The sequence below is a fragment of the Dama dama genome, chromosome 25, assembly GCF_033118175.1.
Source record: "Dama dama isolate Ldn47 chromosome 25, ASM3311817v1, whole genome shotgun sequence".
NCBI classification, from domain to species: Eukaryota; Metazoa; Chordata; class Mammalia; order Artiodactyla; family Cervidae; genus Dama; species Dama dama.
Window position 1 is genome coordinate 60820420 of NC_083705.1, and position 288358 is coordinate 61108777.

Sequence of the window (288358 nt, forward strand, 5' to 3'; positions counted from 1 at the left end):
TTGTCAGCAGAGCCAACCATGTGTTTACCTGGTTGAAACTTTCAGTTCCACATCATCACTTTCAGGGAGAGGAGAGGGAGGGTCTAGAAACTGATTTTTAGTCACCATTAGTCAATGAGCTAATTGATCATGTCTATGTAACGGAGCCTCCATTAAACTCTGTTGAAAGGATGGGGTTTTGGGAGCTTCTGGGTTGGTGAACACTTGGCGATTTAGAGCGGCCCTCCCCTGTTTCTTCTGTCCTTTCTCTATGAATCTCTTCTATCCGGTTGTTCCTGAAATGTATCCTTTTATAATAAGCAGGTAATCTAGTAAAAAAAAAAAAAATTCTCTGAATTCTATGAGCCACTCTAGCAATTTAATCAGACTCAAGGAGGTGATGGATGGCCCCTCCAGTCTACAGTAACTAGATCAGAATCACAGGTGGCAACATGGGCTTTTGATAGGCATGTGAAGTGGGCGGTGATGGGGGCAGTCTTTGAAAACTGAAACCTTAATCTCTGGATATGATGTCATTTTCAGGTAGATCGAGATAGAATTGAGCTGAACAGTAGGACACCGAGTCTGAGAATTACTTTATGGTGTGGGAGAGAACACCTCCAAACGTATTGGACTTGGGTATAGAACCCACTTTATAGGGGCATTCTACAAAATAGATAAATAGCTCTCTTCTTATATAGAGTATATAGAAAGGCATTGATCACCTATACCACAGAATAGAGGTTCCATCTTTAAATATGATGAGATGTTGCTGCACATTTTCAAAGTTTTTAATTAAAACTACACATGAATGTACCCTATATAATTTTTCTCTGAGACTTATATATTCTAATAGGTAAGCTCCATCAATAGTCTAGATTCTTTGCTAAGAGTAAAATTATGCTTATGTGAATCTGTGTGCCTGGAAAGACTTATTATTTCTTCAGGTAGAATAGTATAGGATTTCTGACAGCCATATTTTCATCTCAATAGTTTTGTTTTTTGTCATAAGAATTTTTTCTCTTAATCATTAATATCATATAGAAAGCTCAATCTATATATACACATTTCTTTGCCTATTAATGTTCAATAGAAATATTTAATAACTCTTAGACTAAGTTACTCAGGGTACCTTTTTCAAAAGCATGTTTATAGCATTTTTAAAGAAATATATTTTATTAGAGGGAAGTTTATTTCTATAAGCATAAATATATTTATTCCCACTTTTCAAGACAATCATTTAGCATATCCAAACACTTTGTTTTGTTCTGGAAGACCACTTATTATTATGTGCTTAGTCGCTCAGTCATGTCCAACTCTTTAAGACCCCCATGGACTGTAACCCACCAGGGTCCTCTGTCCATGGGGACAGAGGCAAGAATACTGGCTTGGGTTGCCATGTGCTCCGCCAGAGGATCTTTCCACCCCAGGGATCAAACCCAGGTCCCCCACATTGCAGGTGGATTCTTTACCAGCTGAGCTACCAGGGAAGCCCAATTATCATGATACTCCATATCAAACAAAGAAATATTCTTTGCAGTTTCTTCTTTTATGCTAAAAGAATCATAAACAGGACCCTGATTTTCTTCCCAAATACAACAAAGTCTGATTAAATTTATTTCATGAAAATACTGTTCTTAAAGTTTACAAAATGCTGTATGGATATGTATCATCCAGGGAACAGAGGAGCAGGCCCTTGAAACAAATCCACTCTTGACTGTAAAAGCAAGGATATCCACACTTCAGTCTTGCGATAAAATATTCTGCAAAATCTAATAAACTGTGCAAACTGCATTTGTGTGAAAGAATCATTTTTCAGCATTAAGCTACCTCAGGATACCTTGGAACGAACAGGCTGATGCAAGGATGTTTACAGCACAGATTCCCAAAGACACTCAGCAAGTGGTACCTCGGGGAGGAGAATAGCAGTCGCCTGGTGAGGTGTATTTACTGCACAACAGGAAAAGGTCCTCAAGTCAAAAGTAAATAATTATACTGTATGTCTAACTCATACTTTCAAGATTGACCTTGAAGACTCAAGAAAAGAAAATTCAAGTGCAGAAGCAACCCTGAATCCAATAGCATTGGGGAGGGAGTCAGAGAGGAAGAGGAGAATTTTGGAAGATGCAGACATGAAAGTTGAAAATAGGGAAATTTAGCACCTTCAAATGATTTGATTCCTTGGAAAGAATTATCTCTGAAAGTAAGCCATCTGCCTTTAAAAGACTGTTGGACTTTGTGTTGGTTCTTAGAGACAGCTCCTTTTTTTCCCTTAAGATACTGTCTTGATGTCTTATTTTAATAATTTCTTTGGGATCGTCTTCAAAATTGATTTGTTTGATTCTTTCTTTTTAAATTTTTATTTCATATCAGAACATATTTGATTAACAATGTTGTGTTAGTTTCAAGTGTATAGCAAAGTGATATATATACATGTATCAGTTCTCTCCTAAATTCTTTCCCATTTGGTTTGCTATAGAATACTGAACAGCATTCCATGTGCTATATAGTAGGTTCTTGTTGATAATCTGTTTTAAATATAGCAGTGTGTACATGTCAGTCTCAAACTCTTTCTCTGTACTTAGCTGTGTTCTATTTCCTGCTTTTTTTTTAAAAATTTCAATTAATATGCTAGAAAATATTGGCATTATCTCTGGAAGTCACATGCTAGTTCCACTCTCATTATTACTTACTTTATGTGGAGTTTTCTTTCTTTCTTTCTTTCTTTTTTTTTAGGATCAGCTATTTCCTGAAAAACATGCAGAGAAACAGGCTAGGAATCTAAGTCACAGTAAATGGTACACTGAACTTTGCTATTTTCCTCCGAATGTTCTCACTAGCCCAGTTATGCTCCCTGGGGGATGCCTTTTCCATTTAGGAAGCTCAGTTTATCTTTGATTAAAAATGCCATAAATCCAAGACACAGTCTATGAACTATAGCTTCCAAATAAAGGGATGATTCACCAAATTGAGGCAGAATGCTGAGAGCTGGTTTAAGCCTCTACAGCTCTTAGCAAAGGTGCAGAATTCTTCAATTACCAGCAGGATGTCACCGAAAAGGCAGACTGTGCCAATGAGCTCTGTGTCAGCTAGAAAAATACTAAAATGTAATAATAATAAACAGAACTTCAGATACAGACCAAGAAACCTCCAATACTCCAGTTTTATTTAAAGCAGTGTTGCTAATTGGTAGCTTATTTTATCACTGGAACTAAGCCTTTATTTTGCTGTCCAAATCTTTTGCATGTGCATGTTTGTTTCTAGATTAAACACAGGGAGCTAAAGAAAGAAAGAGGACAAAATGACTCCATCTTACCCACCACCACCACCAACAACAAGAAAACAAAAGTAAATTTAAAAAACAAATAGAAGAAAACCTTCAGAAGATTTTTCTAATTCTTTTTGATAGAAATAATTTTCAGTGGAGGATATATTTTTGTGAAGTCCATTTGGATGCCATTCCTTTCAGCATTTATTTGAATGATACTTATTCTATAAGACCCTGATTTTCTGAATTTTTAAGATTGAAGAGTAGAAATATCTAAACTTTCATTGAAATCCACCATTGAAGCAACAAGCAATCACTGACACTCAAATTAAGAAGCAATTTCACAATTAATATATTCCTCTTGTTTAACTTTTTTTTTCATTTCAAATGATACACTGTTCAACTAAGGTTCTTTTTATTATTTTTTTCTATATTATTGCAAAGTAAGTTTTTAAAGATTGTCCCTTGAACGTGAAAGTGTTAGTCACTCAGTCTTGTCTGACTCTTTTGTGATCCCGTGGTCTATATCCTGCCAGGTTCTTCTGTCCATGGAATTCTCCAGGCAAGAATGCTGGAATGGGTTGCCATTCCCATCTCTGGGAGATTTTCCTGACTTGGGGATCAAACCCGGGTCTCAACTCATTGCAGGCAGATTTTTACCATCTGAGCCACCAGCAAAGCCCTGGATTCAAGTGCAACTTGTATCAAATATTAGATTCAATAATCGCTGCAGTAGTATTTTCTTTCTCACTTCTGCTATATTAAAATTTATATTTGTCACAAAAGTAAATTTTATTCTACTCAGAGTGGTGGGGTCGTTAAGAGTCGGACACAACTGAGCGACTTCACTTTGACTTTTCACTTTCACACATTGGAGAAGGAAGTGGCAATCCACTCCAGTGTTCTTGCCTGGAGAATCCCAGGGATGGGGAAGCCTGGTGGGCTGATGTCTCTGGGGTGGCACAGAGTTGGTCAGGGCTGAAGTGACTTAGCAGCAGCAGCAGAGTTTCTGACCATTTCATTGTTAAGAAGTTTGCTTCTCAATTATGAAACTAGCCACAGTATTTCATTTGTATATCCAGGAACACCTGTGCCCACAGGGAAATCAAGACATCGTATTAATTATAGTTCTTAAGTTGGAACATTGACACAATGAACTAATAGCATCTGAAAAACGTTGCTGTCCAATAAGGAACAATTGATGCTGTGAGTATAAATGTGCTATTAAGTTTTATAAAGATTTTTTAGCAATAGCAAAGCAGAGGTTTAAAAAAAGACTTATTACTGGAAGAATTTCTTCGTCTTTCTAAATTAATAGATTTGTAACATCGATTTTCTCCTTTCAGAGAAATAATTCCACACACATAAATCATTTGAAGAGGAAACTTTCTATCTTCCTCAACTAAGAGCCTATGTTCTCTTAAGATTTTAAAGAATATTGAAGAAAATCAATATTCTTTCAAGGAGAGGAATTATACAAAACCTTCTGCTTGTGAGCTATTTAATAATTCACTAAGGTCATGTAGAATTAATTGTTGGCTTTGATGCACTTTCTGTTCTCATTTTCAAAAAATAAAATGTGAGTAAATCAAAGTAAGCAAAATGCTTTGCACATTTGAATTCATTGCCTGAGTATTATAAAACATAACCTGCTAATTTATTTAAATTTATTGACTGTTTTCTTCATAAGTATATATTTATTAGCATTATGATAAACTGCTGCTACAAAGAATGTTTGAGCAGAACTGTAGCCTAGAAATTTTGTTTTGTTTTGTTTTGGCAACAAATGTGAGACTCACACTGCCTGATGATATTATCATTGAAAACTTTGCTCCTTTTCCTACAAGAATCTGATGATCTAATTGTGGCTCTGTTGGTAAAGAATCCGCCTGCAATGCAGGAGATCTGAGTTCGATCCCTGGTTTGGGAAGATCCCCTGGAGAAGGGAAAGGCTTCCCACTTCAGTATTCTGACCTGAAGAATTCCATGGACTGTATAGTCCATGGGGTCGCAAAGAGTCGGACATGACTGAGTGACTTTCACTTCACTTCACCTCAATAGTATTCAAAGAGCTATTCATTTGTATCTACATTCCTTGCTCAATTTCTGGATAGTCTGGACAATCCACAATTTCTTGTCTCCTTATCTCTGTAATATTTAATTTCACTTGGACTGAAATAAAATATCTAGAAGTCCACATTTCATGTTGATGAAGTTCATATATGTTATATTGTGGGGTAAATATTTTGAGATGGAAAAATTAAATAAGACATAGTCATTAATTTTCACCCATCTCAAAAAAAAAAACACAAAAAAATGTTAAGAAGAAAAATAGCAGTGAGGTATTCATCTAATAGCTTTAGAATATTACAAGGAAGTAACAGATATTCACCTAGTAAGTAGTCTTTATGACCATAGTCATTCCAATATGAACACCTGTACAAAAATTAAATGAAACCATACAAGTGACAGGCACCTTAACTTTCATCATTATCAAAGAAATAAAAACATGAGGGAGGAAAAATTAGTTCTGATTCAGAGATGAAGACAAAACTGACTGATCACACTTGTCAAAGTAAATGAGCCTGGCAATTGGGCAGAACTGTTTGCAAAATGTAAAAGGTAAACATTTGAAGAAATAATATTTACCTTATTTCCCTCAAGGTTAAAAAATGTAGTTACACTAGAACCCAGAGCTTATGGAGATAAATATAAGAGATAAGGATATGAAAGTGCATTGGGGTCAAATTGTGTAATGTTTTGGTTTTATCAGTATTGAGAAGTCATTTAAGGTTGAGATGTATTTAAGCTTTTATATATATATATACATATATATATACACACACACATATATATATATATATATATATATATATATACACACACACATATACACACACACACATATATATGAATTCCTGGAATATAAGACTCCATACAATGATCATAATCCTAAAATCTCCTCCAACTCTTCCTGATTCCACTTTAAATGAGGAAAGGAATAAGATATTGGTGGAGAAGAAATCTGTGTCAGAACTAGAAAGTGGATAACTATAACACATTCATGTTAAAAGAAAAAGAGGGAACACAAGTAAAGGAAAAAATTACCCTATGATAAACATGGTGCCCTGAGGAGAGAGGATTCAGTAGCTCAACCGGACCTCTCTTTCTTCAGTCATCAATAAGAGCACACCATCCGCTTTATTCAGAGGTTCAAGGTCTTAAAGACAAGAGGGGAAATTTGGATCTATTGGCAATGATCCACTTAGAAAATAATAAATAGAAAGTTAAGTGTGTTAATGGTGTTAGGGCCACAAGATTTAGAAATGAACCCCATAATCTACTGGGCAGGTCTAGCAACCACACCAGGCCACGTAGGCCATGCAAAACAAAAGACAGTGTATGACTCTCTCCAAATAAAACTATAGGCACTGACGGTGGCTTCCTAGTATAGAAACTTCATCAAGAGTATAGAAGACAGATCCATTTGAGTCAAATATCCGTAACTCCTGGGTCAGGAAGATCTGCTAGAAAAGGAAACAGCAATCCACTCCAGTATTCTTGCCTAAGAAATCCCATGGACAGAGGAGCCTGGCAGGCTGTGGTCTATGGGGTCGCAAGAGTCGGACATGACAGAGACTAAACAGAAATAATCTATAACTAGCTCTCAGTCTCTCTTCAGACATGTTCACTGGGACAGCAATTCCAATTCGGGTGATCAGTCCTCAAGCACCAAGTCTGATAGGTGGATGCTAAAATTACTCTTATTTTTAAGAGGTGATGAACTCCAAAGTCAATGCATCCTACCCCGGTCAAAGGTCATCTGCTCCTTGGGTGCACTGGGCCCAGTCTGTCTCCCCTAAGGTATTGCTTGAAAAATTAGACTCTATCATTAGCCACTCTTTTTTTTTTTTCTACTCAATCATATTTGCCTCATCAGCATTTCAGACATGTCTTACTATCATATATTACAAATTTTTTATATGACTCCACCATCTAATAGATTACTACACTGTTTTTCTGTTCCCCTTTAGATCCAAATATCTCACAATAGTCCTAAATATTTGTTGGTATGTTTCCCCTCTTCCTACGTTCTCTTAAATTCACTTCAGTCAGGTTTTTACCCATTGTAGTCTCAGAACTGCCTTTGGCAACTTCACCAATAATCTCCACATTGTTAAAACTAATGTTCAGTCCTCAATACCCATTTTATTGAAATTAGCAGCAGTTTCAGAATCAGTGGCTTGCTGCTTCCATCTTGAAAGAGTTATTTTCACTGGAGTCCTGAAAAGGCACACTCTCTTCATTCTATTCTCCTATCAGTGGGTAAGAATCCATGCTTTTCTTCCATGCTGTCCCCTCACTTCCCCAAATTTTAAACAGAGGAATAGCCCAGGACATAGTTTTTAACTCCCTTCTCATCTCTGCTTAAATGCATTCCTTCATGATCCACTCTATGACTTTCAAAATCATCTCTCTATTTTCTTCTAGCAACTCTATTCTGATTTCCAGACTCAGTCACTTAATAGGTTTCAACACTAATAAACATTTCACATAGTATGCTGTTGTTGTGCAGTCGCTAAGTTTTGTCTGACTTTTTGTAACCCCATGGACTGCACATGCCAGGCTCCACTATCTTTGGGAGTTGTTCAAATTCATGTCCGTTGAGTGGCTGATGCTATTTAACCGTCTCATCCTCTACCACCTCCTTTTCCTTTTGCTTCCAATCTTTCCCACGTCAGGTCTTTTCCAATGAACTGACTCTTTCAATCAGGTGGCCACAGTACAGGAGCTTCAGTTTCAGCATCAGCCCTTCCAATGAATATTTAAGGTTGATTTCCTTTGGGACCTCAGTGAAAGCATTAGTTGCTCAGTTGTGTCTGACTTTTTGCAATCCCATAGACTGTAGTGCACCAGGCTCCTCTGTCCATGGGGATTCTCCAGTCAAGAGGGGCTTGCCATTCCTTTCTCCAGGGGATCTTCCTGACCCAGGGATCAAACCTGGGTCTCCTGCATTGCGGGCAGATTCTTTACCATCAGAGCCACCAGGGAAGCTGATTGGCTTGAACTCGTTGCTGTCCAAAAGACTCTCAAGAGTCTTTTTTAGCGCCAGAATTAGAAAGCATCAGTTCTTTGGCATTCAGCCTTCTTTATGGTCCAATTCTCACCTGCATATGTGACCACGGGAGAAAGCATAGCTTTGACTATACAGACCCCTGTCAACAAAGTGGCAAAGTTTCTGCTTTTTAATACACTGTCTAGGTTTGTCATAGCTTTCCGTCCAAGGAGCAAGCCATGTTTAATTCCATTGCTGCAGTCACAATCTGCATTGATTCTGGAGCCCAAGAAAACAAAATGTGTCACTTTTCCACTTTTTCCCCATCTATTTGCTAGGAAGTGATGTGACCAGATGCCAAGATGTTAGTTGTTTTGTTTGTTTCTTTGTTTAATGTTGAGTTTTCAGCCAGCTTTTCCACTCTGCTCTTTCACCTTCATCAAGAGGCTCTTCAGTTCCAATTTACTTTCTGCCATTAGAGTGGTATCATCTGCATATCTGAAAGTGTTGATACTTCTCCAGACAATCTCGATTCCAATTTGTGATTCATCCCGATTTCCAGACTTGATAACCTGATAGATGTCTCATGCTTTATACAAATAATGATAAGACTCCCATTTTCCCCCAAAACTAGTAATTTCACATTATTTTTATTCTTAGTATATGATGTTGGGAGCTTCCTTGGTAGCTCAGTTGGTAAAGAATCTTCCTGCAATGCAGGAGATACCAGTTTGACTCCTGCGTCAGGCAGATCCCCTGGAGAAGGGATAGGTCACCCACTCGAGTATTCTTGGACTTCCCTTGTGACTCAGCTGGTGAAGAATCTGCCTGCAATGCAGGAGACCTGAGTTCGATGCCTGGGTTGGGAAGATCCCCTGGAGAAGTCTAAAAAGGCTACCCATTCCAGTATTGTGGCCTGGAGAATTTCATGAATTGTATAGTCCACGGGGGTTGCAAAGAGTTGGACATGACTGAGCGATGTTCACTTTTACTCTCATATGATGTTACTTAATTTAAAAATAGCAAAAATATGAATAAGAAATGCACAACACTAAATCATTTAGAATGAAAAATGCAAAACAATAGCCAAATACTATTACCAATTACTATCAGTGCAGTTATCAATTGTTATTAATTACCAAGTTAATACTAACTACTCCTGAAAGTGAAAGAGGATATCATTCGTCTGACAAGGAGGAAGCACTTTAGATTATGAAACATTTTTTATTTAATATCCAGATTATTATAGAGTTCATGTGAGTTTTTCCCAGAAACCATGCCCTATAAATCCACAAATACTAGGTTCATTTACCTATTAAGCAATTTTAAACTAGAGGCATCTGGCCAAAGACATCTCTTACATAAGTTTTTATCATTAGTTGTGTACAGAACTTCTATTGCCAACATATTTATATGAAGATAAGACTATATCATCTGCATGTGTGTGTGTGTGTGTGTGAACAGCAGAATACATAGCTACAAAGTGTATTTTCAGACATTCTGAAATTATTTAGGGGCTTCCCTGGTGATTCAGTGGTAAAAAATCCTCCTGCAATGCAGGAGATGCAGATTCAATCCCTGGGTTGGGAAGATCCCCTGAAGGAGGTCATGGCAACCCACTACAGGATTCTTGTCTGGAGAATCCCATGGACAGAGGAGCCTGGTGGGCTGCAGTCCATAGGGTCACGGAGAGTCAGACATGACTGAAATGACTGAGCATGAGCATGATGAAAGGATTTAGTCACCGGAAAATAAAGAAACCCTGCAAGCAATTACATAGCTAAGTCTCCTAGAAATGTCTGAACAAGTGAAGTAAGAAACAGAAAAGAAGTACAGTATTATTAAATTTATATGATGTTCCAAAGCACAGGAAATAAAACTATAAAGAAAAGCAAGGAAATGGATATCACAAAAAAACAAGGATTATGGTTACTTCTGAAGAGCAAACTGTGTGACATGATTGAAGATAGGAACACAGAGCCTTCTACAGCACTGGCCACCCATCTCCTGATGGGTGATGTTATATAATGATGTTTAGAGTTATGTTCATCCTGTACATATATGTTTTGGCACTTTCTTTTGGTATGTTCTTGTTACCAGCTACGGCTCTTGGACCCCTTAGAGTCAATAGAAATTTATACGATGCCCAACAAGACAGTCAGGCAATGCATGGTTGAGACTTGTAATGCAACATAGAGGAGCTAAGACAAGGAACAGGTTTCCTTGCTCACTCCCTGAGGTGGGCAGATGTGGGGTGGGGGAGGAGACGTTGGCCCCTGAAGTTGGATGAGGGTAGGGTTGGACCCCTGACGCAGTTGGGAGGGGTGGTTTACGTGTTGTCCCCACCCTCTTGGTGGTGGTGAGTGCAGGAATCATACCCAGTATCCTGCTTTTACTCCAGAAACCTGAGAAGTAGCAATTAGGTTTTCAGTCTTTTGGTGTCTTTTTGTTCACAATTTGCCCACACTGCACATGCACAGACTTATTTTTAGTCCCTCGTAGTTCCTTTGTATATATTGCTGGAGAAGATACTTGTCCAGGTGCAAGTACTGAAGCAGAGGGTCCAGGTCCCAGGATAGGGCCCAGCCCATGTCATTCTCACAGTAAGATAAAACAAAATCAGAAGCAATCATTTTTTAAATTAATTTATTTATTTTAATTGGAAGCTAGCTACTTTGCAGTATTGTAGTGGTTTTTGCCATACGCTGACGTGAACAAGCCATGGGTGTGCATGTGTTCCCATCCTGAACCCACCTCCCACCTCCCTCCTCATCTCATCCCTCAGGGTTGTCCCAGTGCACCAGATTTGAGTGCCGTTTCGTGCATTGAACTTGGACTGGTGATCCATTTCATATATGATAATATACATGTTTCAATGTTATTCTCTTAAATTATCCCACCCTCCCCTTCTCCCAGAGTCCAAAAGTCTGTTCTTTATATCTGTGTCTTTTTTGCTGTCTCATATATAGGGTTGTCATTACCATCTTTCTAAATTCCATATATATGTGTTAATATACCGTATTGGTGTTTTTCTTTCTGACTTACCTCACTCTATATAATAGGCTCCAGTTTCATCCACTTCATTAAAACTAATTCAAATGTATTCTTTTTAATGGCTAAGTAATATTCCTTTGTGTATCTGTACCACAGCTTTCTTATCCATCCATCTGCCAATGAACATCTAGGTTGCTTCCATGTCCTGGCTATTGTAAACAGCGCTGCAATGAACTTTAGCACACAGGTGTCTTCCTCGGTGTGTATGTCCAGCAGTGGGATTGCTGGGTAGTAAGGTAGTTCTATCATTTTGTTTTAAATGAAAAAAGAAAAAGTGTAAGAGGGAAAAATATCTATTATACTTATTCCCATCTTCTTCTACCCAAAAACTTTCTTTTCATATGGTTGATGCACCTCCTACAGTTCTTTGCATTTTAGAACTTTATAATCTTTTTAAGTGACCCTTCTCAAAGGACAAAAATCATTCCATAAATATGCCTTGTAGATTTCCAGGTTTTTTAAAATATGTTTTATGTCTTAAATGACAGTGGTAGCAAGAAAGCTCATAATGTTAAATGGCACTAGTATCTGCCAAAAGTGAGAAAACTATTTAGGTTACAGAAACTGGCCAGACATTATCTTTGACAAAAATCCAAGAACTTGTTGTCTTCTTTTACCAAAATAAAAAAAATGCTTCCACTCCTTTAAAAATAATTTTACTAAACAAATTATATATGCAGAGTGGACTCAGCCAGCTCAAACCTATTAATTTTATAATATAATACAGTCTAGATATATTATTTCAGCCCAAGTGGAGTTAAATGTTATAGCAATAAGGAGACAAGAAATTTTGGATTCTCCATACTACCCAGAAATTGACCCAGGAATATAGATACAAATGAATAGTTCTTTGGATCCTATTAGATCATCAGATTCTCATAGGAAGAGGAGCAAAGTTTTCAGTGAGATTATCATCAGTTTGGTGTTAATCACACATTTGTTGCCAAAACAAAACAAAAAAATTTTCTAGGTAGGCCACAATTTTTCTCAGACATTCTTTGTAGCAGCAGTTTAACTTAATGCTAATAAATATATACTTATGAAGAAAACATTCAATAAATTTAAATAAATTAGCAGTTTATGTTTTGTAATACTAAGGCAGTGAATCCAAATGTGCAAAGCATTTTGCCTACCTTGATATAATCACATTTTTCATTTGCAAATGAGAACACAAAGTACATCAAAGTCAATATTAATTCATATATGACTATAGTGAATTTTTAAATAGCCCATAGCAGAAAGTTTTGTATTATTTCTCTCTTTGAAAGAATATTGATTTTCTTCAATATTCTTTAAAATCTTAGGAAAACATAGGCTATTAGTTGAGGCAAGTAGAAATTTTTCTTTTTAGATAATTTATGTGTAATAAATTATTTCTATGAAAGGTAAAAATCATTGTTACAAACCTGTCATCTTAATTCAGAAAGACAAAGAATTTCTTCTAGTAATGGGTCTTTCCTGATCAGTGATCTTATGTCTGTTTAATAATGTGAAGCTAATCACATTCACTTTACCACAAGTTTTAAAAAGTGAAATTCTAATTGCTTTGGAAAAATAGCTTGCCCAGCATATCACAGCAGTGTGCTCATTTTCCTTTAAAAATATTCATATGAGGCTACAGCCTTTCTCCCTGGATGGTAACCAAATTTCAGTGACAATAAATTGTTTCAAATTTTGTCACATACCTAATGAAGGAATAAATGAGGAGCGTGCTATTTCAAAAATAATATATTTTTCATGTTATTTTTGCTCAGGTTACTATAACAAATACTATAGACTGGGTGCCTGAAACAACAAACATTTTTTGTTTCTCATACTTCTGAAGGCTAGGAAGTCCAAGGCCAAAGTGCTGCTGGTGAGGGCTGTCTTCCTGGTTTGCAAAATGATGCCTTCTTGCTGCATCCTCACAAGGCGGAGGGATTGTCTCACATCTCTTATTATAAGGGCACTAATCACATTCATGAGGGCTGCACCCTCATGACATATCATGTCTCAGTGCCCTGATCTCCAAACCATCACACTGGGGATTAGGGCCTAATATATGGATTTTGGTGGGACTGCCAGGCAGGTGGGACATTCAGCTCTGGAGAAGGAAATGGCAACCCATTCCAGGATGCCTGTCTGGGAAATCCAGACACTATACAGACAGAGGAACATGGCAGGCTGCAGTTCATGGGATCATAAAGAGTCAGACACAACTTAACAAAAATGACAACAATATTCAGTCCACAACACATGTCACATAAATTGAAAATGTATGCACTTGTTTATCAGCACAGATAGTTTTCACAACTGGAATATATTTATATTAAGTAGGACTCAATATTTTATATAATGGTTTTAAAAGAAAGAAAACATTATCTTTAGGTAATGTAGTATTTTTGAACTGATTGTCTTTGATAGAATTATTTTAAAGTAATTTTTTGAAATAATTCAAAATAAATTCAGTAGTAGTTCTTGAGATGTCCTTTTTATTTTCTGTCTTTCAGGTTCTGAAAAAGACTTTTTTTATATATTTGCTGAATCATATATAATGATAAAATGTTGATGCCAAGTTACCATGATAGCCCAATTTTGCTGAGAACCATCCGTAAGTTTAAAATACAATTAACTCAAAGGAAAATTATGTATATTGGCAGCTCCTTATTCAGATATGAGTGGCATTATTATCATTTAAATTGGTTTAACTCTTTAGGCATTCATATATTTTATAAAGGGAAAATACTGCTGAAGGTGGATATCTGAAAGAAGAATGGACTTTAGGTGGTGTGAATGCATCAGTATTGATTTATTAATTGTAACATATGCAACACACTAATGGAAAATGTTAATAAGAGGCAAAAATTGTTATGGTGTATGTGGGAATATTTTGTACTATCTTCTCAATTTTTCTGTAGATCTAAAATAAATATGTTTTAGAAATACAATTGGAGATAGTTGCACCCTTGTCAATCAATTAAAGACCTTTTAAAATATGTAATACACATGTGGAGTTCAGTCATCATGGTCTCTTTCCATTATGAACCCCTCACCCCACAGGGAGGCACACCACCCTTGTCCCACACAAGGGTGGTATCTGGAATATGGAACAAACTTAAATAGATTTGGAGGTGTGGGAATGCCTTCTAAGAATAATTGGTCTGGGATTAAGTGGTGAAAAATTAAAAATTCCCTTCTCCCCCAAAAAAGGTAGCTATGCACTCTGTGTCATTTTGCAAATTAAAGACAGCTTGCCCTTTCAGACATTTTAAAAAAAATCTGGGAATAGATTCTGATCCATAAAAAAAGTAACATCAAAAAAATTGAATCTGACAATTTTGTTTATCCCAGTTGACTGACATTAACTGTCATATTATGGTTGATGTTAACTAGATCAAGAAGTTAGGTAGATTAGTGTAACAAAATAACTTATTTTACCTGAATTTATAGTCATGAAGATCCGCTAACAGGTGTTGTTATTGATGTTGTTATTAATGCTATGGTAGAGATTTTTGAACATTTTATAGTTATCTTTCATTTGAAAACAACTATCTCATGCATATTAACCTAACATTTGAATTACTGAATATATTAAACTATAACCCATAAATGGGTTTCCCTGGCGGCTAAGGCAGTAAAGAATCTGCCTGCAATGCAGAACTCAGGTATGACCCATGTATTGGGAAGATCCCCTGGAGAAGGCAAAGGCAGACCACTCCAGTATTCTTGCCTGGAGAATCCCATGTACAGAGGAGCCTGGCAGGCAACAGTCTAGAGGAGGTCAGTTGCACATGATTGAGCAACTAACACACAAAATCCATAAATAAGTATAATAAAAATATATTATTATAATTGATAATTTTAGGAAGAAAATATTGCTATTAGCAAGACAAGAGCTTTTTGATTAAAAAAAAAGACTTCAAGCACACTGTGATTATGAATGACTTTGTTTTTTGCTTCTTGTGTCTTTTGGTTTCCTATTATGCACATGTTAATTTTAATAAATAAATGTTATTTAAAAATCCTAAAAAAATAAGACTTCAAGCACTGTACCAGTGTGGAAGCTTTAAAAGAAGAAATTAATAGAAATTTGATGTTTCCCAAAAGTGGACTTAAAAGAGCAAAATTTTAGGGCACTGGACCAAGTAATCTAGCAATTTAGAGAAGGTGGGCTTGTTAGTGAAGAGAAGCTGAGCAAGTTTATTGTAGGAAATGACTATCACCCCAGCTCCCATGAGAAATGCCCTGTGTCAAGGAGCAGCATATACACAGTGAAGATAAATATTCCAATTCTGACCGTGCATTTTGCTTCCCTGTGTAGAACCACCACTGAGTAAACACAGACCTTCAGTAACACCTGTTACATGCAACAGCTGTGTGTTAGGGATATGCTTTTATTTTTTTTAACTTTAATTATTTATTTCAATAGGAGGCTAATTATTTTACAATATTGTAGTGGTTTTTGCCATACATTGACATGAATCAGCCATGGGTATACATGTGTCCCCCATCCGGAACCCCCCCTCCCTCCTCCTTCCCCATCCCATCCCTCAGGGTCGACCCAGTGCACTGACTTTGAGTGCTGTTTCATGCATCAAACTTGGATTGGTGGTCTATTTCACATAGGGTAATAAACATGTTTCAATGCTATTCTCTCAAATCATTCCCACCCTCACCTTCTCCCAGAATCCAAACATCTGTTCTTCATATCTATGTCTCTTTTGCTGTCTCACATATAGGATCATCATTACCATCTTTCTAAATTCCATACATATGTGTTAATATACTGTATTGGTCTTTTTCTTTCTGACTTACATCACTCTGCATAATAGACTCCAGTTTAATCCATCTCATTAGAACGGATTCAAATGTGTTCTTTTTAATAGCAAAGTAATATTCCATTGTATATATGTACCACAGCTTCTTTATCCATTTGTCTGCTGATGGACATCTAGTTTGCTTCTGTGTCCTAGCTATTGTAAATGGTGCTGTGATGAACACTGGGGTACATGTGTCTCTTTCAATTCTGGTTTCCTCAGTGTGTATGCCCAGAAGCGGAATTGCTGGCTTGTATGACAGTTCTATTTCCAGTTTTTTTAAGGAATCTCCACACTGTTCTCCATAGTGACTATACTAGTTTGCATTCCCACCAACAGTATAAGACGGTTTCCTTTTCTCCACACCCTCTCCAGCATTTATTGTTTATAGACTTTTTGATAGCAGCCGTTCTGACTGGCATGAGATGGTACCTCATTGTGGTTTTGATTTGCATTTCTCTGATAACGAGTGATGTTGAGCATCTTTTCATGTGTTTGTTAGCCAGCTGTATGTCTTCTTTGGAGAGATGTCTGTTTAGTTCTTTGGCCCATTTTTTGATTGGGTTGTTTATTTTTCTGGTATTGAGCTGCATGAGCTGCTTGTATATTTCTGAGATTAATCCTTTGTCAGCTGTTTTGTTTGCTATTATTTTCTTCCATTCTGAAAGCTGTCTTTCCTCCTTGCTTATAGTTTCCTTCACTGTGCAAAAGCTTTTAAGCTTAATTAGGTCCCATTTGTTTATTTTTGCTTTTATTTCCATTATTCTGGGGGGTGGGTCATAGAAGATCCTGCTGTGATTTATGTCAGAGAGTGTTTTGCCTATGTTTTCCTCTAGGATAAAGATCTAAATGTAAGACCAAAACAGTAAAACTCCTAGAGGGATATGCTTTTTTAGGTAGTGGAGGTAAAGAGATGGTAGATTTACCAGGGGAATAGGGTAGCAGCTGCATCCGTGGAAAACACTTAGAATCCACAGAACCACAGGCAGATAAGCCGTGGGATGGATTTCCATAGAAGCAGATGGTATGCAAATTCTCTCCTGAGAATCTCCAAATTCGCTGGAAATTTTACAAGGTGGAATAGGAGTGTGAGGAGTGATGGGAACAGAAAGCGTCCCTTTGACTCTCCAGGCTTGTTAGTTCCTGGAAATTGTTATGTGGTTATCGAAATAAAGGATCCCACGAGGAATGTGATACAAAGCAGAATATGAGAAATTGATCCAAATGACCTACAATTATATAGAACTTCATAGGACCAATAACGATATGATTCAGTGGGTAAGGTTCATTAAGGAGTGTGCTGACATCCCTGTTTTGTTTTGAAATTTTAGCACTTCAAAACAGTTGTTTATTTTCTCACTCATATTTCCTTTCTGCACTCTCTTCTAAGAGAGGAAACTTGTACATATAATGATTTATCATGAAATTATTAAAAACTAGGCACAGTCATTTCAAAAATGTTATCTTTTTCTATTTTAAACAGACATATTAATTTATTGACTCTGAAATTTCTATATCTACATTTTCCTGCTAGTTATTTCTTCTGCCTGACTTTCAAATAATCTTAGAAAGCTTAGAATAAATTATAAACATAATAATAGCATATGTATATTATTTAGGCAATTCATGTGCAATAAGGTGTCCATAGCTTTTAAAAGAAAAGGGTTTCATTCTCAGATAATGGTATTTTTTTATATTTAAAGTGGGAATTTAAGATGCATGCAACCTAACATATTATACAATTCTAAATTTAATTCATTTCCTACTCTCTACTTTCCCAGCAGATCCTTTAAAACACAGAAGATCATCTTAAGACAATTGAGACAAGAACTAAATTGGAATTCTTGCCAGCATAGTACTGTACACATATATTTAATGAAGCTCTCCTTTTGACATTGGCTTAATACATTTGAGCTTCTTTATAAATCACTTCCAGAAATCTATGTCAAATATAAATAACTCGACTTCCCACATAAGGATTTCTCTGTTTAAAAATGTCAACTTTATCCATATAGCAAGGTTGAGAACAAATATGGAAAACAATCCATCAAAGCGATAATAAAAGTTTAAGGTTACCAAATGTGAAAATTCTGTGAAAAATCTGTTATGGAGCATTTGCTGGGGGCCTGGGATTAAATAATTTTTTTTTTTCATTTTAGGCCCACGTCTTATTAAATAAGTATACTTTTAGCCCATTTAACAATAAAATTTGTGACCTCTTTGCAACAGGTAAAATCCAATTTCCTTTTCAGTCAAAGCAGTATTATACCAAATGGCTTTTTTCCCACTCTGTTGCTCTCCTTTATGACTTGGAGTTCATAAAGCAATTCCCTAGCCAGAGAAGAAAATAAACAAGCAAATGGCAGCACTTTAGGAGCCTGAGGCATAACACCTAGAATAATCTGCAATATAGCATTTATCAAGCAATAGTAACTTACAAAACATTTGAAAAATTTGTTTCTGGAGGGAGTTGAGGGAGCTCATTTGAATCCACTTTGTCTCATAAAGGAAACATCATGTTCGTAAAACCACAGGAACATTAGGAAAACAGCTGTTTCCTTTCAAAATAGAGCAGCCACATCAGGTGTAAATTTCACCAAGGGTCTATCTTAATCAAGTATCCTGTACTATGCAAAATACAATCCAGTCTGTAATTTCCACATACAAAAAAAAAGTACAACTTTATTTATATTTTCTCAAAACAGTAAAACTGGTTACATATTCACAAAGAAACATCTGCCATTTTCAAGTTACTGCTTTTGAAAGTAAAATCTTATTTTATCTAGTTTTATAAAATTGAGAATAAAGTTTCTTTATAGCACAAGAAATATATATTTTGAGTTTACTTTTAGAAGCTCTTACAGAATTTCTTAAATTGTTGTTGGTGGTGGTATAAAGTGGGAGCAAATGAAAAGATATCAATAAAAATGGCTGATTATAAATATTAATATGTGCATGTTAAGTCTCTTAGTTGTGCTCGACTCTTCACAACCTTATGGACTGTGGCCCACCAGGCTCCTCTGGCCATGGAATTCTCCAGTCAAGAATATTGGATTGGACTGCCATGCCCTCCTCCAGGGGATCTTCCGACTCAGGGATCAGACCTGCGTCTCCTGTGTCTCCTGAACTGGCAAGCAGATTCTTTACCACTAGCACCACCTGGGAAACCCCAATTATAAGTATACTGCCACGCAAAATTACTATCTCAAATTTTAGGTGAAAATTTCTGCTATTTACTTGTATAAATATTGGGATTAACTGTAGAAAATACTTATTTTGCTATAGATGATCAATGTAAAAGTTAGTCATAACTCAATGTATATATTTTTAATTAGAAGCTTAAAAATATATCATTAAAATTTACTTCATGTGCCATTTGTTATCATCATTTAGCAAATAAATGCAAAAGTAATGATTTGGGAATGATTGCGTTAAGAAAGAGCAATTAACTCAATGCTGGACCAGGTTATTATTTGGAAAATTAATTAATACATTAATAAAGGTTCAGGTGTCAAGTACTAAAAAGTGGGTTGTTTTGTGAGATAACATACTCACACTTGATTTTGATAGAGCGATAAAGGTGAATAAATTAGAATACAATGCTTGCATATATTTATATGGGTTAGAGGGGAAAATGAAAAGGCATGTAGAAAACAAATAGGAACATTAATATAGATATTATCTTGTTAATAGACCAAATCATTCTTAACATTGTAGCAAATCACACAGTGGATAAATGTGTAAAAGAAAAAAGTCATTTAAAATATCTTTTTATTTCAGTTACTACCAAACTTTCTGTTGTTCTCCAAAATCTTAGTGTAAATCAATCTACAGTTGTAACAGATTTGTTATATCATATAAACAGATAATTCACTTGAAAATTGCACATGATGATTTTTAATATTAAATAATTTAATATAAAGGAATGATTTATTTCCTGTTGGTAATTTATTTATATTCTATAAATTGTGCAAATAATATTATTGGCACTGTTAAAACAAGTTAGGATGGTTATTATGAAGGTTTTCAATAAATGGTATTTGTTATTATTATTTATATCAATAGTTGCATGAGCTTGACTCTATCTCAGGCTTTTAAATCTGTAATCTTACTTTCATCCTTACTTTGGTGTACCATGTTCTAGGGAAAATAAAATAAATAATAATAATTGCTCATCAGTCATGTACACACTCTGCTGAACGTTATATCAGGCTGGATGGATATGAATAATTATTCTGAGTCTGGAAGTTCATAACAATGTGGAACTTTGAGGCATTTTGTATCAATCCTTGCAGTTCCTAAAAGCAATCCAGTGTTTTCAAACTACTTATTGAAGCTGAAAACATACTATGTATTAGGCATTATGTTAAGTAACCAAGAGAGGGAGAAACAACATTAAAAGTCAGGCACCTGATTTGTCCACTTGTATCAGTCTGGGTTCGTTAGGGAAAGAGAACCAATAAGATATACATACATACATACATACATATATATATATATATATATATATATATATATATATATATAATTAAAGTAAATTTCTTTGTAAAGATATTTTATACATTGGCTCACACACAGTTCTGGAGGTAGCAAGTCCAAAATCCTTGGGGCAGGCCCTCAGGCTGGAATCTTAGACAGGGTTTGATACAATCTTGAGTCGAAGTCTGGCAGGCTGGAAATCCAAATGAAATTTTTATGCAGGGGTTTCAAGACAGGATTTCCTCTCGGTCAGTGACACTTTAATGTTTGCTCTTAAGAGCCTTTAACTAATTGGGTGAAGCTCACCCACATTATGGAGGGCAATTGTTTTTCTTAAAATCAGCTGTCGATAATCCCATCTACAAAATACCTTCCCATTGACTTCTATATTAGTGTTTGATCAAACAAATGGGCACTAGAGCCTGGCCAGGCTGACACGTAAAGTTAACCATCATTCCAGTCTAATAAACTGCCATATTGTTTTCCTAGTAGGCAAGACATAACTTAGAGAAACACACTGACAAGAAGTCTAATGTCTATCTATCTATCCATAGAGTGGACTTCCCAGCTGACACTAATGGTAAAGAACCTGCCTGCCAATTCAGGAGACATAAGAGACACGGTTCAATTCCTGGGTTGGGAAGATCACCTGGAAGAGAAAATGGCAGCCCGCTCCAGTATTCTTGCCTGGAGAATCTCATGGATGGTGGAGCATGCAGGCTACAGTCCGTAGTTTCTCAAAGAGTTGGACGGTTCACAGAGAGAGGAGAGAGAGCGGCTACGCTGGTGGCTCAGTGGTAGAGAATCGGTCTGCCAGGCAGAAGACATGATTTCAGTCTCAGTGTTGCAAAAAATCCCCTGGAGGAGGAAATGGCAACCTATTTCAGTATTCTTGCATGGGAAATCCCATGGACAGAAGAGCCTGACAGACTGCACCTGGTGTCACAAAGAGTCGAACATGACTTTGCAACAAAACAGCAGCATAAACACACACACACACACACACACACACACACACACACACTTATCTCACAAATCAGATTTTCACAATCTAGTGTATTACGTATGGTACATATTACTCCATGGAATGTTGAGATTGAATCTTCAATCAATAAAGAGAAAACTAAAAGTAAGTCTATATATAGAACATATATTTAATAAAATAATATATCTTTTCTCCATACCTTGTCTCTGAACATCATACTTTATGTTTACCTATGTGCTTGACAGCTCTACTTGGATATCTAGAAGGCGTGTCAGTCTTAGCATGGAGTAATGGCATGGCATTGGAACGATGCCAAAGTCCCGATCTATTTGTCAAATGCAGCTTCTCCCATAGTCTTCTTCATCATCCCTTTATTATCCCTGTTGCCTCAGATAATTTGCATTTACTGGAATGTTCTGTGCCCGTACATGAATAACTTACTCCCTAGTATGTCTCAGTCTTTGCTGAAACGTAACCTTCTCCCTGAGGATTCTTCTAATTACCAACTGAAATAATCCCATCAACATACTGCTAGAAATTTATACTTTATTTTTCTTATAACCATGTGACATTCCTTACAGTATACTCATTCTTTACTATATTTTATTATTTTCCTACTTTGTTGTTGTTTAGTCACTAAAGTGAAGTCGCTCAGTCATGTCCGACTCTTTATGACCCCGTGGACTGTAGCCTACCAGGCTCCTCCATCCATGGGATTCTCCAGGCAAGAGTACTGGAGAGGGTTACCATTTCCTTCTCCAAAGTTTAGTCACTAAGTTGTGTCCAGTTCTTTGAGACCCCCCCTGACTGCTGCAGGCCGGGCTCCTGTGTCCTTCACTACCTCCTGGTTTGCTCAAATTCATGTCCACTGACTCAGTGATGCTCTCTAACCATCTGTTCCTCTGCTGACCCATTCTCCTTTTGCCTTCATTCTTTCCCAGCATCAGGATATTTTCCAATGAGTTGACTGTTCACATCAGATGGCCAAAGTATTGGAGTTTCAGCTTCAGCATCAGTCCTTCCAATGAATACTCAGGGTTGATTTCCTTTGGGGTTGACTGGTTAGTTCTCCTTACTGTCCAAGGGACAATCAAGAGTCTTCTCCAGCACTACAATTTGAAAGAATCAATTCTTCAGCACTCAATCTTCTTTATGATCCAACTCTTACATCCATATATTTTTGTACTAAACTGTATGACCTATGGAGACAGTGACTGTGAGCTTTTCATTACTAAGCGTCTTTCTTAGAAAAGTATTCAGTTCAAATGAAGTTTTATTTAAAATTAATATGTTTATTTTCATAATCCCCTATCATTAAATTCCCATAGTTTTGCAATCATTTTACAGTCTATAAAGAGAACTGGAAAGTTTGACAAAATTTGCCAGTTTGGAAGTATAATGTAAAGCAGAAAATACCCTGAAATGATAAATCCTCATTGCCTTTCTGTGAATAAATTAGCTGAAAGTTGAAATTTTACAATACTGTTTCCATTGTGCATGACAGCTATCATTTTTCTTCTACATTTAAGTTTACTTATTGAGTGCAAAATACTTAGCAAACAACATAAAATGAACCTTGCTCAAGCTTATCTATCTGGCTAGTTTTGTTAACAGGCTACAGTATAATAAGGGCTATTTATACTAACTTCTACTGCAAATAAATGCACAGGCTTATTTCTTTGCTGAACTGTCATTAGATATTTACTTTTGAAGTACAAAGTAGAATTCCAAAGACAAGTCAAACATCCAAACTGGATGGTCTGGAGTCCCATGCGTGTGTGCTCGGTCACTTCGGTCACGTTCGACTCTGCAACCCTATGGACTCTAGTCTGCCAGGCTGCTCTGTCCATGGGATTCTCCAGACAAGAATAATGGAATGAATTTCCATGAACTCCTCCAGAGGATCTTTCCCACCCAAGGATTGAATCCAAGTCTCCTGCGCTTTATCCTGCACTGCAGGCAGATTACTCATGAACCACTGGGAAAGCAGGTCTAGATGTAGGCTACCTATTATTGAAATATTGATGATTCTGTTAATGATGGGATCCTATGCTGAAAAGAGCATTTTTTTAATTGATGATTGCTTCACAATATTGGTTTGATTTCTGTCATATATCAACATGAATTAACCATAGGTGTACATATGAACATACATGTTAATTACAGATTAAATCAATTATTTCATTGGATGTTTCAGTGCCAAATTACATGTTTTAAAATATATAAGAACATATAAATCAATGACTAATAACTTGAGGCGTCTCTCAGGAAAGAGTGCTGAAAATGTGCTGGTTAGAATGCTGATTAGAGACTGCCAGTACGTTTTTTATTGAATGTAACTGATCTATGATGCTCAAATACTAAAATTCCTAGTATTCCAAAACACATTAGTAACTTTAGATTTCTTTAGTGCTTAGAGTCTACCTTTGTAAATTTTGAATTCAGCAAGAAAGATGATATACATAAGACAATTTACCCTTATATACATTCATAATCTAATCTTTAAAAAATATTAATGATTCTTCAAGCAATATATGCAATTTCCTAACCCTGTGTTTTGAAATTTTGTACACACATATATGCCTAAAATGTCCTTCCTTATATTAAGATTTTTTCAGGAGATAATTTTCTAATATATGTTAGAAAAGGCTTATATATTATATAAGGTTTATATATATATATATATATATTATATAAGGTTTATATATTATAAAAGGCTTAATACAAATTAATCAAGTTGAAATATAGGAATTTATCTTCAGGTTATATTGATGGATGCCGGTTGACTTTTATTTATGACGTATCAGAACATTCCATCATTGTTTTACTATAAGATTATAAAAAAAGAGAGAAAAGCCTAGGTGGCCAGTGATAGAATCTACTTGCCAGCACAGGAGACACAAGAGATGTGGGTTTGATCCCCTGGTCAGGAATATCTCCTGGAGGAGGAAATGGCATCCCACTCCAGTATTCTTGCCTTGGAGAATCCCCGTGGACTGAGGAGCCTGGTGGGCTACAGTCCATGGGGTTGCAAAGAGTTGGACACAACTGAGTGGCGAAGCACAGCACACCATGTGTAAAATAGATAGTGGGAAGTTGCTGAATATATCAATTGGAGCTCAGCTCGGAGCTCTGTGATGACCTAGACGGGTGGGATGGGTGAGGGGTGGGGTGAAAAGGGGGTCTTAGACGGAGGGCTTGTATGTACACATGTAACTGACTCACGTTGTTGCACTGCAGAAAGGAACACAATATTATAAGGCAATTATACTCCAATTAAATTTTTTTAAAAAGATACAATTGCTGCTGAAACTGAAAAGCTATTTTTCAGGAGAAGACTGACATCTGCCTGATACATCCCCCAAGTGTGTTACTTTAAAAAACAAACAAACAAACAAAAACCTGCTTTATTCTGATCCCCTGACTTACTCATACCATTTAGGAGTTAATTCTTGAGATTCAAGAATTAATGTGGGAAGGTAATGATCAGCCTATGTGGGAAATGGAAATTCTGTATTCCATTTCCAGATCAGCATCAGCGCCCGGACCAGGATCATTTCGTCTACGCTGATGGCCAAAGGGAGGAAAGATAAAGGGGCCGTTTCATCTTTGGGGAAGCTTTATCCCTCAGTCCACTTTTGAATCAAAATCACTAGCTCCATGAAGATCTTGATTTACAGAGATTCTGCTAAATGTCTGGGCTTGGTAGACTGATGGCTTGGCTAAGGTGAAAGTTGCAGTTGTCAGTTGCTTGGATTAAGAATCCAGTGCCAGCGAAGACTTTGGAAGGCCAAATGTTCTAAGGGTCAGTCAGCAGCACAAAGGGATCAATTAGCAGTCATTTTCTTGGCCTTAAAAAGTACTCCGAAGGACTTGGCAGGTTACATCACCAACACTCGGCCTGTGGTCAGTGTCACAGCCATCTGGTCTGCTGCTGGGAAGCCTATGGACCAGCAATTTCAAAGGCCCCTCTTTGGGGTCAAAAGCAGGAACCAAGATCCTGATCAAGCTTGTGCTGCCCATTTTGCTACCCTCACTCACTGAATTATCAGCATGCTGAACAGGGCAACCGATCAACCTCACAGGCTGAGCACAAAGTAAAGCTCTGTGCTTCTGATGCAAAGCCACGGTTGTAAGGCAAACGCCTTATTGTTGTTTAATGATTAAGTCATGTTCACCTCTTTTGTGACTTCATGGAATGTCGTCCACCAGGCTCCTCTCTCCATGGGATCTCCCAGGCAAGAATACTGGAGTAGGTTGCCATTTCCTCTTCCAGGGGATCTTCCCAACCCAGAGATCGAATCCATGTCCCTTGCACTGATAAGCAGATTCTTTACCACTAAGCCACCAGGGAAGCCTACGGCATACTTGTAACTCCTGCAAAAAGGTAGCCCATGTTTCCTGTGGCAAAAGAGGTGTTTCCACATTCTCCTTTCAAACTGACCACATCAAATCAAACCAATTTTAAGAACAAATCCCAAACCGAAATGACCTGTGCCCCTTTGGGTTGATGTTGTGGTTCAGCCGCACATTCCTGTCACATGCAGTCTTTTCAACCCCATGGACTGTAACACACCAGCTTCCTTGTCCCCTGCAATCTCCCAGAATTTGCTTAAACTCATACCCATTGAGTCAGTAATATCATCCAACCATCTCATCCTCTATAGTCCCCTTCTCCTCCTGCCTTCAATATTTACCAGCATCAATCTCTTATAATGTTCACATCAGGTAGCCAAAGTATTGGAGCTGCAGTTTCAGTATCAGTCCTTCCAATGAATATTCAGAGCTGATTTCTTTTAGGATTGACTAGTTTGATCTCCTTGCATAATCTTTCGGGTTATTTGTTAGTATAAAGAGCAAGTGAGTGACCATGGACTGTTCCCACAAGAGGTGGGAGTTGCTTGTTGGCTCATTTTATATCCCCTGTAATTACTGACAATACACCAAAGATCAGCCAGATACTCTTCCTTTGGTCATAATGAATACAAACTGGCCTCAGACTACATCTTCATTGTCTGAACTAAGACTTGTTGGTATCCCTGGAGCTTACTATGGTGACTGAGAGACACTGGGAGCATGGGAAGGGGTGTGTTTGAGGCCAATGTTAATTGCATGCAGTCCTGTTGACCAGAGTCTTTATTTTTAATTGGAGGATAATTACTTTACAATGCTGTGTTGGTTTCTGTCTGTACAGCAATGTGAATCAGCTGTAAGGCTACATGTATCCCCACTTCTTGAGTTGATAGCTGTCTTAATTATCTTCAGAATGGTATCAGTTGGTCCCTGCTACTGTATGCTGCTCATAACTGAGAAGCTGGAGACATTATAATTACTCTTTCCATATTCCCTGAGGGTTCAGTGGTAAAGAACCCGCCTGCAATGCAGGAGATGCAGGAAACACAGATTTGATCCCTGGGTCTAGAAGACCCCCTGGAGGAGGAAATGATAACTCACTCCAGTATTCTTGCCTGGAGAATCCCGTGGACAGAGGAGCCTGGCAGACTACAGTCCAGGGGGCGCAAAGAATCAGCCATGACTGAGTGACTAAGCATGCACCCACACTGCTAAGATATGTAATTGTGATTGTCTGTGTGTATGCTGGCTTCCCAGGTGGTGCTAGTGGGAAAGAACCTGCCTGTCAATGCAGATCCAAGGGAGGCAGGTTCAATCCCTGGGTCAGGAAGATCCCCTGGAGGAGGGAATGGCAACTCACTCCAGGTTTCTTCCCTGGAGAATCGTATGGACAGAGGATCCTGGTAAGCCACAGTCTATATGGTCATAAAGAACCAGACGTGGCTGAAATGATTTAGCATGCACATGCTGTTTTTACTTAGATGTTTCAGGATTCTCTATTCCTGGATTTCTAAAACTCAGAGTATTTGTTTATATAACTATAGGGTATTTCCTCCTATATCAGTGAATCTTTTCATCTGGAAATTCAGGCGTCTACATGTGCTTCCATAAAGTGGGTGATTATTTTCCCGTCCCGTCTGTCTGACCTCTCTTGTTGGATCTCTCACTCCCTGTTTGTGCTCAGAATTACCTGTTTCATTATTTTCTTCTTTGTCCTACACTTCTGCTTAGAGGTATAGAGCTCCGAGTTTGAACTCAGCTTAATGGTTCTGTAATATTAATTTTTCTTTTAGTGCTTTTGGCCCAGCTTTAAATTCTACTATTGCATTTTGATTTTTTTCTAACATATTATGTCCCATAGGGTTTCTGAGATGTTAATTATTAATATATATAAATATTTTGATGTCTATTACATTTTTATTATTAATAAAGCCTTTTATTTCCACTTCGTATTAGCAATTCTCTCCGTTTGTATATCATTCCTCTCAGTAAGTGAATTTGTACTTATGATGTTCTCTTGTTTTTACAACACACCTTTACTTGATTCTTATAATGAAGTAAAAGTAAAGGGTTTGAAAGTTCTATTGTCCTTTATAGTAGTCTTTCTCTGCATGAGAATCCTGACTGTGAGGTGAGCAGAAGTAACGCAGCTTAGATTAGGAGTAGGCCTTCCTACTTGGTAAGATTATCAGGCCACCTGGATACAACCAATTAGCCAATGAGGAATACTGACCGCTGGTTGCCAATTAGGAAATTAGGAACGGGCGGAAACCCCCAAGAAAGTCCCGCGCGCGCGAAAGTATTGACCAATGAAATTGCCTTGCAAACGTGTAACCACTCCACTTCTCACCCTATAAATTTGTGTAACAGCTTGGGCTCGGGGCTCTCTGACTCGCACCACTGCGTTGGTTGTGGGCGGAGAGTCCTGGCTCGAGTCAGTAATAAACTTCCCTTCCTGCGAGTTGCATTGTCTTGGAAGCCTTCTCTCTTCCCGCTCCGGGATTTGGACATCGAGCATAACACTGACTTCACCTTAATTTCCCGTTATACTGTATGTTTTCCATGGCCTGGAATCAATGTATTTCTCATTCTAGAATGAAGAGGAAATGCCTAAAGTGCGGTGTGTGTTTATGAACAATATTTGTGGAATCATGTTTGATACCCAGAGTATAGATATTTACCATTTAAGTCTCAGATCTGACCTACTCTTTCTGGGAAAACCTCACTGAGCCACTTAAAATATGTACTCCTATTATGTGTTTCTGAGCACTGTGCATTTGCATTGTTAGTCTTCTTAAGTTTATTGTATTTGTTTTTATTTGTATTTGTTGTATTTATTTTTTATTTGTTTATTGCATTCGTATTGCTATCACTCTATGCTATGAATCATGCAGAAATGGCAGGTATTGGGCTTGCTCTGCTCAACATTCTCTCCCCCGTGTTTAACATATTGACCGGAGTACAGTGAGTTCATAGTACACACTATGAAAATGAATGTAACAGACTAGCATTGAATGGAATTTGTTGATACGGAAGCTAAAGCTGAGTAAGTCTTAGGAGGAATCTGAGAAGAGGAATTTTTTTTTTTTTCTCTGTTCATTGTCTCCTGTGTTTGGGCGTGGTGGTGGTTTAGTTGCTACGTCACGTCTGACTCATGTGACGCCCTCCCCGCCCCATAGACTGTAGCCTGCTAGGCTCCTCTGTCCATGGATTTGGTAAGTGTGCCTGAGTGAGGACCACATTTCCTCAGAAGTTCTGTTCAAATTAACCCTTAAGACAGGGAGAAAGAAATAAACTCCAAAGTATTAATAGATACTCCTGCCTGCCTTTTGGAGTGTCTTCATGTTCAATCACCCTTCACTTCTGCAAATGATGGGTTAAGGAGGCTTTGGCACCACCTGTTTTACTAGAATATTAGAGGTTCTGTTCTTACTCTTGTGTTTGCTTAATTCCATCACCTCTTTCTCCATCAAAGCAACCAACAGGACCAAAATCGTTCCACATTGCCCATCTTTGCTTATTATTCACATGTATAAAATGCAACTAATTTTATGAATGCATAGACTCTTTGACACTTTCTATTTTACAAAATTTATTTATATGAATGTCTACATACTTTGCTTTCCTCATTTAAAAATACATTACATTTGTAAATCTTATCTTTTTTCTCTCTTGCAGTTCTTTTCCGTGCTCATCTTTCTTGAAGACCTGGTTAAATAGAGCCAAAAGGAATTAACTGGCACTGCTAGTATTCAACTTTCCATTTGTTCCAAAAGCTACAAGGCAATAGGAGGGAAAAATAAATATTAATAAAATATTAATTGAATATCTCTATTCTACCCTAAAGATATTTTGGGCAATATTAATATTATAGTCCTTATGCAAAATTTATTATCTAGTTAGGCAAATATTTTTCATATTTTATTCTAAAGCATTTTTGACAATTTTCCAATACATGTTGACCATAAAAAATTGAAATTGTTAATTAATTTAGATTTTCAGGTGCTAAGTAAAACAGTATTAAATATATTTATTACTACTAATCTGTTACTTATGACTGAATGTTTTACATATACTACAGCTTCCCTTCCAAAATTATGGTATAGACTTTTACGTGTTCTGGTCTTCTGTTAGGATTCAATACTTTTTTTTTTTTTTTAATTCTTAAGCCCAAACCTTTACTATTGATTTAATTATAAATATTTTAAAGGTTGCTTGTAATTTTGTAAGGGAATAATTTTTACATTTCATACAAACTGATCATTTTCAATTCAAAAATTGTAATTTATGCTTACTTATCTATATGTTTCAATTACCTAGCCAAATGTTAGCAATTATTGTTTTTTAGTGTAATTTATCAGAAAATGGATTTCTCCAAAAGCAAATTAACCTAGCAAAAATTTATGATTTCATGTATTATTTTTGAAAGTTTTTCGAAACCACTTATTTTATTTTACCATCTTATTTTATTCAACATTTCCCAGCTTATCATAAATAATTGTGATATAAAGAATTCTTATTTGCCCTCATGTACACAAAAAATGATATTTGAATTCTGACACTGTCATGTAGGCTTTTCTAAAACAATAGCAACAAAAAATCCTCCCCTCTTCCATGTGATGATGTAAACCTGCCCATCCTGATTCTGCTTTGGCCAAAGATGTGCTTTGCACAGAGATGTGATGAGATGCAATTTAAGAAGATTTAAATGGGATGATGTAGGGTTTTGACTTGTCTTTTGGCAGACTGGTAAGAATCATCCAGTGCCCCTTCAAGTTGGGCCTGAATGTGTGATAAATCTGAACCCAAGGGAAACAGAGCCAGAGGGGTACAGATAGATATTCTAGACATATTTCACATACATATCTCAGATATAGTTGATATATATGTGTATGAATATATAAATTCACATATATGCTACATAAGATATTCTATGAATTCATGTCTACATGCTTAGACGTGCCTGACTCTTTTTTGACCCCCTGGACTGGAGACCGCCAGGCTCCTCTATCTATGAGATTCCCAAGATTACTACGGTGGGCTGCCATTCTCTGCTCCATGGCATCTTCCCTACCCAGGGATCAAGCCTGTGTCTCCTGCGTCTTCTGCATTACAGGCAGATTATCACTGAACCACCTGAGAACCCCACAGATATATATGAATTTATCTGTATGTAGGACATATAGAGGAGAGACAGAAAGATGGAGACAAAGAAAGAAAGTTTATTGTAAAGAATCATGACTTTTTAAAGTGCTCACAAGTCTGAAATTTATAGTGCGGGCCAGCAGGTTGGACACTTAGGCAGGATTTCTGTGGAAGTTTTGAGGTAGAATTCCTTTTTGTGGGAAATCTCTGTCCTTGCCCTTAAAGTCTTCAAACGATTGGATGAGGCCACCTGCATCACGAAGCATAATCTGCTGTATTTGCTGCTGACCGATTATAAATGTTGATCATATTGATCTCATGTATAAATACCATCACAGCAAATCGGGGCTAAGGTTGATGAAGCAATCACAGATTAGTCAAGTTAACAGATAAAACCAACCATCACAGAATAAGAAAAAAAAAAAAAGTGGCTGTGGAAGCCAGTGAGATTTGGAGAGGCATTTCCTGGGTTGCCCAGTAGTAAAAAAAAAAAATCCGCCTGCAATGCAGAAGACAGAGGATGTGCCAAGAGTTCGATCCCTGGGTTGGGAAGATCCCCTGGAGGAGGGCATGGCAACCCACTCCAGTATTATTGACTGGAGAATTCCATGGATGGAGAAGCCTGGTGGGCTACAGCCCATGGGGTCAGAAAGAGTAGGACAAGACTGAAGTGACTGAGCATATAATGAAGCATTACTGTTGCAAAAGAAGCTGAATGTTGCTGCTTTGAAGTTTTTTTCTGTCTCTATGCTGTATAAGCCTGTTTGAAGACAGGGTCCTAGATACTACAATCACCTTTGAAGCACTTATTAGTATACTATGATTTTTAATTTCATGATATATAATTTTGATAATATTTTTAATATCAACTCTATCCTTCCATTAAAAAAAGAAAAAACAGATTGTAAATATTCTGACACTCTACCTAACTCTTGTTCTTTAGTTACTCAGTCCTGTCTGACTCTTTGTGACCCCATGGACTGCAGTATGTCAGGCTTCCCTGTCCTTCACCATCTCCTAGAGTTTGCTCAAATTCATGTCCATTGAGTTGGTGATGCCATTCAACCATCTCATCCTCTGTCGTCTCTTTCTCTTCTTTCTTTCAATCTTTCCTAACATCAGGCTCTTTTCCAATGAGTCAGCTCCCGACATCAGGTTGGCAAAGTATTGTAGCTTCAGCTTCAGCATCAGTCATTCCAATGAATTTTCAGGACTGATTTCCTTTAGGAATGACTGGTTTGATCTGCTTGCAGTCCAAGGGACTCTCAAGAATCTTCTCCAACACCACAGTTCAAAAACATCAGTTCTTCAGTGCTCAACTTTTTTCATGGTCCAACTCTCACACCCATAAATGACAGCTGGAAAAACCATAGCTTTGTCTATATGGACTTTTCATCAAGAGCCTCTTGATGAAAGTGAAAGAGAAGAGCGAAAATGCTGGCTTAATACTCAACATTCAAATAACTAAGATCATGACATCTGGTCCCACCGCTTCTTGACAAATGGATGGGGAAACAATGGAAACAGTGACAGTCTTTATTTTCTTGGGCTTCAAAATCACTGCAGATGCTGACCGAAGCCATGAAATTAAAAGACACTTTCTCCTTAGAAGAAGAGCTATGACGAACTTAGACAGCATATTAAAAAGCAGAGGCATTACTTTGCCAACAAAGGTCTATCTAATCAAAGCTATGGTTTTTCCAGCTATCATGTATGGGTATGAGAGTTGGACCACGAAAAAAGTTGAGCGCTGAAGAATTGAGGCTTTTGAATTGTGGTGTTGGAGAAGACTCTTGAGATTTCCTTGGATGGAAAGGAGATCAAAGCAGTCAATCCTAAAGGAAATCAAGTCTGAATATTCATTGGAAAGACTGATGCTGAAGCTGAACCTCCAATAATTTGGCCACGTGATGCGAAGAACTGACTTATTAGAAAAACCCTGATGGTGGGAAAGATTGAAGGCAGGAGGAGAAGGGGACGACAGAGGATGAGATGGTTGGATGGCATCACCGACTCGATGGACATGAGTTTGAGCAAGCTCTGGGAGTTGGTGCTAGATGGAAAGCCTGGCGTGCTGCAGTCCATGGGGTTGCAAAGAATCAGATATGATGGAGTGACTGAACTGAACTGAACTGATATGGACCTTTGTTGGCAAATAATGTCTCTGCTTAGTAATACACTGTCTAGGCTTGTCATTACTTTCCTACCAAGCAGCAAGCGTCTTTTAATTTCATGAGTGCAGTCAGCATCTGCAGTGATTTTGGAGCCTAAGAAAATAAAGTCTCTCACTCTTTCCAGTGTTTCCCCATCTATTTGCCATGAAGTGATGGATGCCATGATGTTAGATTTTTGAATGCTGAGTTTTAAGATAGCTTTTTCTCTCTCTCCTTTCACTTTCATCTTTAGTTCTTCTTTGCTTTCTGCCATAAGCAGGTGTCATCTGCATGTTTTAGATTACTGATATTTCTCCCAGAAATCTTGATTCCAGCTTGTGCCTCACTCAGCTTGGCATATTACATGATGTACTTACTCTTCATCAAAGTTAAGTAAGCAGGGTGACAATATACAGCCTTGATGTACTCCTTTCCCAACTTTGAACCAGTCCATTGTTTCATGTCCAGTTTTAACTGTTGCTTCTTGACCTTCATACAGGTTTCACAGGAGGTAGGTACAATGGTCTAGTATTCTCATCTCTTGAAGAATTTTCCACAGTTTGTTGTGATCCACACCATCAAAGAGTTAGCACAGTCAATGAAGCAGAAGTATATTTTTTATGTAATTCTCTTGCTTTTTCCATGATCCAACAGATGTTCACAATTTGATCTCTGGTTCTGCTTCCTCTTATAAATCCAGCTTGAACATCTGAAAATCCTTGGTTCATGTATTATTTAAGCCAAACTTAGAGGATTTTGAGCATTACTTTGCTCACATGTGAAATGAGTGCAACTGTGGTAGTTTGAGCATCCTTTGGCAATGTCTTCCTTTGGAATTAGAATGAAAACTGATCTTTTCCAGTCCTGTGGCCAGTGCTGTTTTCCAAACTTGCTGACATATTGAGTGCAGCACTTTCACAGCATCATCTTTTTGGTTTGGAATCCATCAGCTGAAATTCCATCACCTCCGCTAGCTTTGTTCGTAGTGATGCTTCCCAGGGCCCACTGGACTTCGCACTCCAAGCTGTTTGGCTATAGGTGAGTGATCTGGGTCATTAAGATCTCTCTCTCTTTTTTTTTTTTTTTTTTTTTATAGTTCTCCTGTGTATTCTTGCCACCTCTTCTTAATATCTTCTGCTTCTGTTAGATCCATACCATTTCTGACTTTTATTGTGCCCATCTTCACATGAAAAGTTCCCTTGGTATCTCTAATTTTCTTGAAGAGATCTCTAGTCTTTCCCATTCTGTGTTTTTTTTTTTTTTTTTCCTCTATGTCTTTGTATTGACCACTTAGGAAGGCTTTCTTACCTTCCTTGCTATTCTTTGAAACTGCATTCAGATGAGTATATCTTTCCTTTTCTCTTGCCTTTCGATTCTCTTCTTTTCTCAGTTATTTGTAAAGCCTCCTTAGACAACCATTGGCCTTTTTGCTTTTTTTCCCCTTGGTGATGGTTTTGACCACCACCTCCTGTACAGTGTTAGGAGCCTCTGTCCATAGTTCTTCAGGCACTCTATCAGAGATAAACCCTTGAATCTATTTGTCACTTCCACTGTATAATCTTAGGGTTTTGATTTAGGTCATACCTGAATGGTCTACTGGTTTTCCCTACTGTCTTCAATTTAAGTCTGAATTTTGCAATAAGGAGTTCACGATCTGAGCCACAGTTAGCTCCTGGTCTTGTTTTTGCTGACTGCATAGAGTTTCTCCATCTTTGGCTGCAAAGAATATAATCAATATGATTTCAGTATTGACCATCAGGTGATGTCTATGTGTAGAGTTTACTCTTGTGTTGTTTGAAGAGGATTTTTATTATTTAAAATTTGGTTATATATCTACAGTGAAAATGATCCCCATTATTTCTTTCCCATTTAGTAATTTCCCATTTAGTGCTATAAAGTTTTTGACATAAATTTCTTCACTATGAAATGAAATGTCTCTAGGCATAGATAAGTCACATTTCTCTTTTAAAGATTAGATAGATCTCTACTATGAAATCATCATTTTAAGTTAATACTAATTTATCTAGTAATTAGTCTAGTAAAGCCTTATGTCCTTCTTTAAAAATCATTTGGTAATTTTTGCTGGGCTAGGTCATTATTTGTTTAATAAATTTTTAAATTTGTTTCCATAAATTTACATGTAGTAAATTATATTATTATGATTGAATCAACCACTTCTGTACCTGTGGCTGCGTATTTTTCTCATTTCTAACATAATATTATTTTATGTTACTTTTAATTTTTAGTGCCCCCTCCCCAAGTTACTTTTGCTTTAACTTGAGTTTTTGTATGTAAGATACATGGAAGATTATCTTGTTCTTCAAAACCATTTTCTCCTTTCCTATTGCTGTAAGAGGATGACATTGCCCTGCACTTATCTAGTGAATTTCAGGGCCTCCAAAAAAGTAATGTGCATCACTGGCCCCATGTGATTTGTTTGGCAAAGAACATCTGAGTGACAAAGTGCAAGCAAATGCTTTAAATGCAGTTGCATGCTTGTTGCTTCTCCCTGGGTCATGAAAAGACATCCTCCATGTGGTTATTGAAACCTCAGCCTGAGTCCCCAAACTCAGTCCACGTAGCCTGGAGAAGTTTCAACAAACACAGCCCTCCGAGGATATCAGCAAAAAAGAAATCTTAGATGTCATAAGCCACCAAGATGACAGGCTTATTTGTTAGTGCAGCAAAGTTGATTAACACAAGATGAGGATTTACTCCAGTTATTTATAGTCAATTTTAAATATAAAATCTTTTAAAGTATTTTCAAGCAATCTGTCATCAGTTTTGTTATTCCTTATATTCCCTTTTATTTACTTTCCTGAAGATTGCAATTTCAGGAGTATTTTTTTAAAATTCAAGTCATTTTTCATAACTGTGTTTCTTACATTAAAGCAGTTCACATTTTTATACTGTATGTTTACAATTTATTTCTAAGTTTATTAAATATATGACCGTGGTTGAAGCCTTTGAAATATTCATTATTTAAAAAGCTTCAAAACTTACAGCTACATGCATGATTAATTTCATAAGTGTTCCTTGGACACTAATAAAATATACATGTATTCAATATTCATAGAATGCAAAATCATATATTCATGTTTGAGTGGAGTTTATTGCAGTATTCAATTCATATATGTTCTCATTTATTAATTTCTAATAGATTTTTCTATTTCTGAAAAAGATATATTCCATTCTCTGAGTATCATTCTATTTTTATCAACTTCTCCTACATTTTTAATTGATTGAGCTTTATGTTTGGAATGCTAAATGCTCTGATACTTACAGTTTTATGAGGAATATGTCCTCCAAGAAAATTGTATTTTATCATTGCACATTACCTTATTTAATTTCAGCCTTAAAAGAATATATTTATTTTCCCTTGCTCCAGCTCACCTGTTTCATTTGTTTTCTAAAATGTTGTTGTGCTATTTATAGTAATTTAGTTTTATTTTTCCCTTTTCTATAAGTATACTCCATATCACAAATATTGCTTACACTTGATAGCACAAAATTCCAAGCACACTATCATTGCATTAATCAAATATAAAATGCCATCAGACACTACCTATTCTTCTTTCATTTTCTCTCTTTTTAAACTATCTGAGTCACTTAGAATTGTTTAGAGCATTTTCTGCAATATTTTTCTTAGATGAGGTAACCAAAATTGGGAGTCCTTAGTTTTTCTTTCAACTAACAAGTAAATGATAAGTTGTCACCCAATAAGATTCTGTAGTTCTTCTTCTCTAGTAATCTATTAAACTAATTTTTAAATACCATATTTAATATAATTTTTTGAAATATAAATAAATTCCTCCATTTAATTGGAAGCTTCTGATTTTTTTAAGTGCTTGAAATTCAAAAATCATGAGACATTGCCACTATATTCCTTTCCTCCACCAAAACACACACACACAAACCCCGTCCTTTCCTCTTTCCAGGGCATATGTCTGCTTGTTGTTGTTGTTGTTTAGGTGCTAAGTCAAGTCCAACTCTTTGCGACCCCATGGACTGTAGCCTCCCAGGGTCTTCTGTCCGTGGCATTCTCCAGGCAAGAATACTGGAGTGGGTAGCCATTCCCTTCTCCAGGGGATCTTCCTGACCCAGGGATTGAACCTGCATCTCCTGCTTGATAGGCAGATTCTTTACCACTGAGCCACATGGGAAGCTCATATGCTTGCTTCATTAGCACCTAGTTTTCCAGCTCTTCTAGTAACTAGGCTGTACTAAGTTGCTGTCCATGGAACACGGTTGGAGAGTTGTGCAGCCTCTGTTTTACAGGTTTACAAAGAACACAGTTGCCCATGAATGTTTCTTTCCTCTTCCCAAAGCTGCAACCTTGATAGGGTGGCACACACGCTAATGGAGACAACTCCCTTGAAGATGGTGTTAACCGCAGTTTGGCAGACACTAGCTTCCTAGTTTCTCTCAGGAAACAGAATTCCCTTTCCAGATTACAATGATCACATTAATATGTGGGAAAGGAGTAAAATTCTGTGTTATTTAATGTCTCTGCTTTGCTGTGGGGTGGGGAAGGGGTGGAATGTCTTTTTCCTGGGGGTTCTCAGAGTGTGGCTCATGAACCAGTGAGGACCCCAAAGAAACTTTCAGGCTGTTCCTGAGGTCAAATCACTTTGAAAATAACATTAAGATGTCACTTGTCTTAAACGATGGTGTTTAAGTGTGTTGGCACAAAACTGCACAAATTACCATTTTATTGCTCGTTGCCACACACGCACAGGAAAAATCATTCCCTTATTTCACTTGAGAATGTCCTTGAGGAAACAGTAATAATTATTAATGTTATCAAAATTTGACCTTTATTAGTAAAGTTCTTTAACAGTCTGTGTAAAGACATAGGAACAAAGCATGAAGCATTTCTACTACACACTGAGATAATTGCTACCCACAGCAAAAAATAGGTAGGTAATTGTGTGTGCTGTCAGCTGAACTGGTTGCTTTTTTCATGGAATGCCATTAATACTAGAAAGAATGACTGAAAGACAAATGATGGCTGTTCAAACATTAATATTTGGCAAGAGAAAACACCTAACAGTATTTATTGATGATGATAAAATTCGAGCTTTCAGGGGAAAATTAGAATTTTGGAAAACTTGTGTCCCCAGTGACAGCTGGCAGCTTCACTATACTCAAAGACATTTTTAAAAATGGATTTTAGTGTGCGTTTGTATTTTGGTAGTGCATAATAAAATGGGTGACTATTTGAAAGATTCATAGTTAGGCAGTATTTTCCAGACGATCAATGCATGATGCTACAAATCTGCATAAATAAAAGAGTTAGTCAAAATGCAAGAGACCAGTGAACTCTAATGTGATAGAGGATGAAAAATTTATTGTTATGGACTTAGGTTCTACACAACAACTAGCTTTTGAGAAACTGTCACTCATCAAATTTTGGTGTAGTTACAAAAATAAAATATCAGCAAGAATCTGAAAAGGTTGAAAACACCCTCACTTTTCCAAATTCATATCTCTGAAGACATATTTCATCATGTGCTTCAACCAAAATAATGAATCACAACAGATTGAATGCAGAATTAGACATGAAATCAGCTGCCTTCCGATAAACCAGACAGTAAAGAGATTTGCTAAAATATGAGATAATATCACTCTTCTCAATAACTTGTTTGGAAATATATATATATATAATATTTTATATGAAGAGGTACCAAATATATCATTTTAAGTAAATTAGTAAATATATTATTTTTGAAATCCTTCATTTTAATTTCCAATGCAGTACATATCAATAGGCATAAAGCACATAAATAAAAACTCTTTTGGATCACTAATTGTATGTAAGAGTGGAAAGGATTTCTGAAAACTAAGCTGTTGGTTTACCAATATGTTAGAGAAAGTGAAAAAGTGAAAGTGTTAGTTCTCAGTCACGTCTGACCCTTTGCGACCCCATGGACTGTAGCCCACCAGACTCCTCTGTCCATGAGGATTCTCCAAGCAAGAATACCAGAGTGGGTTGCCCTGCCCTTCTCCAGGGAATCTTCCTGACCCAGGTATCAAACCCAGCTCTCCTGCATTGCAGGTGGATTCTTTACTGTCTGAGCCACCTTTACTAAAAATAACACGTTTCCAGGATAGGGTGTGTTTCACTTTCTCATCATATTTAGGTAAATTCATGAGGCTGTCCAAAATGGACCCAAATCTGTCAGGGATTTTTTTTTTCCTTCCATATACTGCCACTGTATTGTCTGTTCCCTTCTTTCCTTGTGGAACTCATCTCTCATTAATTCCACCTTTTAAATTTTTACTTTTGATGATTTGATCTATTTGTTTTAACTGTACTGCATCTCAATATTTTTATTCAGTTACTATGCTTTCAGTATACTAACTTATTTTAAAATTAAAAACTAATGACTTGAGTTGCGGGGCATATATTTATATTCTAAGGGAATATCCTTATGTGTTCTTTTGATTTAGTGGACTCATTGGTTGCTTGTTCTAATTCCAGACTGCTCATGAATTCCCTCATCATTAGGCTTCTCCTGGTCTGCCTGGTGCTTTGTCTTCCTCTCCAGTTAATGGATTTTCCTAGGCAAGCTGGTATTTTGCCTACTCTCAGCTCAAAACATTCTGTGCATCACAGTGGTATTCCACAGAGAGGCAGCATTTTCTTCTGTGTTAGAAGCTCAACTCCTGTGGGACAGTGAAGTACAAACCTTGCCTCTTGTCAGTATACACGAGGGGCTACAGAAGAAATCTCTAGTCCCAACTGTCCTCATTTTCCTCTGAACTCACTCCTGCCCTCATATTGTGTGAAAAATTCACCCATATTATTGCCAGGACCTAAAAAGCACAATAGGATTTTGTAAGATCATAATTCATAGCAAATAGATGGGGAAACAATGGAAACAGTGAGAGACTTTATTTTCTTGGGTTCCAAAATCACTGCAGATGGTGACTGCAGCCATGAAATTAAAAGACACTTGCACCTTGAAAGAAAAGCTATGATAAAACTAAATGGCTTATCAAAAGCAGAAACATTACTTTGCTGACAAAGGTCCATATATTCAAAGCTATGGTTATCCCAGTAGTCATGTATGGATGTGAGAGTTGGACCATAAAGAAGGCTGAGTGCCAAAGAATTGATGCTTTTGAACTGTGGTGTTGGAGAAGACTCTTGCAAGTCCCTTGGGCTGCAAGGCAACCAAACCAGTCAATCCTAAAGGAAATCAACCCTGAATACTCACTGGGAGGATTGAGGCTGAAGGTGAAACTCCAATACTTTTGCCACCTGATGTGAAGAGCCGATCCATTAGAAAAGACCCTTATCTTGGAAAGACTGAAGACAGGAGAAGGGAATGATATAGGATGAGATGGTTGGATGGTATCACCGACTCAATGTACATAAGTTTGAGCAAGCTCTGAGGGATGGTGAAAGACAGGGAAGCCTGGCGTGCTGCTGTCCATGGGGCCTCAAAAAGTCAGACAGGACTGAGCAGCTAAATAACAATAACAGAAGACCATAATTACATCAAAGTAACGAGCTCTACATTTTTTTTTCCCCCACAGAGGAGCCCAAATCTCTCTGGGAACCATGGAATTACAATCTCCACCTTGGTCCTGTCACCCTTGATTGTGCTGGGCTCAGGAATAGTGTTATAAAAGATCAAGTTCTTGGTTTATTCTTGCACCTGCTACGTGGGTGCTAAGTCGCTCAGTACTGCCCTTCCCTTTGCAAATCCACACATTTTAGCCTTCCAGTCTCCTCTGTCCATGGGATTCTCCAGGCAAAAATACTGGAGTGGTTTACAATGCCCTCCTCCAGGAGATTTTCCCAACCCAAGGATCTAACCAGAGTTTCTTATGTCTTCTGCATTGGAAGGCAGGTTCTTTACCACTAGCTCCATCTGGGAAGCCCTTCATAACAACCTGTGTGTGTGCTAAATAGCTGCAGTCATATCTGCTGGAATTCCTGAAGAAAACCTAGGGTTTTGCATTTTCACTTTGCATTTTCACCCACATCTTCCTGGGTCCAAGTTTTAGTCATTGCTATTCTCAGGAAAACTGTATGTCCACATCTTCTATCCGTAGTGCTGAAACTCACAGAAGTCTGGAAACAAAAAGTCTTTGACAGCAAAATTGAACCTAGTGAAAATATGCACAGGTCTCAGTGTAGAACTATGTATGTGTCTCGGGATGGACTAAAGTCTCAATCTCCCTCACCGTGGCTCTATACAATAGAAACTATCTGTATCATATTGTATTTATAAAAATTAAAAATGTCTAAATTTTCAAACATACCTGGTTCCACTGAATGCTGTACCTTTGTACTTGAGGGCTTCCTGGGTGGCTCAGTGGTAAAGAATCCTCCTGCCCTTGCTCTGTGCTGCGGTTTCTCCTTTTTCATCACCCTCCTCAACCACATCTCATTGGACGGCACCCACTGTCCTTGCAACAGGACTAAGTTTCAATTGGCCATTGTCACTCACAGCATTCATTTGTAATTTTGCTGCTGCTTGCTTTTTAGACTTGAGAAACAGTTTTCTTTTCAGGCCACTAAGTCCCTGACAATGTGAATTTCTTCATTATTTATTGTTGACATGGTAAAAATAAACAGAAACAGCAATTAAATATAGTTGGGAGACCAGCAGAGGGAGCTCTCACACCCTGTGACTATAGCCCAGCTCAACAAGAGGAAAGACTCCTTTCCTGGCAAGGACTCAATCAATGAAAAGCCATTTTGGGTTGTCACACCAGGAAAATCAGGGAATGTTGAGGGGCTCACACCAGTGGGTGTTTAAACACCATGGTCAGTCCACAGTGTATTGACCTAACAGTCACACAGCCCAGTTCAGTTCAGCTGCTCAATCTTGACCAACTCTTTGAGACCCCATGAACTGCAGCACGCCAGGTTTCCCTGTCCTTCACTGTCTCCTGGAGTTTGCTCAAACTCGTGTCCTTTGAGTCAATGATGCCATCCAACCTTCTCACCCTCTGTTGTCCCCTTCTCCTGCCTTCAATCTTTCCCAGCCTCAGGGTCTTTTCCAGTGAGTCAGTTCTTTGCATCACATGGCCAAAGTATTGGAATTTCAATTTCACACAGCCCCACTAGTGCCCAAAAGGAACAGAAAAGTGCAATGAAATATTTGCCCAGAAATGGGGCAACCAGAAATATTAGATGAAAAGCATTAATGAGTACCTCAGAGTATAAGCCAAATATATCCTACAGATTCTGAAAATCAGAAAATTAATTTGGAAGGACTTTTACCTATCAAGATCATATGAGTAGTTGGGAAAGACACACACAATCAACATAATTATTTAATTATTACCATCTAAAGCTCATATTGTGAAACAGATACTTATTAGATAATTTATGGAAAGTATGACAATTAAAGATAGTATGATAAATTATCATCCCCATTTTGAGTTTAGATTAAAGCTTTTATTCACCATAAAACTTGTTTAAGCACCAAGGTGATTTCTTTTTAAAATCATGTATTTTTGGCTAATGATGTGGCTGGATGCAGTGGAACATCTGTTGTTTACAAATTTCAACTATCCACTGGGTCACTTATGAATTTTCACACAGATTATAAACTGTGTTATTAAGATTTCAGAGAATAAACATTTAACTGAATGTTAATATTATTTTAATTAGAAAATGTTATTATTCATTACCTATGCTAAACCTTAAAGAATTTACCTTCTTAAGAAAATTTGTATTAAAGCAAACATTGCAGCTATTGTATTGGATCTACAGTTGAATAATTAAAGTCCTAAGCTTCAACTTGCAGCATATTAAATAAACTGAAGCATTTTAATTCTTCTTACAATGCAAATTTCCTTATGAAAAGAAAAGTCTTACAGCTTTATTATTTTCTGAAGAAAAGTTTTTCTCTTGACTCTTAGCATTTTTCCAGCTCTTTTCACATCAGTTATTGCTAGCTTCCTCCTGAATGGTTTGTGGATAATATGATTCACTAATATCAAAACTACTTTCTAGCAGTGGCATAACATATGAGTACAAATTCTTCCTATAGAGTCAATAGTCTAGCAAAACACATATTTCTTACTCCAAGGACACATTTATAGATATTTTTCTTAGAAATCTGGGAGAAAGTGCATATGATCAATGTTATAAACATATAATCATATTTTATTATCTCCACTTATATGCCAAAAACATCACAGTGATAATTATATTTAAAATAAATTGCTTAGCAATTTCAAACTCTTATTAATAGGAACAATATGTTTTGTCAATTGCTTTCTAAAAATTAAATTGATTTATCTCTAAAGTTAGCACGCTTATTTTCTAAATATAGTTATATAATTTTACATGAAATATTCCAGTTAACAAAATACTCAATACATGATGTATATCTCACACAACCTTCTGAAAATCCTTTAATTATTTCTTAAGTCTCCTTTACATGAGCTGCAAATCTTTATACAGTTTGAATCGTACTTAATTTCCAGGTTATCTTGTTATGTGCTCTTTCCTTCTCTCTGCATCAATTTTACTGGCCTTTATTTATTCCTTACTACTTTTCCCTACTGCTCAAATTATAAGACCTTTAGCATATGCTGTTCTTTGCATGAAACTCCCCTGACCCTATCTGCCTAGTTACATGTTAGTAGATAATCTGATGTTTTTGCATTTATTCACTTCAATTCTTTTTGGGTAACATTATCCCACAATTCCACCAGGAACCATCTGTCGCCTCCTCCTCAGTCTATGTGCTTTGTGCGGGGCTGCATCCACTCCATGAGAGAAGCATGTATCCCTGAAGTGGCTAGTCATCATAATTGCAACCTCTCGTCTCCACAAAGATTGTCGCAGGGTTGGAAGCAAGGACCCAATTGGTCCAATTAGAATGCTTTCCAGAAATTTTATGAGAATGTCTAGGACTCAGAACTATAACAATGACACTTGGGCTGCCAGGGGGTCAGCTGGAGCAGAAGGGCTGCCTGGGAAAAAAGCCAATATAGAAAAGAGCAGATGGAAGAAATGGAAATATTCAGACTTAATGGCTTTGTTTGGGTCCCAGATCCATGCAACCAGATCCCGAGTCATATTGTTCTCACCCTCTTATCTCTGGTGCCACTGACACCTACCAGGTAAGTAATATATATGTATTGTCTTAACAAATGAGTATCAAAAATGATAAAATGTTTAAATATATTTTAACATCTGTGCTTTGTGTAGACATTCCTCATAATATGAATTATCAATCAATCATTTCACTCATTGGTCAATAATGTTTCATTGTAGAACTACTTACTGTGTGCTTAGCAATTAGCATGTCCTTGTGATAATGCAAACCAGGCCAAGATCATTTTTCTCCTTGAAAATGATTTATTATATACTTAAGGAAGACAAAGGGATAGGCAGTTAGAAGTAAGGTGAGTGCTTTGAAGAAACAGAGAATGTCATTGAAGGGAATATTCATCTAGTGTGTAGGATGAGAAGATGGAGCCAGGAAAACCTTGGCACTTAAATCAAAACCAGAAGGCGAAAGGATTGAGAAGGAACAAGGCAGATCTTCCATGAGTCATCGTGTAAAAGCCAGGAAGAAGGATGGCTAGAGAGCATTAAAATAAGGAATAAAGCTACAAAGTACAGGGGGAGCATTTGCAGAAATTAGCATATGAAGGGGCTTTTAGGATACATTAAATTTTCTGAACTTAAGCTTAAAATGCAAAATAATTTTATAAAACAGTTCAGGTAGGAAAGTAGCATGTCAAAATTTGCATTTTTAATATTAACATTTTGGCAGGATGATGAATGAGTGAACAAAAGTGGGGATATTACAAGAATCCTGTCAAAAAATAGTGTGAGAGTCACTGGGACTATATTGATGGCCTATTACAATGATTTGGTCCACAGATGATAGTTCAGTGCAATAAAGAACCCTCCCACCAATGCAAGAGATGCAGGAGATGTGTGTTCGATCCCTGAGTTGGGAAGATCCCTTGGTTAAGGAAATGGTGACCCATTCCAGTGTTCTTGCCTGGGAAATCCCATGAACAGTGGAGCCTGGCGGGCTACAGTCCATAGAGTTACAATGAGTCAAACACAACTGAGTGCACACACACAAGAAATGCAAGCAACCACATAAATAAATGTTTCTGAGAAATTTATTTTAAGAAGAACTACTTAGTAGGAGAATGTAAGATATATTTGGCATTTGATAAGATATAGGGAGTAAGGAAAATGGAAAAATAGAAATTCCCGGATTTCAAGTATAAATATCTGGCTCCCGTTTAACACAAAAAGAAGCCTAATATACCATGTCAGGAGACAGAGCTACATATGGAAACAATATTTTTAAATTATTCTTAAAAGTCAATTGGCACTAAGGAGGATATTTTTACTCTTGTAGCACTATAGAAAAATAAGTGGTTTAAGAGGTTTAATGTGTTTGTTGAAGATTTTACCTTTATTATTTGGTAAATGACTAAATAATTCACATAATTACTCAATTTTGTTGTGTTGACAATGTATGAAATTGAAATTGTACAGCTGTATTCAATACTTATTTGTTAAATTTATTTACCTGATACAATGAAATATATCACATGATCTCCAAATATTTGTTGTTCAAACACAGAGTTTGAAGGCAGAGGGGAGGGGAGAGCCAATTGGAAAACACTGAAGAAAGAAAAGCAAGTCATTATGAGATGTCTTAAAACAAATACAGATTATAAATGCAGGCAAAAATCTGAAATGAGAGTGAAGACTTTGGTCAAGAGTGATAGGACTGCTGTTTTTCAGTCACTAAGTTGTGTCCCACCCGTTGTGGCCCCATGGAGTGGAGCACACCAGACTTCCCTGTCCTTCACTATTTCCCAGGGTTTGCTCAGATTCATGTCCATTGAGTCAGTGATGCCATCTAACCATCTCATCCTCTGCTGCCCGCTTCTTCTTTTGCCCTCAGTCTTTCCCAGCATAGTATGAATACTGAGAAATTTAATCTCAAAACAATGAAAAGACTTGCTCAGATGCTCCGTTGTGTCACACTCTGCAATCCCATGGACTATAGCCCACCAGGCTCCTCTGATCATGGAATTTTCCAGGGAAGAATACGGCAATGGATTGCCACTTCCTCCTCCAGTGGATCTTCCCAACCCAGGGATCGAACCCACGTCTCTTACAGTCTCCTGCATTGGCAGACAGATTCTTTACCATTACAGCTACCTGGGAAGCCCAATGAATAGGCTTGGAATTCACTTGTAATCAAATCTTACATGGCCTGGAAAACAAGACACAGATCTGTTGCTTATATTCCTTTGTCACAGAGATGACATAAAATAACACACACACACACACACACACACACACACACACACACACACACAGTACTGACCTCTGTCAAATTGCTTTTGGAAAGTTACCCACCAGTGCTCTAAGGTATAACGAGCTATGGAACACCTCAAGTGGCCACTATTTGATGTATCTTCTTCTACTTCAAGCCTTCATGCAAATAATGCTTGCTGCTTCATAGCACATTCACACTATATGGAAAATTATATTTTAGACAGTTAATTACTCGGTCATCTTGTTCTCTCTGCTGTCAGTGTTATTCACGGGTATTGTAGGTTAGCTTCTACTTCATAGCCTGTGAACCTACTTTTTCTCAGCCTAGGTAGTCTGCATCTAGATATAAGCACAGTTCATAATCTTTCATTCAAATTTCTGTTCAGATATTACCTGGTCAGAGAGTACTTCCCTTGACCACCCTAGACAAATTAACCACCCGCTTCTCTCAGGACTTTCAATTTCCTACACCTGGTTTTCTTTTCCTTCATGGCAATTTCCACCACCAGATAAATATTTGTTCATTAGCTTGTTATCTGTTTGTCTCTCTAGACTGCAAACTATAGGAGGGCAAGGACTTGGCTTTGTTCAGTGCTGTGTCTCTAATGCCCACCACACAGTAGATGATCAGCCACACTTGTTGAATTAATGATGAGTTCACATCATTTATCTTGTATGATTTCATATACTAAGTGTTCTACAACAAATGCTCTGACTCTATGCATGTCAGATTGATAATTGAAGATGGAGATAAGTAAAGGAAACTGAGTTTGAAAAGCTAATCAGTACCTGATTCTGTTGAAACTTTATGTCAAACACTGTTGATTGCAGAAAAATGAAGGTAAGGCTAGTGAATAACATGGTAAAAATCTTTGAACTTTAGTTTTTATGTGAATATCATTAGAAAATATTTAATCACTTTACAAAGGGGCAAATTGGCTTCCAGTAGCACAATTCTCATGAATCGTACCTGTTTGGTGTATTCGTGTAACAGTGGCAGGCATGTAATGGGCACTGATAAGCAATTGCTAGAAAACTGAGTGAATGGGTGGATTAAGTTAGTTGTAGTTGTCATCATTGCATCTAGAATTCTTCAATCCCTGTTTTCCACTCATCAGGAATTGTGTCCTCTTTCTCCTGAACTTACACTCTCGCTATACCTGGACTACTCACCTCTTTACAATCAACAAATCAATAACCAGATTAAGCTCTGAAGTTCAAAGACTTCAGAAATTAGAAATATATTTAAATTAGAAACCTTTTTCTTAAGGTGGTTATTGTAGTTTATGCCATTGTGATGTAGTTGGGTTGACTTCTCTGGTGGCTCAGACGATAAGGCATCTGCCTAAAATGTGGGGGACCTGGGTTCAATCCCTGGGTCGGGAAGATCTCCTGGAGAAGGAAATGGCAACCTATTCCAGTATTCTTGTCTGGAAAATCTCATGGATAGAGGAGCCTGGTAGGCTACAGTCCATGGGTTGCAAAGAGTAAAACAAGACTGAGCAACTTCACTTTCCCTTTCACAGGCATCTTCTTTAAAAGTATAGAGCATTTCAAATCACATCACAAGTATACACAATCTGACTTAGTCCACTTGGAAGTCTGTATAGCAGGGGTGTTACTTCTGTCTTGGAGATTTTAGACTATAATTCTAGATACAAGAAAAACAGTGATAGAGCCAATTCACATAAAGGACAAACAACTCTAAATGGCAGGCTTTAAGAGTTAAAAGAGTTACACTTGAGACACTTCTAGTCTAAACTTGTAAGAATCATATGCTTTTAAGAAAAATCCTTCATCACAAAACAGATAAAATGTCCAGCCTCTCTAAATATCCTCCCCTGGAATGGTCATTAATTCACCTCAGAATATTATCAGGTCATTAAGAATTGTCTAAAGTGAAAATCAAGAGACTTCCAGAAAAACATCTACTTCTGCTGCCTTGACTATGCCAAAGGTTTTGACTGTGTGGATCACAACAAACTGGAAAATTCTTCAAGAGATGGGAATACCAGACCATCTTACCTGCCTCTTGAGAAATCTGTATGCAGGTCAGGAAACAACAGTTAGAACTGGACATGGAACAACAGAGTGGTTCCAAATTGGGAAAACAGTACATCAAGGCTGTATATTGTCACCCAGCTTATTTAACTTAAATGCAGAGTTCAGTTCAGTTCAGCCACTCAGTCGTGTTTGACTCTTTGCGACCCCATGGACTGCAGCACCCCAGGCCTCCCTGTGCATCACCAACTCCCAGAGTTTACTCAAACTCATGTACATTGAGTTGGTGATGCCATCCAACCCTCTCATCCTCTGTCATCCCCTTCTCCTCCTGCCTTCAATCTTTCCCACCATCAGGGTCTTTATATGCAGAGTACATCATGGAAAATGTTGGACTGGATGAAGCACAAGCTGGAATCAAGATTGCCGGGAGAAGTATCAATAACCTCAGATACACAGATGACACCATCCTTATGGCAGAAAGTGAAGATGAACTAAAGACCCTCTTGATGAAAGTGAAAGAGGAGAGTGAAAAAGCTGGCTTAAAACTCAACATTCAAATAACCAAGATCATGGCCTCTGATCCCATTACTTCATGGCAAATAGATGGGAAAACAATGGAAACAATGAGAGATTTTATTTTCTTGGGCTTCAAAATCACTGCAGATGGTTACAGCAGCCATGAAATTAAAAGACGCTTGCTCCTTGGAAGAAAAGCTATGACCAATCTAGACAGCATTTAAAAAGTGAGACATTACTTTTCTGACAAAAGTCTGTCTAGTCAAAGCTATGGTTTTTCCACACAGTAGTCATGTGTGGATTTGAGTGTTGGACCATAAAGAAAACTGAGTGCCAAAGAATTGATGCTTTTGAACTGTGGTGTTGGGGAAGAATCTTGAGAGTCCCTTGGACTGCAAGGAGATCAAACCAGTCAATCCTAAAAGAAAACAGTCCTGAATATTCATTGGAAGAACTGATGCTGAAGCTGAAGCTCCAGTATTTGGCCACCTGATGTGAAGAACTGATTTATTGGAAAAGACCCTGATGAGGGAAAATTTGAAGGCAGGAGGAGAAGGGGATGACAGAGGATGAAATGGTTGGGTGGCATCACCGACTTGATGGACATGAGTTTGAGTAAGCTCTGGGAGTTGGTGATGGACAGGGAAGGCTGGCGTGCTGCAGTGCATGGAATCTCAAAGAGCTGGACACGACTGAGTGACTGAACTGAACTGAAAGTAACTCAAGATTGTTTCCAGGACCAATTTATTGACTCTGTTCAACAATATACCATTTCAGTTGCAGTTAGGAAACCTTTATTGTATGGGAAATAACACTTTTCAACAAGAGTGCAGTCAGAAAACATTTTAAAATGTGAAATAAAAAACTCCAGAGACAGAGAAGAAATTCAGAGAAACAGAGCTCATAATGAGTTGTTTTTGTGAGGACTGACTAGGCAAAATCACAATTTGGAAATGTTTGTTTTGATCCCAGATGTGGTTATTTAATCTTTGATATCCATTCAGATTTGTTTTCATGCTTCTATTAAAAGTGTTAAAAGGATTGTCCTCACCCCCTCATGGGCTTTCTTACCTACTCCACACCATTTTTTCACATTAACAGAATCCCCTCCAATTCCCATATTCACATTCCTAAGTCAAAAGATCATAGTCTGAATTCCTTTTGTTTTCCAGAGCAGTTTACTGCTTGGCCTTACTCAAACTAAACATTTGAAGATCTAACTTCTAACATTAAAATCTGAGAAATCAAACAAGAAGCAATCAAAAATCAAGGACATATTTTTATTTATTTAAAATGTGATCACTATCAAAATTTGTGGAATGGAGCAAAAACAATACTTAAAGGAAAATATACAGGATTGAAAGCATATATTACAATAGAAGAAAGATCAAAAATCAATAATGAAAGCTTCTACCTTAGGGAACTAGAAACAAAGAAGAGCAAATTAAATCTACGGTAAGCAGAAGAAGATAAATGATCAGAATTAGAGCAGAAATTAGTGAAATTGAAAATAAGCAACCAATAGACAAAATCATCTAAACCAAAAGCTGTTTCTTTGAAAAAATAAATAGACCTTAGCCATAGTCATTTTCTAAGAAAAAAAGAGGGGACGATAATTACTAATATCAGAAGTAAAAAAAAAAAGAGACATCTCTACAGATCCAATGGACATTAAAATTATACTAAAGAAACTATGAAAAACTCTGTGCCCAGAAGTTTGAAAATCCAGATGAAAAAGAAAAATTCCTTAAAAGGTACAATCTGTCAAAACATGCACACACACAAAAATAGATGTTCTAAATAGGCCTATATCTATTAAAGAAAATTAAATCAATAATTAATAATTTTCCAAGACAGAAAGCACCAGTCCCAAACAAATTCACTGGTCAAGTCTCCAAACATTTTAAAATGAAAATATACCAATTTTATGCAATCTCTTTCAGAATATAGAAGAGGGAATACTTTCTAACTCAGTCTATAAGCTTAGCATCACTTTAATGTCAAACACCAGTCAAAGGTATTACCAAAAAAAAGAAAAGAACTACAGATCAATATCTCTCAGGAACACAGATGCAGAAATCCTCAACAAAATATTAACAAACTGAATGCAAACTTTCAGATAAAAATAATGAATTTACCTTGAAACACATTGAGTCAATGAAAATCCATAAATCTGTTATGCTAAACAAAAACAACAGGTAAAACAACATCCAATTATTACCTACAGCACCTAGTAAGCCAATTTCTTTTTATTTTAGAAATATTAAAATTATGGCCAAAACTTTGGGGAAATTATTGAATTTTTTCTTTCTTTTGCGTCTTACCTCCAGGAATTTCTATGGCGTTTACCTTCAAATTACATCCAGCATCAGGCCACAAATCACCACCTGCGGGTGGAAACATAGTTGCAATGTCTTTGTAGCTCCCTGGGTCTAAGCCCTTCTTGCCAATTTAAAAGGTTTTGCACACAGCAGTCAGACATGGTATTACCTAAGCCAGGTCAAGTGATATAACTGTTGAAAAGCACAAAAATGGTTGTGGAAGCATAAATTTATACAGTATCAAAGCAACTTCACACACTTGGTATCAAGGGAAATGAATTTAACAACACAAGAATCAAGTTGTCATCACTTTAGTAATTAATTTAAGAAGCTTTCATATATCTTCTGAATAAGGTGGCCTCTTTTAGGAAATAAAAATATGTAGCACTCAGTTGAATTTGAATTTCAGATAACATAATTTTTAATATCATCATTTTCCGTGTAATATTAGGGAAACTTGTATTTTGTCTGGCAACTCTTCTCATGAAGTTTTGCAATATGTGATACATAACATAGCTTATAGTGTGTTCTAGTCACATGTGACCTACTTTAGCCTATGAAAACTCTAGAGTTATCTTACTGTTTAAATGATATTCAGGGAAGAGTATAAAATATTTAATAATAATACCAGGGATAAATCAGGCCAAAAAATAAATAAAAAAGCTGACAACTGCCCTAGTCACTTCAACAAGTCAGTGAAAGTTTAAAGGGAATGAGCAGGAATGAAAGATGGAAAGGAATGAAGAGCAGATTTAAAACATCTGATTTGTAGCCTGATTCACAAAAAAGACATGTTTTTGATATGTGGGAACATTTGAATAATGATTTCAAGTTAACTAGAAAGAAAGTGTATTTATCAAGAAAAACTGAATATTACTAATTCACCAAATTTATAAATAGATTGGAAATAAAATGACTTGTAGAATATACTATGGTTTCAATAGTCTTAGATCAGCCTTACGTGTGATTCCTGTTCACAGATGGGTCAAACAATCAATTGGCCAAATGTGGGGAGAGGAACGAATGGAGGAAAAAGCAGAAAAGGAGGAGGGAAGGCAGGAAGAAGCAATGAAGGCAGGAAGGATGGAAGGAAGAAAGGAAAGTCTACTGCTGAGAACCAAACAGGACCAGAGTAATATGTGTTATTTTGTACCCTGAAAGGGGGAAAGCTGTAATATGTGTATTTTTTTTTTTTTTTTCAAAAAATAATGGGGCCATATTTCTTTTCCTATGCTAATCAGTGGGTAGCATTTTTGACACCTCTCTTTGCATTTTACATTTTACTCTCCCATTTCCCTTCTTGAGCAAGAAGGACACTCTATGAATCAGAGAGAGTATGAGGATTACCAACATAGAAGAAATCTATTTAAAGAAATTAAATATTTGAATACCTTGTGCAAAGGACATTTTTTCAAATTAAACTTTTCAGTTTAGCAAAGAAAATTAATGTGTAATTGTACATGCTGAATCATTTGTTTCTCTCTTCCTTTTGATGATATCACTACTTGGAAATAGAAGATAGTACAGAAAAAAAAAATCAATGATAACTAGTTTAGTTCTTGGTTACCTTATTTTTTTCTTTTAAAGCAATCTCATTGAGTAATTTCTAGTTCCTCAGCAGGTATACATGACATTAATTTATTTTCATGACTATGTATTAAGAAGATTGCTAAAATCAAAAGGTCAAAATTCATGTGCTAAGCTAAACTTTCATCATATGTTATTATGAAAGGGTAGTATAGATCATAAGTAAACCACCAAGTTTACAGAAAAATGTATTAAAAACTGTTACTGGGTAGGGAGGGTCAATGAGGGCTCTTCCTCATGGGTCTCAGTTCTTGGTAAGGACACAAAGAAGAATCTGAGGGCCTACTGGTGGCAAAACAAGTTTATTAAGGCCCAAACAGAAAGAACACCTCAGGGGAAAGGTGGGCCAATTCAAGAGAGACACTGGTACTGGAATGATGAGGTATGGGTTTGTTTTTTTTTTTTTCATATTCATGAGACAGAGCTTTTCATATCTATCTACGTGGGTTTGGACTGACAGTTTTGATTGACAGTTGAAGTTACATAACAAAAGACCCTGGCACATGTCTTGTGCATAATTCAGTCTGTTATAATCAGATATATGTATGTATAGAATATTTATGAACCCTTAATGGGCTCCCAGCTGCCTAAGGTCATTTGCACTCTGTGCATCAAGGTCACATGTGCCAGGGTTGGAGAAGTCCCACTGGAACAGTCTGTGTGATTATTTTGCAGCTTATCTATAAGCTCTCCTGGGCCACATTGGGGCATGTCTGGGGTGGGGTTTAGAAATCAGCTCAAATCTTTCCACTAAGCCACCCTCCCTTGCTCATCTCTAACTTCCTACCTTACAAAACCTATGGAAATTTTATGACTTAGTTTTCAGTTATACAGTATTTTAGATCAACTTGAATTATCTAGGATCATTTATTTTTAAATTATGTCCCCATGACATCATGAGTACTACTCATGTCCATGTCAATTTAAACAAATATAAGTGTATATCGACTTTATACTATGTTAGATCTTCAGTAAGATGCATGCCTGTCATAGCCCCCTTAGGAAATTCTTGAGTTGCTAAAATAGGGCTGCCCATGAAGACAGTGTTTTCTTAAGAAGGTGCAGAAGAACTTCTGAGATTCTGATATGTTCTCAGCCAACAACCTTGAAAAAACTGTGCTTATAAAGTCCACTGTTGGAAATAATTTAAAAATATTCTCTAAAATAAAAATACCCAGGAGGTAAATATGAGAATATTGCATCAACCATTACAGTTTAATCTACTTTTAAAATGACAGGATCATATCCATAGAACTCAACTAGAAAGCATCACAAAATATAAGTGAAAAAGTACAGAGTGCTGTTGTGATATTGTGATTTCTGAATTAAGGAAAAAATAGATTATTGATTGTTACTGCATATACCACATCCCAGTTTACCTGAAAGTTAAAAAAAAAAAAAATTGAAAGGTGAATTATCTTTGGAGTGGGATCCAGTGAAACATTGACCTTGCCAGTCTATCTTGTGTTGTTGTTTAATCACTCAGTTGTGCCTGACTCTTTGCAACCCTGTGGACTATAACCAGGCAGGCTCCTCTGTCCATGGGATTCTCCAGGCAAGAATACTGGAGTGGGTTGCCATTTCCTCTTCCAGGGGAGCTTCCCAACTAGGGATTGAACCCATGTCACTTGTATCTCCTGTATTGGCAGGTGGGTTCTCTAGTACAGTATTGTTTTATTAAGTATCATTTGGGTAGTTATTATTAGAAAAATCAGAATAGCTTCTGGAGTAGGAAAGAGGAAAAAGATGATGTGAATGGGAATATGTATTCAATATATGAACATAAGTATTTTTAAAGGCTAGACTATACAAAAACTATACAAAAAAGATCTTAATGACCCAGATAACCATGATGGTGTGATCAATCAACTAGAGTCATACACCCTGAAATGTGAAGTCAAGTGGGCCTTAGAAAGCATCACTATGAACAAAACTAGCAGAGATAATGGAATTCCAGCAGAGCTATTTCAAATCCTAAAAAATGATGCTGTTAAGGTACTGCACTCAATATGCCAGAAAATTTGGAAAACTCAGCAGTGGCCACAGGACCAGAAAAGGTCAGTTTTCATTCCAATCCCAAAGAAAGGCAATGCCAAAGAATGTTCTAACTACCGCACAATTGCATTCATCTCACATGCTAGCAAACTAATGCTCAAAATTCTCCAAGATAGGCTTCAACAGTATGTGAACTGTGAACATCCAGATGTTAAAGATGGATTTAGAAAAGGCAGAGGAAACTGAGATCAAATTGCCAACATCCCTTTGATCATAGAAAAAGCAAGAGAATTCCAGAAAAACATCTACTTCTGCTTTATTGACTATGCCAAAAGCTTTGACTGTGTAGATCATAACAAACTGTGGAAAATTCTCAAGAGATGGGAATAGCAGATGACCTTACCTGTCTCCTGAGAAATCTGTATGCAGTTCAAGAAGCCACATTTAGAACCAAACATGGAGCAGCAGACTGGTTCCAAATTGGGGAAGCAGTATGGCAAGGCTGTATATTGTCACCTGCTTATTTCATATGCAGAGTACATTATGTGAAATGTCTGGCTGGATGAAGCACAAGCTGGAATCAAGAGTGCCGGGAAAAATATCAATAACCTCAGATACGCTGATGGCACCACCCTTATGGCAGAAAGCAAAGAGAAACTAAAGAGCCTCTTGATGAAAGTGAAAAAGGATAGTGAAAAAGCTCGCTTTAAACTCAACATTCAAAAAACTAAGATCATGGCATCCAGTCCCATTGTGAAGTCGCTCAGTCGTGTTCGACTCTTTGCAACCCCATGGACAGGATCCTCAGTCCATTGGATTTCCCAGGCAAGAATACTGGAGTGGGTTGCCATTTCCTTCTCCAGGGGATCTTCCAGACCCAGGGATCAAAACTGGATCTTCCACATTGTAGGCAGAGGCTTCACTGTCTGAGCTACCCGATGGGGAAACATTGGAGACAGTGAGATACATTTATTTTGGGAGGGCTCCAAAATCACTGCAGATGGTGGCTGCAGCCATGAAATTAAAAGACGCTTGATCCTTGGAAGAAAAGCTGTGACCAACCTAGACAGTATAAGCAGAGCCATTGCTTTGCTGACAAAGGTCTGTCTATTCGAAGCTAGGACTTTTCCTGTAGTTACGTATGGATGTGAGAGTTGGACCATAAAGAAAGCTGAGGGCCAAAGAATTAATGCTTTTGAACAGTGGTGTTGGAGAAGACTCTTGAGAGCCCGTTGGACTACAGGGAGATCCAACCAGTTTGTTCTAAAGTAAATCAATCCTGAATATTCATTGGAAGGACTGATGCTGAAGCTGAAGCTCCAATATTTTGGCCACCTGATGCTAAGAGCTGACTCATTGGAAAAGACCCTGATGCTGGGAAAGATTGAAGGCAGGAGGAGAAGGGGACGACAGAGGACAAGATGGTTGGATGGCATCTCAGACTCAATGGACATGAGTTTGAGTAAACTCCAGGAGTTGGTGATGGACAGGGAGGCCTGGCATGCTGCAGTCGATGGGGCCACAAAGAGTCGGTCGTGACTGAGTAACTGAACTGAATTGACTTTTTTTTTTTTTATTAGTTGGAGGCTAATTACTTCACAACATTTCAGTGGGTTTTGTCATACATTGATATGAATCAGCCATAGATTTACACGTATTCCCCATCCCGATCCCCCCTCCCACCTCCCTCTCCACCCGATTCCTCTGGGTCTTCCCAGTGCACCAGGCCCGAGCACTTGTCTCATGCATCCAGCCTGGGCTGGTGATCTGTTTCACCATAGATAGTATACATGCTGTTTAAAGACACTGAAAATCTTCTGTTGCTTAACCTGAATGGTAATTGTACAGCTATAGTTTTACAGTTATTCTTAAGAATATAAATATTTTTTACACTTTCTTCTATGTTAGCATGGTACATTTCACAAAATAAATTTTTACTGAATACATAATTTCATAAAGCAATGTATTTAATCTTCATTTTATAAAATGAGTCTATCTTTGACTAAGTTTTCTATTCTGAAAATGTTAGCATATTTCTCTGATTCTATTTTCTTAATTCATTACAAATTCTACATTGTAATTACTAGAGATATAATTTCTGTCATTGAAATATTGCTTTATATCATTTAAAAGTGGCTCAGTGAATATAATTTTATGCATTGATAAAGATACAAGATAAACTTAAAATCTGTACATATATATAGTTTGCCTCTTATATGTCATCTTTCTCTGTTATGAGCCTTGTTTTTAAGAAATTAAAGTTTCTTTTAGGTACATACTCACTAACATTTAAATTCCATTACTAGTTTTATGCTAAGTTTTTAGTTGACTTATGGCTCCCACCACATTTGGAATTTTTAGATTTTATTCTGAACATGTTATTGCCTCCTCATGTAAGTTACGTGGAAACATCATTACCTATCTCACACCTTTAATTTCTTTCATCATTTACTGTTCTTGTCCTCAAGTTTTTCCTGCATATCTTGGATTCAATTATAACATCCAATCTTTATTTATTAAACTGGTATTAACAGAACTTTTGAGATGACTTGGGTGAAATGTTTTATTAAATTACAAAGGAAGATAAGAGGAAATATTTCATGTGTTTGGAATGTCCTACAAATATGGGTTGACTACATTATAACAAAAGCACAGATCTGCCACTTTTAAAAAATTATTGGAGTATAGTTGCTTTACAATGTTGTGTTAGCTTCTACTATACAGCAAAGTGAGTCAGCCATGCGTGTACACATATTCCTTCTAGTTTGGATTTCCTTCCCATTTAAGTCATCACAGAGCGCTGAGTTCCCTGACGTGTGCAGTAGGTTCTCATTAGTTATCCATTTTACACGTCGTATCAATAGCATATATATGTCAACCCCAGTTTACTACCTTTATATAGATAACATAGGTTCTCCATGCCCTAGTACCTTTCTGACCATAAAGGAAAACTACATTGCCAAGTTTCTTTTACAATTTGGTTTTAAGTCACATAACTGAAATATTGCCAGTTGACTGCCGCCCTATAATAAAAAGATACACTCCTCTCTTGCCCTACCATGTAACGGAAGAAGCTACTTGTTTCAGCAGTCATGATTGGTTATACCATGCTAACTTAGATCTTAGAGCACCACCTGGAGGAGAGATGTGGGCAAGAACTGATTCTCTTATATCAGAGTGAAGTGAGTAAAAACATATATCTTAATAATAGAAATAAAATCATTTATGAAATAATTAAGCCATTCATATTCCAGGTGTGACTTTCTACTTCCATAAAACCTACTTTCTTCTGTTCTGTATGTAAGTAAATATCTTTAATTTGCTGCAACTAGGTAAAAAGCTTATAATGTGAAGACTAACGAGGAAACAAATTTCAGAGATTAAAACTCAGGTGAGTCTCAGTATTTGGTAAAACTCTTACCTGCAGTAGCCTACAAAGATTATGAGAACAAATGAGCCCATGAAATAATTGGTCGATTGATAGCGTAAACTAAAGAAAAAAGTGTCCAGGTATTAGAGGATTTTTAAGTGAAAAACTGAATGCTTTTAGATTCCAAACTGTGAAGGACTGAATTTCAAAAAACTCTGACAACAGAGGCCTAGTAGAACTTTTTAGGTAAATAATGTGACTTGAGGTAAAGATCGGATTTAGGGTGAGGCTTTCTGATTATTGTTTTTTAACTGTTTCAAGGTGGCTTCCATTGAGGGAAAGAGACATGAAAGAGAAAAAAAGAAGCAGCTCTTAGAGTTATACAATGGAAAAACTTTTGGACGGGACAATATTTGTAAGCACAAAATGACTGTCTTTGAAGGGGCTCTATATACATATACATATGTATACCTATATGTATGTGAATCCATATCTATACCCACATAGCAGTGAGACCCTTCCTCCCTTTAAAGAAGTCTTTACATTGCTTGACACTTACTATGGAATGAATGGATAGGAGAATGAGAATAAGATCACAATGCTAAGGTAGTTGTTCAATTTCAGTCTCTCATAAAAGGACAAGCAAGTAAACAACTATAGTGACATTGCTTTATATTTACTATGGAATGAGTGGGTGGAAGAATGAAAACAGGATCACAAAGTCAAAGTATTTAGGACAAAGCAAATAAGCAACTATAGTGGCAAAGCTGAAAATCCCCAGAAAACATCTCCAAAAAGTACCCCATAAACATAAAAATCCAAGAACCTGGGCCTCTCTAGCAACCAGGTTGACATGATGTGAGGAAATCTGTGGGTTGAAACAGAAGACAGTGAAACCACAGATCCAAGAAACTTGAAATCCCTATCAGAAGAGAAGCTGTGGTCCTTATACTAATAGAAACTTGCTGGGATGACTTGAGGAAGAGAACTGACTTTGGGAAGAGTTCAACATAGGCTGTGGGATTGGTTGGTGCTAATAGTGCTGGCCTAAGAGGAAATAACTCATGAGAGTAAGCAGCCCAAGCTGTTCTCAGGAGAAGAAACCATTGGGAGGAGAATCAAGAATGTGAAGGAAAGAAAAATGAGGAGCCAAAGTAAGAAAAGTCTCAAATACATGACAGGAAATAAAGAAAGGAAGGTCTTAGAAAATAGAGGCACATTTAAAAAATATTTATGATAAGAAAATAGAGAAGCATAGAATCATGAAACAAGGAAATGTTTACTTGTCCACTCCCCAACACTATTAGAAGCATCCCTGTAAATTGTGCAGAAAAGCCATTGTGTTCAAACATGTTCAGTTCAGTTCAGTTGCTCAGTCATGTACAACTCTTTGTGATCTCATGGGCTGCAGCACACCAGGCTTTCCTGTCCATCACCAACACCCAGGGCTTACTCAAACTCATATCAATCAAGTTGGTGATGCCATCCAACCATCTCATCGTCATTGTCCCCTTCTCCTCTGGCCTTCAAACTTTCCCTGCATCAAGGTCTTTTCCAATGAGTCAGTTCTTTACATCAGGTGACCAAAGTATCAGAGCTTCAGTTTCAGCATCAGTCCTTCCAATGAATATTCAGGACTGATTTCCTTTAGAATGGGCCAGTTGGATCTTCTTGCAGTCCAAGGGATTCTCAAGAGTCTTGTCCAACACCACAGTTCAAAAGCATCAATTCTTCGGCGCTCAGCTTTCTTTATAGTCCAACTCTCACATCCATACACAACTACTGGAAAAGTGATTGCTTTGACAAGATGGACCTTTTTTGGTAATGCAATATCTCTGCTTTTTAGTATACTGTCTAGGTTGGTCATAGCTTTTCTTCCAAGGAGCAAGCATCTGTTAATTTCATGGCTGCAGTCAACATTTGCAGTGATTTTGGACACTCCAAAAATAAAGTTTCTCACTGTTTCCACTGTTTCCCCATCTATTTGCCATGAAGTAATGGGACCAGATGCCATGATCTTAGTTTTATGAAAGTTGAGTTTTAAGCCAGCTTTTTCGCTCTCCTCTTTCACTTTCATCAAGAGGCTCTTTAGTTCTTCCCTTTCTGCCATGAGAATGGTGTCATCTGCATATCTGAGATTATTGATATTTCTCCCAGAAATTTTTTAATTCCTGCTTGTGTTTCATCCAGCCTGGCATTTCACATGATGCACTCTGCATATAAGTTAAAAAAGCAGGGTGACAATATACAGCCTTGACTTACTCCTTTCCTGATTTGGAATCAGTCTGTGGTTCCATGTCCAGTTCTAATTGTTGCTTCCTGACCTGCATACAGATTTCTCAGGAGGCAGGTAAGGTTGTCTGCTATTGCCATGTCTTGAAGAATTATCTGCAGTTTGTTGTGATACATAGTCAAAGGCTCTGGTATAGTCAATAAAGTAGAAGTAGATATTTTTCTGGAATTCTCTTGCATTTTCAATGATCGAATGGATGTTGGCAGTTTGATCTCTGGCTCTTCTGTCTTTTCTAAATCCAGCTTGAGCATTTGGAAGTTCACAGTTCACATACTATTGAAGCCTGACTTGGAGAATTTTGAGTATTTTTTGCTAGCTTGTGAGATGAGTGCAGTTGTGCAGTAGTTTGAACATTCTTTGGCATTGTCTTTCTTTGGGATTGGAATGAAAAGTGACCTTTTCCAGTCCTGTGGCCATCCCTGAGTTTTCCAAATTTGCTGGCATATTGAGTCTGGCACTTTCACAGCATCATCTTTCAGGATTTGAAATAGCTCAACTGGAATTCCATCAACTCCACTAGCTTTGTTCATAGTGATGCTTCCTAAGATCCACTTGAGATTGCATTCCAGGATGTCTGGCTCTAGGTAAGTGATCATACCATTGTGATTATCTGGGTCATGAAGACATTTTTTGTATAGTTCTTCTGTGTATTCTTGCCATCTCTTCTTAGTATCTTCTGCTTCTTTTAGAGCCATACTATTTCTGTCCTTTATTGAGACCATCTTTACATGAAATATTTCCTTGGTATCTCTAATTTTCTTGAAGACATCTCTAATCTTTCCTATTCTATTTTCCTCCTCTATTTCTTTGCACTGATCACTAAGGAAGGCTTTATCTCTCCTTGCTATTCTTTGGAACTCTGCACTCAGATGGGTATATCTTTCCTTTTCTCCTTTGTCTTTCACATCTTTTCTTTTCTCATCTATTTGTAAGGCCTCCTCGGACAACCATTTTACCTTTTTGTGTTTCTTTTTCTTGGAGATGGTCTTGATCACTGCCTCCTGTACAATGTCATCAACCTTTGTCCATAGTTTTTCAGGCACTGTGTCTATCAGATCTAATCCCTTGAATCTATTTGTCACTTCCACTGTATAATCATAAGGGATTTGATTTAGGTCATACCTGAATGGTCTAGTGGTTTTCCCTACTTTCTTCAATTTCAGTCTGAATTTGGCAATAAGGAATTTGTGGTCTGAGCCACAGTCAGCTCCTGTTTTTTGTGGGGTTTTTTTTTTTTTTTTTTCTGTCTATATAGAGCATATCCATCTTTGGTTGCAAATATAATCAATCTGATTTTGGTGTTGACCATCTAGTGATGTCCATGTGTAGAGCCTTCTCTTGTGTTGTTGGAAGAGGGTGTTTGCTATGACCAGTGCATTCTCTTTGCAAAACTCTGTTAGCCTTTGACTGGCTTCATTTTGTACTCGGAGGCCAAATTTGCCTGTTACTTCAGGTTTCTCTTGACTTCCTACTTTTGCATTCCATCACCCTATAATGAAAAGGACATCTTTTTGTGGTGTTAGTTCTAGAAGGTCTTGTAGGTCTTTGTAGAACCATTCAACTTCAGCTTCTTCAGCATTACTGGTCAGAGCATACACTTGGAAAAGTGAATGTGAAGTCACTCAGACGTGTCTGACTCTTTGCGATCCCATGGACCATAACCTACCAGGCTCCTCTATCCATGGGATTTTCCAGGCAAGAGTACTGGAGTGGGTTGCCATTTCCTTCTCCAGGGGATCTTCCTGACCCAGCGATCAAACCCCGGTCTCCCACATTGCAGGCAGACGCTTTACCATCTGAGTCACCAGGGAAGCCATTACTCTGATATTGAATGGTTTGTCTTGGAAATGAACAGAGATCATTCTGTTGTTTTTGAGATCACATCCAAGTACTGAATTTTGGACTCTTTTGTTTGCTATTATGGATCCTCCATTTCTTCTAAGGGATTCTTGCTCACAGTGGTAGATATAATGGTCATCTGTATTAAATTCACCCATTCCAGTCCATTTAAGTTCGCTGATTCCTAAAATGTCGACGTTCACTCTTGCCATATCCTGTTTGATCACTTCCAATTTGCCTTGATTCATGGACCTAACATTCCAGATTCCTATGCAATATTGCTCTTGACATCATCGGACTTTACTTCTATCACCAGTCACATCCACAACTGTGTGTTGCTTTTGCTTTGGCTCCATCTGCTCCTTCTTTCTGCAGTTATTTTCCCACTGATCTCCAGTAGCATATTGGGCACCAGCTGATCTGGGGAGTTCATCTTTCAGTGCCCTATCTTTTTGCCTTTGCCTACTGTTCATGGGGTTCTCAAGGCAAGAATACTGAAGTGGTTTACCATTCCCTTCTCCAGTAGACCACATTTTGTCAGAACTCTTCACCAAGACCCATCTGTGTTGGGTGGCCCTACACAGCATGGCTCATATTTTCATTAGGTTAGACAAAGCTGTGGTCTATGTGATCAGATTGGTTAGTTTTCTGTGATTGCGGTTTTCATTCTATCTGTCCTCTGATGGAGAAGGATAAGAGGCTTATGGAAGCTTCCTGAGGAGAGACTGAATGAGGGGGAACTGGATCTTATTCTGATGGGTGGTACCAAGCTCAGTAAACCTTTAGTCCAATTTTCTTTTGATGGGAAGGGCTGTGTTCCCTCCCTGTTGTTTGACCTGAGACCAAACTATGGTGGAGGTAATAAAGATAATGGTGACCTCCTTCAAAAGGTCCCATGAAGGCACTGCTGCACTCAAACATGGGATATTCAGAAATTCATTTGAGACTCACCCAAAGATGAATAAGAAAAAAATAGAATAAATAGTTGAATGAGATCTCAACAAACTTGAAGGCATTAAAGGTACTTCCCTGGTGGTTCAAGGCTAAAACTTCATGCTCCAAACACTGATAACCCAGGTTTGGTCCTTGGTCAGAGAACCTGACCCCACATGCTGCAACTAAGTATTCTCATGCCACAGCTAAAGACTTTGTATTCCACAACTAAAAGGTCCCGCATGCCACAACTGAGACCCAGGGCAGCCAGATTAAAAAAAAATAAATAAAAATAAAATAAAGAAGACAGTAGAAAGACATGGTCACAAAACATGAGAAACAAAAATATATTATCTCCCAATAATCTAAAATATCAAAATTCAAGCAAAGTTTTTAAATAAGAGTATAATCGGAATTAAAGAAACTCAGGTATGAATGATTAGACAAGAAGGAAAACACAAAAAAGGAAAATGATGAAGAGAAATAACTAGGCTTCTGCAGAAAGCATTTAGAAAGAAAAGAAAAATATTGATTGTGTGATGGTGAAAGGAAGCTAAACTGAAAGTATTGCAAGTGAATAGAGATTAAACAGTTTTGAGAGCAAACAAAGGATGTGGAAGCTAACCCCAGAAAAGCCAACGTGAGGACAACACAAAGACAACAGAAGCCATGGAAACAACACATACTAACTTCTATAGCTAACATAAACTTTCTTTATTAAAAAGATTTATTTGAATTTGTACATTTATAATGAAAAATTATGTATTTAGGGAGATCATGACATAATTATAAAAATTTAGAAATTTTTTCATAAAACTCTCAAACTTTTTTTTTTTTAAAGAAAATATCATCTGACATACAGATAACAAAGCCAAAATTGTTAATGATGGAAATAAAAGTCAGGTTGGTAATGAGGAGTTTCAAGCTGTCTGCCAATACAGAAGGTGAAATGTGGAAGGCAGTTTATAAAACATGAAACACCTCCCACACACATGTGCTTAAAGAGAATACTCTTAGGAATTACACTTGATAGAGACATTCACAACTTTTTCATATATTTTTCTGTAAGATTAATTCTATAATGTTAACCTAGTTCCAAGTATATAATATACTTATTTTTTCACAGGTTATTATTCTAATTTTGTATCTGAATCATTCAATGTCTCTCCCAGCTATGCGATCCTAACAAAGTAAAATCTTTCCTGTCTCAGATTGTGTGCATGTTCAGTCGCTAAACCATGTCTGACTCTTTGCCACCCATCGACTGTAGCTCACCAGTCTCCTCTGTTTATGTAATTTGCAGGCAAGAATACAGGGTTGGGTTATCATTTCCTTCTTCAGGTGATCTTGCCATCCCAGGGATAGAACCCAAGTCTCCTACATTGGCAGGTGGATTCTTTACCATTAGCACCGCCCAGCAAGCCACCTAGGATGAAGGATAGTCAATAAAACAAAATATTTCAAAGCGTAAATACTCACTAAATGTTATTTCTTTAAGGTCAGAGATAAATTAGTCTTTATTAAATTACTTTCACTGCAGAATATCATAAAATCAGTAAAATGTGAGATGATTGATATGGAGGAGCAGACTTTTCAATAGCAATATCTATAATGAAAAGAGAATATGTTTGTTTCTATTTAATAAAACAAAAACATAGAGAAAGCATTTATGATGTCTATAGAGAAAATGATATAAAAAGATTCAATTTAATAAAATCCAACAGCAAATGAAATAATATGTGTGAAAATGATTTGTGATCTTAAGAAAATACATTACATACCCAAGATAGAGATTTGGAGGAACATAAAGATGCTGGCTTTTCTTTCAAATAATACTTGTACAGCTAAACTATAAATTTTACCAAAAGTAACTGAAGATTCTTCAGCAGACCTAATGTTTCAAAATATTCTCCATCTTGATAGCAACATAAACATTTGACTTTCTGCTAAGTAGAATTTAGGTAAAGTATGTAAGAATGCATTGATTTGTCATAGTAGTTCAGGGCAGAATTTACAATACACTAAATTTTTAAAATGGAAGTTAGGTTGCTTTTGCTTTTCTGCCCATTTGAAAACAACACAAAACAAAGCACAAGAGCTATTACAATCATGTAAAAATAAAACTTTAATATATTTACCAATCACACTCTTACTGCTGTCACAATGACCAGATGAAATCTTCAGGCTTCAGTTCAGTCGCTCAGTCGTGTCTGACTCTTTGCCACCCCATGAACCACAGCACGCCAGGCCTCCCTGTCCATCACCAACTCCCAGAGTCCACCCAAACCCATGTCCATTGAGTCAGTGATGCCATCCAACCATCTCATCCTCTGTCGTCCCCTTCTCCTCCTGCCCTCAATCTTTCCCAGCATCAGGGTCTTTTCAAATGAGTCAGCTCTTCTCATCAGGTGGTTAAAGTATTGGAGTTTCAGCTTCAGTATCAGTCATTCCAATGAACACCCAGGACTGATCTCCTTTAGGATGGACTGATTGGATCTCCTTGCAGTCCAAGGGACCCTCAAGAGTCTTCTCCAACACCACAGTTCAAAAGCATCAATTCTTTGGCACTCAGCTTTCTTTATAGTCCAACTCTCACATTCATACATGATTACTGAAAAAAACCGTAGCCTTGACTAGAGGGACCTTTGCTGGCAAAGTAATGTCTCTGCTTTTTAATATGTTGTATAGATTGGTCATAACTTTCCTTCCAAGGAGTAAGCATCTTTTAATTTCACTGCTGCAATCACCATCTGCAGTGATTTTGGAGGCTAGAAAAATAAAATCAGCAACTGTTTCCACTGTTTCCCCATCTATTTCCCATGAAGTGATGGGACCAGATGCCATGATCTTAGTTTTCTGAATGTTGAGCTTTAAGCCAACTTTTTCACTCTGCTCTTTCACTTTCATCAAGAGGCTCTTTATTTCCTCTTCACTCTCTGCCATAAGGGTGGTGTCATCTGCATATCTGAGGTTATTGATAGTTCTCCCAGCAATCTTGATTCCATTTTGTGCTTCCTCCAGCCCAGGGTTTCTCATGATGTACTCTGCATAGAAGTTAAATAAGGGGCTCTAGCTTCATCCATCTCATTAGGACTGGTTCAAATGAATTCTTTTTAATGGCTGAGTAATATTCCATGGTGTATATGTACCACAGCTTCCTTATCCATTCATCTGCTGATGGGCATCTAGGTTGCTTCCATGTCCTGGCTATTATAAACAGTGCTGCGATGAACATTGGGGTGCACGTGTCTCTTTCAGATCTGGTTTCCTCAGTGTGTATGCCCAGAAGTGGGATTGCTGGGTCATATGGCAGTTCTATTTCCAGTTTTTTAAGAAATCTCCACACTGTTTTCCATAGCGGCTGTACTAGTTTGCATTCCCACCAACAGTGTAAGAGGGTTCCCTTCTCTCCACACCCTCTCCAGCATTTATTGCTTGTAGACTTTTGGATAGCAGCCATCCTGACTGGCGTGTAATGGTACCTCATTGTGGTTTTGATTTGCATTTCTCTAATAATGAGTGATGTTGAGCATCTTTTCATGTGTTTGTTAGCCATCTGTATGTCTTCTTTGGAGAAATGTCTGTTTAGTTCTTTGGCCCATTTTTTGATTGGGTCATTTATTTTTCTGGAATTGAGCTGCAGGAGTTGCTTGTATATTTTTGAGATTAATCCTTTGTCTGTTTCTTCATTTGCTATTATTTTCTCCCAATCTGAGGGCTGTCTTTTCACCTTACTTATAGTTTCCTTTGTAGTGCAAAAGCTTTTAAGTTTCATTAGGTCCCATTTGTTTAGTTTTGCTTTTATTTCCAATATTCTGGGAGGTGGGTCATAGAGGATCTTGCTGTGATTTATGTCAGAGTGAAGTAAGCCAGAAAGATAAAGAACATTACAGCATACTAACACATATATATGGAATTTAGAAAGATGGTAATGATAACCCTATATGCAAAACAGAAAAAGAGACACAGAAATACAGAACAGACTTTTGGACTCTGTGGGAGAATGTGAGGGTGGGATATTTCAAAAGAACAGCATGTATACTATCTATGGTGAAACAGATCACCAGCCCAGGTGGGATGCACGAGACAAGTGCTCGGGCCTGGTGCACTGGGAAGACCCAGAGGAATCGGGTGGAGAGGGAGGTGGGAGGGGGGATCGGGATGGGGAATACGTGTAAATCTATGGCTGATTCATATCAATGTATGACAAAACCCACTGAAATGTTGTGAAGTGATTGGCCTCCAACTAATTAAAAAAAAAAAAAAAAAGAAGAAGTTAAATAAGCAGGGTGACAATATACAGGCTTGATATACTCCTTTTCCTATTTGGAATCAATCTGTTGTTCCATGTCCAGTTCTAACTGTTGCTTCCTGACCTCCATACAGGTTTCTCAAGAGGCAGGTTAAAATACACCATATCTGTATCTATTTATTATAACTATTATAATTCATACCTCATGTCAGACTCACATTTATTTTCATGTAGAAAGAATAAGTCGTTGCAAGTCAGATATTATGGAAAAACCCAAACAAGCTTATTGACCAACCCAACACTTACTCCTTTTCTACTAAGAATGAAAAGCATTAGTTGCTCAATGGCACAACTCTTTGCCATACCATGGACTGTAGCCTTCCAGGCTCATCTGTCCATGGAATTCTCCAGGCAGCAATACTGGAGTAGTAGACATTCCCTTCTTCAGGGGATCTTCCAGACTTAGAGATCAAACTCAAGTCTCCTGTGTTGCAGGCAGATTCTTTACTGTCTGAGCCACCAGTGAAGCCCGCACAATTTATTAGAAAGCATAAAATTTCAGAATCCTAAGAGATCAACCTAAAGCTGAATGAAGGTATTGCATGATAGAAATAATATTTTAGGTAGAAAAAAAGACATTTACTATAGTACATGTTATGTAAAAAAAAAAGTGGAGCATTTGAATCAAGAAAAATTAAGCAGATAAACTTGTCAGCTTGCCTTAGAAATTTATCATGGACTTGCTCAAGAACTAAATAGATCCAGAGTTCTGTCTAAATACATCTGATAAATTGTCCTTTCAAAGCTTGATTTCAACAGCATACATCAGTTTTACTCTAGGATTTCTTTGGCAGTTAAAGAAACCCATTGGGTTCCTCAATCCACTATTTTAAATTTAATTGAAACAAGGAAATCAGAGGAAAAAATTAACATGGTTATCTTTGCTAAGAAATGTGTACATCTTAGCTACATTTTATCACTTGTTAAATATTAAATATTTAAAGAAAAAAAAAACATGAATGGGATCTGTATTTCCAGAGAATCTATGTATAAGAGATAGGGAAAGCAAGGGATAATGAGCTAGGAAGTTACTTATTTTACATAAATTGAAAAAAAAATCAAAACAAAAGATAAAAATACATAATAGATTTATTATATTGACACTGACAAATGTGAAGCTATTTAGTGACTCCATACCAAAAACAAAGAAAAAAATATACTCTTGTCTACACCTTCATTTACAGACTGGCATAAAACACAGAGAAGTTCATAGACTATAAATTGTAATGTGATGTATCAACTCATTTTAAAGGTCAGAAGTTATTATGAAAAACACATAACTGGTATCCCTTATATATATGCAAACATCTTTACCATTCCATCTCATGAAGCATTGTCTTTTTTCTTAAGTAATGTAAGAAAACTATTTTATTTCACATGGCATTACTGTTCAATAATAAAACATTTGGTAGAAAATAACTTGAACAACACGTTTCAAAATAGTGAATAGGTAGTGAAGCAGTTTGGGAGATCTTCAGTAATGCTGCACACTTGACCTATCTTTGGTAATCTTTGTTTTCATGACATTAGACCAATGACTGCATGTGACCAAAATTCTTAGCACATATTTTCATTTTCTTGTGCTTTGGTTGGAAACTGCTCTCACAATTAACAGCATTAACAGAGTCACTGTCCTGAAATCTTGGAATTCAGGGACAGAGCCAGCGACTGGATGTGAATGACCTCTCTACTCAAACCCAGAGATATGACAACTCCTTTGAAGATATGTGGCATTTGAAAACTTTGATCATGAAGAACCATCAAAGCTCTATGATCTAGGAAGAGGGCATGTGATACTAAAACAGAGCCCCTTCCATAGATGGCAATTTTGCTCATGCTTTAATGGAGTTTCTGGCCTGAGAATATGTTATGTCAGAGACATTATTTTTGTCTATGAGTTTAAATTTTGGAGGTAAAAATAGGAAGTCAAATCATTGATTAATTCATCATTCACTGGCATTTTTAAAAAATCAAGCAGCTTCCTAAGCCAAGGGGATACCGAAAAAAGAATTTTATGCCAGTCTGTATCTTTTGTTTTGATTTTTTTTCAATTTATGTAAAATAAGTAACTTCCTAGCTCATTATCCTTTGCTTTCCCTATCTCTTATACATAGATTCTCTGGAAATACATTATTTGAGATTTCACTGGTTCTGAGGGAAATTAATCTCTGTAGGAAGTCTTGATTCTCTTTACACCAGTAAAGATTCTATGATGTGCTGCACAGATACGCCTTCAGAAATGTGGTTTTATTCCCCAAGCTCTTGAGGGCTTTTTCAGCAGGCAACCCTGCTTTATTTTCCCTTCTCTAACTACATCAGTCTGTGTCAAGTGACTAATTAATCTACACTATGTATATTAGTCTCACGGAAGTTATCATTCTAATTTCACAGGTGACTCATTTCTGGACCCTCATTCCATCATAGCCTACTACTGTTGACTATTTCAGCTTCCCAGTGTCCATGAGGTCAGCTGGAGATTGTCTGAACTACATGTCAGCCTAACCTTTCCCAGGGTCTTCTCCTCTTTCCTTCCTTTTCTGTCTACTAGTATTCACTCTAAGACAATTCTCTGCCCACTAATATCTATCACGGACAGCTGCTTCCCAGAGAACCCTGCTTGGGATAAACTCAATCCATCTATATTGGTAGAAGCACACCTAGTCTAACACCCTTGTATATTTTGCCCTTGCCACCTATTTTGCTTCCTTTGATTCACTTTGGATGAAAAATAGAATAGCGATAGTCCAGGCAGCTAATACAAATGAGCGCTATGGTCTTCCCATTTATCTCTATCCAAACCCCAAAGTTACAAAGTTATGTGCCAACATGAGAAAGAATGTAGCCCCTGAATTCACACTCCATGGTTACAATCCTCATGGACACTGTACATGGTTTATGGGTGTATTAAATGTGGAGAGATGCGGTAAGTACCTTGGACATGGTAAGTGCCAATTGGAGTGACCAGTTGTCCCAATTTGCTTGTGACTTTCTCATTTGCAGCACTGAAAGACCCATGACTAGGTCCTTTCTTAGTCACAGGTAACTGAGACAGTTGATTATCCTACTGTTAGTACACATTAGCCATGACTATTAAGTGTATAAAATCCAGGGCAGCAACTGAAAATTTTGTTGCCCATAGCAACTTCCACTCAAGGTTGTTTAAAACATATTTTAAAAGCTCATATGATGGGTCACATAACGATATTACTAAAAGATGAATCTTCTTGCAACTTTCTGTTTTCTCTTATTAATTCTTTTTAGGAAATTTTGTTTATCTTTGGCTGTGCTGGGTCTTTGTTTTTTGCATAGGCTTTCTCTAGCTGCGGTGAGCGAGGGCTACTCTTTATTGCAGTACATGGGCTTCTCATTTCGATGCCTCCTGTTGTGGGGCACAGGCTCGTGGTGTGGGGGCTTCAGTAGTTGCAGCACGTGGGCTCTAGAGATCAGGCTCGGTAATTGTGGCTCATGAGCTTAGTTGTTCCACAGCATGTGGGATCTTCCCAGAGCAGGGATGGAACTCATGTCTCCAGCATTGGCAGGAGTTTTCTTATCCACTGCACCACCAGGGAAGTTCTCTCTTGAACTAAAAGAATAACTGAAAACTCTAGTTTTCAAGTCATTTAAATGTGAATGACTTGAGACAATACACCAGGTTCCCAGACTTCTGAGGCTCTTCTCAACTGCAGTCATCAACCCTTTGAGCACATTTGCCACACAGCTCTCTGCCCAAGAAGGGTGTATTTCTTCTTCTCAGAAAGACAATGAGGAAATGTGAACACCCTCATCCGGAGAGCAAGTCATCGGTGCATGATATTTTATATATTTACAGTATTGAATGCAAATGAAAAGTCATTTCCCTCAGGGAAAATAAATCAGACTCTTCTTTCTAAAATTTGAGTGCTTGATTTACGTAGAAATTTATTTTCTAATTACTCTTAGAAATTTTTCTCACTTTACAGATTTATGCTTTTGGCAACTCGCCACCTACATTTCTCTCCCCACTAATTGACTTTGGTTTCTCAGCAATATTTATAATCAGGATTTCTCTCTCTTTCTCTCTCTCTCTCTCTTTCTCTCTCTCTCTCTCTCTTGAAATTTTTTAAGTTATTCCAAAGTATTTGTGTCACCCTGTTGCATTATTACTGTTGTTGTTATAAGTTGTAACATAACCTTTGTCTTTGTGGGGATAAGGTAAAATTCAGTCTTGGAAGATTGATGAGCTCATCATTCATGATGAAATTTTCCAGTTTTCTAAATAATAACAAGATTTAACAAGAGGTGGATATTCCCAGGGCAGGCACTCAAAGTGTCACAGGCTGACTTTTTTATTTCACCAATTGTACCATTTTCCTAGGTTGGGCAGATCCCCAGGAGAAGAGAAGAATTCTTGTCTAGAGAATTCCAGGGACAGAGGAGCCTGGCAGGCTACAGTCCATGCGGTCACAGAGAGTCAGACACAAGTGAGAGACTAACACTTTTGGGGCCACGTCAAAAAGGAGAAGAACTTAAGGGGATCTGTGTATACCTATGACTGATTCATGTTGAGGTTTGACAGAAAACAACACAATTCTGTAAAGCAATTATCTTTCAATAAAAAATAAATTTAACAAAAAAAAAAAAGGAGAAGAACTCAGATATAAGCTTAACAAAATATGAGCATGCCTTATTTGCAGAAAATTACCAAAGCCTGATAAGTGAAACAAATGAAATTTCAATAAAAGGACAGATAATCCAAGTTCATGGAAAAGACTCAATATTTTTTAACTCATGATACACCTCTGTCCAGGCTAACAAAGATAATTGTACCTGTATATTCAACATAAAAGCAATAAATTTGAAGCAATCATTTTACAGGTATAAATAAATTTATTATTAAAATTATATGGAAAGTCAAAGGAAGTAAAATACTCAGAACATTTTTTTTTTAAATGGAGGACTCACATTACCTGATTTCAAGTCTTACTAGAAAATTATATTAATCTAGAATATCAGTAAAAGGGTAAACACAAAGACAAATTGAACATGATAGGGAGTATAGAAATACACTGACACAAGTATAGTCAACTGGTTTTTGAGTCTTAATGGAAATTCAGTGGGGAAAGAATAGTCTTCTTAACAAAGCTACCTGAGTGGTTGGACATCATGTATTTTTTTAAAAAGAATTTCAACACATACCTCCCACCTTACACAAGACTAACTCAAGATGGAAAAGAGAAATAAATTAAAATGCAAGACTGTAAAATTTCTAGAAGAAAATGTACAGAAAGATCTGTGTAATTTTTAGTTTCATGATGAGTACACCACCAGAAGCATTCTCCATTGGGGGAGGGGAGTGAGAGATAAATTTCAATTCATTGTATATATTAATAAAACTTTGCTCTGTGAAAGACGCTATTAAGAGAATGAAAAGGCCAGTGACAGACTGGAACTAAATATTTACAAATTATATATCTGATGAAGGAACTCTATATAGAATATATAAAGATGTCTTAAAATTCCGTAAGGTAAGAAAATATTAAAACAAGTATTAAATATGCAAAAGAACTTCACAGACTCTTAAACAAAGAGAATATACAGATGAGAAATAAGCATATCTCAGCTGGTAAAGAATCTGCCTGCAATGCAGGAGATCCTGGTTCAATCCCTCCGTTGGGGAAATCCCCTGAAAAAGGAAACAGCAACCCACTCCAGTATGCTTGCCTGGAGAATTCCACAGACAGAGGAGCTTGGCAGGCTACAGTCCATGGGGTCCCAAAGATTTAGACGCAACTGAGCAACTTTCACTTTTCACTTTCACAACATAATATATCATTTCAGTCACTCAGTTCAGTCACTCAGTCGTGTCAGACTCTTTGCGACCCCATGAATCACAGCGCACCAGGCCTCCCTGTCCATCACCAACTCTCGGAGTTTACTCAGACTCATGTCCATTGAGTCAGTGATGCCATCCAGCGATCTCATCCTCTGTCGTCCCCTTCTCCTCCTGCCCCCAATCCCCCCCAGCATCAGGGTCTTTTCCAATGAGTCAACTCTTCGCATGAGGTGGCCAAAGTATTGGAGTTTCAGCTTCAGCCTCAGTCCTTCCAATGAATATTCAGGACTGACCTCTTTTAGGATGGACTGGTTGGATCTCCTTGCAGTCCAAGGGACTCTCAAGAGTCTTCTCCAACACCACAGGTCAAAAGCATCAAGTCTTCAGCACTCAGCAATATGTACATTAAAACTAGAAATAGACACTACATACCTAACAAAATCTGTAAATACCAAACCCTGATGAGAATCTGGAGCAACAGCAGGCCTCAGGCACCGCTGGTTGCAAGGCAGTATGGCAGTATTTTTGCCACAGTTTTAGTGGTTTCTCACGGAATCAAATGCAGAATTAGCACACAAACCAGAAGTTTCACTCTTAGGTTCAACTGTCTTTAAAATCTGTATCCACACAAAAACTGGCACACAAGGCAACTTTTGCATAATCACCAAAACCTAAAATCAACCAACATGGCCTCCAATTAGTGAACAGATAAACAAATTGGGGTACACACTTTAAGGGAATACTAGTCAGTAATGAAAAAGAACAAGCTATAATTCATGTAGCCATTTGGAGGAGACCTAAATGCATTTTTCTGAGTGCAAAAACACAGACCCAAAAAAGTTACATACTTTATGTTTTCATTAGTGATACCTTCTAGAAAAGGCAAAACTAACTATAGGAACAAGAAAGAGACCAGTGGTCACCAGAGGTGTTTTGGAAGAGCTTTATGACCAGGTGAGGCACAGAAGATGTTTTCAGTTGGTGAGACTATTCAGGATAGTACGGTGGCAGTAGTAGTGTCTCTGTTGAAACTCACAGAACTTCACAACACAAAAAGTGAAATTTAATCTATGAAAAATTAAAAAAATAATAATAATTAGGAGGTCTGGGAAATTCCAGGATGAAATTCAAACTGCAACCAAAAATATTCTACTGTATTAAAAATGTGCAACTTGAAAAAACTGGAAATAGAACTGCCATATGACCCAGCAATCCCACTCCTGGGCATACACACTGAGGAAACCAGAATTGAAAGAGACACGTGTACCCCAGTGTTCATCACAGCACTGTTTACAACAGCCAGGACATGGAAGCAACCTAGCTGTCCATTGACAGATGAATAGATAAGAAAGCTGTGGTATGCTTACACAATGGAATATTACTCAGCCATTAAAAAGAATGCATTTGAGTCAGTTCTAATGAGGTGGATGAAACTGGAACCTATTATACAGAGTGGAGTAAGTCAGAAAGAAAAACACCAATACAGTATACTAACGCATATATATGGAATTTAGAAAAATGAAAATGATGACCCTATATGTGAGGCAGCAAAAGAGACACAGATGTATAGAACAATCTTTTGGACTCTGTGGGAGAAGACGAGGGTGGGATGATTTGAGAGAATAGCACTGAAACATGTATATTATCATATGTGAAATAGATCACCAGTCCAGGTTCAATGCATGAGACAGGGTGCTCAGGGCTGGTGCACTAGGATGACTCTGAGGGATGGGGTGGGGAGGGAGGTGGGAGGGGAGTTCAGGATGGGGAACACATGTACATCCATGGCTGATTCATGTCAATGTATGGCAAAAACCACTACAATATTGTAAAGCAATTAGCCTCCAATTAAAATAAATAAATAAATTTTAAAAAATAAAATAAAATGTGCAACATAATCTTACTGAAAGGCGATGGGGAGGGTAGAATTACCTAAAATAACTTTGGATAATGATCTTTTGGCTAGAAAATCTAGGCCAAAGAAAATAGTTGTGTGGATATTCACTTTAGTTGGTAAAGTCATTTCTCATAGGTATGTGGGTAAAAAAATTATGAAATATCTGTATATGGATATTGAGATTGAACCTGTAAGTAAATGTAGGAAAGATGGTAAGAGCCAGTTTTCTTACTGTTGGACTGTGCTGCTATGTTGTGCTCAGTTATATCCAACTCTTTACGACCCCATGGACTGTAGCCTGCCAGGCTCTTCTGTCCATGGGATTCTCCAGGCAAGAACATTGGAGTGGGTTCCCATTTCCTCCTCCAAGGGGTCTTCTTGACCCAGGTATCAAACATGTGTCCTGCATCTCCTGCATTGGCAGGTAGATTCTTTACCATTAGCACCACCTGGATTACAAATCAGTAAGTGAAGACAGACAGTATAAACCATGTGGGAATTTATTATAGCTGAAAAAATCAATATAAATTCATGCCCCACTCCTTAATATACATACAGATGGATAGTTTTATTGTTGGTCTGTTGCTCAGTCATGTCTGACTCTGCGACCCCATAGACTGCAGCACACCAGTTTCCCTGTCCTTCACCATCTCCCGGAATTGGCTCAAACTTATGTCCATTGAGTCAGTGACACTATCCAAACATCTAATCCACTGTTACCCCCTTCTCCTCCTGCCATCAATCTTTCCCAGTATCAGGATCTTTTCCAATGAGTTGGCTCTTCACATCAGGTGGCCAAAGTATTGGAGCCTCAGCTTCAGCATCAGTCCTTCCAATGAATATTCAGGATTGATTTCCTTTAGGATTGACTGGTTTGATCCCTTGCTGTCCAAAGGACACAGAAATAAATAAATGTGTGTATATATGTGTCATATATTTCTTAACTTTGACTGTTGAGAGAGTCTAGAAATAGTGACATCCCAGTAGCAATAAGCAAACTCAGCCAGGCTATTGGATTCTAACACTATTCTCCAGTGAAAGAACTCAGGGCTCCTTAGAAAAGTGGCTGGTTCTAGGGGATATACCAGCTGAGAATGGAGTATCTTGTAATGACAGCAAATGAGAAAGTAGCTAAAAAATCAAAAGGGTGGGGACAGGTCAAAGGGACACAGGAGTAGTCAACTTGAAAGAGCTTTCAATGGCTAAGAATTGTGAGCAACAGAATCATTAGCACAGTATGAAATGAAATTCATGAGTATCTACTGATATCAATAAATGACTGAATAAATGTAGAAGAGGGAAATCTCCTGAAGAATTCCAAATTAAGTGTGGAAATACTCCCTCCTCAAAGATGAAGCTTATTTCCCACCCCCTAGATTGTGGGATGAGTTTTGTGTCTTGCATCAAAAAGTAGGAGACCCTGGTTCAATTCCTGGGTCGGGAAGATCCACTGGAGAAAGGATAGGCTTCCCACTCCAGTATTCTTAGGTTTCCCTTGTGGCTCAGCTGGTAAAGAGTCTGCCCACAATACAGGAGACCTGGGTTTGATCCCTCGGTTGGGAAGATTCCTTGGAGAAGGGAAAGGCTACCCACTCCAGTATTCTGGCCTGGAGAATTCCATGGACTGTATAGTTCATGGGATCGCAAAGAGTCGGACAAGACTGAGTGACTTTTACTCTCACAAAATAGAATATAGCAAAGGAAGAAAATAAATTCTACAATGGAAAAATCTCGTAGACACTAATTTAGGCAGCTGGCCAAAATTTAACATCATCACTGCTAAATCATGTTGAGAACGGGTACCACTGATATAATGTGGTAAGAATGGCACTTCATCTCTGTGGTCTGCTTCCCAAGAACCCATAAGTGCAGTCTAAGCACAAGAAAACCATCTTGGGAACTCAGGTGATGTAAGAAAGTCTAGACCAGCACACAAAAAGAGACAACATAGAGAAAACTGCAGGGAGAGTTGACAGTTGACAGTTAACCTAGCTGACAGTTAACCTCCACTGCAAGACCTCTGAGTGATTTCAAATGATTTGAGATCCCTACCTTCATAACTTCTATCTGAGGCTATGGAAATCACAAAGTAGAGTTAAGACACCTTTACTGGCACTTTTGACTCATACACAGAATTCATGAGTACAATAAACATTGTACTCATTTAATGCCATCTACATGGGGGGGATTTATTATGCACCTATAGTACCAAAGGAAAAAACTTTCAAAAATATACTGAATGAAAGAACCAAGAAACAAAGTTGTAGATATGAGCCTAGTGCCAACACAATTAATCTATGAACAAAATTAGAGCAATGTTTGCTTGGATTGGAGGGCTTTCTAGAAAGCAACATGAACAAACTTTCTTGGATAGTGGAAATAGTCTATGTGTGTGGTTTTTGTTTTTTTGTGTGTGTGATGTTAGTTAAATGAGTATTCATTTTTCACCATACATGTTCAAACTGCACCCTTGTTGTTCAGTCATTAAGTTGTGTCTGACTCTCTGTGACTTCATGGATTGCAGCATGCCAGGCTTCCCTTTCCTTCACCATCTCCTGGAGTTTGCTCAAGCTCAGGTCCATTGAGTCAGTGATGCCATCCAATCATCTCATTCTCTGTTGCCCCCTTCTCTTCCTGCCCTCAATCTTTCCCAGCCTCAGAGTCTTTGTACCCTTAATCACAGAGATTTTTCATCTTAAATCTTTTCTGGAATGAGATTCTTTAAAATGTAAAAATAAAGATGTGACATTTTTCTTATGAAAGTAAACTTCTGTTTGATTTCTCTGTGGCATAACAGATAATAAACTTCAATATTCTAAATATGATTTTATCTGTTGGTTTGTGATCATTCACAACATGTCCCTGATTTAAAATAACAAACACTCTTGTTATGAATATTTGCTAGAAAATGATGCCAATGGTTTTGCCTACTATCATGCTGAGAATGTCATCCTGTTTGGAGGCAAATTGGCCTGATTCTGTATGCAAATTGGCCTGATTCTGTATTCCACAATGTACCATGTAAAGTGTCACTTGGAGATGGCTTTTTAATGAATACCTGATCTGTTGTATTCAACATTCATTCAACAAACACTTGATTACATGTCTGCTCAATGCAGAGATTAAGATAAGTTTAGGTGAAAGAAGAGTAAGAGAGAAACATTCTCTCACTAGCCTATAGTCAGTAGTTAAAACTATGAGTTAGTTTTATTTTACGTTATGAGTTAGTTTTATTTTACGTTACTGAGTATTTCCACTCGAACTTCTCACCTTTAAAGTTTCACTGTTGACACTGAGGAAGTATTTTTACAGTGTATTTCACTACAGTTTCTTCAAAGGTAAGTCAAAGGCTACACTCCTTTGATTAAACCTCAAAGCTGGTGCTTTGAACTGAAGAGTCAGTGACTTGAAAATAAAATTGTATATATATATTAAATCTTGTATCATCTTTTTATAAAGGTTATTTTTGAAATTTTATGTAACGATATTCCAGGGGGCAAAATAAATAAACAAATGCTATTCTTCACTCTAGTCCCAAAGCAAACTATTGATGTTTGTTTCTGGCATTGCTATTCTAATTTTAAAATTCCAACCAAAATCATGACATAAAAGCAAATAAAATGAGTGGCCATAGACTAGAAGAGAGCAGAATTTTATGGAATTATAATCAGACAGTAAAGAATATGCCTCCAATGTGGGAAACCTGGGTTACATCTGTGGGTCAGGAAGATCCCTGGAGAAGGGAAAAGCTAAACTCTCCATTATTCTTGCTTATAGAATCCCACAGACAGAGAAGCCTGGTGGGCTACAGTCCATGGAGTCACAAAGAGTCAGACACAGCTGAATGACTAGCACAAAACAACAACATATTTGGTGAAAAACTTTCTGTCATATAAATCTTGAATTTCAGTCTCTAAAAAAGTCTGTCCTCATCAAGATATTTTCTATCAGTTACATAAATATGTTATATCTATAATCTTAAATTTTATAAGATTAGAGGGAGAAATTAATTTTTCTATTGAATGTAATATGATGATAATGGATCAAGAATAATTGGTGAAATCTAACTGTTACTGTCAAAGAATTATCATTACCAAATGCAAATAAACTAGCCACTACCTGGAATTCAATTTATTTCTGTCTTGTTGTGTAAAAACAAATCTAAAATGTAGCATGATCATCATACTTGTGGTTATTGAACATAAAGTGTACACTTGGACTTTTTCAAACAATTCTATGAACATTGTTTCCCACAGGTTAAGATTTAAATTGTGGAAAACTCTTCAAGAGTTGGGAATACCAGGCCACCTGACATGCCTCCTGAGAAATCTGTTTGCAGGTCAAGAAGCAACAGTTAGAATAAGACATGGAACAACAGACTGATTCCAAATTGGGAGAGGAGTAAGTTAAGGCTGTATATTGTCACCCTGCTTATCTAACTTTTATGCAGAGTACATCATGAGAAATGTTGGACTGGATGAAGCACAAGTTGGAATTGAAGTTGAAACACAAGTTGAAGCACAAGATTGTCAGGAGAAATATCAGTAACCCCAGATATGCAGGTGACACCACCCTTATGGCAGAAAGTGAAGAAGAATTAAGCGCTTTTAAATGAAAGTGGAAGAGAAGAGTGAAAAAGTTGGCTTAAGGCTCAACATTCAGAAAACTAAGATCATTCATCTGGTCCCATCAGTTCATGGCAAATAGATGGGGAAACAATGGAAACAGTGACAGACTATTTGGGGGGGGGGGGGGTGCTCCAAAGTCACTGCAGATGGTGACCACAGTCTTGGAATTAAAAGACGCTCGCTCCTTGGAAGAAAAGCTATGACCAACCTAGACAGCATATTTAAAAAGCAGAGACATTACTTTGCCAACAAAGGTCAGTCTAGTGAAAGCTATGGCTTTTCCAGTAGTCACGCTTGGATGTGAGAGTTGGACTATAAAGGAAGCTGAGCGTGGAAGAATTAATACTTTTGAACTGTGGTATTGGAAAAGACTCATGAGAGTCCTTTGGACTGCAAGGAGATGCAACCAGTTCATCCTAAAGGAAATCAGTCCTGAATATTCATTGGAAGGACTGATGCTGAAGTTGCAACTCCAAAATTTTGGCCACCTAATGTAAAGAACGAACTCCTTGGAAAAGACCCTGACGCTGGGAAAGATTGAAGTCATGAGGAGAAGGGGAAGACAGAGGATGAGATGGTTGGATGGCATCACCGACTGGATGGACATGAGTCTGAGCAAGCTCCAGAAGTTAGTGATGGACAGGAAAGTCTGGCGTGCTGCAGTCCATGGGGTAACAAAGAATCAGATACAACTGAGCAACTGAACTGAACTGAACTGAACTGAAGATTTAAAATCTAGTGATTCAGTTATTCATTCATTCAGATACCAAAATTAATTTCAAAATTAACTTCTTTTAGAGAACTCACATTTGTAAGAGTACCATTTTTTACTCCTCAGAAAGTTCATGAAAAGCAGAAACAGCTTGATTATTCAGCTGTGCCAAGGCTTCTCCTGGGGAGAAAAATAAATAAATAAATAAAGAAGGCAGTGTGAAGCACTATAATAATGTAATAATTCTGTAAACTTCATTTATGCTTTCACAGGTTCATAGAATAAAAGCAAAGAGAAAAATCATTTTCCCTTTATTTCCATTTTAATGGGGACCTTTAGAGACTCACCTTTATTTTGGAAAAAGCACCCAGCAAAACCGTGGAATGTGGGGATCTTGGCTGCACTTTTTTTTTCTTGAATGTTATAATTCATTGCAAACTGAACTTCATCAGTTCCTCAAATGCCAGGAAAGTCATTTAACTATGTTGTACGTGAACCTGTCAACAGGTTGGAGAAAAGCAATTTTAAATGTCAGAATGAGAAAGTACTGGAGGAAGAAAAAGAAAAACAATCTTTTAAATGCAATCTCTATGTTAAGATGCATTTTTATTCCCTGTAATGTTACCTTTTGATGTATGTACAATTCCTAGAGTAGTCAATTAAAAGATTAAAAGACCCTGTGGCCACATTATGAATGATAATTATTTGAGCAATCTGCTGCTCAGGTAGATAAATGGCTGTGTCTGGAAAATAGTTTGAAAATAATGCTGCAAGGACAGAGACAAGTCAAAATATTTTTTTCTCATTGAATTCAACACTGAGACATAATTTCTTAAGCACTTTGTCTTTCAAAGTCAGCTCTTTGAACCACAGGTAACTAACTGAAATTTTTTCAGAGGAATTCTGTGGATAACCATGCCCACTCTTATTTAAATAGCACCACAGATAAGAATCCTAGTGCATAAAGCAATTGTCCTCAAGTGCAGCTCATTTGCCTTTGGAAAAGCTGCAAAGAGTTTGTTCCTGCTGCCAAAATTAAATGCGATCTTTCCAATCTGACCCTTTTCCAATCTGATTGAATTTTCTATATTTTTCTCAGTTGGCAGGCACATGGATCCAATTCACATTGGATAACTGGATCCAATTCCACATTCATAAGTGGACTCTTGTTTTTGAGGTTTACAAGCATCACTTCAGTCATAAAAACTTTACCAGCAACCATGAATCTCTCATCCTTGTGGCAAATCCTAGCGGTCTAGGCAGAAACACTTCATCTGGAAGTTGAGAGACACTTTCATAAGTAAACATTAAGCCTTTTAAAATCCAAAAATTCAATAAAGAGAAGAAATTTAATATTCTTTATCAGAGACTTATGCTAATTCAGTATGAAATATTAAACAATAGTCCTCCTAGTAAAAACTCCAATGGCAGACATTCAAACAGTTCAATGAGCAACAAATAAATTTACTATGGAATAGAATGAAATACTTACAATTAACTTGTAATAGAAACACGTGGAAATATTTTGGCTTAACATGTTAAAATGCAAAATATAATGTCCAATTCTGTCTTATTCATCTATTCAAGAAATATTCATTGAAACCAGTCCTTGAAATAGACATTAAGGTAATTTTACAAATAATTCAAACTTGAAATAACTATCTCTGAAATTTCAAATTAGCTTTACATTGAGTTAAATTTATAGCAAGCATAATTATTTCTTTGATTGTTATGTATGGACCTAAAATGATGATGATATTTTATGATATGTTAATTCAAGTGATATATAACCTGATCATTGATAAAAACTACTTATATATGTACATCTCATAAAGTGTGATATCTACACTATAGATATGCTATATATATATATATATTTAGACATGGAACATTTTCCCAATGTTACATGAAACATTTTGCAATCTTACTAGATAGGATAAGCTAGAGGCTCTTAAAATTCAGTGTTGTTTTTTTTTTTTGAGTGTGTAAGGGTTTTTATTGTTGTTAATTTGTCCTCCAGTGCAAAAAACATGCTATACTAGGCTTCATCAAGTAGGAAAAAGGAAAAAGTACCAATTATTATCAAACTTCAGTGTTTTAATAAGAATTACATAGGACATGTTCTTTTAAATTAATATTTCAAATCTCCATTCACAGAGCATTAGATTTAGTAGAACTGACTCAGAGCCTAGGGATCTGCATTTTGACAACTAGTCCATGTATTTTTCATTAATTAATTAAATTAGCATCACTTTAAGAATCTACTGGATAGATGTCATTATTCTGATTTCACAGTCCTCAATTAAGATTCACCTAATAAGTAAAGCCTAAATATTTCTGCTCAAAAAGCCCTTAAGCAACTAGAGTATAGTTGCTTAATTATATTATATCCAAATATATCCAACTGTAATATCCAAACACATAGTTACTATTTTCATGTTTTGTTAAAATGAACTATATAAAAAATTTTAAAATATTTTAAATAGGCATTATAGGTCAGATTTATATACTCTACTTGGAAGAGGACACAAATGATGTAAGTTCTAATATATAAAGAGTATATATGTTTTGTAATAATTTGTAATAGAGCCAGGGCTTTCCAGGTGGAGCTAGCAGTAAAGAACCTACATGCCAATGCAGGAAACATAAGAGACGTGGATTCCAACCCTGGGTTGGGAAGATTCACTGGAGAAGGGAATGCCAATCCACTCCAGTATTTTTGCCAGGAGAATCCCACAGACAGAGAAGCCTGGTGGGCTACAGTCCAGAGTAAGAGAGTCAGACACAACGGAAGCGACTTAGCATGCATGCATAATAGAGCCAGGATACTGCTTCAGCAGTTCATAGCGTTGAACACTCTGAAAATATAAATAAAGAATGATACACTCTTTTATGGGGCTTTAGTTCATTTGGATATACCTGGAGACAAGTGAATCACTTTGCCAAAGTGCCTCTGTTGGCAGAAGCATTTCTTTTGCTCAAGCCTCTGCCTCTCTACAGAAATTTCTTTCACTTTGTAAAATGGTATATGGCTCCAGTCTCTAATGACTCTCCAGATTTCTGACACATGTGGTGGCCTGAATGCATTTCTAGAGATATATTCCAAAATCACATAACTTGACCCTATATACTTTAAAGACTACTACCATGATAAATTCCCTACAGCCACAATTTATCTGGACAAAAGAATAAATATATGACAGATAAACTCATATTCTGTGGGAATAAGAAGCAAGAAGATGTTCCATAAACTAGCCTTTTCATCTTTCTGACTCTAGTTTAGAATGAACAAACATGCTTATACTTCAAGGATGTGGACTTATGATGGCCACAAGTTTCCTTTCCTGAGTTTCTAGCTTCTACTAAAGATCTGAGAACTCAAAGCTAATAGATCATGCTCACAGCTGGTCTACTATATGTTAATTTCTGTTGGAGTGCACATAATATAAATTCCTTCTTTATTGAAACACAATTAAAAACAGAGAATATAATTTTTAAAATGCCTTAGAAGATGAAAGATCCCTGAATAATGTGTTTGACTTAGTCTTCTAATCTCTAACATATTAATAAAAGTATAATATCATTTATTTAGTTTGATAAAGATAATAAATATTTATCTGTTGTTGTTTAGTCCCTAAGATGTGTCAGACTCTTTCGTGATGTCATGGAGTGTAGCCTGCCAGGCTCCTCTGTCTGTGGGATTTCCCAAGGGAGAATACTGGGGTGCATTGCCATTTCCTTCTCCAGGAAATCTTCCTGACCCAGAGATCCAACTCCTGTCTCCTACTTGGCAGGTGAATTCTTTACCACTGAGTCACCAGGTAAGCCATCAGGGAAGATAATATATACAGACTTATCTATGTATATATTAAAACACAAATAGGTTAAATGAAAATGTAATAGTTGGGTTCCTTGGTTACATTTGTTAAATCCATTCTTTAAAATTAAAATCCAAATCTTGGAAGTTATTATTTCAAAAATTAAAGAGATTTAGGTGTACAAAGTCAAATATTTTTACTAGCTTCAAGAATCTAAAACAATTTCTGCTAAGCATTACTACTGTATTTTTGTACTTTGTAGATATATTACCTCTGGAAGAAGTAATTTCAGAAGTGACACTGGAGTGTTATAACTTTTCAAATTTCTTCTTGTATTTTGTTTTAGAGAAAAGTATGATCAGCGTATCCATCAAGAATCAATTTTGTCTTCCTATGAGTGATTCACTGTGAATAGGCATCCTTCCAGAAATAGAATACTTTTCTTAAGTGTATATAGTTCCTCCCCAGGACTTCTCAATCTATTCAGTTTACAAAGTGTGGGTGGGAGGTTTATGTGTATATGGAGTCATATCTGACTCATTGCAACTCCATGTATTGTAGCCCTCTCAGGCTCCTCTGTCCATGGAATTTTCCAGGTAAGCGTGCTAGAGCGGGTTGCCATTTCCTACTCTAGGGGATCTTTCCGACCCGGGGATCGAACCCACATCTCTTATGTCTCCTGCATTGGCAGGTGGGTTCTTCTCAGGTGTCACCAGAGAAGCCCTTAGCAAGTAGCACCATGAATACCGTTTAGCCTGAAAGTATAATTAAGTGTATATAATAGAGAAGTTGCTGACTTGGGTTCAAATTCCATTTCTCCCACTTATGAATTCTAATCTTGAGTATATAGTATTTGTTCTTCTCATCAGTTAACCAGGCATAATTACGTTGCCCGAATTAGTTGTTAAAAGTAAATATATGTATACCGATGGCTGATTCATGTTGAGAAATTTTGTTGTTGAGAAAACAACAAAATTTTGTATAGCAATTATCTTTCAATTAAAAAAATAAACAAATTTTTAAAAAAAACCATTTAGGGAAAGAAATTGAACCTCTGATGCTGGAGACATAAAAAAAAAAGTAAATATGAAAATGTGTAGAGATGCACATCAATATTTAAACGATTCCTTTGTCATCAGAAATGTGTCTCTACTATCTATCTATATCTGTATCTGTGTAGACGTTTTGAAAATGGACATTCCAAAAGTACTTTTTTATACGTGTACTTACAGTGTGTGAACTGATGTCAAAAGAGCTCAGTTTTTGCTCTGGCTTGGTCTGCTTCAGGAACATGATTATGTATTCACACCATGAACTGAGGGAGGGCCTAACTCTCCTGAAGAGGCAGCAGACAGCCACGCCTGCCTGCCAACAGACCTCAGGAGAGCATGCGGAGCATTGCTGCTTTGCCAGGACCAGGTTTGCAGGCTTCTGTAGGCAGAGGAGACTTGCGCAGGATAGAAAACCACAAGCCTTTTCTTTCCATTTTTCTTTTGGGAGACTATCCAAGTTAGAGCAGTTAAAAGAAAGTATCTTCTGTTCAACATCAGCAATATGATATACACTTAAGCTAAGATCAGCTAAAAGCAAGGCAGAGCAAGCACTTCATTTTTCTTCATAGAGATAACGGTTTATAAATTGTTTTAGGTTTCTGAACTAGGGGGAGAACAGGAATATTTTTGCCAATTTCTCTTATAGTACATAAAATGCAGTAAGCAGTGTCCTCCATGAGTGCTGGCTTTCTTTGACACATAGAGAGAAAACAATACTAATAGACCCTGTTGTTTTATTGTCTGTAAATATGTATACATATATATATATGGCACATATACACACATATACATAGGCATATATAGTCAAACTTATTTCAAACAGATGCACAGAACTAAGTATTTTAAAATATACTTCAGGTAAAACAATTTCCATGAAGTTATACATGTCCCAGCTTTTTTAGTTCTATCAAGTAATGCATAGAATTTAAAATTACATTATTTACATGACTATCAAGCTGATAATTTAATTTAAATGACATCAAGCATCACTGTATATACTTTGGGTTCTATTATGGCAAACGTTAGCAATTTAAATCATTTTAAAATGAAGTATGATAGTACAGCCAATTTCTGGTAGATATAAATAATCTAATAAAAAGACAAAAATATATAAAATTCTAGAGGAGGTAAAGTGACATAAAATGGGCCTCAGTGTGATCGACAGAAGCCTGAGTGACTTAGAAAAGCATTGTTGTTGTTCAGTCATTAAGTCCTTCCTGACTCTGCAACCCCATGGACGGCAGCACATCAGGCTCCTCTGTCCTTCACTCTCTCCTGGAGCTTGCTCAAACTCATGTCCATAAGAAATAATTGCTGACAAAATTGTGGCCCCAGTGAGGTCAGCATGATCATCATAATAGACTGTACAAATGTAACCATATTATCACATTTCAAACCCAAAACCGCTACTCAGTCTACTAGAGGAATTTATTCAACTATAAATTCAGTATATACTTAATAGAAAATTTTAATAGATAAGGAATCTTTTACAGTAGTGCATTTTAACACTAAATTTTCTAGAATATATTTTGATAATTTCCATTTTTTAGCAGGTCTGAGCTATAGTGCTATTGTTTGTATCTTAAAATCTTACAAATGGTAGCATAAAACCTATCATTTTGTACTTTGAGTAGGACAATGGATAGTTTTTAAAGTGTCATGAGGAAAGTTGACTATTATTTTTTCAATGTGTGCTTTATAATTCAAAAGTCTAGGAATATGAAGAGGGGAAATGTAATTTGTATTGCATTTCTCAGTCCTCTTGCTTGAAGCAGAGATATTTGGTATTTTCTGGCTAATGAATGATGAGAGGATGTGGTGAGCAAGATGGTCAAGATCTTGACCCATTTCTGGCCTACCTTGACTTCATTCCTTCTTTGTTTTCCCTAGAGACGTTAGGAAACAGTTGTTGAGAGTAACTGTGTCAGGATAATAGCAATCTTGAATCCTGGGACAGAGCTACTCACAAGAGAAACCAGACAAGGAGTACTTACACTGGACATTGTGGGAGTGATTTTGTAAGTATGTATGCAGTGCTGTGCTGCCAAAATATGAGCAGAGTGGGCCTACCCAGGCTAACAAGGCATTTAAAGGAGTGTGGGGGGAAAAGTGAAGCAGTGACAGATTTTATTTTCTTGGGTTCCAAAATCATTGCAGATACTGACTGCAGCCATGAAATTAAAAGACACTTGCTTCTTAGAAAGAAAGCTATGACAAACCTAGACAGCATATTAAAAAGCAGAGACATCACTTTGCTGACAAAGGCCCATATAGTCAAAGCTATGGTTTTTCCAGTAGTCATGTATAGAAGTGAGAGCTGGGACATGAAGAAAGCTGAGCACCAAAAAATTGATGTTTTCCAAGTGTTGTGTTGGAGAAGACTCTTGAGAGTCCCTGGGACTGTAAGGAGATCAAAGTTGTCAATCCTAGAGGGTTGAAAATATGCATTGAAAGGACTGATTCTGAAGCTAAAGTTCCATTACTTTGGCCACTCGATGTGAAGGGCAGAATCATTGGTAAATCCCTGATGCTGGGAAAGATTGAGGGCAGGAGAAGAAAGGGGAGACGGAGGATGAGATGGTTGGATGGCATCATTGACTCAATGGACATGAATCTGGGCAAATTCTGGGAGATAGTGAGGACAGGGAAGCCTGGTGTGCTGCAGTCCATGGGATTGCAAAGAGTCAGACATGACTGAGCTACGGAACAGCAAACAGCAGTGTGGTAGCTACCTGAGCTGTGGGATGAGGCTAGAACACAGCCAACACTCAGCTACTTTTTTTATTATTAATGGAAAAAATATATCAATTCAATTTGAACTCACAGTGCAGGAAATAGATGACAAAGAGACATTAAAATAAGAAGAAGAATGAAAGAACTCAAGAACTGAGAATGCCTTGTCTGGGAGAACAAACCAAGGAGAATTGTAAGGAGCAGTCCAAGAAGTGTGCATGTGTTCCATATTACTAAAATGAGAAGATTGTAACCACCCAAGAGAACTTGTTGACTGGGACCTTTATAGAAACTTGAGGTAATGATGATTAACAAAATTAAAAGGAATGTTAAGTGGAGATAGCAATATAAAAGTTAAAGTCTGAGGAGAATTTTCTGAAGATAAGGGAACATAGAGTCAACTTGCTGTTTCCATGAATTTCCTATTCTAAACCAGAAAGCCCAACAGACAAGGCATGTCTTCTTTCTCATGACAGAGTTTGGAAATAGCAAATATGTCAACAGAGGTTTCTTTAATAACATGACAGAGAACAAGCCCTTAAATCTACTTTTCACTATTTACTAAGTACTGTTGATCAGCTTGAGTTTCTGTGATCATTTAATTGGGACTTGCATTATGTTAATACACATTTAATGCCATCTAAAAAGATACCACGATGATAGTGTATTGGTTGTTTCTTTATCTTAAATAATTATTTTTATTTGAAAGACATCTATTTTTCTCCTCTATTTTCACTTAAAATTGAGACATTAAAATACGTCTAACATTAAAGCAACTGAAAACATCTGTATTTCTGCTTTGCTAGTAAAACTATATGAACATAAAATGACAGTGCAACAGCCTTCTAGTGACATCTGCTGAACAACCAAATTCTTCCTTTAGCAATAAACATAAAAGGAGAAGCTATCTCTGTTTATAAAGGGGAAAGAAAAATGAATTTTCCTGAGTTTCCATACAAAATGAAGATATGAGATTTAAAATTAAACAATTGGGTATTTCTTACTTTAATATTAATATAACAGTATGATTAGTTGAACAAGAAACTTGACTGTTTATACATTGCAGAATATAAATTATCACCAACGCATGCTGCCATTTTTCCTTCCTCGTGATCTCTTCCAGTTCTGCAAAAGTTTAATTTAAGGGAACATAGCTTTAAGGATAAAAAAAAAAAAAATCTCTTAGGGCAGGTGCTGAAAATTAGCAATGCTTTTACAACAAACTCAAGAAAGATGAAGAAAAGAGTGAGACATAGCAGTCATATTTTTGAGAGCAACACAGGTTAGACAACTTCTGATACAAAAAAAAAGTAGAAACTTTAAAAAGTTTATAAAGAAATTAAAATAAAACAAATCATTTGAAAAAACTCTAAAATAACTTAAAACTTATTTATAAAAATATATACTAGCTAAATTAATCAGTAACTACCAGGTAAACATATGGCATGGACAACTTATTATTAGGTATATTAGATATTTTAACACTAACAAAATATATAGATTAACAAAACTGTTAAATAATATTGCATTGAATAATTGTCCTAATGAATATTCTTATTTTACTGACCAAGTAACCCAAAGAAGTGGGTGCATTTCATTTTAGCCGGGAAGGGAAAGATGACATGCATCTGAGTGGTCAACCTCATGACCAGGTCATGAAACTTGCACTTCAAAGATCAGTTCTAGTGCCTCTTACACCACATAGCTCCCATGTAGAGGAAATATTGCACTTATTAAAGCCTGAAGACACTTATAACATTTGGCATGTGTCAAAAATTGAGCTGTTAGAAGTCATCACTTAAAATACTATGTCATGACCCTGGGGCAAACATCTACACTTTTAAACTGGAACATAAAATTGACAAGTGTTTTTTTTTTTTTTAATTCTTTAATATTTAATTGATTTTTTTATTTCTATAAAACTATGTTAAATATTTAAATCTATTTTAGAACATTCTGCTACTACTTATTTAGTGTGGGGCATGTTTTTAAATTATGGAAGCAATTATGTAAAGATATAGCCAATTTCTGTTTATGATACTTTTATAGCTTTGTCAATAAAGAACAGATGGTTTAAAAAAAAAAAGCTTTGTGTCAATAATATCACAGTCTTAGTGTTACAGAAAAATTCTTTTTAATGACCTAAATGGGTAGGATGGGGGTGGAGATAGGAGCTAGGTCCAAGAGGGAGTGGGCATGTATGCTTACAGTGGATTCACTTAATTGTATAGCAGAAACTCATAGAACATTGTAAAGCAATTATATTCCAATAAAAAATAATCCAAACAAAAAAAGCTTGTTTGAAGGTAGAGAACCTTCACATACTGTTCTTAACCAATAAAAAACAGCAATGTAGATGCTTGCTGTGATGCTCAGGGACACTGCTACCGGTGCAGGTGTGTTGATGCAATTTGAACATGCTTTAAAATTCCTTTAAAATTTAATTTATTATTAATTTTGAGTTTTGTCACTGTTTAGAAGATCAAATGTTCTACCATTATATGCTATACTAATTAAATTTGTCTTTTTTTTAAATCAGTAAACTAGTTTCCAAACAAGGTTTTTGAGTCAAACCTATTTGTAAGGATTACTCTTTCTCTTGGCCTAGATTCTCTTCTCCAGTACCCTTGTATCTTTCCAGGAACAAATTTGGTGGAAAATACATGTTTATGATGATGTTGACGGTGATATGATGACAATATATGAACACTGATGACTGCTGTAAGAAATCATTGCACATCCTCTGTAATCAAAAAAGAAAAAAAATCAGACTTCTTTATATTTTTTTTCTGCTTCCTGTGAGTCTATAATTATTTTGAAATAAAAAAAATTATAACCTTTATGTACAAGGATAAAGAAGTGTGAAAGGAAGGGAAGATGACAAAACATCTTTTTCAAGTTGTCAAAAAATAAACAGCATTCTTCCAAGAAAATCACTCTATGTTACTTTTATCAAAATTTGCTTTTTATTATTCATCTTAGTTTAAACAATAAACAAAGTCTTTCAATTTTTCAAACACATTTAGAACTTTTAAGTTAAATAGTATGAATTATGTGAGGTATCCAATTACCTCACTTGTAAATGAAATATCTTAATCCAGTGATCCTACCTGTGTTTTTAAGAATCTTGTCTTTTTCCTTTACCCTAAGGAGACAAAAATGTTTCTCCTTAGATAATTTTAATTTGTAAAGGTGCATGAATGACTGAAAAAATGAGTAAATAATATACGTTTGTCAACACATTTTAAAATCTAGAGAAATAGATTGCTTATTAGCAAAAGAAAAAAAAGATATAGTATTGAGATGATTCCAAAAGAGACATACGTGTGTTTTCTATAGGCAATTAATGTTAAACTTGTTCAAAATTCAAGCTAAGAATTTTTAATTACTCATTAATGTTATAGTTTGAAAATATTATATTTTCCCCCAGAAATCACATAAAATATGGTAAATATAAGTCCACTGCATGCCTTCAGTTAGTGAAGGTATTTTGCATAATTTATTAAAAGATTATCTGAGCCCAGAAAATCCAATTAGCTAACACAAAATTAAGCAACTGGTTAATACAGATAAAATAATAAGTAGCAAGCATAAAATTTCAAAATCACAAACTTAAATAATGTAACTTATTTTTCTATAAATCAACTGTGTTCATACAAGGAGAAACAATATTAACTCTAGTCAACTCCAGGTGATCACAATATATTTGGGTTTTTCCATCTCCTGGTCTCTATTTTTCCCCAGAGATCAGTATAAATTGCTGAGGGTGCATATAATGTCATAGGATGAGCTGGAATATGAAGATGTGACACAACCTCTAGGGGTAAGGGTGGTGATCTACCCTAAGAAGTCATTTTGTATTGGGTAGGGAGAAATAATCAGTGATGACCTGAAACAAATAGGCTGCCAGATATTTCTCCAGGAAAGGTGGATTTATTGGGAATAAACAAAGAATGGCCATTCAGAGTCCTCAATCTTGGAGTTGTATGTTAAGTCCCCTCAGAGCAAGGGAAGGAGAACACTTTTATAGAAGCAAAAAGGAAGTTGGGAGAGCGATTGCATACAAAGATTCCTTAACTTTTCTTGGCTGAGTCCTTGTCAGGAAAAGGTGACTTTCTTCTTCCTGTTCAGTCAGCTCAGTTCAGTTGCTCAATCGTGTCTGACTCTTTGTGACTCCATGGATTGCAGTATTGCAGGCTTCCCTGTCCTTCACCAACTCCCAGAGCTTGCTCAAACTCATGTCCATTGAGTCGGTGATGCCATCCAACCATCTCATCCTCTGTTGTCCCCTTCTCCTCCTGCCTTCAAACTTTCCTAGCATCAGGGTCTTTTCCAATGAGTCTGCCCTTCACATCAGGTAGCCAAAGTATTGGAGCTTCAGCTTCATCATCAGTCCTTCCAATGAATATTCAGGACTAATTTCCTTTAGGATGGACTGGTTTGATCTCCTTGCTGGTCAAGGGACTCTCAAGAGTCTTCTCCAACACCGCAGTTCAAAAGCATCAATTCTTTGGCACTCAGCTTTCTTTATAGTCCAACTCTTACATCCATACATGACTACTGTGAAAACCATAGGTTTGACTAGATGGACCTTTGTTGGAAAAGTAATGTCTCTGCTTTTTAATATGCCATATGGTTTTGTCATAACTTTTCTTCCAAGGAGCAAGTGTCTTTTAATTTCATGGCTGCAGTCAGCATCTGCAGTGATTTTGAAGCCTAAAAAAAAAATAAAGTCTGTCACTGTTTCCATTGTTTCCCTATGTATTTTCCATGAAGTGATGGGGCCAGATGCCATGATCCTAGTTTTCTGAATGTTGAGTTTTAAGCCAACTTTTTCACTCTCCTCTTTCACTTTATTAAGAGGTTCTTTAGTCTTCTTCACTTTCTGTCATAAGGGTGGTGTCATCTGCATATCTGAGGTTATTGATATTTCTCCCGGAAATCTTGATTCCAGCTTGTGCTTCGTCCAGCCCAGCAATTCATGTGATGTACTCTGCATATAAGCTAAATAAGCAGGGTGACTATATACAGCCTTGACATACTCCTTTCCCAATTTGGAACCAGTACATTGTTCCATGTTTGATTCTATCTGCTGCTTCTTGACCTGCATACAGTTTTCTCAGGAGGCAGGTAAGGTGGTCTGGTATTCCCATCTCTTTAAAAATTTTCCAAAATTTTTTTGTGATCCACAAGGTCAAAGGCTTTGGTGTAGCAAATAAAGCGGAAGTAGATTTTTCCTAGAATTCTCTTGCTTTTTCGATGATGCAATATATGTTGGCAATTTGACCTCTGGTTCCTCTGCCTTTTCTAAATCCAGCTTGAACATCTGGAAGTTCTTGGTTCAAGTACTGTTGAAGCCTAGCTTGGAGAATTCTGAGCATTACTTTGCTAATCTGACTCTGCGACCCCATGGATTTTAGCCTACCAGGCTTCTCTGTCCATGGGGATTCTCCAGGCAAGAATACTGGAGTGGGTTGCATGCCCTCCTGCAAGGGATCTCCCCAACTCAGGGATTGAACCCAGGTCTCCCTCATTGCAGGAGGATTTTTTACCATCTGAACCACCAGGGAAGCCCAAGAATAGTGGAATGGGTAGCTTATTGTTTCTCCAGTGGATCTTCCTTAGCCAGGACTCGAACCAGGGTCTCCTGCATTGCAGGTAGATTCTTTACCAGCTAATATACCAGGGAAACCTCAAGTATGGGCTAAGCTTTATTAAAATTAAAATCCAATGATTTTATATCTTTGTTCTCTAGTTTACTTGACAACTTCTCAGGGAGCAGCAGGTTGCAACACAGTTAATGATTCACAGGGATTAACAGCAAGTACTTCATAATGTCATATCACCACGATAAGGTTGAAAACAACAAACTACTATCTCCTGTACCCAGAGAATTTCAGAGATCTCAGGTTCAAATATTCACCTTCTAATCATTTGTGATTATTCAAATGTTTTACAGGTGTTCTTTAAATGGATATACATTCTGCCCGCTCGCAGTCCAATATGGATATGATTATTTTTTTCATTATAGTACCAGTCTCTGAAACGTCATTTGTGAGTCTTCTCTTTGGTTCTACTCTCTAATATACTTCAAAAACACTATGACAGTTTGGATAGAATTCTACTACAATTTATGCTATTATCTTCTTTCTCAGGACCCATCCTCCACTCATTGAGCTTTATTTGGCGCTGCTCTTTTATGCTTCTCGTTGTTTACTGGACCCTCTGATATGTAAGAATCTTCCACAAGTCCAGGAAAACTGGAGGAAATTTCAAATTGAGTGACACAATGATCTCCCAGATTACCCACTGCTCTGGACTAAGTTTGTCTTCTTTGACTTTTCCTTTTTGGAGTTGAGACTCTTCATGTCATATATGAGAACTTTACTTGCTGGATATTAAAAACTTTGATTCCATTTGAGCAAATGTTAATTCAGATCAGGCATCAAACTGGAAGTGGTTATGAGTGTTCCACTGTGAGAAGCTAAGGGAAAACCATGTAGAGATGGTGTGGAAGCAAAGAAAAATTATTTGGTTGGCTGTGACTTAAAGCTTCCATGGCTGTTTGTAATTAGTTCCATCTCATTTCAATGACCTTCTTGTTTAATTAGGTTAACATGGCTAGAATACCTAAATTCTGGTGGCAAAATAGCCCTGTCAAACTCATAATTGTCCCACACCAGAAAAGAATAACTTACTTGCACACGCACAGATTAATAAGCTTATTAGGCTTTCAACTAATCCTTTAACTACAGCATCAGATACAGCTAAAGAGAAAAACCTTAACTGAATGACCCCAACCCACATCTGCAGTCTCTGGAACTTCTATGTCTTATCGTCCAGGTAAAGTGACCAAAATGCTAGGATATGAAGGTCAGGTGAACATGAGGACAGGAGTCCCTGTTATATAGTGCAATCATGGTAAGCTTTTTTTCTATCTTAATGACAAATGGTTAAGGTGGTTTTCACACACACACACACACACACACACACACACACACACACACACAAATAGAACCAACTTACATTCCATAATATACATATAGTTTTAGTAGCATGTTCCATATCAGTTAAATAAAACTCTCATGCACCTCTAGGAAGCTCTGAGGGTAGAGATGGGCACAATTTTCTTTCCTTGGATCTACAGTTGTTTAGTTTCTCACTAAAAGACATTTTCCTGCTTGTCGATAACAAGTCTTCCATAGACATTTGATAAATATCCATTACATCCAAAGTAAGCAAGCATCTTTCATTTAGCATAGCATTTCCTAATAATGTCAAGGCATTGTTCATCAATTTTCAGATTTAAGTAACACTGAACATTTGCTTGAGATGATAAGCCACTCAGAAGATGGTAATGATGATCCCATGTGCAAGGCAGATGTAAAGACCAGATTTATGGATTATGTGGGAGAAGGCGAGGGTAGGATGATTTGAGAGAATAGCATTGGAACATGTATATTACCATAGATAAAACTGATGACCAGTGCAAGTTTGATGCATGAAGCAGGGCATTCAAAGCCTGTGCTCTAGGACAACCCAGAGGGATGGGATGGGGTGGAGAGGGAGGTGGGAAGGGGATTCAGGATGGGGGGACACGTGTAACCATGGCTGATTCATGCTGATGTATGGCAAAATCCACCACAATATTGTAATTATCCTCCAAATAAAATATATTAATTAATTTAAAAAATAAAACAAAATAAAAAAGATTTTGTATTTTATAGAATGGAAAAGTGAACTTCGGGTTACCAAAGAGTGGCAGAAGGTAGAAACAATCTGGGCTCTAGGATCTCAAATCCTGCCTTTCTAGTCTTTAAAACATCTCCAGTGAGAAGAAGAGATGTTTTCTCATGGACTGAAGCCAGCAGGGAGCAAGTTTTCCTTAGGCAGCCCAGGGTCACCATGGGTCCTTGTTTTCACAGGCTGAATTCAGATGAGGCCCTTGTTCTGCATTCAGCTTTGTTTCTAAGCTCAGAATGATTTCATGCACTTTCCTTTCTTTTCTGTCTGTCTGGTTTCCATGGAAATGCAGGCCCTTTGGAAATGGCAAAGCCTTGCACCATAAGCACAGACACCGTGTGTTATTTTGGGACTCAAAGGCGAAGTTAACACAACCTAACATGTAGGTGTGAACCGGTCCTGGTCGGGGCAGGCAGGAGTGCCGAAGGAAGGTGTGATATCCCATTGTCTTATTAGAGAAAGAATGCACATTCACAGGGGTTACAGTTTATCTGTTCTATGAGAAATATAAGATTTATCTTGATAAGCATTAATCTAGACAGAGAGGAAAAACATAAGATTGGGCAAAAATTCAGATTTTTTTTTTGCTTTACTGTAAGTTTATTTAATACGTGCTTAGGAATTACAGAGAATACCTTTTACTGAAGTCAGGGTTTAAGTTAAATTATTACAAACTTTAAATCAGTTTCTCCACCAGAACATATAATTTCATTAAGAACATTCCTTAATTGGGTTAAAATCTATTTCTCTTCCCACACACACTGCCTTTCAAAATAAAATGAAATTTGAAAACTAAGGAAGAAACTTTTTTTAAAGAAAAGAGATACTTGAAAATAATCTGATTGTGTTATATAATGAGAAAATCATTTTGCATTTCTGTGAATTATATGCTGATTCTTACAACTTATTTTAATGCCTATTTCTTAGTTTTCATTCTTGACACATTACAGCTCTATATTGCAACTAATTTTATTCCTATAACTGCTAGAATTCCTTAAACCTCACAAAGTTGTGGGATTTTAAGAGATGCTTGGGTATAATCATATAATGTTATATTAATCACAAAATTATTTGCTAATTACACAGTTAAATCAGTCCTTTGTGTAAGCAAAAATTTTAAAGGTTTCTCTTCTTTCAATTTATTCACCATTTAATTTATTTAATAAATCATAGACACAATAAATAATAACGTACAAATTTCTGCAGGATTAAAAAAAAAATCTGACTCTATTGGGGAAAAACATTACTCTACAGAAGCCTTGCCTTGTAGAGCTTATGCCCATGAAGAATACAGAAGAAAAAGATTTGCAAAAGAAAAAACCTAACTTGGCCTTAAAATTATTTTTACACAAATCACTTGAAAAAATTTTCTTTGTATCTCCAAAGAAAGAGGAGGCCAATACTGCAAATTAAATGAGAAATAAAATAGCTTAGGCCCCAGGAGAGAAGAAAAAAGAATATGTTTATTACGAACTAGAGGTAATAGAGTTTGGTTTAACCATAATGACAAACAGAGGAAATAAAATTGTGACAAGGAACCAGTTTTAATACTGTATGTTTTAACGAGGTAGTAAAAGGAATATATAGCTGGAAGACAAATGGAAAACCACAATCAGATCATACACAATGAATTTGAACAAGTTGAAAACCACAGTAGACATCCTTTGCCCCCAGTTTCATTGAGATATAATTGACATATAACATTGTTTAAGTTACAGTAAACTTCTTAGTGAAATATATAAATAGACAATAATAAATTTTAACTAAGAATAGTTTTCTGAGATCAACATTAAATACCTTTGTCTTTAATTAAAAAAAATAAAAAGGAACATGCTTTTGAATCCAAACGTCAGTCAAAAGTGTTTCTGTAAATTATAAAGCTTCACTTCAAGCGTCTAGAAATAGAAGCAAATTCCATCGTCCAGAAATCAGAGTTTTCCATCACTAATCATGGCTCTTGCAATTCAATGTTATAGATAGACAGGGAGACTTGGCGTGCTGCGGTTCATGGGGTCACAAAGAGTCAAACAAAACTGAGTGACTGAATTCTGAACTGAATCATGGCTTTTGCAATTCAATATCATAGAGGTCATGTGGGATTCAGAATGAGTAGCACTTCACAAGTGCCATTGGTGACTCAAATTTCGTCTCAATATATCCGTATAGAAATGTACATATATACAAAATATACAACCCAAATTTTAAGTGATTTTTATGATTTGATGTCATTGTTTTTAAGTCCTCTGGTCAGATTTAATCATATATAAATAAGAGGAAAGTGTTCCATTGAATAAGCATCACTGTATTCAGAGCTACTTTTGTAAACTCTTACCTATCCCCATGTTTACCTTGTGCAAAATGTTTCTACTTCTATTGTTGTTGTTGTTTAGTTGCTCGGTCATATCTGACTCTTTATGACCCCTTGGATTGTAGTCCACCAACGTCCTTTGTCCATGAGATTTCCCAGGCACGAATACTGGATTGGCTTGATACTTCCTTCTCCAGGGGATCTTCCCCAACCAGGGATCAAACCTGAGCATTCCTTTCAGGTCTTCCTATGCTTCACTGTTCACGATTTGTCTTGCCCGTGCATGTACCTAGACGGGAACTGACAACTAATAGAGAAAGAAACGAGGCTTTAAGAAATCAGGAATCATTTCTTTAGGTGTTAAATCCTTCTGATTGCTATCATCATCTAGCTTAAATTGTTTCAATGCTTCCTACTGAATAGAGAAAATTTTTGACAATGTCTTGCCGCAAATGACATACTCGTGAGTCTTTCATTTACCTTATCTAACAGGATATAAATTGCTTTTGGTAAATCTTATACTTAGCCAAATGATGTTAGTTTCTAGTGATCACTTCTCTTTGCAAGTAGTCCAATACTTCAAAATAACCTTATTGTTATTCTGCTCAGAAATTTTGTCTGAGAATGACACAGTCATTTTTGTTCTTGCAAACATCTTGTTCAGTCTCATTCAATCAAATATTACTGATATCAGCTTAGTGATCATAGCACTGGACTTTTGTAAAGGGTGCTGTACTATGTCTGGAAACTAAATATAATTATATCAATCAACTGACTACCTAATAAACAACAATATCCTGGTGTTAGGCCAGGGAATGCATTACAGCCTGCTTCATGAATTTCTAAAAAGGCCTGGCTTGTGTACAACCAAAGATTTACAGAGACACTAATATCTTGATATTGTCAAGAAGACAAGCCAAGGACACATTGCGCACTGTATATTTATATAAATGAGATGCCAGCGTGTCTCAGTACTTGAGATCTCCAACCATTACTTATGAACTTCTTTGTACAATAACTTTTAAAATTGTTTTAAAAGGTGGAGCAGTGAGGATAACTAGGGCAACGAAACTACTCTGTATGATACTATAATGGTGGATACATGTCATCATACATTTGTCCAAATCTGTAGAATATACAATGGCAAGAGTGCAAGAGCGAACATTAATGTAAACCATGTTCTCTGGGTGACTGTGATTAGTTAATACAGATTCCTCAATTATAACAAATGCAACACATGGGGGGAGGAGGAGGGTTTATAGTAGGGGAGGTTATGCATGTGTAGGGGCAGGGGATACATGGGAAATCTCTGTGTCTTTCTCTCGATTTGCCATGAACCAAAAACTAATGTTAAAAAAAACATGAAGTTTAATTTTTAAAATTCACTTTACATTATTTATGAAATGCACATCTTTCTTCTGACAGAAATGTGATCCTGGGAGCAGGCGCCAAGTTGTATTCAGTTCTTTGTCTACACCTATCATGTCTGCAAGGGCATTGTTTATATAAAGGTCTCAGTATTCACTCTTTAAGTGATAACTTCTCTCCAAGCCAATTTTGTGACCTGAAATCTAATTATTGTATATTAAACTTGTAGTCAAAACACTGTCATGCTTGATTAGGTTGTCGATACACAGGATAGTTTACTAATCAGATTGATTCTTTATTCTCCAACTGCTGTATTGGGAATCCTCTTTAAACTAATCACTAATGATTATGATCATTTACTCATTTAAAAGCAGCTCAGAGTTAGGCAATTCAAGAAAGATAGGTCAAACACTGTATTCATAAGAGACTCTGGAACTTCTCTCTCACAATCAGTCTTTGATTTCTTTCATCCAAGATTACCTCATGTTTCAAGATGACTGCTGAAGTTCCTGCCATCAAGTTCACCTTTCATGTCAAGAAAGAAATTTCAAAAGCTTCCGGAAGCTTCACTTATTTCATCTTGTCCAGTATTTAGGGACATGGCCACACTGAGCTTGCCAGGAAGATGAGAAGTATCTTTTATTCAGAAACATGACTACCCAGATCAATGGAAAGGTGAGAGTTCATGTCACATTAGCCATAGTAGTCTATGCTTCATCATCCTCAAACATGTCTGGGAATCTCTCAGATGCATGTCTAACCCACTTTCACAAACCAGCCCATAAACATCCATGACACACATCTCTCCTGTTCTGGATTCCTCCCTGTTAAAGCCTGATATCCTCGAAACCCTTCTCTGGCATCCTCATGCCATTCACTGTGCTATCAGAATGTGAACCTCAAGGTCATACCCTAGGGGCATTCTATCCAGCTATTACTGAAAGCATCTCGTTCTCGCAGCTCCATGACAGATCTTGTTCCTCAGCTGTTTGGGCCTTGGTAGTCTCTGCCCCAATGCCATATAGCTGTTGGCGATCTAGACACAAAGCCAATTCTTCTAGGCTCAAGGGCTCAGAAATTGCTCCTGAAATTCTCTGACCATGACAGCTCTCTCCTAAAAGTCTTCCCTGGCACTCAAGAAACTGGATGGTACATTGAAGTGAGGCCCAGCTCCACTGTTCCCCTCAGGCCTCCTTTAACCAAATCAGAGCACATCTCCAGCCTATCAAGTCTGAAAGGTAGAAGTGTGACTGACTTCTCTCGGGTTCTGGTAGGATATTCCACTGGTCACACTTCCTGGAGAATAAGTAATTCCTTCCACACTGAATTTGCTTTTTTAACAAAAGCGCTCTTAAAATTCATTAAAAAAAAAAAAAAAACTATTTAAGTAGATTTATTCCACTATCTGTTAAAAGCTCAAATATCAAATATGAAGAATAATGTCATACACTTAGACTAGATTTTAAAGAAAGGTACCATAAACAGAGTAAATAAAATATCTTCATAAAACAGGCCATTAGGGAAACATAAAAATAAATGTGAGAAACTAAAACTATGTTCTGTTTTATATGTCTTGAATTTTATAATGATAATTGTCACTTCATAAGGCATTTCTTAGTCATATTAGTGGGTCATGAATCCATGTTAGTGTGGATAAAGTGACCTGTTGATTAATTATGTCAGAGAAACCCACCAAGTGGCTTGGTTTTTCAGAGCCAAGTTTTCAACACTAACTCATGTCAGCAAAAGTATTGTGAAAAGGAATAGAGTTAGCAAGATAAATACATCAGAAGGAGGATAACATTTATACTTAGGGAGAGGCACTCTGGAGCCAGATTGTCTGCGAAGTCACCTCAGTCATGTCTGACTCTGTGTGACACTATGAACCTTAGTCTGCCAGGCTCCTCTGTCCATGGGATTCGCCAAGCAAGAATACGGGAGTGAACTGTCATGCCCTTCTCCAGGGAATCTTCCAGACCCAGAGATGGAACCGGCCTCTCTTATATCTCCTGAATTGGGAGGCAGGTTCTTTACCACTAAAACCACCAGGGAAGGTGGAAACAGACTTCCTGAGTTCAAACACTCATGGGCTCTGTGATTCTGGAAGAAGTAATGAATTTCTCTGTGCCTTATTTCTCAATCTGGGAAATAGAAATAAGAACATAGCCTAACCTCTAAATTAGTATACATGAATATCTCAAAGCATCAACTGGTGAATATGAGTGTTAGCTATCATTTTAATTAATTTTAAAAAATATTTCAGAAGACGATAAAAATATTATGAATTGACACTTGTAAGCAGAACAGCTGAGGTAACCTTTTTGCTTGCATAAAGTGCATCAAATATATATTAATTAGAATCCTGCTTCCCCCAAATGACAAGATGTTAGTGGGCATTGTGTTGACTATAATTACTTAGGATATACACTGTGTTTTAAAAATAAATATTATTGGGTTTAGATGCACCTTTGACTAAGCTAAAAGCAGAAAGCTCTTTAAATATTTTGGATAATGTGATAAAACTCTCTGACTATCCCCACTGTTTCCTCTTAGAAGAACCGGGAGACCATGAAGCCTGAAATGAAGCTGAAGCTGAACCTCCTACAAAATGCCCTTCCTGTACGGAGAAGATGAGAAGCCCTGACCAATGAATAAACCAGAATGTGAGTAAACAGCAGCTGGATAGAAAGTATGTCATGGCTGACCAGGATCCAAAGCTGGTTGGACAAAATCTTATGTGGGAGCAGTGTCAGACATTTCGGGAGAGCCAACTTTGGGCTCAAAGTTCCCATCCACCTATCCCTATCTCAGAATGAAGGGGTGTGAAAATGTTTTATGTACACTGACAATGGGCTATGTGTATTACCTTGCTTTTACTATAAAGGAAAAATGAAAAAAGCATAACTAAGGAGACAGTAGCAAGGTCAGTGGCTGCCAGGGGTTAGGGTGAAGGGAAGGATGGATAGGAGAACACAGAGGGTTTTAGGAGAAGGAAATGGCAACCCACTTCAGTATTCTTGCCTGGAGAATTCCACAGCCAAAGAAACCTGGAGGGCTAGATTCCACGGGGTTGCAAAGAGTTGGACATGACTGAGTGGCTAGCACACAACAGAGGGTTTTAAGGGAAGTGAAAATTCTGTGTGTGATAATATAATGACAGATATATGTCGTTACAGGTTTGTCTAAACCCATAGAAGTAATGCCACCCAGAGTGAATACAGTGTAAATCACGGCCTTTGGGTAGTGATGATGTGTCTGTGGAGAGTCATCCATCATAAGGAAAGCACCACCCTGGAAGTGGGTGTTGATAACAGCAGAGGCTGTGCGTGTGAGGCAAGGAAGGGGTACATGGGAACTCTGTGCATGTCCCTCTCATTTTTTCTGTGAACCTAAAACTAATATAAAAAAAGATAAAGCCTTTAAAAGTGAGAGAAGTTTAACCAGTATTAAAAACAAGGCATAATCTAAGAAAAAATATGATTAAACTCTTTTCTAACTATAGAAAATTATAAAATTTAACCAAATAGTTGAATTATTCTGTAGCCTAGAGCGTGTAATAATGTCAAATTACCACATAGCTTTAGCTCTATGTATAATTTATCTTTTCCTCATATGTTCAATTTAAAATGTAAAAATAGTTTAAATTCTTAAAATAAATGATGTTATTCTATACAAGAACAAATAGGATATACATCATGAAATATATTTGTGGGAACAAAATATTTAAAAGTGTTTTCTTTTCTGTTGTTGTTCAGTTGCTAAGTTGTGTCTGGCTTTTTGTGACCCCCATGGACTGTGGTCCTCCAGGCTCTTCTGTCCATGGGATTTCCTAGGCAAGAATACCAGAGTGAGTTGCTATTTCTTTCTCCAGGGAATCTTCCCAACCGTGGAATCGAACCTGTATCTCCTGCATTGCAGGCAGATTCTTTACCATTGAGTCACCTGGAAATATAAATTTATGGAAGAAAGTAAAGAAATTCTCAGGCAAATTTTCAGAAAAATTTTTAGAGCCTAAAATTTTAGGCTTCCTAAGATTTTCAGAAGCCATAAAGAACTAATATAGCTTCATCTCTGAGAGATAGTTAAGAGGGTCTTCCTTTTGCCTGGAATGTATTTTTTAAATTGACTAAGTGGCCAGAAGATGGCAGCATGACATAAAAGACAATGCAAATGACAAAAATTACTTCTTGTTAATTATAAATATGGCTAAACTATGTGTGACTTAACTTCCCCAGATTAAAAAAAAAAATAGCAAAAAAATTCTCTAGTAAACACTTGATGGGAATGAAACAGTAAGACACAGGCCTTTGCACATTACACATTTTGAAGCAAAAGTAGCAATCTGTTTGACCATAATTTCAGGAATATACTAAGTCGCCTCAATCATGTGCGACTCTTTGCGAGCCTATGGACTGTAGCCTGCCAGGCTCCTCTGTCCATGGGATTCTCCAAGTAAGAATACTGGAAGGGATTACCATACCCTTTACCAGAGGATCTTCTGGATGCAGGGATTGAACCCATCTCTCTTACGTCTCCTGAATTGGCAGATGGTACTTAACCACTAGTGTCATCTGCGAAGACCAATTTCAGAAACACAGGCCCCCAAAAGGGAATTTTGCAAAGAAGCCTAAAGAGTTTCCCTTCCTTAAATAAATGAGAAGTCTCAAACTGAAATCAAATTAGATGGGCTACACTTACTGAAATGTAGCATTCATATACACCCACACATGCAAACATAATATAGAGGGAACTATAAATAAAGTCTAAAAATTTCTACATTGCCATATTTATTGAAGCATTCAGCCACTTTGAAATTTAAATGTGGATTTATTTGAATCAGTTTTAAAAATTACATAACAAAAAGGTCAAATAATGTGCTCTTGAGTTCTGAATATTTTTGTGAATATAAAGTATATTGCAATAACACTGTTTAAATTCCAAATTTTAGAAGAAAACTAAGCTTCACTATAAAGATACTCTAATATACTTTATCTACGAAATTGGGGACAGTGTAGTGTGTAAGGAAATAATTGAAAACATTAGATGTCACTGATTCACATTTGTTTAATTGAGGGTGAAATTGTGCTTGCTTCTTCCTCTTTATATTTCAGCAGTGTACAGTCCAAACATCAGTCCGCTAGAGCAGTATAAAGTTCATTCATCCTGATATTCTCTGATTTCAATCCTTATGGTTCAAAGTCTCCTAAAATTCACTATTTTCCTAAGTTTGCAATTAGGATCCTAAACAGAAAAGCTAATTTTGGTTATAGGATTAACATTTCGTGTGCATTGAAATTATTCAGTGGTTACTAAATGAAACTATCTACAATGTCTGAACTTGATTTAAATGTCTACTGATCCCAAGTCACAAATTGAGCATTTTAAAGAAAATGTGCATGATATTGTATCTGCATAGGTCATTGATGTGTTTTTTACTTTTCTAGAAATATTTTAAATGAAGTGTGCATAATATTATAATAATATTAATATATTAGTCTTATACTATTAATAATAAATTCTCACCTTTGGTTTTACTTTACCCAGAATTATATATACAAGAGCAATTTTATGACGGTTGAGCTCAATGATTTCATATTATATTATACTACAGTATGTTATTACACATTATCATATTTTCATAAATTCTGGCAGTATGTATATTTACTGCCATTGTATTTTCACAGCATAGCGTAGCTCTCTGCCCTTTATCACCCCCACTGCTTCGTTGATTATTTTCCTCTCTCCATCAACCACTCTGAAAAGTTTTTTCTCTAACACCTATTTTGCAATTCTTTTCAGATGTTTACAAGAACTGGGGATCTCGCTGATAAAATTTTCAGCACTAGATATATCTTCATTAGACAAGTGTTTAATTAGGATCTCTGTCCCATGCTCTGAAATTAGTGCTGGGAGGAACCAGTGAGCAACACATGGAAATTTTCAACTTTTTGATTAGCAGAGACTGAGAGATCAGGTGTGGCTAGGATGGAAAACCTCCTGTGAGAGGACAGGGTGTTCTGGGCCCACCTGGTCCACACACACACTCACACACATATACACACTCATACACACACATACACACACACCTGTCTCTTACACACACACTCACAAAGCTGGAGGTGGGGGAAATACATTGATTTGTGAAGGTTATATATAATCTGAAACCTCAAAAGAATACTGGATGCTAGCCAGGTGAGGTGGGGAACGATAGGTAGAGAGGAAGAGGAGAAAGAAGAAAGGGAGAAAATCCTATGGATATTCTGTGAACAGGAAACAGAAGGACCAGAGGCCCAGGTGAGACAGTGTGTAGTATGTGGGGACTAGTTCCCGCAGCGCTGACGCAGAGGCAGGCTAGGAGTGAGAGGCATGATCTAGAATAGCAGCATCATGAGAGGTCTTAAAAACCATATAGAAAAGTATTTGTTTTCTCCTGAGGATATTGACCATGAGATAAATGTGTTTGTATTTAGTAACCATCATAGCCAAGCTGACTGAATGAAAGAGTTGATAAAAGACCTGAACAGAAGTAAAAGTGACCTCTTTTTCTAGCAGCCAATATGATGAGAACTCGCTGCCAACCAAGAAATTAATCTAGACAGGACGGGCATATGTTTATATTTCATTTTACATTGTTTTATTTTAGATTTTTTTTTAAAGGAGATAAGATGATATATGTGTGACTTTCATGCTTTTCTCACAATTCAGTGTCTTAGATAAACTCACCCTCCAATTGCTTTTGGACATTGTGGAAAACTCAGTTACTGGTAACACAAGGAAAAGAAAGTGATCTTTGCAAAATGCTGATAAAGAGGAAATGAAACTTTCTGGCAACATCTCAAAGCTGTATTGCTAATTCTAGGGCTTGTTACCATGTGAAGTTACTCCTCTTAGAGAGGGCTAGGAAGAAGAGGTGGAGGACAATGTTTGATTAAGTCCTGGTCTTTGCCCTTGACATTTGTAATGTTCATGTTCATGAATGAAGCTTGACAAATTTACCAAATTTTAAACCTGACAGGGATTTGTCCAAAAACTAAAATCCCCCTTTACTTCAAGCAGCCCTTTTCTGGGAAGAGCCACATAAAATGCTTCACTGAGGGGGCAAAAGTGAAAGAGATAGAAGAGAAAGTGAAAGGGATGCTTGAAAACCCGTGTCTAAACCATACTGTGCTGTGATGGCAAAGGCTCCATTTTGACAGCCAAAGTTTATCTGTAGCTCACATGGACTTTGAGGAAATATGTTTTTTAAAATCACTTATTTATGTTGTTATGATATAGAGTGTGCTGTGCCTGCAATTTGTTGTGGAGATGTATCTGATGCCATGAACAGATGCTCATGGGGTCAGGAGCTGGGACCATGCAGACTATAGAAATGATGGGCAGGCAGGACAGAGTCCAGCCTGGAGGAAGAATGACAAGAAATAAAGTGTTAAAGATGGTCCAGCGGGTAAAGAATCCACCTGCAATGCAGGAGACACGGAAGACGCGGGATTGATCCCTGGGTCAGGAAGATCCCCTGGAGAAGGAAATGGCAACCCACTCCAGTATTCTTCCCTGGAAATCCCATGGTCAGAGGAGCCTGGCAGGCTACAGTTGAAAGGGTCACAAAGAGTTGGACATGACCATACTAAACGTGCCTACATGAGCATGGGCAAAGTGGTAAAGATGCAAGTTGAACTAGACCATTGATTTACTCTACTAGATGATATTTAACTCTGAGCAAGCCAAACTTTTAGAGAAATTCCAAAGGAAAATGTCATAAAGTAACAGAAGAGTATCTGTCATAATCATGTGGTGTCTTTAGTTCCTAAGAGATTGGGGGAGTTTCTTTTGAGTTTTTATTTAATTTTTGTGTCAAAGCATAATAGGGGGGATCTCTAAGGTTGGACTGCAATTCCCACCTGCTGGGAGAGAGGGAATATCTGCCCTGAAGCTTGGCTGTCAAAAATTTTGCAAAGTGGCAGATCCTGGGGTAGGAAATAAAACTTGGGAGGGAAGCTTAGGACGAAAGTGTCCTGAGCTGAGAGTGTCCTGAGCTGAGATGAGGGAATATCTGCCCTGAAGCTTGGCTGTCAAAAATTTTGCAAAGTGGCAGATCCTGGGGTAGGAAATAAAACTTGGGAGGGAAGCTTAGGACGAAAGTGTCCTGAGCTGAGAGTGTCCTGAGCTGAGATGAGGGAATATCTGCCCTGAAGCTTGGCTGTCAAAAATTTTGCAAAGTGGCAGATCCTGGGGTAGGAAATAAAACTTGGGAGGGAAGCTTAGGACGAAAGTGTCCTGAGCTGAGAGTGTCCTGAGCTGAGATGGGGATGGAGGCAGGAAGGGTCACAGTGTTTTCTCTGTATGCCTTTCCTTCTTGAATCTCGATTGTTCTTAACAACTCTAGGGGCGTGTAATGCCAGCCTGAATGGTAGATAGAAAGCATCGTCTGTCACAGACTGTAACCTTCTAAGTGGGCAAAGAGACTGCTAAGGGACAAGATCTGAGGGCTCTGCAAAAATGAGGTCTCTAGAGTGAGTGGGTCCTAATCCAACATGATTAGTGTTCTTTCAAGAAGAGGCAGAGAGAGGCCATGTGTGGACACAGTGACAGGTGGCCATCTAAAGGCAAAGAGATTGTGGCTTCAGGAGAAACGAACATGCTGACGTTTTGGTCTTGGCCTTCTAGCCTCCAGAACTGTGAGAAAATAAAATTCTGCTGTGTAAGCCCCCTGTCTGTGGTAGTTTGTTATGGCAGTCTTAGCAAAATAATATAAATACCTAAGCTGACAGTAATGTCAGAAATATATATGTTTTGTATTGTTGTCAACTATATTAACAAAAAAAAGGGGGGGTTCTTATTATTCATTTTCTCAATTCTTGCATCATTCTCCATGAATTAAAATTTTACATCGTTGAATATAGGCTTCCCTGGTAGCTCAGCTGGTAAAGAATCCGCCTGCAATGCAGGAGATCCTGGTTCGATTCCTCCATAGGGAAGATGCCCTGGAGGAGGGCGTGGCAACCCTCTCCAGTACTCTTGGGTTTCCCTGGTGTCTCAAACGGTAAAGAATCGGCCAGCAATGCCGCAGACCTGCGTTCGATCCCTGGGTTGGGAAGATCCCCTGGAGGAGGGCATAGCAACGCACTCCAGGATTCTTGCCTGGAGAATCCCATGGACAGAGGAGCCTGGCCGGCTACAGTCCCTGGGGTCGCAAAGAGTCAGACACGACTGAGCGACTCAGCACAGCCCAGCACGTGGCCGGATACAGTTGTAATTCAGCCCCCTGAACACCAGGGGGCAAACATGTTCTGAATTTCAGTTCCTTACTTGGAAAGGGCTGACAGTGTTCTAAAACCAAAAGACCATAATGTGCTTGTGTCTGTAAGTTCTACCAAACAAAGCATAGGCAGATGCTTAGGGTGCTGGGACAAAACTGGACATGTCATTCAAGAATGAGACTCTCCCTCAAATAAATCTCACTTTCTTTAGTGTCAGACATAATAGAATCCTTGGCCTCTGTTCTCTCAAGGATCCATTTAACCTGTGTGATTTTAGTAAGCTCTTAAAAATGATTCTGCAGGCATAACACCATCTAGTGCTCCTCAGTCCTGGTATTGTAACAGAAACCACTGAAAAACATTAAAATGTAGTTTTATAAATTGAAATATAAAGTTCATCATAATCGTTAACATAATAGTTAATATTCCAAGGGTATTCTTTGGTAGTAGTATTTGGAAATGACAAACGAATGCCAAAAAAATTCATCTGACACACATTTCAAAACATTAAAAAACGCTAATGTTAACATTCATGGAATGGCAATGATAAAGGATATATATTGATTTTACTTTCTACCTTTTCTTCATCAACAAAATGAAATGCATTGGCAGCTTCAAAATCAGCACCGTCCGTGAATCAAGTTTTCAACTGAAATTATTTCTTTAGAAAGAAGCTCATCTGTTGCCACAGATTGTAAGTTATTTGCATGATTTTCCAAGGCACAAATTCTCAGAGTTTTATACCAATGTGCATAGCTATTCTAAATAGTCATCATAGTTTTCAACTGTGTGAATGTGTGTATGTATGTGTCCACATACATGCATTAAGCTTAGGAGTGTTGATATAGTAGGTGTCCAATAAAGTGTCTCAGGAAATATAGCAAAGAAGAAAACTAGACAATATACTTCACACTGGTCCATCAAGCCTTCATTGATAATGAAAGACCGTGCTCATTAAAACTCAGGACAGGAGCCCGGAAAGCCCAGCTATAGTTAGGAATTTTATTGCTTATTTACCTTAAATACTAAAGACAATCTCCTTAGAAGCAGGTATTCCTGCTGGGATTTACTATAGTGACCTATGGAAAAAGGGATGTAGAAATTTAAGGTAGCCTTACTTATGAGTCGGGGCAGGACTGGAACTCTATTTATCAAGATAGAAGATCAGCTTTGTTTGTTTAAGGAGAAATGACTGGACACTGAAGGGGGTCTGGGGATAGCCTTTCTGTCCCTGAATAGAAATTCCAAGTCCAGGAGACACCTGGATGACAAAAGACATGGAGTTCTTTACACCAAGGAGCACAGATAACTCACTGATGCCAGGAACAGTGGAAGCTGAAACACCAAATGCTGGGAGCTGACTCAGGTGGAATGTCATTATCTGATTGATGGTCTCTTTCTATACTTCAGATACTGTTGCTGCTCAGTCTCTAAGTCAGGTCCAACTCTTTGTGACGCTACAGATGGCAGCACGCCAGGCCTCCCTGTCCCTCACTATCTCCTGGAGTTTGCTCACATTTATGTCCATTGAGTCAATGATGCCATCTAACCATCTCTTCCTCTGTCGTCACCTTCTCCTCCTGCACTTAATCTTTCCCAGCATCAGGGTCTTCTCCAATGAATCAGCTCTTCGAATCATGTGGCCAATGTACTGGAGCTTCAACTTCAGCATTAGTCCTTCCAACAAATATTCAGGGTTGAATTCAGATGAGCAGTGGCTAATATGCATGATGCTTCAGAAGAACTCATGTTATTAAGTCTCAAGTGTACTGGATTCCCTCTGTTGTAGTGGAACTGTGTTAAACCAAGAGTTTTGCATGAATCTTGCTATCCAAGATTCTTTATAGGTATTTCCTTCCATTTTAGTGACTTTACAGTCTAACAAAACTTTACAAAGTTTCATATGTGTCTATATATAAGAAAAAAATGGAAATGGAAATTGTAACCACCAGTTACAATTATTTACTTGACGCCTAGAAAGGATGGAGGGGCATTTGCTTGGTTCAAAAGATTTGGTGAGTACTTCCCCCCTCAAATTTCTGGTATTTCTCTCCCTCTTTTTTGTCTGCTGGGTCACTTGATAATTTAGTGGGACTTTTTGAGTGGGTTATTTTTGTTTTATCATGGGAGTTACCATACCAAAGGGGGAAATTATGGATAAATTGCAAGTTAACTATTTAAAAGAAACTATCTCAGATATACATCTCTTCTGATGCTTGTGGTTCTAACTCTACTGCCAAAAGAATACAGTTCTCAACAAGAAGGGTTACTGGCAAAGAGAAAGAAAAATTATAGATCTTTAGCATCCAGAATTATCCAATACTGGAATGTTTCACTGCATAACGGAATTGACATTATAAAACTAAATAAGCTACTATCATTTTCACAAAGCTCTAAGAATTTCTAGGCTTTATCAAATTAAGGTCTTATCATAACATTACAAGGTAGATATTGTCATCCTTATTTTATAAATAAGGTGGAAAAATTAAAGATCATAGGGATTATATAGTTGCAGAGCTAGGTTTCAGTAAACCCAAGTTCCTTCTCTGGTTAAACCAAGTGTCTTTCCAAGGCCATGGACAATGTCTGCAAACCAAATGTTGCATTTTGTCCCACAGATTACTGTATCTGCTTCCTGTTTCAAATAGTATCTGAATATTCATGACTACAAATGTAGTTTACCAAAACTGTAGATGCTATTTTATATTTACATGGGGATGTGCTTTACTTAAAGCACTGGCTCTAAAACACAATCTCTTTTTAAAAATGCAAGTGGGAAAAGGATTAAAATTTTTAAGTTAGCTGACAGCAATCATATTAAACATAAATTCAAATACTTCATTTATGAAATTTTAATTATTATACAGTGCTTCAGAAAGAGGCCAGGAAATTTAAATAGCTTTACAATTTAATAATAAAGCTATAAAATAATACTCACAAACTATTTTACCCCCAATAATATAATTTTATTCCAAGGGTAATACCACTTATGATTCTCAAATAAATATTTTTTGTGACCTTACCATTTGATCAAGATGATTATTCAAATAATCCCTAATTTCACCCCATGTCTTTTTCATGTTTTGGATGAAAAAAATGCAGCAAAGCTTCAAATCTTTCCAAGGTAGTAGAGATCAATATTAGTTCAGTATAATGATAAAATTCTTTACTGTAGTTCTTACTTCACTATATTCAATAATGTAACAGCTAGAAATGAATGTCCACCATAAATATATAACAGTATATGCTTCTATCTCAAACTGTCAAGCTTTTATTGCTGTTATTATTGTTATTTAGTTGCAAAGGTGTGTCTGACTCTTTTGCAACCCCATGGGCTATAGTCTGCCAGGCTCCTCTGTCCATGGGATTCTCCAGGTAAGAATACTGGAGTGGGTTGCCATTTCCTTCTCCAGGGGATCTTCCTGACCCAGGGTAGAACCCTCATCTCCTGCATCTCCTGCATTGGCAGGCGTATTCTTTACCGCTGAGCCACTGTGGAAGCCCATGTCATATATTTATAGCAAGATGCAAAAATAAAGATCTAATCCAAATGCTCAACCTATAAAACATCATGAAATCACAGAAAATAAGACTGAGTGTAAATGAAAAGTTTCTGTAAAACATACTTAATCTCTGAAATTTCCTTTGACTTACTCCAATAGGCCCCTTTTAGGAAATCTCAACATTACTACTTCAAATTGTATTTGTTTTTGTTATATCAGAGTTCTAAAGTTACAGCAAAAAGAAAAAGTCTGCTATAACCATTCAAAGCAGAAATGAGTAACATTCAAAAATATACTTGTCAGTGACAATGATAAACATTTTAATGGGGAAAATATAACATTTTTTAAGGAAATTTCCACTCTATCCTGTAAATCCCCCTTTTATGAACCTTTACATACTTTAAACCATTAAGAAGCTGCCCCACTTATATTTTAATAAAACAACATTAGTTTACCTTAGTTTGGGTCAACTTTCTATCCCGTGTGTCATCTCTTTCAAGAAGGAATATATTGCAGTAACTCCTAACTATAGAGCAATAATTTCAAATCTTCAGCAAATGATAACCAGAAAGAAAAAAAATTGGTGTCTTTGAATGTCACAATTAAAGTTTCATCTGAGGTCAAAAGAGCTTCCATTCCTTCAATACAAGCAATAGAAAGTATTTTATGAGTTAGAAAATACAATTCCCAAAAAAACAACCAATCTGATCAGATTAAGCCTGGGTACAGAGGAGCCTGATGGGCTACCGTCCATGGAGTCTCAAAGAGCTGGACATGACTGAAGCGACTTGGCACACACACATAGCCAGGAACATCTAAGCAGACACGAGAACTTTCAGCTGGTGCTTAAGATATGGACTTGTTTTTTTTTTTTTTTTAATTTATTTTTTATTGAAGGATAATTGCTTTACAGAATTTTGTTGTTTTCGGTCAAACCTCAACATGAATCAGCCAGAGGTGTACATGTGTCCCCTCACTTCTGACCTCCCTCCCATCTCCCACCCCTCGAGATTGACACAGAGCCCATGTTTGAGTTTCCTGAGGCATACAGAGAATTCCCCTTGGCTATCTATTTTACATATGGTACTGTAAGTTTCTATGTTACTCTTTCCATACATCTCACCCTCTCCTCCCCTCTCCCCATATCCATAAGTCTGTTCTCTATGTCTGTTTCTCCATTGTGGCCCTGTAAATAAAATTCTTCAGTACCATTTTTCTAGATTCTGTATATATGCATTCAGTTCGGTTCAGTTCAGTTCAGTTCAGTCACTCAGTCGTGTCCAACTATTTGCGACCCCATGAATCGCAGCACACCAGGCCTCCCTGTCCATCACTAACTCCCAGAGTTTACTCAAACTCATGTCCATTGAGTCGGTGATGCCATCCAGCCATCTCATCCTCTGTCATCCCCTTCTCCTCCTGCCCCCAATCCCTCCTAGCATCAGGGTCTTTTCCAATGAGTCAACTCTTCGTATGAGGTGGCGAAAGTATTGGAGTTTCAGCTTCAGCATCAGTCCTTCCAATGAACACCCAGGACTGATCTCCTTTAGGATGGACTGGTTGGACCTCCTTGCAGTCCAAGGGACTCTCAAGAGTCTTCTCCAAAACCACAGCTCAAAAGCATCAATTTTTCAGCGCTCAGCTTTCTTCACAGTCCAACTCTCACACCCATACATGACCACTGGAAAAGCCATAGCCTTAACCAGACAGACCTTGGTTGGCACAGTAATGTCTCTGCTTTTTAATATGCAGACCAATATGTCTAGGTTGGTCATAACTTTCCTTCCAAGGAGTAAACGTCTTTTAATTTCATGGCTGCAATCACCATCTGCAGTGATTTTGGAGCCCCCAAAAATAAAGTCTGACAGTTTCCACTGTCTCCCCATCTATTTCCCATGAAGTGATGGGACCAGATGCCATGATCTTAGTTTTCTGAATGTTGAGCTTTATGTCAACTTTTTCACTCTCCTCTTTCACTTTCATCAAGAGGCTTTTTAGTTCCTCTTCACTCTCTGCCATAAGGGTGGAGTCATCTGCTTATCTGAGATTATTGATATTTCTCCTGGCAATCTTGATTCCATCTTGTGCTTCTTCCAGCCCAGCGTTTCTCATGATGTACTCTGCATATAAAGTAAATAAGCAGGGTGACAATATACAGCCTTGACGTACTTTCTTCAATTTAAGTCTGAATTTGGCAATGAGGAGTTCATGACCTGAGCCACAGTCAGCTCCTGGTCTTGTTTTTGCTGACTGTATAGAGCTTCTCCATCTTTGGCTGCAAAGAATATAATCAATCTGATTTCAGTATTGACCATCTGGTGATATCCATGTGTAGAGCCTTCTCTTATGTTGTTGGAAGAGTGTGTTTGCTATGGCCAGTGTGTTCTCTTGGCAAAACTCTTTTAGCCTTTGATCTGCTTCGTTTTGTACCCCAAGGTCATATTTGCCTGTTACTCCAGGTATCTCTTGACTTCCTACTTTTGCAATCCAGTCCCCTAAAATGAAAAGGACATATTTTTGGAGTGTTAGTTCTAGAAGGACTTGTAGATTTTCATAACTTCAACTTCAGCTTCTTCAGCATTAGTGGTTGGGGCATAGACTTGGATTACTGTGGTAATGAATGGTTTGCCTTGAAAATGAACAGAGATCATTCTGTCATTTTTGAGATTGCATCCAAGTACTGCATTTCAGACTCTTTTTTTGACTATGAGGGCTACTCCATTTCTTCTAAGGGATTCTTGCCCATAGTAATAGATATAATGATTTTATTCCTAGTTTTTTTAAGGAATCTCCATACCATCTTCCATAGTGGCTGCATCAATTTATATTCCCACCAACAGTGCAAGAGCATTCCCTTTTCTCACATCCTCTTCAGCATTTATTGTTTGTAGACTTTTTGATCATGTCCTTTCTGACTGGTTTGAGGTGATATCTCATTGTAGGTTTGATTTGCATTTCTCTAATAATAAGCAATGTTGAGCATCGTTTCATGTGTGTTTTAGCAATCTGTATGTCTTCTTTAGAGAAGTGTCTGTTTAGGTCTTTTTCCCTCTTTTTTATTGGGTTGTTTGTATTTCTGGCATTGAGTTGTATGAGCTACATGTACAACTTGAAAATTAATCCTTTGTCAGTTGTTTCATTTGCTTTTATTTTTTCCCATTCTGTGGGTTGTTTTTTCACCTTGCTTATAGTTTCCTTTGCTGTGCAAAAGCTTTTAAGTTTAATCAGATCCCACTTGTTTACACTTGTTTTAATTTCCATTACTCTAGGGGGTGGGTCGTAGAAGATCTTACTTTGATTTATGTCATTGAGTGTTCTGCCTGGTTTCCTCTAAGAGTTTTATAGTTTCTAGTCTTACGTTTAGGTCTGTAATCCATTTTGAGTTTATCTTTGTGTATGGTGTTAGGAAGTGTTCTGATTTCATTCTTTTACATGTAGCTGTCCAGTTTTCCCAGCACCATTTATTGAAGAGGCTGTCTTTGCCGCATTGTATATTCTTGCCTCCTTTGTCAAAAATAAGGTACCCATAGGTACATGGGTTTATTTCTGGGCTTTTGATCTTGTTCTATTGGTCTATATTTCTGTTTTTGTGCCAGTACCATACTGTTTTGATGACTGTAGCTTTGTCGTATAAACTGAAGTCAAGAAGGTTGATTCATTCAGCTCCATTCTTCTTTCTCAAGACTGCTTTGACTATTCAGGGACTTTTGTGCTTCCATGTGAATTGTGAAAATTTTTGTTCTAGTTCTGTAAAAAATTCCATTGGTAATTTGATAGGAATCACTTTGAATCTGTAGATTGAATTTCATAGTATAGTCATTTTCACAATATTGATTCTTCCTACCCAGGAACATGGAATCTCTCTCCATCTGTTTATGTTGTCTTTAATTTCTTTCATCAGTGTCTTATTACTTTCTGTGTACAGTTCTTTTGTCTCCTTAGGTAAGTTTATTCCTAGATATTTAATTATTTTTGTTGCAATGGTGAATGGGATTGATTCCTTAATTTCTCTTTCTGATTGTTCATTGTTAGTATATATAAATGCAAGTGATTTCTGTGTATTGATTTTGTATCCTGCAACTTTGCTAAATTCCCTGATTAGCTTTAGTAATTTTCTGATACTATATTTAGGGTTTTGTATGTACAGTATCATGTCATTTGCAAACTGTGAGTGTTTTACATCTTCTTTTCCAATCTGGATTCCTTTTATTTCTTTCTTTTTTTTTTTTTTTTTTCCTCTGATTACTGTAGCTAGGACTCCCAGAACTATGTTGAATAATAGTGGTGAAAGTGGACACCCTTGTCTTGTTCCTGATCTTAAGGGGAATGCTTTCAGTTTCCCATCATTGAGAATAACGTTTGCTGTAGGCCTAGCATATGTAGGCCTTTACTATGCCTGTTTTTTGAAGAGTTTTAATCATAAATGGGTGCTGAATTTTGTCAAAGGCTTTTTCTGCATCTATTGAGATTATCATATGGTTTTTATCTTTCAATTTGTTAATATGGTGTATGACATTGATCAATTTGTGTATATAGAAGAATCCTTGCATTCCTGGAAGAAATCCAACTTAATCATGGTGTATGAGCTTTTTGATGTGTTGCTGAATTCTGTTTGCTAAAATTTCGTTAAGGATTTTTGCATCTGTGTTCATCAGTGATATTGGCCTGTAGTTTTCTCTTTTTGCGTTGTCTTTGGTTTTGGTATCAGGGTGATGATAGGTGATCAGAATAAGTTTGGAAGTGTTCCTTCCTCTGCAATTGTTTGAAAGTGTTTTAGAGGGATAGGCACTAGGTCTTCTCTAAATGTTTGATAGAATTCTCCTGTGAAACCTTCTGGTCCTGGGCTTTTGTATTCTGGGAGATTTTTGATCACAGCTTCAATTTCAGTGCGTGTAATTGAGTTGTTCATAGTTTCTATTTCTTCCTGGTTCAGTCTTGGAAGACTGAGCTTTTCTAAGAATCTGTCCATTTCTTCCAGGTGATCCATTTTATTGCCATATATTTGTTCATAATAGTCTCAGAATCCTTTGTATTTCTGCATTGTCTGTTGTAACCTTTCCTTTTTCATTTATAATTTTGTTGATTTGATTCTTCTCTCTTTTCTCTTGATTTTTTCTTGATGACTCTGGCCAAAGGTTTGTCAATTTTGTTTATCTTATCAAAGAACCAGCTTTTAGTCTTATTAATCCTTGCTACTGTTTCTTTCATTTCTTTTTCATTTATTTCTGCTCAGATCTTTATTATTTCTTGCCTTCTAATTTGGGGTTGTTTTGTTCTTCTTTTTCCAGTTGTTTTAGGTGTAAAGATGGGTTGTCTATTTGATGTTTTTCTTGTTTCTTTAGGTAGGATTGTATTGGTATAAACTTCCCTCTTAGAACTGCTTTTGCTGCATCCCATAGGTTTTGAGTTGTCTTGTTTTCATTGTAATTTGTTTCTAGAAATATTTTTATTTCCATTTTGATTTCTTCAGTAACCTGTTGACTATTTAGAAATGTGTTGTTCAGTCTCCATGTGTTTGAGTTTCTTCCAGTTTTTTTTTTTCCTTGTAATTGATATCTAGTGTCATAGTGTTGTGGTCAGAGAAGATGCTTGATATGATTTCAACTCTCTTAAATTTACTGAGGTTTGATTTATGACCTAAGATGTGGTCTATCCTGGAGAATGTTCCATGCATACTTGAGAAAAAGGTGTATTCTTCTGTATTTGGATGGAAAGTCATGAAGATATCAAAGAGATCCATCTCATCTAATGTATCATTTAAGATTTGTATTTCCTTATTAATTTTCTGTTCTGATGATCTGTCCATTGGTGTTAGTGTGGTGTTAAAGTTTCCTACTGTTATTATGTTACTGTCAGTTTCTCCTTTTATGTCTTTTAGTGTTTGTCTTATGTATTGAGGTGCTCCTATGTTGGGCACAATTCACAATTGTTATGTCTTCCTCTTGGATTGATCCCTTGAACATTATGTAGTGTCCTTCCTTATCTCTTATAATCTTCTTTATTTTAAGGTCTATTTTGTCTGATATGAGGATTGCTCCTCCAGCTTTCTTTGCTTCTCATTTGCATGGAATATATTTTTCAATCCTCTCACTTTTGGTCTATATGTGTTTTTAGGTCTGAAGTGGGTTTCTTATAGACAGCATATATATATATGTCTTGTTTACCTATCCATTCAGCCAGTCTGTTTTTGGTTGGAGCATTTAATCCATTTACATTTAAAGTAATTACTGATATATATGTTCTTATTGCCATTTTCTTGATTGTCTGGGGTTGATTTTGTAGATCTTTTTCCTTCTCTTGTATTTCTTGACTATATAAGTCCTTTTCACATTTGTTGTAAAGTTGTTTTGGTAGTACTGAATTCTCTTAACTTTTGCTTTTCTGAAAAGCTTTGTATTTCTCCATCAATTTTGAATGAGATTCTTGCCAGGTACAGTAATCTTGGTTGTAGATTTTTCCTTTTCAGTATACTGATTTTGAGATGCATATTCAAAAGGACACAGAGATTTTTATAAGAAAATCTAGAGTCAAAGTAAATAATCCACATTGAAATTGATAAATAGGTGCTGAAATGTAAGCTTTTTTGAAACTAACTTATGAAGACCATAAAGGCCAGAATTTCCCTTCATAGAGGTAGTGTCAGCTTCTTTGCCAGTCACACTGTTAGTCTTCACAGGATCTTGCTGAGAGATAGAGGGGTCATTTAAGGACTAAATGCCATCATGGAAGTAACATCAAGTGATGGCAGCTTTCTTACAAGTTGAAAGTGGGATATATGAAATAGGGACTTCAGAACAATATGCCTGCAAATTTATCACCACCTGGAGCTGCCTAAAATGGAGCTGGAAACTCTTAATTCCATCATGCCCTTCCCTTCTGTTGGGGATACAGACATGCATGCAGTGATATTAATATCAGTGTGTTTATCATGAAGGAGGATAGAATGATGAAATATAAGTAAGGTATGGAAAGTATGGATCAAGTATAGTTTATATTCTTCGGATAACTATCTTAATTCAGAAAAAAATTCTATGAAATGACTGCCTAATTTCTGGTCATTAGACTACACAAGAAAATTACTTTTAATGAATGAAATCTGTGTATCAACTCTAGTACTAAAGATTCTGATTCATTTAGTCTTGGGTGGAGACTGGGATTCAATATGCAAATTATCTCACCAAGTGTTTTTAATTTGCTTCCAGAAAAAAGAATTGCTGTTCAAACTTTTCAATAAACTCTGGAAACTGTGATATGACTATATTATGCAGGGTAAATCTACAAGGTTTTGTTTCATCTTCATGATTATCTGAATAAGTGTTCCTGCTTCTAGATCAACTATGTACCCATCTGGCTTGCCCCAAATGTGTAGAAACTGTATCAACAGGAAAGAAGGAAGGATTAGGAGTGTAAATAATAATAGACTGGGAGTTGGCAGCTCATTGGCTCATTTATCTTCGTGAGGAATGTTGTAGTGATGGAGGCTTTACTTCCATTAAACAGAGACACAGTTGTGTTTACTTATGAGTTAAGAGTCTTTTGGAGGGAGTAAACAGACTTTTACTTGGAAGGTTAAAACTTTTTGCCAAAATTGAAATTCCACTGAGGAGGTAGTTATGAGGTAACCTGACCAAAGAATTCAGGAAAATTGCAAAGTTTGGGGGGAAAATGTCAAAATGTCAGCAACTATCACGAGCATCTTTTGATATGGTTAAGAGAATGTACTGACCACCAGGAAGACACGGCTATGATATTAAGGGTTCAGTGACCAAAAATCCCTCTCAACAGTGCCTGTGTTGTTTTGGTGATTTCTGAATTTATAGGATATTTTGTGCCCTAACAGTATTTGAGCTAAGAATATATTGTACCTTGTTCAGGAATAACTAGTATTTTTCATTCTCTAAGAATTCACTTTAGTCATTTTATTTGCAATGTTTCAAAACACCTAAAGAGACAGAGGAAAGGAATAGCATTAGAAATGTAGAATTTCAAAGAAATCATCCTTGATGAGAAGGTAGCATTAAACAGTAGATGTAATGTGTGAAAAACAACTCTTTTTCACCATTGATAGAGGGGAACTCTCAGGTTCACTGAATAGAGTTTGAATTTAACATCAGATGCTATTTTCACTAACAGCAATATAGATCTAATCAACTTGAACCTCAGAAATAAAAGCTTGGGGGGGGGGGCATTTACTGTGTTTATTGCATGTCTTGCAAATAATTTCTGCATATTTTTTCTTTGAAGTTATTTTTATTTCCAAAGGGCACGGAAGGGTGAGAACAATTGCTCTAATTATTGAAAAACTCTTGAAATCACAGCTTTGCTCCAATAAACTTCAACTTTGCTTATAGTATTTTTTGCTACATACAAATGTTTAGATGTTGAAATCACCAAACTCTGTGTGTTTGTGTGTTGTTTGCAGACTTAAGATTCTGCCAAAAAAGTTTTCCACACACCTTGTTATCCATTTTTTTCTTCTCTATGAATATCTTTATGAATTCATTTTAAATATTTATATTGTATTAAGAAGCAGGTAAAAATTTAGCTTATGTTTCACTGATAAGATATCACGATATTACTAAATCTCCTATGTTGATTTCTTCCTAGCTTCAAAATGACCACTATGCTGACTGTCTATTATTTTTCAGTGGCAAATAGGTTTAACAACCAGAATCTCTCACTTAATATTTTCTACTACTAATCTAACATTTTACTACTAACCTTTCTCAGTATTGTATGCTTATGTAGTATTTAATATTGGCAAATGAACTTTAGAGTCACATGGAAGACAAAGATTAATTGAGGAGAATTAACAATGTAATCATTAATTTCCTTACCTTCAAACAAGTTTTTTCCTATTTATTTCATTAATTATTCAAATCTATTTTAGGTTTCATATAGCTTTAGCCCATGCCTTGCTAGACATATTTTTTCATTTATATATTTCTATCCATATTACCTGGTGCCTCAGAAGATAAAGAATCAGCCTGCAATGCAAGAGACCTGGGTTCGATCTCTGGGTTAGGAAGATCTCCAGGAGAAGGGAATGGTCCACTCAGGATTCTTGCTTGGAAAATTCCACAGACAGAGGAGCCTGGTGGGCTATAGTCCATGGGGTCAGAAAGGATTGGGCAGGACTGAGTGACTGAGGATGCATGCATCCATATTATGCATAAAAATACTGATTCCACTGTGTTGTTGGCTTGGTATTTCTAGAAATAGTAAAACTGACATTTGTATTTATCTGCATCCACTTGTCTTGTTGACTTTTCTTACTGCTTCTAATGTTATCTTGTTCCTGTACTCGCCCACTTACCTGCAGTGCTTTTGTTTTTCTTTTATTTTTTAGCTTTCAGGTGTAAAGTAAAATCAGATGCAGTCAAAGAATTTGATTTCTTTTCATTATAATATTTAGCTTCTGATTTTTCTTCAGTCCCCTTGCATCCACTTCTACTTCCAGCAATAGTGATGCTAGTGAGCATTGCTTTATTGATCCTGATTTTATATATGAATGCATGTAGGTATATGTATGTGTGTGTGAGAGAGAGAGAAACTGTGCCAAAAATAAGAGGAAACTATTATTGTTGAATATTATCAATTGCATTTTCTTTTTCCCTTCTCTCTTCTTTTATTTTGAACACCACAAACACTTTTTTAGGAAGCAGATCCTCTTTTGTGCCATTATATATTTTCCATTAGTTAGAAGATTCTGAAAGCTAAGAATGATAATCTAATTTTCCATAATAGAGAATGGAGCTTTGAGCAAAATAGACACTCATCATTTGGGAGTATAACTCAAGTCCCTTTATGTTACAAGTAGAAAATACTTTGTTGGTAGCCGTGAACAGGAAGCTTTTGCAAAAATTTAGATCCTGTTAGAAGAGAATAACAAATCCCACAGGTTTACGGGAGCTGCAAGGATCACATGCAATTCAGAAAAAAAAAAAAATCATTATAATACCAGCATGACCCTAAACTTCAGTTCTGAAGTTAGGTATATATGTTTTCCACATTCTCTTCAAACATATCATGTTGCCACAAGCTATCAGGAATCATTTCACACCAAGCTATTTAGACAACCACCATGCTATTTGAAAGTTTAGAACAGGCTACTAGAATATGCTCTGTTAGGTTACATCTATGTGATAATTGCAGTCAAATAGAGTATAATTATATGAACTGAAGAGTTTCCCAGGTGGCACAGTGGTAAAGAATCTGCCTGCCAATGCAGGAGATGCAGGAGGCGAGGGTTCTATCCCTGGGTCAGGAAGATCCCCTAGAGGAGGAAATGGGACCACACTCCAGTATTCTTGCCTAGAGAATCCCATGGACAGAGGAGCCTGGCAGGCTAACAGTCCCATGGGTGCGCAAAGAGTCAGGCAAGACTGAGCATGCACATCCGTATGAAAGTGAACCCGTAGTTGGAATAATGCTGGACATTTATAACAGCAACAAAGTCACCATTACAGTGAATATTCTTTGCTTATCTTGACAATAACAGTCATAAATACCACACCGGAGCATTAATTCAGAGTACCCCTGTGAGCTTTCACAAGAACTCAGGTGTTCTTTCAAACCTCCTATAAGCTATTAACCACACAGCCTTCACGGGAAGCTTTCCAAATCTATCACAGCTCTAGCCAATAGTAACAACACCCCCACCTACCTTGTTATGGGGCTGCCAGTGTAATATAAGAATTCCAGAACATGAAGAAAGTTGCTTGGGGCATATAAATTGCTGCCTGCAAAAATAACTGACAATGCATTCCCTTTGGCTGAGTTTTTACTTTCTGTGTGATTAACTCTTACCTAAACACTCTTTCTAGAGGCAAAATAAATGAGGGTGAGAATGGGAAGGCACAACACAAAGATACAAGAAAAATAGTTCTTAGTATGGCTTTGAAATTCAAGGACACTGACTCAGTGGACATGAGCAAAGTCCAGGAGCTAGGGAAGGATAAGGAAGTCTGGCGTGCTACAATCCATGGCGTCACAAAGAGTGGGAAACTATTTAGTGAGTAAACAACAACAAGAACTTGGTTTTAACTCAAGTGCATTGCCATGAAGTCACTGAGCCTGGCAGGGTTCAGAACCCCTATTTTTGATTTTCATTTTATATTGCAGCGTAGTTGATTAACCTTTTTGTGTTAGTTTCAGGCGGACAACAAAATGACTCATGTATACATAGACATGTATCTGCTGCTGCTAAGTCGCTTCAGTCGTGTCTGACTCTTTGTGACCCCATGGACTGTAGCCCACCAGGCTCTTCTGTCCATGGGATTTTCCAGGCAAGAATACTGGAGTAGGTTTCCGTTTCCTTCTTCAGGGGATCTTCCCGATCCAGGGATTGAACCTGCATCTCTTACGTCTTCTGCATTGGCAGGTGGGTTCTTCACCACTAGCACCACCTGGGAAGCCCTATACATGTATCTAAAAAAAGTCAAGTCGCTCAGTCGTGTCCGACTGTTTGCAACCTCATGGACTGTAGCTTACCAGGCTCCTCCATCCATGGGATTTTCCAGGCAAGAGTACTGGAGTGGGTTGCCATTCCCTTCTCCAGAGGATCTTCCCGACCCAGGGATTGAACCCAGGTCTCTCACATTGTGAGCAGACGCTTTACCGTCTGAGCCAACATGGTAGTCCACATACATGTATCTATTCCTTTACAAATTATTTTCTCATTTAGGTTATTATAGAATATTCATCAGTGTTCTCTGCGTTATTCAGTAGGTCCTTGTTGGTTATCTGTTTTATACATGTCAGAACCCTTATTTGTAGAGTGTCCTTTCAAGACCCAGGTAGAGACCAGCAGTGTGTGCTGTGATACCCGCATAAGCTTCTTGTGAGCTTGTAAAGGTACATTTTTTTTTCACTAAACTTGACCCCATCTACTGTCTCCTGCCCCCACTCACATTCATGCTGCCTCTGCTGTCTGCTGCTGCTGAATGACTGCAAACGTAACTGAAATGCAGTGAAGGAGAGGCTGCCTTGGGGGTACACACAGTTTGGTTTACTGGGGAGTATTTGTATAGTTCACATCACTCTGAGTAGATTTATTGCTTGGCTCCAGTGTATAAGGGCTGCCATGGATATGTCTGCACCCCCTGGGCCAACTCACTGAGCATAGGGGCATGCAAATGCTGGCCCCGAGGATGTTCTGGCAGGTGAGATGTGCCCACATCCCCTGGCACCAGGTGTGTGAGGACAGTGAGGGAGCGACAAGAGTTGCAACAGATGGAGCCAGAGGCAGCCTGCAGAAAAATCTCCCTGTCATCAGCGTTGGAAAAATATAATGGTAGATTCATTTCTCATTAAAATAAAACTTTTCAAAATGGAAGCTCGCTTGTCTTAGAGATATATTTTAAAACAAGGTGCATAAAAGAATGTGCTAGACATGTTTGAAAAAGTTTTTTGATGGGAATATTGCACAAGAGAATTAATTGGAATTCCTGTACAGAATTGCATACACTGCCACCCACATCAAAACAGCTCACATGTAAAAAAAAATCCCAATATCTGTTCTCTCAAATTGTCAACTCTAAAACTATACAAGACATCTCCAACTAAAAGGTGTGAAAGTGAAAGAAAACTTCCTAAATTAGCAATAATAAAAATTAAATTATCATGTATGATAATTGTCATATGAAAGGTAATAAAAGGGTATTGAGCCAAAGAATCAGGAGAAAAAACCATACAGAGGAGCCCTAAAATATTGAAATATTTTAATTAAAATACTGACTAATAAGATTTTCATTAAGAGAAATACTGAAATAATTTTCTAGATTTAGTGATGTTTTTGTCTGTCAGGTTTTGACAGATTGTGATTCTTATTTCTTTTCTCATTGTAAATAAGTGTCCTCATTTTTAATCTAACTTTATGGCTGTCGTTTTGTATTATTTTCCTTGAGGAAAACATGCAATGTTATATAAGCTTCAGGCTTCCACACTTCCTAAATCTACCCTCATTGGATTAAAAGTAGTATTGTTATTATCTCATGATCCAAAAATCCACTTCTGATAAAGAAAACTGTAAGTTTAGAGCACTGCATTTCTAAACCATTTTCAACCTGAAAAATAAGTGACTTTTATGAGGAATTTAAAAATTTCAAATTAAAATTCCATGTTAAATAATTCATTTCTCCATTTCTGGAATGATTTTATTTAGACTGTTCAACAAGTGCCAATTGAGATAAAAGGGAAAGTTAGCAATAACCCCAAGCAAATGTTATCAGAAATGTATTCTTCAAGGCTACAAGTTGTACACCATAATGTGACTATTATTTTCAGTTATTTAAGAGTCCAGTTCTGAGGCCAGAGTCTCTAAATCTTGTGAGTTGAGTGAGAAATAAGCACTCCTAGGCGTGATCTTCCCAGGTCCCAGTGTTTCACACCTTTAGTTACATACAGAGAAATGGAAAGAGGTTGTCAGAAAACAGAAGTGAGTGAGCCAAGATCCAGTGAAAAGTAGGTACTCTGTTGTCCCACGTTCCCTGTATGCAGGAAGGGAGTGCCAGGTACATACGTGCAAGGTGGGACTATTCCAGGGTGAAATGTACTGGGAAAATCTCCCCAAATTGAGCTTCTCAAATGGGAAGACAGATGAGTCTGGAGTCCAAAGATATAGGAGGAAGAGACCAAGAACCTCCAAGATCCTTGTACCTGTCAGACAACAAACCTGATAGGGAGTGACAGAGGAATTATCTTTGGTTAGGACAACCCAGAATTTTGGCAAGCTGAGATAGTCGCAACTTTCCTGCTGTAGTGCATAATTATTATAGTCAGACCCTCCAATGAGAAAAGAAGATCCTCTAATACTTATAACCCCAAGACATTTGGTAAACTGAAGCAGATATATTTCTGAAGATGTCCTGGATTGAACTACATATAATCTACCATAGTCAGCTACCCCATCCAGATGCAAGCAGTATGCCCACCCCATTCAATTTGTTCCTGTTTTGGCAAAGTAGCTGCAGTGCTTAGCCACTCAGTCATGTCTGATTCTTTGTGACCCCATGGATTGGAGTCCGCCAGGCCCCTCTGTCCATGGACTTCTCCAGGCAAGAATACTGGAGTGGGTGCCCATTACCTACTCCAGGAAATCTTCCCGACACAGGGGTCGAAACTGTATCTCCTGCATTGGCAGGAGGATTCTTTACTACTGAACCACCTGGGAAGCCCCAGGATATTCCTACCATATACAAAATCCATGCTATAAATAGCGTGTGAATAACAAATATTTTGCTTAGTACATTATGAAATTGCTCCCATTCATTTTATTTTTGACCTACAAAAATGGGAAGACCTACAAAAACAGCATATCATATGACTTGACTCCAAAAAAAGCGACAATGTTTGCTTAAAGACGGTAAGTTGAACATATTCAGCACAACTTCTTCATTCTTAGAAAAAATGTGCCAACAATAGTAAACTTTAAAATCCCTTCTCTATAACCGTTCATGGACATGTTCATGGAAAGCCCAGTGAACAAACAAGAAGTAAAATTTGGCCTATGAGAGAGAAAGATTGACAGCTGAGTGCAGCCACTAAGAGTGAGCGCCGCAACAAAGGTACCAATCTGCAGAGGAGAGGACACAGAAAAAAAAAAAAGAAAGAATTCCCAAGGGACAGCAACAATGTGATTGATGGCTTCTGCCCTTGGTTGAGGGAAGATTCAAGTGTTCCGCTCACATCAGGAGCAACAGGAAAAGAAACCCATGTCAGAAAAGTAGAATATTATCCCTGATGTGTGGTGAACCACAGAAACAACAAGAGCACTCACACACAGAAAAATAGCTCCTGAGGAATGTCATTCTTGGGATGTTCTCAGACCAACACACCTCAGGTAAGAACATTAAAAATAACAGGGACTCCCAAGCATTGCCACAGACCATATACAAGAGATAGAGACAACGTCACTATGAATATAAGAGCATAGTCAAGAATCATCAGGTATTTAGACAAAGCCAAAACTGGTAGATAAGCTAAAGAAGCCCAACAAACAGAAGAACCTATATCTCTAAAAAACAATAGAACCAACAAAATGGGGCACCAATTTAAGAATAACTAATATATTCAGAAAGATGATTGAGGATGTCACATTCAAGAGACAAGATAAAGTTGCCAACTAAAAATATCACAGGTATGAAATATCAATAGTTGTATACACACCTGCTTAATTGATTATCTGAATAAGTGGATAAGATAAAAATAGTTATCAGCTGGAAGATCAAGCTGAGTCATTTTTCTAGAACACATTTCAAAAATGATAAGAGAAGGAAAGGCAAAAAGAAAGATTAAGAGTCAAATAAAGCATGCTCAGAAGTCCTAGCATCTGCCCAATTACAGAGTTAAATAACAGAAATGGAAAGATGTGGGTGTTTTTAAAAAATCATCAGCAAATTTCTGAGCAGCTATTACTTGAGTATTTAGATTGGAAGGATCCACAGAAGATCAAGAAAGATGTAAAAATAAAAACTACCAGAACCTTGACAAATACCAGATCATCAAGGATAAAGGAGAAAGGAGGGGAGGAAAGTCTGGGAGCTTCCAAAGAGGAAAAAAGTATTAAAGCTTTCCAGAGTAAAACAAGAGCCAGATTTTCATCAGACTTATCAGCAACATTGTACAGAAGACTATAGTATAATAACATGATAAAAACAAAAACTTGAGAATAAGTGGATTTTTAAAAATCATACCCAAAATTCTATACCCTGACAATTTTTGTCAAAGTCTGGAAAGCAAAAAAAGAACAGAAAACATCATGAAACCATAAAAATCATAGACCTGGCTTCCCTAGTGGCTTAGATGGTAAAGAATCTGCCTACAATTCAAGAGATGCAGAATCAGTCCCTGGGTCTGGAAGATCCCCTGGAGAAGGGAACAGCTACACACTTCAGTGTCCTTTCCTGGAGAATCCCATGGACAGAAGAGCCTGGCGGGCTACAGTCCATGGGGTCACAAAGAGTCGGACAGGACTGAACCACTAAAGACAGTATAGCACATATGTCTAAAATAAACCTTAAACAAGGAATTTCAGAAACTAATGAAACTAGAAATAGAAGCTGATGAATTAGTCATCATTGTGAATGTCTTTAAATATAGTTCTTAGAGAAGAAAAAGCAAATACAAAATTATAATGAATGTATTTTTTTCATTTTTCATGCATGTGTGCTCAGTTATGTCCAACTCTTTGTGACCCCATGGACTGCAGCCCATCAGTTCTTCTGTCCATGGGCAGAAGAATACTGGTATGGGTTGACATTTCCTCCTCCAGGAGGACTTCCCAACCCAGGGATCAAACCCATGTCCCTAGCATCTCCTGATTGGCAAGCAGATTCTTTATCACTGAATCACCTGGGAAGCCTGAGTACATTAAAAGCATTAAAAATGTATTAACAAATACAGAGGAAATATTCACAGGAGTGCCATGTAATTGATAAAAAAGAAAATCTGATTATATCCCTCAAAATAATACATTTAAGCCCTGTTTACTAAGCATAGTATCGTAAATTTAGAAATCAAAGTAGAAGTTATAAAAATAATAACAAAAAGGTCAAATATTTAGAAATTTCAAAAACATACTCCTAAAGTATGTCTGATATAAACATTAGCTTTAAGTGGAAGTATTAAACTATCTAGAACAGAACAGTATGAAAACTCTATATCAAAAACTGAAGATTACCAAAAAAGATTTGTAGGAATATTTATTAGTTTAATTTATGAAAGGATTTCAATCTAAAATGGAATCAGAGGATATGCAACGGAGAATCTTATGTATACATCCTTAGAAGAACACAATTTAAGAACTGTGAGAGTTTTCCGCTAATTTCCTGAAATGCAGTAGACTGATCTGACCAAGAAATGTCCCAAGAATTCCTTCCCATCCTCAAGCCAAGGATGTTATGGCTTAGATTCTGTCAAGATTTCTGATTCCAGTCTGCGTCCTCAAGTCCAGCCCATCTCCAAAGCTTAACCGACTTGACTTGCCTCTTGTTGGCCATACTGGGCATTTTCTAAATTGCAAGTCTTCTGCTGTTCCCAAATCAACTCATTTTCTAGTCATTTGAGTTTGCCTTGATTTACTCTTTCAGTTAGGCTGACAAAGTTTAGGGGATAGCAAAAAAGAGAAGAAAAACCTAAAGGTAGTGATATATAGCACAACCAACAAAGAGGTAAAATTTACTAAGGAGTTGGGAAACAAAAGCAATTCAACCAACAAAATGAAAAGGTGGTTCCAAGAAGCTGATATGTTAGACTGACCTTTGAAAAAATAAAGAAAAATATTAATAGAAAGAAATTAAGAAGTAACATTTTGAATAAGAAATAAAATATAATTATACATATAAATACTCCAGTATTCTTTCCCAGAGAATCCTGTGAACAGAGGAGCCTGGTGGTCTGCTGTCCATAGGGTCTCACAAAGTCGGACACGACTGAAGTGACTTAGCATGCATGCATGCATTGGAGAACAAAATGGCAACCCACTCCAGTATTCTTGCCTGGAGAATCCCAGGGACAGAGGAGCCTGGTGGACTACAGTCACTCAGCTTCTGCTAATATTAGCAGGCTGCATGATGTAATAATATTACACTAAGTTATCAATATGGATATAATATAATAAAGTTAAAGTTAGTTAAAGTTAAGTCCCTCAGTTGTGTCCAACTCTTTGCAATCCTGTGAACTGTAGCCCACCAGGCTCCTCCATACATGGGATTCTCCAGGCAAGAATACTGGAGTGGGTTGCCATTTCCTTCTCCAATAATATAATAAACTGAAGGCTTATTTGGATTTCACAGTATTTCCATTTTTTTTTTTTTTTTTTTTCTGTTCTAGGATCATACATTGCATTTAGTTGCATCTCTGCTCAGGCTCCTCCAGTTTATGAAAGTCCCTTGTCTCTTCTTTTTCATGACCTTGAAACTTTTCAAGAGTTCAAGTACAGTACTCTGGTAGATGCATGATGCATGTTGCTCAGTGGTGGCCAACTCTTTGCTTCCCGTGGGACTGTAGCCCACCAAGTGGCCCTGTCCATGGGATTTTCCAGGCAAGAACACTGAAATGTGTTGCCATTCCCTCCTCCAGAGGATCTTTCCCACCGAGGGATGGAACCTGCATCTCCAGCACTGGAAGGCGGATTCTGTACCACTGTGCCACCTGGTAATGCCCTTCAATTTGGGTTGGTCTTTTATTCTCAAGTTTAGACCATCATTATGCACTTGGGGCAAGAATACCACAGAAATGATTAGTCCGTCTGAGTACAACACTCCAGGAGTTGGTGGTGTTGATATTGATGGTGTGACCTTGATCACTTAGTTAATGTGGGGTCTGCTGGGTAATTACTGTTTCTCCTTTTGAATTAATAAATAACTTGCCTTTTTCACGATCTTACTTGTCAGTTTTAGTTAGCATCCATTTATAGATCTTGACTACTATAATTCTATGTTATGTTATTGGTGATTTTGTTTTCATTTGCTTTATTTTTTCCACAATTCTTAAAGTTATTATGTGAGGGAGAAATGTCCTTTCTCCCTCATTTAATTATTTAAACTAAACACTTACTTTTATTAATATGAACTTATAAATGCTTACTTTACTCTGTGGATTTTATCCTATATTATTTTATTTTGTAGCTTATGTCATTCCAGCTTTGGTTATTAGAAGCTTTTACAGGTTGGCTCCTATGCCCTTTCCACATTCCCCATCTTCTTTAATTTTCTAAAAATTACTTTATGGGTGATAATTGACAAATATAATTGTATATTTTTAAAGTATATACCATAATGATTTGATGTACATACGTAGTGTGGGATGATTATGAAGGTCAAGGTAATTATCAAATCCATCACTTCACATAGTTAATATTTTATTATTTTGAGTATTCTTGATTTCCCAGCACTACATTTTTTTCCAGGTTCATCTTATATTTACTCTGCACCAGGCCTGGAATCAAGGAATCAACCACTTCTTGAAGCAATCCTGGCTTCTTTACCTAGAGAGTAATACTGGGCTCCAGGTATGCTCATTGCAGCTAGATGTCACTGAACCTAGACTTCAGCGCAAAGAGCAAGGACACGTAAGTATCTGCACCAACCAGTCACACGCAGACATTATCTATCTCTCATCTAACCGTTCATCTATATCAACCTATCTGTTTATCTGTCATCAATCCATCTCTCTATTAGTCTGCCATTCTTAACATAGGCTTTTAATGATACCTCTTATTCCATTCCTTCAAAGGACTAATTTAATTCCAGCTTTCCTTTTTCCTAATTTCTGTCCTATCTAACAGTAAGAAACCTGGTTCTCATTACATACATTATATTTATGTATTTGTTTGATCCTAGTATGTGCCAAATATATTTTTTGAAATCCTATCTCCATACTCCTGGAAAAAAATGAATTTACTAACTCAAATATACATTTTACATACAGTACTTTTTATTTTCTTCAGTCTTTCATAATCTCATCAAAATTCTAGTTTCCAAAGTTACTTAGGTTACTTATCTTCTTCTCCACCTTCAGTATGCTTTTTAAAATATGTCATCTATTCACTTTGCATTCTTCCCATATTATGGTTGATTTTTTTAGAACTTATGTGTAGTAAAATTCACTCTTTGTGGAATTCAGTTATTTTTGACATATATAGAATCTTACTCAACATATTTGTACCACAGAAAAATTCCACCACCCCAAGTATTTCCTTCTGCCACTCATATTTAGTCAAGCCCTCCCTCCACCCTTGGCAAGCACTGATCTTTTTGCAGTTCCCATAGATTTGCCTTTTAGAAAAGATTATATAAATGGAATTGAAAAATATATAGCTCTTGAGTCTGCTTTTTTCACACAGCAAAATAAATTTAGATTAATTATTTGATGAATCAATAATTCATTCCTTGTCATGTCTGAGTAATATTTCATTGTATGGATGTATTAAATTTATTTATTTATGGCATGGAAACCATATGGATTGTATTCAGGTTTCCTGGATTATGAAAAGTGCTGCTATAAACATCTGTATCTGGTGGCTCAGATGGTAATGTGAAAGTGAAACCTAGTGAAAGTGAGAGTTGCTCAGCCGTGTCCAACTCCTTGCAACCGCATGGACTATACAGTCCATGGGATTCTCCAGGCCAGGATACTGGTGTAGGCAGCCTTTCCCTTCTCCAAGGGATCTTCCCCACCCAGGGATCAAACCCAGGTCTCCCACATTGCAGGTGGATTCTTTACCAGCTGAGCCACAAGGGAAGCACCAGATGGTAAGGTATCTGCCTGCTTTGCAGAAGCCCCCTGATTCGATCCCTGGGTGGGGGAGATCCCCTAGAGAAGGAAATGACAACCGCCTCCAGTATTCCTGCCTGGAGAATTCCATGGACAGAGGAGCCTGACGGGCTACAGTCTATGGTTCTTTAAGAATAGTACGCAACTGAGCAACTAACACTCACTCAAACATGTACATGTAGTTTTTGAGGAAACCAGTTTTCATTTCTCTTGGGAAAATGTCATTGTTTGGAATTGCTAGGTCATACAAAAATGTATGTTTAACTATGTGATAAATGACCATACAGTTTTCCACAAAATGAAAAAATTGCATTCACAGGATTAGTATATTAGCAGAAGTATAGGTGGCCCATACCCTCACCATCATTTTGTTATTGCCAGCATTTCTTCATTAAACATTCTACTATTTGTGTATTGGAATAGCACTGTGGTTTTCACTTGCATCTACTCAGTGACTAATTTTTATGAGCATCTTCCATATGGTTTTTGCTATCACTAAACCCTCTTTGATGTTAGATAGTTTATTTATTCTTTTTTGTTTGGGCTGTTTGTTCTCTTATTGTTGAATTTTGTTGTTCTTTATTTTGCATACAATTACTTTGTGATAAAGAGGATCTGAAAATCTCAATGTATTATTTTTCTATTTTTACCAGTGTCTTTCATGTAGCAAAGACATATATGTTTGTGTGTATATATATATATATTTTAGATAAAGCTACACACACACACATGCACACACATATATAAAGTAAAAGTACACAAAGTCTAGACTACCTGGTCTAAATTTATTGTTACTTAACTTCATGAATAAAGACCCAGAAAAAAGATGATCATCTTTGTTACTTCTGAATTAGTGGAAAGGAGTTTTTTTTTTTTTTTTAAAGAGAGCTATTAGACTGGAAATCCACAAACTGCAAGGATGTAACTGATGCTTATACAGCCATAAATATTACATATATGATGAGTTGACTTACAAACAGAGGAAGTAATATTTTGTTAATATCGTAAACATGTTGATCTCTTCATAGGAAAAACTGATCTAAGTTAAAAGATACATGACTTCATGGGTAACTGTTTTAACATGGACAAGAACTAAATAACACCTGAACTATATCCCTACTTCTACAAGTTACATGATGGGTCTCTGCCATCCTATAATATCTAGTCCCACTGCCACAGAGAGAAAGCTCAGCTCTGCATCCAAAATTTAATAGCAGTGGGCCTTCCTCAGATTTTCAGAGACTTGAAGGATGTCTCAGTACTGTGAATACATATCAAAATAACCTACATTTTGGAAATTTTGAAACACAGCATCTGGGTATTTGAAAACGCATTTTTCTAAAAAATCCAGTAGATGGCACAAATACCCCTCTTTTTCATGTGTTGACTATCATTAGTAATCATGAGAAGGATGGCATAGCTCTCGAGACAGAAGGAGGAGGTGGGGATATGTTCTCAGATCCTGAGGAAAAGATGGTCTTGATTTGAAAAAAGGCCTTGGCTTTTGTGAAAAGAAATGATTGTCCTGATCTACTTGTAATTGGTGACTTTAGAGATTTTATAGGAATGGAATTAAGAGTTATTGGTGTTGCTCTGGCACATATCTTAAAATTAGCTATTTTAAAATGCATGCATTTAAAAAATAAAATTATGAATGTAATATAGTCCCATGAAATTTGTGGAAATTACTTGCTGAAGAGTTGCCAGTAACCACTGCTTGAGGATAGAATCCCTGTTTAACCCAAGGGGATTGTCCAGATTCACGGCAGTTTCTTATATAAGAAACTGTAAACCAGATCACATCATTTTAGCTGTCCTCATCTACGAATGTTTTCCTTAGTCATGTAGCTTCAGTTACCACGAATCATTTAAATATTCTTTAATATTCCTCTAATTCTGACTCTTTCTCATATTATGCGGTCTGTATATCCCAAAATATGTTTCTACTCAATGTATAATGGAGTAATGGCCCCCGTGAGCAACACTGCTCGCCAAGTGCACATAAAAATGTTCAAACACACATTCACACATGACTGCATCACTCTGTCTCAGGTAGTGTTTCAGACCACAGAGTTTAGGGCAAGAGTTAGAAGGCTGCTTCTTCTGCTGGACAGCCAAAACTTGAAAGACTCTTCTCAGATTGATCCAGGGCTGAATGATGGCATCAGGTAACTGGTGTTTTCTCTCCGTCCACTGCTCCATCCAGTCTGTAAACAACCTCTCTAGTGGTCATAGGTGAATGGAGCATCTCCAGACATGGAAAGAACATATATATATATATATTTTTTTTTCTTTCAAAAAACATTTTTTATTGTTTCTTCAGTCATGGCCTCATACCTCAGTCAAGTGTCTGAGCATACCCCCACACATTTCATTTTCCAGTAATGAAAATTTTCTGAAAAAGAGAAATCCAGGAGATTCGTATCTCCTTCTTTAAAGCTAAGTATGGTGTGTCAGAATGCCTAAATTGTCAGGTTTTGCTTAAACTAAGGTGTATCCCCTGCTGCCAGGTTGGGCTCCCGTGCCGTGATCTTCTAGCATGTGAACACAAGCAGGGCATGGAAGAAGAGAAGCCAGGTGGCCCATAGGCATCCACAGATAGCAATTTCTTTTATATTCAGACCTGCAGTCACAAAGTGCCACATTACTGAGTCCTCCTCTGCCCACCCATATGTATCCCCTTCCCAGTTCCATCACTCATCATTATGTTCTCACCCTTCATCCTGACTTAAGAACTTATTTTCTTTTGAAACCTATTTTTTCTCTATCTTTACCATACTATATACTATAGCATGCATGCTCAGTCATATACCAGACTCCTCTGTCCATGGGATTCTCCAGGCAAGAATACCGAAGTGGGTTGCCATTCCTTTCTCCCGGGGATCTTACCAACTCAGGGATCAAACCCATATCTCTCGCATCTTCTGCATTGGCAGGTAGATTCTTTACCACAAGCACCACCCAGGAAGCCTATCCTCACCCTTCCCCCACTATAAAATTTGCCCCTTTAAAGCAGAAATGCTGTCTGTCTGTTCATCACCATGCCTCTGATTTCTGGAACACTTTCTCATGTACTGTAGATTGAATTATTTGAGAAATAATGGATGGATGAAAGTATTAATAGGAACCTCTTGATCTTTACTGGCTCCATTTTTAACAGTATAGAGGATGTTAATTAGGAAGTATCTTTTTCTCTTGGGACATGATTCTGGCATGAGATGAAAATAATTATGGAATTAAATAAGCACTAAAGAATATCTGAACTGGAAGAAGGAACTGAGAGGTCGCGGTTAGCTATAGAATGAATATCCATCAGGAGGACAGAGTTGGCTGAACCACAGCTCATTAAATAGGACAATTGGACACTCAACTATGGAAGAAGTACACTTGGAAATGATGCAGATTTGCGTTTTAGTAGAAAAAGCACTTTTCTGTGTAGTTTCTTCTGACTTTGTTACTTAGTATCTATGTTATGTAGGGCAAATTACAGATTTCCTGAAAACCTTAGTAGCATCATCACTAAACTATGATTGCAGGATTTGCAGGATCTGTTGGAAAGCACCCAAGAGTTGAGGTCAAAGATCTAAGTTGGGATAAGAAAGCTTTTTTCCTTCTTTAACCACACAGAAGTTTCTTGACTTCTCTGAATCTTGGCTTCTTTAAGAGGTAAGTAGATACTTGGAATATCACATAATTCATTTGGCTCTGTTCCAGCCAACTATAAACCTTTGCCTCTTGTGTATTAAATTTTCTCAAATCATAAAGTTGGCAACTAAATTCATTACACACACGCACAGACATCAGCAGTGTGCCAATGGGTAGATTTTTCTAAAAAAAAAAAAACAAAAAAAAACCCTGCAATTTCTCTAGCCCATGGCTTTCTTATTCCAGTCTGACTGCTAAATGGTCAGGAGTCCACTTATTAGTGAGGGAAAATCATAAATATTTGTAGAATTAATGAAATAGAAATTGGTGAATAAACCTAGAAAATATGGCTATTTAAATTTAATTGAAGTCTAGTTCTGTACATAAATTTCAATAATGAACTAAAGTGGAATTTTCAGATCTTGTTTGGTCATCTTTGATCAATGTTTGACATTGGACTATGTTCTAGAAACTTATTTCTGACCAATGCCATTTTTCTTACACATATAGGCAAAAGCAGTGATTACACAAATGATGAAGTTAGTTAAGTGAAAGACTAGTGAAAACAATTTTTTAAGTAGTCTGTTGTCTGTTTACTGAAAAATGTAACTGTTTTTCATCAGATTCATCATAACCTTAATAAGAAAATTAAAATGTTTTCTTGGTTTAGTGATAGTGATGTTAGTAAAACAATGGACACAATGTACAGAGATGACAGAAAAGTATTTAAAATGTTTTTTCATAATACCCTGGTTAAGGTTATGAAACATGAGCTATTTTTAAAGAAAATTAGGTAGATTGATGACTGGTAGTTTAATGTTTTCCTGTTTGATCAATGAAAAGATTAAAGTAACTTGGTCTTATCAAAGTCTTTGTGTCAAATGAGAGCTTTGACCTTTGTTTCATTAATATTTTCATAAAAGACTTTTAAAAATGTTTCTCATATTGGGTTATGATAGAATTGTTTTTAGGTATAAGATTGAACAGAACTTCAGGATCTAAAGAAATGGAATAAATTCAATGACCAAAGGTAAAATACAAGCACTGTTCTTGATTCTAAAATAAACTGCTTACATGTAAGAGCAGAGATGATGGGAGGTGGCCTAGTAGCAGCCTTCTGCTCTTCCTGTTTAATTCCTCTCCAAGTCCTGAGGTGGCTAGAAAAAAAAAAAAAAAATGTCATTCTGTACCTATTAAAAATCAAATCTAGGAGGTAATGGTTGAGTGTTCAGATCAAGGAAAGCATGCATGAAAAATTTTTTTAAAGTAACAAAGATGAACTAGATCATTTGACAGCCAGGTTATTTTGTGGGATACAGTATTTCCTCCACAGGTGTTTGCAGTTATACTTTCAAAGATGGCCTCACAAATATGTATCTCATCCTACTGCCTCTTCATAGGATGGGACACAGTCCCTCCTCCATCAAACTGTAAGATCTATGTTGCTTCCTGTTGAAACAAGGTAGATCTTTGTAAGTGCCTTGTTCAATCCTGTGGGGTGACATGATGCCTTATGACTTCAGAGACTAGACCATAAAGAGCAATATGTCTCCTATGTCTCTGTCTCTTTCATCTCTCTGTCTCTCTGCCTGTTTTTGTTGCTCAGTCATGTTCGACTCTTTGTGACCCCATGGACTAAGGCACACCAGGCTTCCCTGTCCTTCTCTATCTCCTGGAGTTTTCTCAGACTCAAGTCCATTGAGTTGATGATGCCATCCAACTAGCTCATACTCTGTTGGCCCTTCTCCACCTGCCCCCAATTTTTCCCAGCATCAGGATCTTTCCCAATGAATAGGCTCTTTGCTTCAGGGGGCCAAATGGAGCTTCAGCTTCAGCATCAGGCCTTCCAATGAATATTCAGGGTTAATTTCCTTTAGGATTGACTGGTTTGAACTCCTGACTGTCCAAGGGACTCTCTAGAGTCTTCTTCTACACTGCAATTCAAAAGTATCCGTTCTTCAGCTCTCTTCCTGATGGAGAGCCCAAATATGAAGACACAGCAAGACCACTGTCTGCAAGCCAGAAAGAGAGCCCTTACTGAGAACCATATAGTTTGGCATCTTGATCTTGGAATTCCCAGCCTTCACAACAATGATAACTAAATGTCTATTATTTAAGTTACCTAGGCTATGACATTTTTTATAGCAACCTAAGCAGATTAAAGTTATCTGAAGCTCTACCACATGTGAAATATCCTAATTTAATTGTTATAACAAGGCTATCACATAAATGATATTACAATATTTTCACATAGGAAGAAAGTAAAATTCATAAAGATTAATCCATTGACTGTGTAGCTTCCAAATGGTATAGATAAAATGTAAATCTAGGTCAAAACCCCCAAATCATTTTTTTTCCCTAAATGAGGTACCTCTAGACACTTTAAAACACTTCTTTAGGATATACATGTGTGGTTTTCCTCTGCTGGCTCACAGGCAAAAAGCTTCAAGAACCCATTGCTTCCACCCTAAGAACTGAAACAATCCAGAGAAGTGACAAATTATGGTTTTTTAAACTTAACAGAGATCGGAGAACATAAAGAAATTGAAATGAAGCAAACTCCAGAAAAGAAGGAGGCACTTACCACCATTGCTTTCATCCCAGGCAGGATTGCAGAAAAAGGAGGACTCTTTCTTGGGTAGAGACCAGGAAAAACTAGATAAATTTCTACAGAACAATGGATGGCTAGTGTGCTAGGTCAGAATCCCAAGGAAGCAAGCTACAAAGGGAAAGTGTCCACCCACCAACTTTTTCCTATCGGTTTTCCCTTTGGTCTGGAGGGAAGGAACTCAAGCTTGGACCTGGGAAAAATGGCTGAGATAGAGTCACATTGAGTAGGTCAGGAGGAGGTCATATGTAAGGCTACCACTTCCAGAAAATGTGGGAGGAGGCAGGGTACAATGTAAAAAGAAGCAAAGGAAAGATGGCAGCCTCCAGAATAAGCCAGGGAGAAGACAAGGGAGCAGGGAATAAAAAATAAATTTAAAAAAAGAAAGACAAGTCCCATGAGAGAGGAATCGTGATGTGGAGGATATTAGTCAATAGGAGAAAAAACATTCAAAGAATGTATGAAGAAGTGTTCATGTAGGTAAAGGGGAAATTCACAGATTATGAGAAGTGAGGGCAGATTTATACAGTTTACATGAGATGTGACTGCAGGAAGGAAGTATATTGACTGAATACACCTTGACTGGTTACTGTATTATCTTGGCTGGAAGCCTAGACAACTCCCATAATAGTATAACAAGAACTTGCCAATGTAACTCAACTTCTCTACCTCGGGGTTTTCATCTGTAAGATGGAGACAATGCAATATAGTCTGTCCTTTGGGCTTATTGTGACATTACATGATTCAGTTCACAGGAAACTCTCAGAACAGTGCCTGGGACACAGTGAACTAGGCATTGACTGAGATTGGTAGAGGGAAGACATCAAGGTACTTACATTGCCTCACCTATATAGCTCTTTCTACAACCATCCAGGCATTGTTCTTCACATACACTATCCTGTCTCTGACCACCAGGCTTTCACACATGACTGGGGAGGTGCTAACCTCCAGACGGTCTTTCTAGCCCTGCTCTTCTCTGGCTAGTAGGGCCAGTGTCATGAGTCACACAGGACCACATAGTTGCTTTCATGTTCTGCTGTTGCTTTCTTGAAATCCACAATGATTTGTGACTAAGGGGGATCCACAATTTTCATTTTAACCTGGGCCTCACAAATTATATAGCTGCTCTGTTGACCAGCTGCATCATAAGTCTCAGCTTAGAAGTCACACCTCGTAGGTAGACTTTTGTTGTTCTTGCTGCTGTTCCGTCACCCAGGTGTGTCTGACTCTTCGCCACTCCCTGAGCTGCAGAACACCAGGCCTCCCTGACCCTCATCATCTCCTGGAGTTTGCCCAGATTCATGCCCATTGCATCCTGGAACCTGATAAATGGCCACCACTCTATCGCCTACTGAAAACTGAACCTGTTAGTCCCTTAGTCGTGTCTGACTCTTTGCAACCCCATGGACTGTAAGCCTCCCAGTCCCTCTGTCCATGGAATTCTCCAGGCAAGAGTACTGGAGTGAGTTGCCATTGCCTTCTCCAGGAGATCTTCCCCACCCAGGGAGAGAACCCAGGTTTCCTGAATTGCAGCAGATCCTTTACATGCTGAGCCAACTTAGTACTTTTTATTTCTCCCATTATATAACTATGAAATTCTAAACTGCTTATCTCTGTGAGATATTGAAAGCTGTAGAAAGGCTGGATCATTGTCAGTCTAGTTCAGCATTTTGTTTGCTCCAGCATTTTCCACAGGAGTGGAGAGTGGCATATATATTCAATAGCTATGTGCTGAGTGAATGAATAGCTTGTTTGCCATGAATAGGGAAACATCTGAAAACCACTGCCCCAGACCCTATACTACATGAATATCATACAAACTCCTCTGGAAGGCCAAATCCATGACAGATAGTAAGAGGGAAGACAAGGGATACAATGCCCACTGAGAAAAAATGGATTTCTCCCAAACTTCATTCAGCAACTTGCAACAAGTTGCCAACCATAAAAGGAAAGAGTAGGTTATTTGGACATTTGATTCAAAAGTTGTGATGTTTACTGAAAGAGGCTAAAAGTGCTACCAGGTAGGTATGAATTTCTAGTAATTACTGACACGCCTCAAAAATGAATAGAGATGAACGGAGAGAAAGGCAACGATTGCAAGCAGGTCCACCAGGAATACTCCTGCCAAGAGTGTTCAAAAAGATCTGCTGAGCAGGTACAGGCCCATGCACTGTTTCTCTTTGGTGGTTTAGGAAGACGTGTATAGTTTTTGCAGTTTTTCTCTAGGTTGAAAAATATACTGTGAGCAACTTCTGTTCAAAAGATTATTTTTGTTATTTGTCATTGTGTTGTAGCCAGGAAGTTAGAGCCTCTCTAAGATGAGGAGATTTTATGATCACTCCTTTATACTCTGTGAATTATAAAATAGAATGTTTATAGAGTATTTTGATAAAGTAACTCATAAAGCATTATTTAATAGTGAAATAATGAGCCCTGAGTCAACATCACGCCTGGGCTCTCATCCAATTTCTGCTAACTCTCTAGGTTACACTTGGCAATTCATATAACCTTCCTACTCTTCAGTTTCTCCAAACTGAGAGAGCTTGGATGATTTCTAGGTTCCCTTTCAACTCTACAATTTCTAGGGGGTTGGAGTTGGAGAAGAACTCCTTTGGAGGTTTAGGTAGTCACAGTTAGCTTAAAGAGAGATGTTGTTCATGAGGAAAAGACAGAAAAGAAATAAAGTCCAACGAACAGAATCTGCACATCTTAGAAACCATACAAATTGCACAAAGTTCTTTTCCCAAGGCAGTAGGTTTGCGTAGAGGTACAATTCTTAGTAAGCACAAGGTCTAGAGAGGAAAGCATAATTGGACGAATAGAGTCTAGTAAAAAAAAAAAAAAAAACCTCCACTCCACAAAACAATCTAAAAATCTCAAATAGTAGGAGGAAGCAAAAGCTGCTGTCAGATGAGGGTGGGAGTGCATGGCATGAATGTGGACCAACAGGAAAGTTTACAAGGAGGAGACAGCTCTGATTTTCTGTGTATCTCAAGCTTTGACTAGTATGTTTTGTCACATTCTTAGCCATTCTTTTGTCCAGAAAACACCTTCAATGTTTTTTTGTAAAGCTGCCATTTGGAAAATGTGCCTAGAGAGAGCAACTCCACCTCTTTTTGCCATCTCCCTGACCCTGTGCTTTTGAGAGGAGGGTTTAACAATACCATCTGAGGAGCATGGTGAGAAGATTAAGGTGGTTTGACATGAATAATGGGGAGGTTTTCTGCAGCACATGCACAAGACATCATGAGGATTTAGATATGACTCAAGAAGAGAGAAATTAATATATATGTTTGATTCCCCTCATTGAGTTGGGGTGAAGGAAGAGGGATTTACCTATTTTTCAAAGTTATTATTCTCATAAAGCAGAGGACTAGAGATATAGATAGAGTTTCCTTTTTTTCTGGAAAGGATTAAAGGGAACATGTGGCTAATGGTTTGTAGGTTTCAGGGAACAGGGTTTTATATTCCAGACTTGATATGTAACATCAGAGATAGAATCTTTCGGAAAAGTGCAGAGAGCTTCCCATAAAGACTGGTATAGAACTGTTTAAAAGATTTGTTGGTCTGATCAAAAGGGTTTACACCCTAGACTTGGGGGCTAAACAGAAATGCACGATGTTAGACTGGAAAATCAGGATACTCTGTGAAATAGTAGCTCCCAGGCCTTCTGAAGACCAAGGTCAGATCTAGCCCAGAGCCCCTTCTACTCATTTTTATTGTCTACAGCATGTCACAGCCTGGTTCAGACTCAATTACCATTTGTAGGCTGGAAATGTAGCATTTGCGGAAAAGTTGATATTGTATTAAAAGTCATTCTGATAGTAAGTGCTGTAGCACAAATCTGCTGATTCCATATCTCATTTCACCCCAGCATGCTGTCTTTGTTAGTTCACCAAAGCACTCAATAAGAAATTCTATGATATTATTGGAAATAAGATGAAAATGCAAGTGAGACAATTACACAGTTACATGTGAGCAATTTATGGGTGTTGCAACTCAGAGATTTAAAAACAAATTTCAGTCTTGTTTTATTCAAATCTTTTATCAATGACTTTAGTGTTTTATTAGTTAAGTCAAGTCAGTAGAAATCTCAGCAATATGAAGCTAAATTCTCAAATATATATTTTTTTTCAAATATATTTTATATTCCAGTACATAAGCCATCTTTGAAAGTGTTAGCTATGCTTTTGGAAAAATATTTGGAAAAATAGAGGATTTAAATTAAACAGTAACACAGTTCATCCAGTTTTAATATATTTTCTGTGATTATAGAAATGATGATTGAATACACTATAGAAGTTCTTCTTCATTTCTTTATTTCTATATAATTTCTCTCCTTTCCATTTATATAAGTCTGACTGGGAACATAATCATAATGATTATATAATTTGTAATTACTCATTCAAGGGATTTTTTTTAAGGTATAATTGAGGAGATTCGCACCCCTCCCCCCCAAAGTTGATATTTTTCCAAATATATCTTGTAATTGTTGAGTTGTTGAGAAACAGGTATGGTGGGCTCAGATTCACTGCCTTCACTTTCTAACAGGAAGTTTTATTTTCTCATGATTAGGCTTTATCAAGTAGGGTGAGTCTTACATGTAGAATGCACCACAGTTTGGTGCATTCTCTCCTTTGGTGTTCTTCTCTCCTTCCAGATAGGCAATGGGATAAAGACCAGTAGAAAAGTAGGAGGGCATAGTTAGAGGAGCATAGTTAGCATGACAGAAGACAGTAGCATGTGATAGAGAGCAGCTCAGATGGTATTGCAGGACCAACTACATTCAGTTTGCAACCATACAGAACCCCATGGGGTCTTCCCAGGACAGGTCCCCTATGTCTTCTCCTTCCTCTTATTTGCAGAAAAACTATAGCTTCTGAGACCTCCCCTGAGTTCCAAGGAATACACTTAATCAGAGAAGTAAAAAAATGCACACAGAAAGGAAACAGTCAAACAAGACAAAATAATAATCAAGGACAATTAGTTCTTCCTCAAAAACTATAGATAATATTATGAACCAAATCCTTAGAGTTTTTTTGCTTTTTTTTTTTTTTTTTTTTTTTTTAGGTAACAGATACCAAAACCCCTACCAAGTGGAAGAAGTTAACTGTATGCTGCCCACAAGCAAATACACCCCAGACAGGTTGGAATCAGGAAGTTGATGATGCTGACTCCTGATTACCTCACCACCAACCAATCAGGAGAAAGTTTTCAAGTTGTACAAATCCTCTAACTCACACAAACCTTTCCCTGAAATCCATCAGAGAGCTCAGGTCTTTTGAGCAATAACCACGTATACTCCTTGTTTGGCACCTGCAATAAAAGTTGCAGTTTTCTTCACCAGAACCTGGTGTGAGAAGGTTGACTTTACTGCCCATCAGTGAGGAGACCCAAATTTAGTTAGGTAACAAGTTGGGCACAGATGCTGGAAAGGGCTGAAGAGGAAGAATCCTTTCCTTTATGGCGAACCAGCATCAAAGGCTCTCCAGATGGGAAGTAAGCAGGGCATAGAGGGTTAAAATGTTGTCCGTGTGACATCTGCTCTAACTCAGGTCCATATCCCAACACAGGCAGCAAGAGGTCCCCAAGGCAGAAATAGATAATCCATCTCAAATTCTCCAGACACTGAAAATCTGTCTGGGAAAGCCTAAAATGCTTGGAAGACATTATGTAAGCACTTTCAATGTGAATCATGAGTCACTTTTACACTAGAGGGTTTTTATATAGATCTTTGGTTATTGATTTTGTCATCCCTTGTAGTTCTCCTTTCCTGGGGTTAATTTTGAACAAAGTATTGCACATTCCGGATACATCCTCTAGCCTCTCTCCCTCTCCCTTGACCTCTCACTCTCCATTCTTTCTTATGTTTTCTTTTTAAATTCACTTGTTTTCGCTTTTTTCAAATCGATTTCTAGGCAAATTGCTCCATCTTGAGGATGATTAATCTTTCTACCATATCTATTCTGGTACTCATCACTTCAATTTAGTCATTTAATTCAGTTTATTTATTGTTATTGTTAGTGTATGAAGCATCCTTGATTTCTACAAGCATTATTTTTAGCAAAGTTTCTCAATTTAGAACTCTGATATTGACTAGAGTTTTCTAGCACAAGGAACAGATTTTTAGAGGTGTTTTTTTTTTTCTATTTCTTGAATAGCTCTTTATATACTTCTACATATTATCACTTATTCTTCTTAAGTAGTCTTTGATTTTTGATGATCTATTAATATATGTAAGTGGGCTATATGTGTGCTCAGTTGCTTCAGTTGTGTCTGACTCTGTGATGAGATGGACTGTAACCCACCAGGCTCCTCTGTCCATGGGATTCACCAGGCAAGAATACTGGAGTGGGTTGACATGTTCTCTTCCAGAGGGTCTTCTCGACCCAGGGATCAAACCTGCATCTCCTGTGGCTCTTGCATTGTCAGACGAGTTCTTTGGCACTTCCACTAGTGCCACTTGGGAAGATGAATGTCTAAACCAGTATTGGCAAATGGGATAGGTTTCCTCAAATGATAGAAGACTCAGTGTTAGCTGGTGGTTCAACCAGCTGGTGGTTTCAGAGCCTGGTGGTTATAAGCAGCCCAGCCTGTAAAGCTGGTCACGATCTCCCTCAGAGTTGGCAGGGATTTGACACTCATTGAGGACATGTTCCTCGTTTATTGAGGAAATAGATTACCTGGTGCCTTCTTCTGTTTCAATCTGGCTTCAATTTCTAATGTTGTAAGTAGCAGGTGACCTGCATCAGTTACAAACGTGTTTATGGCTTTACTTAGGACAGACCCTGAGATTGATTGGCTTCTTGAGACTGGACTCTGGAATAGCCATTCTGAAATCTTGTGTCACAGTCTTTCTCCCGGACCCACGGGATACTCTATCTTAGGTCATGCTGTATTTGGTTTAAGGGCTTTTCTAAATATGTATACATATTTCATATTTATCAGCAGCTGAATTCTTTTTTCTATCATTTGGATTTCTTCCTATTTCACATCCACTAATGGTACCCATAGAAGTTTCCTAGTAATTGTGCATTTTCTCTTATTCTTCCATTTTAATTGGATTTTGGTGGTGAAGGAAGATATATATATACTCCTTAACTTTTCTTAATCTGAATCCAGAGTCTATCTCCAAAATTTACACTCAAATGCCTCTACTTCAATGGGAAATCAATCAAAGTAATGAAAATTTAACAAGGAAGTCTACTGATAAATATGAGAATTTTGGTAAAATCATGCTCTTGGTTTTTGACCAGAGAGTTAGCCTATATGTTGAATGGAAAATGAAATTAGCCTGTACCACTGCAGCCCAACACAAGGGCCTTAACGGAAGTAAAAATAATAAGAATAATAATATTGCATCACAATATCCCCTATCATGCCAGAAAATCATATGATGATCCCTTTCCACTTTTCCACATGTAAATCAAATTACATGAGATTCAAAAAATTCATTTTGCAGTTAATTGTGGATTATAGAATTTAGAAATAGAGTGATGAATGAATGTTTTTTTATCTTTTAAAACTAAGTTATTTATCAGATTATTTCCTTATGAATCATGGTAACTCAATGCTACCCTTTTAAATCTGCTCTCATTTTCTATGCTGGAATTGTGAACTCTGTAGTCAATTGCTTTCCATTTTCTATGAAAATGCTATTGTTTTACTTCAGAAAGTTGATATGAACTGGATATACAATTTTACCTTATTTTTGGTAAAATCCAAATATCTTTTATCAATCAATATTTGAGCTTTGTTTTTGAATGTTTCTGCTGGATAATTTTCACTTCACACACCAGTTTATTTTAACTGGAATTCTCAGAGTGGATACATTCTATATGTAATACCCATAACTATCTCTATTTTAACTCAGTATTTTAATTCTTCATTTTCCAACATAGGGAGAATTATAGTATTGTTTTCAAATTTATACCCTCATCTATATTTTTGTTGATATGTGATATCTGTGATGCTGCTATTTTATCTTCTCCACAGCCCCTTTCTTAAGTGAAAGAAAGGAACATCCAGAGAAAGCAGAATAGTATTAGCCAGTCCAAAAGATGCCATTCTAAACCACAGGCTTATCACCCTTGAAACACTTACAACTCTGCACATTGAGCCAGTTTTCTCAGGTTATAACTTTTTGGTGACCTTAATTTAAAAAAAAAAGCCTTTATACTTTTATTACCCAATTCACTAAGGAGTCTTAGACTATCGCCACTTTGTTTCAAATGTAAACCATCTTTTGTCGCTGGCTCACAATAGACAGTGTGGTTTTCCATAAAGCTTTCTGCTCTCAGACTCTGCACTCATGATCATTATCTTTGCCAACAATTTCATTTTCTGCATTTTCCCTTGTGTAATGTCCTAGCAATTGTGTGTGGTTGGTTTGCTCTATCCAAATGGCTTTCAAGCAGAACACGTGCTTCAAATTCACTTAAGCACTTGGGCCACATGGGAATTATCTATTACTTAGGGTACTCTCACAGACCACATTTCTATTAGTGTGATAACCATGTCCTTCCTAATCCACGGGAAAAAATAATGTAAGTTCACTATGTGTGTGAGTTCAAAGCAAATAGCATTTGAAGTCTGCAAATGCATTGATGTATCCTGAACGTTTAAATCTTTCAGTTCCTGCCAATGTAGTCAGAGCTGTAAAAATTGAATTAAGATCTCTCTAACTTAGGCATATTTATTTCACTTTGATCTTCATGTATCTCTTCCATTTCCCTTTCTCATTTTACTTATTTATTTACTTTTAGCCAACACAGAGGATATGTATATTTTAGTGAGTTTTTTTTTTTTTTAAAGTATCATCTAATTGCTATAATGTCCAAAATTACAGATGTCAAGCTATCAGGCAGGGAAGCTATTCCATATGTAAAAATTGCCCTAAAATTGACATGAAATATTCATGTTTTACTACTCCTGAGCCAAGGAATGAAAAAATAGGATGATGAAGACATGCTAAAATAAGCTTGCATTTCCATTTAAAATGTTTTTTGTTGAACAAATCTGTGGAGGAAAGGCAGAGGTAGAAGATTTAAAGAAACATCCATTGATCAGTGATCAGCTTCAGTATAAAAGTAACATTTTCACTCTCACAACAAGAATTAAGCATTTTGTACGTATGCTATCCAGATTTAGTTTCCAATTACATTTCTGTTTCTCTAACCTGGTGGCTCAGATGGTAAAGAATCTGCCTGCAATGCAGGAGACCCAGTTTCTATCCTTGGGTTGGGAAGATCCCGTGGAGAAGGGAATGGCAACACACTCCAGAATTCTTGCCTGGAAAATTCCATGGACAGAGGAGCCTGGCGGGCTACAGTCCATGTAGAGAGTTGGACATGACTGAGTGACCAACAATTTCACTTTCTCTCTCTCTTTTTCTCTGTCTTCACTTACCCTCTCCAGCATTCTATTTGAGTTCTTATGTTGCATAATTCTATTTTATCTTTTATTTATTCCATTAACAATAAAATATAATTTTTTCATGACAGTCTTCTTTTATATATGGATATAGACTAGTTTACCCTACTCGTCTATATAGATATTAGTTTATTTTTTCTTTTTTATGGCTGGATATTTACATCTAGAGAAGAGATTTCTAGTTGTGTCTGAGTTTCTCTCCCTCATTTCCACAATAAAAAATGTAGCTGCAAAGCTCCTTCCTGATTCCTGTGATGTAAATATGGATGTGACTGTGTAAATGAATACAACCTCTGAGAGATGGCAGAATTGACATTTTGGACAGAACTAAACGATGGCAAATTTGAAGGCAGAGTACTTACATCAGGACTCAAATTCCCAGCTCAGAATATATATATATTTTATTATTATATATATTATATTTTAAAGAAACCTCTGCATATCAAGTCACAAGGTAGTCTTCATCAGTTCAGTTGCTCAGTTGTGTCCAACTTTTTGTGACTCCATGGACTGCAGCACTCCAGGCCTCCCTGTCCATCACCAACTCCTGGAGTTTATTGCTCAAACTCAAGTCCATTGAGTCAGTGATACCATCCAATCATCTCATTCTCTGTCATCCCCTTCTCCCGCCTTCAATCTTTCCCAGCATCAGGGTCTTCTCCAATGAGTCACTACTTAACATCAGATTGCCAAAGTATTGGACTTTCAGCTTCACATCAGTTCTTCCAATGAATAGTACAGGCTGATTTCCTTTAGGATGTACCGCTTGAAACTCCTTGCAGTCCAAGGGACTCTCAAGAGTCTTCTCCAACACCACAGTTCAAAAGCACCAATTCTTCAGTGCTCAGCTTTCTTTATAGTCCAATTCTCACATCCATGACTACTGGAAAAACCATAGCTTTGACTAGACAGACCTTTGTTGGTAAAGTAATGTCTTTGCTTTTTAATATGCTGGCTAAGTTGGTCATAACTTTTATTCCAAGGAGCAAGCATCTTTTAATTTCATGGCTGCAATCACCATCTGCAGTGATTTTGGAGCCCAGAAAAATAAAGTCAGCCACTGTTTCCACTGTTTCCCCATCTATTTGCCATGAAGTGATGGGACCAAATGGCATGATCTTAGCTTTCTGAATGTTGAATTTTAAGCCAACTTTTTTATTCTCCTCTTTCACTTTCATCAAGAGGCTCTTTAGTTCTTCTTCACTTTCTGTCATAAGGGTGGTGTCATCTGCATATCTGAAGTTATTGATATTTCTCCCAGCAATCTTGATTCTAGCTTGTGCATCATCTAGTCCAGCATTTCTCATGAAGTACTCTGCATAAAAATTACATAAGCAGGGTGACAATATACAGCTTTGATGAACCCCTTTGACAATTTGGAACCAGTCTGTTGTTCCATGGCCAGTTCTAACTGTTGCTTCTTGACCTGCATACAGATTTCTCTGTAAGGAGGCAGGTAAGGTCATCTGGTATTTCCATCTCTTTAAGAATTTTCCACAGTTTGTTGTGATCCACACAGTCAAAAGCTTTGGCATAGTCAATAAAGCAGAAGCAGCTGTTTTTCTGGAGCTCTCTTGCTTTTTTGATGATTCAACAGATGTTGACAATTTTATCTCTGGTTTCTCTGCCTTTTCTAAATCCAGCTTGAACATACAGAAGTTCACAGTTCACGTATCACTGAAGCCTGGCTTGGAGAATTTTGAGCATTACTTTGCTAGTGTGTGGGATGAGGGCAATTGTGCAATAGTTTGAGCATTCTTTGGCATTGCCTTTCTTTGGGATTGGAATGAAAACTGACCTTTTCCAGTCTTGTGGCCACTGCTGAGTTTTTCAGATTTGCTGGCATATGAGTGCTGCACTTTCATAGCATCATCTTTTAGGATTTGATATAGCTCAAATCCATCACCTCCACTAGCTTTGTTCATAGTGATGCTTCCCAAAGCCCACTTGACTTCACATTCCAGTATGTGTTTAGGTGAGTGATCACACCGTCGTGATTATCTGGGTCATGAAGATCTTTTTTGTATAGTTCTTTTGTGTATTTTGCCACGTCTTCTTAATTCTTAATATCTTCTGCTTCTGTTAGGTCCATACTATTTCTGTCCTTTATCGAACCCATCTTTGCATGAAATGTTCCCTTGGTATCTTTAATTTTCTTGAAGAGATCTGTCGTCTTTCCCATTCTATTGTTTTCCTCTATTTCTTTGCACTGATCTCTGAGGATGGCTTTCTTATCTCTCCTTGCCTTTCTTTGACACTCTGCATTCAAATGGGAATATCTTCCCTTTTCTCCTTTGCTTTTCACTTCTCTTTTCTCCGCTGTTTGTAGGGCCTCCTCCAACAGCCATTTTGCCTTTTTGCATTTCTTTTTCCTAGGGATGGTCTTGATCCCTGTCTTCTGTACAGTGTCTCCAACATCTGTCCACTCTAGCAGATCTAATCCCTTTGAATCTATTTGTCACAAAGTAATAATTCAGTGTAAAGTTTGTGATGATTTAGAGGATTATCCAGCTTCTTCTCTTGGTCTCATTTCTACAGGCAGCTCTGGGATTTAATGCTGTCACTAATTCACACATGAAAGAAATGACTCACCTTTACTTTCTGACTGTCCAGGACATATGTCTTCTACTGCCACTTATGGGAAGTGTTCACATCATCTGTTTCTTACATCTTTTACTCACCTCTCTCTCTGACTAGAAAGAATACATCTTTCTATGTAAGGACTCAGCCCTTTCACAGAGAATTTTCACTCTGGGAAGGAGCAAAGAAAATTAAACATAGCAGCCTGAGATGATGCAAAGTAGGTTTTTTTCATGGGGCTTTTTAGGACTTGGGTTTGATTAGGTTCAAGTACAGACTTACTCTACGTTTGAAACAATCATCTTTTTCAACATTCAAGGTTTATGGCTTTGCCTAACTAAATTACCAGACTAATGCTGGAAATTATCCACAGAAAGCTCCCCTTTCTCTTCTTCCATTCCATTTAGCACTCCCCCTCTTTCACTGTCCCTTAGCAATGCCATTATATTTGCACCTCGCTTGTGGATACACTCAGATTCTTTCCAGAGGAGTTCCATGACTTTGTAAGAACTGTAGCTGGATACCTGCTTAGGTGACCTCAGGAATTCTATAAAAATGGCAGAAATTTATCTTTCCCTCTCTAAAAGAGAAACTTTAGAGAGGCACTGGTGTTAACTTGTCACATCCCTGGACCAGACTGTATAGCCTGTTAAAGCTGTATCTGGGCTTTCTAGGTGGTGCTGGTGTTAAAGAATCTGCCTGACAATGCAGGAGACACAGGAGAAGTGGATTTGATCCCTGGGTCAGGAAGATCCCATGAAGTAGGAAATGGCAACCCACTCCAGTATTCTTGCCTGGAGAATCCCATGGACAGAGAAGCCTGGCGGGCTACAGTCCATGGAGTCGCCAAGAGTCCGACACAACTGAGTGACTGAGCACACAGCCATGAAGTTGTATCCAGGACTGTATTTCATACATGCTACCCAGGTGTGCAAAAATGTTATTTAATTTATTCTTAAGCTAAATGCAACTTATGATTCTGAATTCACAACTTGATCTGAGTTAAACTGTATAAATAAGTGTACTCCAGATATACCTCATTCTCTCTGCCTTATCCCGTCTGTGGGGAACATAGCTGAAATTCCCATTAGTATCTAATGTTCTCTTGTTCCTTAAGAAGTAGGACTCAGGAGTTTAACAGATATGTCAACTGTCCATCTAGAAATTGCCTTTCATAACCTCTTTATAGCTAAGAGTGTATAAATGTAGCTAAGCATTTAGATAAGTTTTGGCAGAAGGAGCTAAAGTGTCATGTGTGATTCCTAAGCATCTGCTTTCAGCAAAGGTCTTAGTTGACATCCGTAGTTGACATCTATAGTACAAGTATAGTACTTGGTTGACATCTATAGTACAAGGCACAGTCCTTTCACAGTGAATTTTACTTTTCTCCTCCACCAGGCCCTTGGTTGGAACACTGGCTTCTTCTTTCCTTTCTGCAGACAGTTCATAAAGCAGCTCTCAACATCTCTTCCATAGGAAAATATTGCTACATTTTTCTCAGGTCTTATCATGAAATACTGAAGGGTGCTCCCTGCTTTCAAAATTTTACCAGAGAAAAGTAGAATCCTTTACTAAAGATTCCTGCCTTCAGGAAGAATCAAATCATGTTTATTAACATTTTTATTCCCCCTAACGTTTGGCCTGAGAAGGTCTAAAGTGCAAAGATGCAACCTTAATCCCCCTTGTTCTTCTCCTAAGACTATCTGTCCCCTCATCTTGGAACTTATTGAAAACACATTTAGTACATGGTTGGTGTGAGCAGAATGAGAAGACTACAGGGATGTCATTAGAGTTAGATATAACTCCCAAAGTTTTAAAACATCTCATACAGTGTTTTTGGCCTGTATGTGTCACTTTAGAATGTCACTTTTTTCCCAGAAGTCTATATATGGTGTGGTTTTGAGGAAACAGAAATGGCTTTTTATTTCTCAAGTTGTTAGACTCCCACAAATTATTCCATCCTACTACATAGAAAGAATGTTATGGGATAAATGAAAAAGGAAATGAAAAGGGGAAATGATTAATATGTAACACTCCGACTATATCTCCAGCCACTGTTTTAAGTAAAGTGAGGTTTTGATCATTTGCTGCCCCTTATTTTCCTCTGTGCTTCCTAAATGGCTCAGTGGGTAGAAGAATCTACCTGCTATTGCAGGAGGTGCAAGTTCAATCCTTGGGTCAGGCAGATCCCCTGGAGAAGAAAATGGCAACCCACTCCCGAATTCTTGCCTGGAAAATCCCATGACAGAGGAGCCTGGCAGGCTACAGTCCCTGGGGTCACAAAGAGTTGGACATGACTGAGCAGGAGAGAGAAAGATTTTCCTCTGTACATTTCTTTCCCTCTCCCCTACCTCCAGATGTGAATCCTGCAAGGGTGGGCATTCTCTTTGCTGCAGAAATGCATGACCAGCAGAAAAGAGGTCCATAAGGTTAAAAGGGGCTTCCCTGGTGGCTCAGATGGTAAAGAACCCACCTGCAATGCTAGAGACCGGGATTCCATCCGTAAGTTGGGATAACACCTTGGAGAAGGGAATGGCTACCCACTCCAGTATTCTTGCCTGGAGAATGCCACAGACAGAGGAACCTGCTGAGCTGCAGTCCATGGGGTCGCAAAGAGTCAGACACAACCGAGCCACTTTCACTTCACTTCAAGGTAAAAAGACTAAAGAGAAAAGAAAGGACTTGGTGAAAGAAGCTGTACCTAAAAAGTAAAGTGTTGCAGTAAAGTGTTGACAGGGGAGATGGAAAAGAAAAAGAGAGAAACTACTTGAGCTGAGAATGGAGAAGGAGTTTTTAGAGAGCTGAAAAATTAGAGGCTTCTGAGCATTGCAAGTGATAATGTTTGAGAGAAAAGGAAAAGTATGAGAAAAGCTGCTAGGATAGTTATTCATTTATCTTTTAAAGTTATTCTGAACAATACATGGTAAAGATAACAATTTTTTTTTTTTTGATTTGGAGTGATTTCTATGGACGTGAAAACAAAGACTGGGAATTATGTGTTTGGCACTCATATGAACTGCCTGAGGACTTCCATATGAAATTTGAATACAAAGGTACAACACTCAGCTGTGTTTGCTCAGATCAAGGCCACCTTGACGTTCAAAATATATCTAAATTCTCATCACTTCTTACCATCTCTTCAAGTTCTCATTCCTCCCTTATCCAAACTTTACAACCTCTCTCCTAGAATATTGTTATGGGTTGATAATTGGTCTCTGCTCCACATTGCTTCTGCCTTTGCTTTCCTAAGTGTATCCTCCCCCAAACTGGTAATCCTTTTAAAGTGTATCTGCAAAACCATGGTATTAATCTGCACAAAACTTCCCATCTGATAAAGAACAGAATCCAAAATCCTTGTAAGGACCTATGAGATCCAGTGGTATTTGCACATTGACATCTAGGGCTTTTTCCTACATCCAAGCCTCACTCACTCCTCTTTATGCATACTAGATATTTTAATGTTTTATTGTTCTTCAGGAATGCACTAGCCTTAGGGAATTTTGGCTTGCTAGTTCCTCTGTTTGAAATTTTCACTCATTGTGCATCCAGGGAGCCATGAATCTCATTCTCTCAATGTTTTCAAGTCTCTGTTTAAATGAAAAGCTATCACAGAGATCTGTTCCACCTCCCTATTTAAAATAATGAGCTTTCTTTCTCTCTGTGCTCTTAATTCTGCATACTCAATTTTATTTATTTTTCATCATAACACTTATCATTTTCTGGCATATAATACAATTGCTTGTTTATTTTCTTGTTTTTTATCTCTCACAATTACAGTGTAAGCTTTATGAGTTTTGCTCTCTGCTAAATCTCCTGTGCGCCCTCCCTCCAAATGCCTGGCACATAATAAATGTTTATTGAAAAAATGAATGAAGACTCAATGTTATGTGGCAGCCTGGGTGGGAGGGGAGTTTATGAGAGAATGGATACATGTATGTGTGGTTGAATCCGTTTTAGTCCACCTGAAACTATCACAACATTGTTAATTGGCTATACTCCAATATAAAATAAAAAGTTGCTTTTTTTTTTTAAAGAGTGAATGGATAAATGCCACATACTGAGAAGAGTAGTAAGTAATGAGGAAGTGATACAATTTGAGCCACAGGACTGTTAAGAGAATATTGCAAAGTCTGTGAATGAATTCTGGGCTTCCCATATAGTGCTAATGGTAAGGAACCTGCCTGCCTGCCAACCTGAATGTCTAATTCAGGAGACATTAGAGATGCGGATTCAGTCCCTGGGTTGGGAAGATCCCCTGGAGGAGGGATGGCAGTATTCCCCAGTATTCTTTCCTAGAGAATCCCATGGAGAGAGGAGCCTGGTGGGCCACCATAGGGTCCATAGGGTTGCACAGTGTTGGACATGACTTAGCAGAGCATGAATGAATTCTGGGAATGTGGTGGCAACAGAGTTTCCGATACCCCTAATCCTCCAATAAAAATAGGTATAACAAATATAATATCAATATTAAAAGCTCAAAGATGGTGGCTACTGCTTTGTAGAGCATACGGGTATGTAGGAGCAAAGCAAGGCAGGTAAAGATCCATGGGCTGTGTGTCTACATGTACTAGAAGTGTGGGGCTGCCGAGGCTGGCAGGCGGCCGGGACCTGGGTTTCAGTTTCCCCTGAAATGGTGGGATTCCCCGCCCCCATCAGGTAACCTGGAGCCAGCCAATCAACACGTGCCCAGTAAGAAACAAAGGGAGAGCTGAAAAGCCTGCGGACGCCTAAGTTTGAACAAAAGCCCGCGAAAGTTTGTACCAATAAAATTGCTTTGCAAACATGTCACCAATCCACTTAAGCCAGCTACTAACCGCTTATGCATACCTTATAAATTTGGGTAACCGCCTCTGCTCAGGGCTTTTCTGACCCTGCACCACTGCGATGGTTGCGGCAGAAAGCCCTGGCTCGAGTCAGTAATAAACTTACCTTTTTTTGCGAGTTGCATTGTCTTGGAAGCCTTCTCTCTTCCTGCTCGGGGATTCGGACATCGGGCATAACAGGAAGCAGGGAAATGCATAGAAGTAACTGATGGACAAGGGAAGAGAAGCCTTATTCTAGTGAGCACACAGACATCTCTGAGAACAGCAGCCGAAAATAAGAGGGTTTCGAGGAGAATCCAGTTGGTAAACAAAATGCAAGGGAGACCTAGTCAATTCTGAAAGCAGTCTGAGCTCCAGTCATTTTAGAAACTAGTAATCTTTCTTCCAGAATAAAGTCTAATTGAAAGGAAAACATGATATATAAAATATCCAAAACAAAGAAAACAAAAGATACAGATAAAAGTGAGGGAAGAAGCAGATAAGGTAGATTTCAGAAAGTAATAAGCACTCTTTTTCTCCCCCCCCGCCCCCCCTTTTTTCAATCTTTCAGTGAAAACAATGCTAGAGAGTTCTAGAATTCCCTTGAGTTTTCCTGTGTCTCGGATGGTAAAGAATCTGCCTGCAATGAGGTAGGGTTTGATCCCTGGGTCGGGAAGATCCCCTTTAGAAGGGAATGGCTACCCACTCCAGTATTCTTGCCTGAAGAATCCCATGGACAGAGAAGCCTGGCAGGCTACATACAGTCCATGGGCTCGCAAAGTCAGACATGACTGAGCGACTTAACTGAACTAACCGAAAGCAAAATGCAGGAAGGAAAAAAAAGTTTATTTATTTTTTTAATTAAAAGTTAAATTTCTTTAACATTAAAAATTCTACTGTGCAAAAGACACTGTTAAGAGAATGAAAATACAACCCACAGACTCAGAAAAATTTGCAAAGCACATATTTGTTAAAGGACTGGTATCCAAGTAAACAAAGATCTTTTAAAAAGTTAACAAGAAAACAACCTGTTTCAAAAATGGACAAAAGTTCTAAGCATAAACCTTTTCTAAAAAGACACACTGATGGAAAATCATTATATTAAACTGTGTTCAATGTTATATATCACTAGGGAGTTGAAAATTAAAACAATGAGATGCCATTACATATTGATTAGCATGGCTAAAATCCAAAACATTAACACCCAGTGCTGACAAGGATGTGGAGAAACAGAACCTCTGGTTCATTGTTAGTGGGAATGCAAAATGGCACAGCCACTTTGGAAGATAGCTTGGTGCTTTCTCACAAAACAAAACATATTCATATCATGTTATCTAGTAATCTCACTGAAATTGAAAATTTGAAAGTTGGAAATTGAAAAGTTGAAGGCTTATGTCCATGTGAACACCCGCACATAGATGTTTATAGTAGCTTTACTCATAACTGCCAAAAACCTGGAAGCAGCCAAGACGTCTTTGGATAAATGAACTGATAAACTGTGACATCCAGACAATGGAATATCATTCAGTGTTAAAAAGATGTATGAGTTATCAAGCTATGAAAAGACCTAGGGGAGTCTTAGAGGCATATTACTAAGTGAAAGAAACCATTCCAAAACAGGGACATACAGGCAAAATTATGGAGACAGTGAAAACATCACTGGTGGGGGAGAAGGGAGGATTAAACAGGAACAACAAAAGAGAGTTTTTAGGGCAGTAAAACCATTCTCTGCGAATGGTGGATACCTGCTATACATTCGTCGATAGCCAGAGAGTATACAGTTTGAAACATGAAAGTTATGGACGTTAATGTAACAATAATCTATCAATACTTACTTACCAATTATAATAAATGGCATACACAAATGCAAGTTGTTAATAATAGTGGGGAACAGGAGAAGGGTCAGAGTGAGTGGAGATATGGAAATGGTTCTTTCCTTTCAATTTCCCTGTAAGCCTAAAACTGCTAAAAAAAAAAAAAAAAAAAAATCTATTAATTGAAAAGCATGAATACAAAAGTTATCCACTTTCCAAATAGAAAAATCAATCGGATATTCAGGCAATAATGCCAAGAAGTTCAGACTGGCATCAGGCTCTAAGTGAAAGTGAAAGTTGCTCAGTTTTGTACGATGCTTTGCTACCCTGGAGTTCTCCAGGCCAGAATACCATTCCCTTCTCCAGGGGATCTTCCCAACTCAGGGATTGAACCCAGGTCTCCCACATTGCAGACAGATTTATCGTCTGAGACACCAGGGAAGCCCAGTGTAAAGAGGGCCACGGAAGCCACAGATGATGAGAAAGGGACGTATCTCCCTATTCCAGAAAGCAATGTATTGCACACATTTAAGTTGACATAGGAAAGAAAGTGTGACTAAAGGATTCTGTGTCTAGTAAACTTATCTTTAGTTACAAAGGCTGCAAAAACAAACATTTATAAGTGGAAGAACTCAGAGGAACCAGTTCCCAGGAGCTCCCCTAATGACTTTATTTTAAGCTCCAAATGGCCAAAGTGATTGAAATGATATCAATTATTTCTCAGGCAGTGGTGTGTTGACATGAGTACAGATGGTGGGATCTGTCCATCCTGGAACAGAAGGGTATTTCATCACCATAATTGTTCAAAATTGCCAGTTCATGGTGTTAATTAAAATCAGACCGATTATAATCAGTTTCATTAGTGTTTACATTCTCTGTATTCTCTCATCACCTTCTTACCTATACCCAGGGCTCACCACTACCACCAGCCAAACTGATACGCCACATAAATCACTAAATTACAAGGAAAACCATCGAGTGTAAAGGAAGCAGAGAGAAATATAAAATAAACTTGTGATTCTGGGCATGAACTTCTCCTTACTTTATGGTCTGCTCCTCCAAATAAAGTCTCCTATTTTGAATTGCTCATGGGAAATTCTTTTTAAAATGAAGGCAAACGACACTCTGTGTCCCGAAGCCCTTACCTTCAGGACCTATTACTTTTAATTTGAGTGAAGCCTGCAAAACTATGGGAACTCCTAACAAATTTGACCACTTCTAATGGGAAAATGTAAACTCCTTTTTCAAAACATAAAGAACAAAAGGCTGAATGGGAAAAGCAGATAGTTGGGGGAGGATGTAGGACTATTTCTTATGTTTAAATTTCAAGAAATGTTTTTGCATCTTCTACAGAACACTCCCACAGTGAAGTAAATACTATTTCATGCTTCATTCTGTTCCCACCTGTTTCCCCACTGTGCTGTGCTGTACTTAGTCATGTCTGACTCTTTCTGACCCCATGGACTGTAGGCTGGCCAGGCTCCTCTATCCATGGGATTCTCCAGGCAAGAATACTGATGTGGGTTGCCATGCCCTCCTCCAGGGGATCTTCCAACTCAAGGATCGAACTGGGGTCTCCTGCATTACAGGCGGATTCTTTACCCACTGAGCTACTGGGGAAGCCCATTTCTCCACTCCCCAGGATTAAAACAACAGATACAACGTTGTAGATAGTACAGAACAAGACCTCCGGTGACTCTTGTGTTTTTCTCAGCTCCATGACTGATTGCCTCTGTACCCTTGGGCAAGTAAGTACCACAGTGAAGTCCAACTTTATCTTTTGTAAGATGAATACTATTTGGAGTAGGTGATTTCTAGAACTTCTGTGGGAGCCAAGCAGATGAAGGAACATGTAATAAAGATTAGGTAAATAAGTCAACTGTGCTGGTGACTCAGATGGTAAAGAATCTGCCCACAATGCAGGAGATTCAGGTCTGATCCTTGGGTCAGGAAGATCCCCTGGAGAAGGAAATGGCAACCCACCCCAGTATTCTTGCCTGGAGAATTCCATGGACAGAAAACCCTGGTGTGTCCCAGTCCATGGGGTGCAAAGAGATGGACACGACTGAGAAACGAACACACGCACACACTCACACACATATAGCAGGACAAAAAATCCTATGCAGTTATTATGCAATAAGTTATGGCATTTATTTGTAAAATGCTACACATTGATGTAATTAAATGATGTATATCTATATTTTAAATGTCTGAATTACATTGGAGAATATCCTGAAGTTGGAGCTGCAAAGTTTGGAAGTATGCAGAATTTCAATCTTGAGGGTCTAGTTAGATAAACAAATGCCTTCAGTCTGGCATGATTTCACTCAGTTAAGAAATTCTAATTACCTTCCTGCCTTATCCTTCCTTTCCTGTCCCAAAGCTAGAAAATCATTTTTCCCTCAAAGCAAAGCTGGTTTCTTAGGGAATTGATGTCTTTTGAGGATCAAGGTCCCACCTACCGTAATTAGATCAAAGTTCCCCCTCAGGCTTCACTAGATATAAACAGAAATTTTATTCTTGTTCTGATAAACTTGAATTGACCATGACAAACTTTTAAGCTCTATTTTGCCTGATTTTTCTCTGCATACCCCAAAAAAAAAAAAAAAAAAAAAATCCTGAACCAAGTGGGCATTTAATCGTTTCTTATGAACACAAATGGTAACTTGCAAATAGTAACTCATAAATAGAAAGAACAACTACCTAAAAGTTTTGCCTTGAAGAAAACAGAGAAAACCTGATGGACCAGGAATTTAAGGGAGGTGAGCAAGGAAATAAAGGTCATGGTTACATATTTATCTTGGTTGTCAACCTGTGAGCCTTGCTGCATGTCCATTATCCTAACTGAAGAGGTTGATGCGTGCAGTGAGGAGGTGGTGAGATAGATCTCCCCCCGTGGCTGAGAGGTAAAGAATCCACCTGCAATGGAGGAGAAACAGGTTCGATCCCTGGAGGGAGAAGATCCTTTGGAGAAAGAAATGACAATATATCCAATTTTCTTGCCTGGGAAATCACATGGATAGAGGAGTCTGGCAGGCTACAGTCCACGGCATTGCAAAGACTCAGACATGACTGAGTGACTGAAAACTGACAAAAAGAAAAAGTATTATTGTTAAGAGTCTCAACAAGCCAAGGTTTACTAGGGACGACCTAGTAAGTAAGTTCTTTTAGTAAGTTCTTTAAGTTTTTTCAGCAGAACTATGGTTAACCAAAAATCTGAATCCAGTTCCAGTAGCTGAGTGTAAGTTATATTTAATAGGCTGGTAAATAGGCTCCATGTTAATCACCATGGAAACAAGATGAATCCAATCACCAGGCAAAATTTATGACCCAGTCATTGCTATATCTCTCAAATCCCATGAACAAAAACAAATTTATGTTTGAAATATGCCTTCAATGGGATACATGTTTTCAGAGGGGATATGTGAATATGCAAACAAGGAAAGAAGAAAAAGTTAAAAGTGATTAAAAAATGTAAAGTATGTTTGTGCAGATGTTTTTAAATATCTTCAAATTATGCTGATTTTGTTTATGGCAATTAGAGTTTTTATTAGCCCATAAATTATTCCCACATAGGGGCTTTGAAGCCAGGACTCTCAAATATATTTCTCTTAACTAGCTTGCTTTATGATGTGATGCCTACAGGCTTCCTTCCTCATTATGTCTCCCCACAGTCCCCAACTTCAAATATTTCTGAAACAGAAAACAATATTTCCCAAAAAAATTGGATTCAGTAGCCATTCTGGAACATCAAACACAAATGGGTGTATACGAATGCTCCCTGGTGGTCTACTGGTTAGGATTTAGTACACTATCAAATGCATATTTGAGAGCCCCTGCTTCAAAGCCCATATGTATATACACTGGGGATTTTAAAAACAAAAGGAAAAAACTCCCCTAACTTTACAATAACTCTCTACAGTCAAGCCTTAATTATGCCTAAAAAATATAGTGCAATACAAGAAGACAAAGTTCAATCCTTGTGATTGAGGTAGAAGAACTCTGGACTTCAGATTGTAGTTAACTCAGTTCTGTAAATTGCTGGGATTTTATTGCTACTTAATTCAGTTATTGGAAACTTTTTCCAAAAAACATAGGATGAGAAGATAAAGGTGAAAAAGTCAGTGAAAATACAGTGAGGAGTTCCAAGTACTTTTGAGATTACAGTCATTCTTCTATATCCTCAAGGAATTCATTCCAGGGTGTCCCTGTGGATATCAAAACCCATTAATGCTCTAATCTGCAAAGGTTCTATGGATGATTATTGACTCTCGGTTGAATCAGTGGATGCAGAACCCATGGATCTATAGTGTTCAAAACTATTTAAATTTTATCATCTTTTATTTTGTAGTAGAACAACACAAATAAATTCACATGTTGATAAAAATATTTAAAGATATTCTAATATGCACATAAAATGTTCAAAGTCAACATTTCTCCCTCATGTTTATGGAAATCTATGAAAAAAAAATGTGCAAATTTAAATGTTGGCAAGACTATGCATCCATGCATGCTAAGTCGCTTCTCTCCTGTCTGATTCTTTGCGAGCCCATGGACTGTGTAGCCTGCCAGGCTTCTCTGTCCATGGGATTCTTCATGCAAGAATACTGGGGTGGGTTGCCATTTCCTTTTCCAGGGGATCTTCACAACCCAGGGGTGGAACCTACATCTCTTATGTCTCCTGCATTGACAGGTGGGTTTTTTACCACTGGCCCCATCTGAGTAAGACTATAGATAGTTTCCAAATTAATTGCAGGACTACAAAAGCCTTGAGTCTATATAGAAGACAAAGAGTTGTAAGTGGAGATGAAACCCAGTCTATTCAATGATGAATATTAAAAGGAGTTGATAAATGCCTATATATGATATTTTACAAAAAAGGGAAATAGAAGAGTATAACTTAGTGATGGATAAAGAACTACCTAGAAGATAAATGTGGCCATGTACAAAAGGACACTTGAAATTACATTTTCTCATGAAATTTAAGCAATCAATTCTAAAAAGTCAAAACACAAAGTGGAAAAGCAAGGATTCAAGGAATTGTTGAAAGATGGAAGAAGTAGTTAAATTTGAGATGGGAGAATTCAAGAAAGAAATATGAGAAAATGTAAAATTTGTCTCAAAGAAATAAAATTTAAGCAATCATGGATAAAAAGGCATTAAGGAAAGCACAAGGAACGACATAGAAGCTAGAAATGAGAAAAACAAACAAAATGTGTTGGAAATACTTTTTTTTTAATTTGAGAAGACACAAAATTGATTCAATATATGTATAACTGGAATCCATGACATTAAATTCAACTGTTATAATAAAATATGTATTTATAATTTAGAAACATTTTCTAAAATAAAAGATGCCTTGAAACTCCACAAAAGAGCATCCAGCATGAAAACTAAGATACCCATTATTTAAATTACTAAGCTTAAAAATTAAAGAATTCTATGGGCAACTAGCAAGAATATTGACATATTTAAAGAGGGAAAAATCAGGCTCTGATAACTTGACAATGATGTGAAAGTTATAAGACCGTTTTTTGTTGTTTTATTTTTAAATAAAGTGTGAGCCAAGGACAAGCTTAATAGTCCTCAAAAACAAATGTGATAGTTGAATAGTTTTGAACGTGTAAGCTTTTGGGGCAGGGGGCAGCTACTAAATAAGAGTCTTAGCCAATCTAAACATTGTGGTAAAACTATAAGAAAATTTAGTGCCAGTAAAACTACATTATGGAAAATGTTAAAGGAAGTGTCTTGTGCAAAAGAAAAATAACACCAGATGGAGTCCTGGAAAAAATTGCTTCAAAATAGCAATTTTGTGGGGACGGATAAAGAAGATTTTTTTTTTTAATTTAAAAAATGTTAAGACTCAAATGGCAATTTAAAGTAAAATAATAGCAATGTACTATTTATGTGCAATGTGTAGAACTAAAAGTAGAACAAAAATATAAGATACAAATTATACAAAGATGGGAGGGGATAAATAGCTATTTAAAGTTGTATGGTAGTTGCATTATAGGTGAACAGCTATGTTATTATTTGAAGGTAGATTATAATATGATGAAATTATTAATCCAAGAGCAACCACAAAGATTTTTAAAAAGAGGGCTTTTAATAGGTAATATTGGCAAAAAAAAGACTATTAAAATACATCCAATTATAAATCTAAAGAAAACAAGTAAAGAATAAAGGAAAATCAAGCAGGGGAAAAAGAAATCAAATAGCATATGAAAATGTAACCATGTGATACTAATATTAAGTATAAATGGAATAAAATCTCCAGCTAGAAGACAGATGTTTTCAAATAGGATTAAAAAACAAAATCCAACTATTTGCTGCCTAAAGTAATTCCATTTTAATTAAAGGCCAAGATAGGTTAAAAGCAAATAGAAAAATGATGTGACAGTCAAAGTTAATCATAATAAATCTGGATAACTATAACAATATCAGAAAAAAAAGACTAAAATATTATTATAAGTATGGAGTGGAATTTCATAATAATATGGGATTAATTCTTAATCAGAAGGATATAATAGTCAAAAATATTTATTTATAAACTTAATAACAGAGTTTCAAAGTACATAAAGTAGAAAAATGATACTTTTGAAAACAACAAACAAAGGCTTGAATTTTCAGTGGCAATTTCAACATTTCTCAATAGTTGGCAGAATATATAGACAATAAGCATATAGAAGAGTTAGCATCATCAAGGAACTTGTGTTAATATATATAGAACTTTCATCAACTGCAGAATACATATTTTTAAGTGCATATAGTATGTGGGCTGAGATAGATAACAACTAGCATCATAAAATAAGAATATTAAAGTTTAATATTGCACAGAACATGTTCTTTGATTTTAACAGAATAAAATTAACTAAATTAAAATACTTGGAAAATTGACAAGTATTCAGATATTAAATAACACTTCTATTTCATCATGCTGTGTACACCTTAATCTTATTCAGTGGCTATATGTCAATTATGCTGCAATAAAAATACTTTTAAATAAATTAGAAAGAAGAAGAAACAGCATGGGTATTTTTTAAATATTCTGAATCAAATAAAAATTAAAATGCAACTTATTGAAAATTATGGGTTGCAATATTTTGCAACAAATTTAAGTTTATATTAGAAGAAAGCTATAAAATCAATCATCTAAGTTACCATCCTAAGAAATTAGAAATAGAAGGCCAAATTATATGCAATATAATTAGATTGGAGGAAAAAATAAATAAAAACAAGATTAAAATCAATAAAAGATAATAGAATAGATAAATTAATGAAACCAAAAGCTGTTTCTTTGAAATGAACAACAAAGTCAATAAAAATCTACCTAAAAGTCAAGACAAAAAGAAATACACAATTGAAATGAGGGAGGAGCATAGTAATGGACACTAAATGGATTTGTTGGTGAAAAAAATTAACCAATAGTTAATCTAAGAAAGAAAAGGAAAGTTTTAATTAAGTCAATCTGAGGATTATAACCTGGGAGACAGTCTTTCATTAAGCTCTGAGGATTGTTCCAAATAGCTAAGGGTGGATGCCAGTATACATGTTATTTTGCAAAGGGATACATGAAATCAAGCACACATCTTGGTAGATTACTGCTGTTCATAGGAGATAAATATCTTAGTGCTTTTCTAAGTATGGGAAGATGTAAGAAACTGGGTTCACAACATGTTCTACTGAAAATACTTATCTGAGAGCTGGTTTTGCCAGTTTTCCTAGGGTACAAAATGCTTCATCTTGATTTTTGCACTGTATTTTTTCCAGGGTGTATTGTAGGTCAGCAACTAGAGTAGCTAATGACTTGATTCTTGTAAATTGGATGGTGGGCAAGTTTTTATTTTACAGTCCTTTCCATTTTGGTCTCAATATTAACCGAGGTCTGGGAAGTACTTTGTGACCAATTTGTCCTGGGCACTAGGAGTATTCATTAGTAGGTCAGTGAGGATTTTGTTGATAAACTACTCCATATGCAATTACTGAATTACACCCTATGAACAGTAGCCAAGGCTTTCCTGGTAGCTCAGCAGGTAAAGAATGTGCCTGCAATGCGGCAGAACTGGGTTTGATCCCTGGGTTGGGAAGATCCCCTGGGGAAGGGAAAGGAGACTCACTCCAGTATTCTAGCCTGGGGGATTCCATAGGCTGTCTAGTCCACGGGGTCGCAAAGAGTCAGACATGACTGAGCAACTTTCACTTTCACTAACAGTAGCCAAAAACCTCTGGACTGCCTATCTTATTGTCTATTATGGCTCCCTCTTGCTTTTTCTCATATCTTGATTCACAAAGTTCTAATCATTTGATCTTATAAAACTACATATTTGGTCCATCATTTCACGTCACCTCAGTTCAGTTCAGTTGTGTCCAACTCTTTTCGATCCCATAGACTGCAGTACGCCAGGCTTCCCTGTCCAGCACCAACTCCTGGAGCTCGCTCCAACTCATCTCCATTGAGCTTGTGATGCCATCCAACCATCTCATCCGCTATTGTCCCCCTTCTCCTCTGTTGCTTTTTCGATGATTCAATAAATGTTGGCAATTTGATCCCTGGCTCCTCTGCCTTTTCTAAAACCAGCTTGAGCATCTGGAAGTTCATGGTTCACGTATTGTTGAAGCCTGGCTTGGAAAATTTTGAACATTACTTTGAAGTGTGGGAGATGCATGCAATTGTGTGGTAGTCTGAACATTCTTTGGCATTGCCTTTTTTGTGATTGGAATGAAAACTGACCTTTTCCAGTCCTGCGGCCACTGCTGAGTTTTCCAAATTTGCTGGCCTGTTGAGTGCAACACTTTTATGGCATCATCTTTTGGGATTTGAAATAGCTCAACTGGGATTCCATAACCTCCACTAGCTTTGTTCGTAGTGATGCTTCCTAAGGCCTGCTTGTCTTCACATTCCAGGATGTCTGGTTCTAGGTGAGTGATCACACCATCATGGTTATCTGGGTCATGAGGATCTTTCTTATATAGTTCTTTTATGTATTCTTGCCACCTCTTTTTAATATCTTCTGCTTCTGTTAGATCTATACCATTTCTGTCCTTCACTGTGTCCATCTTTGCATGAAATGTTCCCTTGGTATCTCTAATTTTCTTGAAGAGATCTCAAGTCTTTCCCATTTTATTGGTTTCCTGTATTTCTTTGCATTGATCAAGTCACCTAATCATCATTATTTTTATTGGAGGCTTGGTCACACATTTGATAATGTAAGAAATAATAATCTTATAAAAATAGGCAGAATACAAGTAGTATGTGCTTAGTCTCTCAGTCATCTCTGACTCTTTACGATTGCATGGGCTGTAGCCCACCAGGCTCCTCTGTCCATGGAACTTTTCAGGGAAGAATACTGGAGTGGTTGCCATTTTCTTCTCCAGAAAAACTTCCTGACCCAGGGATTGAACTCACATCTCCTGTGTCTCCTGCATTGCAGTCTCTATCTGCAGTGATTTTGGAGCCCCCCTAAGAATAAAGTCTGCCACTGTTTCCATTGTTTCCCCACTGATTTGCCATGAAGTGATGGGACCAGATGTCATGATCTTAGTTAGGCTGGAGTGCGTAGCCTTTCCCTTCTCCAGGGTATCTTCCCAACCCAGGGATCAAACGCAGGTCTCCCGTATTGGAGGTGGATTCTTTACCAGCTGAGCAACAAGGGAAGCCTAAGAATACTTTAGTGGGTAGCCTATCCCTTCTCCAGTGTGTATTCCCAACCTAGTAATGGAACTGTGGTCTCCTGCATTGTAGGCGGATTCTTTACCAACTGAGCTATGAGGGAACCCCCTTGGCAACAAAGAGGGTGGTAGAAATAGAGAGGTATTTTGAGGTCAAATGTGGAGAACCTTTACCATTATGTCAATAAGTTTTCTCTTCAGACTAAGCTTTCCAAGGCTTTTGTATTGGATGTCTATATCTGTGATAAGAAAACATATATATATATATATATATATATATATATATAGTTATAGAAATTTGAGAAATGTTTGGCAAAATCTTTTTTCTACTGCAAGACTTCTCAGAGATTTTAATATGACTTGTGACTATCTCAGAATAATCAGAATAGGAGCAGAGAACAGATGTATTATATAATAATTCCTGAATTGATTTGACTGTAGAACTCATTTTTTTTAGGGTTTTTTTTTTTTTGAGATGTCTCACTAGCATTTTGGAAAAATAAATAAAAGCATATGAGGAGATGCTACTGAAGAAAATGATAAGATATTCCAGGAACATGAGCACATAAATGATAAGACAATGCAAAAAACCCATCTAAATAACAACGTGTAAAATACTTTACAAAGGAAAGATTAATTCAAAATGATGACTGGGGTCTACATTAATTGTTCAGTTGAGAGAGAAGACCTTAAAAGCCATTACCATGGTTGGTATAAACAGAAGATGACAGATATGTGTGAAAATTTTACTTTGGAACATTGTAGGGAAATCAATGTTTTGTCCTAATTTGTTACTGTCCATATTGCTCATATTAGACCTTGAAAATTTGAAATATGTATCCATTAATAAAGCTAGAATATCTATCTGTAAAAAAAATTCCATTAAGAACTTAAATAATAAATTAAATGTTGATAACTAAATTTTGAAAGGTGCGTGTCAAGGCTGTATATCATCACCCTGCTTATATAACTTATATGCAGAGTACATCATGGGAAATGCCAGGCTGATTGAAGCACAAACTGGAATCAAGATTGCCAGGAGAAATATCAACAACCTCAGATATGCAGAGGATACCACTCTTGATGGCAGAAAGCGAAGAGGAACTAAGGGGCCTCTTGATGAAAATGAAAGAGGAGAATGAAAAAGCTGGCTTAAAGCTCAACATTCAGAAAACCAAGATCATGGCATCCAGTCCCATCACTTCATGGAAAATAGATGGGGAAAAAGCAGAATTCGTGACAAACTTTATTTTCTTGGGCTCCAAAATCCCTGCAGATGGTGACTGCAGACATGAAATTAAAAGACGTTTGCTCCTTGGAAGATAAGCTATGACAAATGTGGACAGTGTATTAAAAATCAGAAACATCACTTTGCTGGAAAAAGTCCATATAGTCAAAGTGATGGTTTTTCCAGTAGTCAGATATGGATGTGCGAGTTGGACCATAAAGAAGGCTGAGCGCCGAAGAATTAATGTTCTCCGATTGTGCTGGAGAAGACTCTTGAGAGTCCCTTGGACAGCAAGGAGATCAAACCAGTCAATCCTAAAGGAAATAATATGTGTGTTATGTGTTAGTTGCTCAGTCGTGTCTGACTCTTTGCAAACCCATGAACTGTAGCCTGTCAGGCTCTTCTGTCCATGGAATTTTCCAGGCAAAAATACTGGAGTGGGTTGCCATTTCCTTCTCCAGAGGATCTTTCTAACCCAGTACTTGAACATGGGGTCTCCAGCATTAGGATCAGATTCTCTCCTGTCTGAGCTACCAAGAAAGCCCTGAATATTCACTGGAAGGACTGATGCTGAAACTGTAGTTCCAATACTTTGACCACTTGATGTGAAAAACCAAGTCATTGGAAAAGACCCTGATGCTGAGAAAGACTGAAGGCAGGAGGAGAAGAGGGCGGCTGAGGATGAGATGGTTGATGGATGAGATGGATGAGATGGCATCACTAAATTGGTGGGCTTGAGTTTGAGCAAACTCCAGGAGAAAGTGAAGGATAGCCTGGCGTGCAGCAGTTCATGGGGTTACACAGAGTCAGACATGACTGAACGATACTGGTAATGGAGCTAAAGTATTAATGCTACATATAAGCATGCATTATGCATGCATGTGTTTTGTGCACATACATCTAAATTTGAAGAAGTGAACAATCCAATAGAGAAATAAAAAATGACTTTGAATAAGCAATTTACATAAAAAGAAATACAAATAACTGACATATGTATAAAAATGTTTAACCTCACTAATATTGAGGTTAACAACAGTAATGCATAGGGAAAAGAACATAAGCTATTATTTTTGCTTTTTATTCTTAAAACTTAAAATGTCTGAAATAATCCAATGTTGGTGAGGTAAACCAGAGAATTCCACTGTAGAAAGGAATCTAAAATAGTACTTTTTAGAGACCAATTTAAAATCCAGAATTTATCAACATCTTCTATCAGGTATTTGATATAATATGTGGTAACCTGTTAAAGTTAACACTTTTTTGAGAGTGAGATTTGTAACAGGCTGAGGAGGAAGACATTTTTCTGTGTCTTACACCCTTCATAGTTTACATTGAAAACACAATACTATAATGACTGTTAAATTGATTTACATTATAAGAAAAATATATATTTGGTTATCCAGATGACCAAAATATATTTCTCATATATTTGGTCTTTATCCACAGTTCTTGTTTCATAGTTCTTCAAATCCTTGGAATTCCCTAAATGTTGAGAATAAAAAATGCCTTGTATTTTAACGAGGTGACTTCCGAAAACCACCTAAGAATGGAGGTTAGTTACCAGAGGATCCAACCTGTGATTCAAGGGTTGGAGCTTTCATTCTCACCCTCTGACCTCCTGGGACGAGAGAAAAGCTAAAACTAAGTTCTATCACTAATGGCTGCTGATTTAATCAATTAGACCTGATTGTAGCCATGAAGTTAAGACATGTACTCTTTGGATGGAAAGCTATGACCAACCTAGACAGCATATTAAAAAGCAAAGACATCACTTCACTGACAAAGGTCTGTATAGTCAAAGCTATGGTTTTTACAGTAGTTATGTACAGATGTGAGAGTTGGACCATAAGGAAGGCTGAGGGCCAAAGAATTGATGCCTTCAAACTGTGGTGCTGGAGACTTTTGTGACTCCCTTGGACAATGAGGAGATCAAACCAATCAATCTTAAAGGAAATCAATCCTGAATATTCATTGGAAGGACTGATGCTGAAGCTGAAGCTCCAATACTTTGGCCTGTACCTGACACAAGTACATGACTCATTGGAAAAGATCCAGATGCTGGGAAAGATGGAAGGCAAGTAGAGAAGGGGTCAGCAGAGGATGAGATAGTTGGATAGCATCTCTGACTCAATGGGCATGAGTTTAAGCAAGCTCCGGGAGACAGTGAAGGACAGAGAAGCCTGGTGTGTTGCAGTTGATGAGGTTGCAAGGAGTCAGACATGACTTAGCAACTGAACAACAACAAATTCTTAAAGGACAATGTCCAGAGAGCTTCCAGGTTGGTGAACACACAAAGATGTGGGGAGAGTGGGACTTGGAGAGGATAGGGCAGCCTTGAGCACCTGCCCGCCAACCTTCCCTTATTCGTCTCTTCATCTGGCTATTCCCGAGTTACACTTTTGTTATGATAAACCAGTGACCTAGTCAGTAAAATGCCTCAGAGTACTGTGAGTCTCTCTAGCAAATTAAAGAAACCCAAGAAGGGGTGAAATCTGTGACCTAACAACCTTTATTTTGACAACATCTGAAATCCAAGGAGAGCATTGTAGGAACCCTCAAAGTGTAGCCAGTTAGTCAGAAACAGAGGTGACAACCCAAAATTGTGATTGGTCTCTGAGTAGGGAAAGGAGGTAATCTTGTAGGACTGAACCCTAAACCTGTGGAATCTGATGCTATATCTGGGTAGATAGTGTCAGAATTGAGACGGATTATAGGATACCAAGTTGATGTGTGAATTCTTGGAGGTATGAACAAATACCCCACACACACTTTGTTTTTGTTTGTTTGTTTGTTTTTATTAGTTGGAGGCCAATCACTTCACAACATTTCAGTGGGTTTTGTCATACATTGATATGAATCAGCCATGGATTTACACGTATTCCCCATCCCGATCCCCCCTCCCACCTCCCTCTCCACCCGATTCCTCTGGGTCTTCCCAGTGCACCAGGCCCGAGCACTTGTCTCATGCATCCCACCTGGGCTGGTGATCTGTTTCACCATAGATAGTATACATGCTGTTCTTTAGAAACATCCCACCCTCGCCTTCTCCCACAGAGTTCAAAAGTCTGTTCTGTATTTCTGTGTCTCTTTTTCTGTTTTGCATATAGGGTTATCGTTACCATCTTTCTAAATTCCATATATATGTGTTAGTATGCTGTAATGTTCTTTATCTTTCTGGCTTACTTCACTCTGTATAAGGGGCTCCAGCTTCATCCATCTCATTAGGACTGGTTCAAATGAATTCTTTTTAACGGCTGAGTAATATTCCATGGTGTATATGTACCACAGCTTCCTTACCCATTCAGCTGCTGATGGGCATCTAGGTTGCTTCCATGTCCTGGCTATTATAGACAGTGCTGCAATGAACATTGGGGTGCACGTGTCTCTTTCAGATCTGGTTTCCTCAGTGTGTATGCCCAGAAGTGGGATTGCTGGGTCATATGGCAGTTCTATTTCCAGTTTTTTAAGAAATCTCCACACTGTTTTCCATAGCAGCTGTACTAGTTTGCATTCCCACCAACAGTGTTAGAGGGTTCCCTTTTCTCCACACCCTCTCCAGCATTTATTGCTTGTAGACTTTTGGATAGCAGCCATCCTGACTGGCGTGTAATGGTACCTCATTGTGGTTTTGATTTGCATTTCTCTAATAATGAGTGATGTTGAGCATCTTTTCATGTGTTTGTTAGCCATCTGTATGTCTTCTTTGGAGAAATGTCTGTTTAGTTCTTTGGCCCATTTTTTGATTGGGTCATTTATTTTTCTGGAATTGAGCTGCAGGAGTTGCTAACCTATGGACACCTTATCTTTGACAAAGGAGGCAAGGATATACAATGGAAAAAAGACAACCTCTTTAACAAGTGGTGCTGGGAAAACTGGTCAACCACTTGTAAAAGAATGAAACTAGAACACTTTCTAACACCATACACAAAAATAAACTCAAAATGGATTAAAGATCTAAATGTAAGACCAGAAACTATAAAACTCCTAGAGGAGAACATAGGCAAAACACTCTCCGACATAAATCACAGCAAGATCCTCTATGACCCACCTCCCAGGATATTGGAAATAAAAGCAAAACTAAACAAATGGGACCTAATGAAACTTAAAAGCTTTTGCACTACAAAGGAAACTATAAGGAAGGTGAAAAGACAGCCCTCAGATTGGGAGAAAATAATAGCAAATGAAGAAACAGACAAAGGATTAATCTCAAAAATATACAAGCAACTCCTGCAGCTCAATCCCACACACACTTTGAAATTGGGTCTAGGAACTCCATTAATGACCAAAAATAAAGGTAAATGTACAAGAGACTGAATATCATTTGAAAATTATAGCTAGAGCAGTCTTCTAAGATAAAAGATTTTCTTTTTAAATTTTAATAATCGAACAGTGAAATTTCTTAGAGTAGAATGTAGTTATCCATAGGAACAGAAAATTGCCATTTTAAGCCATTTCCAGAACTAGAATGCTCATTACTACACATGTAGATTCATAATAAAATAATAATATAGCCAAATATGCATTACAGTATATTGAAGCCATCATACATTTTGCAATCTTTAATTCTCACAACAGTGAGTAAAGAGCTTTCACTTATAGCCTTTTAAACCAAAATCAAAATATTATTATCAAAATTTCCTAATAAGCTATTGCAATTGAAATTTTGAAAACAATATGTAAATTTTGGCCCATTATTTGCCAGTGGAGTCAGTGGGTAACATTTCTACGCAGCTTTGTCCTTGGTGGTTTCTGTATCTGAAATGTTTGTACTTTGCCTGACTTGACTCATATCTCTACTCAGATGTTAGCATATTAGAGGTGTCAACCCAATCTCCTGTTTAAAACGATAACACCAATTTTTATGTTATTACTCACATCCCATATTCTGCCTACATTTGCCTCTTATCCTTATCAAGACCTAGAGAATGTACCTATTTTTAGTGTCTGTCTTCCCTGTTGGGCTTCCCTGGTAGCTCAGCTGGTAAAGAATCTGCCTGCAATACAGGAGACCCCAGTTCAATTCCTGGTCAAGAAGATTCCTTGGAGAAAAGATAGGTTACTTATTCCAGTATTCAGGGGCTTCCCTAGTGGTTCAGATGGTAAAAAAAAAATCCACCTGCAATGTGGGAGACCTGTGTTCGATTCCTGGGTGGGGGAGATCTTCTTGAGGAGGGCATGGCAACCCACTCCAGGATTTTTGCCTGGGGAATCCCCATGGACAGAGGAGCCTGGTGGGCTACAGTCCATGAGGTTGCAAAGAGTTGGACATGACTGAGCGACTAAGCAAAGCACAGCACATCTTCTCTGTTAGATTGTAAACTCTTTGATCTTAGGGGATATATGTATCTTTATTTACTGAAACATAGCAAACATTCAATGACTATTTGTTGAATAAATGAATCAGTTCAATTCAGTTGCTCAGTCGTGTCTGACTCCTTGTGATCCCACGGACTGCAGCCCAGCAGGTTTCCCTGTCCATCATCAATTCCTAGAGCCTGCTCAAACTCATGTCCATCAAGTTGATGATGCCCACCAACCATCTCATCCTCTGTCATCCCCTTCTCCTCCTGCCATCAATCTTTCCCAGCATCAGGGTCTTTTCTAATGAGTTGGTTTTTCACATCAGGTGGCCAAAGTTTTGGAGCATGAATGAATGAATGAGAAATAAACAGCTCTGAGCCTGTTTTATCATTTATAAAATCAGGATACTAATAAGGCTCCCTGTGTTTTTCAAGGTGTTTTTAAAGGTTTAAATGTGATTAAAAGTTTAGCACAGTTTCTAGCACACAGTCATCACTAGACAAGTAATTGAATTTTTTATTTCTTGTTTTAGTTTCCTATAATTTCGGTGATTTTACTTTTTGAAGAATCTAATTTGTGAAAATAGTCTTAATTCTTCCTTAAGACTGCTCTCCTCTCTCTTTATTTCTAAATATGCATGTCATTTACATTGGCATAGTTTTCAAATTTTTAATTGCAATAGCTTCTTATTAGGAAATATTGACAACAATATTTTGATTTTAGTTTAAAAGGCTGAAAGAGAAAGCTCTTAACTCACTGTTGTCATTAAACTAAAGAATTAAAGGTTGCAGGGACTGGAGAATATACACTGTGTATATGAACAATATGCACGTTTTCTTTGATAGAATTAAATATTCCAAAGTACATAAAGCAGTGAATTCACTATTCCAAAGCAGAAAGAAGAGTAGGCTTTACAAAATTTAGGGTTTGGCAAAGGTTGTTATATCTGATCTTGATACAGTATTGGCTATCCTTCAGTGTTCCTGGATTAAACAAAACAAATAATTTGTCTGTTTTCTAAGAATTGCCACTCAAACAATCAAAATACAAATGTTGTTGCATCCAAGCAACTGGGCATTGTCCCAGGGCAGCTGCATACTTCTACCCTTGCAATTCACTTCAGTAAAAATCAGATAGTGGAAACTTAAGACATATAATCTCATACCTAGAGGATATTTGATTTTCATCACTCTTAGTAAAGAAAAACAACAACAACAAACCCTGAGAATTAGGCCACCCTAGAGATGTTTTATAACCTCAGACTGACCTTGACTTTGGAAACTAGTTCTTTTTGGTCCCAATATCCTCATTTATGAAATGTCAGCTGGTTAACTAATTATCATTTCTTACACAGATTCTTTTTTAAAACAGTATTATGTACACTTTTTAAAAATTGTTATTGGAGTATAGGTGCTTTACAATGTTGAGTTTATTTCTTGTTGTCTTGTTGTTTAGTTGCTAAGTTGTGTCTGACTCTTCTGCGACCCCATGGACTGTACCCTGCCAGGCTCCCCTCTCCATGGGATTTCTCAGGTAAGTAATACTGGAGCAGATTACCATTTCCTTCTGCAGCGGTTCTTCCTGACCCAGGGATGGAACCTGCATCTCATCTCCCCTGCCTGCTGCATTGGCAGGCAGATTCCTTACCTCTGAGCCACCTGGGAAGCCCTGTGTTTCCTATAGTCATATGCATGACTTCCTTCTTTGAATTTCAGACCTTGTAGCATCTTCATCCTTCATATGTACATATGACTGTAAGAAACTATATATACTGGGTGTCTCTGTGTGTATATGTATAAAGAATACAATTTTAATACATATACACACAGAGACACCCAGTATAAAAACATACATTTTTTAAGATACGAAGCCATACCTGGCACATGATAAGTTCTCAATAAATATCTGATGAATGGAAGAAAATGATACAGAGTTACCAGATAAAATATGGTATAGCTAGTCAAATTTGAATGCCAGGTAAACAAAAAATCATGTTTTTAGTATAAGCATGTCTCCAATATTGTGTGGGACATGCTTACATTAAAACACTAGCTGTTGTTTATCTGAAATCCATACCTAACAGGACCTCTTGTATTTTCATGCAAATTTGTGCATAATAGGTGCTGCTTACAAAAACTGAGACGTGAAGTCATTGGAATCAAATAAAGTGGATCTAGGTGGATACTGCCTAACCCGATTCTCGCGAGAGAAGGAGCGGGAAAGCGCGAGAGGAGAGCAGGTCACGTGGTCCAGATTGAAGGAAGCGGCACCACTTGGGAGCTGATAGAGGGCTACGTTGGAAGGCGGCAGGAAGGCAGAAATGCGCAGGTGGGATGCATAATTCAGAAAGGAAACTTTTAATTCAGGTTTTCTCTTGAGTTGAACAGTGCTGGAACCCTTTGGCCAGAAGCACACCTGAGTCCTCTACTAACAGAGTCCTTGCACTTCCAGCCACAGTACTATGCTCCGAACAAACCAAGTAAGTTAAACCAAATCAAACCCAAACGTTTTTGGTGTGGTGTAAAAAACATAAAATTGTGTGTTTGTATGTGTGTGTGTATGTAGAGCATTCTTGTTGGAGAGAAGAGGCAGCCTTCTTTAAGAAGCTAGTTTGCTAATTGCTGATTCAGGACAAAAAGGTTGAAACCAGAGGTCAAGACGGAGCACACAGCCCTTATACTTGGTGAAAGAGGTTTTTGTGGTTCTCCAGGCTAGAAAGCATCCAACCTTGGCCAACCAAGAAGCAAGGTCAAGGGTGGGTGAAGCGGAAGGCAGGGTATCCCAGGCAGCCCCCAGGAGGAGAGGGTAATGAGGCCCCACAAGTGCCTACAGCTGCATCGAAGTATCAGTTAAGACACTTTAGAAACAGTGAGAGACTTTATTCTGGGGGGGCTCCAAAAGCACTGAAGATGGTGACTGCAGCCATGAAATTAAGACACTCGCTCCTTGGAAGAAAAGTTATGACCAACCTAGACTGCATAGTAAAAAGCAGAGACATTACTTTGGCAACAAAGATCGTCTAGTCAAAGCTATGGTTTTTCCAGTGGTCATGTATGGATGTGAAAGTTGGACTGTAAAGAAAGCTGAGCACGGAAGAATTGATGCTTTTGAACTGTGGTGTTGGAGAAGACTCTTGAGAGTCCCTTGGACTGCAAGGAGATCCAACCAGTCCGTCTTAAAGGAAATCAGTTCTGAATATTCATTGGAAGGACTGATGCTGATGCTGAAACTCTAATACTTTGGCTACCAGGTGCGAAGAACTGACTCATTGGAAAAGACCCTGATGCTGGGAAAGACTGAAGGCAGGAGGAAAAGGGGATGACAGAGGATGAGATGGTTGGATGGCATCACAAACTCAATGGACATGAGTTTGAGTAAGCTCCAGGAGTTGGTGATGGACAGGGAGGTCTGGCGGGCTGCAGTTCATGGGGTCACAAAGAGTCGGACACGACTGAGCAACTGAGCTGAACTGACCTGAATTGAACAAGCCTAGGGTGTTTTTCCTGCTAACCCTCATTGGGAATGAACAGGGAGCTGTTAAATTGATAGTGAAGTCTTATTTTAAAGAAGTGGTGAGTTACTTTATCACAAATTGCTGTCCTTTTTCTCTCAGCTGTTCTATTCAAAGTCAAAGCCCACCTTCTGGGTTAATTTCTACTATATAGCAAAGTGAATGAGTTATATGTATACAGTTGTAATTGTTTAGTCCCTGAATCATGTCCAACTCTTTGTGAGGTATGGACTGTAACTGGCCAGGTTCCTCTGTCCATGGGATTTTCCAGCCAAGAACACTGGAGTAGGTTGCCATTTCCTTCTCCAGGGTATCTTTCCCAGCCAGGGATTGAACTTGCATCTCTTGCATTAGTAGGGGCATTCTTTACCGCTTAGCCACTAGGGAAGCCATATGTATACACATATCCCCTCCTTTTTGGATTTGCTTCCCATTAGGTCCCCACAGAGCATTGAGGAGAGTTCTTTGTGCTGTAGGATAGGTTCTCATTAGCTATCTATTGCAAGAATACTGGAGTGGGTTGCCATGCTCCTCTCCAGGGGATTTTCCCAACCCAGGGATCAAACTCTGCCACATTGCGGGCAGATTCTGTATAGTCTGAGCCACCAGGGAAGCTCACATATAGTGTCAGTGGTGTATACATGTTAATCCCAATCTCCCAATCATCCCACTCTTGCCCTTCCTCCTTGGTATCCACACGTTTGTTCTCAACAGCTGTGTCTCTATTTCTGCTTTGTAAATAAGATTGTCTGTACCATTATTTCTCAGATTCCACATATATGCACTAATATGCAATATATGTTTTTCTATTTCTGACTTTAGTATGTATCACAGTCTCTAGGTCCATCCATATCTCTCCAAATAAACCAATTTTGTTCCTTTTTATTGGTGAGTATTTTTCTACTATATATATATATGTATCTCATCTTCTTTGCCCATTCCTCTGTTGATGGCCATTTAGCTAGTGTAAACAATGCTGCAGTGAACACTGGGGTACATGTGTCTTTTTGACATTATAATTTTCTGGGTACATGCCCGGTAGGGAAATTGCTGGGTCACATGGTAAGGAATCCACCTGCCAAGGCAGAAGAAGCAAGGGATGCAGGTTTGATCCCTGGGTTGGGCAGATCCCCTGGAGTAGGAAATGGCAACCCATGCCAATATTCTTGCCTGGAGAATCCCATAAGAATTGGAGCCTGGCGGGCTACAGTCCATGGGGCCTCAAAGAGATGGACACCACTAACACTTTAACTTTCATTCTGTTCTCCATGGCACCTGTATCAGTTTACATTCCCACCAACAGTGCAGCAGGGTTCCCTTTATTTCACACCCTTTCCAGCATTTATTGTTTGTAGATTTAGTGATGATGGTCATTCTGACCATGGGAGGAGATGACTCATTGGAGTCTTATATAGATTCTTGATCCATTCATTTACAGCTTGCCATTTGTGATTTCATGATTAGATTACTCAGTTTTATGAAACAGCAGCAAACCCTCACTAAAACTTTGGGAATCTCCTTGAGTGATTGATTAAGGTATGTGGACAGGAAAAGAATATTTTATAAAAGCAGTTTTATTATTATTGAAAATTTCAAGTGGTGGTTTAGAGAAATATACATTTCCCCTCCAAGGAATACTCAAAGTGTATTACATCTTTAATATTTTCACATTAGTTTATATCCTATTAGTCAGAATTATTGTTTTCTGTTAATCCCTATAGTATTTAAATGCATACATAAGTCATATGGAACATTAGGGAGACTGTTTATTTTGTCTGTTTTATTCCTGAATACATCTTTTGGCCAAAAAGTTTGTTTGGGTTTTCCCATAATATCTTATGGGAATATTAACATCATAAACCTTTGTTTATATGCAGGTTTTATGATAATGTGAAATATACATCCAAAAATTGATAAGAGCTTCAGGTGAAGCTAATATTGACACAATTTTTATAAATCTTATCACAGTCTTAAAGATAATCAAATCTCTTAAAGCTTGGAATTAAGTGTCATTTTCAAACAATTTCTTATAAACCTGACAGGAAACATTTGCCTCAACATATTAATTGCTCTATTAACACTAAAATTTAATGGCAGAAGCACCATAGAAAATATTATGAGTGAAATTCCTCCACTTGCAATGTTTGCAGAATAGTTTTTAGCCAAGAGATTTTGGCACACAGAGAGTGTTTTTCTCATTTATCATGAGGAGAAATAAATGTCAGTAAACTTTGGCTCAAAAGGAAGGACTGAAGCCTACTAACCAATAGGCTTTTGAGAAATGCTATAGATCTCATGGGCGAATTTGAGTAAAATTTTGAAGGAAAAAAATGACTTGCAGTTTAGAGGAGAAAGGGATTTTTCACATTGAGTAAGCAAATAAACTGAGATGCACATGGACAAGCTCTTCTCTGATGGGTCCCAAACTCAGAAAGGCACAGAGTTCCCTCAAATGATTCTGTTGGGTGGGGAATGATCAGAGAGTTACAGTCACAGGTCCCAGGCAATTTCCGCTATCTGTTCCATTTCCTGGGAGACAAGCTCTTTGCTTCTGTAGCAAAGAACATGGATAGGTTTCTTCTGATTACCTTGAACGTTTTAGCATTTCAGGAGATTCTTACAGATTTATTAGATGGTGATGTTTTGCCATAAGCATTTAGTTTCTCTTCACATCTTACAAAGAACTCTGATTTTCTCTTTAACTACGGGTTTCCCTGGTAGCTCAGCTGGTAAAGAATCTACCTGCAATGCAGGAGACTCCGGTTTGATTCCTGGATTGGGAAGATCCCCTGGAGAAGGAATAGGTCACCCACTCCAGTATTCTTGGGCCTCCCTGATGGCTTAGCTGGTAAAGAATCTGCCTGTAATGCAGGAGACCTGGATTCAATCACTGGGTTGGGAAGATCCCCTGGAGATGGTAATGGCTACCCACTCTAGTATTCTAGCCTGGTATACTAGGGACTGTATAGTCCATGGGGTCACAAACAGTCAGACAGGACTGAGCGACTTGCACTTTTCTTTCTCTATAACTAAAAAAGATTATCTTTTTTTTCTTTCCAAATCTTGGTTCTGACTCTACATGCATGAGAAGAGAAAGTAATCTGAGGAAAAATAGTTGCTCTTCTCTGACAATAGAGTTTCATGGTTGTGAACAGCCTCAAGCCCAGTCTCTGGCCTTATTCCCATGTTCTCAAGTCCTGGTTGTCTCCACAGAGTCCATTTTCCATGATATGCTGAAGTCAGTCAATTACACTTTTTCCCTTGCCAGAAGTCACAAGTGAGTATTGTATAATACTAGAACACCCCATTTTCATTGCTTTGCCTGTCTTGTATTTCTTCTTACTTCCTATAATCACCAAGCAGTCAGCTTTCTATCATTTGTCTCTCTCTCTTTTTTTTTTTTCTTGTTGCTTTACATTAATGTGACATTTGCATCTGGTTTGTATTTTCTGAGTATGTCATGGGATATTGAGGGTAAGGATTAAGCATTACCATATAGCAACTATCATGATGGAAAGGCTTTGTGTATGCATCTGTTTTTGTTTTTATTTTTTTCTTTTTTTAAATTCAATTACTTATATGATTGGAAGTAGTATCTTCCAAAATCTAAAACTTCCTAAAAGCCGTAATCAAATCTTTCCAAAACCTTAATGCACACAGGCAAGATCCTCAAATTTAAAGATTATAACAGATGTACTTATTTTCACATAATGTAATACACTTCACAATTTTATTTTTAAGTCTTAAATTATTTTTCCAGCTGAGTGAGCCCATGATCAACATGCTCACGAGATGGTTTAAAGGGATCATTTTCAAGTCCAATCCATTTTTTCTCTAATAATATTCATGAGCTTAGTGTCTGCCTCTTTGAGAGCCCATTGTACTATAGCCCTCCAGGCTCCTTTGTCCATGGGATTTCCTAGGCAAGAATATTGGAATGGGTTGCAATATCTTTCTCCAGAGGATCTTCCCAACCCAAGGATGGAAATTTTTCTCCTGTCTTCTGCATTGCAAACTGATTCTTTAACTGCTGAGCCATTGAGGAAGCCCAATAATGTTCATATCCCTTCAAAAAAACTCTTCCTTCTTACATTTAGAAACTCACCTATTTTGTATAGTCTCAGAGGCTTCCAGTTTCTTTTTGGGTACTTAAAAATACATTTTATTTTAATTTGTATTTCTCTAGTAATGAGTGGTGTTGAGCATCTTTTCATGTGTATTAACATATTCTGGAGATTAATTCTTTTGTGAGTTGTTTCATTTGCAATTATTTTCTCCCATTCTGAGAATAGGGTAGGAGATGGGAGAGAGGTTCAAAAGGGAAGGGGCTTATCTAAACAGGTGGCTGATTCACATTGATGTATGACCGGAACGAACACAATATTGTAAAGCAATTATACTCTAATTAAAAATATATAAAGTTTTAAAAAATACAAAAAAAGATACAGAAGGCTATAAAATAAAAATATATTTTAATTAATTATTGTGGATAAATTCTCTTGATTCAATTCAGTTCAGTTGCTCAGTCGTGTCCAACTCTTTGCGACCCCTTGAATCGCAGCACGCCAGGCCTCCCTGTCCATCATCAACTCCCGGAGTTTACTCAAACTCATGCCCATCGAATCAGTGATGCCATCCAGCCATCTCATCCTCTGTCGTCCCCTTCTCCTCCTGCCCCAATCCCTCCTAGCGTCAGGGTCTTTTCCAGTAAGTCAACTCTTCGCATGAGGTAACCAAAGTATTGGAGTTTCAGCTTCAGCATCAGTCCTTCCAATGAACACCCAGGACTGATCTCCTTTAGGATGGACTGGTTGGATCTTATTGCAGTCCAAGGGACTCTCAAGAGTCTTCTCCAACACCACAGTTCAAAAGCATCAATTTTTCAGTGCTCAGCTTTCTTCACAATCCAGCTCTCACATCCATACATGACCACTGGAAAAACCATAGCCTTGACCAGACAGACCTTTGTTGCCAAAGTAATGTCTCTGCTTTATAATATGCTATCTAGGTTGGTCATAACTTTCCTTCCAAGGAGTAAGCATCTTTTAATTTCACGGCTGCAATCACCATCTGCAGTGATTTTTGGAGCCCCCAAAAATAAAGTCAGCCACTGTTTCCACTGTTTCCCCATCTTATTTGTCATGAGGTGATGGGACCAGATGCCATGATCTTAGTTTTCTGAATGTTGAGCTTTATCACTCTCCTCTTTTTCACTCTCCTCTTTCACTTTCATCAAGAGACTTTTTAGTTCCTCTTCACTTTCTGCTATAAGGGTGGTGTCATCTGCATATCTGAGGTTATTGATATTTCTCCTGGCAACCTTGATTCTAGCTTGTGCTTCTTCCAGCCCAGCGTTTCTCGTGATGTACTCTGCATATAAAGTAAATAAGCAGGGTGACAATATACAGCCTTGACATACTCCTTTTCCTATTTGGAACCAGTCTGTTGGTCCACGTCCAGTTCTAACTGTTGCTTCCTAACCTGCATATAGGTTTCTCAAGAGGCAGGGTCAGGTGGTCTGGTATTCCCATCTCTTTCAGAATTTTCCACAGTTAATATTGTGATCCACACAGTCGAAGGCTTTGGCGTAGTCAATAAAGCAGAAATAGATGTTTTTTTGGAACTCTCTTGCTTTTTCAATGATCCAGCGGATGTTGGCAATTTGATCTCTGGTTCCTCTGCCTTTTCTAAAACCAGCTTGGACATCTGGAAGTTCGAGGTTCATGTATTGCTGAAGCCTTGCTGGGAGAATTTTGAACATTACTTTCCTAGCATGTGAGATGAGTGCAATTGTGCAGTAGTCTGAGCATTCTTTGGGATTGCCTTTCCTTGGGATTGGAATGAAAACTGACCTTTTCCAGTCCTGTGGCCACTGCTGAGTTTTCCAGATTTGCTGGCATATTGAGTGCAGCACTTTCACAGCATCATCTTTTAGGATTTGAATTAGCTCAACTGGAATTCCATCACCTCCACTAGCTTTGTTCATAGTGATGCTTTCTAAGGCCCACCTGACTTCACGTTCCAGGATGTCTGGCTCTAGGTGAGTGATCACACCATTGTGATTATCTGGGTCATGAAGATCTTTTTTGTGCAGTTCTTCTCTGTATTCTTGCCACCTCTTCTTAATATCTTCTGCTTCTGTTAGGTCCATACCATTTCTGTCCTTTATTGAACCCATCCTTGCATGAAATGTTCCCTTGGTATCTCTAATTTTCTTGAAGAGATCTCTAGTCTTTTCCATTCTGTTGTTTTCCTCTATTTCTTTGCATTGATCGCTGAGGAAGGCTTTCTTATCTCTCCTTCCTATTCTTTGGAACTCTGCATTCAAATGGGAATATCTTCCCTTTTCTCCTTTGCTTTTCACTTCTCTTCTTTTCACAGCTATTTGTAAGGCCTCCTCAGACAACCATTTTGCCTTTTTGCATTTCTTTTCCATAGGGGTGGTCTTGATCCCTGTCTCCTATACAAAGTCACAAACCTCTGACCATAGTTCATCAGGCACTCTATCAGATCTAGTCCCTTAAATCTATTTCTCACTTCCACTGTATAGTCATACGGGATTTGATTTAGGTCATACCTGAATGGTCTAGTGGTTTTCCCTATTTTCTTTAATTTAAATCTGAATTTGGCAATAAGGAGTTCATGATCTGAGCCACAGTCAGCTCCTGGTCTTGTTTTTGCTGACTATATAGAGCTTTTCCATCTTTGGCTGCAAAGAATATAATCAATCTGATTTCATTGTTGACCATCTGGTGATTTCCATGTGTAGAGTCTTCTCTTGTGTTGTTGGAAGAGGGTGTTTGCTATGACCAGTGTGTTCTCTTGACAAAGCTCTATTAGCCTTTGCCCTGCTTCATTCCGTACTCCAAGGCCAAATTTAGGTTAGAGGCATCTTAATAAGATGGAATTTGCTGAACATGTGTATTTGGGAAGAAAATAAATAAGTTATTTTCTAATGAAGTCATGTAAGATTTTGTTTTTCTGTATTGTCATTAACAAAGCATAATATTTTGTGCTCTTGTTTATTCAGTCATAATACCCTATATCCATGGCCACAGTGATTTGATCCAAATGGTTATGTCATAGACCCATCTAGTCAAAGCTATGGTTTTTCCAGTAGTCATGTATGGATGTGAGAATTGGACTATAAAGGAAACTGAGTGCCAAAGTGCCAAACTGATGCTTTTGAACTGTGGTGTTGGAAAAGACTCTTGAGAGTCCCTTGGAATGCAAGGACATCAAATCAGTCAATCGTAAAGGAAATCAGTCCTGAATAGTCATTGGAAGGACTGATGCTGAAGCTGAAGTTCCAATACTTTGGCCACCTGATGTGAAGAAGTGACACCTTAGAAAAGACCGTGATGCTGGGAAAGAGTGAAGGCAGGAGGAGAAGGGGATGACAGAGTATGAGATGGTTGGATGGCATCACTGACTCAATGGACATGAGTTTGAGCAAGCTCCGGGGGTTGGTGATGGTCAGTGAAGCCTGGCGTGCTGCAGTCCATGGGGTCACAAAGAGTTGGACACAACTAAGCAACTGAACTGACCTGAAACCAAGGATATCAAGGGCCTTCTTTTCTCAGCATTATTTCAACCTGGATTAAAAAAGGTGTTGTTACCCTTTTTTTTTTTCTCTGATAAAAAAATAACAAAAAACCTTCCAAGCATGTGATTCTGGGTTTACAAATAGGTATAAATTCTGTCTTGGAAATACATACCACAAGGAGAGGAAGAGGGTCATCTTTTGATTTGAATTCTTGGACATCCCAGCCCTTTGCAATTGCTTGAGAGGTGAGATGCATTTTATGCCCAAGAAAATTTGAATTGGTCTTTTGTCTTTTTTAACTAAATGCTGAACATTGTGGATGTTATCATTTGTTTGGCTTTTCTCTTATCTTTTAAATATTGTTGAATTTGTTTTAATAGTTAAACTGCTTGCAGATTAGCTTGATCTTTTCTAAGATTTGTTGTTGTTGTTGTTGTTCAGATTGTTTTTGCTGCTTTGAGGGCCTCAGGTCCCCTAGAGCTCTTTTAGCCCTGCCACTAAAGCATAACTATTCTGGAGCCTTTCGTGAGCACCACCATGTATTTCTGAAGTCTGTATCTCTATCTATTCAGAACTGAAACATATCCAACAGTTTGGGAGTCCTGGGAATTGTTTAGGTTGCAGTTCCTTGGGAATAGTTCTTTGCCTACCCACCCTTATAAGCTTCTGTGCTTGCTTCAATGGATGTACAGGTAATTGACACAACTTGGTCCGTTTTGTTTGTTTTTCTGTTTGCTTTTTTTACTGCCTCAGTTTGGCATTCGTCTTTGAGGTGTGTAGAGCTTCCTCCTGTACACATACCTGGCAGCATGTCACAAATTTTCTCTTTTTTAGGGGGCACGTTTTTCCTAGGACTTAACTGTTTTCTTTTTTGGATCATGCTTTTGATATAAGAACTCTTTCTTAGCCCTGATATCTTGAAGATAGGATCCTTTTTTCATCCAAAATTTGTTAAGTTTTATGTTTTACATTTTACTGTGTAATCCATTTTAAGTCTATTTTTGTATAATGTGTAAGACTTAGGTCAAGATTTTTTTTTCCTGCCTGTGAATGTCTGATTTGTTGAAAAGATTATCTTTCCTCCATTTAATTGCTTCTGCCTTTGTGAAAAATCAACTTCGGAGGCTAAAGTTTTTCTACAAACAAGAGATGAGAGGGGGGAGGGCTCTATCTTTGGATGGCCCCATAGTATTCTGCTTGGTTACAGCTTCTTCAAGATTATATTACTAAAAGAAAAAAGAAATCCCTGAACACTCTCCATCAGGTCATTCCTCAACCCCAAGGTTCTTACCAGTTTGCTTTTCTCTGTCCAGAGCTTCAGCCTTCTTATTTGTTATTTATTTAATGTCTAGAGGTTATGCTTACACTTGGGGGAATAGGGAAAAGTATGTCTGCATGGTTGTCTCATAAACAGAAGTTTTTAGCTCTTGTTCTGCCACCTTAGGGTAGAATCACATACATTTACAGAGGCAAACTGAGACCGAGTCCCCCTAAAATAGAGTTCCCTTACTGAGTTCATATTATTCTCACTGTCTAAAACTTTATTGTCTTTCTTGTCCCCTCTGATTTCAGTTCTGTGCTGAGTACTAATTAAGCAGAGTCAGATGATTGCTGTCATTGATAACACCTCCTATGTACTGTAATTGCTCTTATCAACATCATTATTAACATACAAATGAGTTGTTCCTCCTGGATAAGATGAGCTAGCAGAGAGTCATGGACCACCTGACCAGAAAACTAAACCAGAGGCATCGTGACTCCCAAAAATACAGTTAAGACATGTCATAGAAATGTCACAGGTGGTGATAAACCCTAGCTTCTTGATTCTTCCCCTTTAAGACACCTCTAACTCAAAGGTCACGTTTCAGTGGAATTGAAAGTTGTTTCCCAGTCCTTTGCTGGATGTCATGCAATGAATTCTTACTTTGCTGCAAACTCCCACTGTCAGAGTTTGGCTTTATGTGCTATAGGCACATAAGCCCTTTACTCAGTTATAGAACTGCCTAACAATTTTTACCTTGTGTGTGTGTGTCCAACTATGTGTTTCAGAATGAGTATTTTGCAAATAACAATTCTGTCCGTCATGTTACTGAAAACGTCACAACCAATTTTCAGATAAATTTGTGTCTGTACAGTTCATGACATAAGTTACTGTTTCATCCCAAACCTATTACCATTGGCTAGCAAAATACCTGGCTAGTACTAGATGTTTAGTAAAAATTTCTTGAATAATTAGTGAAACAATAAGTGCTTGCAAAACAATAGTGACATCTAGCCGCACTCTTTTCTTCTAAAATCAATTATTCAGGGAATTCCCAGATGGCCCAGTGATTAGGACTCAACACTTTCACTATTGGGACCTGAGTTTGATCCTTAATAAGGGAACTAGCATCCCACCAGTCATGTAGCCTGGGCAAAAAGCCTCAATTATTCATTGCATTATATGGATGATTGTTTGCTTTCTTTCTTTCTTTCTTTCTTTTTTTTTTTTTTTTTTTTTGCATCTTTCCAGATCATCTGGCATTCAGATAATTTAAGGTTAATAGTTAAAACGAAGTAAACTTCTAACAGATATTTAGCATATATTCTATAGCTTGAACTACTATGCCATCATCTTGGAAGTGCCGATGCCAGCTCACCTTCATACTTGTTTCTATCTGTAACTGTCTGCCCAGCCTCCTCCACATAAATGGTCAATTAGGTCAGTCTCAGAGCTTCACTCTTCGAAAAGCTTTGTTTTACAAGCTACCTCCATAGTGGCAGTCCGGTTCACTCTCTGCTCTTTAAGGGTCTCTAAATTCTCACCCCCATATACTTTGATGACTTATGCTATCTTATGCTATGTCTCATATAAGCTAATGGTAAATAAATTTTTTCCCCAATCAAATCATATATTAATTCCAAACCCAAGGTCTCAACAGCTTCTGAAAAACAATATAGTCCCAATTTCTCTTTCTGTCAAGATAATCAGGAGATCTCATCAACTTGGAATTTTTGTAAATTGGCCATCTCCTTCTTCAATTTACTCCCCAGAAGCTTAAGCATTTCCCAGGGAGCTGTTTCACAAATGCTTTGAGACAGTTATCTAAGTTTCTTCTGCTGCAGCCCACTTGCTTTGCCAACATACCCTCATCCATGGTGCTGCTGCTGTTCCCAAGACCCCCATTTGACTAAACATAGATCTTCTCAGCTTCCGACTTCCAGGGTCACCTCTTGCCTCACTGAGGTATATGACATCAGTAAAGAAAGATGGTTCTTTTGCAAGTCATCCATCCTCTTAAAAATGACCACAACACAACTGAAGCCAAGTAGTACTGCTCACTATATTCCACTAAAATATCATGGATTGAGGGTGACGTATACATCATGAAAGGATGGTTTATATGCTTCTCTGGGCAACCCTGGACTAAGGTTTCTGCGGGGTTTATCCTGTGCCTTGTTTTTGACTACAAGCTCATCTCCATGAACACTTTTCTCATCTTTACCCTTCAGCTTAAGTCTAATATAACTCTTCTTGGACTCTGATAGAGGGAAATTTAAAAGGGAGAGGACTTTAACAATAAAAAAAGAATCAAGTTTTTTAAAAGTATTTGTAAATATAGCTCTATGTTTTAGGCTTCATTCCAAGATTAAGATGTGTGAAGTTAGTGAATTCAGAGGAACTTTTTCCATATGCCATTCAGCCTGATATTGAAAGAAAAGGGCAAGAAAAGAGAGAAGGGCTGTAGAATTTTTAGTTTTTTAGTTTGTTTTGTGGCTTAAAAAAAAAAAAAAGTCTGAAGATCAAGATTTAAGTGAGTGCACAGCTGGAGAGCAGAGAGTCTGGCAAGAACTAAAATGGCAGTCACCCAACCCAGCTGTCTCATTACAATAAATCCTCAACAAGGCCTCCTGCATGGGGCAAAAAACATATGAAAGTGGAACAAATAATTACTTGAAGTGAGTGAGTTTGAATAGCTCTGTCATGATTTAAGATCCAAGTAAGTGTCTGGGAGTTGTTTAAATAGGACACAGAAGGAGACCTTGCGCAAAAGCATGCAGTCAGTCAGCTAATGGTGTTTGCAGATCCTGTGTCTGCCGCGGGCCATGTTGCTGCTTTCTGTCCATCACATATCCTGCTGACACGGCTATGTCCAACACAGGTAATCTAAGAGTCTGTGACTTTTACATAACATTCCCTTTACTTCTAGTTAAAAAGAGTGTGGTGTGGGGGAGTACGGGACACGAGAAGAGATAAGGGGGAGGAGTAATAGATAATGATGACTTTAAAAAAGAATCTGTCTCTAAGTAAACTACCTAAAATACTCTATATGCATTGGTACATCTTCTAAACTACAGGTTTCCCTTCATCCTTAGTCAAGGGTTATGCTTGCAGAGTTGGTGTCTACTCTTAATCACTGGTCTGGATTTCTGGGAGAAACAGCAGAGTTGGAGTCAGAGACTATGGTTGAAACCTGATGTTGTGTTTAACAGTGCTCAGTTAACACAGACTTTCCTTAACTTAAGTCAATTTAATTTTTTTGATCTGCCAAAATTGAATTTTAAATGAAGTGAAATTGGATATACATGAAACTGTTGATATGTTGAAGGATAACGATTCAATTATTCCTTTGGGCCATCTCCCAGTACGTTAGCCTCAAGTCAAAATATCAGCCTTTCTTTCAAGACTTTATAGATTAGCATTTTTTTTTTTCTAAAAAAGTATGCATTCCATCTGCTATAGAGTTGTCAAATAAGGTAGTTCCCTCTACATTGAAGATATAGTAAGCTACATAATTATGCCTGCTATAGTTTTTACTACAATTTTTTTTCACCTTACTTTGAAATGCAGTTAAGGCTCTTTCAGATCAAAAAAAGAAATACCATCACAAATTTTGGCATTGTAACAAGATAAGTTTTATATCATTTACTAGCCATAGCTTTTATTTTGAGATCAATATATTTACTTGTCACATTTTCAAATGGCCTTTTTAGGCTTTGGTTGTGTTTTAGGCCATATAACTCATTTAAAAAATAGGTTATTAAGCCATGTTTTGGACACAATTGAACTTATGCAGAAAGCTGCTATAAACCAATTTGTTATAACTGATTTTAGAGGCAAGGAACTCTACCCATTCTCTCTTCTCTATTCCTATAATTCACAAAATTAGTGGTTGAATTTGCAAATTAAGTTCACCTGCAATACAGTGTAGGCTTTGATCACCTTTAATTTTTATTTATTTTTTAAATTAATTTATTTATTTTACTTTACAATATTGTATTGGTTTTGCCATACATTGACTTGAATCCTCCTTGGGTGTACATGTGTTCCCCGTACTAAACCCCCCTCCCACCTCCCTCCCCATCCCATCCCTCAGGGTCATCCCAGTGTACCAGCCCCAAGAATCCTGTATCATGCATCGAACCTGGACTGGCAATTCATTTCACATATGATAATTCACATGTTTCAATGCCATTCTCCCACATCATCCCACCCTCGCCCTCTCCCACAGAGTCCAAAAGACTGTTCAATACATCTGTGTCTCTTTTGCTGTTTCGCATACAGGGTTATTGTTACCATCTTTCTAAATTCCATATATATGCATTGGTATACTGTATTGGTGTTTTTCTTTCTGGCTTACTTCACTCTGTATAATAGGCTCCAGTTTCATCCAGCTCATTAGAACTGATTCAAATGTATTGTTTTTAATGGCTGAGTAATATTCCATTGTGTATATGTACCACAGCTTTCTTATCCATTCATCTGCTGATGGACATCTAGGTTGCTTCCATGTCCTGGCTATTATAAACAGTGCAGTGAAGTTTTAAAATTATTTTTACACTTTTAATCTAGACTAAAATATTAGACTTATGAGTCAGCCTTGCACACTCTAGAGCTTTTTCTTTTCATGAGTGTTCCTGAAATTTAATGTGGAGTTGTGAATGTGAGGTCAAAAGCACTAAAATGGCTGAATAAGAGCATAAATATAACTAGAAAATGTGCAACTGAGCACACACAAATAGATCCATAATCTCTTTCTCAGTCAGCTTTATCAAAATAAAAATTTTATCTCTATTTGTCCCTGCTGCTTCATTTTTCAAAACCCCACAGTAGAGCAGGAATGATCTGGTTTTTAATATTTAAAAACCAGTAATAGTATATAGAGAGGAAATACTTTAAAAAAATATTGACTTATTTGCCAAAAATATTATCTTACTCAGGAAATTTCTGTCCTGCCCAGCTTGCCTTTTGATTGTTTTGAAATCAGTATAAAACATATGAGATAAATACATGGGTGTAGGTGTTTGTTAAGAATTACAAAACATATAAAATCTCACCATTTTTCCAGGCAATTATTACTTCTAGCTACAATATATTAAGTTGGTGCAAAACTAATTGCAGTTTATGCATTGTTGAAATCTGCCATTTGATGTCGGAGAAGGCAATGGCACCCCACTCCAGTACTCTTGCATGGAAAATCCCATGGACGGAGGAGCCTTGTGGGCTGCAGTCCATGGGGTCGCTAAGAGTCGGACACGACTGAAGTGACTTAGCAGCAGGAGCAGCGGCCATTTGATGATGGAAGACTTTCTTAAATAAATATGGTTATGTTGTATACTATTTAAATACTCATTTCTTGCTTTATTTATTTACTTATTTTTTTGCTAATGACTTATTACTTGCTGCTTATTTTATTTTTTAGACTAGGGAAATGATGTTAGATGAAAAGCAAAATCCAGTGATTTTCTTATTTGATTTCAAAATGGGTTTTGAAGCAGTGGAGACAACTCACAGCATTAACAATGCATTTGGCCCAGGAACTGCTAATGAATGTACAGTGCAGTGGTGGTTCAAGAAGTTTTTCAAAGGAGATGAGAGCCTTGAAGATGAGGAGTGCAGTGGCCAGCCATCAGAAGTTGACAACAGCTGATTGAGAGCAATCAAAGCTGATTCTCTTAAATCTACATGAAAAGTTGCTGAAGGACTCCACATTGACCATCCTATGGTCATTCAGTTTGAAGCAAATTGAAAAGGTGAAAAAGCTCGATAAGTGGGTGCTTCGTGAGCTAACTGAAAAAAAAAATTGTTTTGAAGGCCTTCCTTATACTATGCAACGACAACAATTTCTTAATCAGATTGTGACATGTGACAAAAAGTAATTGGCTTCCTGGTGGCTCAGAGGGTAAAGCGTCTGCCTGCAATGCAGGAGACCTGGGTTCGATCCCTGGGTAGGGAAGATTCCCTGGAGAAGGAAAAGGCAACCCACTCTGGTACTCTTGTCTGGAAAATCCCATGGATGGAGAAGCCTGGTAGGCTATAGTCCATAGGGTCGCAAAGAGTCGGACACGACTGAGCGACTTCACTTTCACTTTTCACTTTCATACAGTTGGCGATGACCAGCCAGTGGTTGGACCAAAAAGAAGCTTCAAAGCATTTCCCAAAGCCAAACTTGTACCAAAAAAAGGTCGTGGTCACTGTTTGGTGGTCTGCTGCTGGTCTGATCCACTACAGCTTTCTGAATCCTGGCAAAACCGTTACATCTGACAAGTATTTTCATCAAATCGATGCGATGCATTGAAAACTGCAACACCTGCAGCCAACATTGGTCAACAGAAAAGCCCAATTCTTCTCCACTACAATGCCAGGCTGCATGTCACACTACCAGCATTTCAAAAGTTGAACAGATTGGACCACGAAGTTTTGCATCATCAACAATATTCACCTGACCTCTTGCCAACCGACTACCACCTCTTCAAACATCTGGACAACTTTTTTTCAGGAAAAATGCTTCCATAAGCAGCAGGAGACAGAAAATGGTTTCCAAGAGTTTGTCAAATCCTGAAGCAAGGACTTTTACGATACAGGAATAAACAAACTTATTTCTTGTTGGCAAAAATGTGTTGATTGTAGTAGCACCTATTTTGATTAATAAAGATGTGTTTGGGAGCCTAATTATGATTTAAAATTCACAGTGAGAAACCACAGTTACATTTGCACCAACCTAATAGTCCTGGCTGTGGGCATATACCCATTTTTTATGTGAATTGCTTGGTTGGGGTTTTATGGAGACAATAAATTTCACTCCCCTTCCTGATGTTCAGAATCATTGAGAAAAACAGGTTCTAATGGAGATCAAAATGCCAGCTCTAATAACTGTACATCCATCAGAGAATGTAGCTCTACTTCTGTAAAGAAATGAGTTCATTAATGCTTTACCTCTGGGCCACATGAAACTGTAGGCCATTGAATGTAGGAAAAAAAAAAATCCTCTGGAATTTCCACTGATTCTGAAATGGGAGACTCTGTGGAGGATAAGCTCAGGTATTTCTTCCATATTGGATGAAGCCATTGATCAGATAAGACAGTTTTCTTCATTCCATGGTGAAGAAAGTAAGAGGGGAGTGATGAGAAGCCAGCGGTGTTTTTGTAGTAAATGTCCTTTATGTTTCCAGGAGCCTAGGGGAATGGAGGTTAGCCACACAGCTTGTAAATAATTTCCTATTTTGTTCTTTATGCCAGTGCTTTGGAACTGCTGCTCAGTCACTTGGCCTACTCCTGAATTCTTGGTCAAAACTTGGCTTTATTTTTTTTTTTCCAGTCATCAGATACATCCATCTAATCACCTGACTTACAGAGTTCAACTCTCCCTGTGATGACTTTGATCACCCTGGTCTATTTTGATTTTACTTTATTTCTTGACTCTGTAGATCCATACAGTCTTCCTTTCACATTGGTTATGGTTCCTAAAGGTGGCCTTTAAGCCTCTTGACTTTGAGCTTGATTTTATAGATTTCATTTAAGTATTTTTCCTCAACTACTCCTTGAATTTTGCTCTGCCTTTCTGTATCCCAAGCCCCAGCATGATATATAGTGTGTGTTTTCTGATTCTGTATTTTGCCCAAGTCCTTATTCTTCTTTTCTGAGAATATTCTATTTTCTTTATCCTACCTTTTCAGATTTTACTATTTCTTTACATCCCAGAATAGAAGGTATCAAGGTATAAAAGCTGGATATAGACTTGGAAATATTAAGATCTATATTTGTTTGCTACCTCCACAGACTTCAAAGATTTGTGATTTTAAACAAGTCACACAGCTTCAGTTCAGTTCAGTCGCTCAGTCGTGTCGAATACTTTGCAACCCCATGGATTGCAGCACACCAGGCCTCCCTGTCCATCACCAACTCCCAGAGTTTACTCAAACTCATGTCCATTGAGTCCGTGATGCCATCCAACCATATCATCCTCTGTTGTCCCCTTCTCCTCCTGCCTTCAATCTTTCCCAGCATCAGGGTCTTTTCAAATGAGTCAGCTCTTTGCATTAGGTGCCCAAAGTATTGGAGCTTCAACTTCAGCATCAGTCCTTCCAGGGAACACTCAGGACTGATTTCCTTTAGGATGGACTGGTTGGATCTCCTTGCAGACCAAGGGACTCTCAAGAGTCTTCTCAAACACCACAGTTCAAAAGCATCAATGCTTCCACGCTCAGTTTTCTTTATAGTCCAACTCTCACATACATACATGACTACTGGAAAAACCATGGCCTTGATTATCTTCGTTGGCAAAGTAATGTCTCTGCTTTTTAATATGCTGTCTAGGTTGGTCATATGGAGAAGGAAATGGGAACCCACTCCAGTACTCTTGCCTAGAGAATCCCATGGACAGAGGAGCCTGGTGGGCTGCTGTCCATGGGGTCGCACAGAGTCGGACATGACTGAAGCAACTTAGCATGCATGCATGCATTGGAGAAGGAAATAGCAACCCACTCCAGTGTTCTTGCCTGGAGAATCCCAGGGACGGGGGAGCCTGGTGGGCTGCCGTCTATGGGGTCGCACAGAGTCGGACACAACTAAAATGATTTAGCAGCAGCAGCAGCAGGTTGGTCATAACTTTTCTTCCAAGGAGTAAGCGTCTTTTTATTTCATGGCTGCAGTCACCATCTGCAGTGATTTTTGGAACCCCCCAAAATAAAGTTTCTCACTGTTTCCACTGTTTCCCCATCTTATTTGTCATGAGGTGATGGGACCAGATGCCATGATCTTAGTTTTCTGAATGTTGAGTTTTAAGCCAAGTTTTTCACTCTCCTCTTTCACTTTCATCAAGAGCCTCTTTAAAAGTTCTTCACTCTCTGCCATAAGGGTGGTGTCATCTGCATATCTGAGGTTATTGATATTTCTCCTGGCAACCTTGATTCCAGCTTGTGCGTCTTCCAGCCCAGCATTTATTTATTTATTTATTCTGATGTACTCTGTGTATAAGTTAAATAAGCAGGGTGACAATATACAGCTTTGACATACTCCTTTTCCTATTTGGAACCAGTCTGTTGTCCCATGTCCAGTTCTAACTGTTGCTTCCTGACCTGCATACAGATTTCTCAAGAGACAGGTTAGGTGGCCTGGTATTCCCATCTCTTTCAGAATTCTCCACAGTTTATTGTGATCCACACAGTCAAAGGCTTTGGCATAGTCAATAAAGCAGAAATAGATGTTTTTCTGGAACTATCTTACTTTTTCAGTGATCCAGCAGATGTTGGCAATTTGATCTCTGGTTCCTCTGCCTTTTCTAAAACCAGCTTGAACATCTGTAAGTTCACGTTTCACATATTGTTGAAGCCTGGCTTGGAGATTTTTGAGCATTACTTTACTAGCATGTGAGATGAGTGCAATTGTGCGGTAGTTTGAGCATTCTTTGGGATTGCATTTCTTAGGGATTGGAATGAAAACTGACCTTTTCCAGTCCTGTGGCCCCTGCTGAGTTTTCCAAATTTTCTGGCATATTGAGTGCAGCGCTTTCACAGCATATTTCTCATAGTTTAAACTTCAGTAACTTTATCTGAAGAAAATTCTCACAAAAAAAGTCATAATCATTAACTATTAAATAAATTAGTATGAAAATATCTTAGGAAATTGCAAGTAAAAAGGTAATTGGGGTGTCCTTAAGCATGTTAGAGATTTGTGTTTTCCCATTAATTTGTGTTTTTTTATATTTCTTTCTCTTCCATAAAAATAGACTTAGAAAGCCCAGTTTTTATGACTTAATAGTATATTTTACCTATGCTATTTCACTTTTGACCTATACTCTTTCATTTATTCATTTAATTAACTGCTCATTGGCTTGGTTATTTCTCATAGTGCTTAACATTTTATACCTTCTTGTCTTATTTTCCTACATTCTCATTTCCTCCATCATCTTATGTAAAATCCTTATAGTTAATTAGTTGATGATTGGGCATTTAATGGGCTTCCCTGGTGGCTCAGAGAGTAAAGAATCTGCCTGCAGTGCAGGAGACCCGGGTTCAGTCCTTGGGTTGGGAAGATCCCCTGAAGAAGGGAATGGAAATCTCGACATTTTATGTTTATAAATGTATTAAGCTCAGTGGATTTCATTGCATAGAAATTAATTTATGCTATTAAGTAAATAAATGATGTTTACCAATAAATAAAGATGTGGGGAAGTGAATGAATTAAAGTATTTTGCCAAAATTTTAGGATAATGCGGTCAAACTACTTTTTTATTTACTTATTGGCACTAACACTAAAAGCATAGAGATAGTGGAAAATGTGATTACAGTTTTCTCTATCTTTTGAGTAGAGATTGTGTTTCATACATGTATGAAAATAATTATTAGGTGAATTTAAGCAATTTAAAAATTAGAACTGTTCATGTACTCCCTAAATAATCTGAAGATAATATCAGAAGATTACTGAGAAGTGCAGGAGTAGGAGATACACTAATCTTCTTACAAGTAAGATTTCAAATCATACAAATCCTGTTGAAACATTTAAAACTTGATTATTTTGTGTAGTTATAAGATTATATAAGTAAATGTGGGATTTACAGTTTTATTTAAATATCATTTCCTTACAAGTCTTAAAATTTAAAAAGTTAGTATAAAATGGACAACTAATACTTTTTTTATTCTTTGTTTCATATCAACACAGTGTCATAAACGAACCACAATGGCACTTGACCATTTTGATGAATGACCCCTTGATCATTTTGAAACCATGAAAGTTAATTTGGGAATTTTTTATCCATCATAAAAGTAAAAGCTATATGATGAAGATGGGGCAATTTGCATAATGGTAATAATTACTAACATTCATTGAGTCTATGATTCAGACCCACTTCTGAGGACTTCTTAGACCTTGACTCAATCCTCACTATCCCTTGGTCTTGCTGTTCTCACTGCCAGATTAACAACAACAATAAGAAAAAAAAGCAGGGTCACCTACCATGCCCTTGGGATTAAAAAAAACAAAAAATAGCAGATATGGTTCCTGGATTTAATCACTCACAGTATAATCAAAGAAAAAAATAAATAAAACTATGATTAGAACTCAGAAGAATAAATATAATGATTCAGAATTAGCCAAGATATTCTTTCAGCAGAGAAGACCAGACAAAAGGTTCTTCCTGAACTTTCTGCTGAAGAGGCTCAAACCCAACATATTGGAAACCTGGAAGTTGTTCTGCCTCTGCTCTGAGTTCCGATCATGCTATCTCACTCACACACTCTGTCCACTTGGTTTTCTACAACACTTACATCCATTTCGGATTTTATTGCTGAACTTTCATTCTTCATATACATGAAAAAATTTTTTTTCTCTGCTTCCATGTAATCAGCAGCGACAAGAATTTTTTAATCACTTGAAGTCAAGACTTAGGAAATTTGCTCTGACTATAAATCAAAATGGATTAATCGGGTATTAGTCTTCAAAGAATTTCATGAAAAATTCCAATTAAATTGGAGTTTAGATCCCTGCCTCCAGAAAGCCAAGGACTACAACATTTTTTCATTGGCATATCTTAGATCTTCTCTTTAGCCTTTCCCCTGTGAGAGGGAGAGGTGAGCATAAGGGTAATAGCTTTGTCCACCCCTGAAACACAAGTGAGGCAGATGACTTCAGTTGCCCTTATATGATCTCCCAATTTTTTGTCAAAAGATGTGGACAAAAGTAAGCTAAGAATTCAGGTTGACAGATAAGCAATTGAACATTAACATTAAAAAATATGTATATTTATTTATTTTTTTGGCTGCTCCGGGTCTTAGTTGTGGCATGCCACAGAATCTCCAATCTTCATTAGTCTCTGCAGGATCTTTTAGTCAAGGCATGTGGGATCTAGGGATCAACCAGGGATTGAAACCGGGCCCCTTGCATTGGGAGTGCTGAGTCCTAGCCACTGGACTGCAGGGAACTCCCAAACATTAACCTTTTTAAATGACCTAAATAAGATGCTTTCACACCTCTGACTCATTTATTTTCACATGGTTTCCTCTAGCCTTTATCAACTTAGTAAGGATTGAGTAACTGTGAACTTCAAGTCCAGAAGCAATGCCAAACTGCTTCAAAACCAGCCGAAGCTGCTACTGTGATGACTGTCTTTCTCTGCTTGTCCTCACCTAGGCAAGAGGCTTTTACCACAATTTTGAAGAAAAAAATCAAATAGCTATGGCTTTCAAAATTAATAGCTACCTAATGCCTTTAGTTTTCCAAATTATGTCAGATACTTTAAAAACACTTTTCCTTTTATTTTAAATCTTGTTTTGTGTTTATGAGTGTTTTCCCTAAAGAGAATCCTGATGATTATAAAGCTTTCTGGACATATATGTAAGTTTTAATGAAAGCATTCCAAGATTTCTCCTAAATTACTACTATTTTTGACTTCTAAGTGAGGTTAGAATTTTATATATATAGTTCAACTCAAGCTTTAAAGGGATTTATTTATTTTTTACTGTAATGTGCTGAAAAGCAAAAAGTATTGGGGAAATGAACTCACGCATAAATTAGTTCAGTAGATAAATTTAAAACTCTTCACCCACAATGCACAGTAAAATAGATAAAAAGATGTTTTTTTCACTTTGGTGGACAAAAGCAATAAATATGTTAAAAAATATTCTCCTGTAGTTAACAAATAATAGTTTCATGTGTTGTTCAGTTGCTTAATCTTGTCCGAGGTTTTGTGACCCCATGGACTACATCATGCCAGGCTTCACTGTCCTCCACTATCTGCCAGAGTTTGCTCACACTCGTCGATTGTGTCAGTGATGCCATCCAACCATCTCATCCTCTGTCACCCTCTTCTCCTCCTGCTCTCAATCTTTCCCAACATCAGGGTCTTTTCCAATGTTTTAAGCCAATTAGGGGGAAAAGAATGAAATTAAGCAGTCCATTACTAGAAATATCCATGGAAAATATATTTGATTTTGAATGATTTTGAATGATTTGATTTTGAAGATGCTGTTCAAAGCTGTGTTTCTGCATCTTGTCCTTGAAGTTAGATAAACCATTTGTCTATCTATTCTAATATTTCCATGGAACTAATCAATTTGCATGTCAAATAACATCTTTCCATTGCAGAGAATAAGACCGATATCAAAGAGAGGCCAAGATGAGAGAGTCCTGACCAAGTTCACACCGCTGTTTAAAGTGTTTAAATATTTTGCCCCCATCTTTTCTACATTTGAGTGTACTTTTCACACTTTCAGTGTGAAGCACTAGTATCTTCCTAGTTAAATTTTCTTTCTTTTTTTTTTCTTGCTTAGATTGAGATTTTTATCTTTATTTTTTTCCCAATTATTTTTATTAGTTGGAGGCTAATTACTTTACAATATTGTAGTGGTTTTTGCCATACACTGACATGAATCAGCCATGGATCTACATGTGTTCCCTATCCTGAACCCCCCTCCCTCCTCCCTCCCCACCCCATCCCTCTGGGTCATCCCAGTGCACCAGCCCCGAGCACTTGTCTCATGCATCCAGATCTGAAAGAGACATGTGTACCCCAATGTTCATCGCAGCACTGTTTATAATAGCCAGGACATGGAAGAAACCTAGATGCCCATCAGCAGACGAATGGATAAGAAAGCTGTGGTACATATACACAATGGAATATTACTCAGCCATTACAAAGAACTCATTTGAATCAGTTCTAATGAGGTGGATGAAACTGGAGCCCATTATACAAAGTGAAGTAAGCCAGAAAGAAAAACACCAATACAGTATACTAACGCATATATATGGAATTTAGAAAGATGGTAACAATAACCCTATATGCAAGACAGAAAGAGACACAGATGTATAGAACAGACTTTTGGACTCTATGGGAGAAGGCAAGGGTGGGATGATCTGAGAGAACAGCATCGAAACTTGTATATTATCAAATGAGTTTTTTATCTTTAAAAATCAAGAGGCCTGATGGATCGAGAAACTGTGAATAGTACTGGTACATTGCAGATGGTAAAATGGGGACATGAAAGTAGGCACTGAGCTATCAGACATTTAGGATTAGTGAAAGAGCTACTTGGACCTTGCAAAAGCAGTGTCATCAAACTATAACATGCTGGTCCTTGAAACCCCAGGCATGTATTCACACATGCACAAAAAGCCATTTAAGTGACTTCTCAAAAATATGTCAGCTATGTGTTGGTTATGTCTTAATTAAAATGCTGCTAAAGTAAAATTTACTTGAGCCCAAGCCTGTCTGTCCCAAGAAAAATCATGGACAGCTATTCAACCCGATGAAACCCATAATCAGCTAAGAAATTGGTTAAAGAGATTACTTAGAAAAAGACACATACATGTGTCTTCAATATTTTGTTTTAAACTAAATGCACATTTTGGAGCACATTGGTTGGTAAGATTTCTGAATCATTTTTTTTTACATCTACCAAATCCACTATGTATCATTTAAAATGTCTAGTTTCTTTAAAGCGGAATATAGATTGAAATGTGCTATTAATCTGGGTTCACATGACTTTTAGATATTTATCCTTTTTATTTCAATATTTTAGTTAATTTATATACACATAATTCAATGATTTTTTATGTGTGTGAGTAGTTTTATCAATTTTTCCCAAGCATTTAATTTAGTTTTTACAGAAATAGCAAGCTTCATTCCCCTTTACACGCATATATCTAATTTGGTATACATACAGAAATTAATTATTTACAGAAGCAAATGACCTGACAAAAATAGGCTGAGGAAGCAAATGCAACAGGCTTTTAATTGCATACTTCAATGGATGGGAGCAGAGGAGCTCCATCATTCTGGAATGTGGCCCTATGGGAGAATTCAGCAAGGTGGGGGAAGAGGTCAGAAAGGAGAGTGAGGGATGTGTTCTTTTGTTAAGATTGCCATAACAAGGTACCACAAGCAAAGTGGCTTAAACAGCAGAGGTTTATTACTCACAGCCCTAGAGGCTAAAAGTCTTAAAGTGTCAGTCCCCTTTGAAGATGTGTCCCGTGCCTTTCCCCTAGCAGGGGGTAATGCAGTATCATCATTTTAGCTCTATCACATGATTTCAGTAAGAGAGGCACTGTCTGTCTGTGGCTGGTGATAGGACTCTGAGCTTGATCAAAGCGGAGTGAGTGATCACTGGTAGGCATGTTGATAACTGTATAAGTAAATTGCAAAATCGGAGATGAGGCATTTGGGGATCAGAAGGAAAAAGAAAATTAGTGTGCACGTTACTTAAACATGTGATATAAACTGGATCCTCCTGTCTTGTAAGAGCACAGACTGCCTGAGCAGGAGGTGGGCGTGGTGCCCAAGTCAAACCTATTACCTCGGACACCCACCCTGCAGCCACAGGAGGACCCAAATCATAAAACCCAGCAGAGCCAATGAGAGACCATCTTGGGAAAGTGTTTTGTTGTTGTCGATTGTTTGTTCTTGTACATTTTATTTTTTATTTCTAGAGACAGTGGGAATGTCATTTTTTAAATAATTTCCATGCTAAAAGATGCTGCTAGTCATGTATAACACCATCCAGAAAGTCTGAGAGGATAGGCAGACATACAGAGAGAAGAGAAGAGTCTCTGCTTCCAGTTCTGGGTTCTGTTCAGAATCAATCCCAAAGCAAACTGTTGAGTTATTCCTTCACAACATTGTGAGTAGTCCAGGAATCCTTTCAATACATTTCCCTTTTTGTTTTCTCTAGTTCAGAAGTTTTCTTTTTTCTTTTTGACCAAAAGTATTGCAGCAGAGGATGAGATGCTTAGATTGCATCCCTGACTCAATGGACATGAATTTGAGCAAACTCTGGGAGACAGTGGAGGACGGAGGAGCCTGGCGGTCTACAGTCGTGAAGTTGCAGAGTTGGACACAACTTAGCAATGAACAACAACAAGAATCTTGATGTTTATATATTTTTAAGGCAGTGGAATTTGCACTGTATTTCAGTGTATTTCAAATGATAATATATAGCATATATATAAAGTTAGAGATTTTGGTAAAGTATATTGTGTACATAAAATGTTCCTTTTCGGTATATATTTATGTTTATATAAAAGTAGTGCATCATATTTTGGCAAATCTAAACAATATATAATATAGTATATCTTTATATTTCACTCCTATCCAATTCAGCAGATAGTCAAGCTTTTAGAATGAAATATAATCCCAGGCATTTTTGGTGCTAGTTGGCACACGATTTCTTAACTTCCTCTTTCTCTCTCTCTCTCACACACACACACAAACAGCACAAAAACAAAATTTTTTCCCATGCAAAGGATCATATTCTGCGTATTGTTCTGCACCTGGCTTTTATAAGTATTTTTTTAAATTGAAGTGAAAATGTGGGGGCTTGTTTTACTTTAGTTAATTACTACATTTTGTGCAAATACTCAGACATATCAAATTTGTTTGTTTATGCATAGTTGTGATGTTTCCAGATTTGCTTTGGTTTGGTTTTTGCTGTTACAAACGTCAGTGGGTGCACTGCACATAAATCTTCCTTGATGCTAGTACTAGTGCAGGAGAAGTTTTCAGAAGTTATTAGTCAAATGTGTAAGCATTTATAAGTTCAAACTGCCATTTGAAAAGTCAAATAAATGTACATTCCCATCAAAAGTGTATATGCTATTCCATCACTCTTGTGAACCTCATGTGGTATTACATATTTTCCTTTAAAACCTAAAAGACAAAACTGTTATCTAATTAAGGTTTCAATATATATTTCCTGATCTCTAATGAGATTTGAATAACATTGCATTTGTGTTAACTGCTTTTTTCATTTTTTTCTGCAGATTATCAGTTAAAGTGTTGGCCCATTTTCTGTTAAGGTCTTAGAGATAGTAAATACAGTTAACTCTTTAAGAAGTTTGTGAAGAAGAGAGAAATTCAAAAAGAAGCTAAATAGCATGTGTAATTGAAAATATTTTACATGTAAATCCATGGCTGATTCATATCAATGTATGACAAAACCCACTGGAAAAAAAAAATAATAATAATAAAAAAAATAAATAAAAATAAAAAAAAAAAAAAAGAAAATATTTACTCAGTTAGTTGACTGTATTCTTGTTTATAATGGACATATTTGAAGATACCTGAAGACCAAGGAATACAGATATAGTATAGAATGTAACTACAGAGGGGTTAGAAGTAAAAATTGGTAGTATAAGCTTCTTTCAAAAAAAGAGAAAAAGAGATTCAGGCATAAATTTAGATTATTCTTTCTTAATCTTCTATTTCCAAAATAAAACTTCAGATAAAACTATGCAGAATTGTTGTCCAGAATGTCAGTTCTTTAGAAATATAGTATATGTTCTCTATATTTAAACCATTTAATATAAAATGTAATAAGTCCTCCCCTTGGAGGAGGAAATGGCAATCCACTACAGTATTCTGGAAGATTCCATAGCGACTGAGCATACATGCTCATTATAAGTCCTCACATTATGAAGACTAATTTAGACTTACTACCATTTGAAGGTGTCTCAGTTCACCAACTTTTCTTGTATTTTATGTTCTCCATCTTTGCGTTTTATTTTGTGGTTACAGCGTATCCTTAATTAGATTTTCAGAAAAGGTAGTACTTAGATAAGGTATTTTCTGAGGGCTTGTGTCCCTCAATATATTTTTCTTTTGAAATCACAGTTGAATTATGTTACCCTGAATATATAAATTTAGATTTTAAAAAGTTTAAAAATTACCATCTTTATCCATTATTTTGCCACAGAGATAAAAAGTATGAACAAAAAACTGGTCTACGTTTTCTTCTTTTGCACATGAGGAAGGAAACTGAGGTTCAGAGCACTTTAATTATTCACAGTAAAATAAGTAGTAATTGGACAGTTGACACTGGAACTCATATGTTCTGTATTCTTGTATTAGTTTCCTGCGTTTTTCATAACAAAGTGCTACACTCTGTGTGGCTAAAGTAACAGAGATTTATTTTCTCACAATTTGGAATGCTGGAAGTCCTAGATCAGGGTGTCGGCAGTGTTTCTTCTGAGCATCTCTCCTTGCCTTGCAAATGGCTATCTTTTTGTGTCTTCACATCGTCTTTCTTCTGTAGATTTCTTGTGCGCTAATCACTTCTACTAAGAACAAATTTTTAAAAAATGGATTTTTACCCTAATGATTTCCCTTCAATTCAAGTCTTCACATCTTCTTTCCTCTGTAGATTTCTTGTGCACTAATCTCTTCTCCTAAGAACAAATTCAAAAAATTGGATTTTTACCCTAATGATCTCCCTTCAATTCAGGTACTTCTTTAAAGACCTTATATGCAAATATAGTCACATACTCAGGGTTAGGATTTCAAAATATGAATTTGAGGAGACAAAATTCAGCTTATAACAATCCTCAATTCATACAGAATCTCTATTAAATATACAAACTTTTACAATGTTTAAAACAACCTATAGCCCAACTTCAGAAACTAATTATATCACTAAGAGTACCAAAGTGAAGACTTCAATCTCTTGATATTTTAGAGATGGTAAGACAAATACAACTCAAGCTCCTTGAGGAAATCTTACTTCAACAGATGTTATACCTCGAAAGTTGTCCTCTTCTGTTCCCCAGAGCAAGTCATGTTCAGGTTATTGTTCACATTTAAATGAACCATTTACCTGGAGACCACTTGCCTCCAACGCAGAAGTTACCAACCTCAGTCTACCCCATCTAGTCACGCTACTTAGAAAAAGCTTAGTCTGTTTAACAAACTTATCAGAGTAAATCTTATCTTTAAACATAACATAACTGGATAACATCCTTATATATTTGTCCTCATCTCGTGCCACTGCTTTCTACAATAAACTAGTGTTCCCTAACATCTTGTTAAATATAAATAATTCAAATATAGATGTAAGTTGATTTTTTAGCATAGCAGATAATACACATTTACTTTGTTTCAAATGTATAGCAAGAGCAGCATGAACACAACACATCTTCTAGAGTTCTATTGGGTGATAGATGGATTCCAAAGTCTGGGAAGATTTCCATGTGTGTTTCAAGGAAGTTAGTTTCTCAGTGTTGCTGGTAAAGATTCTTTTCCCCTGAATAAATACCATTAACTACTGTCAATCTTTTACTCAATTTAAATAATAAATTACTCAGAAATTAACCATCACATAAGAAATTTCAGTGATGAAAGCTAATAAATTATTCTGATAGAAGAATAATTGGTAATCACATTGTATTTTCAGTTAAGGATCAACATTAATGGAAAACTACTTCAAACATAACTTTTTAATCAAACAGTAGATGGAATAGAGAATGATTTCCTGAGTTATTTCAAGACAGTATTTTATTTTATGGAGAAAAAGGCTGGTGAGTTAATGGGTCTGTTCACCTTTAACAGTATATGTATGAATGGGTTTCAACTTTCCTAACCTGTGTACTAATTTAATAGTCTTTGACATGACCTATTACTACTTTAAAAATTTTTTTAAATTCATGTAAGTGAATATATAGCTATATTAAAAACTATATATTTTGTATATTGTATTTTAATTACCCAATCATCATGGCACTGCCCCATTGATTTCTAGAAGAAACTTCTGAAACCACTACTGGAAACACAGAATGTTGTTGCCATGGTGATAAATTATCAACCATATTTTGATTTTCTATTTTGCCCAAATTATTAATAAATATCCCAGGTGCCGTTGTTGGGGTAAGTGGCTGTGCCATAATGCTGTACTACCTTGCTCATGGAAAACAGAAGTGTAGCATCTTCAGACTCCCCAAGGGAAAATGAGGAGCAAGTCTCATCAGAACTCAAGCAATGTTATGGTCCCTAGACACAGAAAGTTGGTATCATATATACTCAAATCAAATTTACCTCAGTTTTGAAGATAGCCTTTGATTATCCCACATACATATACCTACTTCTTGTATATGCTTCTCAAAGAAATGTCCATCATAATTCAACTGCCCCTTACATTCCCACCATCATATCGCTACACTTGAGACAACCCCAGTGTCACCAGTTACTGAATTCACTAAAGCCTGTTGTAGTCTGTTATTTCTGAGCTAATTTTAGGAGTTAATAAATTCATTTCTCTGTGGGATCTGTGACTTCAGCCCGTGTGAAAGTTGTAAACAGTATGCATGCCTTTGTTTCTGTGTTATCGACCCCATGGACTTTTTCTAAGAAACAGCTACTTGAGTCTTGCTGTGGCTATGGTTTGGCCACTTTGCTTGTGTCCTCACTTCCATTTCTGAGGATTCTAATATATGTAGGTCCTGCCGGCACATGGATGTACAAACTCCATTTTTCAACAGCAACATTATTTCCCTTTGATAGAATTCCAAGCTCACATTGCACCCAATTTGAAAGCTCCTCAGTCTGTTTTTAACGTCCAGCTAGCGCTCCACTTCAATCTTACTGACCCATCCCACTGTTTTGAATAGTGGGTCTGCTCTATTTAATGAGATACAATATAGGGCCAATGACTAACACCATGGGTATCAGAACTTTCTGTGTTATTTTGTAAGAAAATTAGTTTCTTGTCTTGTACCAAGATTGTGTGTTAGGTTCTGAGGCTACTTTGGCTGAGGTTGATGGGAGGAAGAAAGATACTGTAAAGAATGGAGAAAACTTTAAATATTCATATATAGCAGGAAAATATTCAAAGAGAAGGAAATGTATGGATTTTGGAAGGGAATATTCAGAAATGAATCTGATGTTGATGGCTTACCAAATATATTTGCATGAATATGGGAATAATGGAGACATAAAAGCTATCTCAGTCAGATGGCTGGTGCTAGTTTATTCTGCCCATCAGTCTGTTGCCAACAGCCGATTACATCCTCTTTGGTCTAACCTTAAATGTAAATGTCAAGCTTTGATTAGGAGGCATGGGCGTTTGCAAATGATAAAACTATAATTATTTTGTTGAGACTAAAACTGAAAATTAAAACTAAAAAAATTAGTATAAAATGAAGAAAATTTGTATTATTTAAAATAATAGATTAAGTATCTTTATTTAACACATAAGGGTTCTCTTTATCTCAAGAATACAAGACGACGATTAGGAGAAGCAAGGCTAGCTTTTTATCCTATCATAAATTACAGTGGTTTCCTGTGTCTTCTAATGGTTACTTTAGAAATATGCAAGGAAATTGGCAATGAGCTTTTCAGAGGAATATAGGATAAGATTACTTCCATTCAGTGGAAGGGATTTTAGTGTTTCAAACTATGGCTATTTCCTGAAGACAATTTTTTTTTTCCTGCCAACTACTTTTAGGAGATAAGAATATTTCATAATTAATTCCCAGTTGTTTCTTGTTATGCTTCTAGTGATATATTTCTGTACTCTAATGGGTTGGAGATAGTGTTACAAAATAAATGTAATACATATTTTCTATTAGTCAAAGACATTTTTATAAGCATGGAAAGTTTTGAGTTTGAAATGGAAGGTTATGTAAATTGCATTCAAATAAATAGTTGTTTGGAAAGTTTCATGTCCTTAACTCTGTGCTGATTTCTCTAGAAGATACACATAAATAAAGTTTCTATTAAAGGCTTGGAGTATAATCTCAAGGTGATGGAAAAATATATTGATAATTAAGTACAAGTTATAATTCAAAGTGCATTGCAAGGACCCAAGAGTATATCATTAAGGAAGTAATTCTTGAATTGCTTTTTAAAGATTAAATAGAATTCTTATAGGTAAATATGTGAAGGAAAGACTTTTCATATAGAAAAAAATAATGGATTTACATGAGCAAAACTTCAGAAGCTAGAAAATTTGAGTAACTACTAGTGAAATACTTTTAATCTGCTTTGCTCAGATTGTATGACTGTTGTTAAAGTTCAGTCATCTATAATCCTGGGAAAGTGTATGGTACCAAGGCAGTAGGATTTTGAGAAATTAAGACTATGAACTATAGATCTAATGAAATAGGCAATGGAAATGGTTATAACTTTGCCTAAGGCCAATTGATATTGCAGCTATGTAATCCATAGAATAAATTTAGCTAAAGTGATAGTAAAGATGAAGTTAGCAGGTAGCCATGATTTCAGTAAGTCCAGTTGTATGTGAGGGAGCCTTCAAGGTATTATATGTAGAGGTGTTGGAAAGAGAGTGATTTCAAACAAAATAAGTCAAAGCAATGCAAAAACATATTGAAAGTAGGACAGTGTAAATATAATTGCTTAAAAAATTTAGGTAAGGGGTGAGGAACAATGCAAAATGACTAAAGCCTTATATTTAGCTATTAGAAGATTCACAGTCCATTCATTATCAAGAACTGTTGAAGGCTTGATTTGAAGTCATGTCTGGGAGAAAGCCTCATGAATAGCATATAATTATCAGTGATTTCACCCCAGTGATCTTGAATGACCCTTGCAATATCTATCAGCATTAATACAAGGATGATGTGCCATTGCCTGAAGGACTTTGATGAAAATGTGAGTGATATTTGCCTTTTAATCTTAAAATTGCTAATGGGACTACAGGAATTAAAATCACTTCTTGCTATGATGTGCCTTCAGGTCATTTTAAACTTGATTCTCTGTGTTTATTTTCCAGATATAAGTTATACATTTATAGCACACACACATACACACCTGTGGTTATTTAAGAGAGGAGGAGATGGCAAAACACAATGCATATACATAAACAAATTGCTTTGATATTACCTAATTTAAACCTGACAACATCCCCTACTAGTTTTGATTGAACAGAAGCACAAACCCCTGCTCTATTGTTGTTTTCTCTTTGTCTTAGAGCCTGAGTGCAGTGGTTCTCAGTACCAGATTTAGTTCAGCTGGGTAATGATAGAAAATGTATAGTTTTCTATCCAGATTTTCCATAAAAGTTTATTTCATTTCAGATTGAAAGCAGATAGGCGATGATGTTTCTCTATTTTATGTGAAGAAAAGATGTGTATGACTGTAAAAACTGCAGATGTATTACCCATGACATTGATGTATAAATCTCTGAGGTAGTCCAAGTGGTGGGCTTTTCAGTCTCTCATTATGCTGCTACTCCCAGCCCCCACCCTGCACCCCAGAGCAGCCCTTGTTCTTCTGAGTTAGAGGCTCTGGGGAGAGTCAAATTAGCCCATGTCATGCCAGGGCTTCCCTGGTGGCTCAGTGATGAAGATCCGTCTGCAGTTCAGGAGACGCAGGTTACATTCCTGGGTCAGGAAGATGCCCTGGAGGAGGAAATGGCAACCCACTCCAGTATTCTTGCCTGGAGAATCCCATGGATGGAGGAGCCTGGTGGGCTACAGTCCATGGGGTCGGACGCAATGAGCAACTTAGCACGTACACATGTCATGCAAAATCTACAGGGATCACTACACGTTATTTGAATGTCTTTCTCTCACACATGAGCAGATCAGCTGTTTCCTTCAAGCCAAGTCTCATAGACATATTTAGCAAAACTATTCCAAGGTTTTAGCATATGGAGGTTTAGATCAGATTTTTTTTTAATGTGTATTTTGTTGACTTTTAAATTGGAATTAGGGAATGCTTAGTGCCAGGAAATATTCATGCCCTGTTTTCTGCCTGTTAGGATAACTGAGGTGGGGAGGGAGCATATTCTCACAGAGAACAGTGTTGGTTTCCATAGCACTGTCTTCCCTAAGCTTCAATGTATTATTTTGACTCGCACTAGCTCCTACAAGTGGAGAAGGAAATGGCAACCCTCTCCAGTATTCTTGCCTGGAGAATTCCATGGATGGAGGAGCCTGGTGGGCTATGGTCCATGGGGTTGCAGAGTCAGATACGACTGAGCGACTAACACTTTCACTTCACTTTCAGCTCCTACAAGAAACAAAACCACAAATTTCAGTAGCTTAACAATACACCTTATTTCTCATATACCTAAACCTCTAAAATTGTATTTCTGATTTGAGGCTACTCTCTTGGAAGTGATTATTTAAAGGCCCAGTTCCTTATATTTTAGGGGGCTGCTGTTTTCAATATGTAGTTTCTGAAATACATTTGTTCCCTAAGGCTGCCCTAACAGATGACCACACACTGGATGGGTTTCAAACAACAGGAATTTATTCCTTCACAGTTCTGGAGGTGAGAAGTCTGAAATCAAGATGTTGGCAAGGCTCTCCTTTCCCTCCGAAAACTCTAAGGAAGGGTATTTCCTTGCTTCTTCCTAGTTTTAGGTGTTTACTGGCAATCTTAGTTGTTCTTTGCTATAAGCACATCACTTCAACCTCTGCCTCTGTTATGTGGTATTTTCCCTGTATATCTCCATGCCTAAGCTCTCCTCCTCTTCTAAGGATCACAGTCCTTGTATAGTGAGACTACCCACGTGCACTAGGACCAATCTTAACTTGATTACATATGCAAAGACCTTATTTATAAACAATGTCATGTTAACAGGTTGAGGATGAACATTTTTATATATTATTTTATTTATTTATTTTGAAATATGTTATCCAATTTGGTATGGAAGGTCATCGGGCTTGGCTAAATTAATCCTGAAGAGTTGGACCAGCGGTTAGGATTAGGACTTGGCACTTTTTTGCCAAATGTGCAGGTTCCATCCCTGATTAGGGAAGTAAGATCCCACAAGATGTGTGGTACACACACACAAAAAAAAAAACTACAGAAGAGGGTAAATAGCTTGGGGTAGTAGAGCTTCAAGATTTCTACATGGACCAGGCCTGCAAGTATTGTGAACTTCTGCTGTTGCAGAACATAATGACATGGGTCCATCCAAATCTATAGAGACTGGAACATACATCAGTGTGTAGCATTCAGAAAAGATCATGGCATCTGGTCCCATCACTTCATGGCAAATAGATGGGGAAACAGTGGAAACAGTGTCTGACTTTACATTTTTTAGGCTCCAAATTCACTGCAGATGGTGATTGTAGCCATGAAATTAAAAGACGCTTACTCCGTGGAAGGAAAGTTATGACCCACCTAGACAACATATTTAAAAGTATAGACATTACTTTGTCAACAAAGGTCTGTCTGGTCAAGGCTATGGTTTTTCCAATAGTCATGTATGGATGTGAGAGTTGGATTATAAAGAAAGCTGGGTGCAGAATTGATGCTTTTGAACTGCAGTGTTGGAGAAGGCTCTTGAGAGTCCCTTGGACTGCAAGGAGATCCAACCAGTCCATCCTAAAGGAGATCAGTCCTGGGTATTCATTGGAAGGACTGATATTGAAGCTGAAATTCCAATATTTTGGCTACCTGATGCGAAGAGCTGACTCATTTGAAAAGACCCGGATGCTGGGAAAGATTGAAGGCAGGAGGAGAAGGGGACAACAGAGGATGAGATGATTGGATGGCATCACCAACTCAATGAACATGAGTTTGAGTAAACTCCGGGAGTTGGTGATGGACAGGGAGGCCTGGCGTGCTGCAGTTCATGGGGTTGCAAAGAGCTGGACATGACTGAGTGACTGAACTGAACTGAATTGTAGGGATTTTTATATATTTATATATGATTGTATATGCTTTTGAACTGTGGTGTTGGAGAAGACTCTTGAGAGTCCCTCGAACAGCAAGGAGATCAAACCAGTCCATCCTAAGGGAAATCAGTCCCGAATGTTCATTGGAAGGACTGATGCTGAAGCTGAAACTCCAATACTTTGGCCACCTGATGTGAAGAACTGACTCATTTGAAAAGACCCTGATGCTGAGAAAGATTAAAGGCAGGAGGAGAAGGGGACGAGAGGATGAGATGATTGGATGGCATCACCGACTAAATTAACATGAGTTTGAGTAAACTCCAGGAGTTGGTGATGGACAGGGAAGCCTGGCGTGCTGCAGTCCATGGGGTCGCAAAGAGTTGGACACGACTAAGCGACTGAACAGAACTGATATATGTAGGACGCAAGTTGAATTGTTTCCTTTTTTGCACATATATTCAGTTTTTAATGCTGCTGGGAGTATGCTTCATTTATGGACCTTTATTTGTTGTCTTTCATTAACTGTGAGAAATCAATACCATTATTTCTTCAAACTGCCTCCCCTCTTGTTTATATCATGCATGCTTTCTCATTTTTCTTGGACTTCAATTACTTTCATGTTAGAAATTTGATACTATCCTTATATTTTGAATGTTCTACTTTTTAAAATTCATTTTTGGATCATTTCTATTGAAATGTTATTAAGTTCAGCATTTTAAAAAGCCTTTTAAAGAGGTTTTTCCCCTCTGACATCTTGTCTCTGAATTTTAGCATTTCTAGCATTTTCTGTCAAAGTCTTTATCTCTCTGCTGAAGTTCATCATCCACTTATAATAATACACATTGTCTACCATTTCCACTAGATCCTTAACATCTCAAAGATAATTTATTTTAAACTCCCCCTAGCCCCAACATCTGTATTTTTTTCTGAATCTGGTTATGTCATTTCCTATATTTCTTGAAAAAGGATCGTTTGTTCTGCTTTTCTTTATGGCTCATAAATTTTATCTGAATATCAGTCATCATGAATTTTGTTATTCATTTGCTCGGTTGTGTCCAACATTTGCGACCGCCTGGACTGCAGCACACTAGGCCTCCCTATCCTTCCCCATCTCCAGGAGCTTGCTCAAATTCATGTCCATTGAGTAGGTGATACCATCCAACCGTCTCATTCTCTGTCATCCCCTTTTTCTCATGCCTTCCAACCTTTCCCAGCATCAGGGTCTTTTCCAGTGAGTCGGCTCTTTGCATCAGGTGGCCAAAGTATTGGAGGTTCAGCCTCAGCATCAGTCCCTCCAATGAATATTCAGGATTGATTTCCTTTAGGATTGACTGGTTTCATGTTCTTGTGTCCAAGGGACTCTCAAGAGTTTTCTCCAACACCACAGTTCAAAAGCATCAATTCTTTGGCACTCAGCCTTCTTTATGGTCCAACTCTCACATCCATACATGACTACTGGAAACCGCTGGTCAAACCATAGCTTTGACTAGATGGACCTTTGTAAGCAAAATGATATTTCTGCTTTTTAATATGCTGTCTAGGTTGGTTATAGCTTTTCTTCCAAGGAGCAAGCATCTTTTAGTTTCATGGCTGCAGTCACTATCTGCAGTGATTTTGGAGCCCCCCAAAATAAAGTCTGTCACTGTTTCCATTGTCTTCCCACCTATTTGCCATGAAATGATGGGACCAGAGGCCATGATACTCATTTTTTGAATGTTTAATTGTACATTAGCTTTTTCACTCTTCCCTTTCACATTCATCAAGAGGCTCTTTAGTTCCTCTTTGCTTTCTGTCATTAGGATGGTGTCATCTGCATAGCTGAGATTATTGATATTTCTCCTGGAAATCTTGATTTTAGCTTGTGTTTCATCCAGCTCAGAATTTGACCTGATATACTCTGCATATAAGTTAAATAAGCAAGGTGACAATATAAGGCTTCCTTTCACAATTTGGAACCAATCCATTGTTCCTTGTCTGGTTCTAACTGTTGCTTCTTGACATGCATACAGGTTTTTCAAGAGGTGGGTAAGGTGGTCTCGTATTCCCCTCTCTTTAAGAACTTTCCACAGTTTGTTCTGATCCACACAGTCAAGGGCTTTAGTGTAGTAAGTGAAGCAGAAGTAGATGTTTTTTGGAATTATGTTGCTATGATCCAATGGATGTTGGCAATTTGATCTCTTATTCCTCTGCCTTTCCTAAATCCAGCTTGAACATCTGGAAGTTCTTGGTTCATGTACTGTTGAAATCTAGCTTGAAGGATTTTGAGCATTACTTTGCTAGTACGTGAGATGAGTGCAATTGTGTGGTAGTTTGAACATTCTTTGGCATTGCCCTTCTTTGGGATTCAAGTGAAAACTGACCTTTTCCAGTCCTGTGGCCACTGTTGAGTTTTCCAAATTTGCTGGCACATTGAGTGTGGCAATTTAACAGCTTCATCTTTAAGGATTTGAAATAGCTCAGCTGGAATTCCATCATCTCCACTAGCTTTGTTTGTAGTGATGCTTCCTAAAGCCCACTTGACTTCACACTCCAGGATGTCTGGCTCTAGGTGATTGATCAAACCATCATGATTATCTGAGTCATTAAGATCTTTTTTGTTTAGGTTTCAGTTATTCTTGCCATGTCTTCTTGATATCTTCTGCTTCTGTTAGGTCTATACCATTTCTATCCTTTATTGTGCTCATCTTTGCATGAAATATTCTCTTGGTATCTTTAATTTTCTAGAAGACATCTGTAGTCATCATGAATAAATGAGTGTTAAGTACTTAGAAATGAGCACTATTCTGCCAATGATAGCTTTGGGGTTGATTAAATCTGTTTGGTAGTTGAACAGGATTTCATTTTCTTGATCCTATCTTTACCTCGATGAACCATAAGCTTTAACACTTCTGGCAGTAAAGCTGCCGCTATCTAGTCCTTTATGTTGGTGCAGAATCTTGAGCTCAAGGCTTAGGTGAAATTTTCTTTTCTCTCTTCCTCCAAATCAGTGGATCTTTGCCCAGTCCCTGTAGATAAACAAGTTTGCTATCACTTTCCCAGTGGCTTAAGGCTTTTGTTGCACATAAAGAATATCTTAAGTCCTCTAATCAAGGGAACAGGGTTTCCTGACTTTTTCAGGGATGCCAGTCACCACCTATTTTCCTCATGCATTCATACATTGTCCCCAATCTTATGAGCATCTTACAAAGATCTGTTTCAAAGATCTGTCATTAGGATGGTGTCATCTGCATAGCTGAGATTATTGATATTTCTCCTGGAAATCTTGATTTTAGCTTGTGTTTCATCCAGCTCAGAATTTGACCTGATATACTCTGCATATAAGTTAAATAAGCAAGGTGACAATATAAGGCTTCCTTTCACAATTTGGAACCAATCCATTGTTCCTTGTCTGGTTCTAACTGTTGCTTCTTGACATGCATACAGGTTTTTCAAGAGGTGGGTAAGGTGGACATTCCATGATCCTTAATGTCTGGGATCTCAGTGACTCTAAACTGATATGTTTAGTGTATTAGACTGAATAGCAACTGCTATTATGCTCTCAGAGGAAATACTTAATCGTAAGCAAGTGTCTGCCCTAAATATGGAAGTGCTCTTCCGTTGTACACTGGAAGCAATAGATTTATTACTTTATATTCTATAGCATGCTGCCTCTCACTAAATTGATATTACTTTTCATAGATAAACATCTAAATATGCAATATACTAAAATAGACTAGTAGTAAGTAGTTTTTAGACCAATGAGATTTAATTCCCAGTATCGCATTCTGTAACTGACAAAACCATATGAGCTTTGGGTCATGTGAATTGCATCAGGCATATAGAGGCTGGAGAGTCTGAGAACTCAGAAGCCACACAGCCAGCAAGCTACAGAAGGAGTCTTTGTGAAGTCAAAGCCAGAGACCCAGAGAAGAGCCTCTGATAGTGACTCCTGCAGCACTGTGCTAAGAATAGATTTTACTTCCTCTTCATACAAATAGAAAAAGATGTGAACAAATGACATTTCACACAGACACTTAATATTATTTTAAAATGTTAAATGAACAAAGCTGAGATCAAGTGGCTGAAACAGTAGATTAGGATTTTCTGTAGCCTGTTTAGAATTATCTTATACTTGTGCTAACAGAATCATTTATATCTGTATGTGAACTTTTGGCACATTTATATGCTTGCATGAAAAATCAATAGATATATCACAGACTGCCTGCAGATACATTAATTTTGTTTTAAAACAGATTTCAGTTTGATGCCTATTTTCTAATATCAGCTTAGAGAAATTAGATAATTACAATGAGAAATAAAATATGCAATTAATGATTTGAAGTTAATTTGTACTGGGTGTCCCCAAAAGAGGGTAATCAGATTTAATGAATTTATAATGAAAAAGTATTTTAATATTCAGTTATGAGCAATGAATGGCAAACCTTCATTACTAAAAATTTTTTGAATACTCCAATAAAAATAATTAATTGCAGTAAAATTTATGTAAAAGCACAAATCAGTTCCATTATTGTGGGATGAAATAAATAACCAGATAATATTTTTAAATTATCCTTTTGTGTGCAAGTAAGTGAAAATACCAATAACTTCTGAAATGTAACCTAAAATGTATGCAGAAACCATTTATTATAAATACTGGCTCAATGAGTATTTTTGGGAATACAGAATACAGCAGGGTGTGCTACACTTAGGTTGATTGTGTGAAGCACTATACCATAATCATATCTATATCTTCAAAAGATTTTCCTCACTTTCTTTTCTATTAAAAACAAATTTCCTTTCATTGACATCCATAGACACTGCTTATATCATTATTCTGATTAAAATCCATAGGTGTCAGAGTAACAAAGATATCAAGTAAACAAGTGATGCGATAGCAATAAAAGCTGTCTTCTAGTTCATTCACCTTTGACTCGCACTGGTCTAGGTTGAATCATGAGGTTTAGTTTTATTGCCTGAAACTATACTTTTAATACCTGTTCCCTTCCTCTGTGTCACCCAGGCTCCCTGGCCTGACCTAGCTCCCTGATATTAATCACCTCACATTTAAATACCTATTATTGATATAACCTTTATTAATATCAAGTTACTCTCATGTAAGCAGCTTGGGAAAGGTACTCATTCCTAAACTGTAGAAATAGATATTTGATTATTAATATTTCAGTGTGAAATATTATTCATTTCAATAGAGGAATAAAAATTTGACTCTTGAAATTTCTAAAGTTAGAGGTTTTGAAAATGAGAGCCATATAAGTGTAATAGACTTAGTTCTCTGATACCACGTGAATGTCTTCCTCTGCTAAAAAAAAATCCTGTTCTACCCTTTCAAAATATATTCTCATTCTACATATGATAAAATATGACCAAAGCCCTAAATGCTCTTTCATATATTTGTCATCAATGAAACTATGGCTTATTTGCTTATATTTTAAGGCACATAACTCTGTTTTATAATAGAAGTATTCCATCTCAAAGTGTCCGGGTGAAGCAAAAGCTGCTGTTGTTTTTCTTTTTTTTTTTTTCATGTTGCTTCTGAACATGTTGCTTTTTTCATGTTGCATTTTAGAAAAACGCCAGCAAACTCTCACCTTATAGTCACTGTCAAACACTTTCACAAAGTTTCTCTAGGTTCTGGTATAAAGTCATTTCTCAAAAGCAGAAGTCGATTTCTTGTCACTATAATTTTCTCCTAGCAAGCTTAAGAGAAATAATTGATAATGAAGCATCCGACTCTGGTAGGGTGACCTGAAACACAAATAATTGTCATATTGATACTGTGGAGTATTGCCTGAGAAAGTGAAGCATGGCTCTGTGTACTTTGAGGATGAACTTTAAATAACAGGAAATGTTGGCAAGCTGCTATAAAGTGGATCTGTTTCAGGGAAATGGATGTACCATCTGCAAGGCTAAACTGAAATGACAAGCCTTTGAGGCAGAGAGAATAAATGTTCAATCCATTTGGCAGATAAATCAGGTCATGGATTGGTTTATTTAGCTCCAGTTTCACATAAACAATACTCAGGCAGAAGCAATGAACCACTGCTAAATTCAACAGGAAATTCCATTTGGGGTGATATCTATGCTCAGGCTTCAGATGGTCTTCATTCTCCCATCCCGTCGCTTTGCCATATTAGTGGCATGGCTTGCCAATGCCTCTTGATAGTTTAGATTGCAATATCTATCTGAACCACACATATTCTCTAGTGAGAGAATAAACTGAACCATCACCATTCCAAAGCTTACCTAATTATATTTCTCTAATAGAAGTATGTGTGTAAAGATAAAAATATAAAGAATCCATTTCATGTTTCTGACAAAAAATGTAGCAGACATTTATCTAGTCATTGTAAAATGTGATGTTCCTGGCATTTCATGGCCATGTTCACCTAGTGATCTCAAAGAGACCTCATTACCTTCAGCAACTAAACATCCACAGACAGCAGCCATGCGTGTCTTCTTCTACTTTTGATCCTTAAGCAAAATTTAACTTTTGCATTGGTTAGTGTAATGAAATACTAGGTTCAAGTTCTGCTTGACTTCTTTTATCTATTTTATAGAATTTCATGCTACTCTAGAGAGTAGAGGCATATTTTCGTTTTCAATTCTGATGAAAGAATATGAACCACATTTCACCTTCATTCTCTTTGTGGTCATAGTTGAAATATGATAGAGCATTAAGATCCAAGTTCTTTTTCCAATCTCCTGTGATCCAAAGCAATAAATTCAGTTTAACAACTTAATTAAACTGTTCTCAGAAAAAGTGCTATTCTCTTTGTATGCTATCGTTATAGAGAGCTAGAAAAGCTGTGTTTATTCCAACTGTAAAAATCTTAAAGGAAAAAAAGACTTTTTTTCTTTAGTTTCCCTTTTTCTTTGACAAGAGATTTTTAAAAGTTTTGCTTCTCTTCTCCTATTATCATTTAATATTTTTTTTCTTTCAACATGAAATATTATTAGGCAATGTGTTAAGTTGCTTCAGGTGTATCTGAGTCTTTGCAACCCTATGGACTATAGCCTGCCAGGCTCCTGTGTCCGTGGGATTTCCCAGGCAAAAATACTGGAGTGAGTTGCCGTGGCTTCCTCCAGGGAATCTTCCCAACCCAGGGATAGAACCCAAGTCTTGTATGTCTTCTGCATTGTCAGTTGGAGTCTCTACCACTATCACCTTCTGGGAAGCCCAATTATTAGGCGATACTGAGACCAATAAATCTCAATTTGTTGCTTATGTGCTCTGCCAAATTTGAGTTGCAAAATATTTACTGCAACAGGTAGGGTCAATTCACACACACATATACACACTGTGTTTTGAATTATATAATATTTTGTTTTATATTTTGCATTATATACTATATTTCATATAAACTGCACATGTATAATACTTTTGAGAAAGTTATGACAATATGAAATCAATAAAATAATTTATTGAATATGGTACTAGGAGATCTATCTATGAGGAAAAACATATATATATGTATCCAACTAGTCTTTACTTTTAATCTAGTGAAAAATGTTGATTCAAATATAGTTAATATAATTGCTTTTGTACTGCTGCAGGCTAAATTTGTCATCTGTTCTCATTATCCTCTTATGATGCATCTTAAGCTGATTAACTCTTAGGTACGTCACACAGATACCACTTCAGCACTGAAGAACTTATTCTTCAGGTACATAGCATGCTGCTGCAGACTGTCCATGGCTGTCTATCTTCTCCAGGACTTGCCCTCTGTTGAAAAGGGCTGTCAGCCCCAAGTTCATTTCTCCCTCCAGGGAACAGCCCACTTGTAATGAATAGCCAATGTGAGATTATAAAACCTTGTCCCTTCTACCAAACTCCAGAGCCCTGTAGAGAGTGATTCTAGTTTCAGAGCTTACTGTGGGTGATGTATGGCTTCATTGTAATGGCACTGAAGTCTTAATTCTCCTTCTGCCACACCTTGCTTTCTTCCTTTCCTCAAGAACTGTTATAGCTGAGATACTACATAGAAGTTTCATGCATTCAATAATCTATGTCTCCAGGGAATCCAACCTGTAATAGTTTGTACCAGATTTGGCCCAAGACAGTAGGTGTTACACGGGGTAGTGGAGCTGGATTACACAGCATTGCCTCTACCCAGCTGGCAATGAGGATCTCATCACCAGTTGTATATGAAACATAAGAGTCCCTGGCAGATCGGAGTGTAGTTACTTAACTTTGTTAGTGGTAATTGGGATTGTGTATCTATAGAATGCAATGCAGTGATGAATGTAGTGACAAACATAGTATAAAGAGTGGTTATAACACAGTGGAATTGGATGGTTCTGGTCTGGGGCCAAGAATCATGATTTAATAAAAACAATTGTGCAAGTCAAAGGTCTTCCTTTAAGCATATCTCATCCTCTAAGCTGGTAAGCCAAGAAAACTGAAAACAAAACATAGAACTCAAACATAAAAGTTCTAAAGAAACTAGGCACGTCTGCTCTGTTGAGGTCAAGACAGAGATAGAAAAGAATGGGACCTGGTACAATGTATGGTGACATCAGGATTAATGCTCTTGAAAAGTTTGCATTCCACAAACCCACCTGCTAGGGGATAGTAAGTGCCCTTTTTTTTGAAGATGATCCAGAAGATTCTGGCTTTCAATAAAACAAGAGTTCTTTCAATATCTGATTCCACATTTCTTCATGCAGCTATGATGTTCTAAGGTTAGAAAAGACTGAGACCTTTCTAGGGAGAAAAGATAGCATACACAGACAGAAGGAGCTATAAGACCTAAGCAAGGTATGCCAGAGGAGACTGGCTAGTATGTATAAGACTGGATCCTATGGATACTGGGTCAAGAATGGGTGGAAAGTAAAGTTGGATAAGGAAGAGTTTACCAAACTGATAACATTCAGGATCTAAGGGCCTGACAACAATCCTGAAAGATGGAATAAATATTCCACTAGCATGGGTTGAAGAAGCTTAAACAAAGTGATGACCAAAATTAGGTGAAGTAAAAATGCCTAAATAATAATGCTGTATTATTGAAGAAAGGGTCAAAGGTTTTAGAGACTTGGGTGTGGTAGAATTTTTATTCTTTTATTCTGTGTAAGGGCAGGAAGTCCACCAGGTGTCTGAAACAATAAGGATGGTCTAGTGGTACCACTGAGAGATTATAGGCAGGTCTTCAGGAAGGAGATTTTGCATGAAAATAGCAACGGTGAGGTTGAAAAGATGATCAAGAAGCTGATGACAGTTGCCCTAGTAAAAAGTTATGACCCTATGCCCAGTTTCTGAACTTGGGCTACTCTTTAGACCTAAAACCCATTGTGTGAGGGAGTATAATATCCCCATGCCAAGGACTCTGAAATATTAGAGCAAGTATGTGTCATAATGCCCCATCTTTTCCTAAAGGGACCTATGGTGACTAGCTTGAGTTATAATACGAACAGGGAAAGAGGATATCCAGATATTTTAAGGATGATTGAACATTGATAGGAGTTGATACAGATTCTCTGGGATTCAAAGCCTGTCTGTGAGTACTCTTATCAGAGTGGGAACACATGAAGGACAAGTAATAAGGTTCTGATGCTAGTCCATCCAGCGTGGTCAGTTTGGACCATGAATGGACCTAGTGGCAATATCTCTCACCACCAGTTGATTGTTGGAATGGACTTGCTAGGGAGTTGGCAGAATTCCCATGTTGCTGTTTGGCCTGTAGAACAGGAGTTTCTCATTGGAAAAAAAGTAAATAAATAAAGCTGGAGCCTCTGAAACTCTTCCCCACATTCTGAGAAAGATTAAGAAAAATCAAGCACATCCCACTAGAAGAGAAGATATTAGTATCAACCTGTATTAGTTATCTGTTCCTCCATTGAAGAATTTTGTATAAACTATTGCATCTGCCTGTAAATCTCTTTCCTTCTATCTCATCTCACAAAGTAGTAATAATCCTTCAAACTTAGTTCAATTCTCCCTTCCTTCAAAAGTTGTCCTATGCTGTTTGTTTTATTTATACCTAGTGTCCCTTTTTGTAATATAATATTGCATACCTTTACTTTGTACTATTTATCTTTCATATATATTATTATTTGAATTTCTAGAATATAAACTCCATGGTGTCTAATTATGTCTCAGAATTTAGGATGAATTGAAAATCATGATTAAGCTGATTATATCCAGTCTTTCTATATTTTTAATACAGGAAAGTTTACATCATTGTACAATTTGATATATAGAAAAAGATGCTTATTGAACATCAAGAACTTACAGATTTCATAATACTTTCTTTGAAGAAAAAATCTATTATAACATCCATCTCTGAAATAAAAAAGAGAGATGGATTTAAAACCATCCTAGGAATTAAGGGCTTCCCTAGTGACTCAGAGGGTAAAGCATCTGCCTGCAATGCGGGAGACCTGGGTTCGATCCCTGGGTTGGGAAGATTCCCTGGAGAAGGGAATGGCTACCCACTCCAGTATCCTGGCCTGGAGAATTCCATGGACTGTATAGTCGATGGAGTCACAAAGAGTTGGATACGACTGAGTGACTTTCACTTTCACTAGGAATTAAGACTAGTTCTGAGAACACTTGGTTAACAGGTGGAAAAAAAAGAATGCTATATAAAATCTTATGATTAAAGTATATATACATATATATGAAGGCTTCCCTGGTGGCTCAGTGGTAAAGAATCTGCCTGCTAAGGCAGAAGACATGGGTTCCATCCCTGGGTAGGGAGAATCCCCTGGAGAAGGAAATGGCAACTCACTCCAATATCCTTGCCTGAAAAATCCCATAACAGAGGATCCTGGCAGGCTATAGTTCATGGGGTCGCAAAGAATCGGACATGTATTAGCAACTAAACAACAGCAACAAAAATGTATATGTGAATGTATAAATGGATAAATACAGTACAATGTATTTAATATTCTCATAGAAATGCATGTACACTTCTATGTGAGTATAAAAAGAGAATAAGTAATTTTGCCGTATCTGGGGTTGTTAGCCTAGGGAGGATTTTGATCAGGAAACACTATCCCAAGTGAATTTTAAAGAATGAGAGAGGTTTTACCCAGAAAACGTAAAAAGAAGAGCAGAAAGTATCATTTAGCACAAGGCACAGTTGGAATTGCCTTTATACATAATCTTATCTATTATAAGGCACAAGTCTGTAAATTAAATCCCGTACTCCTATTTTATAGAGACTGTGGGAAGGAATTAATATTTTAATTATGCAACAGGTACTATAACTTTTATATATATGCTTGTTTAATACTCAGAATGACACAGACTGCAGGTTTTTTTGCCCTGGTTTTGCATATGAAAAAGCATAAATTATAGGGAATATTTAACTTGCTGAAGGTCACAGACCCAAATAATAGTCAAGACAGAATTTTAAGCCTGTTTATTCCTGCTCCACCAATGTGAAAAAAGTCCCTTCAGAAACAGAACAAATCACATATGAATTTAAGAAGTTCAGACTTTTATTGAATATATTATTCTACTTTCTATACGCAAGCTGCTTTCTAAAAGACTTTATAGAAACAATCTGTATCTTGGTGTTTGGAAAAGTATTCATATAAGGAAAAATGATTAAAAATTGTTCAGTCTTTCTATATTTCACTTTTAACAACTTTCCAATTTTGTACAAGATAGAGAATCTTGGGAAGAAAAGTAAATGTAACAAAAAATGACATAGATTCAATTAAGAATCCACAAATTTTCAAAAAACATGTAATTATTTCAGTGTCTTTGCTTTCAAATTATAATATCTAAGACCTCTATTGAAGAATAATGTGAATAATAATTTATTCAGTAAATTGTGTTGCTTTTAAGGAAGACTTTTAATTTTAAGTTTGCATTAATACCACATGAGTTAATCTTATCAAAATCCCACCCAAGAAAAAAATGTAGGACAAATGAAATAACGTAATATTTAAGAACCCAGAATCTTGAATCCTATAATGATTTATTTATGAGCCATCTGGTTATATAAACCTGATAGTGGGGTCAAATGTGATCTGTATGCATAGAAAGAAAGAATTATTCAGAAAGAAATAATTAGGTTTTATGAGTGAAATCCCAAGGCTAACTGCAGGATTTAGGTAACAGATTTTCTTGTGAGTGAAGAAAATGTATAAATATGTATTATAATATGTAATGTTACATATATATTATATATAGCCTAGTCACTTTGTTGTACAAAAGAAATTAGCAGAACAAATCAATATACTTCAATAAAATTTTGAAAAAAGTTACCTGTATAATATATATAATGCACATATAGATCTATATACGTGTATACACAGCTCTTGCATGATTTTTCCATAGCAAGAAGGACTGAGAACTAAAGCATTTTATCTAGGGGATTATGAATGCAAATAGATACAGTGAGTATGACTCATCCTGAGTTCATAAGGGAGGCTAGGGGAACCCAAGAGAGCACTGCCTTCCATTTCTGTTATTACCAGCATTAATCAGTTTTTACCTTTCCATCTGTCACATGAGCTTAGTGGACATGCACGACTGTGTAGACAGGGTTATATGGGGGGTGGGGTGGGAAATGAGGTGAAATCATTGCAGTTTCTTTTCTATAAATTTCTAATTTAAGTACCGCTTACATATGGGTAAAACTACTTAAATTTTTCTGTGTTTTGCCATCTAAAGACCAATTTAAACAAATTATGTAAGTTAAATTTGCACTAAATTATTATAAAATATACATGCTATTACATTTTCTGTTATAATAACACACACACACATACCTAACTGCATTTAATATTTTTCCTTTTGAAATTGCTTTTCACTTTTCATTTATTTACTATCCAGTTTGTGTCCAGGTAGACAGGAAGCTAATGATGAAATAGCCAAGCTACACATTTTCTTTATTCATAACTATGGCATTCTAATTTTTTTTCTTATTCGTGTATCAGATTCTAACCAATACTTCTGAAATAAGTAGAAGGCATATAAATTATAACAAGTCCAAAGAATTTTTTCCCATCAAAAAATTTACACTCTTGACTATAACCAAAAATTAAAATGAAAATTCTCCAATTTACAATCAATGATGCAAGCCAAGGCAGCTAAAATTAAAAGTAAAAATTTGCAACAAGTTCAGAATAACATAGACACAAATATGATAATAAGTTGAAAACACATTTTGTCATAAAATATAGTCACATATGTTGTACACTGAACAATTCCATTATGCATTCACATTTACTATGATTTTGATGGTGTTTTCCATCACCATCAAGATGTATAACATGTCAGCCTTGTCCATCTATGTTTTTAACATTTATTGTATCTATAGTGAAAGCAAAAACATATTCAGGTCTGTGGAAGTTTTAGATACTTGAACTTTACACAGTAACAGTCCTAAATATCATTTATCTTTGTTTTCATTTTAGTAATCTAGCTCTGTTTTACTATGCAAATGAATAATTTTACCATCAGATGAGTGATGTTAACTTAGATTAGTACACAGAAAATATATATTAGTTCTCACCTAAGGGGTAAAAATGTTTTATATATCCAAGATTTTGGGAGTGGGTATGTGAGAAGCACTTAAGTACTTACTAGCATTTATCTTTTTCTCTAAACAACCTAGGATGCAGATAATTTATGTCAGTTTGAGTCCCTGTAGTACGAGGGCTTCCCAGGTGGTGATGGTGGTAAAGAACCTGCCTATTAAGGCAGTAGATGTATGAGACATGGGTTCGGTTCCTGGGTCGGGAAGATCCCCTGGAGGAGGACATGGCAACTCACTCCAGTATTCTTGCCTGGAGAATCCCATGGGCAGAGGAGACTGATGGGCTACAGTCCATAGTGTCTCACAGAATCGGACACCACTGAAGCGACTTAGCACACATGCGTACATGTAGTTCACATTTAACAATAAACTATAGAGGATATACTTCAGAATTTATCAATAATATCCTATTCCTGTGCATTTGTTTCCTATAGAGTGACTAAACCATTAACAGATTCCATTCCTCATGGAGTCTTCCATTTCTGTTTGTCCTCTTCTAGGGATATTATAATGCCACTTCTTCACTCCAGGCCATTCTTTTTCAGACCTAACATTACTTGCACAAAGTAGGCCTTTGATTTCTATTCATATTTACCCAATTCTAGTGAGCTGTTAAAGCTCCTTATTAAATAATGAGGTAGATTATGTGTATATCAATACCTCCCTAGATCCTGATATAGGGCTGTAAGTGCATTAAATAGAGTTGGGAACAATATGGGCTATGAATGTAAATTTATTTCAGTAGATCCTTCTCTTGTTCGTGTCTTATAAATTTTTGTATCATATGTTGATTAAACATAGAATACTATCATTTTCTTACACGGTGTTGACAATTGTATTTCCTTATTTAAAAGGTTTTATAAATTACATACAAAAGTTCAAGTTTTACATTTTGAAGAAAACTTTTAAAGTTCCAAAGAAAATAGATTGGAAAGAGTTTGTAATAAACTTCAAAATTATGTAAGTCAGTATGACTAAATATCTAAATTGAAGAGACAAATGGGACAATTCAACAATAATATTTGGATGATTCAGTACCTCATTTTCAATAATGATAGAACAGCAAGGCACAAGATTAAATTTTAAAAGATCAAAATCATATAAAGTATGCTCTTCTGTCATAATTGAATGAAATTAGAGATAGGTACCAGAGGAAACTTGGGGAATTCACAAATATGAGAAAATTAAACAACACACTCCTAAATAATGAATGGTGCAAAAAAGAACTGACAAGAAAAATTAGAAAATAGTTGAGATGAGTAAAATGAATACAACATGTCCAAATCTACATAATTCAGATAAAGCAGTATTTAAAGGGATATTTGTATCTGTAAATGCCTATGCTAAAAAGAAAAAAAGAAATCCTTAATCAATAGCCTAAATTTCCATCCTAAGAAACTAGAAAAAATGAGAATAAACTAAATTTAAAGTAGTTAGAAGAAAGGAAAATACATAGGAGAGGGAATAAATAGATAATTTTAAAAATAGAGAAAATAAAACCAAAAGTTTACTCTTTGCAAAATTCAGCAATCAATACTATATTTGAAACTTAGTTTCTAATTGAAGAATTAATTCTTTAGTTTCCCATCACAAGAATTATATGTGGACCTAGTAGCAGGTGGGAAAATATGTTGGCGTTGGAGCCCTAATTGACACTCTTGAAAGCATATGGCAGAGTAAATTCATGACAATGCAAATAAAGACAATGGGAAAATATTTGGGTGCACTGTATTTATTGTTATCTTTAGAACACAAATTTATTCTAAATATGTAAAATGCTTCCTAAAGGAAGGAATTAGTTGTAGAGATGATATATGTACCTACCCATAGATGATAGAGATGGTAGTGTAAGATGATGTGTGTGAATGTCTGGACAGTGTTAACTATCTCACATCAGCTGAGAGGTTTAAAAAAAAGCAAAAGTTTTTCATGATTTCCTGGCTTGCAAATCTGAATAAGATTAATAAGTCAGTTCTTTTTTTGATATACTGGTCACTTTTTTAATTTATTAAACAAGCTTGCCATGATTACAGTTATTTTGTTACCATTTTCCATAATAGAATTTTCATGAATTGTTATAGGAAAAACACATGTTTCCTAGGTCTCATTATTTTATCCATAGTACATGCATGTGTTAGTCGCTCAGTCGTGTCCGACTCTTTGTAACTCCATGGACTATAGCTTGCCAGGCTCCTCTGTCCATGGAATTCTCCAATCAAGGATACCACAGTGGATTGCCATTCCCTTCTCCAGGGGATCTTCCCAACCCAGGGATCAAACCTGGGTCTGCTGCTTTGCAGGCAGATTCTTTACCATCTGAACCTCCAGGGAAGCCCCAAATAATGATCAAATATTTATTAGATTATCAGAAATAGTCTAATTGTGTTAAATCAATTACCAGTAGGCAAATGATCTGGGCAGATGTTTCTTTTGATACTATATCTTCAACACTTGGGAGAGTGCTAGCCTAGAGTGGGTACTCAGTGAATATTGCTTAAGTGAATTGGTGGAGATATAATGTCAGTACAAAATATTTTACACAGTGATTATGTGGTATTTATGTTCTATTTTTTATTTATTTATTTTTTAATTGGAGGAAAATTGCTTTACAGTGTTGTGTTGGTTCCTGCTATGCAACAGTGTGAATCAGATCTCCTCCCTCTTGAACTGTCCTCCACAAACGTCCCCATTCCCACCCTTCTAGTCATCACAGGGTGCCAGGCTGGGCTCCCTGTGTTATACGGCATCTTCCTGAGCATGTGGTTTTTAAATAAATTGTCAACTAAAATTATCATCTAAAAAGCATAAAATACCTTGATGGGTTGCAATATCCCCAAATTTGTCAGGCACTGTTGATGTATTACTATAATTTAGTCTGATTTTTTGTGTCATATTTTATTCAATATAACTTGCTGCATAACAACACTATTGACACAAGCTTAGTGGCCTAAAGCATCACATACTTGTTAATTTTTTTTAATTTATATTTTATATCAGAGTATAATTCATTCACAATGCTGTGTTAATTTTCAGTATACAACAAGGTGATTCAGTTATGCATGTACCTATATCCATTCTTTTTCAGATTATTTTCCCATAAAGGTTATTACAGAATATTGAGTAGACTTTCCTCTGTCTTATAGTAGATCCTTGTTGATTACCTCTTTTATATATAGTAGATGTATCTGTTAATCCCATATGGTTACCAAAGGGGAAAGGTTTTGGGGGATAAATTAAGAGTTTGGGGTTAACAGCACACATTAATTATCCTACAGTTTCTGTGAGGTAGAAGCCTGACATGATTTATCTGAATCCTCTGTGTATGAGTCACAGGAGGGTGAAGTCGTGGTGTTAGCTACAACTGAATTCTCTCTCTCTCTCTCTCTCTCTCTCTCTCTCTCTCTCATTCCACTAGGTTGGATACACTTCCCCACTCACACGGTTCTTGGTAGCATTCTATCCCTTGAATGTTGGACTGAGACCTTCTTCATAGTCTGCGGTCAGACTCTAAGATCCTAGAGGCCGCCTGCAGTTTCCTGTCATGTGGGGTTTCCCAACATAGTTGCTGGCTTTCTTCAGCCAGCACGAGAGTAATGGACTACAGGAAGAACAGTGATACAACCTTATGTAATATAAGGACATACACATAATCCAGATATTCTTCTCATTACGAGCAAGTCACAGGTCTTGCCCATGATCAAGAGGAAGGACTCTCGTGAGTCTACTACTATGAGGCAAGGAAGATAGTGGCCGCCTTAAAAGTTTGCTTGTCACATGTTATGTACGGGAAAGCAGAGCTATTCACAAATACATTTCTATTATACTGAAAGCTCGAAGAGGAAGGATAGGAGGACCTGATCATATCCATTTTAGAAATGATAGCTTAAAGTACATAGGACAAAAGATAGAAAAAGAATGTTTCAGTAGTTCTTAGAAATTAGACCCCGATGCTGGAAAAGATTGAAGGCGAGAGGAGCAGGGGACAACAGAGGATGAGATGGTTGGATGGCATCACCGGCGTGATGGACATGAGTTTGAGTAAACTCCGGTAGTTGGTGATGGTCAGAGAGGCCAAGGTTGCTGCAGTCCATGGGGTTGCAAAGAGTTGGACATGACTGAGTGACTGAACTGAACTGAAGATTTTCTAAGAAGATTCTTTTAAATTTTAGATTCGTATAAATCCAGAATTCTTAGAAAATTTCAAAAGAATTTTTGAAAAGCCAAAAAGTCTAAGTAGCCCAGAAAATTAGCAGTCCACTGGTAAATAGCTTTATCACTTCCTCCAGTCCCAGTTCACCCATTGCTCATAGGCATAAAAGGATTGTTTCCGTTAAAGATGTCCACTGAAAATACCAAAATTAACTAACAAGGTCTGATTAGTAAAAATGATAAAAAGTACATTAAGTTGCTGAGTGAAGATGTTAAGACTTTGCAAGCCTAAAATTTTAAATCATGGGGAAAATATATTTGAGAGAAAAGAGAAAACTTGGCGTGATTGTGATGTGACGTGAAAGTCGCTCAGTTGTGTCCAACACTTTGTGACCCCATGAACTATACAGTCCATGGAATCCTCCAGGCCAGAATACTGGAGTGGGTAGCCTTTCCCTTCTCCAGGGCATCTTCCCAACCCAGGGATCGAACCCAGGTCTCCCGCATTGCAGGGGGATTCTTTACCAGATGAGACACAAGCATTAATAAAGCAGAAAGAGATATGCATTTAAAATAAATAAATATATACATAAATAAAATAAATAAAAGATACAATTAGAACCTTAGGTAACCTCTCCAAATGTGGAGAATTCAGAATATAGTTAAGGGAGTCTGAGGACCTAATTAAAGAAAGAAAGTCCCCTGTTGAGAGAGAAAGTGTTGGTCCAAAGCTGACATGTGCTCTCAATGAGGGAGCTTCTTTTAGCTGTAGAATATGAGTGGTAACTGACTGTGCTTTCAAGCCTGTTTAATGATTTACAAGGATTATGTTTATTATATCAAGTGATTAAAAATTCTTATTAACAAAAAAAAATATTTTGAATTTGAAAGCAATTTAAGCTATTGGGAGATGTTTATTTAAAATGATTATAAATGGGATGAATCATTAAGGTTTATTAAAAGTAGTTACATATTCATGGACTTAAAAATAGAATACAGTTTATAAACTGAGCATTAAATTTCAAGGAAGAGGTAAGATTTTAAATTTGTAAATGTAATAAATTTGATATGAATATCAGGCATAAAATTCAAAATAGTCTTTTCATAAATTAGTAACTAACAGTTCTTTAATAAAAGGCAGATGATTTAAGCCACTTTAATGTTAGTTTAAAAGGAACAATTCTTTCCCTGAATTAAAACTCAGTTACAAAAGACTTTTCTTTTTTTTTTAGAATAAAGAATTCTAGCACAGCAGGCAACATTGGTTAGATACTAAAAGGTAAATATATGTGACTTTATCTGGAGTAGATCATTCACTCTCTTCTCTCCCTCCCTAGATATTGGGTCCCTGGTATGCTGGGCCTACAAGCATACACCCCGTAACTTTACAGGAGGAGCAACAAGGTAGCAACTGCAGGATGTGATACCATCACTCAACAACTAAAATGTGTCTTCCAAACCATGGAAAACAGCCTTTCATATCAACAATGGGCAACCAAAGTGTGAACAGACATTTTCCTCAAATCCATTAATCATCAGATCAGAAGCATCACCCCCTCAGTGTCAGAATATTGGAAGTGGGCTCCCAATCACAATTAAATAACAGTGCAACATCAGCTGCAGTGAGCTGTCAAACGTACCCAGGTCTGGTATATAAGTAGGTCAATTAATAATCATATAGCTTTAACTTTAAAAATATGCAAACACCAGATACATGGATTCCAACCTCTATTTTTTTATTAGTTAAGAAATGGTGGTGTTCTTAAGATCAGTTTTCTACATCTCAGGTATACTTTGAAATACCAAAAATAGACATTTTTTTAATAATGGAAAATCTTCAAAGTTCATTTATGTCAAGATACATAAAATCATTCCCTTGATTTCCCATACAACATGTTATGCATTTTCTTCCCCCCCTCAAAAGAAGTATGAGAGCACTAATTTGGATTTCTCCCTATCATTGGTGAAGTGTCACTGGAAATACAATAACAGAACTTCAAACAACCTTAAGATGGATGATCCTCTGAATCCCTTCAGGATCAAAACTGAAATGATGAAGTAGCATCAGTACATCTCCACTAAGATGCAACCGCCTCGGTGGCAATGGATCATGGCTAGTCCCTGAGTGTTAATGGGGTCCACACTGACCCCACTATTTAAAAATGTAGTAGACATTTATTCCAGTCACCCTTATGCTCTTTATCTTTTCAATTTCTTTTCAGGACTTTCCAATTTCTAGCATAAACTTTAATTATATATTAAGTTTGTTGTCCATTGTCCAAATTCTCCCACAGTAGAATGTAGGTAAACTCCACTCAGAGAGATTTTTGTTTTGTTCACTGACATCCTGAGTGCCTACAACAGTGCCTGGCATAAATTAAGTGCCCAGTGAATAAAAGTCCAGAAGTCCAGTTGGCAGACATCTTCAACTTTTATGGGCAAATAGTTTTTAAATAGATTTGAAAAATGTAAGCCTGTTAATAATCCCAAATCATGAACACTTTTAATTTTCTGAATATAAATATTAATAGAAGATAGACCAGTTTAATAAACACATTTATATAAAGCAAGGAAGGGGTTAACTCTTTATGTGGCCACTCGTCTATATATTTCCATCAGTGGAGTGAAAGGCCCCCTCTATGCCCCAGACAGGAACTAGGGAAAAAGGGATCAAGGAATCAGCAGGGAGAAATTCCATTTTTAAAAAATTATCTCTATTTTCACATCTCAAAGTGATTTTGGCAAAAATTTCCTTCTCACACTCTGCACTGATAAAACATCCCACTTAACTTTTGGAGTGATTTGGAGGCTTAGGAATTAGCCAGAAAATTTGGAATATCACTGGCTACTCTTTCTCTTATTTTTGGTGTTTTTTCCCTTCAGCAGTTGAAACCTAAATGGGTTGAGAATCACTTTACATACTTTAGACTTTATGTTTCAGTAAGGAAGATTATAGGAAGGATAACTTGTAAGTCATGGCTCTTGACTTTCTATTCCAGCCTTAAGATTTTGTTTCTGAACTGAATGGTGGGTGCTCTATCTACCTCTTCTTGAAGTTTATCTGCTTCTTAATTCTGTTTCTGAGGAGCCATGGAAATAGGGCAGGATAATCTGCTCCTTGCTTTCAGACTGTTGACTTCTCACCCTGTGGGACATTTTCTCTGTTTTGATAGGGAGCTCAGGGCACTCCCCTACATTAGAGGTTGGAAGATTTTTTAAAGGGTCAGTTAGTAAATACTTTTGGCTATATGGACCATCTGGTCTCCACCACAACTGTTCAGTTCTGCCAGATAGCACCAAAGTGACTGTGGACAATGTATTTTCTGATAAATTTTCCAATAAACCTTTACTTACAAAATTTAGGTAGCTGGTTGGATTTGATCCCCTGCTCAAACAGTTTTCAGTATAAAGTAGAGAATTTGATTTCTCCTCTCTGCTCAGTACAGTTTTGTTTCTTTCCACCACCGCCCCCCACCCCCATTTCAGTCATTCTGGAAAGTGACTAGCAAGCAACAAAAGCCACCTTGGCTTTTAGATTAGCCCCTACTAAGCCTCTCTTAGTTCTAGGAAAAAGTAACACTCTAATTACAGCTTGTCTTTTCAAGAATGAAGGATAAAATATGCTATTTGTCCCAGCCGGATAAAAGGTGAAAGAAGTAAACACATTCTTTGTTTGTTTCCTTTGGATCATTTGTACTAAAATCATAGTTTCTCCAATTTATTGACACCCAGTCAAAAGCTGATAAACTTCTATCTTAATGAAATTGGTAGTTCCTGTTTTGTTATGCTTACTAAAGACTTTTTTTTTTTTTTTTACAAATTGTTATATATGATTTGAAAATATTTGATAATAAACCATAAAGAAGAGTAAATATTAAATATTAAATTAATGATGTAAAATCAATATCACATGATATAAAACATTCAGCTGTTAGCTTACTAAGATTTTCTTAAATTTACACTGCTTCACAAATTTCGAGATATATGTTTTGTAAGATAAGCAATTTACTTGTTCATCTTCCTGAGGCTGGAATTATTGTAATTAAAAGTACGTCTTGGTGTTCCTGAATCTTAAGCACATCAAAATCTATTTATGAATGATTTACTTTGACATCTTCCTTGGACTCAACTGTGTCCCTGCAGGATCTAACTGCAGAATGAAGTAGACAAAATTTACAAAATCCTGAAACTTTTCTACCTTGATCCTTAAAGTTCTAGCCTTGGTAAACAACAGGGCCTGAGTCAGGATTTATTTAAATCAGTTACTTTGTCACCAAGCATTGCTCACTCACTAAGTTGTGTCCAACTCTTTGTGACCCCATGGACAGCAGCACGTCAGGCTTCCCTGTCCTTCACTATTTCCCTAAGTTTGCTCAAACTCATGTCCATTGAGTCAGTGATCCAACTCAATGGATCACCATTTCATCCTCTATCAGCCCTTTCTCCTCATGCCCTCAATCTTTCCTATCATCAGGGTCTTTTCCAGTGAGTCAGATGGCCACTTTGTATCAGGTGGCCAAAGAATTGGAACTTCAGCTTTAGCATCAGTCCTTCCAATGAATATTCCGGGTGCCTAGTAACAGGAGTCAATAATTTCCTAGGTAGGATTTAGAAATTTATTAGTATCCCACACTTACCCTCCCATCAGAAAATTCCAAGTGTTTTAGACTCTCATTATTAGTGCATGCCCCTTCCGTTACCAATCGCTGCCAAAAACAAATAAACAAAGTAAATAAATAACAAAACATAAAACAAAACCCAAACCCTTCCACCTAGCAATGTCTGTGTTTATTGGGATTCTTTAATTGCAATTGAGTAAATGAAGCCTAACTCAAATTAAGTTATGCAAAATAGGAATTGAGTGCCTCATTAAACTGAAAATCTCATGGATAAAGCTGATTTTGCACACAGTCAGATAACAGGGCTTTGTGATGTCAGTAACACTGTGTCTCACTCTATATCTCATATGGTCCCTCGATCATACTTAAAGACTTTCAGACACAAGAAAAGCATATTCACCTTACAGTAGTTCAATACATAACATATAACATCTTGTATCTCAGACCAAAGGTAAGAAGCTGCTGACATTGCTTTAGCAGCTCAAAAATGTCATGATCATTGATCTTCACCTCATGACATCTAGATGGGAGTCAAGCTCTAGATCTTGCATCTATATTTTAGGAATAAAGAATGGTAGGGGAAAAGATATCCAGTGACATGATGACCCTTGTTTTAAGAGACACATAAAAGCTTTCCCAGAAGCCATGCAGCAATTATTCATTAACATTAACATTTGTTGGCTAGAACCACATCACACACACTTACATAATGATAAGAGACGACATGAAAGCCCATTTTTCTCAGCCGTTTTAAAGGAAAAGAGACTTTGGAAGGGGTGTTTCATTAGCCAACTAAAACTGAATGTCAACAGACTGTAAGAAAATGGAAGATAGACAATATGGATATTTACAACCAACAAGCACATCATACCAGATTCTGTGGGAAGGGAAATCTATCCTTACAAAGACTGACAGAAAATGTGAAGGGTACTGATTTGTCAAACTTGGTTCTTTGTTCTCTGAACCTATCATTATACTCAGAGGGATGGAGTATACGTCTAGGAATCAAATTAAGATCAGCTCCAACTGAGTCATATAAAATTGTTTCCATACAGGAAAGTGGAATCCTGTTTCCCAAAGCAAAAGCAGGGGCACAGAGTACAGTAGTTTTCTGTTACTGCATAAGAAATTACCAGAATTTGATGGTTTAAAACAACTTCATTTATTATTTTACATTTTTCATGGGTTAGGAGTTTGGGCACAGCTTAGTTGAGGCCTCTGTATAGGATCTCAAGCAGCTGCAGTCCACATACTGCCTGGGACAGCATTCTCATCCGAGGCCCAGGGGCTTCTCCCAAGCTCACAGGGTGGGTGACAGAATTCACACTCATGGGCAGCTGTAGAACTCATGGTGGATTGCTTCTTAAAGACCAGGACTGACACATATACACTGTTGATACTATGTATAAAATAGGCAACTGATGGGAGCACACTATATGCCACAGGGAACTCTACTTGATGCTCTGTGGTGCCCTGTATGGAAGAGAAACCCGAAAGGGAGGGAATGTATGTCTATGTATGGCTGTTCATTTTGATATGCAGTAGAAGCTAACAAAATTGTTAGCAACTCTAGTGTAAGAAAAATTAACAACAACAAAATAAAAAGGGTGTCCCTGATCCAATAGCCGGGATAATCTCCCCTTTGATTAACTTTAAAATCTACTGATTAGAGACCTTAATTGCACTTTAAAAGTACTGTCACCTTGGCCATATTATGTTACTGATGTGGAAGTGACTTCCACCGTCTTCACAGTACCAATCCATACTAAATTGAGGGGAGAGGGGCTATAGGCCATGTACACCAGGGCATGGGAGTCCTAGAGACCTTCTTACATTTTCACCTGTCACAGAGGATTGCTTTGGGGAAATTAACAGATCACTAGAGCAATATGAATGAAAAAGACTGACCTTATATACTCACCGGTTTAACTATCTGTAACAAAATATTGAAAAGTTGAGTCTATATGGTAATCTGCTTCAAGTCATCATGTTTAACAAGTTAGAAGAACTCTAAGAAAATTAGGCTACAATTTTTCCTAAATGATTTTTGTATTTACTGTGATCATAATGAGAAAAGTAAAAGAAAAGCTAGTTGATTTTTACTTGTTGTCTTCTATATAACTGGTATTTTTAATGTTGATCAGATTTTATATCATAATTAGTAATGGTCTATTTGTGCCTAAAGGAAAGTGAAATTCCAACAGTGGTATAAACTTCAAGGTGAAAAAAACAAGTCACGGGGATTAAATATGATATTTTCTCTTATTGGGAATAAGTTCAGAGATAATCCATACAGTGGAAAATGTTAAAATCTTAAAAGGAAGATATTTTTTAATTTAATCCTCCTAGTGGGAAAAAAAAGTGCCTTTCTTAGTTTTTTGGTTTTTTTTTTTTTAATTACTGTTGAGCATCTCTCTCTCTCTCTCTCTCTTTTTAGTCGTGAAAGTCATGTCCATCTCTTGCGACCCCACCAGGCTCCTCTGTCCATGGGATTCTCGAGGCAGGAATACTGGAGTGGACATAGAGGTCTGTAAAAATACAAATATGTATCTTCAGGTAGGTTTATTCCTAGATATTTTATTCTTCTGTTGCAGTGGCGAATGGGATTGTTTCCTTAACTTCCATGTCTGATTTTTCATTGTTAGTGTAGAGGAATGCAAAGGATTTCTGTGTATTCATTTTATATCCTGTGACTTTACTATGTTCATTGATTAACTCTAGTAATTTTCTGACGGAATTTTTTGGGTTTTCGATGTAGAGGATCATTTCATCTGGAAACAGTGAGAGTTTTACTTCTTTTTTCTGATATGGATTCTTTTTATTTCTTTTTCTTCTCTGATTGCCGTGTTTAGGATTTCCAAAACTATGTTGAATAATAGTGATAAGAATGGGCACCCTTGTCCTGTTCCTGGTCTTAGAGAGGACCAATCAAAGATGACACAAACAGATGTAGGGATGTACATTGTTCTTGGATTGGAAGAATCAATATTGTGAAAACTGGAAAACAGCAACATGCAAAAGAATGAAACTAGAACACCTAACACCATATACAAAATATACTCAAAATGGATTAAAGACTTAAATGTAAGGTCAGAAACTATAAAGCTCTTAGAACAAAACATAGGCAGTACACTTCTTGACATAAATGAAACATAAATGAAACAGCTGACAGAGGATTAACCTCCAGAACATATAAGCAGTTTGTATAGCTCAATATGAGGAAAATTAAAAGTTCAGTCAAAAAATGGGCAGAAAACATGAACAGACACTTTTTCCAAAGAAGACATACAGATGGCCAACAAACACATGAAAAGATTCTCAACATAACTAATTATTAGAGAAATGCAAATCAAAACTTCAATGAGGTGTCACTTCACACCAGTCAGAATGGCTATCATTAAAAAAAAAAAAAAAAAAGACTGCAAACAATAAATCCTGGAGAGAATGTGGGGTAAAGGGAACCCTCCTATACTATCAGTGGGAATGTAAACTGATACGGCCATAATGGAGAATAGTATGGAGATCCTTAAAAAAACTAGGAATAAATCTACCATATGACCCAGTAACTCCACTACTGGGCATATACTCTGGGCATAATCTGGGCATAATCAAAAAAGACACATGTACACCAAGTGTTTGTCACAGCATTATTTACAATAGCTAGGACATGGAAGCAACCTAGATGCCCATGACTGATGAATGGATAAAGATGTGGTACATATATATAATGGAATATTACTCAGCCATGAAAAAGAACAAATTTGAATCAGTTCTAGTGAGGTGGATGAACCTAGAGCCTGTTATACATAGTGAAGTAATTCAGAAAGAGAAAAACAAATATAGATTAATGTTTATATACATAGAAACTAGAAAAATTGCATTGATGAAACTATTTGCAGGGAAGGAAGGGAAATGCAGAGATAGAGAATGGACTCTGGACACAGTGAGGAGGGACAGAGTGAGATTAATGGAGAAAGTAGCGTCAGTTTATACACACTCCCAGGTGTAAGATGGATAGCTGGTGAGAAGGTAGTGGTTGCACAGGGAGTCCAGTCTGGCACTCTGTGACGACCTGGAAGGATGGGATGGGGGAAGGGGAAGGAGGAGAGGTATGTATAATTATGGTTGATACAGCCATAATTGTACGTATAGCAGAAACCAACATAACATTGTAAGTTTTTTTTATTTTAATTTTAAAGTGTATTGAACAGCTGTTCATAATAACCTGTCATATTAAAAAGATAACTGAAAAATATATGTACACTATAGAAAGATAGAATAAGTAAAGCCTTTAGCCCACAGGAATTTGGTGAAGGAAATAAAATGTTACATTATTCAAAAAGTAGATTTTGTGTCCTATCAAAGTGTTTAAAATGTCTCAATAGTTCCAATTAATATATATAATTCTGCTGTGATATATTAAACAGTTAAAGAAAGATATATATATATATATATACAGTTAAAGAAATATGTATACATACATTGTCTTTATATCATGGTAGATCTTCTTTTAATAGCCTTAGCTAGAATTCCCTGATATTGGTAAGAAGTCACCTGTGACACTCCAGTAGCAATTTGCATATTATTAGAAGCAGTGTTTTTGCATTTAATTCTGAACACTGATTTTTAACTTGTCAAAGACTGCTCTAACAAATAGTGGCCCTGTATATTTCTGAGAATCAAGAGCAGTGCTGTCACAGCCAACAAAACCGATTGGCCTGAATATGACCAGTTCATTCTAAAGCAAAGTCACAAAGCATTTTTTAATGTATGGGACAGAAGAAAAGTCTATAGACAGGTTAAAAAGGTCTAATCAATAACATTCCTGTAAAACAGAGTTTTTAAATATAGTCTGATTCCTTGAAAACATAAAGAAAAATAGACTTCCTCCTATATATAAGCTTTAGTAGACTTCATAATGAAAATGTAATCCTTTTTGCAGTGTTAGACCATTTACTCACTTTCATTCCAAGTCATATTCCTTTAACTGAAGCAGAATTTACATATGTCTGCTGATTCAAATGTGTCATTAGGATTCAGGCTATATTAGAGGGTTTGGAAATGATTTTCAGACATCTGTCTCTGGAACGCTTAAGGAGCTCACTGCTCCAAAAAGGCCCTGGATGCTTATCACAATAGGTCCCTGATATTCAAATAACTTAAAAGCAGAATATTATCATTGTGTGCATACGGTCAGCTCTATTAAGTCTATGGAAGCAATGGAACACACACCTGCAACTCTATGTAATAATATTCCTATTTTGCATTGTAATACCTACAAGAAACACACAGCACATTCTGGAAAAGAGAGAGATGGAATTTGATCTATGAACCTAAAATTCTGATGCAGGGAGATTTCATTTAAGTCCAGTTAATAGAAGTAGTGCTGGTGGTAAAGAATTCATCTGCCAGTGCAAAAGATGCAAGAGACATAGGTTTGATCCCTGGGTTGGGAAGACCCCTTGGAGGAGGAAATGGCAATCTACCCTAGTATCCAAGACAGAGGAGCCTGGCAGGCTACAGTCCATGGGGTCACAAAGAGTCAGACATGACTGATCTACTGAACACACAATACATAGTATTAGTCTTATTAGTCTGACCTAGCTGTCAGTGGAGAGGGGAGCTATAGATGAAGCAGGATTTAACATTTATGGAAATTTATTTTTTGAAAAATTACCTATAATACCAACCAAATAGAGGGAATCGCATATGAGATACAGATGCAAAGGGATCTATGAATTTGTGTGCTTGAATTACTGACTATGAAAAATATGGAGAAAGCTGACACATTTGCCTAAAGCAAAATTGATGATTAAACACAACACGTTGAGCTTCTTGGTATCTCTTGTATTAATTTTCTATCATTGCTATAGCAAGTTGTCACAAACTTGGCAGGCTAAAACAACACCCATTTATCACAGCTATGGGTCCAATGTCTGGTGGTCTTGACTAGGTTCTTGGCTTAGGGCCTTAAAGGCCAAAATCACTATGTGAGCTGGGCTGGAGGCTGTGGGGAAAAATTCTGCTTGCAAGCTCACGCAAATTTTTGGCAAATGTCAGCTTATTTTATTGTAGGACTAAGATTCTTATTCCCTTGCTGGTTGTCAGCTAGGAGACTCTCCTAGCTCTCTAAGACTACCTACCTTCCTGCTCGTGTGGCCCCATCCATCTTCAAAGCTAGCAATGGAACAAGTCCTTTTCCAGCTTGAACTCTCCCTGACTTCTTATTTTGTAATCAGAAACTGCTTTAAAGGATCCTGTGATTAGATCAGGTCCATTCAAATTATTTCCCTGTCTTACCGACTCAACTGTTCCATATAATATAATCATAGAAGTGATATCTGTTCATAGGTTTTTTGGACTAAGACTGGACATTTCTGGCTGACCGTTTTAGAAATTCTACCTTTGGATCTCTTTTCAAGGAATCCAGCAGCTACTCTGTTTCACGGTCCTATGGTGACATTTTTCCTCCTTGTTCTCCAAGGCCAGAGGTATTATACCAGCATCTCTTTCTATCAGTGTCCCATCCCAGTTCTCTACTGGTGAACGTATTAATAATTGCATAATTGCAACATGCAATACAACTTTCCAGTGTTCCTCTGCTGTCAGTAACAGGGTCCCCATTGCTGGTTAGATAGTCTGCATTGCGTTGGTAAAATTCTAGTTTATGTCTGGCTTCTTAGAGCCATTCCTGGTGTCCACTATGCTAGAAGGGCTTCTCTGGAAACAGTCTCTAAGAAAGAGATTGTGTTGGGGATTGCTCTCAAGGGAGACGTGTGTTGGGAATGTAGAGGAGGAAATTGCTGATTCTCAGTGCAGTGCTGAATGAGGTCTCAGTTGATCCTAGAGCAAGTTCTGGAACTAGAGTGTCCTTTGAAAGCACAGTGGGGCCATTGTGTCCTCGTGTTAGCTGGTCCTGGGAGGTAATTACCTGTAGCAGCTAGCAATTCCCAGTAAGGTATCAGCTGAGAGTCACCATGGGCTGATAAGGCAGAACACTGCAGAAACTTCTACCACTATGGCATTACTACCACTACAGTATCTGCTAATTACTGTACGTTAGCAAATTGCAGTACTCCTAATGCACTCGTATCTACTAACACTATCCTTATCTACATATCTACTCACACTACATATCTACTTGCAATCTAGTACCACTGCAGTATCTACTAAAACTACTATATCTCCTAACACTAGTGCATCTACTAGCAACACGGTATCTATTAAGAACACTGTATCTGCCAACTCTACAGTAATGACTAACACTGTAATATCTACTAACACTACAGTATCTGACATTGTGGTGTCTGCTAACACTACAATGTATACTAACAGTGCCATATCTACTAAGACCACCGTTGTATCTACTGATAAACCCTACAATATCTACTAACGCTACACTTACTTACTATCATAGTATCTATTCAATTGAAAGGGAGAAATTTTTACTCAGCTGGAAGACTCCCGAATTCTACTCCAAATTAGATGAAATATTCTTGATTTTTGAATGTTTATTTTATTAAAAAAAATCACTACATCACATTTGGTTGCCATCAAGATAGACAAAAGTACCAATACTTACTTTCAATTTTCAAAGCCTGCATCCTTTTGGATAAAAATCTAGGAATTTAAATATTCTTTCTTTTACATAAAAAAAGTAAATGGTAAAGTCCTTCTTCCTTTTAATCCCACATACTAAAGAAGCATGATTTTGCAACAGAGTTGTGCTTGTTTCATATTTAAATTTGGTAGGGCCGAATGAATTAGTAGAGGGAGGTCTCTCAGTGCTAGAGACCTAAACTTTAGCCCTTTCTCTTCAGTGTCACTTTGAAGAAGTCATTTAACTTCATCTTTTTCTCTAATTTTTGAGATGAAAATATTGGAATAATTAATCTTCAATGTTCTTTCCAAGCCGGAAACCATAAGCTGGATACTTGATTTTATTCCCTTTATGAAAGATTCTTCTCTCTTGAGCTCAGATTTCACAATCTGTTTTCCCCATTTGTCATCTTCACCACTTGAGCAGCCTTGACTTGAAATGTGAGGCCACCCCCATACAAGCTGTTCTGATCTGCCAAGCTGTCCACTCTCCACCCCATCATTGTGCGTGTGTGTGAGGGAGAGATTTACATATCCTGCCAATAGAAATTCACAGCACTCTTGCATTTAAAACATTTCCTGTATATGAGCTAGCACCTCAAGTAGCCATGGAAGAATTTAGAAACTCCAAAAGGAGAAAGCTTCCGACAATGATTACGAAGGATGCTTTTTCATTAAATGCTGAAGTTTTTCTTTTCTAAAGTGATTGGCTGGGATCCTAAGAATTTAACTTATATTTATGACTCAGGCTAGTATACAGCAAATTCACTGACTCTCAAGTGAAAGGCTTGCCTTGGGTATGCATGCCAGCCTTCTAGTTCTAGTGCTGGCCACACACCTCCATGGCCTTCCTCCTCTCTCAACTAGATTCTCTTTCAATTATTTGTTACTTCTCTCATGATTGGAAAAACACATTGATAGAAAAGAAATACTCTCGCCACCTAGCGGTGAACACTGGTAACATGTCAATGTCCTTTTACCGTTTGATGTTTTATCATGCACTAGGATTTTTTTATTTTGTATCATCAAATATCTGAGCCTTTTCAAATATCACTCCTTTAATTTGGAATTATTTTTATTGTTTCAAGAAAAAGTAGTTCTGTTAAAAATTAGATTAAGGAATGTAATACTAAGGTGGCTAGAATATATCTCTGTCTCCCAGGGTACTTGATAAGGATTGTCACACTATATTATTTATTTCAGAGGCAGAATATTATAATTTCTAAGACCACAGAGTTTCACATCAGATAATATTGGCTATAAATTCTGGCTTTGCCATTTAAAAGATGTTTGACTTCTGGCAAATTGCTTAACTTTGCTAAGGAATTTTTACACTGATAAAAAGAAGATATATATATATATATATATATAGAATTTTTGTCATAGTATTTGTAAATCTTTATTTAGAGCCTGAGAATGAAAAATGAGCTCTGTATTTACTTTTATCAAAGCAATAATTATAAGATAGTCTAATACAATCTAGCACTTGCTAGACCCCAGATACCATACTAAGCACTTTACACATATTACCTATTATTAATTCTCACAACATTTTTGTGAGGTAAGTACAGTTATAAATTAGCCTCATTTTACAAGCTGGGGAAGTGAAGAACAGAGAAAGCAAGTAACTTACCCAAGATCACCACAGCTGGTAGGCGACAAAGTCTGGATTTGGATGTAGCCTGAGCCTTTAACCAATAGTCCACATCACAGATACTGATTAGTCAATTTTATCAGTTTTGCATTTGAATAAAGTTTCATGTATTAATCATAACTTATTTCAGGTAAAAAGGGTTGCCTAGGAAAGGTTCAGTTCAGTTCAGTTCAGTCGCTCAGTCCTGTCCGACTGTGATCCCATGAATTGAAGCACGCCAGGCCTCCCTGTCCATCACCAACTTAAGTGGGTTAACGTTATCCAGCTCAGCAAATAAAGAAGATTGATGCATAGATTTCTTTGTGACTGGCTAAAATAAAACATTGAGAATGTTTAAAATAATGTAAATATTTAAGTAATATACACCTTTATCTGATATTATTATTATGCTATTGTTGACATCAGATAATATTGGCTTTAAATTCTGGCTTTGCCACTTAAAAGATGTTTGACTTTTGGCAACTTGCTTAATTTTGCTAAGGAATTTCTACACTGATGAGAAAAAGAATGTTTATTTCTATACTGATGGAAAGAAGGTATATATTAATGTGTACTTTCGTAGACAACATATCTGTGTTACTGTCAATTCTACATTATTAAAGTCATTATTAAATGGTTGAGAGTCAAATTCTAACTTCAGGATACATATTCCATAAAGGGGACATCTGTGAGTTTGGGTAGTGGTCCAAGATCCATCTACTTCCTTCTGGTAGCAGCATCTTGACTTTCCTTTAGGGAACAGCTTTCTCCTACCCCAAGCACATACACTTTAGGCATTGTCAAACCTTCCTTCTGGACCCAGAAATTGACCTGTGACTAATATAGTGGGTGATAGCATGTCTTCTCCTATGCTGCTTTTTGCCATATCCTATGCCACTGACAGGATTCCTCTGTGGCTCAGAGGGTAAAGAGTCTGCCTGCAGTGCAGGAAACCTGAGTTTGCTATCTGGGTTGGAAAGATCCCCTGGAGAAGAAAATAGCAACCCACTCCAATATTCACTTTCACCAGAGTTCTTGCCGGGAAAAATCCCATGGACAGAGGAAACTGGCAGGCTATAGTCCATTAGAGTTGCAAAAAGTCAGACATGGCTGAGTGCACACACATGCACGCATGTGCGTGCGCACACATACACACACACACACACACATGCGTATTTAGCACTGCAACAATTTTTATATTACAGTAATATTTTTAAGTGAAACTTTTCTGTGTATACCAGTTGTAGGATAGTATCAACACTAAAATAGAATATTATGTTTTTTATTCTAAAGAGAAAAAATCACTGTCTCATCAATGGTTTGCTTTACCCCTATATTCCTGAGAGCTGAGTGGCTTCAACTTCATCTCCACATTAAGCTCCTAGTCACTCCCACTTATAGTAAGGAGAATTAGGGCAGTGGTTCAGCTTGGTTAGGAGCCCCAGCATCTGTCCACATTACTGCTGTGTCTGATCATACGTGGCATCCATGCCTGATACCATCCTCTCTCTGCATTGCCTTGGAAACAAACTTCCTTTGCGAACCATCCATCACACTAGTTCTAGTCACTTGCCAGATAAATTGCTTCAGTTGTGTTCGGCTCTTCACAACCCTGTGGACTGTAGCCTGCCAGGCTCCTCTGTCCATGGGATTCTCCACACAAGAATCCTGGAGTGAATTGCCATGCCCTTCTCCAGGGGATCTTCCTGACCCAGGGACAGAACCTACCTCTCTTGCACTGGGAGGTGAGTTCTTCACCAGTAGCACCTCCTGAGTCACTGGGCCCTGCCTTACTGCCCATTAACAGCTCTCTGACTACAAAGCTACTGAGTAAGCCCGTTCTCTAAAGACCAGTTCCCTGCTTTATTTTTGCTGGTGCATACAGGATTAAAAGTTCTAACTTAGCCACGGTCAGGGCCTTGTGCCCTGCTACCCATTGACACTAATCTGTTTCAGTGCTTTGTAGAAACCAATAACTGTGTCAAATAATCAGGATCTTAATTAAAATATAAGTGGATGATTTCTGGTCTCAGGAAGCTCATTATCTAACAGAAAACAAAGAATGCTACAAAATAGAAGTTCTGTACTGTGAGAAGTGTCCAACATGCATCCAATTTTCATGCTTAATCTATAAATCAATTAAATAAATTGACAATCACAGAAAGGTATAACTGTAGAACAGAATATTTTAAAGCTTGGCAGTATAAAAATAATGGAATGACAGACAGGAGTTGGAAGAAGAAGAAAAAGAGATGACTCATATCTAACATAGGGGGAAGACACGACAAAAAGTCTAATGTTGATGAATAAAGAAAATAAAGAATCAAGTAGATCAACAAATTCAACCAAGAGAAGAACTCAGAGTAAATATGTTAACTTGATTAATCACAAAATAAAGACAAAAGCATGTTATTTACACTTAGGGAGAGAAACACTAAAAAAACATGACAGAAATGTTGAAAATTGAAATCACTTGAAGATTGGGATTGGGACTAGGTTTGAGCAAAGCAAAGAAGAGTTTAATGACAAGTAAAACTCTTCTTTCCTTTGAAGTATAGCAGGCAAGACTTCTCTGGCGGCTCAGATAGTAAGGAGTCTGCCTGCAATGTGGGAGACTTGGGTTTGATCGCTGGGTTGGGAAGATCCCCTGGAAAAGGAAATGGTAACCCATTCCAGTATTCTTGCCTGGAAAATCCCATGGACAGAGGAACATGGCAGGCTACAGTCCATGGGGTCACAAAGAGTCAGACACAAGTGATTAACTTCACTTAGAGCATGCAAAAAATGAGTAACTCAATCATACAGCTAAATATATATTTCATGTAGTGAATGTACTCGTGATAAATTAAATGACAGTGTAATCATGAAGTTAAATTATGGAAAAACATTTTAAGTACAAATATAAATTTGAAGCAAGTTGCCTTGAGAAGGAACAATCCCAATCTGTTATAGATATCATTATTCACATTTTATGTTTTGAGAGAGAATCTTGGTGATTTTATGGAAATTGCCCAAAGTTTAAGAGGTAGCATGGAGAATTTGCACTCAGTCCTATCTAAATTCATAATATGCATTCCCAGTCCATACCTATTGCTTCCAAAATGTGTACTTCCCCACTAACTTTCATATCAGCTACTGATGGTCCTAGTGCAGTGAACTTACATATTTAAAGTTTTTGATTAATGCTTCTTTGGGGACAACTTAATTGTTGAATTATTTATTTAGCATATGATACTCTCAGGACCCATCTTACCTTTAAATTTATTTTACCTTAAGAACTTTCATTGAATGTAGTCTATGAGGTAAGGATTTGTTAGTTTTTAAAATAGAATACAAGAAAAAGAGAGAGAGAGAGAGATACTACTCCAGTAACACAGGACAGGAGACTGTGTGCAATGTAGGCAGTGGCACCCACCAAAGAAGAAAAATCAGCAGTGTGTGTTCTCCATTTTTGCATGGCTTCTTTCTGCAAATACGTTACTGTTGTTTGTTGTTCAATCACTCAGTCCTGTCCAACTCTTTGAGACCCCGTGAACAGCAACACCCCAGGTTTCCCTGTCCTTCACCATCTCCTGGAGTTTGCTCAAACGCATGTCCATTGAGTCAGTGATGCCATCCAACCATCTTGTCCTCCGTCGACCTTTCTCCTCCTTCCTTCAATCTTTCCCAGCATCAAGGTCTTTTCCAATGAGTCGGTTCTTCATATCAAGTGGCCAAAGTATTGGAGCTTCAGCTTTAGCTGGAAAGAAGAACTTCTAAGTCCAAAAAACCTTAAGAATTATGAAAATAATTTTGGCTCTCAAAGAGGTAAAAATGCTATAATATTAAGATTCTAATCACAATTGAAATTAATGTCCAAATAGTGTCAAAACATTTCCAGTGTTTGAACACATTCTTTAATATGATACATTTCCTTGGCAATTGAAAACTGTTCAGCAGTTTAAACCTATTGATCGTTTTACTGAGAATAAAATCTCCCTGTTTTCATCAGGTTAAATGATTCCCAAATTTTCTCAGTTGAGTGTCAATTTGTGAGTCACTTTCTAATTTTTCTTGTTTTGTCACTCTTAGATTTTCAAAAGATAATAAAGAGAATATGATAAAACATTGTTGCAACATTTTAGTAGAACACATTCTTCAATCAGGACCTAATCTGGAGAGACAGCACGTACTCTGGATGTAAATGGAATCTCAGTCATTTCTCTGTGTCCCCCTTGGATATTACTCACCCCCCCCCCAACCTTGGATATTCTTGAAGGGCTTTGCAGAAACTCTAGGATGCAGAGAAACTGGGAAGAAATGACCGCAATGAAATATTGAAATATGGGTTTGTGGAAACCTCACTCTTCTAAAGTGGCAGAACTTCCAAATGGAACTATTAACTGTTAGAGCAGGTCCAAAGGATAGGTCCAAATAGTCTGAATAGGTTTCTTAAAAACACTTTGAGTGCCAGTGTTTAATATGCTAGCATCACTGACTGAATGGACATGAGTTTGAGCAAACTCTGGGAGACAGTGAAGGACGGGGAAGCCTGGCATGCTACAGAGTTCATGGGATCACAGAGAGTGCAACACAACTTAGCAACTGAACACCAGCAACAACAGACTGTTTGAAGGTCAAAAGTATAAAATTTGAGGGCCATCTATCTGTGGGAAATTAGACATACGCACTGACAAGGGCCAGCACCCCAGGAAGATTTAAACACAGACTGGTGGACTAAGGCCAGAGAAATAGCATTTCTGCATTTCTTAGCTCTTTTCCATTTTTCCTCCTTAATCATTATTTTTATTTTTTTTTATATTTGGCCAAAATTTTTCCTTTCTTTGCTACACTATCCTGCATCTCTTTGCTTTTGTAGTAGCAGTGACTAGACTTTTATTTATATCCATTGTCAAAAAAAGATAACTTATTTTCTCATCGGTGAACAAAGAATTTATTCTCCTGTTTTGAACCATTAATTATTTTCCTGCTTACTTACTATATTATTTAAACTCTAGGCATCCCTATTCCAGATAATTTAAGTTGAAAGTGTTGAAAGTGTTAGTTGCTCAGTCATGTCCGACTCTTTGCAACCCCATGGACTGCAGCCCACCAGGCTCCTCCTTCCATGGCATTCTCCAGGCAAGAATACCGGAGTGGGTAGCCATTCCCTTCTACAGGGTATCCTCCTGACCCATGTATCAAACCCAGGTCTTCTGTATTGCAGGCAGATTTTTTTTTACCATCCAAGCCACCAGGAAGCCTATGTACTCCTATATGGATGACTACTGTTGGAAATTATTCTGTGTAAAAGCCACTAAATACACAGAATAAGTATTCATTGATCTTACCCATGTTTTCATTTGCTTTGATAGAAGCAGTGCAGTGTATTGGAAAAACATATAGGAAAGTAAGGGAATATGGAGCCCATCTTTAGGTACTTAACATGTACTTATGTATTCATTTATTTATGAATCAGGAATTTTTCCAAGTTTGCTTCATAGCTTATCTCATTTAAGTTCACAGCATTATGACTTGGTTTATTCCCTAGGATTTTGAATACAAGCAACAGCTGCAGACACCATTTAAGGATGCTCAGCGGTTTTCTGAATTGCTGGGAAAGCTGGAGAGCAGACTCAGGACCTAAGCTTTCAAGAATAATTTCCCAAACCATGAGCAGCACTCATTGATGAAGACATAATTGCTGTAGTCAAGCATTGGAAGATACAATTATACATCTTTTGCAACTTCTACCCATATCAGCATCCAAGTCCTTCCATTCTATACCAGGAACTCTACCTGTGTTTCACTAGTACCACATCTCCTATCCCAGAGTAACAGTGATCCCTTTCTGCCATCACTATCTGCACAGTCCACATCTGGAATAGTTAAATTGATCAGAAGAGTACAGATTAGATGCCTCTGGTCTAGCTGAAAGGGAGATCAAGTGAATGAAGAGCCAACTCATTGGAAAATACCCTGATGCTGGGAAAGATTGAGGGCAGGATGAGAAGGGGGCTTCAGAGGATGAGATGGTTGGAAGGCATCACTGACTCAATGGACATGTTTAAGCAAACTCCAGGAGATAGGAATGCAAAAGTCTAGCACTTCCACCTACTATATAGAAAGGCAGTCTTTGCTCCTCCCCAAGGAGACTTCTATAACCAGAGGATTTCCTGTTTTATGATTTTATTAATTTATTATTTTTGGCTGTGCTGAATCTTCTCTGCTGCATGAACTTTTATCTAGTTGCACCAAGCAGGGGCTACTCTGATTGCAGTGCATGGGCTTCTCATTCCTGTCGTTCTTATTGTGGCACAGGGGCCTCGTTACTCCTCCATGTGAGATCCACCCAGATCAGGGTTGGAACCTGTGTCCCCTGCATTGACAGGTGGATTCTTTACCACTGAGCCACCAAGGAAGCCCCCACCAGAGGATTTCATCGTAAAAAGATGTTAAGATTTCTGTTTTTATGTTTTTGTTTTTGTTTTATGTTTTGTGCTCTGTTTTGGGAAAGAGAGTGAGAGCCTGATCCAGGTGGATGAAGTGTGGGGTTTTCTAAAAAGGTGAACAGGGTCCAGCTGGGGCCCTGAGGATGTGTGAGGAGTTACTGTGGGTCTTGGTGGAAGAGCAGGAAGAGGATGGGCTGGGATGTGCTGGGCTTCTTGGGCAGCTCAGAGAACAACAGAATCAGGTCCCAGGTGCTGATTCTAGTCCCCCAACGACCCTTACCAAAGGAAGCCTGACCTCCCAGGATCTTGGGAGCTCAGCATGCCGTCAGAGGAGTCCTAGAATGAGACACATCCAAGTGCCCCCACATCCTGGACTCATCAGCAAAGAGTCTGGCTCACACCACCTATCAGGCAAACCCCTATGCTGGCGGACACCTCCAGCTCTCAGATACTGAATCATTATGCCGTACACCTGAAACTAACACAGTGTTATATATCAGATATAGTTCAATCAATACAAATATTTCAAAAGCCAGATACATAGCACTCAACTGTGTCCAACTCTTCGGGACCCCACGGACTGTAGCCCCACCAGGCTCCTCTGTCCATGGGATTCTCCAGGCAAGAATACTGGAGTGGGTTGCTATTTCCTTTTCCAGCTTACACAATACACAGAGTTAACACTCATCCTCAATTTGCAAATTAGATTCTTGAAGAAATTAACCCATACTCACACAATTATCAAGACATAGGACTGGCATTTAAATCCAAGTTTATATTCTTAACCAACATATTTACGCATGTGATTTTGATTAATCACTTGACCAGCAGTTCTCAAACACTTGAATTTTCTCAAGATGTACCCAGCATCAAAACTCTTCCATAGCAATATTATGTGATATTTCCCTATTTCACTGAACTGGACATATTAGCACTGATCATATGAACACATTGGTGAGTAAAATTTCTGGCACCTTAACCATAAACCAAAATGGAGGAACAAAATCTAAACTAACTGTCATTGCATTCTCCACTGTTACAGATTAACAATAATAATAATTTTTCACATAAGTATTCTATTGATGATACAGAAAAGTTACGGATTTGATTAAATTTCTACATGTCAGTATACTTAATTCTAATATTTTCTGTGCAAAAGTAAGAAGTAGGTGTAAAGCCCTCTGCATCCTAATATACATGGCTGGCTGGAGGAAAATCATTTACTGTTTGCTTTGTGAACTGAACTAGCTGCTTTCTTCATGGAATATCATTTTCCTGTGACAAACTATGGTTATTCACACTTGTATATTTTCACAGTAGACATTTTCTCAAAAATTAATGACATGAGTTTGTCATTTCAGGGAAAACTGATATTATCTTTTGACTATAATAACATTCAACTTTTCAAGAAGAATTTTTTTTCCTGAAAACTTGTATCAATCATATAAACTTGATACTTCCCAATGCATGCTTAAAATGTTCCTCTATTGAGATATTCTGATATTGTGCAACAAGATATGCCAACGTTTAGAACATTAATATATCTCAGTGAATCATTTACAAAATGATCAGTTCAGGATGGTACAAAATCACACATGGGTAAAACCATTCAAAATACAAGATAAATAACTGATTTTAATTTAACAAGAGAAATAAAAAGTTAGTGGATAAGAGTTTAGATTCCACACTCCAAGTTAACTTAAAAAGTGACCATCATCAAGCTTTTTGTAGGATCAAAACAGAAATACCCAAAACAATGTGAAAGGGCTATGAAATACTTATCTCTTCTCTAATTATTAATACCTATTTGTGTAAGCTAGATTTTCTTGTACTGCAGAAAGCCAACATATCATAATAAATTGAATACAGAGTGCAACTATCATATTAAGTAAAGTACCTAGTACCTACTGAGGGCTTTGTAAGCTTTTTCTAATTTTGATTAATGCTATCACTATTAATATTTACTTTATTAGTAAAAAGCACTTATTTACATAAATATATCAAATCATAAAACATCAAGTTGGCATTCACATGTATTCACATTATGTATATACATATATATTTTTGTTACTTTAACTGATCAAATATTTAATAATCTGATAAATATCCTTGCAACTCTCATCCAACTCAGGTGCTGTAACACTGACGATAGCTTTCATCCATCTTCATTCACTATGTATATTTGAAATGAGACTAGGATTGTGAAATTGAGTTATTTTATGAAGCAGATTTTCACTCATCCATTCAGTAAACTTTTCTTAAGCTCCCCTCATTTTAGCTAGGCACTCCCCTAGATATTGAGGAAACAAATATAAGACATAGCCCCTACCATTAAGGATTTCAGTCTAGTTGAGGAAGATCAGAAGTTGGAAAATTATCATGTAATGTGGTAATTGCTAACATAAGGATGCAAAAGTAACACCTGTATGAAGAGGTGACATAAAGGTTCTGTTTTTCTTTTTCATAAATATCTAAAACAAAAGCAAAGACCTCAACTGTCATATTGCTAATTTAGATTTTATGATAAGGAGCTAATCATAAAGTGAGCCATTGTATGTATCTATTATAATAAAATAATTTACAGTCAAGATCTAGCATTACAAGAAGAAATTAGTTTTGATAAATGAAATCCGCAGATAATACAAAGGCAATCTTATTCATTAATTTCAATATCCTCCACACCCAGTGCTATTTACCAGTGGCAAAAATTATAAATTTGAGTTTTATTTATTATCCTGTAGGATATTTACACAGAAATGGAGGTGTTAGCTTCGCAGAGGCAGACAAAAGAGGGGAAGTTAAAAAATGGATGAATTTGATAATTAAGACCATTAAAAATTTAAGAATCTTAGAGATAATTTATTACAAATCTTTAATGTTAGAGATGAAGGCATTGAGGTCCCATGTGGCCTTGAATCAATGTCACTCAGCTAGTTGGCTACAGAGCAGGAACTATAACCCAGGTGTCTAAACAGAAATGCTCATTAATTTATCCTAAAGAAAATGACAGCCGTGCGACATTTCAAATGCATAAGCTTTTCTCTCACTCACTAATGCTTTCCTCAGTTCAAGGTCAGTAATTAAACGAAAGCTCTTCCACCAATGTATTCATTCCTAGAGAAAATAACATCGAAGACTAGGGTTGGGGGGAAGAATGGTAAAAACCCAAGGGGTTAGGAATTGGTTGTACAATATTCAGAGGACTAATAGGCACAGATTTTAAATTAAGCTAGGACAATGGAAGTGGCCTAAGATTTTAAAGAAAGAACCAAGGGAAAGAATGTTTCAAGGAATGGATATATTTTCAGGGCTGATACATTAATTAATTTTCATTAAAATCATTCACAGTTCAATAGTGAAAAGTATTGAGTGCCTAAAAAATTATACAAATACTATTGTTTACAGAATTCATAAATTTTTCTCTTTACAAATGAAAAAAAGTTAAATTTTCAAGCATGTAAAATAAAATGCCTTTGATGCACATTGAAGTGTTTTTTTTTAAATGTATGACCAAATATACTTTAACTCATACAAAAATATGATGAATGGTTTTTCCTGGTGAAAGTCATTTTCTTATTTATGAGTTGCATAAGTATCTTTTTTTATGCTTTTCTTGCCAGTTATTAGGTTACTTCACATTTACACTTTATAAAATTGAAAAAATTAGTAGGCATTTACAACATGCTATATATTTAAGGATTTGACTCTCTGAGACAGTGGATGTTGAAACACCACTTTGCTTTTTTTAGTCAAAGCCATTCCTTGGAATCTAACTTGAAGATGGTGATTTTCTTCATGAAAATTGCACGTGACTCCTTTTTGTTTCATTAGTGATTAATGGATATTTCTTCACACGTGAATGGTAGTCTCTAGGAAAATTTCTATAACTAATACGCTATATTAAATATGTGTTTGTGCTACCAGTGTTATAATATTAGACTTAGAATTTAAGCTCATTTTAAAAGGAACTATCAAGAAAATAGATCAAGCGTAAAGACAAAGTTGGTGTTATCCCAAGAATTTAAGGTAAGATTTACATCTTAGCCAGTTCAACACAATAACTACATTAAAGCATTAAAGAAGAAGAGAAACATCATGATCAACTAATAAATGGACAATCTTTTCAATTATATTCAGCAAAAGTTTGTGATGCTACTCTTAAGAATCATATTGCAAATTAGGAATACAAAGACATGTTTCATCAAACATATACTGAAATAATAGCTTTGTTTTCTTAGTTAATCTAATAACAAATTTCCTTTGTGTTCTGGAAGATATTTGGTCTTATCCTTAGTCCTCTTTAAAAACATATTAAGCTTTCAGAGGCAATAGTTACCAACAAGAACATATCAATGAATTATATTACAGTTTTTTATATATCTAACGATTTCTCACATGATCTTATCCTGCTATTTTACCATGTGATTTGAAGTACATACTGTTACTTCATTTTTTTCCCCACTTTATGAGTCCCTTTAAGCTGCCACACTCTTATGTAAAATTCACTAGATTCTGTAGAAAAGAAGTGCCCGATGTTTATTGTTCTATTCTTTCAGTAACAAACTGTTTATCTTGATCTGTTCTCATAAGTCTTTTTGTCTCAGACACCAATTTCTCTCTTATTCGCTTTTTATCCTTCTTTCCCAAGGCCCTCTATTTTAAATTCATTCATCCATTCATTTTTTTCCCATCTAACATCCTTCAACTTTTTTAATAAATTGCAACTTGTGGTAAATGCTACAAGTGACCAAAAACAAAGCTGAGTAATTGTAATTACTTATTGGGAACCATATAATGCATACAGTGGTCAGCAGTAACCTTTTAACTTTGCCAGTGACATTGAAGACTGAAGGATGAGCAAAAAGAATGGGGACATCAGGGCAAACCATATATAAACCTAAAAGTTGACTTCTTGGCATTGATGTTGACACTTAAACTTCACAGTGCTACCTTGGATGGCCTACATAAAGCCTCTTTTTTAGTTTATCTTAAGTTCCAAAAACTTTACATGATGCCTGGTGTCCCTAAGTTTCACCCGGAATGGCCCATGTTTATAGGCTGGATTCAAATCAATAGCTCTTTTTTTGTAGGATATTTTTCTCCTGTCATTATTTTTACTCTGCTACTAACAGTCATGAAATAAATTTCTTCACAGAAAAGAAGAAATACAGGAGGTCAAAAAGACTGTGTGAATACAAATCAATCTCTGCAGCAAGGAAAACCATCATTGATATGTTGTACACATCCTTCACACAAGTTTCCTATAAGCTTATACACAAAATGGATGATGTTATTATAACTGTATTTTCATTTAAAATAGCTATTTGTTTCCATTAAAACAAATATGCACATCATTTTATTTGCTGCAAATGGATGCAGCTTTTTTTTTTAACCAGTTTCTATTGTCATATTTTTCTCCATTTGTCCACTATTATTAGATTCCAAATAAGTATTTTCACATGAATAGTTATACAACAGTCTATTTTCTCATTATAAGACCTTAGATTTGGAATTTTGAATCAAATTAAATAATCTATTTTTAGATACTAACAAACTGAATTTCAGAGACTTGTATTTTTATAAACTGAAAGCTTAAAATTTGGAAGTTTAAATCTCTCTGGTTTCCTTTTGGTATCATTTTAAGAATTAACATAAATGTGAGTTATTTACTTAAGGTGTATATTCACTTTTAGTCAATTCTTAAATCTTTCCAGAATTTCTGTTGGAGTTTAATGTGATCCAAGGAAATCCTGGTTAGGACCTGCTTGAGAAAAACCCCACCTGTGGCAGTTGCCTTGGAAGAGAGAAGGCAGCCTCTGTTACAAGTCTATTGTGGGCAGAAATCCCATCCTCCAATGGATTAATTCAGAAGATGTACTGAGCATCTAGTAGGGCAAGATATGAGATGTTGTTAGTTAAATCTGAACTAACAGCACTCCTATACCACCCTCTTGGTATTGACAGTTTTGTCTCCTGTCTAATCAAATATGCTTATGTATTTTTTCTAAATTTTATTTTATATTTTGTTCCATTTTACAGAACTCATACCATTCAAGTTAAAAGAAAATTGAATTAACTTTGTCAAATATAGTAAGATCTGGGAAAATTTTAATGACTTTATGTTTCATGGATTGCCTAAATTCTGCCCAGAACACTGAACAAAAAGACATGTGTTGACAGGAACTTCTCCTCTTGTATAATAACCAGACTCTGAACTTGTCTATAAACTAGGCAGCAATCTGAGTGAGAGATGGGTTTGACTTCTGTTCCCTGGTGGCTCAGATGGTAAAGAATCTATCTGCAATGCAGGAGACTGGAGTTTGATCCCTGGGTTGGGAAGATCCCCAGGAGAAATGAATGGCAACCCACTCCAGGGTTCTTGCCTGGAGAATTCCATGGACAGAGGAATGTGGCAGTCTATAATCCATGGGGTCACAAAGAAACACAACTAAGTGACTAAGACACACACACAGGTTTTGAAAATGTGATTAAGGTCTGATCAATTTGATATAAGAAATCTTTTGCTCTCTAATTGTAAACAAAACCAAAAGCAGAAAGTGGTGAACTGGTTTTCTTTCTTTTTTTGTTTGTTTAAATAAATTGAATCTTTGAAAAAGGCCTGAAAAACTGACAATGTGAGACAAAAACTTGCTGATGCTATTCCTTCCTAACATATGTTCTGGAGATGCAACTGAGACATCTGGAGTGGCAAGGGCTTCCTTGTTACCATGAGGCACAAGCAGGCTAAAAAGCTAACACATTTAGGATGGTGTAGTAGAGGATGCAAAGAAATTAGATCCTGTTGACACTGTTAAGTTGCTGAATCAACCCAGCAGTAGCTACTGCACAATTGGTGTTAAGTGAGATAATTAAAATGTCACTAATGCTTAAGTCATATCTTTAGCTAAAATCATTATTGATTTATACAGTGTGTATCATGAAAGGGTTTTAGCAGCCAGTAGTATTTGAAATCAAGTTCAGGAAGTGGTTTCAGAAAATGGTGACTATAAGCCTATCAGTAGGAAATTACCTGCACTAGGAGATATGCAGAGAAAGAATGAACTGTTTGGGACTCTGAAAAGCTATCTGTAGAAGAGAATTAGTGTCCACCATTATTGAAAATGTATGTGACGTACTTTGCACCCAGCTTAAGTCAAATGCTCTAAGCAATTTAAAACAACAGCACCTAAAACTAATGAACATGTAGGAAGTATGTCACCTTTAAGTTTTAAAAAATATGTTAGAATTTGTCCACATGAACATTTTCTTTGATGGGGAAGTGATTTAATCAAATGGTCTTCTGTTTTAAAATTAACTCTTTAAGATGTTAACAGTTTTCTATATTCAGTTTGATTGCAGTTTTCATTGTAACATATCTGATTTACAATGATACAAATATGATACTTCAAACTTGTGTTCACAGTTTATCCTGAAAATTTAAATATTGAGCTACTTATCTGATCCTTTGCTTAATATGCACTTATACTAATTCTATTTTCATTTCATAATGAAAGTCAACCAATCATTGAGAGTTGCTTTAAACAAAAATTTCCTGAAGTTTTTCCATTGCAGGTAGATTTTTTCCTACACATTATCAGTTAGTAAATTAATCTTATTTTGTTTCTGTTCACATTATTTACTTAAATGTTATATTGATTGAAGAATGTTGTTCTGTCGCTAAATCAATGTCCGACTGTTTGTGACCCCATGGACTGTAGCAGGCCAGGCTCCTCTGTCCTCTGCTATCTCCTGGAGTTTGCTCAAATTCATGTCCACTGAGTCAGTGATTGAAAAATAGAATTCAGTATATTAAAATATACAGGATAAAGTCACCCGATCTAACAGATGTGTGTTACATGAGTATATGTACACACTCATAATTAATGAGAAGTTATGATAAAAGTATTTTATTTACAGTAATACCAGATAAATAAATAGATAAAAATATACAGATAGATAAAAATATGACATAACTATTACAAGAAAGGAGTTCAGCAAAATAAGACAAAACTATGAAATTTATCTGATACATAAAAGGAGTCGACTAGATGACTAAATATAATGATTTAAACTCAGAAATTTAATAATGTAATGCATCATATTCCTAAACTAATGATAGCTAATAAAAATGATAAGCAAAATCCTTTATTTGAAAATTTCTTAAAATACCCGATTCAATTAAGAGGAGAGATATTACAAAAATGAAATACTGTGGCAACAGGACTGCCCTAGAAAATATTAACACATATTTTTTTAAAAAAAACACATTAATTAACATGCTGCAAGAATCAGAGATGGCTAGTGAGACTGCATGAACAGGTGAGACAAGAAAATTGATATATCGGAATTAATAGCTCAGATAGAGATCATGTTTCTATTAGTAAATGTAAGAGAAACAATAATGTCAGTGGGACTGGATTGGTTAATTAAGCAATTTTATGGGAACAATTGATTGAAAGTTTAGGCCAATATCTATTTTGATTATTCTTATAACCAAAATTAATCTAAGAAAAAAACATTTACCTGATTTAGGATGTATAGTGATGCATTAAATTTAAGTCTACTTGACAACATTTGACTACTTAAATAAAAATGTAATGTCCAACATCAGTTGATCATTTTGATATGTATTATATGAGATTTGTTAAGTCTTTTAAAATACCTAATTTAAGTGTGAAATTTAATTGTCAGATCTTTATTCTTACTGGATAGTTTTACCTAAATATCAGCACGTTGGATCAAGAGAACAACTAAAGACATCATAAGTTTGAGAAATGGATCCTTATAAGTTCTTTCTTTAATATAATTGGAAGAAAAATAAAGGATAGAAAAGCAAAAAGAAAACAAGGAAAAACAAACATTTTAGAAATTTTTAAATATCCCAAAAGTAAAACTGATTGAAAATGATGAACTGTCAATGAAAATGTTTTGCCTAACAGTTCAAGCAGAGGCAAGGCATTATCTAGCAAGTTTAATCTTATATTTTTAAATTAGAATACTAATCTGAATTATATGTATTGCAACTTTCCCTTTTCATTATTGAACTTCTATTTAAGTATCTTTTTTTTGCTTTTCTTTTTAAAATTTTCTCTTCCAGTTTTATTGAAATATAATTGACAGCACTGTATAAGCTTAACATGTGCAAAATAATGATTTAACAAGATACATCAAGAAATGATTGCTATAATTAATTTAAACATATATAGATACAAAATAAAAGAAAAAGAAAAAGTTTGTTTTCCTTGTGATGAGAACTCTTAAGATCTATTTTCTTAACAACTTCCATGTATAACTTACAGGAATGTTAGTTATATTAATCACGTTGTATATTGCATTCCTAGTACTCATTTTCTTGTAACTGGAAATTTGAACCTTTTGATCACCTTCATTCAATTCCCACTTCATCCACCCCCATTTCCCTCTGGTAACCACAAATCTGGTCTCTTTTTCTGTGTTTATTTGCTTGTTAATTTCAAAGTATAATTGAACAAAATCACTGTGTTAGTTTCCTGTTACATAGCATTTGATATTTCTATACATTTCAAAATGATCACTGTAAGTCTAGTTACCATGTCACCATAAAAGACAGTTTGTGACTGTATTTTCTGCAATGTACATTTCATTCCCGTGACTCACTTGTTTTGTAACTGGAAGTTCAAAGGTCTTCATCTCCTTCACCTTTTTCTTTTCTCCCCTCATTCCCCTTCCCCTCTGGCAATGGTTTGTTCATTCTTTATATCTATCACTCTGCTTCTATTTTGTTGTATTTATTCATTTGTTTTGATTTTAGATTCCATATGTAAATGAAGTCATAAAGTATTTTTCTTTAAATTATCTCATTAGCATAATACTCTTTAGGTCCATTCATGTGTCAAATGGCAAAATTTCACTCTTTTTTATGGCTGGATAATATTCCATTATATTTTATACTATTATAAATATTAGAAACAATAGCTTTGTCTGTATATCTACTGACAAAATAATTAGGGAAGTGTTGAAAAGACCTACTTCATGAGTAAGCCAAGATTGAATAATAGATAAAAGTAAAATGTTTCTGATTATATATCAGAGACAAATGTCTCACTGCTGACATAAGAAACCTGTTAACATTATCCTGAGGTATCAAGATGTACAGCTTTATAAGATGCTTAATTTCAGATTCCCCACCAATGGCAATGCTTCAACTATCTTGGCTCTACTTTGATCATTTATTAGGATTATATTTGAAGTCCATACTAAGGAAATTGTGTTTTGTTTCATAGCACTGAAACATCTTAAATGTTCTTTGATCTGGGGAGTAAAATGATCATAAAATATAGTACCTAGGAACGTTATTCAGAGGGAGATTTAAAGAATGGAATTAAAGAGATTGAAACCTCAGGCACGGTCAACAGGGTATTTCTGTATTATAGATGCTAAGTAATAAGAGCACATCCCTTGTGGCAAATAAAAGCTGAACAGAAATGGATAAAATGTCTCCAAAGTTTTGAATCTGTCTTACTTGGAGAATGAGAGTCATAATTTAAAATTATGCAAATATAAGAGAAAAGCTGTGTTTGGCTTCTGTTATTTTTCCTTTTGTTTTTAAGAGAAGGAAAAAATGATTTCAAGGTTGGATGTCAAATGAAAAGAAAAGAACACCCAAGTAATTCTGATGATGAGAATTAGTGTTGTTAACGATGTACTAGGTTCAAAGCACTCATCTAACTGCTTGCTTGCTGCTTGCCATAAACCGATTTTTCAGATGAGGCAAGTGAAGCCCAAAGATGGAAAGTGTCAGTGTTAGCTGATCATTGGTAGCACCAGGACTTACATATAGACATGCTAGCTACAAATGATTGTGCTCTTATCCAATTTACCATCCACAAATAAATATCTTAAGTCAGGCTTAAGGGAAGAATGGGAACTGATGAATACGTTGACTTTGGAAAGAAGAAAAAAATAGTTGTATAAGAGAATCCAGAGCAGTCGTTCTTAACAGTGGCCAATTGTGCAGCTTTACAATCAGATCCATTTGTCCAAACACTGAGAATCCTCGATCGGTAGGTTTTGAGTAGAAACTGACCTGTTTAGTTAAAAGAAGATCCACAGTGATTCTGAGTCACAGGCAAAGTGAGAATCACAAGTGTAGGGAGGGAAATAAAGAGAGTCAATTGCTACAACCCCTCTTAAGTGATAAAGAGTCAACTTATCAAAGGTATGTTATGCTTGAAGAAATGAGAAGCCAAAGTGTAGCTCTGTCATTAAGCTGTCCTATTGGCAAATTGGCTGGCCCAGAATTGTAAATCTTGAGAAACATCCACACGCACTAGGAATACTATTTATCATGAATTCTGTACACCATCTCCACATCTCAAATATATCAAAGAGTAACCAAGTTTAAGCTATATCCAAAGACACACAATTTCTAAACATTGAGATGGAATCCCTTTAAATTCTAACTTTAAAGTCTATTATTTTTCCACTAGAGATTTCTTTGATATTATGTTTTCAGAGCCCTAGAGGTCTAGAGAGTCTTCTTGGGGCCAGTTTGGTGAAAAGCAGAGCAGATAAAGGAATGCAGAAGAAGAACAGCTTGGAGGCCTCCATCTAATATCTTATATCTTCAGCCACAACATCTTTGTTCTTATGTAGTGGGATTCTGTGTGTGTGTGTGTGTGTGTGTGTGTGTGTGTGCGCGCGCATGTGCGTGTGTGTGTGTTTAAGCTGCCAGGCTCCTCTGTCCATGGGATTCTTCAGTCAAAAACACTGGAGTGGGATACCATTTCCTCCTCCAGGGGATCTTCCTGACCTAGGGATGGAACCCATGTCTCTAATGTTTCCTGGCATTGGCAGGCAAATTCTTTAACCAAAGCCCACAAAGGGTATAAAAGCTACTGAATTAACCCAAGAAGAAAAAATAGGACTAATAACAGTAGATAAGGGGGTTCAGGAGAAATTAGCACTTTATGTACAGCAAAGATCTATCTTAACTAACTTACACAAATCATGAAAAATTGAGAAATTCACAAATGCTGTTAACTATAAGAATATTTGAAAAATTTCTCAACAAAGCAATTATATTCATACTACTTCCCCTTATTAGAAAAATCACATTTCTTACATGAACTAACTTTTTATAGCATACTTATATTTTAGGAATAGATTTTGACTAACTTATCTTGTATAACACTCTTCGGGAAGACTTTAGTACAAGGGATTCCAAACTGGCACCCTGATCAAAATGGGTCACCCTGCTATGTTGCATTTGTAAGATGGCTATGTGATCCTTAGTGCAAAGCAAGATGCATTTAAAAGTGACAGTAGGCATGAAGCTTGACAGTCAGTCCCCTGGCATACAAAGATGTGTGGTCAGACTACCTATTTAGCTACAATAAGGTTGAAAAACATCAATCTGAACACTTTTATATGAATTCGTGCTTCCAGTTCACCGAAGTCCACACTACTCCTTAGTGTTTGAATTTTTGTTACCTGATCCCTATTTTATGCAAATAAAAATATGAATATAAACCCATCTCCTTTCTAAGTAACGACTGTGTACATACATGTGTGTACATGTGTGCATACATGTATGATTTTAAAATCTATTCATGCCTTGGTTCTCCCACATAATGGATAATCTTCCCTCCGCCTCTTGTTACAAAGATTCTCATTTATTCTCCCCCATTTTTCCCACTCAGAATCTTTTCTTGCCCTCAAAGGAGCAGCATTCCACCTGACCATAACTTCAATATAGCTAGTATTATGATTTCCATTATTTTCTTCCATTGGGTATAACAGAAACCAATAGCGTGCCTATAGCTGATAAACAATGAGAACAGTGTATCAGTAGATATCTTAATACTTGACAAAAATTTCTCCCATCTGACCTACATTATATTTTTTAAGTGAAGCTTTGTTGAATATATTCATCACAAAATAAATGGAGTATTGTTAGCAAAATAGCCAGTTTACATCTCTAGTAGTAGAGAGAACTGTTCCGGTTGCTATACACCAGCACCTCTTATTTTGAAGTACTTGAACATAAGCACAAAACCACACACAGGAGAATGAGAATAATAAATTATGGAAATCAGAGCTAACTGTGCTTTCAGAGGTGTGATAGATTATCCTTTTAGAACAGGAAAGAAGAGCTGTTTTTTTGTTATTGCAATGCTGAGATGGATTACCCACGACCTTATGTAAACTGAAAGCTTGTACTGACCTGTTGAAATCGGAAAACTTGTAACCATGGCAACGGAGGTCAAGTAAAATTAGGTTTCTGCTGCAGTTATAAATAAGGTGGAGAAACCCTGGACTTTTCCTCCCTCAATCTGTGACAAAGACAACACAGAAAATGAAAACCATTATTTTTTTCTGTCTATGGCTTTCCCAATCATAAAATGCAAGTCATAATTTGGATGAAAATCTCCACAAAGACAGACGGTGATCTACAAGGTGTGAAGGGAGAGAAGATAGGGTGTAAGGATTGGCGAAATGAAGTAGAATCAGAAAGATATAGAAGATCACAGGCAGTGGCAAAGTCACTGATTAAAAAATTCTTAAACGCACGCCATACACAACTGCAGTGTTGGACATTTCAAAGTATCTAAACATACTTGAGCCAAAGTACAGGAGAAAACCAATAAGCCACTTCAAATTATTATGCTGTATATCTCTTTTATCTAAAATAAAAAGGGTATTAAGCACAGAATATTTGTAACTACATCCATCTTTACTGTGTTCTAAACTAAATAAATAATGATATATAAGGCTTTGAAATGTGAATTCTATCCATACAAGTTTCATAGCCACTATGGTTAATTCTGTTAATCCTTTTAAGTCAGAATTTTTATCAAGTATTTCCCAAAAATTTAACCTCTTTCACCCAACACTTGGTGGCACTACTACTTCATAAGGCAAGTCCCTGCAAATGGTTCCCAAATCTTCTGTTTAAAGGCTTTGGAAAACACATTATCTATCCCTCTCAAGTACAACCCTTCAGCTAGAATGCTTTGACTTTGCTACTTGCATGTGTGCGTGCTGTGTCATTTTAGTCATGTCTCACATTTTGCAATGGTATGGACTGTAGCCTGCCAGACTTTTCTGTCCATGAGTTTCTCCAGGCAAGAATACTGGAGTGGATTGCATGCCCTCCTCCACAGGATCTTCCTGACCCAGGGACTGAACCTGTGTCTCTTTGTCTCCTGCGTTGGCTAGTGGGTTCTTTACCACTAGAGCCACCTGGGAAGCCCCTATGCTACTGGAGGCATTAATAAATTTTCTGCCCCTCCATTTTCTTCCAACGATTTGGGGAAAAAAAATAATTTGCTACAAGCACAAATTTTTTTTTTTTTTAACACACTAGGTTAATAGGGTGGAAAATAGAAGAAAAACACTTTCACCAAATATTTACTAGGTTGACGCTTTTAGAGCCTACACTGTCTCAGGGAACTTTCTGAAATGACAGATGTGTTCTTTTTAGATGATGGACATTGGGTTGTTTAAGATGCAGCCACTAACCACATGTGGCTATTGAACTTGAAAGTGCAGTGGAGAAACTAACATCTTCTTTGGAAATGTATTTAATTAAATCAACTTAAATTTCAGTGCTCACAGGTGGTTAGAGGCAATTATGTTGAACCACACTCATGAACCTGCCTAGGGATAGATATGAGTTTGAGTAAATTCTGGGAGTTGGTGATGGACAAGGAGGCCTGGCATGCTGCAGTCCATGGGGTTGCAAAGAGTTGGACACGACTGAGCAACTGAACTAAACTGAACTGAACTGAGGGATGGACCTGAACTGTTGGCTCAAGAGGACAGGAAGGGAAGCAAGCTATGTTAAGAAAAGAGATTATCTCACCTACTCCCCAGTCAGTGGGGGGGAAAATTAAATAAACCAGTCTCAATATAAAAAAGTATCCTCTCTGTTATCACCTAGGAAGGAGTAGAATGTTTTCTTTGCAATAATGCCTATACTGATTGGGTTTCCCTTCTAAACATTTCTCCTTTTTGTGTATTTTTCCCTCTTTATAACAGTTAAGGGAACAGAAATGCATTCAGTGGCAGTCACTTTGAACTGTGTTGCCCAAGGATGGTCTCATGGAGCTTCTCATCACTCAACCCCATCCCCAGTGGCCTGGGCTAAAGATCAGAATAAGGCTTTCCAATTTTTTTCTTTCTTGTCCCATTGAGTGCATTCAACACAGTGAGATCCAACAGAAACAGGGTTGATTCAAAGATGGTTCTTGTCCCCAGGTATAAAATTATATTTGGAAAGACAATGAGAAATGATCAGTTGTTAGGTGTGTCCTGGACTACCCTTAATTCTAGCACTAATTTATCCCTTACCTCCTTATATGACTTAGTCAAGTTTATCAGGGCTTCCCTGATAGCTCAGTTGGTAAAGAATCCACCTGCAATGCAGGAGACCCTGGTTTGATTCCTGGGTTGGGAAGATCCCCTGGAGAAGGGATAGGCTACCCACACCAGTATTCTTGGGCTTCCCTTGTGGCTCAGCTGGTAAAGAATCTGCCTGCAATGTCAGAGACATGGGTTCAATCCCTGGGTTGGGAAGATCCACTAGAGAAGGGAAAGGCTACCCACTCCAGTATTCTGGCCTGGAAAACCCCATGGACTGTATAGTCCATGGGGTCACAAAGAGTCAGACATGACTGAGTGACTTTCACTTTCACTTTTCACTTTCAAGTTTTGTTAAATTTGATTCTGTCACCCTTATTGGAGTAGGAGTCTCAGAGGAGAAGGACTGGGTTTTGGATTTGTTTGTTTGTTTGTTGCAACCTTCAGAAATGAAAGAATTGGAAGGATGGAGATTTCACAAATGGGAATTTCTCTGTTGTAAAAGCAGTGTACTGATAACCACCTCCTAATAGTGACAATGCAATTACTCTACTGACAGTTATGGATGTGCAGGAATTACTGCCAGAATCTTGTAAAAAAAAAAAAATCTACTATGAGTTCTAAATTTGAACAACTGTATTGCTACGATAAGAAATGCTGTGTCATATCAAAAGTGACTCCACAGGTACCTGGTTATTTTGAAAAATTTTCCCCTGCAATTCTCTTACATGCATTTATAACATAATCTTTCTGAAAGATGTTTTTTCACTCAGATGAGTGAAAGGCAACTTTCTGTTGCCTTCAGCTGGTCAAAATCTGCACTCTGTTCCTACTGCCCATATGCCAAGAATACTCCCCCACTTCTATCATACAAAATTTTTCCTTTTTATCTTCTCCTTCCTTATAAATAATCACTTCTGTTTTTAATCCATTTTGGGTTCAAAATAGATATAGAATGGTCTTGATGATTGCTTTACAGCTTCACAATTATTTCTTACATTTTCATTGATATTTTCATTGATCATTCTCTGTCATTATGATGTCCCCAATCATATATCCTTAAGAATCACTAAATTTTATTGAGACATACACAGATTTAGAGATCCAATGATTAAGCATTTCTTAATCTAGGATAAGTTAAAGGACACCTAGGAAAATTAAAGGAAAAATTTTTGTTTTTGTGAAAATATTTATCAGCCAGAGCCTATTTGACCAAAATCATGCCAGCTACTTGAATGGAAAGATTTAAGAAAGTGTTAAATAACATAAAGGATGAAAAGAAGATGCTAAGGTATCCATCATAAAGGTAGCTACTATAAAAAAAAAAAAAAAAAAAAGCAACCATGAACCCAAATGCTTAGGAAACAAGGGGACAATGACAAAAACTTAAAAACTTAAAGGAAGGGCCTCTGGGAGCTGAAACTCAGACCTTTCAAGAGGGACAGAACTGGTGTCCCTGGATGGAAGATATGGCTGATTCTGCAACTGCTGGCAAAACTGCTGACTGCATTCAGCTGCTGCTACAGAAATAGCTGCTGCCTCCAGGGTGAGGAGATGCAGCAGTGATGCTCACAGGAACACAAGCAGACAGGAAGCCCATGTAAGGCAGACAGGAAGGAACAAGTCTCTTTCTCCTCCAGCCTTGAAAGCTTCCTCTGATACCTTTTATTGGCAGAGCCAAACAGAAAGACAGTTGACAGAGCAGAAATGCAGTAATCTGAGTCCCAGCTCCACAATTAGCAAGCAGGGTATAGAGAATGGGGTGGAAATTAAGACAGTGATTAATAATTGCCACAGACTATATATCAACATTTTATGGGGAGAGAACTTATATTCTTATTAGCTTCCCAAAGGGATATGTAACTTCCAAATAATTAAGAATCGATGAATAAACAGAAAAAATAAAAGAACCTCATGGCAGAAAACCGGATGTCCTTTCTGCTGTTTAACACTCTGTCTTCCATTCCTTTGGTTAGTTATATTTTCACTAAGAAAAAAGCATCTCGATACAAATTTCAAAACATCATTTGTGCTCAGAATACATTAGGTATTAAGATGTGGTAACCAAAAAGCAAATCAAACCACCCACACATACAAAAACCTTGTTCACAAGCTACTTGATATCTATGTTTACAAGATTTATAAATTTCCCAAAATCAAATTATTAAGTACAATAAAGTCTACAACTTTTTTTTCAGGTATTATTAGTGTATCCATAAACTAACAGTACATTGAACATATGAATTATTTAACATCGTTTGACCTACTAGGATAAATTTTAAATTAGTTATTAAATAGTATTCTTTTTTTTTTTCTTATCTGATAATGATTGAAACAGTTCCTTGGGATTTCTTCTTATTACTCAAACAAACACAGTGCTTGGGTATGTTCGGGACATGAAAGGAAATCAGAGGAAAAAAAAAAGTCAAGAGAAAACTCAGGGTTACGACTGTTCAGTTGTTTGCATCTTGATGACCAACACATCTTAATAACTCCCTAGAATGTGTGGTATCCTTGAACTTGATATTTAAATAGGTCCAATAAGTTATGTGACATTCAAATGGAAACAATATGATATTATGGAGTGTTAAACAGATATTTCTATCAATAGAAATAGAGGTGCTTAGGTTAAGTTGAATGCTGTTTTAATTTGGAATGATTTCATAACTTTAGGAATAAAGCAAATGATGAGAGTTCTGGGAATTAAGGTTGTCATTAAAGAGACAGCTGGAAAAAGTTAGAAAGTCTATTTGGACAGAAGGAAATGGGTGCCTTAGAATAAGAGGTCTAGTCCCCAAGAAGGAACTGTAGATGGAAGAGAAAACCACCCAGTATTGCTGTCTCGTGGACCAAAATAATTCAGGGCAGATTAAAGTAAAAGACTGCTGCTTTGCTTATACTCAGATTTCCGGGCACTGGATATGGGTTTCGGCATAGCAAAATTAACCTATCAATCAATGGTGAAACAGGGATTCAATTGCTCAGTCATGTCTGACTCTGCAACCCCATGCACTGTAGCCCGCCAGGTTCCTCTGTCCATGGGATTCTCTAGGCAAGAATACACATGTACACCCATGGAGGATTCAAGTCAATGTATGGCAAAACCAATATAATATTGTAAAGTAAAATAATAAATAAATTAATTTTAAAAATTAAAAAAAACAAAGAGACTGAATGCAAAAAAATAAATAAAATGAAGAAAAAAAAGAGAATACTGGAGCAGGTTGACATTTCCTTCTCCAGGGGATTTTCCTGACCCAAGAACTGAACCGGCATCTCCTGCTTCTGCATTAGCAGGGAAATTCTTTACCACTGAGCCACCTGGGAAGCCCTACGACACAATTGAGCTTTATTCACGATTTAGACTGAATGTGAGGTGACACTGAACAGAATTGGAGGAGGAAAGAATGGATGGTCATATCCTCAAGTCCTTGGAAAAATAATAGGCAAACTGATAGATGTGAATTTAAATAGAGCATTTCATTAACTAAACTGAGAGGTTAAATACACCAGGGATTACAATTAAAGTATTACTTATTGTGCTGCATTAAGTAAACTCTGATAACATCTCCTTACCACATAGACAAAGTAATTCTACACAGACATCTTTTCATCTATTATGTCTGAACCTTAAATTTTCTCATACTATAGATACAACACCTATTTTGTTTGTCATGACAGTCTCATTTACAAGATTATGAAATGCCCCAGGGCAGGGCATATGCTTCCTTCATCTTGGAATCCTCATTACCTGGCACCCAGCCTGGCGTGCAGCAGGCATCCATACAGTTGAGTGAATTTGTTGAATTTCAATCTGTTTTTAAAACAGAATCAATTGAATCAAATGAGTGAAAATGTCTACTTGATCTCAGTGATTTCTGATCACTCTTAAACAATAGATGCAATTCATCAAATGCTGTGCCTCAAAGTTTGAAAGGTCCTTAGAAGTCATCTATTTTAACAGCCTTTGAAATCCTGAATCTTATTTATTCATGTATATATATATATACACACATATATATAAATATATATATACACACACATATATATAAATATATATACATATTTTTATATATGTGTGTGTGCAATATATATATATATATATATACACATACTTTTTCACACACATGTATATGTATTTAAGTTTGCACTTTGGGTGATTTTCTTCCTGAAGTTTCTGTTTCATTCCTTTGCTTAACACAGAGGGCCTGTGTTAAAACTCATGTTTAAAAAGTCAAAAGTGAAAAGAACCATTGGTATTCATTAGGCTTTAAGCAAATATCATAAACACCTAATTGCTTTTATTTATTTTTTTTTTTCATCATGAATATTACTTCTCAGTGTTAAGGTAGTTGATATTTTTTCTTTTTTTTTTTTTTTTTTTTATTAGTTGGAGGCTAATTACTTCACAACATTTCAGTGGGTTTTGTCATACATGGATATGAATCAGCCATAGATTTACACGTATTCCCCATCCCGATCCCCCCTCCCACCTCCCTCTCCACCCGATTCCTCTGGGTCTTCCCAGTGCACCAGGCCTGAACACTTGTCTCATGCATCCCACCTGGGCTGGTGATCTGTTTCACCATAGATAATATACATGCTGTTCTTTTGAAACATCCCACCCTCGCCTTCTCCCACAGAGTTCAAAAGCCTGTTCTGTATTTCTGTGTCTCTTTTTCTGTTTTGCATATAGGGTTATCGTTACCATCTTTCTAAATTCCATATATATGTGTTAGTATGCTGTAATGTTCTTTATCTTTCTGGCTTACTTCACTCTGTATAATGGGCTCCAGTTTCATCCATCTCATTAGGACTGATTCAAATGAATTCTTTTTAATGGCTGAGTAATATTCCATGGTGTATATGTACCACAGCTTCCTTATCCATTCATCTGCTGATGGGCATCTAGGTTGCTTCCATGTCCTGGCTATTAATAAACAGTGCTGCGATGAACATTGGGATGCACGTGTCTCTTTCAGATCTGGTTTCCTCAGTGTGTATGCCCAGAAGTGGTATTGCTGGGTCATATGGCCTAATTGCTTTTAGAAAAGGATAAAGTTAGTAGAGAGTGCTTTTTGGATTTTCAAAGTAGAATATGATGCATCTTTTTATACTCTGTACCCATTTGTGAGGGCTTCCTAGGTGCCTCAGTAGTAAAGAATCTGCTTACTAATGCAGGAGACACTGATTCAATTCCTGGGTTGGAAAGATCCCCTGAGAAGGGAATGGCAACCCACTCCAGTTTTCTTCCTGGAGAATCCCCATGAACAGAGGAGCATGGCAGGCTACAGTCCATGGGGTCGCAAAAGATTCAGAAATGACTTAGAGACTAAACAACAACAACCCATTTGTAAATGCTGTTGACCACAGTATGACTGAGGATTCAATAGATGAATGACTGACAAAAATAGCATATTAATAAAAATTATATTTTAAAAATGCCAAATATACTGAGAGAAAAAATAAATATAAATGTAAATAATGGTAAGAAGTTTGGCACTTATTTAATTTAAATTTTTTAAAAAAGAAAAATTAGAAATTTAACATGCAAATTGATATCTGTTTTGAAAATACTTTGCTCAAAAATACACGGTATGGAACTCCCCTGGTTGTCCAATGGTTAAGAATCTGCCTTTCAATCCAGGGAACATGCGTTCAATCACTGCTCCAGGAACTAAAAGCCCATATGCCTCAGAGCAACTAAGTTCTTGCACAGAAACTAGAGAGTCTGTGCACCACAAAAAACAAAAACAAAAACAAAAACTCACATGCCACAACTAGGACCCAAGGCAGCCATATATATATATATATATATATATAATCCACAGTAAGATCCATTGCTTTACAACAAATATTAATTCATTCAAGAAATATTGATTTGACTATCTACCAAACAGTTTGTTAGGCTCTAAGAAAAAAGTGGAAAGAGCTAGTGATATTCCTACATTCAATGATCTTACTTTTTAATGTGGAAACAATAATAAATGTTAGCTTCATATGAATTAAGTTCTGAGAATCATAGGCACCATAAAGGAAATAAGTAAGTGCTGTAATACTGGACAAAAACTTATAAGACTCTAGGCTCAGGGAGCAGCAAAAGATCTGAGGTAGGGGAAAAAAAGGCAAGTATTTGGAAAGTATGACTGAAGCTTAGAGTGAAACATAGGAGATTCTATGAGGTGAAGGTTGAGAGAGATTGAATAGAGCATGGTAGGCTTTGAATTTTATTGTAATGGGAGACTAATGGAAATCTTTAAGCAAAAAAAAAATAAAAATAAAAACATGGACTGATGAACGTTTAAACATCTGAGTGGAAGATGATGGAATCACAAACCCAGAGCTAGCAATCCCATTTAGAAGCCAGCTGGTACAAGATATTCTATTGTAGGAATTTAAGAAGGGAGAGGATCATTAAATTAGTAGCTATAACAAAGATCTATAGTGTTAAAAAAATTCTGAGTGGTAGAGTGTTATAAAGAAAAATAAAAATTGAAATGAAGGTGAGAGATCACATCATAGGAGGAAGTGTGACCACTGTGCAAGGAAGAATTGTAAATGACCTTTTGATAGGGCAATAGGAAGAGAAGCTATACCTCGTGGGTTGAAAAGTGGATGAGAAATACAAAAGTGAGAGTGTGAGTGTAAAACACTTTCCTGATAATATTAGGGTATGCCTAAAGTGAAATTGTACAGGAATTGGAGAGGAGTTTGGGATAACAAAAGGGATTACCAGCTCATTGCCCAGCACAGTGTTCTCCAATGACTATATTGCTAGAAGCTCACATTTCACCTCCGAGGTATATTTTTCAATATTTCCTCCCTCAGTTTTCTATAGGGCCCCATGTACTGTGTTGGAAATTTTTCAAGTTATGTACCGACTTTAATTATCTAGATTCACCTCTTGTTCGGCATCTTAAAAATACGCTCCCACCTCCTGTTTGCCTGTCCTACTCCAAAACACCCTTATGGCAGAAAGTGAAGAGGAACTAAAAAGCCTCTTGATGAAAGTGAAAGAGGAGAGTGAAAAAGTTGGCTTAAAGCTTAACATTCAGAAAACTAAGATCATGGCATCTGGTCCCATCACCTCATGGGAAATAGATGGGGAAACAGTGAAAACAGTGGCTGACTTTATTTTTCTGGGCTCCAAAATCACTGCAGATGGTGACTGCAGCCATGAAATTAAAAGACGCTTACTCCTTGGAAGGAAAGTTATGACCAACCTAGATAGCATATTAAAAAGCAGAGACATTACTTTGCCAACAAAGGTCTGTCTAGTCAAGGCTATGGTTTTTCCAGTGGTCATGTATGGATGTGAGAGTTGGACTGTGAAGAAAGCTGAGCGCCGAAAAATTGATGCTTTTGAACTGTGGTGTTGGAGAAGACTCTTGAGAGTCCCTTGGACTGTAAGGAGATCCAACCAGTCCATCCTAAAGGAGATCAGTCCTGGGTGTTCATTGAAAGGACTGATGCTGAAGCTGAAACTCCCATACTTTGGCCACCTGATGCGAAGAATTGACTCATTGGAAAAGACCCTGATGCTGGGAGGGAGTGGGGGCAGGAGGAGAAGGGGACAACAGAGGATGAGATGGCTGGATGGCATCACTGACTCGATGGGCATGAGTTTTGAGTAATCTCCAGGAGGTGGTGATGGACAGGGAGGCCTGGCGTGCTGCGATTCATTGGTCACAAAGAGTCAGACACGACTGAGCGACTGAACTGAACTGAACTCCAAAACTCAGCTCTCATCTCCTGCTTACCACTGACCGCTTCTCTGTGATTCCAGCCAGCAGTGAATGTCTTAAAACTCTGACCACTTAACTTCCTGTTCATCCTAGAGGTTAAAGTCCAGGAACGAACCGTGGTCAGACTCATAGGAATCTCTAAACCCTACACTGTCAAAAACAGAGAGAAAGAAGTTGACACTGAAAAAGAGAGAGAACAAAAAAAAAAAAAAAAAAGAGAGAGAGAGAGAGAGAACTAGCTTTCCTTGGGAAATCCTCACTTCTTTTACTACCCAGAGGAGGTAGAAAGCAGAAAAACAGACAGCACTTTTTAGGTATCTTTGTGACACAGGAGAGCAGAAAATGCGAGAAGTCATTACAAGAAAGAAAAATAAATAAAGTAGGGGAATAGAGCACAGAAGCTCCACTGGAGCACAGAAGTAGATTATTTCTACTTGTAATTTCTTTAAAATTGATTTCTCCATCTTTGACCAAGAATACTAGCAAGTCCTTTTTTCTTATATAACAATCAAGCCACAGTGGGACTGAGACAAATGAAGAACGAAACATTCTTTCCTGGTCTTTCTTTGCAATTCATGAACAGGTCTTGTGGCAACACATTTAAGAGGATTTAATTTTCCATGTCTGTATTTCCTCAAAAACAATAAAAATTTATGGGCAATAAAATATTATGTCTGTCTGTGTAAGTACTTTTTCTTGTTTATTTTTATTTCTGTATGGTTCTATAAATTGAATATTAGTGAGATTCATAAGCAGACTTAAAAATTTTAAGCTTCATCACTGTGATTGACCACCAAAAGGCCCAGTTATTGATAGGAATAGTTTTTGGATTGGTAGGAATATTGTTGGATGACTTTACACTATATTTAATTGAAAGCCATACCCTTAGGCTGCAATTTCCCCTGAAACTTAAGAAGTTATTCAAGCACCCTTTATTTCTATGACCTTGTAACTCAGCTGATCAGTATATATTAATATGCATGGATTAATGAAGGGATGGATTGGAACACTCCCTGAAGTAGTTTAGATCTCTTGAGAGAGAAATATATAAAAATGTAAGCCATTCTAATATCTTCCTCACCAGTGTTCATCATCTCTCTGGATAGATAAATCTACACAGCTGAAGTAAGAATGGATAATTAAGAGTTATGGTTATATTTAATATAGTAATTAAACACATTAAAAAATATAAGACTCAGAAAACAGGAGCAAGACAAGGGTGCCCACTCTCACCACTATTATTCAACATAGTTTTGGAAATTTTAGCCACAGCAATCAGATAAGAAAAAGAAAGAAAAGAAATCCAGATAGGAAAAGAAGAAGTAAAACTCTCACTATTTGCAGATGACATGATCATCTACATAGAAAACCCTAAAGACTCCACCAGAAAATTACTAGAGCTAATCAATGAATATAGTAAAGTTGCAGGATATAAAATTAATGCACAGAAATCCCTTACATTCCTATACACTAACAATGAGAAGACAGAAAGAGAAATTAAGGAAACAATTCCATTCACCATTGCAAAGAAAAGAATAAAATACTTAGGAATAAATATACCTAAAGAAACAAAAGACCTATATACAGAAAACTATAAAACACTGATGAAAGAAATCAAAGATGACACAAATAGATGGTCAAATATACCATTTTCCTAGATTGGAAGAATCAATATAGTGAAAATGAGTATACTACCCAAAGCAATCTATAGATTCAATGCAATCCCTATCCAGATACCAATGTGTTTTTACAGAACTAGAATAAATATTTCACAATTTGTATGGAAATACAAAAAACCTCAAATAGCCAAAGCAATTTTGAGAAAGAAGAATGGAACTGGAGGAATCAACCTGACTTCAATCTCTACTACAAAGCTACAGTCATCAAGACAGTATCGTACTGGCACAAAGACAGAAATATAGATCAATGGAACAAAATAGCCCAGAGATAAATCCACGCACCTATGGACACCTTATCTTTGACAAAGGAGGCAAGGATATACAATGGAGAAAAGACAATCTCTTTAACAAGTGGTGCTGGGAAAACTGGGCAACCACTTGTAAAAGAATAAAACTAGAACACTTTCTAACACCATACACAAAAATAAACTCAAAATAGATTAAAGATCTAAATGTAAGACCAGAAACTATAAAACTCCTAGAGGAAAACATAGGCAAAACACTCTCTGACATAAATCACAGCAGGATCCTCTATGACCCACCACCCAAAGTCATGGAAATAAATGCAAAAATAAATAAATGAGACCTAATTAAACTTAAAAGCTTCTGCACAACGAAAGAAACTATGAGCAAGGTGAAAATACAGCCTTCAGAATGGGAGACAATATATGCAAACGAAGCAACTGACAAAGAATTAATCTCAAAAATATACAAGCAACTCCTGCAACTCAATTCCAGAAAAATAAATGACCCAATCAAAAAATGGGCCAAAGAAATAAACAGACATTTCTCCAAAGAAGACATACAGATGGCTAAAAAACACATGAAAAGATGCTCAGCATCACTCAGAGAAATGTAAATCAAAACCACAGTGAGGTACCATCTCACACTGGTCAGAATGGCTGCTATTCAAAAGTCTACAAATGCTGGAGAGGATGTGGAGAAAAGGGAATCTTCTTACACTCTTGGTAGGAATGCAAACTAGTACAGCCACTATGGAGAACAGTGTAGAGATTCCTTAAAAAACTGGAAATAGAACTGTCATATGACCCAGAAATCCCACTGCTGGGCATACACACCAATGAAGCCAGAATTGAAAGAGACACATGTACCCCAATGTTCATCACAGCACTGTTTATAATAGCCAGGACATGGAAGCAACCTAGATGCCCATCAGCAGATGAATGGATAAGAAAGCTGTGGTTTATATACACAATGGAATATTAGCCATTAAAAAGAATACATTTGAATCAGTTCTAATGAAGTGGATGAAACTGGAGGCTATTATACAGAGTGGAATAAGTCAGAAAGAAAAACAACAATACAGTATACTAACGCATATATATGGAATTTAGAAAGATGGTCATGATGACCCTATATGCGAGAGAGCAAAAGAGACACGGATGTATAGAACAGTCTTTTGAACTCTGTGGAAGAAGGCGAGGGTGGGATTATTTGAGAGAATAGCATTGAAACATGAATATTATCATATGTGAAACAGATCGCCAGTACAGGTTCAATAAATGACACAGGGTGCTCAGGGCTGAGCACTGGTATAACCCTGAGGGATGGGATGGGGAGGGAGGTGGAAGGGGGGTTCAGGATGGGGAACACATGTACACCCATGGCTGATTCATGTCAATGTATGGCAAGAACCACTACAATATTGTAAATTCAGTTCAGTTCAGTTCAGTCACTCAGTCGTGTCTGACTCTTTGCGACCCCATGAATTGCAGCATGCCAGTCCTCCCTGTCCATCACCAACACCTGGAGATTACTCAAGCTCATGTCCATCAAGTCGGTTAATGCCATCCAGCCATCTCATCCTCTGTCGTCCCCTTCTCCTCCTGCCCCCACTCCCTCCCAGCATCAGGGTCTTTTCCAATGAGTCAATTCTTCGCATCAGGTGGCCAAAGTATGGGAGTTTCAGCTCCAGCATCGTCCTTTCAATGAACACCCAGGACTGATCTCCTTTAGGATGGACTGGTTGGATCTCCTTGCAGTCCAAGGGACTCTCAAGAGTCTTCTCCAACACCACAGTTCAAAAGCATCAATTTTTCGGCGCTCAGCTTTCTTCACAGTCCAACTCTCACATCCAAACATGTCCACTGGAAAAACCATAGCCTTGACTAGACGGACCTTTGTTGGCAAAGTAATGTCTCTGCTTTTTAATATGCTATCTAGGTTGGTCATAACTTTCCTTCCAAGGAGTAAGCGTCTTTTAATTTCATGGCTGCAGTCACCATCTGCAGTGATTTTGGAGCCCAGAAAAATAAAGTCAGCCACTGTTTTCACTGTTTCCCCATCTACTTCCCATGAAGTGATGGGACCAGATGCCATGATCTTAGTTTTCTGAATGTTAAGCTTTAAGCCAACTTTTTCACTCTCCTCTTTCACTTTCATCAAGGGGTTTTTTAGTTCCTCTTCACTTTCTGCCATAAGGGTGGTGTCATCTGCATATCTAAGGTTATTGATATTTCTCCTGGCAATCTTGATTCCAGCTTGTGCTCCTTCCAGTCCAGCGTTTCTCATGATGTACTCTGCATATAAGTTAAATAAGCAGGGTGACAATATACAGCCTTGACATACCCCTTTTCCTATTTGGAACCAATCTGTTGTTCCATATCCAGTTCCAACTGTTGCTTCCTGACCTGCATATAGGTTTCTCAAGAGGTGGGTCAGGTGGTCTGGTATTCCCATCTCTTTCAGAATTTTCAACAGTTTATTGTGATCCATACAGTCAAAGGCTTTGGCATAGTCAGTAAAGCAGAAATAGATGTTTTTCTGGAACTCTCTTGCTTTTTCAATGATCCAGCGGATGTTGGCAATTTGATCTCTGGTTCCTCTGCCTTTTCTAAAACCAGCTTGAACATCAGGAAGTTCACAGTTCACATATTGCTGAAGCCTGGCTTGGAGAATTTTGAGCATTACTTTACTAGCATGTGAGATGAGTGCAACTGTGCAGTAGTCTGAGCATTCTTTGGGATTGTCTTTCTTTGGGATTGGAATGAAAACTGACCTTTTCCAGTCCTGTGGCCACTGCTGAGTTTTCCAAATTTGCTGGCATATTGAGTGCAGCACTTTCACAGCATCATCTTTCAGGATTTGAAATAGCTCAACTGGAATTCCATCACCTCCACTAGCTTTGTTCATAGTGGTCCTTTCTAAGGCCCACTTGACTTCGCATTCCAGGATGTCTGGCTCTAGGTGAGTGATCACACCATCGTGATTATCTGGGTCATGAAGATCCTTTTTTATACAGTTCTTCTGTGTATTCTTGCCACCTCTTCTTAATATCTCCTGCTCTGTTAGGTCCCTACATTTTCTGTCCTTTATCGAACCCATCTTTGCATGAAATGTTCCCCTGGTAACTCTAATTTTCTTGAAGAGATCTCTAGTCTTTCTCATTCTGTTGTTTTCCTCTTTTTCTTTGCATTGATTGCTGAGGAAGGCTTTCTTATTTCTCCTGGCTATTCTTGGAACTCTGCATTCAAATGGGAATATCTTTCCTTTTCTCCTTTGCTTTTCACTTCTCTTCTTTTCACAGCTATTTGCAAGGCCTTCTCAGACAGCCATTTTGCTTTTTTGCATTTATTTTCCATGGGGATGGTCTTAATCCCTGTTTTTTTTTTTTTAAAAAAAAAGTAATTATTAAAAATGACTGAGAAAAGCATTTTCCAAATTATAATTTCTGGAGATGTGAGGTGTTCCATGAAAAGCAAAACTACAAAAATAAAGCATGTTCAATAGAATTACAGTGTGCATTACCCTAGCGGGTCATTTGAGAAGAAACAGGATTAGAAGCACTGAGTCAGAGAAAAATTCTTCCACTGATTTTCAGCCGAGGGCTACTTGTTTATTCTAAGCTTGGTGCCTCTTTACATGTTGTTCTCTACAACTGGTCCCTCCTCTCATTCTCTCTGTGTTTTTGAGGATGAGTTAGACTATATCAGTGACTTAGCACCATAGTTCCCTTGCAAGAGAAGGTGACTCTCCAAGATAACCATCCTTCCTGTGGCATTACACAGCAGTCACCACTAGGAAACCCAACTACTTTTCTCTTGCTGCCAGCTCATTTGACCATTGAGACATCCATTTTTCTACCATACATTGGAAGAAAAAACCTGGAGAACTGTTTGGAGACTTTCAAGTGCCTTAGCTTAGAAGAAACATACATCCCCATTTCTCACTTTTCTTTGAAGAGAATTAATCATGTTTCCATGCCTAAATGCAAGGAGACTGAAAGTATATTTTCTTATATGCAAAAGGAAGAGTATTTGTGAGATACATGAGAATACTACATATGTTTCCGTGCGTGCATGCATGCTAAGTTGCTTCAGTTGTGTCCGATTCTTTGCATCCCTATGGACTATAGCCCACCAGGCTTGTCTGCCCATGGGATTCTTTAGGCAAGAATACAGGAGTGGGTTGCCATACCATCCTCCAAGGAATCCTCCTGACCAAGGGATCAAACTCACATCTCTTACTTCTCCTGCATTGGTAGGTTGGTTCCTCACCACTGCATTCTAAAAAATTTACCCATATTTTCTTGTTTAAGTCCCCCATATATGCAACTTATACATCACATAGTCCAGAAGGATACTTCTCATAAGAAATAAATTCCAACCACTGTTATAGAATTGATTACATTCTTTCTCCTCTAATTGAGGATCAAACTATCAGATCTCACTTTCTTAGTACTTAAAATTTTCCCCCAAGGGAAAACTCTCCATTCATACATCATAATTCCCAATGTAATCCTCTTTTAGTAGTGTATGTGGTGGTGGTTTAGGCATTAAGTCATGTCCAACTTTTGTGACCCCATGGACTATAGCCCACCAGGCTCTTCTGTCCATGGGTTTTTCCAGGCAATAATACTGGAGTGGGTTCCCATTTTCTTCTCCATTGGTAGTGTATACTGCCAGATGAAAGCCAGTCTTGCACTTTTTTGAGACAGATGGACTTGCAGCTCAGAATCTGAAGTTAGGTGGTCTGAATCTGTATCTTGGCACCAATAATCACTAGATATATGACCTTGGAAAGGTTATTCAGCATTTTAGTGCTACAACTTCCTCACTTGTAAAGTAGAGATAATTATAGCTTCTTCTATCTTCTTGGGTGTTTATGATAATTAAATTAGAAAATAAATGTAAATATCAACCATTATTAGTAAAGGTCCTTATATCATGAATCCCATTTTATCTCCACCATTTTTGTATGCTTTGTAAGACCCTGTTTAAATTAGGCCCAGCTTATATCCTAGCCTATCTGGTAATATCTTCCACCCAGCTTACTTTACTCCTGACTTTTCATTAGCTTCATATCAATGATCAGTTCTTTCCTGACTCAGGGCCTCTGCTTAAATCTCATCCTTTCTTTTCCCTCAAGCCTCAGTTTAGATGCCATAAATTGTCATATGTTGCTAAACGTCCATGCAATGATTCAGTTGGAATGATCAATGACCTGAATAGGAAATAGATTACTTAGTTAAAGTTGTTTTGTTTGGGGGATATTCATCAATGCTCTGACTTAAGACTCAGTATGTCAATTACACTTCCTGTCCAAAACTACATGAAACCTCTACTGGGCATCTCTTTGGTAATACAATAATTTGAAACCCATTTTTGCCATCATGAGCACTGGCAGAATTCATGTGCAAGGCAGTTCTATGAAATTTTGTAACGATAATCTGGGTTATATAGGTAACTGCCTTTTAACTCAATGCATAGAACTTGCAAACCACTTGAACTATATCTCAGAACATGCTGGTATTTAAATTTTTTGTCATGTCAGTAAAAGGATGGAAGAAAAACATGGCCAAAAAATTTCTGCCAAATCATGGCAGATGAGATCTGCCTCAGCATTTGGATCTTATTAATCAAGGCAAAGGAGTCTTCTGTCATATGCACTAACTCAAGAGCTATTATTTGGGAAATAAATGAAATGCTGCATCTTTTCCACAGGATTTCAAATCTGAAGAAGTGTTTATAAGGTGAGCAAATATTCTCTTTGGTATAAAGCATAATTTCAACATACCAAATAGAAAGAAAGGAAGGAAGGAAGGTAGGTAGGAAGAGAAAAGAGTGAGAGACTTAGAGTCAGAAACTATGCTTTATTTAAATGAGGGTTTTTTCCGTCTTTTAATTTCTGATGATTAATTTTAAAAGGTAGTGGCACATAATGTGAGTAACGAATGTTACAGAAGAAAAGCAGAGCTGGTGCTTTAATTAATTTGGTGGTAAAGGAAGAGACTAGGACAAAGTGATTCTGTAATTTTGACAGAGCTATTCAAAGCATGCCAGTAATACACATTGCATGGGAAGGGAAGGGGGTGGGAAGAGAAACTGATGATGTCATAGAAACACCAGACAAGCTGTCATTCTAGTGTTCCTGGATAGGGAAACGGAGTCAATTTAATTATAATATTTTAGAGAAGCTGTCCAGAAAAAACAGGAGGATATGAATTTGACAGAGTTTTATTGCTACCTGAATTGCATGAAAATGTTGAGGTAGAAAAAAAATTAACTAATAAAATGATCACTAGGGTGCCAATGAAGTTCTAAACTAACATGCTGTTATCAGAAGTTCCCCTTAGAGGATCACAATCTTGTCATGGCTGAGAGACTTGCATAACTCAATGAAGCCCTGAGCCATGCCACCTAGGGCCATCCAAGACAGACAGGTCATAATGGAGAGTTCTGACAAAACGTGGTCCACTGGAGGAACGATGGCAACCACTTCAGTATACTTGCTGTGAGAACCTTATGAACAGGATGAAGAGGCAAAAAGGTACAATACCAGAAGATGAATTCCCCAGGTTGGAAGGTGTCCAGTACACTACTGGGGAAGAATAGAAGGCAACTGTCAATAGTCCCAGAAAGAATGGAGCGGCTGGACTGAAGCAAAATGACACTCAGTTATGGATGTGTCTGGTGGTTAAGGCAAAGTCCGATGTTGTAAAGAACAATATTGCATAGGAATGTGGAGTATTAGGTCCATGAATCAAGGTAAATTGGACGTGGTCAAGCAGGAGATGGCAAGAGTGAACATCAACATCTTAGGAGCCAGTGCACTAAAATATATGGGAATGGGAGAACTTAATTCAGATGACCATTATATCTACTACTTGTGGGCAAGAATTTCTTAGAAGAAATGAAGTAGTAATGAAGGACAGGGAAACCTCAAGGACTACACTCAGTGGAGTCACAAAAAGTCAGACACGACTTAGTGACTGAACAATAGCAACAATCGGAAGTTACCCACTAACCTCTCTTCATTCTTTAGTTAGCTCCTGTAGCAGTGTATATCTTATAATTTCATGAGTGTGACATAAATCAATTACCAAAGGGATAGCATTGCATATAAAATTTCATCAAAGCCACATATTTCAGATAACAAACATGGTGTGGCAAAAAGGGTCTGGGAGAGTCCGGGGAACTGCTGGATAAAAGAGAAATGATGGTTCAATAAAAACGAATTCAGCAGGAGATATTGTTTACAATTTTCGTGCGAAATAGCACCACATAGATAAGCTAAAAATCAGAATGTAGAGATTTTGCTACTCGTTCATAATGAACACTGATAACCAGCTGCTGTTTACAATCTATTTGATTCTATTAAAATCAGTGAATTTTTCATTACCTCTGACATTTACTTTAGACTCTGCCTGTGGCAGCCTGGTGCATGGAGGCACATTGAATTCCATTTTGTTTATTCTGTGATTTGGTATCATTAAACATTTGTGCGTTGGATGTTACTTGGATGATAGTTATAGAATATTGCAATTAATTTTAAACGGATGTGGAAAAGGAAACTGTTTCACTACCATAGCTTCCTAAAATGGCATCTATAATAAATAACAATTTTCTCTGAATTATAACTAATTGCAAGAGTATCTAGTGTGTAGCAAGATGTTAAAATGTTTAAATGGAAAAACACTAGCAAAATGTTAATTCTATAACAAAATTAAGATTTTTTTTCATGTGTTTTACTGACTATTCCATTGAACAGTTAATTTTTAAAAGCAAATGATGCCTAAAAGTGTGAGCCTGTACTATACCCACTCAGAGCCAGGCTCCTTCTGGTTACCAAGGAAACCATTTCAGGGACATTCACATAAACTGTAGACAGTGGGAGGAAACATCATAAATATAGGAAAGGGCTCACTTGAATTTTTATTTCTATGAGCAAACTCTCCTTATAACTGTACTTGCACTAAAAAAAAAAAAAAAAATACAGACATGACAGTGATACCTTGTACATGACAGATATAAGCGGGATAATAAGACTACATGTATTCAGAATATGAGAGTTAGCAATAGTATGTGCATCCTGCATATTAAGTCCCTTCAGTCATGTCCGATTCTTTGAGATACCATGGACTGTAGTCTCATAGGCTCCCCTGTCTATGGGGATTCTCCAGGCAAAAATACTAGAGTGGGTTGCCATCCCCTGCTCCAGGATATCTTCCCAACCCAGTGATTGAACAGGCGTCTAATGAGGCTTCTGCATTGCAGGAGGATTCTTTACCACTGAGCCACCATAAGGTTGCTACAATTGCCAGTTTTCAAAATTAGGGAGATAAGCACCAAGAAAGCTTATTTTCATTGGGATTATAATGAAATTTTAATCACAGACATTCTCCCAAGCAGTGATCATTTTTCTCTTGTAAAGCTTTGCAATATTACTTATCAAAGATCAGGAATATTATTAGGTTGTATCTTCAGATTTTTGCCTGAGTTGACTGTAAGTAGGGATCTCGAGCTTTACTAGATGCATAATTATTTCTGAGTTCTGAAAATTATCAGACATCTAAATACAACTTAAAGCAAAAATAAAATCAAAACCCCTTTTCAGGCATAATAATACCAATTCTATTAATTGATGTTTCAGTCCTCTTTTCAATCATTTCTTAGCATTAGGTAGGGACCTTAGCCTATTTAATCAATCAGTAGACTGGATTCTTTTGTTTGGCTGGCTTGCCACACTTTCCCTTTCCTTTATGAATATGGTTCTCTCTTTTCCTTTGCCTCTTGCTCCCACATTTCAGGGAAGCAGACAGGGTTGATCAATCACAATTCCCCTGGGGTATAGGAATGCGCCTCAGTTCAGTCTGATTCTCTGTTGGAGAAATACCAAAGTTAGTTGAAACCCAATTCCTGCTGCAAAATTTCCTGATATTGCCTTATTATCTGTCCTAGCCAAGCTCTGGCTTTTCAGGGTTTCTCTAAATTTGATCAGCTCCTCACCATTCTTTCAATATAGTAGGTTTCATTTGAGTTGAGACAAAGAACTTCAAAAGATAACCCAATAATCTGCCTCTGACTACTGTAGCCAAAAAAAAAAAAAAAAAGAATAAACATATTTTATTATAAGAATTACCTTAGGATGCATGAGACAAGTGCTTGGGGCTGGTGCACTGAGAAGACCCAGAGGGATTGGGTGGAGTGGGAGGTGCGAGGGGGGATCGGGATGGGGAATACATGTAAATCCATGGCTGATTCATGTCAATGTATGGCAAAAACCACTACAATATTGTAAAGTAATTACCCTCCAACTAATAAAAATAAATGAAAAAAAATAATACCTTAGTTTGTCAATAATTATCAATAATACCTTATTGACAATTATCAATAATTGTCAATAATACCTTAGTTACCTTAGTTTGTCAATAATTATCAATGTAAAAAAATCCTATACTCACTAAACTTAACTGATTTCATTCCAAATCAATGTATTATTTATATTTGCCATCTTATGCAGAACTAGTAGAATCCTTCATTTAAATTTTAAAGGCTAAACCCTAGTTCTAAAAGTCTAGCTTTGAAATAAAAATGTATTGAGAGAGAGTCTTTGTATTTGCTTTCTTATATTAAAAATTAAAATTTTATTCACCCTCAATAGTGAACAGAATGATTGACACAGTACAAACTTCAGTGTGAGCCCCAGGTAAATTTCAGTGAATGGAAAACAATGTTTATGTTCAAGAATGTTTATAAATCTAGGGAAAGAAAATACAAGTTTGTAAGTTACATAGTAGCTATGTAATATATTCAGAGAGAATTTAAAATAAGGTGATGCTTACTTCAATTAAAACTCTTTATAGTTTTAACAAAAAAGTAGGCATTTTGTAAATATCACCTATGCTTTTATCCATCCATTCATCAGGTATTTATTGAGTGTCTATGGGCCAGGCACTTCCTTGGTGCTGAAGAAAGAACAATTAACTGAAGGGACAAAATTCCCTGTCCTCATGAAGATTATATTCTGGTTAGAAATACAAACACTTAACAACATTGCAAGGAAATGTAATTTCCTTGTAATAACAAGGAAAGTAATTGCAAGTTTGAACATGATAAACATTAAAGGGGAAAAAACAAGGAAGGATATATACACATATCACAGAGAGGGCAAGGACAACCTCAGAGAAAAAGAACTTTGATTAAAGATCTGGACTAAGGGAGGGTCAGTCATGGAGATAGTTGGTGGAAGAATAAAAAGCATGCATTTTACCACCATTTACCATTTTATCTATTTTGTTAAATTTGTTTTCCTAAAGCTGATCATCACAGCTATTTAAAAGAAGAATTGGGAGATAAAGTCCGAGAAAGCATAGCAAGTGCAAAGGCCCTGAAGTTAGGAAGAGTTTATGCATTTGAGGGAAAAAAGGATCCAGATGAGAACTTGTTTAGGATGGCATTTTAGTGAAGCAGAAGAGAGGGTACAGTGAGGTTAAGCTGGAAAGGAAACTCCAGTTAGCAATGGACTTCGGAGGTCTTGTTGGAATACTGTATTATAGATGAGAAAACAAAGATTTTGAAAGCAGGGAAGTGATACAATTGAATTAATATTTTCAAAGCATTACTTTTAGTCTTTCAAGGATTGGAAATGAGTAGGTGAAGAAGTAGTAAAACCAGTTAAAAACTCTGCAGTGAGGGTGGGAACTGATCTTATTCATTTTTTAAAATTAATATATTTTACTTTTTAGGGCAGTTTTAGGTTTACAAAAAAAAAAATGAAGCATAGTACAGAAAGCCACCTATGTCCCCCTGCACACATCTTCCATTAGTGCAAGACATGTTGCGTTTGTGTGGTACACTTGTTACAGTGAAGAACCCATGGGCTGTGCTTAGTCACTCAGTCCTGTCCAGCTCTTTGTGATCCCAGGGACTGTAGCCCGCCAGGCTCCTCTGTCCGTGGGGACTGTCTAGGTGAGAATACCGGAGTGGGCTGCCATGCCCTCTTCCAGGCAATCTTCCCAACCCAGGAATCGAACCCAGATCTCCCACATTGCAGGCAGATTCTTCACCAGCTGAGCTACCAGGGGAATCCAAAAAACCCATATTGGATCATCATTATTAACTAAAAGCCAAATTTTACATTAGCACTCATGCCTTGTGCTGTACCTTCTATGAGTTTTAACATATGTAAATTGGCATGTATCCACCATTGCAGTATAATTTTTCTTTTTCCAGAATGACATGGTTGAAATCATACAGTATTTTACTTTTTCAAATCAACTTCTTTCACTTACCAATATACACTTGAGTTTTCTTGTGTCTTTCAATAAATTGATAGCTCATTTATGTTTGTCACCAAAAACATATTGTACTGTATGGATATACCAGGCTTCCCTGGTGTCTCAGATGGTAAAAAATCTGCCTGCAATGCAAGAGACCTGGGTTTGATCCCTGGGTTGGGAAGATTCCCTGGAAAAGAGAATGGCAACCCACTTACCTGCAGAAGTCCATAAACAGAGGAGCCTATACCATGGTTTGTTCACCCTTCATCTATAGAAAGACATCTTAGTTGCTTCCAAGTTGTGGTAATTATTAATAAAACTGCTATACACACTTGTATGCAGTTTTTCTGTGAACATAAGTCATCGGCTTACTTGGATAAATATTTAATACCAAGGACTGAAATTGCTAAATAATGTGATTCGGATATATTTAGTTTTGCAATAAAGTACGAATGTTTTCCGGAGTTGTTTTACATTTCTACCAGCATGGAATGAGTTTACCTGCTGCTTGACATCCTGGCCAGTTTTATGCTGCCCTGGGCTCGGAAAGAGTCAGACACGACTGAGCAACTGAACCACAAATTCTAATAGTAGTGAAGTTATCTCATCTTTGTTTCCATATTTCACGGTATCTAAAATAATGTCTGACAGAGACACGTGTGTGTGACAGACACACAGAGAAAGAATGGTAAGAAGAATTCATCTAAAAACTATCAGAATCAATAATGAGAAAATTCAGATATGTTGCTCACAAAGCAATAGTTTTGGTATAAACAGCAGGGTACAGTAAATCATATTAAAAAGGATTTGGACAGACACTACATAATTATACTCAGGAGAATAAAATAATATTTGATTTACACAGAAATAAGCATATAGAGGTATTCTATAGGACAATTAAATATTTTACAGAATTCTCCAAATATATTTAAAAGATAAATTAAAAAAAAAAAAAGATAAATTTTTTAAAAATTTCCCAATGTTGACTTAGTAATTAGAATCAACTGGAAGAATATATCAAAGAAAGAATATCCTAATGAATACTGCAAATCAGTTGTTCCATATGTAGGAATACTGCCTTCCTTGAAGGGAAAATATCTTAACCCCATCTCTATATTTACTTTTTCTTTCAATATTTGAATGATATTTTCAACTGCCTCTTACACACAATCTCACTTTCTGCTCATTTTTGAAGCATCTTGTTGATATTAAAATTATTTTTCCCCAAATATCTTTTTGTTATTGTTCAATCATAAGTTGTGTCTGACTCTTTGTGACCCCGTGGGACTGCAGCACGCCAGGCTCCTCCTTCCCTATCTCCCGGAGTTTGCTCAGATTCATGTCCATTGAGTTGGTGGTGCCATCTAACCATGTCATCCTCTGCCATCCCCTTCTCCTTTGGCTTCAGTCTTTCCCAACATCAGGGAAAGTGAGTCAGCTCTGCACATCAGGTAGTTAAAGTATTGGAGCTTCACTTCAGCATCAGTCCTTCCCATGAATGTTCAGGATTAATTTCCTTTAAGATTGACTGATTTGATCTCTTTGCAGTCCAAGGGACTCTCAAGAGTCCTCCAACACCACAGTTCAAAAGCATCAATTCTTCAGCTCTCAGCCTTGTTTATGGTCCAACTCTCAAATCCGTACATGACTACTAGAAGAACCAAAACCTTTCAAGACAGCTTTTTCACTCTCCACTTTCACCTTCAGGATGAAGAAAATATCTTTCACTGAAGTTAAAATTATTTACCTCCATTCAATTCCAGTTTTTTAAAAGTTCTTTTTCATAAGTAAAACTCCTAATATGAGACTTGTCTGATTATTTACACTTAGGCATAAGTCTCTTCCCTAGAAGTTGAGAAGAGAAACTCACTAGTAGAGACCATTTTGAACCTTCCCTGTGTCAGGTATAAACCTGTTTTCCTCCATTATTTAATGTTTTAATTTAATTTTATGAAGATTTAATGTTCACAATAATCCATTATCTCAGTTAATCTTTGTAATAATAATAGATTTTCATGCCCTTATTTTATACTTAAGATCCCTGTTCTTAAGGGTTTAAGTTGCACAGAGGCACACAATACTATAAAGAATTATAGTCAAAATCTGAGATCAGGTCTGTGACCAATACTGATATCTGTCAGGAAAATAGTTCATTATGAGATGTGATGAAATTCATAGAAAAGCATCTGGACTTGAGCCTTACTCTCATGAACTTCCTCAATGCTGCCCCTATGTATAGCCTGTTTTGATAATCAAGGACAGAAAATCCATTTGTAGAAATCATCTATCAAGAAGTTATATATTAAGATTGTTTGCCTTCCAGGGATCCTTTCATACAATTCCAACAAGAGGAAAATGTCATACTGCCAAAGCCTTGACTTAGCCGGGCAAACCCAAGAGCAGCTGTTCTATTTTCTTGTTTCCCATCTGTGACTAATAATCCATGTTCGACTTTGATGTAGCCATTGGCAGACTAACATTTCTCCAACCAGTGTTTAACCCGAGCATAAAGTTTCAGGCTTTGTATTATTAAGACTTAACCCATTTTCTCCACTTAAAC